The following is a 214,702-nucleotide window of genomic DNA, read 5'->3' on the forward strand; positions in this document are numbered from 1 at the left end:
ACCAAAACATCTTCGAGCTGCTTTAGCTGTATCTTGTAACTAGCACAGAATACCACAGAAAAGCTAACCAGGCATCTTTCAGGGTTTCATCACCTATTTCCTACCTGGCTGTCCTCAGTCACCAGGTCAGCAGGTGGGGTAAGACCAGTGATCAAATCAGGGTCAATGGAGCAGAGCGTGAGGCTTGAAATGGCTGCAGTCAGAGCTTCGGGGTCAGTGCAGTGTTATCTATAGTACCTGCTCAGCAGAGTACTGAAGCATGGTAGAAATCAAAATTCTATATCTAGCACTATGGCAAGGTCTAAACTGCGAACCCTCACACATGCACGCTCCAGTGAATACAGCTGCTGTGGCAGGCTCTCTGCTGGTGTGGGATGGAAGGCCATATAGAGTCCTTGCCTTCCTAATTAAACTCCATACGGGAACAATTTCCCTCCTGTAAAAATAAGAAAATGTGAGTATTTGTTTCTGGGAAACATGTTTTTTCATGACTGCGACAAGAACTGAGTGTGTAACCCAGCTAGAGTGTTTAAAGAGCAAGTGAAAGTATTTGAGTTTTTCAAACTTCACTTTTTGCTAATTTTGTGATCTCCATTAAAGATTTTTTCAGTGTTTTTAGCTAAAAAGCTCTCCCTGCTGACTGTAAACTTTCCTTCCTGTTATTTTTACATCAGTATTTTCAAGAGATCCAAACTATTCTGAGAAATAAGATCGTGTACTATGAAAAGTGCTTCTGTGTCATCCTCACATGCCAACCACCAGAGACTGATTTTCTGACCCCATTCTACTGATAGTCACCAAAACGTCCGGCACAATCAGCAGCTGGCACAGCAGAAAGGAGGGTTAAAGGCTTAGAATCAATGGGAGAATGCGGAAAGGACAGGTTACGCTGAGGTTTTGTACACTGATGGTTCTCAAATGAACTTTGTATGATGGACTTGATCCTAAAGGACTTAAAAAGTGTTTCCAGCCATCTCAGAGCTGTTTGCAGTGGGGGGTTGTGGGGGGGGGGGGGGGGGGCGGCGAGGTGCTGGCAGGCTGAGAAAGGGAGAATATAGTCTCCATTTAAAAAAAAAAAAAAAAAAAGGAAGGGCTTGGAAATTACAGGCCAATTAACTTCAGTTCCTGAAAAACAACATCAAAGAGACCATGGACTAAGTAATTGGGAAATCATTCATAAGCAACTAAGAAGAAAATAGGGAGATGAATACCAGCCAATGTAGATTTGTCAAGGACAAATGGTTTCACTTTAATCTCATTTCCTTCAGTGATGGCTAACAGGCCTTGTGGGGAAAGAAGCAATAAATATCATATGATAAGGCTTTTAACACTTCCCCGTACCCCACTGCCCGTTGGGAGCGATCCCCGGCCCAGGGACAGTCACCTGTGGTTTGCTGTCACCTGGGCTTCTGCACCCACCTCTCGTGGGTTTTAATTTCAGTAATCACCTGGAGGAGAGAATAAAGAATTTAAATCTGGAGAGCACGTGGAGGTGGCAAGGGCTAGGACTGGGGTAGGGATGGAGTTTCCAAATGACCTTGAGGATTTGGAGGATCCAAAGGGCTGAAAAATCAGATGTGGTGCAGAAAGGACAAGGGCAGGGTCACCCACCTGAGCAGGAATAATCAGGAGAAGCAGATGGGGAACAGCTGGCTTGGAAGTGGTTCCTTCAGCAGAAATAGATCTGCAGCAATAGATGATCACAAGCTGGAAGTGAGTCAGCAACGCCATGGCACTGCAGGAGAAGCTGGAGGTGTTCGGCGTCCTCTTCAGCACAGCTAAACCCTCGGGGAACACGCTACCCTTTTTTTAGGCGCTTCAAGAAAAATGGGGCTCAATGGGAGAGAATCAGTTCTGGAAAATAACAGAGCTGACAAGTTGTTTAGTCTAGCAGGAAGAAAACTCAAGAGAGCTATTTCCAGACACATGGTCTGATGTGCAGAGGAGAATTTTTATCTTTACATGGTTGATGCCTGGTAGATAAGGCATAAAGTAAAGATCCTTTTCCTACTAAATGTTACGGCTTCCAGTGCAAACTGTTGAGCTTGCATGTTGCAAAACATACAATAAATAAATGAGTGGGAAACCTGTTGTTTCCCCAACATATTTCCTAACCAAATTCAGACTTAAACCAAACCAACCCACCCAATTCATCCAGGGCAAAAGGTCCAAAGGCAGAGAGCAGCTCTTGAAACCAAGCTTCCTTTTAGGCTATCTTTCTGTTATTGTGTTAGATACTTTTAATTTCCTTTTTTCTCCATTCATTTCCAAAGTTGACTGTGAAATTGCCAGATTAGTGCTTTTTTAAAATCCTGTGTTCAACAGGAATCTCTTGATTTTAAGACTAATTTGGTGGTGAATGGTGTGGAATGTCATAACCGGGGCTGTCTGAGACGGTTGGGATATGGCTGTCTCCACAGGCACATCCTTGTTCTGGCAAGTTACTTTCTAGGCCACCTTTAATAAAAAATCGGCCGTTGTTGATTTTAATAACATTTTGCTTTGAAAGAAACAGCATACAGCTGGTAACGTTTTGATTAAGGACACTATTTCATTCTCACTGTGAAACTACTTTTATTTTTAAAGACAGAACTAGCAAGCGACAAAAATGGAAACAATCTTTTGATATCAAAGAAAGGTAGGGTTTGGCTGGCAAGATGGTTTCTTTGGTGTGTTTTTTTTATTCCTTTTCATTTCAAATGAAACTTCAGAATTTGCCCTTTCATTCTTATTCAAAATATTTCCCCCAGATTACCAGTCATTCCTACAAAATTATGAAGATAAATGGTTTCCAGGCAATTTCCTTTCTTTATTAACACCTCAGCCTGCCACACTGCAAGGGAAAGTGAAAGTGCTGCTTTTTTTAAAATGAAGAAATACTCCACAATTACACACTCTGTTCACATTTATTGCTGTAATAGAAATTATCATGGCAAACACAGGCTTGCTGGCCGGAGGAGCTCCGTCAGCAGTTATCAAGGTCTGACTTTGTGCTGATCTTTGCTCCTAAAGGAATTTAATTTTGGAAGTCAGCTTCACCCCACTTTCTGCATGGGGATTTCTGTGATTTTGGCAGCCGGCAGCACAAGCCCTTCTGCTGCCTTTCAAAGCAGCTGCGGCTTCAATTCATGGGCCGCGGGCAGAGACTGTCCGTAATCTCCCTTTCCATGATTTCCCGCTGGAGAGCTACTTCAGCACAACCCCTCCAAAATCCATATCCCCTGAAGGAAACTGGCTCGCATCTGGTTTTGCCGGGAAGGGGCAAAGTCGGGAAACTTGTTACAGCTGCATCCTGCAGCCCAGTGGAGTTGGGTTCAGCTCAGTTCAGGCTGCCGGAGGTCTTTGCAAAACAAACCCCTGGCTGCCAGCCCTGCACCTTCGGCTTGTTTTTAAAAGCACGAGGCTCGGCTGATGGAAATAAAGCAATGTTTTCATGCCCTCTGCAGTCACCAAATTCAAATCCCTCTCCCTGTGGCTGGTCAGACTCACATTTCAGTGGTTAGGACACACAGTTGAGTGTCCAAACCCACGTCGTAGCTGTATTCCTGCTATTCCTGGTGCATGCCATTGAAAAGGTTGGCATGACACGGTGCCAAACCAAAAAGGCTGAGAAGTGCTCGGTGAAGGGAGGCACGCTGCTGCGTGTTCACAGTCCCATAAGGCAGATTTGATGAAAACCTTTTAGCTGCAGTGAGAGCTTTTCACAAAAGCTCAGTTTAACTAAGCTTGAAAGTTGCAGAAGTAAAAAAAAAAAAACACCAAACAAACCCACGTTGAAGTCAACAATAATTTGCTTTGACATTTGTTCCTGGCGCTCCCCAACCCCCTCGCTTGGAAAACTGCCTCGTTGGCCACGGGGAAACACTGACCGCATCCCCGTGGGTGGGGAGAGACGGGGCGGGCGGGCCGCGCTGCGGGGCGGGCCCGGGGGCGGCCCCACGCGGGACCCAAAGCCGGTCCTTGCTCGGGAGTCCCAGACCTGCTCCCTCCGTCCTACGCGATGGATTGTGGCGTGATCACCTCCAAGACCGTCCTGCTGCTGCTGAGCCTCGCTTTCTGGGTACCGCCACGGGATGCTGGGACACGGGGGTGCGGAACTGGGGGGGACCCAGACCCGCCTGGTTTACGTGGGGGTTGCGGTCCCGGGTGTTGGATGCGACGAAGAGATCTGGCAGAAGGAGACGGTGTCGTGGGACGTGACTGCGTTCTGGTTAACGGGGTTTCCAGAGTTAATCGGGAATTTAGTTTACCGGTGTGCAGGTGGCTTACTAATTTCTATAGGAAACCCTCCATATATATTTTTTTAAAGAACAGGAAGATTTGGGTTTTTAAGTTTCTGACAAAAAAAAAAAAATGGTGTTGGAGTTTGAGGTTTTTTGCAGGGTGTTTTTAATGTAGTAGGTTTTTTAGTAGTGTTTTTAAAGGTGTGTCATTAAAGCAATCTACAAGCTAATTTTGTGACTGGAAACAAATGGAGCTGTTTGGCTGCAGCAGGATGAGGTTATTAACGCAGGGGCTGCCCTCCCAGTTTGGGGTGAGGAGTGTTCGGGGGAGGAAAATGGCTGAGAACTTTGTTCCAATTATGTTTTGTTATAATTACGCCTTTCCAAATCACTTCCTCAATAATTACTTACAAGCAATCAAAAAAATGAGGGTGGGGTTGTGTACTTTTTGGTTTGGGGGGCTCGGCATTGGAGGCTTGTGGCACGGCAGCCTGGTGACGGTGACAGCAGGGCCTGGGTTAGGTGGCAGCTCGGAAGAGGCAGTGATTATTCTTGTAACCAGTCTTGGGCTTTTGCCCTGCGTGGGGAAGTTTGCGTAACCCCCCCGTCATCATCCAAGGACTCACATGCTGCTCTGAGAGAAGGGGCCCAGTTAAACCTCATCTGTATCAGCAGTGTGGTTAGGGCGTTCACATCTGTTTTGTAGCACTTGAGTATTTTCAAAAGAGTGTTTTGCAAAGGATGCTTTCAATGTGCTGGTGGTAGCCCAAGAGCGAGGGTTGGGAGCTGCACAGCCCATGTTAAGGCACAGCACAGCAGCAGCCCCCCGGCTCTGCTCTTTCCCCATCGCCTGGCCAAGCACGACTGGGTAATGGGGAAGGCAGAGGACTTTTCTAAAGCAAGGCAGATTTAAAGAGAAAAAACAGAGGTCTCCCAAAGAGAGAAGCTATGTGGGAGGGGAGGGGAAAAAAAAATATTGAAAACTGCTTGAATTAAACCTTGAGATCTTGTGGGGTGTCATGCCCTGATTTGTAAATATGGGACTTGCTGCTGGTTGTAGTGAGGAGCTTGTCCCCTTCCAGTCCCATGCCTCCTTTATAGGGGCTGAGCACAATTTATTGCTGCGTGTGTTCCAGGTAACTCTCATGTCGCTAGCCTGAACAGCGCAGGAGGCTGTGTTTACTGCTGCGCGTCAAGTAATGTGATCTCACTGTGTATGCTTATTTTGTGGTGATTTTTTGAAATGCCTGCAGAGAAACATTGGAGCATCCCACTGTTTGTATGTGGAAATCCCCTGAGCTTCAGCTCAGGTGTACCTCAGATTAGCATTGTTGCTTAGCTTTTTGAAAATCAAACAACAGCCTTATGTCCTGGTCTCTGGTACCAGAGGTCTCTGGTACCTTTTCTTCTGCTGTAGGAGAACTCTCTAATTGTGATTGAAGCTAGTAGGTCATCTGGATCCATGGACCATCAGTAATTATCCTTCTGCATATCTGCAGCCTCTGAATGTGGGGTGACCCAAACCAGCCTTTTGGGCTTTTTTTATCCTAGGAAAAGCAATGCAGCCCCAAACCTTGTGGCATTTAGATGCTGCCACCACCATTACTTGTGGTAATTGCATTCCTGCAGCAGAACTGCAGAACCTGGAATTCAGGTTTTAGGAGGGTGGGGAAGGAGGAACTGACTCTTTTATGCTCTTTCAGAACATTTCTAACAGTTGGGGCTCTACTAGTACAAGGCTCCAGATCATTATCAAAACATAAGATTTGCAAAGAACATTAGTCCTTCTCTAAGTAGTAATTCGTGCTCAGGCATTGCATGCTGCAAACCTTGCCCAGCTTAGAAATGATTATGGAAAATAATTCACCACCTGCATATTCAGCAGCTGGTGCAGTTAATTGTGCTTTGACAAAGGTTATTGCTTAGAGATGTCCTAAAAAGGCAATAAATCCTCTTTTGGATCTCTGATTGTTATCAGAGTGCAGGAGTGAAGAAAGACAGATTTTGCAGAATAACAAACAATGGCTTCCTAAATGAGGTGAAAAAACAACTTCTCTCTTACCCACTAGGCTCACCATCATATCTGTGGGTCATTCTGCTATGGGGGAAAGGGGGGGGGGGGGGGGGGGGGGAGGAGGAGTGAAGGAGGTGTAGGTGTGCATAACCCCCACAAATAAGGCATTGATTGAAGCTCTTTAACTACAGTTACCAAGGGTGGTGCTTTAAGCTGTGGGAGATTTGTCCACCTCCAATTTTGCTTTTTAGCACCTACTAATTAGGTCCAAGTGTGTGGTTATTTTGGTAAGTGGGTGTTGGCCTGTTCTAGGTAAAGACTGGGGATGCTGGTTTAACTTTGGCCACCTAAAAGAGGGATGGTGAGGGTTGGAGGAGACTCTGATCTTCTTGGTGATGCCTTGTGAGGGGACTTGGCTGGGTGGGATGTGATGATGCTCCTTGAAGGAGGGAGGTGAAATGCTGGGATTCACCTGCTGGTCCAAGGGAAGGAACTGGGAATCTTAAAACTAGATTTAAGTTTAATCTTCTGATATTTCTGTATAACGTGATCTGAGGGTTGCTTTTCTTCTAAGCTCCCTTCTTTAATCCCAGAGCTGTGCTGCTGAATTCAGCCATTAGCAGCTTGTACCTGCTCACCTTTTTCAGCTTTGTTGTCACTAAACAGACCTGCTTCCAGAGAGGGTTTGGCATTCACCAGGAGTCCTGGGGAGTTCATCACTAGAAGGCTACCTTAAGTGTTGCTGCTGTGAAAATCCTGTTTGCCCAGGTTTCCCATTCACTTTTTATCAGAGGTGGGCATATCCCCAGCCTTGCTTCACTTGCCTTTATGCTCTTCTCTGCTGTTGGGCAAGTTATTGCCTGGGTAGTTTTAGCAGGACTGGTGAATTGGAGAGGGCAGAATTTGATCTGCTGACAGCAACAGTACTGTCCAAGGAGGAGAAGCCCAGGAGAGTGATCCCAGCACTGGTCTATGGCAGGGTTTGGCAAAGTTCCTGCATCTGTGAATGGTTTGAAATCACTCATGCCAGTGATGGGTGGTTTGGGAATGCTTGCTCTGAAGCATCAGTCAGAGAGAAATCGGGATACTTAAAAAATAAAACCCAATGAGGAGGAGAATTTTGAATCCCTCAGTGGGATTAAAAATGTAGTGAATAGCAAAGGTTATGCTGGAGATTATTGGTGCTAGAAACACATTTCTTTTTAAGGATGGGGGTATTCTCCAAAGAGTCCTTAGAGGTCTGGGTATCAGTAGCCCTGTGACCTGTTTCTCACCTTTCCTCCATCTGTTCTTAAGCAAATCCTTAATCCTGTCTGTAGCTGCCCACTATGCGTGACAGTGAGGTATAGGCAGCGCTGCTGGCTTTTAATGCTCTATGTGATACTTGACAGGAAGATAGAAGAGCTGTGGAAACTCTCCTCCCCGCTCCGGGTCAGGGAAATGATGCTGATGGGACATGGGGTCAGTCTGACTCACAGCAGCATCCATGGTGGAAAAAGCTGCTTAACCAAGGGCTTTATTTTTTTTATTTTTTTTAGCACATCCAGCGAGTAAAGCTGTGGTCATTCATCCCTTTCTGAAAGGGCTCAGGACAGGTTTCCCTGTGGGCTCCTTGTTTCTGCCCCTCTGGTGGTACTGGCTGGGGCTTCCTGAACCCCCTGGGATGGGGCGATGAGCCGGGGAGGGCTGGGGGACATCTTGACCCAACATGAGGAGTGTTGGGTGGGAAATGGTGGGTTTGTTTCCAGCACTCCTGTGAACTTGTTGCTGAACTGCGGGGGGGAACAGCCACGTGAACTGGAGAGGTCACTGGAGGGGGCTGATGCCAGGGCTTGGTACCGGACTTGGCACTTTGCATGATCCTCTTTTGCCTTGAAAGGGTAAAGTTACTCCTTATTTTAAAGTACTCTGCCCAAAATGAGGAAGCAGAACTTAACTGACTTTCAGGAAAATGCGCTCTGCCATATGCGTAGGGGCCTCATGGACAAAATTAAAACTGAGATGTCAGTGCTGTGTGATCAGGAAAGGGGAGGTGTTCAGATGGTGATGCAGACACAGTGCAAGAAACTTCACCCTTTCCTGTCTGCTTCTGGGGAACAACCTTAGTCTGACTGTCCCCAGTAGTCCCTGAGGCTGTGAAAACGCTCCTGTTAGATGGCCGGGCTATGGGTCTGGTCCTAAACACACTTTGGTCTCTTCACAAGTCACACTGTTTGCAGGTCTCTGGAACCAGAGGTCTGATGTTGTAGAAGTGCCTCTGATAATTACAGCTGCTCGAGAGGTCCCATTTTGCTACCCCTTTGCAAGAAGTTCAGAGCTGGAGGATACTTCATGCAGGGGGAATAGAAAGCGGCTCTTTCCTGTAGTTGATGTATGAACAGGGCATTTCCTTCATTTTCCCCCAAAGTGTTGCACTACCAAGCTGCTTTACCATGGAGCTGGCAGGATCCCTTTGCGGCAGGAGAATCCCAACCTGCATTTTTCTTCACAGGAAGAAGCACACAACAACCATGCAGCCTTGCTCCCCATGTTCTTTCCCTTTCAGCTGGGTGACAAGCAATATGTCAGGGCAGATTGTAGAGGCATCTGCCCCGTTACCAGCTCCAAGAAGTTTCCCCAGGCTGTAGGATTAGCTCCACTGTGTTTTAGGTGCACTTTGCTATTCAGTTTAGTTGCAGGATCTGATGGCTGAGCCAGAAACAGCTTCTTAAGAAACTAGAGTGGTTCTGAAGGCAAATATTGAACTAGAGGGTGTTTTGTGTCTGAGCTGGACATTCAGAGCCAAAACAGCTTGGCAGTGGCTGATAAATCCATCCATGCTCAGCTGAAGTTACACTCACAGCGAGGTCTTGCCCTGCACTCTTGGTATTTGGGGAGAATAAGAGTGAAAAGGGTGGTGCTGCTTTCTCCTAATAGTGGTCCTGTTGTCCTCAGAGGTGCGTGATGTTCTGCGATTGTGGTCAGCAGCAGCATGCTGACCCCAAGGCAGAGGTTTAAGCGTTAGAAGTCAGAGGATTTGGGGCAGGATTCCTTGCTTTGCACTGGTGTGCAATGTCTCCGCGAGGACATCCCACCACTTACACTTCATAGGATATGTGCTGGCATTTAGGGATGGGAAAATAACCCTCGAGTTAGGCTCAGGAAACAGAAGAAGACATGCTTGGACAACTCTAAGGAAAACATTTATTTAATATAATTTGAAAACAAACCCACTAAAACCAGAATCACTTCTTGAGTGTGTGGGTTTGCAGCACGTAAAAACTGCAAGTAGATGCTGGTGTAGGTTTTCTTTTTTTCTCTGAGAGAGAGCCACAGGTTTTCAGAACCTTTTGGCTGCTGCTTATTGTTTTCATTTGAGGGAGAAAAGGAAAAAGCAAGCACTTCCCACCATACCCACCAAGCAGCCCTGCGGTGTGTTTTGAAGGCTAGCTGAAACATGCCCCGTAGTTGTACATTGCAGCTGAATATTTAGATATAATGTACTTTGAAGAGTCTCCCGTGGCTTTGTGTAAGTAGGCTCAGTACAGTTTTGTTCGTTAGGTCCCACCTCTGTACCTCACATGAGGTGACCATGGTTTAAAGGTGTTAAAATTGTGGCTAGTGACTGGCACAAGATCAGTGGTATGTCTCTCCTGGTGCTGCTGGCAATTGAGGACAATTTGGTAGGGGTTCGCAGCTTTGCTGCCTTTTGCTCCAAACCAGAGCCAACTTGCTGAGTTCAGTATTTTTATTATTTTCCAAATCAATGTTTTCACAACTTGAGAGTCTGAGGGAACACAGAAATGTGTGCTCTAGGTTTTTAAATTGCTAATTGCTTTTTTTTTCCAGTAGAAAAAAGTGGAGAAAGAGTTGAAGCTATAGGCTTCCAAGGCCTCAGAAACTAGAGGACCTGTAGGACAGTGGGGAGCAGAGCAGAGCCGTGCATGTCCTGGAAAGCAGCTTCCCAGAAAAGGCCCTGGGGGTCCTGATGGGCACCAAGCTGACCATGAGGCAGCGACGTGCCCTTGCTGCAAGAAGGCGGTGGGTACCCTGGGCTGCATCAGGAGGAATGTTGCCAGCCAGTGGAGGGAGGTGGTCCTTCCCCTCTGCTCAGCACTGGTGAGGCCACGTCTGGAGTGCTGGGTCCAGTCCTGGGCTTCCCAGTAGAAGAGACACTGACATAATGGAGAGGGGGCAATGATGATGATGAAGGGACTGGAGCATCTCTCCTGTGAGCAAAGGCTGAGGGAGCTGGGACTCTTCATCCTCGAGAAGAGAAGACTCGGGGGGATCTTATTGATATACATAAATACCTGAAGGGAGGCTGCCAAGAGGACAGAGCCAGGCTCTTCTCACTGGTGCCCAGTGGCAGGAACAGAGGCAATGGGCACAAACTGAAACACAGGAGGTTCCCTCTGAACATCAGGAAACACTTTTTCATCGTGAGGGTGATGGAGCGCTGGCACAGGCTGCACAGAAAGGTGTTGGAGTGTCCATCCTTGGAGATACTCAAAAGCCACCTGGACGTGGTCCTGGGCAACCAGCTGTAGGTGGCACTGCTTGAGCAGGGGGTTGGCCCAGAGGGCCTCCAGAGGTTCCTTCCCACCCCAACCCTTCCATGCTTCTGTGACCTCGTACCTCACCGGTGCACGGCCAGCCTGTCCGGCGGTGGCCATGAGCTATGTGTGACCGGGAGCTGCAGCAGATGGTGGGTATGTCCCCTCCATAGCAGTTGTTGCCTGCACAGCCATCTGATGGGCATGCTGGAGCCTGCCTGCTCCTCTGTACCACAGGTGGAGGGTCACATGCTGTCCTGGATGAAGCCAGATCACGCAAGTGCAGCAATTAATTGATTTATCGTTCAGAGAAATGAATATCATAAGCAGGGTAGGAAACAGTAGCCAAAGTCAGGAGGTCCCTCCCAGCTAGCAGAGTTTTAAACCTGGGACAGGAAAAGAAAGAGGAATCTGTGTAAGTGGGATGGGAAGTGCTGAGCCAGGGTTGCCCTAAGTGCTGGGAAAAAAGAGCACTGCCTTGAGCCAAGGGAGACTGCTAGGTCTGGGGAGCTGCGTGGTCTGTACATGCTAAATAGAGTTTAAAACAGGAGCTGTGAAGTTGTTAAAGCACGCATAACATGAAGAAGACTTTTGTGGAAGTGCTCAGTGCCTTTGTTTTCTCCTGAAGTCACTAGAAAACCTGTTGACTCCACGGAAATGGAGTAACGCAGAAGCTAGGGAGGACTTGAAAATCTGGTGGCAAATGGGAAGAATAAAACTTGCAGTACAATAAAGCAGCAAGGGAGCCAGAAAGAGTAATTGCCCTTGCTGTGCATGGTGGTTGTTGGGTAATCAAATAAATTGTTTATGGAGGAAATGTTGCGCAAACCCTTCCGAGCAGAGGATTTACCTATCAAGGTAAATCAAAAACTGGTTTTGTACACAAAAAAAACCCAAAGATAAGGAGTGTCTTCTGTATTAAGGGGTGGGGGGGGTGGGGTGTGCAGCTGTAATTGAGATCAGTGTTGTTGGAGCTTGATTCTAGATATGGGGGGGATGGGGACAGCACAGTAGTGGCAAACACTTTGCAAACTAGTAAGTGAAGATGATATCCTAATCTGTCCTCTGGCAAATTAAAATTACTGAAAACGTGATAGCATCTGAGTGAATGTAGTTATTTGATGTGAGGGCAAAACATCAGCATCAGGTATTGTATTGGGTGAGGCGCTCTGACTTAAATCACTGCTACACAAAGATACTGGTGAAAGAAGTGGTTTTCAAGCCTTAAAATTAACTAAAACACCTCTGTGAGCTGACTGTCTAACAAAGAACTAGAAGGAAATGGTTCAGAAAGGGTTTGTGTAGATATTAATAGTTCTTCCAGTACATATTTGTAATATTTTGCTGCAGAAAACAACTACTATTACTCCTTAAATTGTATTATTTACCCTATCTTTCTTTGCCCATAAAAAGTTAACAATATGGGGGGAAAAGTCCAATCAGTCCAAGTTTTGTGCTGTGGTAGATATTAGTGCTGGCCCTGGGAAGGTCCTGTCTGAGAACTGATGTGGGAGAAATGCCTTTTTTTAAGTGTCATTATCTCAGTTCTTTTACTGTGTAGGAGATGCATGTGGCTGAACACACTTGTTTGGTGAATTTGCAATTTACCTTGTTCTTACAGCTTTTCCTTTTAACACTATAGCTTTATTACTCTGTATTTAACTGGCCAGCCTTTTAAAAAGAAAATCCTATACTGGTCCATATTAACAGACCAAATGATCAAATCAACACTCTGAAATTGGAAGATTCTGGGATAAACTTTCAAAAAAAGCCCCAGAAAACCTTGAACCAACAAACAGTGCCTTTTAATTTCATAGCTAGTAGGTTGGCTCCTTTACTGTATTTTATTTAGGTTTTGTGAGTGACGAAGAAGCCTATGCTGATAACTGCAAACGAACACAAACCTCTGTTCCCAGCCATCATGTAAGGTCAACTTACTAAAACAAAGAAGGAAAGGTAGAAAATATCTGTTCTGCTTGACTGACAGATGCAAACTTTGTAATTTTTTTTTTTTCTCAGAGCAGTGGTATAGAGGGAAGTTTAGGGGGGCCCTTGTATGGCTGTGACACTGATCAAGTGTCATGAAGTATTTGCATGGCCGTAAGTATCTCTAGAAGGGCAGGGGCTCATGGTCATCAGCATATAAAAAAAAAAATTCCTCTTCTGATGGTGGAACACAAGGTAAAAATCTTGCTGTACTTTAAAAAAAAAACAACAACCTACTCTTTTCCAACAGCTGTCCTGTTCTGCATCAGTGAGACAGCTTGGGCTCCTTATAGCCATCCAGTCCTATCCCCTCCTGTTTCCCTGGGCAAGACTGAATATTCACGGTGCTGTGTGTGCATTATGTGGCTGGAGAGAGTTCCAGCTTGTTATATATGTTCCTGCAGCAGAGCACTACTGTATACCTGCCTCCCTGGCTCAGCTGGCTGGGCTAAGTGTGGAAGAGGTGGGTGAAGTCAGCTTGGTGAGTAACCCTGCCCAGGTCCTGCCCAAACAGGACAGCCTTGGACAGCCCAGTTGTTACAGCTTTGCTTTCTTTTTGCTCAACCCGAACAAGGAGTTTATTGTTCACACTCAAACAATTTAAGATCTCTGCTTTCTGTCAGAAGCACAGGATAGAAAAAAGTAATTCTTGCTTAGGTCCTTGAATGATGCAAGCTGTGGTGGGTGAGACAGCAGAGACAGTTGCAGCTGTGTCACTCAGCTGTGAAAGGGGGTTTTCTTGCAAAATTTCCATTTGCCTCATCTCTTCAGCTTGTTTTACGTGCATCATCAGCGTTGTAAAGAAATACCAGCAGTGTTTCCTGGGGCCCCGGTGAGTCAGCTGGGGATGTTTGGGGAGGAAGGGTTAAGGTTAGGATGATGTTCTGCTTGCCAGAGGTACAGTGCTTGCTGGTGGACCACAGCCAGGTGCAGGCAATGATGCAGCCCCACGGACCAGGTGAACTGGTTCTCCCGTATCAGCCTTGCATCACTCCTTGGCTGCCAGTGCTGGGGTTTCTGCCAGCCACATTGGGCCAAGCTTCTCTGTGCATCGCGTGATCCTATTTTGCACTGAATTCTTCTGAAAGAAAACTTTCAAGCAGGAGAGAAAAAAAAATTGTAAAGAACAACAACAATTTCTACTGTGAATTTCTTGGAATAATCCTGGCAACCTTGTATATAATTTTAGATGTGTTTGAGAAAGTGTTTGACTAATCATGGAGAAAGAATTATTTGATCTCTTCCTCACCAAAAGTAATTACTTAAACTGGCCTTTGTATTTGTGAAAATTCTTTTTTTTGAGATCCAACAGAAGCTGTTTAATCAGGCATACTTTACACTTCTGACTTAAGGTCTATCTTCAGCAGTGCAAAGGACATGTCTTGTACTTCTCTTCTGAGAAGTTTCATCTTGGATCTAGGAATGGGCTGAAGGTTTTGCAATGCTGGGGGGAAAATCCCTCCACCAGATTTTGAATTTGCCTTAAGTACTGAGAAGGCTTAAGGGGAGAGCTCAGGTTTATGTTCCGAAATATTTTTCATCTTTGCTTTTGAAGTTTGGCTCTGGGACTTATCTGCAAAAATAAAACAGGGAACAGATCGTTAGCTGAAATGCCTTCTACTCCTGAGTGACTCTGCTCTTCAGGCTTCAAAACCTTCACTTTGAATTAAAAACCACGGGTGAAGTTGTGGCTGTATCTCAGTTTGTGGGGAAAAATGTGAACTTCCTTTAAGCCAGATCTTTACCCAAAGTCTCTTATTTTTACCTCACTACACTTCCTTTTTCTGCTTGGAAGCAGAAGTTTGGAAATTATAATAGACCTCTTGCTGGCTGTGTTTCATCTCTGACCAGAACCCAGACAAAATCTGAATGTCACAATAAAATGTACTGTGAAAGTGCTGGTCTATATTTCCGTTGATAAAGTTTGGGCAAGAATCTCCTTGAACTCAACACTGGACCCTCTGATGTTGGCTTACTGTCGTGGAGCTTTGTTAGTCCTGGCTTTATGGGACTTCTGTGAATTGGCTTCACAATTTTTTATTTATTTTTTTTAAAATCTGTGGTAGCCCTTTACTAGCAACAAGGTTTTTCTTAGTTTCCCACAGCTGGTCCGTCTTCAGCATTTCCTGTGTGTGCTTCCTTTGCATTGTGTGTTGAGCACATTGAAAATACGGAGAAAATTAGGCATAAAGTATGGATGAGAGATGAAGAACGTGCCTATTGTCTAAATCGCTTGCAGAAGGATAATGGAAATACTGGGGGATTCTTTTGTGTAAAACATCCTATAGGAAGATTAAGTTGTGAAGCAGACTGTCTTTAGAAATACAGAACTACTGTAAAGGCTGGGACTAGAGTTACGCAAAAGAGCAGGGCTTTGCATCCTCTGAATATGACAAACAATTAACTTTGCACTTTGCCCATTAACTTTTACACATTAACTAAGTCACAAGGCTGTTTCATTGTGCATGTGTTAGACATGACATTGCGGCTGAATGCGGATGACTCATTTACTTGCCAAAAACATGGTTTATGCCTTTTTGTACCCCAGTTATTCGGCCTGTTCTGCCTTTCCTGCAGTAAAGTCACCCCCATTCCATTTCCCCAGGGGCTGCCTTCCTCTATCATGATCCTTTCTGAGGGTCTCGCGGTCCTTCTGGTTTTCTCTTGGGGCTGTGGGCACTCAATGGTTGATGACAACTGCAGTGGGACATCCCAACCTGGGTACTGAGCTGCACCAAAGGCTGATTGCCTCAAGAAAAATATTCTCATTAGTGGCTGTGCCCAGATGCAAGCGCCTGGTTTAAAAGTGCACGTGCAGGAGGCTTTGTGTTGCTAGTGGCCGGCTCCACCTTTGGTTTGGTGTGACTATCTGGGAGTACTTTCTCTAGCCTGGAATTTTTAAAGCCATATCTCAGCTCTGTGTTAGGTTTGCAGTGATGGCAGCAGCAGAGGCACCAAGGATGAGGTGATTTTTGGGGTACAAGCATGGTGGCTGGGAGCATCGCCATGTTGTATCTGTATTCGTGGTGGAGGATTATGACTTGGTGCATGCTGTAGAGTTGTGGTGCGTCTGCCTGAAATTTCCCCCAAACCTGAGAAATTAGAATACCGTTACTTTCCAGCCATACCCATGTTTACCAGGAGGGCTTCAAACCCCAGCAACAAATGCAGCCAGGGGTTACAGTCAGGATGGGACAACTCTGACGGTAACTGTGGCATTATTTGTGTAATATTTTTTGCCATGCAGAAGTAGGGAGAAGTTTTTAAGTCAACCCAGAGCATCCCGCTGTTCCTGCTGTGGTCACTAGGATGTTTTCCATGGCTTCCATGGGAGCAGGGGCCAAACTCTGAACCCTTTTAGGAACTGCATGAGCTGCTTTCTGAGCTGGCGCTGGCCAAGCTGAGCAGAGCATTTCTGTGATTAATAAAAGCCCTGCATGCCCTGTCTTGAATCTGCATTGTTTCCACTGGGTTTGGGGCCAACATGGCCAATCATGGTGCTCGATAGTCCTAAAATGTAAGAAATAAAGCATATACTGAGCAAATCCCATCATCAAGTTTTCTCCACAATGATGTATAGTTAGCTGAGGAGTGTTGCTTCCTTCTCCGTGGCTGCCCTTGCCCAGGTGATGCCATTCCAGAACAGAGAATAGGTGGACAGTCGCATGTGCATCCCACTCTCCAGGCCTGAAATATGGGATGCACTTTTTGAGTCGTATGCCTTGCTCTTTTTGTGCAACTGAAGGCAAGGCAGGATGGGGGTGCAGTGTCCCCAGCCCCACCTTTAGTGCTACTACCACTCCAGGGACTTTTCCTGTCCCGCTTTCAGCAACAAGAGCATAGTGTTGGAGGAGGAAGGGGTGAGGTTGCTCACGGTGGTGAAGTGAGAAGGCAATGGTGCCCTTTGAGCTAAAGTGGTCTCATCCTTTCCCTGCATCCCTAAAAAGGAGTGGGAGGAAGAAGCCCTGGTTGCTGTATGCCTGCAGACAGGGAAATGGGAAAGAGATTTTTCCTCAATGAGAGGAAAAGTTAAAGGAAGTTTTAGGAACTGCTTTAATCATTAGCACCATCTGAAAACCCAATGCATGTGGAGAAGAAAAAAAAAGCTTGAGAACTGGTGATCCTATTCCTTTTCCTGATACCTCACTGTGCAGAGGACCTGCCATATCTGAGCCCCAGCACACGATGTGTGCTAAATGTCTCTTAAGGGTTAATATGATCCTGGTTTCATCACTTGGTGCATCTGATCCCAGTAATTTTGAGGCACAGGCAGCGTCCAGGAATGTGAGAGCGGTGTGGGCTGAGAGCTGTCTGAAATGAAGGATGTGGAGGTAATTGAAGGGCAGGCACCAGACCTGGCCGGAGGGGAAGGGGCCAAACAAGGTAAAGGAATTAGCAAGTCCTAGCTCCAGTGTGAGGAGTGTTTGATTTTATTAAGACATACAGCACTGGGGCAAGTAATGAACCGCTTGTAAGGTGCATGATGAAATCCAGTTGTAGCCTATTGAAAACAAATAGACTGGTTTCCCTCGAGTTTCTAGAATGTGAGTATGGATTGTGCTTCATTTTTACAGGGGTTGTCTTGTGCTGCAGGATTATAGGGGGTGGGTGAGCTGTTGTAACTCTTGAGAGAATTTTTTTATGCCATTGCTGGGGTATTGGCAGGGCATTGCTGAGTCTTTCCGTGTTATTTCCAGGGCTGTACTCAGTTCTGCAGATAAAAGCCTTCGGTCTGTAAGGCTGCTAGTTGGGCAGCTGTCACTGGTGCACTGTATGTTGGCCTCAATCGGCAAAATATCCTTTTGGAGGAGAGTTTATTTTACAGGTTGCAGAAATGTGTTTCCTCTAGAAAAAGGAAGGACTGTGTTTTGCTGAAAACAAGAACATTTATAGCTGTCTTAGTGGTTAATGGTGTTGCGAGAGTGGAAAGGATGAGTTTTTCTCAGAAAAAAAAAAGAAGCTCAAAACCAACAGCCCACCCCTGTAGTGATCATCTTAAAAGTTGATTCCTCCAAATGCAGGATGTAGGTGATCTTGTGTAGGAATTGTGAGCTTGGCCCTCTGCAGAGACACTGACTGATGCATGTTAATAGACTTATGTTTCAGCTTGGCTAAAGTGGTGCTTCATTAGCAGAAGAGTGATTCATGGGAAATTAATTCTCTCTTCTGTGTTAAAGTTCGAATGGGTAGCTAGTTTCAGATGCAGCATTTTTTTCTTCTAGATCTTCGCATACTGTAGTCATTCCTTCTTAAGTGGAAATGTTAATTGCACTGTTACAAAAAGGTCCATATTTACTTTCCTGGGCAGAGGCTTAATAAATAACTGCTAATGACTTTATTGCATTTCAGGCAGCAGCAGCAGGTCTCAGCTATGTTGGGGCATATGTCATTAACACCTACAAGAGCTACGACAACTTTCTGCAGGACAAGTACGCTCTGTTGCCAGCCGTGATCATTATTTGCGTCGCTGTGGTAATGTTCATCATCGGGTTGATCGGCTGCTGTGCCACCTTCCGGGAGTCTCGAGTTGGTCTAGGGGTGGTGAGTGCTGCACATTCTTGCATGTCCTATTCTTCACCCTGTTGCGTGGTATGGGAAGTGCTACACTAGACCTTCTCAGGACACACAGAACAGAAAGTAAAAGATTATTCTGAAATATACTGCTGAAGCACTGCTCCTTTGTGGGAGTTACGTGCTGCTGTGAGGCACTGACTGATGGCGAGTGAGGTGCAGGCTAAATTATTAGTTGCACTGCCTTGTACAGACAAATACCCATGGGCAGTTTCATGGCTCTGCCTCAGCTAGCTTCCTGGAGATAGGTGTGGAGACTAGCCAGTTTTGAGAAGAAGAGTGATGGTGAGGGAACAGGAGGAGATGTGAATTTCCAAAGCAAGTAAAAAAAAAAAAAAAAAAAAAAGGTATTTTTCTGTTGACTTTAGTTCTCTGAATCCTGAAAGTATGCCCGCACTTCTTCTAGAATGATTTTTAAAAATCTAGAAAGGTTCAAAGCTGAGTAACTTCAGGCCCATAGCTCATGCCTTGAAGGCAGTATGAGCTCAGCAAGCAGTGCACAACATACCCAACTCAGTTGCTGGTTTATTTGTGCAGTGTCCTGTTCGACAGCCACCTTGTGAAGTGTTTCATAGGCTCTTCACACAGATCACATCATGGCAGTGTTCAGGAGACTGCCTACATTGGGCACAGATTCTGTGGAACCACAGTCATAGTCCCAGCCAAGCACAGTGATGTCCTATTCTAATTTATTTTCTGGAAACTATTTTGATTGGAGAGGCAACAACAGATAATGATAATTTACGAGTATAAATGAACGTGATGGGTAGTGTGCAATTGAATTCAAATGCTGTGGAATTCTTCCTTACAGTCTCTCTCTTTTAATTTCAGTTCTTGGCCATTATCCTGGTTATCTTTATTGCAGAAGTATCGGCTTTTGTCCTGGGATTTGTTTACAGGGAAAAGGTAAGTGAAGAATTAGCATCTCTGTATTAACCTAAAAGTAAAGAATAGATCTTGCATTGTTAGAGCATTCCAATATATCCAGTTTTCTTGAATACATGAAGTACCTGGCAGGCATCGCAACAATCTCTAAGTTGAATTAAACAGTTGTTGATGCTCACAAAGGAGTGCTCTTCCATCAGGGGAGGCAAGCTTCTATCCAGGAATGTGATTCTGGTTAAGTGCTACCTGCATTTTATCTAAAACATCGTTTGCTTTTTATTTTTTTTTAATTTTTTTTTTCCCCTGACTTAGTTGGGATACAGATCTTTTCCACTATCTAGTTTCCACTAGATAAAATTCTTAGCTCTCATGTTAAAACAATATGGGGGTCTTTTTTTCCTCTCCAAATAGGTAAAAACTGATGTGCAAGGCACAATGCACTCAGTCTTTGAGAAGTATGATGGGAAAAATTCGGAGTCTGCTGTTGTGGATTACTTGCAAGAGCAGGTAAGAAAACTTTTAAATTGTCCTGAGAATTATTTAGAAAAGAACAGTGGGGTCCTAAACAAGGAACTTGGGCTGGGAAGGCTGGGGAGGAGGGTCAGTACGGTCATATCCTGAAACTTGGCTCTGCAGCAGTGTTTAGCATCTGAATCTCCAAGGCAATTGAGGGTGCTCCCCACATTGCAGAGTTGGCCTTTTCAGGCTCCTGGTGTGAAGTTCATGTAAATGAATGACCTTGTTGATGTGAGTGGCCTTTGCATCAGACCAAACGAGTACATGTGAATAACTGCTGCTGCTGAGAATCCTCTATCATAAAATAGAAAGATGACAGAAGACTCTATCCTGCAACCTGTCACTTTAATATTAGATTTTTCACAAAGAATAAACCAATAAGGAGGTAATAGTGTATGAAGGGAGGATGATCTATTATATCTACTGCTGTTTTCCTGAAGTACTGCTGCTTGTAAATCTGCCGCATACTGAGGGCAGCTCTTGCCCAGTATGCCTAGGAGAGGTTTAACTCAACACCAGCATTCATGTTTGTATATATTCATACATCCCTGTAACTGTCCTGTGTTTGGCAGCTTCATTGTTGTGGGGTAAAGAACTACAGTGACTGGACAACCACGCAGTGGTTTAATTCCACCGGTAACAACAGTGTCCCTCTGAGCTGCTGCAGGCAAGATATGAAGAACTGCACGGGCCATCTGGATCAGCTACAGGAACTCAATACACGGGTGAGGATAAAGGGCACAGTTTCACAGTTGGGCCATGATCATTCTCAACCAGCCAGAACCAATGAGGAAAAGCGCTTCAGGCAGGGTTTAGGGATAACTTAATCCAATTCTTTTCAGCAATTTCCTCCATTTCACGTTGCTACAGAAGCAACGTGACAAGGCCCCGGCACTAGCTACGGGCACGTAGTTTAAACAGATCTGGGGTAGGGAAAGAGACTCTTCTAGGATTGACCATGCTGAATCTGGAGAACTGCATAGCAGGTTCTTCAGTCTGGGGCACAAGCCCATAAGTTGACTTTTATAGATACCATTGCTGATCTTCCTGGCTCTGAGTTTTGGGCACTTCTTTAAGTGACCTGAGCTGGAGGAGATTGAGAAGCAGAAAATGTCGGTGAATTGCAGTTTGTCAGTGCCTCTCCTCAAGCAAGAGGAGAATGAGAAGCCATCAGGTCTGGAAGACAAGAATGGAAGTTCTCAGGTCTGCAGTGGTTGGTTAGACAGGCCTTACAAGGTCCTGCTTCCTTTGAAGGGTTGGGGAGAAAAGAAAGAAAAAAAAGTCCAGCTGAGTTAGTGTCTTTTAACTTATTTTCACCTATCTCTTCCTTGGCAGGGCTGTGCAGAGGAGCTGGAGTCTGGGCTGCAGAGTGTTATCAGCTATGCCATGCTTGTAATCCTGGGGTTTGCCATTGTAAAGGTAAATGTTTCTATTTCTTCCCTCATGGAAGATAATACTCTTTGCCCTTTGATCTCAGGGCTTTTTCTTCTACCATGTCCTATTAGCCTACAGCCTTTTTCTGGCTCTGAAGTAGACCTAGTCTTCTGTTCCTCACTTGTTATTTTCCAGCTCTCTCCATGTCATCTGCCTGACGAAAAGGGGAGAGGAAAAAAATCACTTTCTGTAGATGTATTTTCTAAGTGGTTTTTAATATGGAAGGAATGTCCTTGCTATGATGAAGCCTAATTAACATATAGGTGTTGAGTTTGATGACCGAAATGAAAAATACAGCAAAACTAAATCTCTTGTGCACTCTCTCTTTTTCAGTTCTTCGGCATGCTGAGTGTCTGCGTGCTTACTTGCAAAAGAGAAGACAGTGGGTATCAGCCTCTTTACTCAGGGGTGTTTGCTTAATAAAATGCAAAGATCACTTTTCTTTTGCTTCCTGATGATAAAATAGACTTGTAAAGATGAACGCTAAAGGACAATTTATGACCTTCGTGCTAAATATTTTATGTATATGAAACAGAAAGAACACTGTGTATTGATTTGGGAAAGTTTTTCTTGCAGGTGACGTGAAATGACAATTTCAGTATTCAGTGCCCTAAAGTAACGTACCCTGATCTTACATACCACAGTTTTCTGTAAGGTTGTTGTACATTTGGATTTGTGACTTTAGATAGCACCAGATGGTGTAATAGACTCCAGAAAGAATCTTACTTCTGCAGTTCTTTCCCCTTGAAGCATGCAGAAGAAATGATATTTTTAATCACTAAACTGATTGAGACCACAGGAGGGGGTTTCAGCTGTCTGCACAAACATCAAGTGATTTCCATGGCATGGTTAAACAGTAAAAGAAACTTCTGAATGCCATGTTCAAATATTCTTCATAAGCATGGGGAGTTAGAATAAGTTTTCTCTATATCTGATAGTGTTTCTGTAATTTTTTTCACTCCTTTTTATGGTCATATGTTACAATTCAGTTTGCTGCAGAGGTGGTTAGTGCAAGACAACCCCACGTTTAAAGTCTAGAACAGACATTTGAGTTGTTTTTTTGAAGCAGCTAGCAAATGTGAACAACTCCAGGTTAGGAGGGGATGTGTGTTTTGAGCTTTTTGGGCTTGGGACATCTCTCTTTGGCTTGTTTTTTTTGTCTTTCTTTTAATTATTATTTTTTGACATTAAGAATTGCTTATGAAGCAGGGCTTTTCAAATTTCCTTTTTCCTCCTTTTACTGATGCTTTTATGGTTTGTCTACACAAAGACAGGCTGTGTCTCTGTGTTTAATGTAGAGGTTGTGAGAGTTTCTGAGATGAATACAGGCTGGAAGATGGGAGTCACAGGACATGTTGGCTCGGTGTGGTTCTGTAGACAGGACTGCTGGAGGGGTTAGTGCAGCCATCCCTGCGCCACTGAAGGTCTGACCACTTTTCACGGCTAAAAATGTTAAGGTGATGCCTTCTTGTACCGAGCAATTTCAGTAACCTTTTGTCTGGACTCCTCATTTGCTCGTTTTTCCCTTCTCCTTAAAGGTCTGTTGAACACGGTCACTTCTTGGATCGTGTCACTGCTTTAAAAATGGTCCTCCTTTAATGTATTTGGTTGTTAATATGTTTCTCAGTTCTTTAGGGGTTTTGGGGTTGTTTTTAGAGTTGGGAAGGGAGGGAGGGAACTACGAGCTATTCTTTATTAGGGAATTGCGGAAAAGCAACAAAGTTTTTGCATATTTTTTCTTCAGAGAGATAAGCAGTCTATCCTTAGCAATAAACCTTTATATCTGTAGCTAATTAGAAAAAAAATGAGTTTGGGGTAAGTGTAAGCTGTTTATTTATGGTCGGGTTCTGCTCCCCCCCCCCGAGAAAAAAAGCAATGGGTGATGATGATGTTCTATAGGAGACATACCAGTATGAGTATGTATATGTTGAAAAGTGACTTAATTTTTTTTGAGGGCGTTGTCTTCTCTTCAATGCCGAAATAAACTGAATTTATATAACCACTTAACAAATGCTGTGGGTTTTGTTTGTTGGGGTTTTTTCCGGTAGTGCAATCCCAGCTTCTGGGGTAGAACCGGAGCGGGAGACCTCTCCCCTCAGCACCGCCCGCCCTTCCCGCCTTTCCCGCCGGGCGCCTGCGCGGTTGCAGGCGCCTGCGCTCTCCACCGGCCGGGCCGAGCGCGGCGGGTTTGAAGCGGCGCCGCCTCTGAGGGACGGCGGGACCGGCCGGGGTCTCTCCGGTGGGGAACCGCTTTCCTCCTCACCGCTCCGAGCCGGCTAGTCTCCGGTCATCGCAGCAGGGAGCCGCTTTCCTCCGAGCCGTCCCGAGTCAGCTGGTCTCCGGTCACCGGCAGCGGTGAGAGCGGGGCGCCGGGGGTGGGGGTGGGGGAAGTATTCGCGTTGGGTCAGGACGTGAGGTAAAACGGAGGGCGGGGGGGTGCGACGGGTCGTAAGGGTTTCTCCTGAGGTACGGAGGGTGTCGACATCGGCAAATCTCTAATAAGTAGTTCAGCAAGAGTGCTAGTTCTTAGTATTTTAAAACTAAAGCAAAATAAAAGCTGAGCTTTCAGGGGTGAGTTAGCCACCAGAGGGAGCCGTGTGAGCGCGGTGAAGACAAGGGCTGCCAGACAGTAGTATTAAATGGAGATTTGTTAACACGGCGATTGGGGGAGATGCATTTCAGCGACGGTTTTTTATCAGTTATTTTCTATAATAGAGTTAATAACTATATTTTCACAAGAGCAACCGATATATGATGCTACGTTTTGTGCTTCTGTACTCTGCTAGCAAGCAAGTGCATGCTTCCTTTTGTTTAATTACTGGTCTTTTTTAAGAAAGAAATCCAAAACAAAATACCGCTTTAAATATTGATCTTCTGATGCAATTTCCCTGATAGAGCCTTATAGTACTACTTTATATAAACCAGATATTTCTTGCTTATTGCAGTAAATTTCCAACTCCTTTAGTAGCGAACATCCTACCCAGTTTCATGAGCAATCGTTGTATTGATATTACAGTGCATTTAAATCCAGAGTTCAGGGAAATTGCTTTGTATTGTCTAACGCCAGTCACTTTGTGCTGCCTCTCCTGCTTTCAGATTAGTAAAATAGAATGTAGTTACTACATTTACTGCTTCATTTAAGTTCCCTTTGCTTCTTTGACAGATCAGGGTCCTTTTTAAAATTCTGCTTGTGTGCCTAGTGTTTGCAACTTAGGTCTTTCTTAAATTACTGCATTCTTTTTTATTTCCCCTCAGTGTGATAATAGAGGATATGGCGTCCTCAGACCTGGAAGATTTGTGCTTTCACATCAACATGAAGATTTCGACTATTAAAAAGACTCTTCAATTAAGAAACATAGGTAAAAGAAATTAAGAGTGGGTTTTGGTTTGCACCTCCTTGCAGAAAATGGGAATGCTTTTATTAGACAAGGAACGTAACGTGAAGTGGGAATCAAGTAAAATGTAGACGACAACAACAAAGTGAGCAAGGATGGCAAAATGGGAGCGTTATCAGGGAACTAGGTGCCAAGCAGAGACCACAGGCTAAGTGAAAGTATGTCCCTCTGAGGGACATGAAGACTGGTGGTTCGTGTACCTTTTATTCTATATACTTGGTGGGGAAAGCTCCAGATAGGAGAACTAAAAAATATCTTGGCGAGTATGTTAAGCGAGTATGTTTAGCCTAATTACAAAAATGTGTAAAGGCATAGGTGGAGGTTTATACAGGTGTCTTGTCCTAGCATTCCAGGAGCGCCTGGCTGTGATGCAAACACTCAGTGGGTAACAAACTTATTTAAACTGATGTACTGAAATTGATCTGAATGTTTTAGATTCATCTCTTATCCTTTCCTAGGCACAAATAGAGGTTGCAGAGGATTATAGAAATGTTGGTTGGGAGGGTCATCTGGTCATCTAGGCTAACCTCCTGTTGGAAGAGGAACTTTAATCCTAAACAGAGGGAGATCACGAAGTAGAACAGGGTGCTGCGGCCAAGCAGTTGTGAAAGCCAGGCTGCATTTAAGCCCTGTGTCCTCCACCTGCAATCTGCAGTGGTAGTGGGTACAGCTTAGCGCTTTTCAGTATTGTGTTGGAGAGGGGCCTTTATTCCTGCATCAGCTTTGAACTCTGTTGGCTGTATGGAGTAGGAGGTTGACTGTTTGACCAGCAAATATTGCTGCTTCTCCTGAGAAGATATGGTAGTTGGGGAGCATAGAGTTAGCAGATAATCACTGCTTGTGGAGGGAAGGGAAATGCGTATGGGTTTTGTGTTGGAGGTTTTTTGGCTTAACATTCTCTCTTTCACAGGTCAAGAACCATCCCTCAAATCTATGCTCTGTAAAATAGGACATGAGATGGTTCTCTTGCATGATCTCCTGAATAAAATGGAAACTGAAGTTCAACAGCAAGAAAAACTGAAGGATTTGCTAAAAGTAATCTTTTTTTCATGTTCATAAAATACTGAAAGATTCAAAGGAATCTTTGATAAGTGGGTAGTTGTTCTTTTCTAGATCCTCAGTGATATGTTTGGACACGTGCTTATAAGAAAGCTGGGGCTTGGAACAGGCTTACTGATGGTTTATTAAGCAGCTCTCCAGCATAGTGAATGTTAAAAATTCTATTTTTCAAGGTTTATACATTGAAAGCATGTCTTTATCACAATAGATACTATGATCTAAAGAACAGTTCTATTTTTTACATCCTTGCAATAGCTATGAAAACTATTTAATTAGAATATTTATTTCTTGTTCCAGTGTGTGTTTGCAGTGCCTTCATGTGTTAAATGTTTTGTGAAAGTGTTTGGGGAATGTAGATGAGTTTCCTGTAGTGTCTCTTCATCACTACCGCCATTCCCCTGCCCAGACCTGCTAGGGTATATTGTAAAAGATTTACTTCTTGCCCACTCAGATTTCTCTGACACTTTGAGGGCAAGGAGAAACCAGCTTATGTTTTCACACTCTTAGCTTTGTTTTTCTGAGCTTTACTAGTTGCTCTTGGGAAATTAGGGGGTAAAGAGGTAAGATGATGGGGAGAGAGCAAAGAACTCTTAATGAAGTTAAAAATTATTTTAGCATTGCCCTAATGGTAAACTAATTTGATTTGCTTGACATTAGTAGTTTCAGATTTCTGATGAAGTCTAACATAAATTTCAGGAGCTCCAGAAGTCTGCTGAGAGAGATCAAAATGAAGCACAGCACCTCCGTGAAAACATTCCTCCCCATCTGCCTAAACCAACTCAGAGCTGGTATGTGGTCCATGAGCATGGGCGTATCGGGCTGCTCCTGGCAGTGTCCAGCTGCAGCACTGTACAGCTCTGCTCCTTTTACTGTATATTAACTGTGAACTTCTGGGAGCCAAGGTTGTTATATGTATTGATTCTGGAGTTTGCTCTTGGCTGTTCACTACCGGGCTTGTGCTAGCACCCTAACAAATCCCTCAGGTAAAATCTGTAAAACACCAAGTTGTTCGGATGGAAGCTTCCAGTGGCAGGTGTGACGTTATAGTAGAAAGCTAGTTCTTTGACAAATCTGAGCATTCCCTGCTTTAGAATTGCAAACATGCTGATTTGATAGCTGCAGTGTCTAAGGATTGACAGATGGGTTAGCGATCCAAATGCTGGGTCACTAGAACTGAAGTTCAACACTGCCCTTCCAAATATAATTTAAAAAAAATAAAAAATCCTCTAACTCAGTCATCTTTCTGTGGGGATTTGAATTATTGTTGTGGTTATTCTCCTTTGCCTGCAGCAGCCTGGCATTTATTTTAGCTAGCAATGACATCTACCTGCCTTTGAGAAGGCTGTACTAAGAAGCTGTTCAGAATAAAGAAGCTCGAGTAAGAGAAGGAGACACGAGTATGTGAAACAGTAGCTATTATTCAGAAGGCTTCTAAAACATTATAACTGACTAGGTTTCTCAGTGGTCAGCTCTTTCTCTGGCCTGTTGGAATTGCTTTTTATTTTTGAGTGATGTTAGTATATACCAGATGGGATTCTCTTCTAGAGTCTAACATCTGGAGATCCCAGAACTTGTTTCGAGCCTTGTAGCTTGTCAGAAGGCAATGTATTAGTCTATTTGAATTCAATGCTTCCAATATGTGCCCTGAATCTATCAGCTTTACCTGGTCTTGCTCCTAATGCCAGGCAAGCCTCAGGCTGAAAACATTTCAGGCATATTCCAGCAAAGTAAAAGGTTAAGGATGTGGAAATAGGGCTACAGAAGAGAAAAATGTACTGTAATTTTAGATAGCGTGTAGCAACATTCTCATCTGTGTAGGTACTGCTTGTATTGAAACTTGGACTAGTCTTAGCTGGTAAAGAGGTGACTTGTGGAGAAACTTTTTTCTGAATGCAACCCTTTAGACATGAACCCTCAGTTTAGGAAACAGCCTCCTAAAATTTGTCTAGAGATATCTCGTTCCTTTTCAAGTTCCATTTCAATTCAGATGTTGTATTTTATAGTTTGTGTGTTTGTGTGTGAAAGAATGGAATTTCTTCAGTTCTGCCTTCCTTTCATAACTTACTTTCTTAATTTAGGAAAACCCTTTGTCTTAAGTTTACGTTAGCTCCTGGAAATTGTTTAGATGAAAATGAGGCTTGTTTAGTGACTGTGTCACCTCTGGTATAAAAAAAGATTCTTTGGATGTTGGTTTCCCTTTCAGTCTTGTCCTGCTTTTGATCAAGAAGTTAATTGTGATACAACTTCAGTGGGTCCTTCCCTTTCTAGAGAAAGAACCACACATGTAAAACTAATCAAGTTTTTCTAATTTTCTACAGCTTGTGCTCTGCCGGTTTACAGCTGCTGTTCTGTCAGTGTCAGTTTGTGGTGTTTGTTTTTCCTGAGGAATATATATGTTAATGCTGTTTGTCAAAGCACCCTTTCTCCTTTGTCCCCTGTTGTCACTGTATTGTGCAGTGGAGGATCAAGCAAGTGTAAGGCAGACCGTAATTGGTTAGAATCCATCTTTATCACTGTAAATAGGTCTTCAGTCCTCTTCTTCAAACCTTCCTCCATTGACCTTCTCCATATCTATTCCTCTACATCCCAAAATGCTTGGGGAGCTGACTACTAATTGTCTGTTGAGTGAATATCATGAGATCAGTAATACAGAAAGCAGAGCGAGCACTTGAACGCTGGTGAGACAAGCCTTCAAATCTCAGAAAGAATGAAAACGCCCACACAGATGAATTGAACAACTCGCAGCTTTAGTTATTGTTTCTATCCTGTGTTCTTGATTTTGATGTTCTTATTTACCGGAAGAATCTCACTGAAATATAAAGCAAGTGCAATGTATCTTAAGCCATTTGTATTCCAGGTGTTTATTGAGAGAGCAGTTTCTTACTGCACAAAAGCCAGATATTGAATACAAGCTTCTATTCTTTCTTTTCATTGTCCAGGTCAGCAGTGAGCTGTATGTGTACCATACTTGCACAGGCTAGGGAGTGGGTGGGAACCCAAAGCAGAAGTACCTGTGGGTGGCGAATAGTCTAGAAAAGATAAGAGGCTTGTTGCAGTGAGGAGGATGGCAGGAGACTGGAGTGGAGTGGAGTTTGGGTGAAGTTTTAAGATGCAAACTCGCCTCTCTCAGTCCTTGTCTTGTGTTCATCCTTCTATTCCAAAGCCATCTCCAACACCACCAAAAATCCCCGCCCTTCCCTTTCCCTCATCCTTGCTGACATTCCCTGCCACTAGTGCTAGCTCCAGGGTGCCAGGATTCGTTTTGTGCAGGGCCTCACCTTGTTTTTCAGATGTTTACATCTGAATTAGTTTAACTGTTGGTGTCCTGGATTTCAGAAGGACTCTGCATTGTGGCAAGGCACGGAGTAGGGCTTCTTTCCCGTCACTGTGTCAGGGACAGGACAGTTTGGGAGTCCAGCAGGTGGCACTCGCTGTCCCCTGCACTGCAGTCCTCTTCCCTGGGAAATGGGACACGGGCTTTGGGGGTGTCACATCGAGTGACACCTCAAATCCCAGCCCTCAGGTCAACTGAGATGAGGCACTGCTTTGCTCTTTGCTGACCATAGGGCTCCACGTCAAACAAAGATCCCTACTTTGATCTAACCTTCCCACAAGAAGAGGATCAGTTCTTTGTGACAGGTCAGCTCGGTACTGCTGTAGTTATTTCTGTTGCGCATCTCATCCCAATAATGTCCTTGTATTCAGATGACAGTGAATTTGGCCAAATGCATCCTCTTTGATGTCCTCCTACAGATGAGTAGGAGAGCAGCTAGGTGGATGGCTGGCAAATAACTCTGGGTTTGAGGCTTTAAGCTGAGGGTTTGGAGGAAGGGTGAATTTATAAAAATAATGCTCTAATAATCACTCAAAGTTGGAAATTTCTTGGCTTTTGGGATCTTGCCTTAAAAAAAAAGAAAATATGTATATATATAAAAAAAAAAATATCCCAGCCTGCTGGATGGTGTTGAATTTCTTTGCTTCAAAAGATTAATGGATGAGTCAGGCTTCCCAAGATTTGAACTTGTTTCAAAGAGCTGTGAAGTATTTCAAATCTGCCTGTTAGGCTGCAGCTCTGTGCTGTGGTTCATCTGATAAAAAGCAAGGCCTCATGTTCTGTGAAATGTAATGGTACATTGAATTCTTAACTGCTCTGTGCTGCATTTGGACTGCTTCCAATTCACCTGCTAGCAGCCTCTCTAGCAGAGAAATGAAGAGCTATAATGAAGTCAGCTAAAGTATGCAATTTGAAACAGAGGAGGATTTTTTTTATTTTTCTTTCAGGAAAGATCATGAATTGTGTTCATCCATCCTAACAGATGGGTTGGAACTTAGGTCTGTGAGTAAGCAGACTTGATAATTTAATGGTATTCTCCTTACTACTTATCTGCTATTTATACACTTAATATTCATTCATTTTACAGCATCACTGGGCCAACTGTGAAATGTGAAGAACAAACAAAAGTTGTAGAACCTGAACGTGCAAAGAAACTTACAAAAGAGCCGAGACTTATTAAAGAAGCACCCTTAATAACTGCAGAAGAATTTGAAAGTGTTCCTGCGTAAGTAAGCACAGCTTTTCTTAGACCCTGTCATGGCAATTTGTGTGGCAAACGTAGGCTTGGGAAAGTAAGCGCTTGCAGAACTGAGACTGACAGAGATGTTTTGAAGTTTTAAATGTTTCACAGGATGAAACATCATGATGATAGCTCCAAATAGTTTATATGCAATACTGGCAAACTTGAAAATGAAATTAATAGAGCTAATTAGGGTTTTTTTAATGTATATATTGGGAACATCAGAACTAATCAGTTAAAACCCAAACCTCTTATCTCGAAAGTCGCTTTCATTGTATGAACAGAAATATATTAGCTAATAGATGGGTTCTGTTCTTGTTTTGAGAACTGACATTTAGAAAAAAAAAAGCCATCATCTCATAACATGAAAGGTATGGTTACACTTAAAAGGAAAAATAATGATAAATGTTTTTATTTCACCTGACTATTGGTTTCTGAAAACTTCAAGTCTTGACTTATTAATCTGTTTTGAAACAGGAAAAGAAATCAGACTTATTAAAAGCAAAAAACACCTCCCACTGAAATATACCAAATTTCTGGAGTAGAAAGCTGTGGGTTTTTTCCCCTACCAACAGAACCTGATTAATAGATATCCTTGTCTGAGGTCTGTCATGTAGGAATAACTTTTCTTAAATGGCATTTTGGGGACAAGGACAAATATTTCTGCAAAAAGGAGAAAATTCTCCTGATGCCTAAGGCTAAATTGTTATCTAGACTCTAGATTCAGTGTGTTCCCTGACAACACTTGTTTCAGTAAGAATTCTTTTTTTTTTTGAGTCTGTGTTATTCTTGAGGTTTTCAAATCATCTTTCCTATAGTTTTCAAAATTTTCAGGTAAGCAATGTCCATTTTCTTCCACCAAATTGCTTAATCCAAAAAATGAAGGAGCCTGAATGTCGAGCTCATGATAAAGGACTCTTCTGGTTACTTAAAAGTGCATGCACCTGATATTTTTATTCTGTAGATCATCTCTAGTATTTGGTGGATTTAATCCCTTAGGTACTCCTCTCCTTATAAAATTTTGGAAAGGTAAAGCTGGAGCATGGGAATTTTTGGTCTTTATCTCTGCTAAGGCCAGATAAACCATTCCAGCCAAATGTTTTAATCTCCAGTTAAAACTATGGTTTTCCCTGGTAGCCCCTTAAAGTGGAAAGTTTTCCACTGCTGTTCGTGGATGGGAGAATGGGGACAGAGGCCAGCTGGATCCTCTTATATTCATTGCTGATTTATAGAAAGGTTGCATCTTAGACTGTGCTTGTGGGGCTATAGAACTATTTTTATTGAGATGGGAAAGGTGTGTTTGTTCTGTGGAGGAAGATTTACATGAATTTAAATGGATCTATTAATCTACCAGGTTTTTTGACTCTTGCCTGGCAGTGTTATAATACAAGATCAGGGGAGTCTGCTAAGCTTTCAGTTTCACATACTGTTTAATCAAATCTAAGCAGCAAATGTTTGTGACCCAAATTTTCTCACACCTAACCATACTCTCTTAGAATAATGAGGATTAGGTTCATATCCCAGTTCTCCAGGTCAGCACCGGTTCTCATGCAGGATATCTTTATACCTGCTGGCAATAGTAACAAGGGATACTACTGCATTTTTATGCAGCTCTGGTCCTGGAGCTGCATGGCTGTGCTAGTACAGGACTGTGCCTATGCTAAGCCTGTTTGAGGGACTTAATAAAGCGCAACTGCATACGCATCACATATGTGTCTAAGTCCCATACCAGCTGGGTATCATGGGTTTTGCATCTGCCAAGAGTCTCATTCCTCTCTCCCTTCCTACCACAGCTGTGGCAGGCTGTAACTGAAAAATCTAGGTGGTTTTGGCCCCCCTTTGTGCTGAAAGTGAAAGAGAATCTATCTCTAACATCATTAGGGCACTGAAAGGGATATACAGTCTTCAGTGACTTCATATTCTTACAACTCTGCAGCAGGTATTTAACAAAGGTGCAAGCTGTGTTAAGGTGCGGATATGGAGTGCCTTGATCAAATAGAATACTCTTGCACAGTAAGAAACTTGCAAATTATCTGATCCTTCAAATCTGTTGCAGAAAGACACTTTCTGGAGGAAGAAAAAGGAAATTGCACAGTAGATGTCTCAGTTAACTTTGAATTCAAGGCAAAGGAAAATGCTTGCTTTATTCTGTCTATAAAATTCTTACCGCTTAAGATATTTTTAGAATCTGCACATTCATTATAACTCTAAAGTCTCAGAAGATGGTAACTGGGGGGAATATATGTTTCTTTTAGGCTAAGCATTTTTGAGAGAGCAGGATTGGCCATTAGGAGATTTATCTCTTTTCCAGTGGTATATATGTGCTGTATTGATGCTGTTATTTTTCTTTGAAGAACACAGCACTGTGCTTTGGTTTTCATACCTATGGAAAAAAAATGTTTTGAAAAGGGCTTCTGTGGATTAAAAGAAGAAATTGGGTCATTCTTTTTTAAAAAAAAAAAAAGTTGAAAGGTGTTGCTGTTGGTGTAGTAAAGCAGATTTTAAAATTTATTTTAAATCTAAATTAAACGGATTAATTTGGAACTTCTCAAATTTGTATTTTTGTATTGGTGTATGTATGGATTGAAATAAATGTGAGCATTTATGGGTTTGCTAGCCATGGCTGGATAGAAATATGAGAAGCCTGTGGAACAGCTGGAGTTTTTATGATCCTTACAGTTATGTACAGAAGAAAAATTCCAGTTGCTTTTGACAGAATTTAGTTTCGGATTAAGGCGCCTACATTTCAGTGTCTGTGACATGGTGTCGCCACGCTCAGCGAGTGCCCCCACTCCCACTCTTGTCGCCGAACGTCTAGTCAGTACAATTGGCGAAACCAGAAAACGGCTCATCTGCCTAGCTGCTAATGGTGTGTTTCCGTTGCCTGAGCAGAGCTGTCTGGTGCCATTGCAGATGCTTTAGCATGTACTGCCAGATCTCTAGTTACTGAATTTTCTGTAAACCCCAGCACATCTGCTGGCCCCCTGCGAGCACCTTGGACGCCTGAGGGCCTCTCAAAGACCACTCGGTTCTTAGGTTTAGGCAACCAAATCTTGCTTCTCTGTTTCTGCTTCAGCATGAGCTGAGGTGTTCTGTTGGCTTAGTTAAGTATATTCACTGTATGTCTATTGCTAGCAGGAGCACAGGAATTTAAATACAGGTATTTTATACCTCTGGCCTTAAACTTCATAGCTCTGCGCATTCCCCTGTGACTTTATAAATAGGCTAAGGGATGTAGATAGAGCAATAAATAGCGGTTAATGTATACAGGCAAAGCCCTTCTGTGGTTATAGGCTGTGTTACTTGTTTATGCTGAGCATGACTGCGTTTCAGGGGTGGTAGTGCTGCTTTTATTTGAAAAGATGTTATGTGTGCCAAGTAGAGTGTTTTTATAAAAATGGCTACACTCCAACTTTTAATCTGGATTAATCAAAGTATCAATAACACTGGAAACAGGCTGCAAATAACTCAGTGGCAATTCAGTCTGACAATAGAGCAACTGCTTTGAATTCAGGAGTTTTTACACACCCTGTGCAGACCTGTCTCCCTGGCAGACACTGGCTATTTTTAAAATCTACAGCAAACACTTGTAGTTGGCAATTGTAGAATGCCTGCCCACATTCTGGTTTGGAATATTGAGTTTGTAATTGATTAGCTACTTGTGCTTTAAATTCTTTGTATGTTTTCCAAATATTGAGTTTTTTCATTCAGGTTAAAATGAGGGAAGAATTTGCTGTTCATTGATCTTCTTAGTCTTATTGTCCTACGGCTTTTAGCCGCCTGATGTACTGACCTCAATAACCCTATTCATTCTTAAAATGAATTGTAACACTTTTCTGAATTCCAGGCATCTGCAAACTGATACTGAACCAAACACAAACAGCCAAGTTTGGATTGTTGTAGTGACTAAATGGTGACCACAGGATAATTCAAGTTGCAAGGTTGCCCTGGGTTTTACTGTAGTGTCTTCTGGGGTTTTGTTTTGTATTTAGCTTACTGCTTGTCATACGGGTTTCAGATTTCGTTTTTATACAATGGCTTCTCAGTTTGTAGCATGTTTCCTTTTCCTTGAATACATGCCTTTACATCTATAAATACTAAATAGCCTTCCTTGCAAATATTCCAGTGTTCTAATATTTCCACATCACTTTGTTTTTATCTTCTGTGCTTCCTGTACCTCTAGGCTGTTATCAACAGATCTTACTATTTTAGTAATAGTTTTATGAAATCCTCTAAAAGTTCAGAAGCGGATGTTGGTAGTGCAGAACTGTGTCTGTATAGCTTAGTAGGCTGCACAAAAAATATAGAAAACAACACAAAACTAGTATTTCTTCAAAAAACCCAAAGGAATGGCTGTAAGATCAAATACAGATGATTTATGATTATAATATAAACCAAATTGCACTCTTAGGCAGCAACATTTAATTTCAGTTTTCGCTCGTGCTGTTTTCTGCAAAGTTGCTTGATTTTTCTGCGTTTGTAGTTTTTAAGTGCTAAGCTATGAAAGCAACCTTTATTCCATTTTGAAAGGCTCCTTACAGCTGAAGCGCTGGATATTTTTTACTTCTTAATTTAGCTTTCTAATGTTTCATCTTTCTGTTTTAAGTTTTATCATGGCTTTTTTACCTTCAAGATTATTGAACAATCAAGGAAATGAACAAAGTTAACTACTACATATATTCATTAACACAAAGCAGAAGAAACTGCCTCTAACTAGGAGTAGCATGTTCAATTAAGGATGATGAAAGAGAAAAATAAACACGGAACTTTGTGACTTTCTGGTTACTAATTTTTATTTTTATTTGTAGGTATATGAAAGGCCGCTTAACATATGATCAGATTAATGCAGTTGTTCAAGAGGTGAACAAGGCCGTGGTGGGCAAGTACAAGATATTGCATCAGCCGTTGAAATCTATGAATGGAGCAGTCAGAAATCTCTACCACAGGTTCCTGGAAGAAGAAACTAAGGATACAAAAGGTTTGGGTTGGTTTTTTTTCCCCTTTGCTAGTACCAAACTCATAACACTTGGATATTGCAGCACAAGTATAAACATACTGGACAAAATATTGAATGACTCATGACAGCATGTGCTTTTAATTTTGTAGGGTATCTTACAGTATCTTATTCTCAGGAAATAGTCCATCCAGGCACTCCAGTAGTTGGCGGAATGGCCTAACCTGTGGGAGTGTTTCAAACTACCAGTCCTGAAAAATTTTAGAAAACCTGCTATTGCTTATTCTCAGATGCAGAACAGGAAAAAAAATAAATCTGTAGATTTAACAGGGCTTTCCCTCCCTTCCCAGCATGGGGTGCCACAATGTAAATCAGATTTGGCCCTGAAGAATTCCTATCCACTGCGGGGGACAAGCAACGCTTCCACCGTCTGGAGCAATGAAAATTCTGGTTCTCCCTTGATATAAGGGGAGGAGAACAGAAATTAGATTCATCTCCAGATCAGATTCTAGGCCATAAAGAATATAAATTTCTTATTACTATACAGAACTGGGTAGTCAATCTAAAATCCTGTCACCTCTTCCAGATAGTCACATAGTGTAGCAACAAGGGTTATTGTTTTGACTGAAGAGTTTTCCCATAACTCATTTGGTTACTTTTTGTATGTTTTCACTGAAAACATGTCATGTTCATGGTGTGTTGTAGCAAAACCTTTGACTGCACAAAGATTTGATTTGGAATCACTACAAGTTCTGGAAACTCTTAGTTTGATAACCAAACTGCACGAACTGCATTTTCAGGTTTTAAGCTAGAATAGACATGAACTATTAAAAATTTGTTCTCAAGCTGGGAAATCTGGGTAATCAGTCATGCTGCAGTGACTTTGTGGAAGAGACAGGGCTGTCTGATAACCTTACGTTTTCTCCTCCTAAAAGCATAGAGAGAGCAAAAATGCACCAAAATGTCTGTCTCTCAATTTAAAAGCAAGTCGTACTTACAGGTTAGTTTTTCCAAAGATATGTGGCACAGTAAATCTCTAATATTAAAATCCCCTTTTTGACATTCCTTTCCTTTTGAGGACAAGTATGTAATTATTCCTGGAGGGGTGTACTGCACATATCAAGCTTGGTGATGTCCTTAGAATGCCCTCGTGTTTCCAAGTTCAGACATAAAGTGTGGAGCAAACTCTCTTCTGTCTCACAGAAAGAGAGCTCTTTTTCTGGTAACACCTTGGCACCCACCTCTTGATTTTTGCCCTGGACAGAATGCAAGAACATCCTGCCCTAAGAGCATTCACTGGCTACTCAGGAGTCACCTTATGACAAACGATGACTTTTTCTTCCTTCCTTTGAATTTGTCACTGATCAAGACTCTCTCAATATTTATGGTATGGTGATAACACCACTAACTTGTAGATCTAAATGCATCTCTTCTCTCGGGAAGGAATTCTGATATGATGGACATGCCTAGCACTTTATTTTGAGACTGAAAGGATAAACATGTCATATGAAAGTCAGTGTTGTAAAGGACTTTAATAAAAGCATGCTAAAGGCATGCAGCTAGACTGCTTCACATGACTGGCTTCTGATGTGGGCCTGGATAGTTGTGGGGTTTTTTTTCTAGACAAGTTCTGCTTCAGTCTAACAATGGCTCGTATTAATCTGGGATTTCTTAAAATACTTGCTTCATAATTTTTAACTTGCAGTATATTTTTGGTTTAACTGTTACTGTCCTCAGGGTGATAGTAAGGAGTTTGAGCCCATGGCTATAGAGGAGAGGGTAAACACCAGAAAGGTGCAATGAAGGAGCTGCTCTAGCAACTTGAGAAAGCTACAACTAGTCAGAGATAATTTTCTACCAGAAAGTATTTTCTTTTAAGTCTGAAAAATTGACGCTTCTAATTTGTTCAGGTACCTGAGAGACAGTCTTTGTTTTCTTGTTTGTGCTGCAAAGTTCAGTTAGGAAACTAGGACGTTCAGCACCTGAGTGTGTGTGTGTATGTCTGTGGTAGGTTTTTTGTTTTGTTTTTGTTTGCCGTGACTAATCATCTAGGAAGTCTAGAGAAAAAGTCTGGCAGGCTGTCAGACAGTTCTTATCTGGCCAGCACAAAATGATTAAATGTCTTTATCCATTGCATTTTTCAGGATGAGGTTGTGCATTCATTGATTTGTTTGCTTAAATTTCTACTGTGAGTGTCTCTCTGCTTAGGATTCCCACAGTTTCTCAGCCTGGGCTGATTGCCAACTGACCTCTTCCTCTGATTTCAAGATGAGAAAAGATGCTGCCTGGTTTATCAGGGTAGCCTTCCAGCCAGTAGGGTGATTCATTTAGTTTAGCTAGTTATTTAGTGCGTGGACCTACTGTTTCTAACCAAACCACCACCCTTTATCCAGTTCTGGTTTATTCATAAAAAGGATCCTGCTATCCTGAATGTTGCTGCCCTGAATTCTGGGCAAACATAAGAAGAAATCATATTCTGCTCAGATTTAGGATGTTCTGATGCTCCCCCAGATACAATAGACTGCAAAACTGGTATGTGGATTATCCCTGGATTCCTAACACCATTTAGGTATATTGCCCTATTACTGGAAATTGCGAATGGTCTCTATGCAACTGTAGTTATGTTTTAAGCAGATACGCAGGGTTTTTTTCTTTTCCTAGTAAACAAACTTTCCACTTCTCATCTGTATGCAAATTTGCCAGTGTTGCAATCTCTGTTGGGATTCCAGTATAGTTCCCATCTGGGGGAAGACCTCCAGCTTTTGACAGTCATTGTCTCTGGAAGATTCTGCTTCCTATTAGACATCTGTGTCACCAACTCTCAAAATGGCCCAGTCTGTGAGAAAACACTATCTGTTATTCTTCAGCTCTGGCTAAGCAATATTTTAGGGAACACTGCACTTATAAACAGCACTCTGGCACCTTAATTCCAATGGCCGTCACAACCTTGGATGCTACTTCAGAGTGCAGTGTGTGTCCTGTTAGATCACTCATAAGATAAAATTTAAAATTGAAATGTTTACATAAAAACACAGATTTGCCTGTGTAAAGCTACATTGTACTTGTTTTTATATAAAGCTACATTGTACTTGTTTTTATTTAAACAAATAAAAGCTTTCCTGGCAGCTTTGGCTTTCCAGCTATGGTCAGCTGCTTTCTCCTCAGTTAAACTGGAAGGACTTTCCAACAACTTAATAGAAAGAGGTGCTCCATCTTATCTAAAATGATGCTGCCTCTGCCTTACTTTAAGGGTAAAAGGAGGAGGGAGAATGCTATCCTCTTTTTCCAAGCTAGAACACCCCTAACCTTGTGACTTCTTTCTCATAAGAGTTGGAAGCATGGTACTACAGAAGAGTATGTTATTTCCTTCTACTTCCTCTCCTTAAAGATAATTGGACATTTCTTTCTTATACCTTAATTAGCATGTTCCTGGTTTCAGATTGCTTTTCTTTCTTATGGTTTTGTGAAGATGCATGGTTAAAACCTTATGCCTTGTTACAGGAAGTATTAAGTGTACAGTCATTTTACTAGATCTATAATTATCTCCTATCTGAGCAGTGTATAAAGACTGAATATGAAATTGCAGCTAGTGAATATAGCTATGGAGTGCTTAGAATAATTCCTTCTTTCCTTGTGTCTACTATTAGCTTGTGGGGATTTTCTCTTGAGGTTCTGTTGCAGGCATTTTTAAATGCTTTAACTCCAGTCAAGGCCTTGGTTTCTTACACGCACTTGATAATGAGAATTTCCTTTTAGAAGTAGTTAATCAACTACAAGGAGGGATGGGCTGCCAGCTCTGATGCAGGACCTTCCTATGCCATTTTCTTAGAGAGACACAGGGAGGATGCCTTTCCATGTGGTTAGTCTCTTGCATTTTCTTAATTAACAAAGAATTATTCTTTTCCAAATCTGATGGAGGTCAAGGGAATGGTGGGCTGCATAGCTCTGATGTATGCAGGGCTCCATCTTTTTATTTGCAAAGGGCCAATTCTAGAACTTGAGTGCCTGCTGAGAGAACGTCATCAGGCCACAGCTTATTTCAGATATTGCAGCGCAATTACTTGGGATTCAAATTACGCTGCTACTCAACTGTGTTCCATGATTGACACACTGAAGCGTGATGCCTTTCTCTGTAAAGCTGTGCTATGATCTTTAAGCAGACCCTGAGCATCTCTTTGGTTTTGCTCAGGTCAGTGCTTTGGATGTCACTAAATGCAGAACACCTATGGGCAAGGCCTCAAAAAGAAGTTTACTGTTAGGCATCAAGGCTCTTCAAGGTGTGCTGTCAATTGACTTTCTCCTTTCCACATCGTCTGGCACATCTGTGAAATGTTTCATATCTGGCCCTGGCTGGTGTTTGGGATGCTACAGTCTTTATACCCTGAGAGAGGAGCATGGATGGTTTGAGAGATGTTAGTAGATATAGCAGGCAACAGATAGAACTCGCTGAATGGGGCCTGTGGATGATGCTGGATGGTTGAACTTAATTGGAAGGTTGGTAATTCTTCTTTCTGGTGACAAATCTGGAAAGCAGAACAAATTCTGAGATGGTGTGAGGCTGTCCTACTGCTGTTTGTATTTTTTCATCAGTGTGTGGAATGGTTAAGAAGAGGTTGTATTGTTACTTGTGAAATGTTAAGTGTATCATATAACATAGTTATATCTATAGCAAAGTCATTATTTGTTTTCCAGGTGAATTTTTTATTGTGGAGGCTGATATCAAAGAGTTCACTCAACTGAAAGTGGATAAGCGCTTCCATAGCATCCTCAATATCCTGCGCCACTGCCAGAGAGTGAGAGAAGTTCGTGGCTCAAGACTTGTCCGCTATGTCATCTGCTAATGAGCTTTCCATATTCTGCTTACCCAAGATATGGAAAGCAGAAGTATTTTGAGATGCAGAGAAAGATTCTATGTGTGGGCATTCCTATCTAGCTCTCTTACTTTCTAAAAGGCAGTAGTAAGGACTAAGAAGTGTCTTTCAGACATCTATCCTAAATTAGGAGTGGCAATATCAAATGGCCTTGAAGTATTTGAATTTTGTTTTGAAAACTTGAGTGTCTTTTGGAAAATTACAGATGTAAACCAGATAGGCAATTGGTGCACCTGTGGTCACAGGCGGTTTTAATCACATTTTCAGGTCAGCACTTGAAAGTTACGTTCTCTGCATGTTAATAATGTTCCTTTTGTGTTCGTGAGTTGGAGACTGTGTTTAAGACTCTGTAGCTACTCAAAGGAAGCATTTGATTTTTTTTTTAATCCCTCAAACCAATTTCCAGATTTCCTTTTTTTAATCTTTTTTTTCTTATCCTAATTGTATGTTTTGGAGTTTCCTGCATCGCTTGAACAGGAAAGATCTGAGGTGGTTTAAACATTTCCAGACTGATGACCGGTAGTTCTGTTAGCCATGTGGTTTTCATACTTCATCATGCAGCCAGATTTTTCCCTCAGACCAACCCACTAGACTGAAGCAGTAGAGAAGTGGGGTTTTTCAAGTGAAAATGTTGTCTTTTGCTTTGAAAATACTGGTCAAACTCATCACAGTTTTTATTATAGAAGGTTGCTTTCAAATGACCTATTAGTGTAGTAAGTTCCAGAGTAGAATTATTGTGATAAATGTCAACTCTGCAAGTAATCAAAACTGTTTTGATATGAAAAGCTATGGTCCATTTCTTCTATGCGCCTATACCTGCTGTTATCCTAACATCTAATCTAAAATACCTCCTCTTGCACCCTGTCAGTGTTAAGATGACAATTTAATGAGCAAAAGACCCTGAATGAACATTGAACTTTCTCAATAAAGAGATCCTGGTGAGTGCTATATAATCTTAGATTCCCATTTGTGTGTGTGTGTAGTGGTTGGTTCTTTGGGTTTTTTTGGTCTTTTGCTCTGGGATGTTGAGATCCAAGCTGAGGTCCCTACTCTGCATCATACTGGAATACATTCCATGTTCAGATAAACACACAGAGTAAGAGGATGTGCAAAATCAGTTTTCATAGGTGTCAGTTGAGTCCATCTGGTTTTGGCAAAGCTTATTTTATATTAAATAAAGTGTAGAGGTTAGGGTCCATGGATCATCAGGTCCTTTTTGCTATTGTGTTGGCAGGGGGGGGCTTCGTTTTGCCCAGCTTCATGGTACTGTTTAAGAGTCTTTCAAGATTCAGGACTTGCAACCCTCTATTTAATAAAAAGAAATCTCCTCATAAAGCAGTTGCACGGGCTTGCCCTTCATTTCATGTTTGGTTTTGACATTTCCAGGTGACTGGCTCCAGACTGTCCAGCAGCCTAACTTCTGTTTTCATCTGCTTTCCTCTGATCATCTGACTCATCAGCTCTTCAGCCTGCACCAGGAGGAGATCCTGTTGCATGGGTGTCCCTAGAAGGAAGTTGGTCTGTTGGACATGGGGCTATTTCAGTATTTACAGCATGTTGACTTTTCTTTCTCTGCAATTTACTTTGTGATTATATGGCTTTAACTTTACAAGTGTGGGGAAGAAGCAAAAAGAGCCCCAAATGGACTCAGAAGAACCATGTCCAAGTGAACACTTTGTTGTAATCAGAGGTCCAAGTATATGGGACAGTTGTGGCAGGCTTAAAAATGGAACTTGTTGATGGGCAAACGAGACTGAGAGACAGGTGTCTAATGTTTCAATTACCATTATAATTGAGGAAAGATGAGAGACCCTTTCTTAACGATTGTTTTAAAGTGGCTGTTCTCAAACTGTTTGATCGCTCACTGTTCAGATGAGCAGGGCTTTGGATTGTCAAAGCTCTATGGTACCTGTGTAGCACTAGGGACAGAAAACATGCAGCTGCGGCAGCTCTGCAGGACCTTCTGGCCCAGTGCAGGGTCTGCACTAGCAGATTGAAAGGCTGGAGTAGAGCGAGAGCAACAGAAATCGGCAAGCTTGCAGCAACTGTGCCCTCTGACAGCTGGTGTAATTGCAGACTGTAGTCAAAGACTAACCTGTGCTTCTAAAATGGCTGAGCATTACTTGTGCCAGCATGCAATGTGATTGTGTTCACCACAACCCGATAGCTGCTTGTTGCCAACAGGGTGGGTTTTTTAACTTAGGTTGAGGCTGGGATCCTAGAGGTTGCCTTCTGTTAGATATTAAAAAAAACAAAACTTGGTAGTATACAACATAACCTTGGTTTTGGCTGTTCACGGTAATGTCCTGATAGTCTTGTCAAAAGTTATTTTTTTTTTTTTTTCCTTTTCAGGTATCATCACTATGGTGGTGTTTTTTGTTTTTTTTTCTTAGTACTTGTTTTGGTCTGGGTAAGCTTGGTTGCTTGCATGAATGTTTTTCTCCTGCCTGTAATTCCTTTTAATGTTTTGTTGTGAGGATTGCAGTTTGTGATTAATTAGACGTTGATTAACAGCTTTCAGTCTGTTACTATGGAGTTTTTAATTTTCTAAACTGTTTTCCCTCGGGCAGATTCTCACAAACGTGCTCATTATTTTAATCCCCTATCCTAACACTGTGTTTTCTTTCTTTTACTTTTCACGAGGAAGTCTAGCCATGGATTGTGGTCGCTTACTATACCCTTCCACCTTTCTTCCTCAAAAAGTTCACTCTGGCTTGTGAGCTGGAAAAGCGTAATGCCCTGGTGTCCCAGGTGCTCAGCGAGTTCCTGTCCCCTCTCTTGAATGAGTTTTTGCTGTTTCCAAAGTGTTTTGGGGACAAAATGTTCATCTCCAGGAGTTGCCACAAAAGATGACTATCTTCTGCTGTATGTTTACTTATTTCTTTCTTTGGCTAGTGCTCCCCATATCTTTCATCAGCATACAATTGGCAATAGCACTCAATATCAGTAAGTGTTTCTGACAGTCCTGCCAGATGGTTTAATGTAATACTCCTCCAAAATACAGCTAACTTGCAGCTTTCCAGTGCCAACCTGCACTCTTCCAAATGTCAGCTTCCCTGATATTTCAGCTTCTGAAAACAAGGAAATGAAACTGACGTAACGCAAATTTAATTACCTGATATACTGGAAAGGAATTGTGATCTTCCCGCAGCATTAATCTGTTCTCTCAGGACATGGCTTGGTTTGTGCTTTCACACCCATTGCTCTCCGGCCCCTGGACATAGTGGGAGCTGTGAGGAACAGAAGAAGCTGTTGATGAATATGTATTTGGTGAGCAAAGTTACCTCCTGGGGCCGGTCTAGACAAAACATGGAACTTCACATTTGCAATAATCTGATATGATGTGGTAAATGTCTTGGGCAGAGGCGGAAAGAAACGTCTGTTAAATTTGGCCCTGATGGTCAGAAATCAAACTGAATCCTACTGCCCCGTTCGCGGTGGGGGGGTTCTGGGGACAGGAAAGATGTGGTCTGACAGGGAGAAAGCAGCGTTGCTCAAGTTGCTGTTAAAATGCTCTTTGTTCCTGTTGTTTTGTTGGTTAAAAAAATGCATTTTTTTTGTTCTCCTTAACTCCTCTTTTGAAGAGGCACTAATGGAAATAATTATCTGTTGAAACTAATGCTCAAAGCGCTCTTACCCGTGAGTATTTAGTTTGGTGTTTAGCTGCGTGTTATTTCAGGAGGCAGCGATTTCCATCTGTGAGAGCACATGTTCCCTTTCATAGTGCCCACGAGAAGGAAGAGAAAATGAGCATTTCATGTCATTCATGGTGGATCTTTGCTTATAGGGAGTTCATACTGAACAAAGCTGAAAAAAATTCCCTGTGTAAGGGAATGCTGCATAAAGAAGGTAACTGATACCAAGGACTTTGACAGAAGAGTCTCTGAGTTGAGGAAGGTTTCTTTCCCCATACACAGTTTTAGCAAGTAATCCTCTGAATTGTTCTCTTAACTTAAAAAATTTTTTAAAACTTTTCTCTAGGGTGGTGCCTGCTATGGCTCATGGGACTAAATAATCTTGACATACCCTAGCAATTGCAATCACAAATCTGCTTGCCTTCCCTGCCCCGCACCAGTGTGTGTACAAGCTTGCCCTCATCAGAGGAGTGTTTTTGTGTTTCAGAGAAGCTACAAAACCATTCAGCTATCTACAGAGAAACCCTGTGCTGAGGATCAGCATGGAAAAGCAGGAAACCTTGATTTAAATAATTATTTTTAATCCAGTTTTGCATTTATAGGGTTTTTTTTCCTTGAGTGCTTGATCCTTACACTGATTGAGATCCCTTAAGACATGTTGACTGCAACTAAAACCAAGAGCTGGGCTCAATTTGGAACCTGTGCACGTGATAACCAGGAGAATATATATTTAAGTAGCTACAAAGAATATGCTCATAATTAGGCTTACAATTTTCCACAGTAAAGTACAGAAATTAAACAGGGCTTTCTTATTAAATGTTTGATTTTTTTATTTTTTTTTAAATCTAACTCGTGTCACACGGAGTTTCCTGGGAATTGGGATGCAGTTAAAATGCAGAAAAACTTGTTTAAATGAAACCACTTTAAACATGCTGGGGTTTATGTATAGGCAGAAACTCACGTTTTATATGTATAGACAGAAACATGGAACAAGTTTATTCCTATATGTGTTGCTTTCAAAGCTGAATAAAAGCAAGTGTTTTGGAAAGCTAAGATCGAAACCAATTAAGTGTATTTGTACTTTGATGTAATAGGTCGTGGCCTCTGCTGCTTCATATTGAGAATTGCACTAGGAAAATTGGTTTTCCCATTTCCTCAATTCTTCATGGATTTACTAAATGCAAATAAACTAGTGGAATATCACAGCAGTGAATAGCAACTCAATGGCTTTAAAACTTTTTCTATTCCAGTTTAGCAGTGCTTCTAATTTAACTGATGTGAGATTAATAAGTGATAATAAGTCCAGGCCTTTACGTCACTTTGTGAACTCGAGCTGCTTGGACTCTCCTGGCAATATTTGAAGGCTGTTCCATGCTCAGTAGAAGTCTTGTGGATTGATCCATTCTGAAGTTTGTCTTTTTTTCCTTTTTTTACTTTCTTTTTTTCCCAAATTTCAGGGGGAATTTGTTCACGGGAGCTCAGTCTCTGTTCCCACATATCTCTTTGCACTGGCCGGCCTCATCTCATTCATCCCTGCTGATGCAGCTTCTCTTGCCATGTGCTGAGCACCAGCATTTCGATTATGAACTAATGTTTTATGTTTGGTATTTATGCAGCAGCCGAGAAACCTAAATAATTAAATTTCCCTGTGGCCCGAGCAGGCCGGGAGGCAGATGAGCTTCTTCATAGACGTGAGCTGTGCTGGCTTAAAAGATTTGCTGGCGTAATGGTTGCTACCTGTATGCTTGTTCCTTAATAGAAGCGGCAGCGCTAATCATTAATAATTCAGCTGTGGCTCAGCAAATCAGATTAACCTTTGGGAACGCACTGAGGCTGCTTTTCTGTGCAGCCTTCGTTTTCAAAGTGGAAAAATGATTAATTCAGAGCAGGGAAGAGACCTGCAACTTGCTTCTGGATGGTTCTTTTGGGGGAGATGGCTGCAAGTAAGTGTGACTTAGTCAGGTGTTGTGCGAGTCTGAGATTTATTCAAACTATTCAAATGTTTGGTTTTAATAATCCATATTTTCCTATTTGTTTTAATAGTCTGGGGTTTTATGTGATACTTTCAGCCATGCCACAGCACCTCTGCCTTGAGCTGCGCAGGGATGTCGGGAAGACTTGCAGAGTTGCTGTAATTGCGTGATACCTGCTATGGGAGCATACGGGTGTTAAATCTGTGTCCAATTTCTCGTTGCTTACATCTCACCTTGGTCTTTCTGAGAGACCTCATCTCTGGGCATCCCTTTCTTCTCTTCTCAGTTACAGCTAGATGCAATGAATTATGCAGAAGTTCAAGGTGTTGGGTTGGTGAATTCTGTTTAAAAGCAGATTTGTAGGCAACCCTGCTTCCCTAGGTCATGTACCTAACACTGCCTCATCACCTCCTCATGCCATGTCCTGGGGTGATGGCAGACAGAGATATCCATGGGAAGAAGAAATCAGGGGCAGGCTGGGAATGAGCTGGCCAGCAGCGGTATGTAGGAGGAGACCTGATGATCACAGTGGAGCACAGATTAAAGTGGGAATCAATTCATGTGGCTATTGCAAAGCAAGCCAATAAATATATGTAAAAACTGGGTTTACCAAATGGGAATTCTATGTTAGAAATGGAAAGCAGTCCATCAACCTACTAATTAGAATCACAGAATGGATTGGGTTGGAAGGGAGTTTTAAAGGTCATCTAGTCCAGCCCCCCTGCCATGAGCAGGGACATCTTCCACTAGATCAGGTTGCTCAGAGCCCCGTCCAACCTGACCTGGAATGTTCTCAGGGATGAGGCATCTCCCACCTTTCTGGGCAACCTGTGCTGGTGTTTCACCACCCTCATTGTAAACCATTTCTTCCTTATATCTAGTCTAGATCTCCCCTCTTTTAGTTTAAAACCATTACCCCTTGTCCTATTGCTACAGGCCCTTGTAAAAAGTCCTCCAGCTTTCTTGCCGGTGGGGACTCGGCTTGGACTCTGTGAGATTCTGGTTGCCTCTTAGGACAAATTAAAGAGAAGCCAGAAGATGGAAGTGAGGATTGCTAAAAAGGTTTGATGTAATGGAAGAGAAAGGAATTGGGGTTACTTAATGTAGAAAGATGATTCAAGGGGAGACAACACTGTTTGAAATAGTTGTTACGCTGACCCCACTGTGGGATAGATGGTCTGGGGTGGGAGGAGGGACAAGAATAATAAACTGAAGCCACCCCTGGGGATTTCCAACCTTGGTGTTTGCAGAGCCCAAAACCTTGTAGTGAAGCTGTGTGCCCTTATTGGTAGGTTCAGGTTTACCCTCACGAAGCTCAAGGATGATAAAACATGGGAAGGTGCTATGGAGGGATGATGCACAACCACTGGAGGCTGTTGGCCATGGTCTAGGTTGCACCAGGCCTGGACCAAGACCTCGGAGGAATCATCATCCATCCTCTCAGTCCTGTAATCTCAAAATCTGCTAGTTCAGGCTAATTCTTGCTTGAATGGGCTTGTTCCTCCCTTGTAGTGGCAGTGACTGTCCAGCCATCCTGCCCTTCCCTCTGCAAGATCTCAGGAATAATTGCAAAGGGAGGAAAAAGACCTGTTAACCTTTAGTGTCTGTCTCTTCTCTGTGTAATCCAGTTGGTGTTTGTCTTGATGGTGATAATTACTCAGAAGTATGTAATTGCAAGACAAATGTTTAATTAAGAGCAGGTTTGTCGCTAGTCTCTTGTCTGCTTCCATCTGGAAAGAGTGTGGTTGTGTCGGTTGTCTTGGCAGCCTGGATCGAGGGTCTGACGGCCTGATTCTGCACCCTCACAAAAAAGTAAAGAAATAAATTAAAATACAAATGGGACCCTTCATTCCCTGCTGCTGCCATGGGAGCTTCTTCTTTCTAAATATTACTTTGCCCAAGATCCACACTTTCTGGTGACCCCCACTATGGATAAACCAGGTTTGCCTTCAAATGAATCCATAATTTGGGATGGTGTCCTCTACTCGGTCAGAGCTCCAGGTGCCTTGTAAGGAAAACTGCTCTTCTAGCTGATGCAGTTATTTGCCTCCAGATGAGCTTAAATCAAAATTACATTTTCTAGCTCTTTAGCTGCATCCAGTAATGTATTCCTGCACTATCCTAGAGTTTAGAAGGCTTTCAAAAGCCAAAAAAACTTACACAGGGCATAAAGGCTCCTCATTTAAACATCTCTGAATAAATAGGCTGTAAATTATCAGCCTGTGCTACCTCCTGAGGAGACTCAACAAAGTGAAGGTGGCCCATAACCTGACTGCATGGCGAATTAGCATTAAAAGTATTCCTCCTCTTATCGCTCTCAGGTGCTGTAGGTGTCTGGGGCAGAGCCACCTCCCTGCTTTACAATAACTGCAGCGAGCATCAGCCGCCAAAGTAGTTTAAATATGTTTTCCCTTTGGGAAATCACACTGATCTTAATAGGGTTTTTTAATTAAATAATGTGCTAACTGTTACAAGCTGGAAATATGTTGATTTTTGTGTTTATTCTTTGCAGCAGTGTTTCCTTCTGCTTGTTGCTCAGTTGCTTAAGGAGAGAAAGGCTCAGGATTGCTCCCCACTGGGAAACAGTCCCAGGACCCCGCACGTGGGCTACGTGTGGGAGGATGTCGTATATGGGAATGTATATATGAGCAGCTGGGGAAGTGCTGACTCTACAGCTGAGCTGTTGTAGGGGCTCATCGCAGGGTACATCCCAAACCTGGCACTGGGGCTCTCCTGGTGAACCAGCCCCACCGAGCTCCTTGCTTCTCCCCTCCCAGCAACTGGGAAATTTGGAAATTGCTGGAGTTTCAATCTTGCTTTCCCCTGCTGATAATGAAGTGGGTAATTAGGCAGAATGGCAGCAATTTCACTGATTCTTTAAAGCCCCGTGAATGTAAAAAACAGCCTGTTTTTCCCCATGCTGGTGCATTCTGGCTGTGAACCCCCCGCTCTCGCTCAGCAGCACTGAGTGTGAATAATCCAGCAGCTGAACGCTGGTGCTTTGGGGCTGGGAGATGCCATGGCAACATCTCAGGCAGGAGCTGGTTGGGTATGAATGTATATGCACACACCAATTAAAATTTAAACAGCCTTCGATGTGGAAAGCGAGCCAAGCCTGTGGGGCGGGACCTGTGGTTTATTAATAAAGTATAAGAGCATCGAAGGGATGTCTCTGTGCTGGTGGGTGCCTGGGGACACGCTGGCTCCAGGGATCCTCCATCCCTGCCCGGTCCTGCGACCGCTTATCCCTCCCTCCTGGAGGGGTTTAGAGGTTTTGAGATTCTCCGGCTCCTCTATCGCCTGCAGCAACATGCTCATGGGGTTTCCTACGGCTTTGGGATGGGCTGAGCTCTCTGTCAAGCACCTGAGTGTTTCCCACCTCCAACTTGTCACAAATGATTTGAAGTTATTAATATTTTGTGCTGTAACGCAAACCAGGAGGGGTTCTTTTGTAATTATGCCTTAATGTTGATGTCTGGAGTGGTTCCTAAGCATGGATTAGTATTATTGTCCCTATTGTTCAAAAGGAAATGAGGCATCAGGGCATTAAAGTAATTCCCAAGGCCACAGTGCAAAGAGCGTCATTCCTGGGCACCACCTCCCTGCCCCCACCCCCCCCAGCTTTTGTCTTGCAAATCCCTTTCTGAGGAGCAATGCTTTTTGCTTGCTTTGACTTGTCAAGCTCCATGTTAAACCCACTTGGCTTCACCTTTGCCCCTTCGACTTGTGAAGTTGATATCTTTCCAATTTAACAGAAAAAAACTTCTCCCACTATCCAGCTTAAATCCAGCCATGGCTGAGAAAAACCTCTTGTCCTTGTGCCCACCCTTGGGAGCTGCTTGGTGCAAGCTCTGGCCCCATGTTTCGCCCTCTTTAAGCCGGTCCTGTTCTCCTTCCTTGTCCTGGCATCTCCTCTGCTGGGAATGCTGCTGCCAGAAATTGGTAGGAATCTGCCTTTCCCTTTATTCCACAGGGTTTGGTGACACCATTTGTAGGGCCGAACATTACAGACTCAGCTCATGGTTGTGGACACCAGGCTGAAAGTAGTGAATCTTCTACCAGCATTCATTCGGTTACCAATGGTTTACATCTTTTAATTTGGGTCCTTATCTGAGCACGTGGGATGTGCATTTTCTGTGATTCGGGGTTTTTCTCCATTTTCAGACACTTCTCCTAGTTATGGTTGACTGGGGCTTTGAGGTGTCTGTGCCCAGAAGCAGGGAAGAAATGGGAAACTTCACCGTCTCTGTGGCTTCCCACCTCTGAATCCTGTTCAGATGCTGCTGCAGGAGCCCTTCCCCACATGAAGCTATGTGCATCCGTGTTTCTCCCACCTGCACCTCAGAATTGCTCCCTTGCCTGTTTTTCTTCAGCCTTGTGCCCATATTATGTATTAACTGTGGGAAGCTCACCTGGAAACAGAGCGCGTAGGAGAGATGCTCTACAAAATAGTATCAAAAGCATCAGAAAACACAGCAAAACACCCTTTCGTTTAAAGCTGGAAACACGCTGTGCAGAGGTGGTGGGGAATGCAAAGCTTCTAGGCTTTGCAGAGCCAACTTTCAGAGCAGGTCAAGCTTAAAATGCAGGTTTTTGAAGGATTTGTTCAGTTCACCGCTGCCACGAGGGTAGCACAGCTTTTTTGATGCCAGTTCCCATATTTCCCTTCATCTGCCTTCAGCTGGGATATTTTCATCCAGTCAAAGGTCCCAGTTTTTCAGCAGCATGGGGAGAAGCCAGGCTGCCTTGCATGAAGAATGGGGAGCCCACGCAGGGAGATCTTCCTTTGGCAGCTGGGGAAGATATTTCCTATTTTTTCTAGCTCTACAAAATACCACTTCAAGGCACAAAAGAGCACAGAGGGAGGTGACAGAGGGACCATAAGATGGCTTGAGCAGCACCTCTTTTTATCCTTTTTTTTTCTGCTGGTTTTAACTCCTATCATCTAACTCTGGTGTGGGATGATACAAAAGCTCTACCAAACTTCTCATCCCAAAAGCACCAGTGAGGGAACGGGCTGAAATGCTGGTTCTCCTCTGCACCCACGTCTGGGGGACGATGCCTGGAAAGGGACCCGGGCCCTCGTGGCAGCACTGGCTGCAGGGGGTGTTCTTGCAAAGGTGCTTCAGAGATGGTCAATCTTAACTTATTCCTGTTTTCTGAACTCAGAGGCGGGCAAGCAAATCCCCAGAAATGACCAGAAAAAGGGTGCTTAGAAGTCTCCAGCCCAACCAGTTAATTTTTTTAACTGGGCTGATGGGATGCCCCATTACACCAAACTTTACCCAGTTCCAACCACTGAAGGGTCTTTCTTGGTCAATGTAGCCACCAAATCCTCCGTGCTCTGACTCAAAAGCATGTCCTGGGCTTCCAGGCCCTTAATCCCTCTGGTTTTCTGGCTCAGTACACAGCAGCCATCAGAAATCTGGTCTGCATTTTCAAGAGACTTCTTCATTCTTCTAAAGCCTTGATTATTTTGCTTTGACTCTTCTTGCTGGGCCTAATATCACTTGAATGGCTCACTTATCTGAATTAGCTTGATTAATGACAGAGCCCAAACACAAAGCTCCTCAGCCTGTTCAAGTCATCTTTTCCATGGAAACATTTATAGTCTTTTATTCTCTTTTGCTACAGCCAAGCCTTTGTCTCAGCTGTTAGGTGGGAGCACACAACCCACAAACACATAGATAATGGACAAATTGGCCACGGAGTTCCTCAGATGATGAGACAAACAAAATTTCCCTGGCTGAAAACATCAAATTACAGATTAATCTGTTGCATGCATCTTAGAGGTCTTCTCTGAAATCCTGCAGCACCTTCCTCTTCCTCCACATGCCTTGTTGTCAACACGGGTGGACTTCAGCAACAGCAATGCCAAGGTTTGATGCTTGATGTTTTCTGTGCCTTCTGCAGGTTGTTCTGCCTTTTCAGCTGGGGTTTCCAGCTTTGTTTTTCGTTGTTGCAGCATGACCTTCAGCATCCCCTTCCCTGCAGTGTCCTGCCTCCCCTCCCCAGCCCATGTCTGTGCCATGACAGGGCAGGTTTCCAGAAAATGTCTTGGTGATGCCAACTGGCTCTTTGGTGGAGGAAAGGAGTTAAAATGAACTGGCTTGACGCTACATGCTGGTGGTAAATGTCATTCAGATGGAAGTTTTCAGTCCATAGCATGCAAAAAAAAGGCCGTGCCTTGCTTGGGGGCTGCAGAAGCGACAGGTCATGCACTTGGGTTGAGGTGCACCTCTGGATGTGTGGATGTAGCTGGGGCCACCTTGACATTCCCAAGATGAGACTTCAAGCAGATGCTAGCAGGTGGAAGGGGCAGCTGATCCACAGTTTCTTTAGGTTTGAGTGAAACCCACTCCTGGCCTCTTGAGTTCACACCAGCTGTTGCAGAAAGGAAGCTGGAGGACTGAAGTCCTCCAGGTGGGTGTGAGGAGCAGTGCTGGTGGATGCCGGAGCACAGACTTCCAGAGCTGCTGCTGGAGCTGGGATGGAGGCCGGGCACAAGGAGCTGCATGCACGCTGCTGCGCTTCACCCCACGCCTCAGGAAAGAGAAATTGCCCTGCAAAATTTTCTCCTTTTTTACAATGAGTAAGGCTGTTGTTTTTTCACCCAGTGCTAACAGAGGAGGATGTTGATTTTTCTCCACCCAGCCATCTGTTAGGGAATTATTCTACAAGGGAGCCACACGAATCCTCCTCAGGGCCAGCGTGAGGCCCAGAGCAGGTTTTGCCTCTGGTCTGGCAGAGGTCGAGCATCATCTGCTACCGCTACCCTGCCTGGGCTCCACCTGCCGTCAAAGGACTTGCTTCTGTAGAAGCTGTCTGGCAGCTGGAGTCTTCTCCAGTCTGAAGACATGGGTTGGCACTGGTGGCCCAGCTGGTTATTCTGGTTTTGTTCTTCAGCTGGAAATGTATTCCCCACCTTGCAAGCTTGGGAGGACCAGGAAGGTCAAACCAGCACTGGAAAAGCCTTCAGGGCTGATGCTTCCTTCAACTCACATAAAAGCAGCCCTGGCTGATCCAGACCCTTTCCTGGTGATGAACAACAGTGTGCATCACAAAAGAGATGTCCGGGTGAAATGACATAAGTTGTTGCCTTTTCTTGGGGACCACTAAGAGGAAAAACATGGGTGTGGGAGCCGCAGGCTGAGCCCTAAGCTCTGCCTTCTGCCCCGGCACAGTGAAACCTTTCCTAAGAAAGGAAAGGATGGGAGAAACAATCCACTTGTTCCCAGCGGCGACTGCCGATGTCCCACGCACCAGTGGCATTCCCAGGATGACCTGCTGGTCAGTGAGGACACACAAGGCTTGCTGGCTAATTCTAGGCACAAAAGCAGCATCTGGAGCCCACCAGCAGAAGGCAGTGGGGAGATGCGTGCAGGGGGAGTGAGGAGTTGCCTCCCTGTCCCTTTTGGACAACAACTCCAGTAAAAACCAACTCCAGGGAACTGGGAGGAAGGATATAATGGGGACAGCTGGGGACCCTCGGCTATCCTGCTCTGCCCCATGGACCATGCCTGATTTGGGGGTTTAAGCCCTGTCTGCACATCTCCAGTGGCAGCCGGGGCTTGCCAGACTTGTCCAATACCATATGGCCGGAGAAGACCTGGCTGGTGGGGAAGATCAAGCTCACAGCTCTGTCACCATTAACACCTCATCGGCAGCCAAATTCTCCCGCTCTGCTGGTGACCTGGAGCCTGTGATGCCAGGTCACGGTGCCGCCGGCTGCCATGTGCCAGCAAGCTGCAGCATTGCTTCCTACATCCCGTCCTCAGGCTGCCCACGGGCTGTTGCTGGAGGCACACTGAAATCTGGAGTATTGCAGCTGGTGTGTGATAACGCGGGTGCCGTCAGAGGGAAGGTTTAAGCAATCTTGGGCTAAACGGGTGTCTTCCGAGCTAAGCACATCAGACGCAGGGTGTTTTGCATCTTCTCCACTCAGGATGGAAGAGAGCAGCTCTGCATTGCCTCCAACCTTGCCCTGCTGAACTCCCAGCTAAGAGCCTCTAGAAAAGGCACAGTAGTATTAATTAAAAGTTCATTTCCCAAACTACCTTGGGCATTATCTCAAATGTCATCCCCGTGCGGCATCCGGATGCTGCTCCCAGCCAAACTGGGTTGGGCTGGGAGACTTCTCTGCAGGAGGTCATTGTCAGTGTCTGCTCTTTGACCCCTTTGTATTCCCAGCTTTGGAGGGTTTGGGGTTGAGTTGTAAATTCAAGTTGACCCCCTGTTAAAAGGCTAACACGGCTAAATACTGCTCGGCTTCAGTCTGTCATGGGATCTGAGAGGTTGGGAGGCTGGACAGTTTGCATCACTTCCAAAACACCCTTTTTAAACTTAAACACACTATTTGCAATTAAAAGAGTAATGCATGGAAATGGCCAGTCTTGGGGGGGGCTGCGGAAATTATCTTGCTGTGCACTTGGCATTGGTTATTTCTCACGTTGAAATATTCCCCAGACGCTGGATCTAAAACACAAAGGGCTGGATGATGCCTCAGCTGGGTTGTTCTCGGAGGAGATAGCATCTCCTGGCGCAGACAGCGCAGCTTTCCCAAACCGGGCTGCTTAAGGTCATTTGAGAGCTTCGCTTGCACATGTTCAAACAGCTCCTTCATTATCATCCATCAATCCCTCCGTCCTCGCCCAGTCCCTCGGATACCCACTGCGGCTGGTGCAAAGCCATCCCACTTAATTGGGACCTCAGGGAAGCTGTTCCCGTTCTGAAGCCTGCTCTGCTTTAATTAATGGATAAAATAATCTATGAATAAGAAGACCTTGACTAACTGCCATTTTTATTTCCCTTCTTCTTCCCATGCTTCTCCCAGGTAATTTGGAGCAATGCTTTGTGAAGGTCCATGCAAAAGATAACCTGGCTGCTTGTTTTCTGCAGGCTCAGTCCTGCAAACGAGCAGGAATGCAAATGCTGGGAGCTGGTAAAACACTTAAATACCCATGTGAGCCGGTGAGTTGGTTTTGGGGTAGCTCCTTTGTTAAAGCTAAGCTTGGATCCAAGTACTTGGATTTGCCCCGAAGGGTGGGGAAATGGCAGTTTTGAGGTCATGCTGTTTAATCTGGGCATGACATGCTGGGGACAGCCATGGCAAAAGAAAGGCATTGGCTTTTAGAAAGAAAAACACAAGTTTTAAAATAATTCTGTTGGTTTTCTTTCTTGTGGCTGGATTTCTGTTATGGGTACAAAATGGTTACAGCAATCAGGAATGCAGCTGATCTGGGTACCAGTATTCAAAATTGCCTGCAGCACCATAGACCCTTTGTGGTGCCTTCCAGCTGTGCCTGGGCTCCTCTCGCCCATCGTGGCTTTAGTAGTCACAGCTAAACCAGCAACACCGGGGTGTATGGGCAGGCAGAGACTGTACTTTTAATTAGAACCTTTATTAACGATCGAGATGCCAGGATGAATGGCTTGTGTGGTAAGCAGGTAAGCGACGAAGGATGCTGGGCAGGGAAAGGGAGGTGATGCTGTGGTATGCTGGAGCTCCTTCCGCCTGGACACATTGGTGCCAGTGCTAATTGCTCACGACAAACTGACTCTGGGGTGGGAGAGAAACTGGGAAGCACCATGGCAAAGTTTGGGCTCTCATCCCTGAGGATTTACAAAGGTAAAATGCCTGTGACATGAGAGAGACTTCATCTGTTTTCTTTGCTTTGGCAGTTTTAGGTCAGTTTAATAAGACAGAATCAAAAAGGAAACCTTCAAGAAAGTTGATGCCAAATTGGTGACAGTTTGGGAAATCAGAAGCTTTGCTCTCAACTAGTTTTGTTGCCAGTGAGATGGCAAGAGCAGGCTGGGATCCCTTGCAGCCAGGGAGCAGCAGCAGTCACTGCCCTCACCCCAGTTTGGTGGGTGGGTGCTCTGACACCAGTGATAAATCAAATGTGGTGTGGGTAGATGGAGGAAGAAGTGAATAAACAGTGTTATTTCAGGATGCAAGGAGGGTGCCAAGGCCTGGGTGCAGCTGTGCCAGCATGGGTACAGGGAGGGAGAGCAGCAGGGACAGGCTCTGCGGGCACAAGGCAGTGGACAAGCATTTGCAATAAATAGAAAGTAAATGGGTTGTGCTGCTGACACTGCTTTCATTACATGGGCTCATCACCAAGAGCTCGACATCTGGGCATCACATCTGCTCAGCCACTCGATTATTCTTCTGGCCGCTCCTCGCTGTCCTCTGCCACATTATCCAGCCCGGGATTCAGTGCGGCTCCGAAGTATCTCAGACCCTTCCTCCTCCATTTAATTCTCTATTCCTCGTGGAGCACTAGAGGAGCTGGCAGGGGCTGAGGGTAGTACTTCACTTGTGCCTGATAGACCTTGTACTCTGACATTTCCTCCTTTGAAGCATTGCTGTTTCGAAGAGGCAGACTGTTATGAGCTGTTTCCTTAGCGGACAACTCACCAGTGTCTCTTGGCTGATGTTCTGGTGTCCAGTAATGGTCTGTGCCCAAAGCCAGGGTCTCGCTGCCGCTGTGGGCAGGGCGAGGTGGGCAAATAGGCAGCTCCGCGCACAGCCAGCTTTGCTACGCAAGAGTAAAGCTGAGCCAGGGCTGCAGCAGCAGTTTGTTCCTTCTAAGAGATATAAACTCAAGCCCTTGACCTGTCTTTGGTGTTTTAAAGGTAGGGAAGAAAGAGGAAGGTGTGGTGCCTGTGCCAAAGAGCTTGTGTTCATGGTTTTGCTGTACTCGGTTGTAGTGGGAAGGGCACTGTGCACTGACGGCGGTGTTGGACCATCACAACGTGATGGGTGCAGGCAGCCGCTGCAAGGTGAGCAGCACAGAGGGCTGCTTCACTCTACCACTGTGTCCCCACCAGCCAGGACTTACCTGCTCAGCTGCTTTGTAGACACCAATGTTTAAGTATCTATTTGATTTATAACACTTTGGGGAGAAAACACAGCGCACATGGAGGAGCGAACGGCACGTGTGGCGACTTAGAGTGGTTTAAATTCCCCAGCTTGACACTCGCAGCACTTTCCTGTCCTGCTGTTTTTAATGTCCACTTTATTTTTGTACATTAATATTACTCTGGGGCAACTGATCACACATTACTGTCTCGCATCCCCCTGGGGAATTCATCTTTTCCTGATGGCATCGGTGCAATTGCAGAGTAATTTCAGTGGAGCTGCCATGGCTAATGCAGCCGGGCCGCGCTCAAGCAGTCCCTTACTGTGTTTATACCATCACCAAAGCACATCCGACGAGCTGCACCAGAGCTCTAAGCAGGGAAAAAAAAAGCATATGCATTATTAAATGGCTTGCTTTTTTCTTGTACCAAGCCCAACTAGTGTGTGCTGCACTGAACCTAGAAATATAAACTGACCTTTATGAAGGCAAACTTAGTTTGAATAGGAAACATGGACGTGGGAGAATAGCTCTGGCCCAGCCATTAATCAGCCTCTCTTTTTTTGGTATTTTTGTGCGTCCTTTTTCTGCATGAAAGGTTAGGAAGTCAAAGAGCTTTTTAAATATTTTATATTGTCCTTTTCTTTTTTCAGCCTCTGTTTAGAGAGCTATTCACTTAGTACAGTTTGGGGTTGAGACGATGGCTAAGGCAAGTGCTGTGCCCAGCTCTCTGGGTAGTTCCATGTGGCTGCTCAGCTGGGGTGAAACCCCGGGGGTTTGGGTTCATCCACCCCTGGTTGAGCAGACAAAGTGGCACCTTGGGTGAGAAGCAGAAGGGAGAGAGTCTCACAGGGGTGTTTGCTACCCCGGGATCTGTACAGAGCCTGTCCAGACGAGCACTCCACTAATTATCTCAGTCTCCCAAGAAGAGGGTCCAGCGTGGACAAGGTTATTCTCCTACCCGTGGGCTCCCGGCTGTCCTGGCCCCGTCGCACCCGCAGCTCCCCTTGCTCTGCTGCTCCAGTTGTGTGCTTCTCCCAGAAAGCTGGGATTTGTTTACTATGCACCAATTTATTTTATTTTCAGTTTAAAATACAAAAAGTACGTGGGTTATAGCAACATAATTTGCAGCCTGCTGATTAATAATACAGCTGACGGAATGAAATTGGGCTGCAAGCTCAAAGTGCTGAGGAAAGCTAAAATTTGGTGAGCAGCGTGTACATGTGGGGTAGGCAGCCTGTAGCCTGGAGAGGAGACTGCCTAGGCAAGAAACACTGTTTTCTTTTTTGCTGCCTCACACAGGAAACCCGATTCTGTTAAATCCCCTTCCCCCACGCCGCCGTACAACCTTCCATCCCTGGAGATGGTCAAGACTCAACTGGAAAACTCTGTGAGGAACCTGATCCAAGGAATCGGGCTCCAAGTGGCGGGGGGCTGGACTAGGTGACTCCGGAGGTCCCTTCCCACATAAATTATCCTGTGGTTCCTCACAAGCACATGAAAGCAATTTTAAGACGGGAAATTCTTATAATCCAGAGCAATTCCTAACAGTATTCCCCATCTGCCTAGAGAAAAGGCAACCTATCAAGTGTTAATAAAAGCATGATTTTTTTTTTTCATGGATTGTGAGATACCCCCAAAACCCAGCAGCCAGCCAGTCTTAGCACCTCTGGAAATATGGCCACTTTTTCACCGGTTCTTCATTTTATGGAATTTGTCATGAAAAAAGAGTCTTTGTTCTCTGCCTGTTGTGTATGGGCCTGTGAAAGCGTTAACGATTCATCCCAGGGCATGCTACTGCAGGTCACTAATAGACAGGGCAACTACCGATGTTTTGCACCCTCTTCCAAGGGCTGATAAAACATCAGGGATATGTCTGGAAAAGGCAGCGTTACGTGTCAAAAAGGATGTGCTGAATCTACTGTATCCAGCGGGAAACAATGGCACCAGGCTGACTTGTATCACTTCACTGACGTCGCTGAGTTCAGATCTGGCCGGGGATTTCTGAAAGTCATTAGTGCTGTAGACACTCAGGTCCTGTTTATTTTGGTAGCTAACAATTTAACTTCCTAAATATGTCGGATAAGTCCTGTAACTGGAGACAGAATAATGTTATGCAAGACAAATATTTTGCAGTGGGTGTAACGGCATCATTATGCAATTGGGGTGAAATCTACACCCGGACAGGGTGTAAGTCCCCCAGTATAGTCTGAATGTCACCCCTGTGGGTTTCTGCTTCTTTGCCTGCGGAAAGGGTGAATTTCAGGCTCCGAATAAAATGCTGCACATGCTGTGATTAGACAATAAAAATGCCCCCTCTCTCAGTGAAAATAAGTGCTAGAAAAGGAGACAGCAGAGAAAAGCACCCTCTTCCTAAAGGTATCCAATAGTCCAAGCCTGCAGCGGGAAGGCTGAATTGCCGGGTTTCAGGCAGGACTAATGCTACGCCTTTCTGCATTTACCTCACCTGTGCTTTCGGCTGTCTCGCACAGGGAAGGGAGAGAGCCTGGATTAAAAACCACATTATGGCAGGGTGGAAGAAAAGAGATTCTTATAGCTCCCATTATTGGCACATGCTTCAGGCAACAGTGCTGCCTGCTTTGATCAAGTGCGCCGGGTCCCTCCTCACCAATCACGGGCAAATTGATGTAAACACTCTGGCACGTTTTTGCTTCTTCCCACTTAGAAAGAGACACAATTCCTTGTGCATGAAGATGCAGCACAGGCCCATGATTATCTATTCAGGCCCCATAGTGTTTAATTAAGTCGCTTATCATGTTATCATCCTGTCTTTCTTCATCCTGCTTGTAAAGACGCACCCTTGCACCCACCTCACGCTGGAGAGCAGCAGCTCCTCTGTGTGTGTTTGTGTGTGTGTAACGGCACCATTACACACCCACGGGTGCCAAAACCTGCAATTTATGGCGTACAGTTTGAGTCGCACCAACACCGCGTACCGTAAATATGGTGTTTCCATTCATTACGCTTGTTAGCTTCATGATGATGACGAGCTAACTATAGCCGCCTGGAGTTACTGCCATTTAATCACCCTGTTTGAACGGAGGCCCCTTTATCTCGTTAGTGTTTTATCTCGTTAGTTTCTCATTTGAGAACATATTTGCCCAAACACCCCAATTTTCCCCCATCGAGCTCTTCCCAGGAGGGCCCCAGGACGCCCTTTGCTCTCCCTGGCTGGGTGTTTGTCAGCTGTGTCAGCCAGGGGAATAACCTCCACACTGGGCTTTGAAAGGCACTGGGAAGCAGCACCTAAGCTCACAGTGATGCGGGGCACACCACATCAGCTTCCCTGGGAGGTTTTAACAATAACTGTTAGTGCTCCTATTCCTCTTTCTTCTGATTTTTTTCCCCTTGCATTCATAGGCATAAGCACCAATTCAGTATCTTCCTGCTCACAGGGTAACCGGATGGGAACGTTCATTTTAATCTTAGCCAGTGAAACAGTGGAGCGGTCTTGTTACAGATTACTGTACCACCAAAAATTGTTTATACACCTTCATTTCCTCCTGTGTAATTCCCTGAGAGTTTAATTTACTGGACCATTTTCTCTTTTAGTTTTTCTCACCGTTTCCCCTGCGGAAGACAAGGGAGGCTCGGTTCCTCCAGCTCTAACAAAGCGGCACACTTGTCTGGAGGGGATCAATAACTATCGAACTATCGTGCTTCCTCCACTTAGACTGTTGAAGCAGCTTCCTTTAATTGTTCTTTCACACTGCAAATACAGCGTACGGTGAATTTTTTTCCATTAAGGCTGCGCAGCAGGTCATGCCACCCAGGGGTGGAAAGACCACAGCTACCCCACCTGTAATAGCCCTCAGCCCCTTGGGGCACTACCCAAAATCCATTACACCTTTCTCCTCGGGAAAGGCCCGGCTTCAGCGGGGACAGACCTTGGGGAGCGGACAGACGGGAGGACGCTGCCACGCTCCAGGGCTCTCTGGGTCTAAAGCAGGCCCCGGCGTGGCTCACCGGCTGCTGGGACACTGGCTTGGTGCAGACCTGGAAACCCACACGTTAATACCGGTAAACAAAATACACCTTGGCTACAATGGAGGGAGGAAAGGACAGAAAGCCCAGCCTGGGTTGTCTCCACGTTCAGAGTGAGGCTTCACCTCAGCCTCCCTGCCCCTGCTGTGAGGGACACCCTGAGGGTGGGGGGCCAGGCGGGATCCCCCCTCAGCGGTTCCTCACAGGGACTATGGCAGGAACCCAGTCCCCTCAGCCAGCTCCTCACAGGGACTATGGCGGGAACCCAGTCCCCTCAGCCAGCTCCTCACAGGGACTATGGCGGGGAACCCAATCCTCTCAGGCAGCTCCTCACAGGGGATGGCCGGCGGCGGGGGTGGGGGGGGACAGGACACACTCCGAAGCCGTTCAGGCGGCTCCTCCCGGGGACGGCGAGGGGGACACCGGATCCCCTCAGGCGGCCGCTCCCGGGGACGGCGAGGGTTAGCCGGGATTGGGGGGGGGACACACAGGGGCTCCCCTGAGGCGGCTCCTCGCCGGGGATCGCCCCCTCCCCCGGCAGGTGGCCCCCGCGCGGCGGCTGAGGCCGGTGGGTGACGTCAGCGGCGGGGGCGGGCGCGCGGTGCCGGTGCGCCGAGCCGAGCCGAGCCGAGCCGGGCTATGGCGGAGCGGTGCGGCCGCGGTAAGTGCGGCGGTTCCGCCGTTCCCTTTCATCCCGCGCCGCGCCCCGCTCCCGTTTACCCCGGCCTGAACCCGCCGGGGACCGGCTGTGAGGGGATTATGGGGCGGGAAGCGATGCGGTGCGGGGTGAGCCGGCCGGAGGGAGGGAGAGCGGGTGGGCGGTGGGTTACGGCGGGGTTCGGTGAACGGGTTCGCTGCCCGGGTTCACGCTCCTGTCCCGTGTGGGACCGGACCTCGGGACCGGCAGCCCGCCGGGACCCGCCTGGGCGGGGGGGGGGAGCCGTCCCTGGAACCGCCCGCCGGTGCCGGTCCCGGTGCCGGTCCCGTCTCGCCCTTCCCCGGGGCTCAGCCCGGTCCGGCCCCGCTGCCACCGCCGGGCCTGGCGGAGACGACCCCCCCAACCACCCCCCCCCCCACCCCCCCTCCTTGGAACGGTGGGTTTAAAATCCGTTAAGGAGCCTGCAGCGCCCGAGAGGACGAGCGAGCGCGTCTGCTTTTGCTTCTCTCCGGTTCTACACCTGCTTTATGTGTATGTACGTGCTTTATGTTTATATGCATACAGACTTGCGGGCTTGCAGGGCTAAATCTGCGCGCAACCGAGCTGGCGTCAACGTGCCCGGCAGGTTGCCGGCTCCCTTCCCTGCGTCCGGAGAGAGAAACCTGGTTCTCTCCCTCTTTCCCTCTCCAAGGCAGGCTGCCTTTGCTCTCCGTCTTATTTATTTACTCCTAGCCTGAACTAGACCCTCGGGTCTGGAGATGGCAGGTGGCGACGGTCCAGGCTTTAATGGCCATCAAACGTGCTCGATGTGTGATGAACGCATGCTTGGCTGCTGCGCCGGGAGGCACGGCACCTCGGGAAGATTCATCCCAGGCTGGTGTAGTGTGAGTACCAGAAAGCAGGGGGGAAAAAACCCGACCCCGATGTCCCAGCGGCTCTGACAGGCTGTCCCTGCACAGCTCTTTGCCCGGCCATGTCCTCCAGCGCCGAGGCGTGGGGTGGGTTAGGGGAGAGGGGTCCCCCCAGGGTCCGCTGTACATCCAGAGCTCAGCCTTTTTTGGGGTGTCAGAGGTGTTTGGGTACCTTCGCTATCTGTCTCTTGTCTGTACACCTGGGGGATGGTGCGGCTAGAGAAGGTGATGTGCAATATCAAGGGCTTCTCTTCACGAAGCAGGTGGCTTGCTTTTGGAGACAGTGCTTGGATACTGCTGAGAGGGGTTTCGGTCCCTGCGTTCAGCTCTGTGTTGCTTGCTCCTCACTGTTAATTAGGCGTGTCTAATCCTACCTGGCACTGGGAACTTCCCAGGAAACGCAGAGTGCTTTTCCCTCCCCTGGTCTGCAGCAGAAGCCCAGCCTCCTGCAGAATGAGGCCTGGGGATGGTGATATCATCACCTTGGATATGATGAAGGCATGCAACTGAGACTCAGATTTGCAGTGCACTTTCCTCCTTTTGGATGGACAGATGTCTATCAGGTTGAAGGTGACAATGAAACCCTGTGGAGGTATGTGTGAGAAGGATTGCAGGGAAAGGGAGACCAGGACCATAGCGAGGATATTGCAGGAGCCAGGGCTGGAGTTGCACATAATATTTTGAGGATAAATCTCATACCCAGCGGGTGAGCTTAACAGCATTGCCCCTCCCTGCAAAAGAGGTGAGGGTAAAGGGATGTGATAACCCACATACCATCGATTCTCCTGTGCTTGGGAGACCACCACTGTGAGCCTCCACCTGGGTTCAGAGCCAAAGCAGAGAAAAGTCAGGCTCAGTGCAGTCCTTTCCCTCCTCAAGCAGAGCCCAGCCTATTAGTGAGGACCAATAAGGTCTGAAATCCCAATCAAATAACCCGTGTTCAGAAAGAAGGATGCTGAACTGCAAGCATCTCAGCCAACCTCAAGCTCTCCAGGTTGAGTGCTTCATGCATATAATCTCTGTTTATCTCTTCTTTATACCTAGAACAGAGACATGAAGACCTGCTCCCAGGTGCTGGAGTAGCTTTTTCTCATCCTGCTTCTGCCTCCTGGGTGCCGGGCAACTCAGCGAGGCAAAATTCCCACAATTGGCATTACAAGCCAAAATTGCCTCTCGATTTTCCAGGTGGTATGAAGCAGCTCACTTGCAGTGGAAGCTGTTTTGGTGGATGCAGTTCATTTGCCCTCGCTTGGGCATCTAAAAGTGTCTGGTCTGAGCTGCTGCCCACCAAATGGAGGGGATAGGTACCTCCTGAATGGGATTCGTTTCGCCCTGTGGTAAACCTCAGATACGGCGCAGGCGAACGTCCGTCGGGGTGCTGGTTCCGACTTGGATATCTGAGTTTAAGAGGTCACAATTTAAGTGAGATGAATCTTGTGCAATGCTTGCAAATCTTGGGTTTTAGTCCTTTCGCCTTGATCTTTCTTTTTTTAGCATGACCCTGCTGTTCTCCTACCACTCAGGCCTTTTTTGAGGCATAAATAATGCTTCTGAAACTTTCCACGTCCCCAGGTGGGAGGTGTTGCAGAAATGCAACTGCAGGGAAGCGTTTGCAGCTCATCCTCCTGCAGACACAGAAGGCTGGGTTAAAAACCAGCCCGTTAATTTTGTTTTAATGGCTCTAAGCAATGGTGAGCCCCCCCCCCCCCCCCTTACCTTGTGCCAACACTTAATTGCTCTCACTCTGGGGAGATGCTATCTCATTTCAAGGTTGAACTTATCTAGCTTCGACTTGCAGAGGGGGGATGTTGTTGTGCCCTTGTCACAAAGGTGACTTGTCACTCCCAGCTCCTTGCCTGCAGTGATCTGGTCACCTCTTCACCTGCTCCTCAGGAGGCTGAAGTATTTGAGGTGCTACAACCTCACACCGAGAGGCTCCTGCTGCGTTGTGTATGGTTTTTGTGGCCACCCTTGGGACGTGGCTGGTGTGACCGCATCATCCAGGTGCCAGTCTGGATGCAGCTGTGACCTCGGCAATGCCGTGTGTTGGTGTGAGCTTGCTTTCCAGCTTCTAATGGATGTATTTCCCATTGCACCCTCAAAGACCACCTCCTTTTTGCACTGGCTTTGCTCTGACAGCATACACAGAAGAGATGCCCCACGCTCAACCCAAATCCTTTTCTGGCTCGGGCAGAGATCCCTTTTCTGGCCTCATGTATTACTTTACCACATGAAAGCATGATTGGGGTCTCTGTGCAACTGTGGCATCAGCCAACCTTCCACTAGTTACCGGGGTTTTTTGTGTTACAGGTTGACATTTAATCTTCCAGAAGGAATCGCAGATGAGACTGAGCAGCGACAAAAATCTGAGGACCGTGCTTGGGTGCTGGCTTCCCTCCCTGGTCTCACCCCATCAACAGCCACGCTTGGGGCTGTGCTGGCACACACCTAATGTGTGGGTGTTCATTACACCTGGTGTGAGACTTACCCTCAAAATATTATGTGCTTCGGAGAAATGCAGGCAAACGCTGTGTCGAGGCAGTTGTCTGCGTCATGCAGCCCTGTTGGCTGTCAAAGAAAAAATAAGTCTTTTAAATAGACCTAATTCCAGGAAACTCAGCTGGCTGATTGGAATTGTATTTTTAGTCTCCAGTTCATGTATTTACCTGAAATTTCTGTCCTGCTATTCTAGTCGGAGCTGACCCCAGGTTGCCTGCTGCTCCTGCCTTTCACCTTCTGTCCTTTTTTAAAATACTGTCACTACACAAGGTTTCCCTGTGTTTCACTGGTTGATTTTAAAATACTTTATTTTAGCAGATGTTTGGCAATACTGAAATCTCTGTCATTAAGGCGTTTTAAGGCAGGTTATAGAGGAGGTTGTTGGGAAACACCCTGCTTTTGCACAATGGGATGCACATGGTTAATCTGTAGACTGAGTTTCTCTTGTCCTTTTTGGTAACTGTTTTGTCCCATCCCCAGCATCCCATTGGCAGCACAGGTACTCACTTCCAATGTTACTGATGGTACCTAATAGTGAATCCAGCAGCTATCTAATTCCCTATTGTTAGCATGCTTAAAAAGTGCCTTACTTTACAATTAATTTAGTTGGCTGTTCAGATTTAATGGATTCCTTTAGAGGTCCTCATCAGTCACCAACCCTGGATATTTCAGTGCCATTTCTTTTTCCTCTTCCTTTTCTTTGTCTTTTAGAAAGATCGTGTTTCCATGGATTTTCCACATCTCATTTTTGCCAGAATGGTTTTTGCCTGATTTAACTCTTGCTGCTTTTCTGGATTTGTAACTTTTGGGGTCTTTGGTAGATGCTTCGAGCAAGTCCCTTACTCTCAGTGATGCTAATGATTGCTTTTGGCTTTGTAAAACTTGCCCTTTTAAATTTAGACACTGCTGATATTATTTTGGGCTCGTAGTTTCTGTGACTAGCACGGAAACAGAAAGAAACTATAATGGAAGAGGACTTGCATTAGACATGGCAGTTCATTTTGGCTTTATCCTAATCACATAGATCTGCTGCTGCTCCGTGGGCAATTAACGCTGAAATGTGAGCTACTCCACGTGCCAGCAGCGGCTCTTCATCCGAAAGACTTACTGGTGTGTTCCTTGGGTTTAGTATTGATTATTCATTAGTTTTTTGCATTGTGGTATTTTTATTTGCCTCTTTGGGTGTATGTATGTGATGAATAGTGGCAAGATGTTGTCCTCCTTGTACACGTGCAGCTGAAAGCGTAGAAGAGAGTGAAATTTGGTGCCTCTGGCCTGCGAATGCCCAGCAAATGGTCTTCGAGTGTCTTTGACACCACTGCGGAAGAAAATCACATACTTCATATGGTTTGAATTATTTTTGCACGTTTGAGCACTGAATCTCCTCTTTTGTGCCTTGACATCTTCATATTCCTCTCCTAACCGACCGCTGCACCTTGCAAACCTCATCGGCTGCGCTTCCCAGGCAGGCACGATGCCGACCGGTGCAGCCCAAGCTTGGCACCGGGAAGCCTCTCTGTGTTTCCCGTGATCTGTGCTAGGGCAAGGTTAAACAGTGATCATCTTCGAGGGCTTTCCAGGCGGAATTGCATGTGGGGATTTACAGGAGCCGATTTCAGCCCTGCTGAAAGGTGCCAGGCTGACCTTGCAGGCACTCCCTGTCCCTGGGAGAGGGTCAGGAGCAGGACAAACTCCCAGATCTCCATACTGAAAACTTCCCCTGGCTTGAAGGCTGCAGGGGGAATTAGCGCTGCTTGTTCCTGCAGCACTTTGCATCCGAACTAAGCCTGTCTTTAAAAAGCAGCCGGGGTGGTTGTGCTTGGAACAAGCAGCTCAGTTTCTATATTATACACAACAGTCATCTCTGTAGGAAGCTGGCCAGCCCACGCCACTGCAGCAGCCCAGAGCTACATGGCTTTTAGCATGCTTATCCTCAGGGCGTTCCTGGGAGGAAGGGAAGGAGTGGGGGAACTCAAAGAAAAAGCTTTCCAGAGCGCTGATGTGAGCATTCCCGGTGGCGTGAGAAGCGGTGCCCAGGTATGCGCGTGTCCGTCTGGTCACTGGCAGGGATGCTTACATGTTTTTCTGGGTTCACAGCCGCTCTGTGGCAGGGAGAGCTGTCCCCTCCTGGGACTCAGTGTAGATCTGCCACGTGCAGGTGGGAAAACCTGCATTCTGCCCTTATGCCCTTAGTCTTGCATCTGCTCTTGCACCCTTGGTGCATTCCCCACCGGCCGTGACCTGCTGGGGATAAAAAGTTACCCTCTGCTGTCCTGAGCCGTTGTCTTACTCCCAGGCTGAGCGATGGGAGACTTTCTGAGTCCATATGATTTCCCAGGGAAGTGGCTTGGCTGTGTCTCAGCTTCATGTTAGGATCCCTGCAGATTCAGGGAAGAGCAAACAACCCCCAGGGCCGATACCCGTTGGTGTCCATCTGTCCCAGCTGCTCGGATTGTTTGCACAAGTCAGTTCTTGGCTACACCTGATTTTACAACAGTATTAATTACATGGTAACTGATACACCTGCAACAATTAGCTATGTAAACTAAGATAAAAAGCCTAATCAAATGTCATGTTTCAGAGTACAGGTTGCTTTCCTCTGGATGCTTCCTAAGACCTCCTCCCAAAATCCCTTCCTAAAGGAAACCCTACAGATCATCTCTGGACTCTGAGAGAGGCTTGTTCCTATGTGTGAGTGAAGCGGGGCAGGGGCTTGAGCCTTTCTGGAAGGACTTGTTCCCCCTTCCCCATATCTTATTTTTTGTGGCTGTGATGCTGCCAATCCCTGTGGAAGGAGCTGGGGGTATTCCCAGCCCCAAACTGCATGCTCCTGGTCTGGGGGTTTATGGAGGAGAGGAGGCGGAAGAAAATGCAGGCTGGATCACATTTGCAATTAAGGTGGAATATCATCCCATGTCTGCCGTCACAGCACCGGTTATACCCGGCCCCTCGCCGGGGCTGTGTGCTCCATTAACTCCCCCTGCCCCGTCCTGTGAAATACGGAAAGTTTTGAACTATTAGAAAGTGCCTTTGGGTAAAGGTAAATTAAACCTTTGCATGCTGTGAGGAGGCAGGGCTGGAAATGTGAATGTGGAAATAGGTCCCAGCTTAAAATGACTTCAAGGACAAGAGGGTAGGTGCTGGGCTTCTCGGGATCTGATTCAGCTGGGACCAGTTCCAATTAAAATGAGATCAAGGAGAATGGGAAGAGAAATAAAAGGTTGTTTCTTTGCATTTCTGCCAGTATTGCTGCTTGAAACATGGGGACTGGTTTGCATCTCTTCTACAAGCAATGAATCTGACCTGGAGAGTATTTCAGATAATTTCTTTTAAGAATTACAATTATTTTGCTTTCTGGGAATGCTTTCTCCCTGTTTTTTTAAATTCATTGAGCCTGAAATGAGCAGGCCAGCCTTAGTTTCCTTCCATAGATCTCCCAGGCTGAGTTTGCTCAGAAATGCCATAAATTAGAAATAAATATGTGCTTTTAGTAAGGCAGTAAGCACGGAGCAGACTGCTGCTGTTTCTGTGAAGGTAGTCGTCTTGCTAAGGAAAGCTGGGAGCGGGGAATGGGTGGCCAGGGAGCTGGCAGGGTTGTGGGAATGTGTGGGAACCAAGAAGGAAAGCCTCATGAAGCAGAAAAAAAGCTTGGATGGTGGAGGGGGCAGGTCTCTTGTTGCTCCTGGAGTTGCTGCTAGGTTGAAGGGGATGTTGCAGGACTGGGGCCAGATGTGCATGCAGCTTTGCTAGCAATGGCAGCTGGCATGTCTTCATTGCTCCTGCACGCCCGTGCCACCATTTGCTAAACTTCAGTGAGATAAGTTTTAATGCAAAGTTGAAATTTTCTATGCACGTTTCTCTTTTTTTCCTGTTTTTGCTTTACACTTGAGGTCAATTCGGGGTTTTTTGGTACAAGGGGCGAACAAGGAAATGTGAAATTTGATGAGACTCTTTTAGGAAAATAAAGCTCGAGTTGTAACTGGTGGCTGTGAAGGGATCGCGATGCGCACAGTATCATCGCCGAGTCATCTGTCTCGCTTGAATAAGGGGCAGGGAAATCTCAAAGGGCATCTTGATGGGCTTTACGTTTGCTAAACAATATCAATGGCTGATATTACTGACTTTTCAACTTGTCTGAGATCCCAGCCTCACCTGAGTCTTAGCCACTCTTGTTATTAGACAGAGGCTCATTCTGCTTATTTAAAAAGAAAACAAAAATTCTGAGAGTAGTGAGATGGCTGCACCTGCTCCCAAAATACCTGCTTGATTTTAGGCATGACAGACGTCCGTGCCATCTGCGTGCCTCTTCGGTGCTGGGTTTTGCCCGGGGTTAGTGATTGCGTCGCTGCATCCCCTGACGTTAAGGCAGGTGAGCAGGCAGAACAGCTCAGCACAAGCAACCTCAAATTTCTGGTAAATACCAACTGATTAACAAAGTGTAAATGCTGCAGAGAGCACTTTGCTGAACTGGGTGAGGACGGTGGAGACACAAGCAAGATTGTTAGCGGCACTAATCAGGCTGGTAGAAAGGAGTTTGATCATGGCACTTGAAGGGCCTCATTATCTTGTGTGTTTGGAGAGCGTGGAGGCAATTCTGCATTCGGGAAAGGCTTTTACAGTCTTTGTCTCTTTAAGTCATTAGAAATGCCACAATCTCATCTGTTAGAATGATGGGTCTAAGGATGAGAGAGGGAAAAAAAAAAGTATCTCTGAGCTGGAAAGCTAATTGCTGTCTGCTCTTCAAATGCAACAAAATGGGCAGAGTGCGTTTTGGAAAAAGGGGAGAAATTTGAAGGGAATTCCAATTATAATACTTGCAACATCTTTTCAGTACATGAAAATGTTGTGTGTTTCAGCAGATCCCAAGAGCAGTCACAGGATAAATGCAGTAGCTGAACAACTAGGGGAAAAACTGTGATGGCAAAGTTTAGAGAACTTCTCCTTTTTCCCTATGGAGTAGCATGGGTTGGTGCTTTTGCTTATCTCACCTGTTTCATTTTACTGGTGCCATGAGACTGAGGAGGGCAGACAGTCCTGCAGACCCTGGGAAGAGTATGGGGATGCTGCTTTTAATGCAGGCATTCCTCCATTGCGGGGATGCAGGATGCCCATTCCCCGTGGAGTCTCTAAATCTTCCCATGATTTAGGTTTACATCCTGGAATATAAGCTTATCTCCTACGCTGGCCTCTTTTTATCGGAATAAATCTCATGTGCCTGCTACTACTCAGACAGAAAATATAATCTTTATTACCATAATATGTTTGTCAGCTTTCCTTTTTCCCAGCAAAGTACTGTAAGATCTGCAAAATGCTTTAGAAACATAAGCATTTTTTGAGCAATAGATATTGAAAGGGGGAAAAAAAATAGTAAGTCTGGAGTCTTGCAAAGCAAACCACTCAGCCAGGGTTTCTTAGTATGATTCCTTTTGCAAAATGGGTATCTTGCCGCCCACTGGAGCCAAAAGTGAAGAAATGGATTAGGGCTGTGAAATTGCTCCATCCTGATCACTCTTTTACGGCCCTGTGCAGAGCGGAAGGGATGTTTCAGAGCAATATTTGGCTAAATGCTGAGCACCGGTGGTCTAGAGCCCAAGCTGGTGCAGAGGACCTCAACTGCATTGCTCTCAACGAAGCATAGGACAGGCTGATGCTCTAGCCCTGCATTTAAAGCATCAGATTTGAAAATGGAGCAAACGAGCCCAAACCTTCAGCAGCCTCCCAGTTTTGCCGTGGAGCTGCTCTCTCACTCCCTCCTCCCTCCTGTGCACCCAGCTCTTCATGGGGAGCAGGATTGTGCCCAGTTCAGATGATCCTCGCATAGCAGGCAGCGACAGCCAGGCAGCAGGCAGGCAGTGCTCCACTGTGAGATGCCTTTTGGGCTTTGCTGCATGTGCTTACCTCCTGTTTGCATCTTGTTTTTCAACAAAAGTGTGGTGGTGGAACATTTCTCCTCCTGAGTAGCAGTAAACATGGACACAAAGTGATGCGCAAAGTCTGAGAAGCACAAGCCCCACGTGGGACGGAGCAGATCCTCCCAGGGCTCCGGAGGACCACGGCATAGTTGCACCTTCTCAATTTTCTCATCCTGGTTAAGACTCTTTCTGGCATGAAGAATATCAACTTCGTGACTGTCTTAATTGCATCTAGGCAGCAGCCTGGGTGGTGTGTTCCAAAACAGACTGGGTGCCTGCAATGGGAACCCATGGTGGAGCAAACCCAGCAGAAGCGAGCCTGGTCCTTGTTGCGGAGGAGCTGGGTACAAGAGCTGGAGGACTGGCTGGATCTGTTTCCCCCCTCATCATGACCCCATTAAAATTTAAGGGTAGAAGTGGGAGGAATGGAAGAGAATTTACAATTTAAGGCTTAATTAATTTTTAACCTCGAGCTGGAGTTTGTGCAAACCACTGGCAAGGCAATTAAAGTGACTTTTTAATGGGTTATTTTTGTTGCTTCACCAGGGTGGGAGCTAAAGATCCCTGGCTGTGAGCGGCCTGGGTAGGGGCCATCCTTTTGCTGTGCTGTTCTGATGCTTAATCCCTAATTGGCTTTTATTCACAAGCCCTGTCTGAGTCACGAGAGAGAAGGTGCAGAGATGTGGCTGGATAGAACATGGGAAGTAAAATTTCCAGGCTTCAGTCCCCAAGGCTCCAGCTTGGATCCATCCTGGAAAAGAAGAGTAAAAGACTTCGGACTGTGCAGCATCCAGCTTATTTTGAAGTTGCTGGGTGTTTTGCAGGACTAAGCTCCAGGGACAAAAAGCAATGAAAAAATGGATTCTCTGAGAGTTCCTCTTAAATCATGAGGTTAGTTAGTAGAAAATGAGAGCGAGAATGTGAGCGCTGGGTTTTCCGAGCAAGAGTGCAATGACTATAAAACAGACCCGTCCCTCCAAGTGCTGGGCAAACGCCTGTCTGTCCGCACCTCGGTGGACTGCTACCACCGCTCTCTGTGTGGGATATAGCTACTGCATCCCACGTGGTGAAGAATGCCGTGATGATGGTGAAGTCTAATTTCAGACTTGGTTGGGGGGCACCTTCCCAGGCACGTGCCCTGTCTGTAACTGGGGCGGGGGGACTTGAGGGCACCAGGCACAAACTCCAGCGCGTTCATCCTGGATCATCCTGGCCTCATGTTTTCCTCTCTTAGCAGAGTGCCTCCTGGGTTGCTCGTTCCCTCCAACATTTGTGTGTGTTTCACAACACAGCATTGGAGGAATACACGCTTGGGTCCAGCTGAATTAATTTCTTGTGCAACTCAGCCAAGAGAAACCAGGGATAAATCTGTTTTTCTCTGCAACATTCATTCATTCAGCTACTGCCTGCATTAATGCACCTCTGTTGCCTTGCAATCTCTCTCCACCTAGGTTATTTAGAGGAATGCTTTCTAAAAATAGCTGCCTTGGTTTGATGTCTTTCCGGTATTATTCTGTGTAGCACTAAAAACCTACCTAGAAAGGTTGTCCAGTTCATTGACGTTCCCTTAAAATACAGCTAATCCACGTAATCTCGTTATAATAGTCAGTGATTATACTGAGAGCAAGCTTTAGCAGTGGTCCAGCAAAGCCTTTTATTCCCCATCTATTATCTGGATGGTTAAAAGTCACTAGGAGCGTGTTTTGGTTTGCTTGGGCTATTTTAGACCAGGACTTACAACATTTTTGTTTTAATTCTCTAGAAAATCTCCTGCGTTATTTTTGACGGTGCCAGCACATTTCTTCCACTGCCACCAGCTTTCAGCTTTGCTGGCTGCTGGCATCCCACGACTACGCACCACGGTCTCCCAAAATCATGAGACTGGGAAGCATTAAAACAGCAGAGACTTTTTTCCCAGAGTAGAAGACTGGGAGCTTTGCCGTGTGAAGTTGTTCAGTGTGGGATTCCTGGTCTCCAGCATCTGTTTGCAGGTGTGGGACCTTTTGGCCCTGTTCTTTAGGGAGTCAGACCAAGGAAAGGGCTGAAATTTGGAATGCCGAGTCCCCACCGTTGGGAAGGACCTGCCTTGCTCCCCAGGCAGATTGGATGTATGGGGCGGGTGGGCTGGACGTGTGGGTCAGGCTGGAGGGGCTGCCCTTTCGGTTGTGCCAGGAGATAACACGGACCAGAGGTGTGCGCTGCAGAAACCTGACCGTGAGCAAGCGCTTGTGTCTGTAGGAGTGCTGAAGCAGTTTGGGCTTGAAACATGGCTCAAGCCTGCCCTTGAAGAAGAACATCTTCCAGGAGGTGTTGCTACCTAAACCCCCATACACGTGGATCAAGGTCGCTGAATATGACAGAGTGTATGGTGAAATACCACATCTGGACAGTCTCCTGGATGTATTAATTCTCCTTGAGGTTTGAAGCTATGCCTGTGCTGTTTACGATGGGTTACAGGTCACGTTCTCTGCGTACTCGGTCTTGCCGTGCTCAGCGAGCGTCGGTTTGGCAAAAGCTGCCGTCACCCTCCCAGAGGGTTGTTCGTAGATGGACGTCTCTGATCGCTCGCTCCTCTCGAGGGTGATGGAGGCAAGAGCATGTGGCCGGAGGTACAGCTGCCCCGAACTGCCTGGGAGGAGTGGGGAGCATCAGGGGTGTGTTTCTGGCTGGGGCACTGGGCAAATCTCTGCACCACATATTTTTACCCCCTTTCCTCTCTCAGTCACTGGGGGGAGCATCTCTTTTGCTGTGTTGGGGCTGCAGCAGCGTGGGGCCATTGCTGCGGGATTGCAGTGGGAGGAGTGGGAGTGGAAACCTTTTACAAAGTGGTTTCTGCAGACAAATGCAGGGGTTTTGGTTTTTTTCCTCTCCATAAAGCCTGTCTTCGTTGTTTTCCCAAGCTGAGCATGCAGATCTGCAAGCGGTCCAGCCCCGTCCCCCAAAATAAACTGGATGAGATTTGTGAGTGAGCAGAGGGATTAAGGGAGAGGTTAATCTCCAAGAGACACAAGTGCAAGCACTTTTGTGAGATCCCAGCGCAGTGTTTTGAGAGGACATCAGGCTCTTTGCTCACAGAGGTACCTCCTGGGGCCCACGGAGGGTAGGGGCAAGTCAAAGGAGTTGCTCTGCCATCTCTTTGCCTGCCGGCGCGTGCTGCACATACCTCCTTTGGGGCAAATTCCTGGTGCAGGCTCTGCAGTCACAGTAAAAAAACCTCCTGGGCTATTTCTTTTTCTTTTTTTAAAAATAATTTTTTTTTTTTTTAATAACCACCCTGCTTTTGCTTATCTTGGTCCAGCCCCTCCAGTGATAACACAGGCAAAGTCCTGACCCGAGGTGTCCTGGGGAGCTAAGACCCAGCTCTCTGACAAAGCCCCGGCAGAGAGCAGGTCTTCTCATCTCGTTTTTGGAAGAAAAGACTGTAGTTGCCAAACCAAAAGGGCAAAGTGATTTGCCCCAATGAGGTATCGTGTTTCCTCTCCGATTTATGGCTAGGGGAGTGACTTCTGAGTCATCCATTCTAGGAATTGCTTTATTTAGGTAATGGAAATAATTCTGCTGGTTTTAAATCAATGTGTTGTCGGCCATTAAAAGCCCATACAGCATGAAAACCACAGCTGGCAAGACTAGGGCTGCAGGGGGAGCAGGATGGAGGCTACAGGTGCAGAAAAATACGCCGGCTATGATGTATGTCTGTCTGTCACGGACAGCTTGACACAGGTGGATGCCTTCATAGAGATGGAGCTGGGCTTTTCCAGCTTAATATCATGTCAAACAAATGTACTTAGGCTGGTAGAAGAGGGTGCACTGGCTGCGGGGCGCATGTACTGAGCCCTGTTTGTTCAAGGCACTGTCTGGTTGCTGGCTGGCTGCAGACCGCCGAGCCCGGAGCAGTTTCACATGCTGGTCCCCCTGGGAAATGAGACTTTGCCCCACGACTCGCCTGTGTTCAGCCGCTTGCAGCCCCCTGCCATGGCTGATTTACCAAAAACGGCTGTCTGGCCAGGGGCAGCCGGGTGGCTTTCCTGCACTGCTTAAAATCCCTGCGAATGTCAGCAAGTTCTTCATTGTTTTCTGTTCTTTCTGTGAACTAATGAGCGTTGTCTGATTTTTTTTTTTTTTTTTTTTTTTTTTTCTTTCTTTCTCTGAGTGTAAGTTGGCCTAGCCACAAGTGCCCTAGCTGTTAAGGAGGAAAATTCCTATTTTCCTGCAAGAGGCTTGGGCAGCAGAGGTGGCTTTGCAGTGCTGAGTGATGCTGCTCCGCTCGCTTAACACTACAATGGTATGCATGGGAAAATTGTGTGTGTTTTACTACTCTTCAAGCCAGGACTCTGGGGTCATTTTTGTGCTGCTTCCCTTTGGTTTTGCCTTCTCCTTCCAGCTTTTCCCAAAGGCTTATGGAGATTTCACCTTCCTTCTGGGAGTGCTACTTGGTGCCTTCTGGCCTTTTGCTGGTGGCAGCTCTGCTCATCTCCTCCTCAGTGGGTTTCTGTTTGGATGCTGGTATGAAAGGTATCTGATAAGTACTGTTTTGGGGGAAATAGGTATATGATCTACTCCTGGGCAGGTTGCATGGCTGTTGTTTGGTACAGCTGGGTTGTCAGGGCATGATAGATCCCCAAGGAAAAAACTCTTCCTGAAAAACACATTGCTTCAGATCACCCAGGGTGCCTGATGCGCTGTGGATTGGCAGCTCTAGTGAAGCTGGGAGGATAAAACCCATGTTCAGAAACTCAGAGTGTGCCATCGATTTGACTTTAGTAATCTCTGACTCTTTGCTATAAACAGCTCTGGTGTAAGAGGGTCTGATTCTGCCCAGGGGGAGGACTCTGCCAGTGGTAATTAGTAAGAGCTTCACTCATAGGAGCTCACAACAGCAGCGCTCTGACTTTGTAGCTTGCTTTTAGACAGGTCCAAGTGCTTGCCAGTATCTGTGTACAGGCTTGTGGTGCTTTTGGGACATGGTGTGTCTGGCGGAGACCCCAGCACCGAGGTAGCTGAGGACACACGGCACAAGAGCATCGCTTTATCTTCAGCATCCTTCAAAGGCTGAGCGGTCAGCCGTATTCATCCTGAGGGTTGGGGAACAGCTCATTCCTCTGAGATCAGACTGGTTTTGCTGGGATGGGTTCTTGCCCCCTGTTTTCCTGTTTCCCTGGGATCCCATCTGCCAGATCTGGTCTCCTCATGTGCTTGCTTCTCCCAGGGTGCCCGGTGTGGGGCTGGTGCAGAGCACAGCAGATGGGTATCAGGGAGTGTGGAGGGTCTCAGGACGCACAGGGCATGGGGCCACCAACTTTGTGGTAAAAACCTTGTACTCCTGGGAGGTGTGGGAGGCTGCAAAGCAGGGAACCAGATCCTGTAGTTTATAGCTTGAACTGCAGGAGGTAAGGAAGGGAAGAGGCTGTTTGCCAAGACAAAAGCAGAAGCGTTATCTTTACCTGCATTCAGCCTCGAAGAGTGACCCTCCCCGGGGCTCTCTGCAGGATGTTCCTGCAGAACTGAGCACCAGGAGCCCGTGTTTATTGATGGGAAGTACTAATTAAGTTTCAGCCTTGAAGCAGTCGCTGGCCTGGGAGCTAAGAGCTACAGGAGACTTGCCCATATTTCCCTCTGCTTCAGTAACTCCGTTGCTGTGACTAAAGCTTGGAGAGATTTCCTAAAGAGATGCGAGTCCATCACTGGAGCGGTGGGCACCAAACTCCCCGGTCTCGGTCCGCTGCACCCTACACCCCGGACCCTCGGTCCGCTGCACTCGGTCTCTGCTGCTTGCCTCCTCCGTGTTGGAGATGGCCTCCACCGTGCACAGTGGGGATGCTGCTGCTGCAGCAGCACGGAGAGCAGTGAGGCAGAGATAAAGGACGTTTGAAAGGCTTTTGCTGGGGCGGGGAGGGATGCTGGGGTGAAGAGAGGGAACGAAAAAATGAATCTCATCGTGCTCCTGCCAGATCTACCTGATACGGGAATCAATAAGCTAAGCCTGTACGATGAACACAGCCCCTGCGAGACCCCTCCTGCTTTGCAGCACGGTGTTTAATCTTGGGTACAGTTGAAAAGGCTGTTGGGATGTAATGGTTTGCAGGATCTGGCCCTTTACAAGGTGTTGAAGCGAGAGATCACTGTTATCCTCCTTTAATTAGCACCTGTGGTGCTCTGCTAATAACAGACATCTTGTTACGACACTTGAGCTTTAATGAATTCGTCCAGCTAGAGAGATCGCCGCTGCTTGGAGCGGGTTCAGTGAAAAGGAGAAGTTCATCACAACGTCATGGTCGCGTCTTGTGCTGGGAAATGCTGGGAGCTCGCTGGGAGCTGGCAGCAGAGAGCCCACGCAAGGGCACACAGAACCCCCCCTGCGCCTGTGCCAGGGCACCCAGAGCCCCCCGAGCCTTCGGAGGAGTGAGGGGAGCAGAAAGTTCGGTGCAAATCCCAGCAGCAACGCGAGGGCAAATGCCTTCCTTGCACAGAGTGGTGTGGGAGAGAGAGAGGAAGAATGGAAGAATAAAAGAAAACTTCTTAATTTCCTAGTCCTTGTATTTTATGGCACAAGGGGTCCTGATTATAAAAAGCTCTGTTTGCATCTGTGCAGAGGCAGCTGCTGCAGCTGCCCTTAGTGAAAAAGCAAGTGAGAGGTAAATTGAAACTGTAAAATGTGTTCATTGTTCATAAAGAGGGAACATGTTTCTACATTTCCTGCATTATTCTTATATGCACAATGTTTCTTGGGAATTTAATTGTATAATTAGCCATACAAGCAACCGTGTCCCTTCCTTGGTCACCCCTCTGTGCCGGGCCATGCGACTGGAGGGCAAGCTGGTGGGAGCATGGGCATTGCTCCTGACTCTTCCCTCTGGCCATGCTGCAGGTTTGAACGATGACTTTGACCTCACACATATTTATTAAATTGGTGGGATTTATGGTCTGCAAAACAGGAGAATTTTCCAACACAGAAAATTTTTGGTATATGCTTTCTGAAAGTACCCCAAAGCTTTCCTAGTCGTAAACTAGGATAGATAGGAGGTGGGAAGGGGGATGGGAATAGTTAGCACTGCGATTCCTTAAAAATAGAATCCCTTTGTGTTTTACTGTCTTCCAGCACCCCAGCAAAACCCTCTACTGAGCACATGAGTAAAAAATTGGGGTGACTCCACCATTATAAAGAAGTGGGATGTGTTTTCCCTGCATGTCTTCTTGGTGTAACCACAAATTTCATTACTCTCTGCTCCTGACCCTCTGTTGTGCTTCAGGACCTGTTGGCTGTGTTCTGCTGCAGTTTGCCCTGAAGCTCCCATTGAATTCGGCTTTTCAAGTGGGTGGCAGATCCTGGGCTCATCAACTGAAAAACCCCTGGGACTCTGGTTCGTAGTTCCGTGAAAATAGACCGTGTTTTCCGTCATCTGCAGCCAAATGGCATCGCTGCTAGTTTTATGACCACTGTTAGTCTCGGCAGCTATTTTCGTTAGGCCACTGAAATAATACTTGTTCATTACAATAGACTTGGAGAACCAAGAAGAGAGGAAAAAACGGGATTGCTGATGATGGGGCCAGCATCCCGAAACTCCCCCTTGGTTAGCTGCAGTACTGCCCCAGGATCCAGCCCTTCATTGGAAATGCACATTTAAATAGTCAAATGGTTGTTCCCTCGCTGCAGTTTCCAGGCATCAGCTGCTCGGATAACTTGGGAGCAGCATCGAGGCTGTGTGCATGCTTTATTTCATTTATTTAGTGCTTCTAATGAAATAACTGGTCAGAAGTGATGTCTGATTTGGGTAACGGAGAGCACTGGATAAATAACTCCTGTAGCCTTTCAGGGAAGGCTTGTCAGCCTGATCCTTTGGGTTTGCTGTCGTCTCAGTTGGAGGAGGCAGACATAAGAAGGACAAATGGAGATGGTGGTCAGTCCTGCAGGAGCGTGTTGCCTGCTGGTCCCTTGGCTGTGGAGCGTCTCCCTGTATTCGCCAGCAGGTTCTCCCTGGATGGTTCAGTGAGAGGGACCAAGCCACGAGAGCGGGGACAGGGTCACGGCTTGCCATCCTCCAGGGCCATCCTTTTAGGGATGGTTCTCCCTTGGTCCCTCTGTAATTGCAGAAGATACTGCAGGGTCATCACTCAGCCGGGGACTGAGACGTAGCCAGGGGCACCGAGAAGCCCGTCGATTTGCTCGTGAGATAAAACAGGGCTCTTTCTTCCCTTTTAGTCTTATGCAATGCATTTTCCCTTTCAGTGCTTCTAGAACTGTACTAATTATTAATAATTAAGCTGATGAGGCAAAACTTGGTATCCTTCCATTGCATCTAGGGTAAGCCAAGAAGCTCAGCGTGGGAGCTAGCACCGGGTCCTGTCCAGCGCTACCTGGTCTCAGCAAACCCCGTGGAGTTTGGCTCGTAGTGCCAAAAAGCTGAGCAACATGGTGGGTTCTGGGTGATGGTGCTGAGAAGTGAGATATAGAAACAGATCTCAAACCAACATGGCACCTTGCTGAAGCATGCTGGCCCAAGCCCTATTTGACAGAGTTCCCTTTGCCCGTAGGAAATTTCTGCTATTTTTCTTGGTTTTTTTTCTCGTGCAGAGACTGAGGTCTTCAGTGCAGGCTTAGGAAACTCAGGTTAGTCACCACAGGTGGAAAAGATCCAGTTTTGCTGCAGCCAGGTGTACCTCTTGCAGCCCTCTGGTTGCCCATCAGGTCGCAGCCTGCCCTTAAACCTTCCCGTGGTCCTCAGACCTCCCCACTGCCTTCTTGAGGTTTAAGCAATGTGTGCTCGCTTTCCACAGCCATGCAGCTGGGTTGCAACGCAGGGGTAACCTTCCCACACAGGATGCTCCTTCCTGCTGTCCTTTCAGAGCCTTAAGAGTTATTTACCTTCTTTTTCCCCTTCACTCCTTGTTTCTTATCCTTTTTTTCCCTCCTTTGACTATGGACCAAGGGACCTCTCTGGCTGCACATTGCCCCACTTCCTAATAGCAAGAGCATCTTTCTCTGTTCAATCCTTGTGTGCAAAAGCCAGCATTAGATAATTGCTGGATTGAAGAGAGGCTGTAATTATTTTTGCTTCCAACTACAGGAGCAAGCAGTGTTTGCCAAACGGCTCAGTAACTGCTGGCAGATGCTCCTCGGAGGGTATCCCTGCCCTGCCTACATCGCTCACCACCGTCGTATGGTCCATATGTCTTTTTTTTTAACCATTAACTGGATCCCTCTTCAAATGGCTGCTCTGTGCTGGCCTGAAGTGTTAAGTTTCTCTTCCATCTTTAATGATTGATGGTCCCAAACCTAAATAAAGGTCAGCATTTAATACTTTCTCTATCATTACTCTGGGTAACTTCTGCAGGAGAGCAGGAGGGTACCACTGGCGATGCCCGATGCTTGGGGAGTGCAGAGTGAAGGACCAGGCTGTGAACCCACTGCTGGGTTAATGGAGCAGCTCTGCTGATTAAGGTGTATAGCAGAGGCATTCATCTGGCATGGAGAACACAATGGGAGGAGACCCACCATAATTTTATTTTATTTTTCCCCTCTGAGCAGCACTGGGACCGGTTGGTAACCTGGGACATCCGTGTGCAAGGTCACAGCCCTTGCAGCTGGCTGGAGATTCATAAACATCTGCAAGGAGACGTGGTAGGTCCAAAGCTTTGACGAACTGATCATCTGGACAAAAGAAAAAGCCCAGCCATTTTCTAGTGCTTTGTGCCTTTTGTTCAATTCTATTTCTAAATGAAGTAATTGCAGGTGAAAAATTGCAGTTTATCTGCAAAACTTGAAGTGCTTTGAGGGCTTTGAACCATCTTTTCCCAACTGGAACATCTGCAAGAGGTGGTCCTTTGCCCATGGCCACCCCTGCATGGCCACCTGCCACTGGAAAATCACATTTTGTCAGGAAAATCCCCCAAATATTGGGATCCTCTGGCTAAATCTGCATCCTCGTCCCAAGCAGATGTTGGTATTTGCCTGTTAGGCCATTGCCAGCAGTGGAGTGGGGGGTCTGCCGTCATGCTGGAAGGTTCCTCTGCTGCTTTTCTTTTCTTTAAAAGCAAGTCCATCTTGTTAAGAGATTCCCTCATCGCTCAGAGGAGCATGTGTTAGCACAGAGAGGCTTTGAAATACGGGTTATGCTCCTGAGACGCTGCAACTCACTGCTGTTGCTCACTTTGCTTGCCTTGGGTCCATTTGTTCCAGCTTCTTAATGCCAAGGGTGTCATTAAGTCTTTTCATATTAATAGGGGGTGATAAAACTACAACTTAAATGTTACATCATTCGTCTCTCTATATATATTTATGTATTCAGCCGTACTTTCAAAGAGGACCATAGGACCCTACATCTATCTCGTACATATAACTTGTTTGTGTGGAGGAGTTCTTGGGTCTGTGAAACCACGACCAGAAGAGAAGAGCAAAGCTTGGGAGGCTGCAAGCTGGCTCATGCCTCTGCAGGGAGTAACTGCTAAACTTGGACAGATGGGGGAAGTGTTTTTGTGCCGAGCGCATCCTTACGAAGGACGCGGTGAAAGATGAAGTCAGCTCTTATTTTCCCACTGGGTCATCCCACTTCTGCGTTCATCACCAGCAAAGCTGTTGGAGAAGCAGGGGGACGGCTGCCCATGCTAAGCGGCTCTCGGCAGAGCTGGGGGCCTGAGCTGCGGTCGCAGGCGCTGCTGATGGATAGCAAATCCCCGCAGCTAACAAACCGGCTCGTTCATCTTAATGAGGATGCTCTCCTTCTTCCCCTGGCACACTGGAGGTGAAACGAGCCCTGTCTTTAGCTGCTTGTGCACCCTGGGCTGAGCAATACTGGAGCATCTCTCTTTATAAATGCACTAAAATGGTGTGGTTTGCTGCATGAGGGAAGTGCTTGGCAGCTCCCCGTGACCGCAGGCACAGAGCCAGCAGCATCCCCAGGCTGCTGTTGAGGTTTGCTGTGGGACCCCAAATTCAGGGGCTGTCCCACTCTCGCAGCTGTTTTTTTAAGGCTCTTTGCAAAACCGGCCGGGGTGGCACCGTGTCGTTTGCCCAAGCAATTTTGGTTGTTATAAGCTGAAAAACTCTGTGGCCCTCTCTGCTCTCGGCTGCTTGGCAGGGAGGGTTTGTACCCTCATGGGCTGCTACTGTGCTTTCCTTGTGATGTGCTTTAAATGTGCAGTCGGAGACATAGTGTGCTGTTGAACCTTTGCCTTCTGCAAATCGCTTTGTAATGTTTTCAGACAGATTAAGATAAAAAAAACAACAAAGGGGAAAGGAAGAGTTACAGTTTTCTGTGTATTACAAATTGAAAAGGAAAAATTAATCATCTGAAAAATGCTGGTAATGATGCATGATTTTTGGAGGGGATAACTAATGAATCTCTGAAAGGTCACAGTTTTGCTCATGGTTAACCTTCAGCAACCCATTACGTAGGCAAGGCATAGGCAGTGCCAGCATCAAATCAATCCATCTCCTCTTTTCTTCCAGGAGCGGGGCTGAGACCTGCTGAGGGATAAGCGGGCTGCGCAGTGCAGGGAACATCTCCGGCAAGCTGTAAAGATCAGATGGCGCTTGACTTCACCAGTGAAAGACGTACAAGGCGAAGGTGTTGGAACTGCAAATGTGGAAACTTGCTGCGCTGAATGCAGCCAATAAAGTGAGTTTTGGTCTGCAAAACATTTGCTGCCATCGAGATTTCTGTCTGCTGATGGGGCAGATGGGGTCTGCCTGTACCGAAAAGGGAGCGACGAGAAAGGCAAAGCTTTGCTGACTGCTGGGGAGCCCGGCCAGTGCCTGGATGCGCTTTGCTGGTGGGGAAAACTCTGTCAAAACTTGCGGGCAGGGAGGGTTTGGGGCAGTGGAGGGGCCATGGGGCTGCTCTGGGCTCTGCCCCATGGTGGGGCTGTCTGGCTGCCTCGGCACTGAGACGCCGGGGACGTGGGACTGGGCATCCATCTGCGCCGCCAGCCTTGCGCTTCAGCATCGTCTTGAGGACGTCGGAGAAGGAAAACGAGAGAGTGGCTGAAAAATGTAGTGGTGCTGATTTTTTAGTCTCAAGAAAATTAACCTTTCTGTTTTGCTAGAGATCTCTGGGCTGCGTTTATTCACGCTGCTTGGAAAGTCTCTTCTACCCCTTGATTTCTCAGCCAGTTTAAAACATTTTATTTGTGTGTGAGTGCTCGCATCTATTTTCACTGCATCCACGTGTCATCTTGAAGCAATGGGCTTGGAGCGAGGCCCCCCCTAAGCATCTGTAAGTAATAATGAGGCACTTGATTTCAAACCACGTTTGTGATCTGGAAGCCCTTCGACTCTCCCAGCTTTTCAAGTGACAAAGAGGAAAAAGCTGAAAGAGGACAGAGCACGCGATGGCAGAGAAGTGTGACTGTATCGCCAGCATGTATGGGTACGACCTGGGCTGTCGCTTCATTAATTTTCGCCCCTTGGGTTTCGGGGCCAACGGGCTGGTGCTGTCAGCCCTCGACAGCAAGAGCTGCCGCAAAGTGGCGGTGAAGAAGATCACCATCGGCGACGCGCGGAGCATGAAGCACGCTTTCCGGGAGATCAAAATTATCCGCCGCCTGGACCACGATAACATCGTGAAGGTGTACGAGGTGTTGGGGCCGAAGGGGACCAACTTGCGCGGGGATTTTTTCAAGTTTAACATGGTGTACATCGTCCAGGAGTACATGGAGACGGACCTGGCGCGGCTGTTGGAACAGGGGAAGCTCGCCGAGGAGCACGCCAAGCTCTTCATGTACCAGCTGCTGCGGGGACTGAAGTACATCCACTCGGCCAACGTCCTCCACCGCGACCTCAAACCAGCCAATATTTTCATCAGCACAGAGGACCTGGTGCTGAAGATCGGCGACTTCGGGCTGGCCAGAATCGTGGATCAGCATTACTCGCACAAGGTAGGCGATGCCAAATCGACGAGGCCAGTGCTGTCTCGGCGAGCTGCTGGCCGGCATGGGGAGGCGTTGAACGCATGTAGGCTGAAGCGGTTGGACCGTGGTGGATCTTCTTGGGAGAAACTGGTCCTTGAGGCTGTTCGGGCAGCTGTAAGCCCTGCTGGGGTGGTTGTTGCTGGGGTGGTCGCTGGTGGTGGTTGCCCTCCCTGGCCCAAGCCGGGACATGTTTCGCAGGCAAAGGCAGTGGGTTGAGCTCTGCCAAGCGTGCCCCAGGGCTCTCCCGTGCTGCAAAGCAGCAAGCAGGGCACAGGAAGGGTTCAAGTGCCCTTCAAGTGTCTTTCGTTGCTTTATATCATATATGTTAAATATATACTTACATATCTTATTCCATCCCAGCAATGGACTGGGGGGGGGGAGTGCATTTGCTCGCTTTACTGAAACGACTAAGCTCTGTGTTTTTTGCTTTGCTGCTTTTATAAAACACGAGCTGCTGTTCATCCCCGCAGTGGAAGCATGTGTAAAGAGTACCTGGCTTGTCCGCAGCTACTCTGCTTGTCTTTGTCCTCACTTCTGTGCCAACCCGCTTCTTAAAATCCCAACTCTATCTAAATTACACTTACTTAATCATAGAGAAGGAGAGATAGGTCTTTGAGATACAGTCATATTCTTTCATCTGAGGTCAAGATCCAAATAACCTATAAAATTTTTTACTCTTTGGTACTGACATGCTGTATTATAATGCAATAATAATTGCGAGTGGCCGGGTGCAGCCCAGGGCAGCCTGGAGTGCCCCACCACTGCCCTGCTCGGGGCAGGGGATGCCCAGAGCCCTCCAGGCCCCCTAGCCTGAGCATCCCCTGCGGTCCTGTCTGTTGGCCCATGCATGCCTTCGTGCGGCAGTCTGGCTGGGATGGAGAAGGAGTGAAAAGAGGGATGAAGCAAAAATCAGGAAAAAAAAGAAACCTGCCCTTGAGTAGGTGAAATCTGTCCCCTCCTTTGGGGGGGTCTTTGGGACTCAGTTTTCTTCTCCTGCTGCTGTCACCAACTTCTCTCCGTCTGCCCAAGGAGGGCTGAAAGTCCCCCGAAGTGGCACTTTCTAACAAGGAATTAGTGAGCCATGGGCTATGGGCTTCTCCGCGAAGGGTTGCATTCCCAGGCAGCTGCCAAACCCTGCAAAATAATTTAAGGTACTGAAAACAGTTCTATAGTCAGGCAAAAATGCAGCTATTAAAGGAACTGCATTTTTCCTCTAACAAATTTAATTCAGCATGGCAGTCTTTTGCAGCGAAACCCACCTGGTGGGATAGCTCTGGATGTGGTGTTCTCTCTTGGGACAGGGGGCTGGGGAGGGATCCGGCATCCCACGGCCACCGTGGCCGGCCTGCCCTCAGGGTCTCCTGTGCCCTCAAGAAAGGGAGGCCGGAGCTGGGAGCAGGTCACAGTGGCTTTGCTGGTGGAGCAGCTCAGGGTGGGAGTGGTGGCTGTGGTGACAGTGGGCAGGCAATGTGGGAGGGAGGGAGGCAAGGAAAACGGGTAAGAAGTCTCTGTAACACACAGTCCTGATGCTAATGGATTTTGAAGGGGAGTTGCAGATGTTTAATGCAGGTTGGTGTCCAAGCTGGAAGTTTGGAGCAGTGGAGGAGCGCGGTGGAGGCTTCATCAGCTCGCAGATCTATGTGGTCCCAGGAGAAAGCAAAGCATTGCGTGGTCTGCACCAGTGGACGCGATTCAGTCTGCAGCCGGTTTCTGGTGAAAGTTACTATTTGGTATTGTAAGATAAAATCTGTTTTTTTTAAGCTGGATGTTTGTGTGGACAAGTTCAGTGTCCTCCATGGACCCGCCGTTGCGCCTATGTCGAGGTTTAAGTGCACTTTGCATTTACTGATGGGTTTCTGCCCAGCATGGCTGATTTGGGCACCATTGCTTTGCACAGAGAGGCAGGGAAGGGGAGAGGGAAAAGGATGGTGAAAAGATGATCTCGTGATCCTGAAGCTGAGCCCTGATCTATTCTGGTTTCGAGTCTGGGGTCTGGGGAGAAACAGAGCCTGGGGAGAAGGAAGAAGGTTGCAAGGAACATGGGGGAGTGAGTGCGGGGTCCTTGTCACTGCTTCCTGCCCCTCCTGTGCTCCCTTCCTCACCTGGGTTATTTATTACCCAGCTCAGGAAGAGGCTCCTCGCTTTTAAAGTGTGTGTGTTGCTTTTTTTTTTTTTCTTTTTTTTTTTTTTTTTTAAAGTCAGGTGCCTTCAGAGGCTTTTCCCAGGGGAGGGTAACTCCCAGAGAAAACCCCTGCAAACAAGATGGTGCTACGTGAATGCGGAAAGTCACTGATTTAAGGAGCATCGTTTTCTCAGAGACTGCAGGATCAGGGTAGGAGTCATCGGTCGGTGTCTGCTGCAGAATTATTGTTATTTCCAAGCAATTCTCTGTCACCTTAATAACAGCCAGTGCAGTGGGAAAGAGCTGTCAGGAGGATGACCAGGGGTGCAGCTTCATGGTAGGATGTATTTTTGCAAGATGCCATTGCATGAGCATCCTCCAATTAATCCTGGGGGTATGAGTCTAGAGCATCAGTGCAAAAAAACCTGCAGATCCCCACTGTGCAGAGGGACCTGAATATGGCTCCAGAGCAGAGCTGAAAATAGCAGCACTGTGGTGAGCATCCAGCATCACAAATAATGTCAGTTATTTGTAAATTCTGGTGATGGGGAGGACTGTGTTTGCTGAAGCCAGGTGATGGGCACCACAAAGGCAGAGGTATGATAGGAGGGCTTGAATGGGGCTTGGGTCAGTCCTGCCTTTGATTTCCAGCTCTTCTCAGATGACTCAGAAAAATCAATTCCTTTCCATACTTCCCTTTCAACCTTCGCTTTCCTCAAGGGCTCAGACAGATTTATAAGCTCCTTGGTCTGTGCTCTTGCAGAAAGCATCAGCAAGAGGGAGAGGACTGGAACATCACTGTGTCTGAAGCTGCTGAGCCTCCACTCCGCTGCTGACTGGCATTAAGCAGGACAGGGATCCTTACACCCTGAATTTTGGTGCTACCAGCAGGTGCTAATGCAGAGCTGCCCAACTGAAGGTAGTGCAGAGCTATACCTTTAGCGTAACGTTTTCTTGCAAGCCTTTGCGGCAAGGAAGGGTCATCTTAAGCGCTTGGGTTTTTTTCTCTTAGGATGTTTTGTATCTGAAATGTGCTTAGACTGATGGCTGGGTTCTGCTAACATGGAAAATTGCAGGTTGTGTGTTGTTATTCATCTAAAAGGTCACAGCTCTTCTGACCTGATTTTTCTCAAATCCCAAACCATCCTGCTGAGTGTTAAAATGGCAAATAACAACTGCGGTAGATTGTGAGCAGAGTTTTAAACACAGTTTAGAAATACATATACCACCAAAATAATAGCCCTTACTTGGCAATGTGTCTTGTTTACATGGCTTGCAGCAGGCAACCTTTTAATTAGGATAATTTGGTGGGAAAGGGAGAGCTCTCCAACTCTGGGAGACGCCCTGGACCACAGCAGGGAGCTGGCCTTCACCGGCTTTGAAACAGAGCAGCTTCGCCTGCATTTGTCCCACCACTTGGCTGGTGTTTGCTGCTCAAATCCCTTTCTCCATGTGATAAGAGCAGTACGGGGGCATCTGTTCATTTGAAACTTCACTGTAACAAGATGAATTTCAAGCTGCCAAGGTCATGTCCAGATCTGGGTCTGTACCTTCACAGGCTGCTTAGACCTGACAGCTTAAATTTTAGCCCTGTCTCAGACAAACACACTTCTAAGCTCCCTGGGTGCTCACGTACTTGCAAAGATATCTTTAGGGCACAGAATATCAGGTCTAGCAGAAGAGGACCCTCGGGAGATGATCCTGTGCATCCACCTCTCTCTGTCACCCTGTCCTTTCCCTGATGCTCTCTCCATCCAGCCGTGCAGGCTCCTTTCTGTTCCTTCTTGCTACTCTTTTTGTTCCTGGGAGTCGCTAATCCTGCTGTTTATCCCTCTAGAACATCTCCACATTAATCCCTTTTTCCTCAGTTGTTTTGCTGTGCTACTTGGTGCCCAAATGTTGAGTGGAAGAGTGCTGGAGATGAAGATAAGGAGCAGCTCCGGCCTCTGTGAGGTTCTTATCCTTATGCAAAACAGTCAAAGCCGAGCATTTATCTTTTCATCAACCACCTCCTTATTGAATGCAAACATCTCGCTTTCACCATCAGACCGCTCTGCAACACCCCCTCCATCTGCCGCCTTGTGGTCCTGCCTGGCCCATACCTTGCTGCCTTCCCCCCGTGGTCTAGCCCCTGCCTGCATTTCTTCAGAGGCTGCCTGGATGTGTTTAGCTGCCCATCTATCCATCCATCCCTGCTCTTACACCTTAATAAATATTTTTGGCTCCAAATGAGAGTCCAGATGTGATCTGCCCCAGGTTTGGGGGGGGAATGGGGTGTAAAACTGAGATGCTGATCACCCTCAGCTTGTGGTGGACAGGTGGGATGGGAGAGCAGGGAGATAGCAAAGTCAAGCATTAAAAATTGGGGTAAATACTAATGAATGTTTAGACTTAAAAATAATAAATGTTTCAGAGGGCAAACTCAGCCCTGGCTGTGCATCCCATGTGGCGTGTCGCCCAGTGCTGGTCAGAGAGGAGCCATTGGGTTGGGTGGTCCTGTCTGGAGAAGACAACGGAAATTCCTGCTCTATGGGGATACTGAGACATTCGGAGTCTCTTTACTCAGGTGATGAGACAGCGAAGTGGGATGCTCCTTAGCCTGCCTATGTTGTTCAAGATAGTCAGATTACCTCTTCTGGGGGTCTGGGTGCTCTGCCTGGTGCCCCAAAGCATTTGGGGGCATCTGCATGGGGCTGCCAGGGGACTCTCTCTCCCTTTGCCTGTTGGCAACATTAATTACAGAACTAATTGGCAGACATTCCATGCTAAGGAGGCTGTAGCAGCCCTGTTAGGGGGAGATCTCATGGTAAATAGTTTCCAGAATGTCTTCAAACCTTTGAAGTCCTTCCTTCATTTTGTACTTGCTGATCAGTGCAAACATAATAGCTTCCAGTTCATCCGGTAAAATAATAAAATTCCCAGGTGGGTCATCTTGAAGAGGTCTTCAAAGGAGATGAGGATGTGGGATGTTGCTCCGTACTCACCCCAGAGGGGACCACCCTCCATGTTCAACCCTCGGGCGGCTGCCCCTGGCCCCGTGCAGTCAGCGCAAAGCCTCCCCGCTGTGACCCCGACTCAGTTATTCTCCTTCTCTATCCTCTGATGAAGCACGTAATAGTCTGCGGTCCTGAAATAAATGCACTCTGTCATCCCAAAATGATGAGAACACACGTCACGTTGCCGGAGCCATGCACAATGGCAGTTCTATTATTTTATTATGGAGCAATGTTCCTGCAAACCCGGTGTCTTTTCCAGCCTCTCCTAGAACTGCCCTACCTGCCTTTTAAAAAATAAGCTTAAAAAGCATGCTGTGAAGAGGCACCAGCCTGCTGCTGCACCAGGATTATTCCGAAAGCTCGAGGTTGTTGCTATTTTGAGTCCCCACCTTGGTACCGCAGCCGCCTGCAGCAGGAGCCGACTGGGCTCCCACGGGTGCAGCAGCAGAAATCCAGTTCCTGGCTGTGGATGGAGGTGTGGATACACAGGCTGTGGCTGGATCCTGCTGGATTTCCAGTTCACAGGCACCTGGTCAGCACCTTTGCAACTTTTTGAGTGCAGGAAGATGGATTTTGATGTGAAATACTTTCGAGAGAAGCTTTGGGTTGCAGCGTTAGGGGCTGCTTGGTTTGTGGTAGATGGGATCCTGAATTTCAGTGTCTGCCTCGAGGAGACCTGCCTTTGCTTCCTCCAAGGAGGAGCTCTGGGCTTGGGTGACGGTTGTTTCGGAGCATCGGTGGGTCTTGCCACGCTCCCCACATGCTGCCGTGCCGTGTCAGCTTCCCTCGGCGCGCTTGGGATGCAGGCGGTCCAGTGTGCCGTGACCGCTGTGACACCGGGATGCAGCAGCACCCACCCAAAATTGTTTCTCCTTCTGGTGTTACAAGCAATGCATGAAATCCGTTTTGTGTAAAGATTAGAAAAAGCATTTATTTTTCTTTGCTTTTCAGTTTCCTTGCTGTGCTGTTTGATCCAACTTGATGCTTATCCTACCTGTAGTGAATTCGTCACCTTTATAGATTGCCTGAGCTGTTCCTGCACATGCCGCAGGAGCAGAGGAGAAGCAGGAAAATTGTACTTGAGAACTGCAAAAAAAGTAGCACGGGAGGGCTTGAGAGCAAGCCTTGGACTTGAAACTATTTCTGGTTTTAAATTAACTCTGTTATATTGGTTTTTAAAGAGATATCAGTGATTTTTCAGTTCAGAAAGGGCTGTGCTGAATCCACAGAATGTTGTCGTGAAGATGTATCACCTTAATTAGAATTAATTAATATGCTTCTGCTCTCGCTCTTTCTGTCTGGTTGAAGCTACATAAATGATGAAATTCTTGTGCTAAAGCCCATGCTTTGCATAGGTGATGGCTGGAGGTGCTCGAGCTTTCCATCCTGGCATGGCTGATGCCCTCGTGTAAGTCTTGGCATCACAGGTAAGAGCTGAGCCCGCACCTAACACAGGTTTAGGTGGATCCCACAGCTGTGCCTGCAGCTCCATGATCCCGGCTCCCAAAGCTGGGCTGATATTTTTCCATAGGACTTGATAGTACACAAGACTGTAGTTACTTCCTCCAGGTGGTAGGACAGGAACTTATCTTACGTATTTTATAGAGTAAAGATCTAGCCCATGTTTTTAGCCACTGTGGAAGCAGAGCAGACGTAGATGTTGGGGTTGTATAAGCTGCTCAGGACTGGGGTCCCGTGCTGCCCGGCCAGGGAGCATCCCCAGCCACTCCTGCTGGAGGACCTTGGGCCAGGTCGGAAAAGTCTTGGTTTTCAAACCTCCCATCAGCCCTTCCCAGTATTTTTCCCCTGAGGAAGAGGAGGGATAACCCGGATCCCAGCAGAGGAGTGCCATGGGAAGCAAAGGGGGGGGTCCAAGTGTACGGTCCGTGAGTCGGTGGGATAGAGAGAAGCTGTCGGTTGCTCCTCTCCACGGGTCCTTCCTGGGCTTGGTGGTGGGTGACCCGATGGTCTGGGTTATTCAGCAGATGGAAGCAGGGAGACGACAGTCAACTACACGGTGATGGGTGATAGAAGAGGGAAGCACAGTGAGAAGCTCTGCTAATTAATTACCACCAGTAACCTCACACGGCAGGGGAGGGGTTGGAGATACGTCCAAAATATTCAGTGAGTTTTTGCAGGGAATTTTCTCTGATACATAAGAGATGCCTGGGGAAGAAAAGGTTTGGTTCGTTGCGACATATAGATATTTGCAGTATATTGCTCATACATTTTGCATGGTGCACACACCCCCGAGAACTGAAATCCATCTTAATGTCAAAGAGGAGAAACGTATGAATCGAGCATTAAATCTGTAAGGACAGTGACATTCCTTTGCTGGGAAGGGGACAAAATTGCTCCAGCCAGGAATTACCCTAGATGACTATCGCCAAAGTTTATTTTCTTAGGGTTTTCCGATAAGTACCAGAGTCTCCATTGCTGGGAATAATTGCAGTAACCGAAAAGCGGCAGTCTGATCGGATAATGCCTGGGAGCTTTTGTGCTGGTTCTGATTCAGCAGCATTAGCAAAAATATAACAGCATTAAATGAAACTTCTCAGCTAATCAGTCTCCATTACAACTTACCTTAAGAAGACCAAAATTAAAATGTTCTTTTAAAAGCAAACCTTTTATGATTAAAAACTTGACAAGTTAAATGTTTGAAAATTGGAACAAAAACCTGCACTGGGGGAAGAGGAGCAGTAAAAAAACCTCGTGATGGTGCACAAAGAAATTTCCTGGGTGCCGTGAGAGGAGAGGCGGGTGGGCTGGCATATCCGCCGCTGTGGAGGGATGCTCGGAGGTGCTGGCCGTTGTGCTTCGGGAAACTAAGAGGGTAAAGAGTCCTGTTAGCGTCTTTGCTGCAGCCCTTCTCATCATGAGCAATAAAGGGTAAAAAAGGAATTAGGAGTAAGAGCTTAAAAAAAAAATCAACCTGGTTGCATCGTTTCTGATGGGAGAATCGCGGTTATATTGCAATTGAAAACAGTTTATGAAACTATATCAGTTAGGATGGAGTTTTTGACAGTTTCTATGCTCTTACTCCCTAATTTAATTGATTTTGTCTTTTCTACTGTGTTTCAATCTACCTCGTTCTGTTAATGTGTTATATTTAACATAGAAAATACCACTTCTGAATATTCCAGCATTATCCTGATGAAATAACCATTCATGTCCAACCCCGGCACGGCACCCGTGCATCCGGAGCTTGGCCGGCAAGCTAAGCAGGGGGGTGCTGGGACATCCCTCAAGATGCCAGTGTTATTTACAGGCTTGAACGCATCCCCTTGATTTCAGCGGGAGCTGCTGAGCGCTTGGCACTTGTGTTAAATCTCCCGGGTGAGTTCAGGAACGGGAGGGCTGTGGTCCAAAGAGACGACGGCACTCTGTCTTTTGTCCCATGGGGTGCTGCTGAGGGCATCTCCTTTAAAATCAGGTCAAGCATCCCAGCCGACCATCCTCACTGGAAGCAAAGTAGGACGGAGGATGAGGACCTGCCCCACACCACCCAGCTGCCGGAGGCGATGCTGGGGCCCCAGTGGTTGGGTGGCAAGGGAGGGAGGTGATTTATTAGGCAAGACTGAGGCTTGGTGCAGAAAGGGCAGGGTTTCCTAGCTCTGCGTCAGCGAGCTAATCCCCAAAAGGGCTTTCCCACTTATCCCACAGCGTCTTATTTTCAAGAGTCTTGGCTAGGAGCCCTTGTGGGGCTGTATTACCCACTCAGCGATGCTTTAAGACATCTGCTAGTCCAGGAGGCTTTCCTTCCACATGGTAGTGATGTTCCTCCCTAAATCTGTTTTTTTCTGCCCGCTCCCTCGTTTTCCTCTTTATTACAAGATCCCACGTCTCACCCCTGTGAGATGCTGCCTGGGCTCATCCGCAGTTCCCAGCACATGCCCCAAACCGAAACAGGGTTCGCTGCAGCAGCATCCCGAGGATGCAGATGGGGTGAACTCGCCTGGCTTCTGTGTGAGGCCGGATCCTGCTGAGCGCTGCCCGCTTGGGAGCCCTGTGTGCTCCCCCTGCCACCTCTGCTCCAGTCTTGTGTCCTCCCTTGGTTCTCGCTGGGCTGACCCACGGGCAGCTGCTCTTGCGTGGGGTCCCCTGGGAGCTCCTACCTTTTAAAAATTCATTTTCAGCATCAGTGCTGGGAGTCAGACCCATGGGAATTCAGCGGTACATAGCTTGCTGTTAGCAGTGGTTTAGGTAGCTATGGAGGGACTATAAATACAGGATTAACTACAGATGGAATCAGCAAAACATTGCAAACTGGTAACGTTTGGAAATCGAAGTACTGTTCTTGGGGTACTGAGCTGGGAAAGGCTTCCTTCACACACTGCTGGCTTATAGCTGGGACCCAGCAAAGTACTTAAATAATGTGCTTACCTTCCAAAATGTCTCAAATGGTGCAACTGGGATTTATATAATACATCTAAGTCCTCTAACAGTGACCTGAAATAACTTTTGCAAGTACGATCTGCAAATCTGTGCTATTAAAGCCATCTGTCCTTTGCAGAAGATGCCTCAATACCATGGTGACAAACAGCAAATAAGTTTTTGGGGAGCAGCAAGTGCTTTGCTTCCTGGGGCACTGAAGCATCTGTGTTTCCAGTGGTGTATGTCTCATCTCTTTCCTTCCTGCAAGATATACAGCTGCAGCCTGCCATCGATGCAGCACAAACGTGGTGGGCAGGTTTCTCGGCAGGATCTGATGGTGGGGCCACAGTGGGCAGCGAGGGCTGACCGGGAAGGAGCAGAGGAGCTCTCCTGCAAGGTTGCTGACGTCTCTATCTCTGCTTTTTCAGGGTTACCTTTCCGAAGGCTTAGTAACAAAATGGTATCGCTCCCCGCGCCTCCTCCTCTCGCCAAACAACTACACCAAAGCCATTGATATGTGGGCGGCCGGCTGCATCCTGGCTGAGATGCTGACGGGAAGGATGCTCTTTGCTGGTAGGTTTCTGGCTCCCATTGATTGGTTTTTTTTCTCCTTCCCTCCTTCCTTGCTACCCAATTCAAAGCCTTTTTAGCATGGCAGAGGGCATTCCCCTCCCCTTGCCAGCCAAGGCAACACTTGTCACATCGCTACAGGGATCCTACGGTTGGTTATGAGACATGAGAACTGTCACCAGAACAATTTCACTTGCACAGCCTCTGCTATTAGAGGGTCCCTTGGTTGGTGCAAACTTCACTGATACAGGCAGGCCCTTGGGGACAGAGAAGAGTTACCGTCAGTCGCCTTGTGCTTGCCTGGGAAGAGCACATGGTGGTATGGATGTGATGGCACCCAGTGGGAAGCCACCAGCCGGTGGGGTGCCTGAGGCTGGCTGGGGTCAACGGTGCCTCTGTGCTGAGCCTTGCTGGGCAGGAATGGTCTGCTGCCGAAAGCAAAGCCCCAAACAAAGAACAGTTCTGATGAAACAACAAAACCTTTTTCTGTTTCTGGGTTTCCAACCAAAAATAAGAGCTTTTTGTTGGGAGGGAGGATGCTAAAAAAATATCATAGGGTGGAGTATAAGGACAGGAGATAATGTGGCCCTGTTCCGAGAGGTTTGTACTCTATGCTGTGGATTTGAATTGTGATTGGTGTCTTCAAGGTATTTCTTTTCTTTGAGGGAAGACATTTGAATGCCTCTACCCATTTTCAGCATTTTCCTATAAGTGGGTATTGCAGTTGTAAAGGTGCAGTGCAAGGAAAAGAAGACAAAAAGAGCAGGGGCAAGGAGCACATAATTATCAGTGCAGCATTTGAAGCTCTCAACTCTGATGTTCTTGAGAAGCAAATCTTTATTTAATACAATTCCAAAAATGCTACTGTCAGGAGCAAAGCTGTGCTTCCCAAGCTGGAATGCAGAGTTGTTCATTCAGGAATAAAGCAGCCGCTCTTTGCCTGTTGAACAAGCTGCCTCCTTGCCCAAGATCTGCAGCAATGCTCCTTGTTGGTTGTCAATCCATCTCCCATTAGTGTTTTGAATGACAAGGTTTAACGCATTTCGTGAGCAGCTGTTTGCAGAGTTGTGTAAATAAATAATTAGACCTATTAATAATGGAGAAGGACATTTTCTTCACAAATATTTCAGTGCACCGCAGAGCTCCGCAGCCGGTGCTTGATTGCAGCTGCTCTGTCACTCCCTCCCTGCTCCCGCTTGCAGCTTCCATATTTCTTTTGTGAAAGCTGAAAATTAAGCAGTCAGTATCATTTCGGAGAGATCATTAAAATTGCCTGCTTCTCCTTCCTTCCTCTTGTCCTTGGTGTCTCTTCCCAAAAATTTTCAAGTCCAGGGACTTCAGCTCTGAAAATTATGCATCAGACCTGGCTGCTCCTGCCACATCCTCAGGGTATATTCCAGGAGCGGGGTCATCTCCACGCTTGTCCCTGTGGGCGCAGGGCATTTTCTGGTCTCACTGGGAGATGCTGCACGTGAGTGAGCTCCCGAGGCAGCTCTCCCAGCTGCCTCCCCTTGCCGAGCAGTCGTTTGCACCATGGAAGAGTCTCCAAGGTTTTGGGGTGGAAGCAAACTGGATGATGCCTTTCCAGGGCAGACCTAAGGCTCTGCCGGTCCAGGGCACCGGACCTGAACTAGCCCCAGGTAAACCAGAGCAGTAGAAGCAAACCCCAGCGCAGATGGCAGGGTCCTGGGCCTGCAGGAGTTGCACCAGACCAGAGCAACGCGCTGCCTTGTATTAAACTGGGTGTAGCTGGAGCCCCAGGGAAATCCTTTTGGACTCTTAAGTCAACCTCTCTTTTCCTGTACTTGCTCCTCATGTCAAACAGCAAAACAAGACTGGCTTGTCCAGATTCTTCTCTGGCCATCCCTATCAGAGCACCCAAGCACTCATCTTTATCCTGGTTTTCCAAACTGTGCTCGACCCCTCTCTCAGCCCCAGCTTGGTTTTCACGCTGTTTGTGGACCCCAGGGGTCGAAGCTACGTTGGCTGACATCAGCTATCAACTGCCTAGGTGTCCGAGCTGGTCTCCAAAGCTCCATTCATGGTCAAGGCAGAGGCAAAGGCAGCTCCAGGATGTGATTCATCTGGCCTCTGTTAGCTGTCTGCCTTTAGCTGAGATTGTGCCTTAGAAATATTTATTTTTCCACTACTGCTCATAAAGAATATCTGGAGAACAAGCTGAAGTGCCACGCTGGTGTTGCATGTGGCTACAGGTTCGTCAATTCTGTCCCGGCTGCCCAGGTGAGATGCCCCAGAGCAGCCATACGGGAACCTACTTTGCATGGTGGTTCCTGAGAGTCCACAGCAGGTTAGAGATCAGGAGATGGGATTTAGTAGACCATAGACTGGGCTCAGCTGGAGAAGTGCTGTGACCAACCCTTCTTTGCTTTCTAGCCCTGTGCCATCGCTTAAGAAGCCCCCAGATGATGGCAGGATACTTAGTTAATGGGTGGGGATCAAAACCAAAGCTCAAAATACATATTCCTTTTGGGTTGCTTTAAAAATAGTCCATAGAGTTGTTACGGGGCCCTGTGCCCCTTTTTCCTGGCCTCCTCCTATACCAGTAAGTAAAGAAGAGCCAGGGTGGGAGGCTGGCAGTGGGGCAGGGTGCCTGTGGTGTCCCATGCCTTGTACCGTCTTTCATCTGCTGATATCCAAAGAGGAGGAGAATAAAACCCAACCACTCAGAATAGCTAAAACTGGTAATCACTTGCATGACAGCATAGGTTCATCTTTGCTTTTGCTTTTCTCCTCTTTGCTTGGGAGAAGGAGTTTGCCGCCAGCCAGCTGCAGCCCCCATCGCTGCAGGACAAGACTTTCAGAGAGTCCTGGGTCACCACCACACACCCCGTGGAAAATAACAGTGATGTAGTTCCCAGAAAGTTGCAAACCTCCAGTAATTGCCTTACACTGGATAAATTGTTTTTTGAGTATGCGTCAGTGGCACAATTTAAATTGAGTGCTTAGCATAAGTCAATATAATTAACTCAGTAGTCTATCTGGGGTGCTTAAGCAATGCAGTTAAATTAAGGTGATCAGTTATTCTTACACAAGTTAATGAACACACAGCAGAGAGAAACCCCCAGCCCCCTTGCCCTCCCCACAGCCCCTTCTCTGGGTGATGCAGTGGCAGGAGCAGCTTTGGGTCTGGCAGAGCCCTGGGAGGGCACAAGAAATTTGGCTAACCCAAAGCTTACAGGAGCATAGCATGTCTCCAATAGCTAAAATCTGGTTTGCAGACCTTTAGAGAGCTCCCCAACATGAGCAGCACAGAAAACAGCGAAGAGCATCCGTAACTGAGCAACTACAGCTCCCTCCAGTGACTTTTCCAACCTCTGCTGCCAAAGCACATCCGAAAGTGTCGCCAGTGGAAGCAAGAGAAAATAGGAGAAAAAGAAAAGCTGCCTGTCCTTCTCCGTGGGGTTCACCAGTGGGGCTGTGGCCGTGACCAAGAGCTAGGAGGTGGCGTGGTGGCTCTTCCCGTGGGATCGGTGCTTGCTCCCAGAAGATTCGCTGGCAGGGTTTGGGTGCTCACCGGGGGCTTGGTTGCAAGCCTGAGGAAGGGTTCCCTTTTCCAAGATACAATGCGGAGCTCCTCATGCTCGCCTTGGGTAACAACAGCACATTGCGTTTATTCTGTCTGTAGTTTGTGTTTTTCTTTTCAGGAATTAATGCCTCCAGAAGGTCCCTAGGAATTACATATATAGAGGGTAATGATGCAGAATTGGGTTCCTGAGAGCCATAATTCAAGGCTTCCAGCATTGCATTAGCAGCTTCTTTGTGTCACTAAGCATGGTGCCTTTCAGCTGCCAGGTACCTTCAGGGAGCAGCGGCTGGAGCTGCACTGAGAGGAGAACAGCCACAAAGCCTTTGTGACTTTTAATACCCTATAATTTTGATCACAGTTTGGGAAGTAGCCTGACTAACAAGTTGTTTCCTGATGGTCATCTCCAGTTTCTCCTGGAGCTATGCTGCGAATTTCTAGGTGATGTGAAATTCATTTTTCTATAGGAAAGTGAATTCATTTGCCCAGGATTAATATTAGGAGGGTGTCCCTCTGTCTTTTTTGCTTTTTCTATTGCTCTGTCGACTTCTGAGGCTTTGTTCTGAGCGGATGTGTGGTGTGATGGTGACCAGCTGTCAATGTTGCTTTGGGGTTGTCTCAAGTTCATTGCCATGTCCTGGCTCAGAGCTCTGCCATTCAGGATGAAAGTGGCCACAACAGCATTGACCCAAACCTTGTTGGAGTCATGAGGCCGTGATGGATGGAGACCCTTTCCCAACCTCGACGTTTGGACCTACCCTTGCCCGGGGGAGTGTGTTTGGGGTCAGCTCCATGGATTTGAGTCTGGAAACCTGTTGCAGACCCACAGGGAACTCTGGGCTGGGGAGGGCAGCCCCTGGGAGGTGCTAGGGACCTCCAAAGGGACAGGGTTGCCTGAGGCCGCGAAGCCAGCAATGGTCTCCACTAAAATGTCCCCTAAAAGTTGGCCTCTCCACCCTCCCTGCAAACTGATCAGAAGTCCTGTCCCATAAATAAGGTTCACTCCTCTTGCCGTGGATCAGCTGGGCACTGCTTGCCAGTGAAGCAGCCTGAAATCCATGACTTGGACGGCAGGGTCTTGGTAGCCCAAAAATCCCCACTGGTTTGTCTGCCCCAGCCAACTCGCTGTCTTAATGCATAGTCCTGCCTCTAATGACAGAATATTTATAACCGGCATTTCTGGCAGACAGAAAATCAATAGCGCCACTCAGTATTTCTGCCAGGCTGCTTCTCTGTACACGTAGGAAACTGGAAATCAGCCATGGAGCTCTTGGTCACATCCGATAGTGCGCTAAAGAATGGGATTAACGTTCATTAACGAGGTGGTTGGCTCCGCTCTGCTGGCGCTGCTGCTTCTCTCCTCTCACTGACTGGTAGCCAGTCCTGAGCAGGGGCTTAGGAATGTGTGGATAAATATGTCCTGAAGGAAAAGGATTAAAAATATATGATCGCTCTTAGCGGTTGTGGACATTGTCACCATCAGAGCCTTGACTTGGTGCCCAACAGCCAGCAGGAACCGGTCAGAAAACACCTTTCCCATCAGGATTGCGCAGAGGTCGGGCACTTGTATTCATTTAAAGATGAAGCTTTGGGACCCCTGGAGCTGGGTTCACGATCTTCTCGTTATCGTTGGGGTTGTGGCGGCACTTTTTGTCACCACTGCACAGAGGAGCTTTTCTTCTCGGCATAGCACAGCGCGCGGCAGGGACACGTGGTGACAGCGTCAGGCAGTACCCTGCCTGGCTGCAGCCGTGTGAGCTGGGATGCTTCATTTGGGGTTGTGAACGAACCCAGCCATGGCATTGCTTAAAGAAGAGAGTTGTCAGTTTTGAGGCGGTTAGAGCCGATATTCATCTCCTTCCATCATGCATGATGGAGCCCATGGATGGATAATAGCTCCCACCTCCATGATTTCGGTTGGGTACAGTTTCTGCTCAGCCTGTCAGCCTCAGGGTGATATGCCAGGAGGGCAAATCATCTAGGTTAACTCTTTCACTCTTAAAATGAGGTGACCCAGCTGGGAGTCCCACCGACGTGAGTGGGAGAGGGAGGTGTGGGGGTTTTGGGGGCTGCACAGCCTGCTTGTGTGCAGGTGGAGGCATCTCAGCTGAAGCTTTGCCTCGAACACGCCTGAGCGGTCGCTCCGTGTGCTGCTGTGTAGAGGGAGAACCAAAAGGCGAGCTCTCAAAACGGGAGACAGGATGGGAACAGAGGGGTAGGAAAGGGACCTGGGGACATCGTTGCACCTGGTTCGTAAGAAGGTGGCGAGGACATTTTCTTTGGAGCAAAGAGCGGTGGCTAATGCCGGGAAGCATCAGTGCAGAGAGGCTGGTGGGAGATGCAGGGCTGCGGTGACGTGGCTCATTTCAGAGGGGTGGCTGATAATACCCCCCCCCAATTTAACTTCTGGATCCCATCTCACTGCCTGTTTTCTGCCCATTTAGGGGGTCACGAGCTGGAACAGATGCAGCTTATTCTGGAGACAATTCCCGTTATCCACGAGGAAGACAAAGAGGAGCTGCTCAAAGTGATGCCCACGTTCATCAACAGCACCTGGGAAGTGAGGAAGCCGCTGCGCAAGCTGCTCCCCGAAGTGGACAGTGAAGGTACTGTAGTGCCCGCTGGCTTCGGCAACGTCCTTCTCCTGGGACTTCCCCCGGCTGCCATGTTTTTGGACCTATTGCTCCAGGGGGTCACAGGAATCGTCCTCTTAAGTCCAAGTGCATGAACGCTGGTGAACGGGATTCAAGATATCTGGGGGTTTGCAGTGTATGGTCCCACCTGTAGCCCAGCACGTCCCCACCACTGTCCCACCGGGGAAGGTGTGGGCTGCAGGACAGCACTCATGATGCAGTAGCTTTCTCGCAGGTAGCTCATACAGAAATAAGGGTGAAATAGTCTTCCAAAACTATTCTGAGACATTTTCAAGGTGCATCCCTGCTTTCCTGTGCCTCTTCTTGAGCTGTAAGTGAGGGTTCAGCCCAGAGGTTATTTTCAAGCCCTGTTCATTTTCTTGCTGTGCTTTTTGCATGAACACAATTGTATAGTACAGGAAAATAAATGCTTTTACTTCACAGATACTTGAACTCCCTGAGATGGTTGCCACAGGCAGAAATGTTGTCCAAGTGCTCCGAGGCTTGGACATCACTCGCGTCAGGCTGTCACAGCCTGCAATGCTCAAATACCACTTCAGCCACCTCCCTCCTTTGGCTAAAGCTTAAAAAAAATCAGCAGTGTGTTGTTGCGAGGGGGCTGCAAAGGACAGGCTTTTGGACCTGAAATTTTGCCTGGGGCAGCTTTGCAGGCAGTGAGAGCTTGCAGGGAGGCAGCCAGAGTTGAGCAGTGTGGACCAGGGCACATCAGCTCATCTAAGCTCCTTCCAAGGCTTAAACCGGGCTGGTGGAACTGGCCACTTGCTTTTGGGAAGACGTCAAGACCAAGCCTGGCTTATGTTTGCTGACGTAACTCTTCATTATAAGACATCCGCTCTATGGGCTTGGCAATGCGATACCCATTGGCCCAGGTTACCCAGGGACCATGTCCGCCTCCAGCAAGCAGGAATGGATTTATTCCCTGTCATTACTGCGGGAAGAAAGGTCACCTGCGTCCCTTACATAATTCATCGACATTTTCCTGCCTCTCTGACCCATGATATATTGTAATACATAACTCATAATATATCGTTCCACTGTGCTTCTTGCCTGCAGTCGGTGACCTTATGAAGCTATTGATTCCTTCCTACTTAATTAGTCCAAGCAATGAAATAATCTCGCGGGACACAATCGGATGTTGGTTAATGTTTAAGCACTGAGGCAATAGGCACAGCCCGCCCTTTCTCCTGAGTGATTTTGCCCCTAAAGAACTGTCCCATTCACACAATTACATCTTTAATAGGGATATTTCTAAAAGTACAATGCAAAAGTTGTAACTGAAGAAAGGAATATTCCTGTTTGCATTATCTGAACTCTGAAGGACTCTTCCATGCACCAAGAATCAAGCAATAAGCAACATCTTTAATGACAGGATTTGATTTTTTCACATAACCTCAGTAAAGGAATCATCATCAAAGAAATCACAACAAACCCTCTGCATTTAGATTTCATTCTAGTCACTTTAATTGCACTTAATTTCCTTCATCATCATTGTAGAAAGAGTTCATGCTTCACAGTCTTTCTAAAATAATTCTGGGCGCTTGGTATTCTTTAAATATTAATGAGTAAAATAATTTCATAGTGTTGGTCACGCAGAAGACTTTTAAAAATTGCACTTTAAATCTAATCCCACTTCAGTTGCACATAAAGATGTGAAATCAGTTGCCTGAAATGCAATGTCAATGTGCTTGTCAAATGGATCTGAGAGTGTGGACTCAAATCCTGATACTGTCCAAAGTCTTTTTGGTGTACAAGCTTAGTGTTTTGGCCTGGGATCGCAGCACTGGGTATAACATGTATAGACTGTCCTGTGGAGGTGTGATGCTCTCACAGTCATTTCTCCTGCCTTGCTAGATGAAGTGACACCTGTGGGCTGCAGGATTGCTCCACCACAAGCACACAGCTCCAGTGGAGGGTGAGATGGATGCAGCAAGGACAGAAGTGCCCGTTTTAGATGCACACGGAATGTGACCTTTAATTCCTTCCTTACTTTGAGGGGATTTGGTATGGGGGATTCACCAGGCTCATCCTGGAAAGGAAGCTGGTATTGCTTCTGAGGAATTAGTAAGCTTGTTTGTCTCTGCTTCACAGCTATCGATTTTCTGGAGAAAATACTGACATTTAACCCTATGGATCGATTAACGGCTGAGATGGGTCTGCAGCATCCTTACATGAGTCCGTATTCCTGCCCTGAGGATGAACCGGTGTCTCAGCATCCATTCCGGATTGAGGATGAGATTGATGATATTTTACTGATGGAAGCCAACCAGAGCCAGATGTCTAACTGGGACAGGTATGGTACCCAAGGCTGGGCCAGAGACTAGATACTGGCCTAAATCATTTAGGCAGAACTTGACTGGTGAGTCTCTGACCTGCTTTTGCTGGGGTTCAGCCACACGTGTTCCAGACCCATGAAAGACACCGGCTTTTCCTTCTTTATGCCATATTGTAATTCTAGCCCGAGCTGGCACCTTGCTGAAGCCAACAAGAGGTTTGTCATTGATTTCCACAGGGACCAGATGTTGAGTCTGCACGTTGCAGTTACTGAGTGTCTTTCTGCTCTTGGTTTTATTCACAGCCTATATTGTCTTCCATCTGAGTTACATCTGTTTAAGTGATGCTACAGTTCTTCCTTCTGTCCTCTGTCTCTATAATACAAGTTCTAAAATAATGTAATTCTTGTACCTTTTGGGGACCAGGCCTGATTTGGAGCTCTGTATTTATCACTTTTCAAGGTGCGTAAGCCCCAGAGGCCACGGATCTGGTGTCTTTTAAAAAATCCTTAATTGTGTTGACTTCTAAACGGTTTGCTGAAAGTCATACAGGAAGTTTAGAGTGGGTCAAAGCCTTAAGCTGAGGTCTCCCATGTCCTAGGTGATTACCCCAATTACTAGGCCAGTCCCAGGAGTGGAGCAGACAGAACAAAATAAGCAGCTAAGAATTAACTAGGTTCACTTTCCTATAGAGCTCCTTCCAGCTGAGCAGGGTGAGCTGGCTGAGGATGTCTGCAGCATTGTTCCTCTCTGCCTAGCAATTAAATCCCTTCGCCTTCTTAATCCACTATATTTCACCAGCATTGAAAAAAATAAGCTAAAGAAATCCCTTGCCTTCACTATTATTAATCTCTTGCCTGGGTGAACAAATACCAGAGTGGAGGCTGCGGGGGACAACCAGATAAATTAGGTAAAGAGAAAAGCTGGAAGCTTTTCTTAGGTTATCTATCTTCAGTGTTTCCCCACAGCTCCAGCATGCCTGCCAGTTACAGTCACCAAAGCAGCAGAGCAGTTGCTGGAGGTCACCTTGTCACCCTTTTATCTCTTGGCTTTTATATTTCATGGTGTGGTGCAAGAAGCTAGGACCTAGACTGTTGGTCCTGCCACCCAGCTAGGGACAGCTGCTATAGGGCTGAAAATTTTGCCACACAGGCCAAGGGTTTTAGAGGCAGGAAAAGATTTTGCCTGTGTGTTGTGGGACACCTGAAGAGCGTTTCATTGCTGGGACATAGAGCCCCCATACCTGGGGTAACGTGTATTTTAAAGGCAGCTCAGTTAGGAACCAGTAAATTAAGATGTCACTTTGAAAACCATGTCTAAGAATGGGTGTTGTCAGGTAATTGCAATCAAGGGAGTTGGACTGGCTTGAGAAGTTATCACTTAGCAATGTGACCCTTCAGGGATGCTCCTGGTCCACAACACCAGAGTAAACTGGTGTTGTCCAGTCTCAATGGGGATTAAGCTCATCTTTTTTACTTTTATGGCAACAAACAAGGAGCACTCATGCTGCAGGTACTTGTCTGTGGGCTGAGAGACAGTTTGATTATTAATATTGTTAATCATGTTTTAATCCCAAGTGGAGGGAAGGGTATGAAGGGCTAAATGAAGGGGCCAGTTGGTTTGGTTGTTGGACTTTTATTACCACTACTGGTCATGTCCATGCAGCCTGGGCAAGCCTCACACTCCTCATAAATTACTCAGCTCCCCTGCCTTTTTTAATGCACAAGAAAAAGGTCTCTAATGTTAATAAGAACTTAGAGATCTGTAGGTAAGCAGTATATTAGCAAGAAAAGGGCAAAAATAGCAGCAGCAGCGTGCATATCTGTTTGAGCACTGCTGTTTCTAATGAAGCCATCATCTGCATGTCTAATAGCAGCGTGCCTTTCGCAGGTATCACGTCAGCCTCTCCTCTGATTTGGAATGGAGACACGATAAATACCACGACATGGATGAGGTTCAGCGGGACCCCCGGGCAGGGTCTGAATCCATCGCTGAAGAAGCACAAGTTGATCCACGGAAATACTCACAAAGCAGCTCAGAGAGGTTCTTAGAGCTATCCCACTCATCCATGGACCGAGTATTTGATGCCGATTGTGGGAAATCCTGTGATTATAAAGTAGGGTCACCTTCCTACTTGGACAAATTGCTGTGGAGAGACAATAAGCCCCATCATTACTCAGAGCCCAAGCTGATTTTAGATTTATCCCACTGGAAAAGAACAACCATAGCACCTGCAGCTGAGCTATCGCTGGAAGAAGAACCATCCAACCTTTTTCTGGAGATTGCTCAGTGGGTGAAGAGCACGCAGGTGGGTCTGGAGTGTCCCAGTCCTCTTCCGGAGATTCAGGAACGGAGCCTGCCATCTTCTCCTCACCACCTCCACAAAGAACCCACGGAGGTGAACAGTGAAACAGACCCTGAGTTTGACTTGGACGTCTTCATCTCCAGGGCACTGAAACTTTGCACAAAACCCGAGGATCTTCCAGACAACAAACTCAATGACATCAACGGGGCCTGCATATCTGAGCACCCCGGTGAGATTGTACAAACAGAGGTGTATCAGAAAGAGCGATGGTGAGGATCCCACACCCGGGAACCCCCACTGTATCTCCCTGTTCCTCTCTGATGGTGTGGCCATTGCCCGGGGCTGAGTGGCTTCCATCTGTCATTGAGCATCCGTTTTTTACACTATACCGAATGCCTTTTTCTGAAAAGGCAAGCACAAACCACATGCCCCTTTTGATGCCTTAGAAATACCTTTAAGGGAATCAAGAGGTGTGAATGAAATACTGAGTTTCTTATACTGCCTTAACACTCTTGCCTTGCAATCTCTGGGACCTGTTTGAAACTTAAATGTACGAGGGAGAGATGACAGTACATGGTAAGTTTACAAACAGAAGTCAAATCAACTTATTTCCCTTTCTTTTTCTATAGCATCTTAAAATGATGAAGACAAAATCAGCATTTTCATTATGGTCAGATACCCTCCTGGTTTGACGGGTTCCCAAAATGCCAAACTTTGAGCTCCTCTGAGGCACCTGTGTGAGTACAGGCGGTTTGGAGAGAAGCCATGCCAGGCAGCATCCGTGGTCAGCCGTCAGTCGGCAGAGAATGGAACTAGAGGTAGTTTGGCCCTCAGACAGAAAATAACTCTTCGAGAATGTTAATGGGGAAGGAATTTGACCTACAAAATATGGGACACTTGGGATCTTATTTTATTTTTTCTCATTGGAAGAGAAAATTTTTGCTAAGCATGTTCTCCTTGTTTGGTTCCTCACACATAAATTCTCCCTTCTGTTGCACGGGGTAGATCCGAGCTCTCCAAGTACTTAGGAGGCCCCATACCATACATTTCAGTGTAACAACCTGGTGCTGCAAGTCCTGTCTCTGGCAGCTGCCCAGCAGACCAGCGAATTCTGGTGGTAAGGGCTGGACAGGAGTCGAGAGCTAGAAACAGGGCGTCTCACGGTGCGATGCTGCCTGGCACCACCAGCTACACAGACTCAGCAAGGGCACCCACCTTTGCTAATAAAAAAAGAAATGAAAGTACTACTATTTTACCTTCTGACAAAGGTGTTGTGAAGAAAACAACAGTTCCTGTGGCATTAGATTCGTAACTGGCCGCTTTGCTTCCAGCTTCTTTAGATGATGCTGGTGTCAGCAGGCAACTGAGTGCAGTTTGTAAATAGACAAAACCACAACTGATCTACTGTAACTTCTGTTTTCATCCACACTTCTGAGCACCTTAATAATTAATCAGCTAACAAGAGTTTGTATATGGAAGAAATGTTCTATACTTATATTTAATCAAACTCGGCAGTTTTTTAAATGGAAAATCTGTAAATAGTGTCATAAAAGCCAATCTCCGCTTTCCTTGCCATCGTGTCGTTGTGCTCTCCAGCACGGTGGCACTACTTTCATTTGTAAAAGAGAAACTACTGTACTTAGTAACTCCAAGGTCCGTATTTAACTATTGTTCCTATACGAATTATTTCTACCCTTTCAACAAGCAATCTACTAACTGTTCGGAGATGTGAAGAAAACTCACGTGAGACTCGGACGATAACTAACAGCAGCATTTACTGTATTAACCCTGGTTTCTGTTCTTGGTGGGATCAGGTACAGGTTTAGCTGTAGGAGAGCTTGTGCTAGGCATTGACAAGCCCAAAAACTTCTTCTTATTGTGAAGACCTCTCCTTAGGCTGATTGAAATGCCGTTACTCCAGCTGATTAGCAGCATAGGTGTGAAGGCTGGCAGCTGCATGGATGGGATGGGGTGGAAGTCCTGGGCAGGGGTGGAGAAGGCATCTGGAAGGCAAAGCCATTGGAGAAGGCATCTGGAAGGCAAAGCCACTGGGCTCTGGTCTTCACCTCAAGCGTTTGGACATCCCCCACAATGGTTTAGAAAGGGGAAACAAGGGAGAAACAGAGGGTTGGTTTCCAGTGGGTTGCAGATAATTGATATACCTCAACTAAAGCTCAGCACTTTTACTGGTGGTGGGAGAAATTCAGACGCGGAAGAAACAGCCACCCCTGCAGCAGAGCGGATCCAAATCCGGCCCCGGCAGCCCCCGACTCACCGCCCGTGGTCCCGCTCAGCTTTGCCATGGGGCCGGCAGCAGCCAGCAAAGGCTGGGAACAGGATTGCCAGCGCTTGGGTGAGTGTGTGCTGAGAGAGCAGCTGCAGTTGTGTCCCGTCGCTCCTGGTGCCACCCGGGAGAAGCGGAGCAGATAACGCCCAGTCTCTTGATGGGAGATGCACAAACGATGCAGCTGGAGGCATCAACTGAAAATTAGATGATTGGGAGCCGACGGAGTTTAAACCTGAAGGATAAGATCAGCAATGTGAGAGCTGACTTTTAAAACTCTCTTCTGACAGATTCAGCAACTATTTTCTACCGTTGGGTTAAACATGGGGACATGCTGACATGTGCAATCAGCAGCGACCAAACCACACCAGTGTTTCCTTGGTGGACATCAGTCGCTACGTGCTCTGAAACCAGAAGCCATTTTCTGTGGGTTCTTACATTTGGGCTGAACGTCTTCACTAGAGGCGTACGGGACTATTTATTATGGCCATGAAAGTAACAGTTTTGCTTTTGAATATTTTCTTCTAAAGAGGAGTGGGAGCTTGAGGGCCCACAGTTAAAGTGTAATATTAACTTCACATAACTTCACTTGCAAGAAGCAAACGGAGCTTATTGCTACTGCTCCGGATTTTCCATCTCGGTTTGTGAGCTGTTATTTAACATTGTTCCAAAACCTCGGCATCACGTGCTGGGAAAGGGGGGGAAACAAGAGGGGTAGCTTTAATTTGTTACCTGAGTGTGCTCAGCCGATCACAAGCCAGATTTATTTCTCATCTACAACAATAAAATTTAAGGCCTGAGCCTTCCTTGCTTGGTAGCGTGTACTTATTTTGCTTACTATGAGACTTGAAATGTTTATTCCAGTACTCGTGTCTAGAGTTCTTCTGCAAATCAGAGAATCATAGAATCATTTAGGTTGGAAAAGACCTTTAAGAATGATCACGAACATCTGCATTTGTGCATGCGTTGCATGAAAGTTTGCATTCTGGGGTTATACAGTGTTGGGTAACTTTTTACCAAGCTTCGCTTTGGCTGGTGCAGGCCGTCCGAGTGCTCAGGGTCACAGGGAGGGAATTTAGACGTTGTCACCAGCATGGCGACTTCTGCAAACTGCTGCTTCTTGCAGTTCTTTGAAGAATCGTTTCAGTGCAAGGTTAACCATTGGGTATTTCAATAAATTTGCATGTGTTATTTATTTGAAAAAGAAAAAAGGAGCATTGCTATCATTAGTAATACAGGCAGTGTGAGGGGCACTGAGGCCACATGGCAGTGGGATGGGTGGACGCCCTGGATTTAGAGATGTCCCAGTGTGGGTGTGCTGAGCAGAGGCAGGAGGGCCGGAGCGCGCTGCTTGTGATCTCCGAGGCTCCGGAGCGAGCGACGTGGTCCTGTTTGGTGACGTGGAGAGACAATGCAAGGGACTGGACTGGCAGAAGCGGAGGGACTGCCGATGTCTCCAAGCTGAGGAAGACCTCAAGTTTAGAGGCTGGCGTTTAAGACAGTGATCAGGTACGTAAGTGCCCTTGTGGGTCCCAGCCATTGTGGCGGGCCTTTTATATGGTTTTATTTGAAGAAGAACAGAGGGAGCAGCATCCCCCTGCCCTGAACCTGTGGGAGCAGCTCGTGGTGGCCTTCATGCAGGTTCTTCCACTACAGCCACCCACTGGCCACAAGTTGGGGACTGGGAATCCATCAGGCAGACAAGAGTGCAGCTGCCTGGTCAGCTGCTCTTAAAAACACCTTCAAATGGCAGAATGATGCCTCCGACGGATCGGTTGCTGGCCCGGTAGTTGTTCTTCCCCAGTCACAAATACATGACTATTTTTACTGCAGTTTATTTTTAATCATGTTGGGATTCAGCAGCTGTTACACCATCACAGAGCTGCATGAACCAGATCTTCAGAGCTTTACCATTAGTCACAAAAAAATCAGCTTACTTTTAAATACAGTTTCAGCGGCATCCTGGGAAGCGTTTCCTATGCAAATCACACCTGGATCCCAGAGTAAAACCACAGCATGAGTGTCGATGAATATTACATGTAGAGCTATTGCAGTCTGGACTGCTAACGATCATTTCTGTCCCTTTTAACCCAAGACAAACACGTATTTGAGCAATTTCATGCCACCATCTAACATTTTGGAGAGCTTGCAGTGAGAACACTGTATAATGTGGTATGCAGACATTTCAGGTCTGAAATGTTCTTTTTTTTTCCCACTGATTGTAAGAGGACTTGAAGAGGACAAATACACCATATGGTGTTTGCTTGTGAATAGTTGCCTTTGACATTTTCAAAGGCAGAGTTTGATTTTGAAGTAGTACAATACTCAGGTGAATGTAGTCCTCTCAAAGTGCATCTTCACTTTCCAAGACCGTGCTCATTTTGAACTGCCATCTGGCTGCTGTCGGAGCTGGTTTATAACAATCACATTGCTAAATTCAGAGAGTAGGATTTTATTTATCAATAAAAGGAGAATCTGTCTTAAAAAGATGACCTTCTCTCATGGGGGCTTACTCCGTCGGCTCTTGGGCTGCAGCAGAATAGATTGCAACAAAAGGACTTCAAAAGGGTTGCTTTGATTAATCTTGCAGTGCAAATAAGGTGGTTTAGGAAGCCTGTATAAATTTTTATTAAGCGTTGGAGAGAATAAATCCAAGTACATCTTTGACAGGACAGACTATACCTAAAAATAGAATTAATTCCTGTGATATGTCACTGCTTCATGAAGTATTTGTGTGTACACACAGATGGTATATTGTTTTAAGTTTAAGCAATATATAATATTCCTCCCAGAAAATGGCAATAGATGTAGGTAAAGGTGATTCAAGGTGTGATTTGAACTCTCTGCTTACCCTCTGTGCTTCAGTATCCATGGGTGAGAACCATGCGGGGCACATCTGATGACCGCTTAGTGCTTGGGCACTAGCTCTGTCCTCATGGGAATTCCTGCCTAGGTCATACTGGTTGTGGGATAAATATCTGGGGCAAAATCTGGGGTAATTAAACAAAACTTTGATAGTCCAGGCTGCAGAATGGAGCAGGTAAGAATAACAGGTGTGTGGGATTGGCTTTGTGATCAGGGACAACAGAGGGAAGAACTGTGATATATTTGGGGCTTTTTTTGAAGAATAAGGAGTTTCTCAGAGTTTCTCATTAAATCCTATTTTTATACAGCTCTGCACTAGAAGGACACTTTATAAAACTGATTTGAACAGCCTAAGTCTAGTGCCAACTCTAATGCAAACAGTCCACAGTGGAGCAGCTTGAACCTCGCAGCCCGGCCTAAAACCACCGTCACAAAACAGCTGCTAAAAACACAAAATCTTCCAACTCTGCAGAGCCTTCACCCCGGTCTCACATCCACCCTTGGCACGGGTTGCTTGGGCACCCGGGGCTGTCACCACCTCGTCCATAGCACTGTAGACACCCATGAGCGACTGCCAGCTCTGCCGGAGGTGCATGGGGAGCAGAAGGGAATGAGCTGGTGGCGATGCTGTGTCTCACTGCCATGGCCCATGCTTCTCCATCCCTCGCTGCCTGTTACGGCATTTCCTTCTATAACTGCCACCAAAAACCAGAAAGGCACCTCTGGGCAATTCTTAAAACTATTTAAAAGGAGCTGGTCTACGTTTCTAACTGTACACAAACCAGTTTGGGTTTTTGACTCAACAAATGTGGGTGTAATGCCAACTGTGTTTGCGGTTTTTTTTCCCCTTGTCGTTTCTCCTCTGCTGCATATTGATATTTCAGTGCAAGAAGGGCAATGCCAGGTTAGCAAACACCCTGGGAATGCCGTACCTCCGACGGTGAGCTGTGTGGCTCCGGCACTAAGCAGGCAGTGCTGGGCTGGCTGCTTCTCCGTGGTTATTGCAGCAACTATTTTAAAATCCTGGGGCGCCTCTATTAGTCCCGCTGGCACTTCAGGAGGGAAGTGGAGATCAATGGAACGGCTTGAACTCAGCCAGGTCCAATTATAAAAGGAGGCTGAGCTCCAGGATGAGTAACCATCTGGCTGCGAACGGGGCTGGGTGATGGGACAGGCAGCACCATTGTGTTTCCGTGCAGTCACCCCACTGCTCTTGGAGCAAGAATAGGGTGGGTCGATGTCAGATGGATGGGTTTGGAATGACAATTTAATAAAGAAAAATTTCCTTTAAAAATACGTGCTGTCTGCCCCCAAATCCTGCTGGCCACTGTTAACTGCCTAAGTGCCAGCAGGAGCACGCAGGACAGAGCCACGGTAAAAAGCCTCTTGCCCTGCACAAGTTCAGTGCTGCATCTCCCCATGTGAGAAGAAGGACAGTGAAAACACGCTGGTGATGGGAGATGGGATGGGGAAGAGAGCACGTGAGCATACAGAGGTGATGAAATATCCCTGCTGAGCAATAATGCTCAGTAAGGGAAGGAAATAATTTCAGCCTGAAGCATTTTTGCTCAGTTCTGCAAGGGACCTGCACTCATGAGCGGCTGAGTGCTGGGAAGCCGCTGGTCATCCAGGTAAGTCCTTCTCGAAAACACTCAACAGCATTGCGGGAGGTGGAAGGTGAAAGGAAAGATGCCCTGTGCATGAACTGGGCTCAGCCAGGCACAGCACATCTTCTGTGCGTGTGTGCACATACAGATATGCGTGTGTTTCATGAGCTGAATGCCTGGGGGAGCCTCTGGATCTGGCCTCTGGATTGGAAAGGTTTGTTTCCATCCTTATAGTTCCATCTTTTCCTCTCAGCACAAAGCTCAGCCACATCTCTTCAGCCTCCTTCGCCTCTGGAGATGCGAATTCCTTCTCCATGATGAAAGCTTCTTGGCACTGTTGTAGGAATAAAACCACAAATGCAGAGGATCTGAGCTGTCCGCGTACAAATCATCTGCTTTTTCAGCTTGCTGGAGGTGGTTGGTACTTGAGTTATTCCATCCTGGAGTCAGCAGCCCATATTTTTAGGAGTTTGATGAGCCTAACCATGTTTGTGGATGGGCAGCATTCACATCCTACCAAAGAAGACCCATCAGTTCCCAAAGCCGTCACTGCTGGGGAGGAGGAGACTTTCAACTGAGAAGGTCTCCTCAGGCTCAAGAGTCAATCATTTGGCCCAGCTGGGTGCAAGGAAGGCAAGGCAAGAGGGACGTGCGGACTCCTGCCGTCTGTAAGGTGTAGATAAACAGTCTCCAGGGAGGTCTAGAAACAAGAGACGACCCTCCTGGAAATGGTTAAAAACGATTTGGAGGGGCCTTCAGATTTTCCTTGTGTAATCCCATGCAACTGTCAGCTGTGAAAGGAAGGAAGAAAAGGCTCTCTCTCCAGAGAAGATGGTATATGATGGTTATTCATCGCACGCTGAAAAGGCTGTCACTGCAGCAAAACAAGGCCTTACATTTGAGTGCTTCTGCCGCTAATTCAGTGTGCTGAGCAGCTGGAGCCCTCTGTGGTCCCACCGACCGAGATATAGCTCATTATTCTCTTCCTACAAAAGGATGTAGAGAAATTAGCTTTTCTAGGCAAAATTAGCAGCAAATCAGGGGCTCGCATCACCCATGCATGGCCTGTGCTGTCTCTCGGCCATGGCTGCTGTACACCTCATCCTGCTGTCTGCTTCTGGAGCTGCACCCCACCGCTTTCTGAGTGTCACCGGAGCAAGATGGGCTTTGCCTGGGCTGGGTGAGCTTCTCCATCCTCCCATGGCAGAGGGACAGGCTTGGCTGGGGACAGAGACAGTGCTGGCACTTGGAGTCATGCATCTGTAGAGAGCTGGCAGTGGTTGTTTGTGTGTCACCTCTTAATCCTCAGCCAGGCTGTGCCTTTGCTCAGTCTCTGATGGAGAAACAAACGGGAAACTGAAGGCAATGGTGGCAAAAATGTCAGCCAGTGAACTGCTGAGCAACAAACAGAAGTATTTAATCACAGAGTCATTTACAGAGGGGCTGAACAGCAGGAGCTTTAGTTTCTTCCTCTGGCTGTGACTTCTCTGTCTCCAGAGACACTGACTGACACTTTGCACCGACTGAACTGGCTCATTAAAAATGACACATGGGCAAGACCTGTTTGTCATCTCTCCACTGGGCGAGGGTCCATTCCCGCAGCAGGTACTTTGTTGCTCTAAATGATGTTCCTCAAACGCGCAAACACAGTACCTGCCAATAAATGCTAAGATCTTCCATCCTCTCTCCTGCCACTCTAAGTTGTTCCCCCAGGAGCTATGTGGTGTCTCTGTGCTGCTGCATCTTCGGATGAGCATCCCTGTGCACATACTCAGTTTCCATTAGCCGATTCTTACTTCCCAACTCCGTGGTTAGGAACAAGGCAGAGTGCTGCTGTGGGACTCGCTCTGCAGCCCGCTTCTCCCTGGCCAGCTGAGTGCCCAGGGGTAAAATCACCCCAGCTCTGTGTGTGTGTCCTTAATCTCATCTGTAAAATGGGGAGAATGAAAAAAAATGCTTTGAGACCAGTTGATGAAAAGAGTGAGGTATCCTCTAGTTTTCTTCTCCAATCGTTAAGCTTTTATAGAATCATAGAATGGATTGGGTTGGAAGGGACCTTTAAAGATCATCTAGTTTAGGGCAGTGAAGTTATCATGAGCGGGCTGAGTGGCAGCCTGCAGGGAACCCACCTCCTGCACCAGCGCATCCAGGGGAAGGGCAGACACCGAGCCCGCACACCCCAGCTACTGTGACTCTGCTTCTGGTCCTGTTGGACCCGCTGAGCTGTTTGCTCAGCAGCAGCCATGAAAGAGCCAAGATCTCCTCTTTGTGGAGATGGATAGAGAAAAGAGGGGGTGGGGGGAGAAACCGTGGGAAGCCATGGGTAGGCAGATGGAAGAAGTGGAGTTGAGCGGTGGATTCGGGGACTCCCACCAGGTACCAGAGGCCTGTTTGCACCTGGGGTGCAGAACTGCATCCTCCTTCGGGAGGATGTCCCCAAGCCAGGGCTGTCGCTTTGGAGGACAACTCTTTCCCAGCCCCTGGGCAGGTGGGAATAATTGTTTTTCCCGGTTAAAAGTCTGTTTGATTTCAGAGTTGTGCAGCTCTTGAGCTGTGTGCTGTCTTAGGCGAGGATGGACCGCCCTCTGCAGGGGAGCTGATAAAAGTGGGGTTCCTGGCCTCTCTAATTCATCACCTGGATTAAATCCTACAGATCAACCCCACAGGGGACCCAAACTGATGACAGCACCCAGGGCGAAAGCTCTGCCATGACCTTACACCCTCCAGCAGCCTTCCATTTTTAGTCCTTGTGTGGTGCAGAAGAGCTGCAGGGCGAGGGTGTACCAGCGGTCGGTGGAGTTTTTTCCCGCTGCAGGGAGAAATAATGGGATCACACCTATTTGGCATAAGTGTAAGCAGTGCGGAGTGGCTGTAGGTCTGGGTTGGCAGGGTGGTGAGTGTTCCCTGCTTCCATGAACGAAGCCAGGAGATGCTTTGTGTTGCTGAATTGCATCTGGTAGGTTTTCTCCAGCAAAGTATTTAAGCACGTCATGATCAAGCAGGTCAGCAGAATCATTTAAGTCAATGGGGATTATTCTTGTGCTTTGTTTGTGCATGCGCTTTGTTCGCCTGGGTTGGTATTTAAGTAACAGAGGTTAGAACAGAAAAGGAAATTATGCTGTTTCTGGTGACCTGAGTCCACACTGTGCAGGCACTGAGGCCACCTGGATTGTATCAATGTGTCTAAAAAACATAAATTCCTGTCTTCAGCTTTGACAGTACATTCACCGCACCCTCTGACAAAGAAGGCAGAAGGGAGGAACCTCCTCCTATGTGGGACTGAACACTGATAGCTGTACCTGCTAAATTAGGTGGCTTTTAAAACCACATATTATTTATATTTATGTATTTTAAAACCAGTATTTTAAAACTATGTTGGAGACAGCTTTTTCTCTCATAGAGAGAAGCCTGTGATCTACTGGGCAAGCTCAAAATAAGAAGTCCAAATCTTTCTGAACAGTAACCTGGTGCTGCCCCCAGTTTGCTCGTTAACTCTGCACTCCCACTCCCCCCCCCAGATATTTGGGACAGGGCTAATGTACAGCTCACACTCAGATGAGTTTATCAGCAGCTGAAAAAGTACAAAGTCTTGTTGTTCAGGCCTTTGTATGCACTGCTGGAAAGTAAGACAGTATCCAAAAAGCAACACGTACAGCTGCTAGCCCTCTGAGTATTCCCTGACAGCTGCAATTTGGAGTCTGCAGGAGCTGTGGGGATCGACTGAGACTGAGGGGAAAGTAATGAACTGACTCTCCTGGGCTCAATCATGCAGAATATACAGAGTGACTGCAGTCCTGTGCTCCCGCTTCCAGGCCTGGCCACACGCTTTCCCTGGGGACTCCGAGAGATCGCTGCGGTGAGGGTTGGCATCTGGAAGGTTTTGCTCCTGACAGCGTCTATTCTGCCGGCAGTTTCCCGATTAGGGACTGCCAGCGCCTTTTGTCTCCAACTGACTTCTGGAGCAGAGAAGGAGAAGCCCTGGAGGGCATTAAATGAAGGCATTAAATAACAGCAGGGGTGCAAAGGGACCCCAAAACCCTTCTCAGGACAGAAAGGATTGCTCGAGCCTACAAGTCAGGCAGCCTAAACTGAGGTCCTGCAAAGAAAAGGGAACAAATCCTCCTGGAAGCCATTTCCAAACACCTGAAGTGGATAAAGGTGGTCGGGAACAAGTGGCATAGATTTACTGAGGGTAAATTGTTCCTAACAGCTTTTTGTGATGGCTACCTGATGGCTTTCTTCTTTCAGCGCGTTGACTTTAGACCTCTGGCCAGCAGGCTCAGAGCAGAGGTGAGATCTGTGGCTTCTACAGCTCTGTGTCATGCCATCTTTTAGCCTCAAGTGCCTTTCGGCAGTGGCTTCATTCAGCTTCAGCCCACCTGATCCTTGGTTTGAGGAAAATAAGCCTAAACTGGAAAAAACCTTGCTAGCTAAATAGGTCTGGATTTTCAAGAGGCTCAAGTTCCCTCGCTTTCAGAAAAGAGAAGAATCGTGTTTGTGGAAGATGTCAAGAATCAGAGACTTCCATTCACAGCAGTGCTGATGAAATCTTGATGGAGTTAGGTTCTCTGTAATTTAAACTACAGAAGAGCTTCTGAATAAGTGCCAAATCTTGCTTTATAACATAAGTTTTGTAGCTGGCTCATAACTCTCTATCCAGATATCTCATAACTAAGACGTCTGACACTGTTCCAAATCCAGAAGTCTGCACATTCTAGAAAGTGATACGATGCACAAATGATGTAAGGGATTTATGGCTTTTATTGTTTGTATGAGATACAAAACCTCATCATGTAGTTGTTTCTCCCTGATCACATTTTTAATATTAACCTTCTTCTGTGGGAGGAGTTAGTTTTTGTGATTCAGCTAGTAATATGCGGCCAGTGAGCATACCTGTCAGATGAGTTAAAATACAAAGGAGTCTGAGAAGGACACAGATGTAACACCATGGGTCAGCAGCTACAACACTGCTTTAGCAGAATCCTATGGATTGCTTTGCCTTCCGCAACGTTCAGCAGGTAAATTGCAGCTCCAAGAGGAAAAGCCATTTCTCTTTAGTGCCGAGCTGGTGCTCTGCTTATCCACCCGTAGTCTCTTTTCTCACTTCTTTCATAGGAAACTAAGCTGATTTGCACTGGTTAGGATGCTACCCTTTGCCAGCCTTATAGAGAAGTCAGGGTAGAGATGATCATATTGTGCTAACAGGTACAGAAAATTCACTCTTCGGCCTTTCAAGCCAGTACAATTTGGAGACCTATGAAGGTTAATGGATCTTTTTTGGCAATTTTCTCTATTATTTTTTCTGTCACTGCCATATGGAGAACAAAGCACACTGTTCTCACTAGAGAGAGTTTCAAGCCTGAGACACCAGTGTAATTGCCTGGGAGCCCAGGCTGAGAGTGTGGTGTCCATCAGCTTAAAAGCAGGAGCAAGAGTTATAGAGAGTGCATATGCTGATGGTACTCATCCTTTAACTTTCAAGTCTCACCACTGGCTCTGATCAGTCCCTGCGAGGTCCATTCTCATTCTGCAGCACATGTACACCCCATATTAGAAAAGAGAGAGGCCAAAAAGCGCTGTGTGCTGATTTCAAGATCTTAAACCCAGAGGCAATGTCACCAAACCCTTACTGATGGAGTTAGACTCTCCTCTGAGGTGTCTGAGTGACACCTCTTTCCAGCTTAACTCAAGTCAGTGGGACTTTAGGGCTTCTAAACTCATAGTGAGTTTAGTGTTAAGTTTTTGGTGCTTTTTATACCTGCTTTGGTCAGATAAAGGCGTGACAATCCCCACTTGGTATATACTGAGCGATCAGAAGAGGGCAGTCCTTCCTCTTGGTACTCGCTCTACTTTATGCTTGAATTAATAGTCTCAAAGGCACAAGTTGATGCTGCAGCCTTGTGCTGATATGGTTACGCTGGTCAGGGATGTGGCTAGAGGCAACCCCTGAATGACATCGCTGCAGTGGAGTAGGGCCCACTGCCAACACAATTCTATCAACAAAGCTGCACTTTAACCTTACTTGCTATTTTCGCTGCAGAGCTGCAAGTATGGAATAACTGCGAGGATTACGTTAGTCCTCAACCCCCTCCCAGATCATCACACAAAAGGGAGACAGAGCGATAGACCATTTGAGCCTCATGATGAAAATTAATTTGTTACTTCTGCGGTTAAAGGAGGCACATTAAAGACACAAGTTTTCTCTCCTGAGCCTAAATTGCCATCCTCGGTTCAGGTCCTGTGTCCTTCTGCCCTTCCACCAAGACAGTTAAGGAACTCAGCCACTAGAGAAGAAATATAAGAAACATGATGTCAGGGAAGATGATTCAGAAGGACAGAGGTAGGGTGCTGTAGATGATCTCTGGAAGAAAGCTCCCAGTTATGAGGATGGTGTGGGCAAGGGTCATGTGTGTCTGCCCCAGAGCTGAGACCACAGCACATATAAATCCACCTGGTTTTAATGCAACTAATACAACTGAACGCAGTGGGCCAGAGGAAGGGGTTTACCCTGATTCCCAGCAGAAAAGTAGATCTATTAGGGGATTAAGGCACCAAAAAGTCTGTGGCCTCCCCCTGCGAAGCCCGCTCTGTGTGGTACCTGTGGTCTCTGCCCCAAGCAGTAAGGGAGGAGCTGGGCAGCCTTTCCTTGACAGGGCACTTGCTTCTGGCCCCACCATGGTGGCCAGATTTGCTCCAATACAGGTAAGCGTGCAAACTGCAACCGTATATTCTAGTCGCTCTGTGGCTGTATTAATGGGGCACGAATGCGGAGGGAGGAGAGGGTCATTGGTCAGGATAAGTAAAGTAGCGTGGGGCAGTGTTGAAGGTGCACTGAAGAAACTGAAAATTTATGGAAGCCGAGGAAAAGCCAGAAAGACAAGATGAAACACCACCTGGTTAGACCATCTCAGGTTTTGTCACCACGTCCGTGACTGTTCAGGAGCTCAGCAGAGTAGAAGCAACTGATGATCTGAGGTCAAACGGGTCACCAGCCTAAAAAGCAGGTCAAAAGCAGAGAAAGTAAAACATAAATTAAAAAGCAGCAAATGCCAGACCTGTTAGTCTACAATGACAGTTATATGAATCACTGACAAAGGGATTCATCAGAACTAGGGAGGGACCTGTATTCATGCACACCAAAGCTCCCTGATTGGGAAGACCTACAGACGCGTATGGATATATGTTTAAGCAAAGTCATCCTTAATCAAGACAGAATTAACAGTGCCACAAAAAGTCCCCAGGAGCTGGAGCTTTGTCATCTACACCACCAAATTCTTAGCACAATCCCAGCCATAGCTCTGGACCTGGTCAGCTACCATTTTCCCAAATAATTGCTGGACACAGCGTGGGAATTAGCACACTATTCCCAAAACACAGTCTGTATGTGAATGTTGGTTTGGATGGTAAACCACTTTAATAGCATGGATGTGGGCTGTTCCCATGTGAGCTGGGGAATAGTCTGGACACATTTGATTGCAAAAAAGCTACATGAGAAATTTCAAGCAGGAGAAGTTTCAAGTAGGAGTGTTCTACTTTAAAAGGTACAACAAAATTACTGGGCAGAAGTAGAATCAAAATAATGGAAACGGTAAAGGTAATTAGCAGTGTTGTTGCTACAAAGATGTAAAAGGGGCAAGGTTTGTGGAGAGAAGTAATATGTTTTAGTGGAATTGGTCTAATAAAAGATATTCTTTTTCTTCAAAAACCTTGCCTGGAGGTAACGATCATCTTTACTGCCTAGTTCCTGCTATAGTCTCATAATGTAAATGAGAAGAGTCATTAGGGTCATCTCTCTATATGAGGCTTAGTCTAAACATATAGTTAAACCTCAGCACTTTTTAACAGAAATAAAAGAGAAGAAGCTGAAGATGCCAGTTTTTATCAAGCCACAGAAACTTTCTTACTGAGAGATGGCTTGTCTGGTAGTCTGTGGTGTAAAAATTTCTGAGATTGGAGGTAGATAAAAACTAACATGACTGTTTAAATAATCCTTTGCTCAGTAGCTGTATATTATAGCAACTTTATCAGTGTATTTATGGGAATGACAGTGTAGGTGTTGAGGCAGCACTATGGAGGGAAGAAAAAGGGCCCTGGATCTAGGTGAGTAGAACAGAGAAGTGATTTATTTTTTTTTAATTTACATTAAGCATCAGTGATATAAAAAAACAAGAACACAGAGTCCAGCTCTGGTGATGTTGCTTTAAATAGGATATTTGAAAAACTGGAAATGTTACAGAAGGGAGAGACAAAATTCTCTCAAGGATGGGAAACAAAAGTCTTCTGTTTAATTTATCAGACAGACTCAGTTACAATCAGTAAGGTTTATCATGAGAAAAATGAAACAGGAAGTATCCGACTCTGTGATTTAGCAAAGAGAGATAGAACCAGCAGCAAATGATCAAAAGTCCAGGAAAACTCAAATGGGAAATACAGCATGGTTTTAGGAGAGTGGAAGTGATTTAAGAAAAACCACCTTGATATATACCTTCAAACTACACTCGGATGACTTTTGGGAGATGCATTTTACTTCAGCACAAACCGCTGGCTTCCTCTGAAGAGGAACCCCAGTAGAATGCAATGGCTTGTATATGCAGGAAATCTGCTATTATAATCAAATAGTCTCCTGTTGTATTAAAAATTTCTGAATGAATTCACGCCCTGTAGCGAGCGAGCTGTGAAACTGCCTGAGGCTGCTCCTGTACAGCCAAGAGAGCAGAGCCGTGACAGTTGGCTTTAAGAGGTTGAGGAATGCCAAGGGCTCCCAGTTGTTCTCTTGGCAACAGCAAAGCAACAACATCATGTGCGCCAAAAGAAACTCTTCTGTGCTGAGGACCAAATATGGTGATAAAAGTCCTCAGGAGGAAGAAGAAATGACTGCTTCTCTTGTTCTATAGCACAGGCTGGTTGCATGAATTAGCTGTAAATGTAACAGTCGCTCGGTGGCTATGCAGTAGCGTGAGATGAAGAACAGGCTTGGGAAAGCAGGGTCCCATGCTGCATGGGATTGCTGTCCATATAGATCAGACATAAAGCACCCCTGTTGTCTCAGGACAAGACAAGTTTGCGTCATCATGACGTGCTGTAGCATGACAGATCACTACGGGATGCTGCTGCCCACCTGTACGAGGCTGGGGTTGTGTTAAGGCATGAATCGTGATACAGACCTCCTCTCCACGACGACGTGTAGCTTTAAAAAGCTTTGGAGGATCGGAGTCTGGATTTGAGAATGAATGTAACTGATATGAAGGGGCTGCTGGGAGAAAACACTGGTGCAAAAGAAGTGGGTGTGCGCTCTAGAAATGAAATGTCTCCCTCCCATTAAAAATTGTTGCGGGGAGTTTCAGACCCTGCAGCCCTGCCAAATCCCATTCCCTGGGGTGGAGGTTTTCCTCTTCTGGGACTAATTACAACATAGCTTTCAAGACAGTCATTCTTTCACAAGGAACTGTTATGCAGTATATTTGAGCAACGTGTTAACTGTTCATTAGATACATTGGGCAAGATCCTCAACCAGCCTAAAATAACGTGGGTTTACAGCAATATTGATTTATGCTATTCGGGTATGAAGTCCGGCATTTTTAAATGCCTTCACTTTGGGCTATTTTTAGCCAGGTACAAAGTCATGACCTTGCACGTCATTTTAGCAGTCTCCTTTGTTTATAGGTGCAGCACCACATTATTCAGAAATGTTTCAAAGCCATCACAGTTATGCCGACGGGGGGGGGGGGGAAAGCAGCAGAATATGCCCTTCATGACAGGCCTCAAAATCATGATTAGAAGAGGAGGTTTTGATTAAGTGGGTTTATATATTGTTACGGTTACTATAGCAACTCTGCTTCTTTTAACTGCACGGTGCTCCTCTGTACATCTAACAATTTAAATCACGTTAAGTGCCAGGAGAGGATTAACACTGGAAAACACCTCACAGTTTGGGCGGGAGAGGAGACGGACGGGGTCTCAGGTGAGGAAAGCGGTCGCGTTTCACACCATCGTACCTTCCTGCTCCCAAACGCTGTGAAAGCTTAGCTGGGGAAGAGGAACATTTCTGTGAAGAAGGCGAGACCAGTGTGAGGACAAACAGCCCGGAGTTGTTACGAAAAATGACGCTTTCTCAGACCGCAGCTCTTTCCTGGGCCTGGCAGTTTTCGCGCTGACCTGCAGCATGAGCTGCCTCGCTGACTAGCTGCCAATGGAGGGGATCTAACCCTGTGGCCCCTGCCACTGGGAACCGGCGTCCATCTTGCTTCAAATAACTATACTCGGGGGGGGGGGGGGAACCCCTTCTCCCCGCCACCCTCCTCCTGCTTCGCCTTTCCCGCCCAACCGCCCTCCCCGCCGCCATGTTGCCTCCCCGTCCCCTCAGGCGACACCCTCCGCTCCGCCCCGCCCCTTTCATGGAGCCCCGCCCCTCCACGCCGATTCGCCATCGCGCCTGGCCTAATTAACATATAACAGGCCGCGCCCGGCCCGCGTTTTCCCCTCCGCCTAGAGCGGGGAGCCGCGGGGGAGAAGGCTCGTTGGCCGAGCGCCGCCGTCGGCTTCCTTTTCATTGGCTGGTCCTGGTTGTCAGTCATGGGGAACACCCCGCCCTCCGGAGTGTCCCTCCCTGGCGCCTCCTTGTTCGCTCCATTCAGTGGCGGGTTTCCGAGGCGGACGGAGCTCCGGCGGATGGGAGCTGCTGTTGCACAATAGAAACAGGTCCTCGGCCAGCATCACTCAGAGGGCAGCAGCCGCAGGAGGAGGTAGATCCCGTTCTGGTAACAATTTTACAATTGCAATGGCGTACGAAAGGCCTCTGTCTCTTTACAAACCCGTATCTTGAGGGCGTTTTCTCCAGAGCCTCGACCCTCGCTGCCTTTCCCCCTCCAGTGCCTCCCCCCATTCTGAAACCTCTCCCCTGCCGCCTGCGTGTTGCCAGGGTGAGGAGAGGGCGTTCGCTTCGTTCCCCTGGCCCCCGAGCTGTAGCCGGAGGTGTGCGGTAGGCAGGACCGGGCCGGGACCGGGAGGGCCGGGGCGTAGGGCCGGCCCCGTCCCGCCGTGAGGGGGTCCGAGGCCCACCCGGGAGCGGGAAAGGAGGGGATGGAGGGAGCTCGGTGTCCCTGGGGCCGACTGAAGTCGTTCCTCCCCCGTTTGTTGGGAGGCCCCGAGGCTCGGCCTGCTGCCGGGAGCGCCCCTGCTTCCACCCCGGGGGGGCAGCGGAGGCCGCCCGCCCGCCCGCTGCGGCCCGGGTTGCCCTCGGCCCGGCGGCAGGTGGAAACCACTAAAAGCGGCTGTTTTGCTTCGGAGGAAACAGGGCGTGCGCTGCCAAAGGCCGTGCAGCGGTATGTGTTTACCAGCTGTCAAAATGGGTGAGAAATTCAGCTGCCACCCTTCGAGAACGACCTCCCCCCCCCCCCCTTCACTGGTGGCAGCTCCTGGGGTCAAGGCCGGGAGGATGATCCCCCAAACTTGCCAAATTCAGGCTACAGCTGCTTCTGCAGCTCCTCGGCGTTGGCCGACGTTCCCCCCTCATGCCGGCTTTCAACCCACGGTGAACTTTTATGGCGTGGCCCTAAAAGCCAGAGAGCAAAAGTTGGGAAGCGGCAGAGCGTTGGGAGAGGAAACGCCGTCAGGCTGCCCGGTGGTTTTTAGAGCTGGGCTCTGCGGTCCATGGGGTTTTGGCTCTCGGCTCTGTGTTAAAAGAAGTGGCAGTGGCTGTTTGAAATGCCACCGTCGCAGGTCCCGCGTTCCTCTTGGCCTCGCTGCACCGTAACGTTATAAACGGTATTAGGCAAGTGCTGGTCTCTGAGCATCTTGGTGTGTTACGTCACGGCACAAATCTCTTAACTAATTGAAGAAACGGGAAAACTTGCAGCATGTTGTTAAAGGGCTGGTAAAAAATGACGATCTTGCAGCTGAGCGAGCTATTAATTATTTGGTATCTTTGTGTTCTTCGTTCCAAAAAGTTAGTAGTGAACAGCAAAGGGAAATTTTCTAGGTATGTGTGTAAACACGTGGGTAATAGAAAGAGCTAGGCAGAGTAGCAAACTCTGCGAGTAATCCGTGTGTGTGTGCAGCCAGCAGTGTCTAATATGATGTTGGCTCTATTAGACGTGATAAGGTCTGCAGAAATTTAGACTGAGCAGGTATTTTTAAGAGAAAGTGTGTATTACAGTCCCAGGACAAAACTTCTGATAATCCTGTGCAGTAGCGTTACAAGTCAGCAGTGTCAGTACAGACAAGATTTGAAGCTTTTTCTTCTGCAAACTGAGAAAGAAGCTGTCAAAAATGCATGGTGGTGTGCCATGCTTGAGTGAGTACTAATTGGATGTTCATCTTTACTACTGGTGGGAGCACCTTTATTACAACAGAAGGAGCACTTTGCTGTTACTAGGGCTGGTAACTAATTGTGTATGGATAGTTTTTCAGATTCTTCTGTAATTTAAGCAGGATTTTTTTTTTAAAAGCCTTAACTGTAGTGCACTCCAAGATTTATAAGTGGTTGGCAGGCTTATACTTCACCTGATCGGCACTGAATTAGCAAGCGGCTCAGTTTCTCTGTGCTTATTGCTGAGCTGTTCTCCCAGGAAGAATTCCCTTTTGTAAGTGTGCAGCAGTTGTTGAGAACATTCTCATTACTCTCGCAACTTATATCCAAAAAAATCTGTATCTTTGAACTGAAGAAAACAGCTCTAATACAGAGATGTGCCAGTTCTCCAGAATAAAGCAACAGTGGCTTTCTCTTTATTTCTGCAATCTTTCTGAGGATTCTGCAGGATAAGGCCTTTGTCCCGCACGCGTAGATGCGCTTACCTTTACTACCGGTAGCCCTCCCAGTTAGACAAATGGAATAAAATAAAAAAGGTGAATACATTTTCTTGTCAGATTAGGCCAAAAATACTGCTGCTGCAGTTTCCACAGTACAAGATAATGGACTTTCTGATGCTTAAGAAAAATATTTAGGTCAGATCCATTAATATATAAAAAAATAGCTCTCTGATGTTGTGTGGTAAAAGCTTTTATGAACCAAGGCTCCAATACCAAACAATTTAGTCTTACTTTCTAGTTATGCTGCAAGAAGTTTTCTAATATTGTAAGTTAAAGTAATTCAGAGAACATATGCTCTTTTTACAAAGGTGTTCCGACATTATTCTCATTCGAATTCGCCTAAGTGTGCTTTATTTGCTGAATGTTTCAAGCCTCAAGTTGTGAACTCACTTACCCTACTTAAGTACTTTATATCTAACTTTTCTCCTTGTTGAATTGGTTGCCTTAGAATAAGAGGGAAGGAAAGTAGTTTCAAGATCTGCTTCCAAAATGATAAAGCTCACCGCTGCCGAACGTTTTATTAGTAACACCCGCCCGTACGATTGTTCCTTTTACTTTGCAGATCTCAAGGTACCTTAGAAATGTCCTTTAAAATGATGGCTCAGGACTTTGCTGGAAGGAACCTGAAATGTTATTACCACCATTGTCTGCTAACTTTCCCCAACAGCATCTGGTCAGCTCTGGGAGTCAGAGGTGCTGAGTTGCTGTGCAGAACTGCGTTGCCCAGCCTTGTCTCTCCGCTCCTTCCTCCGCACATGTACGCACTGGGGTGCTCCCGTTGTAAAATGGAAGTGTCCCCTTTGCCCCTTGATCTGCAAAGCACCTGCTGCAGTGCTGCAGGTGGTGGGTGCAGGGAAAGCTGCTTTCTTTAAGCAAAAGTCTCACTGGGAGACACATTTATAGTTAATACTTGCCTAATGTAATAATTCTAGACTGCTTTATCATTACTGAAGTGATGAAGCCAGCTAGTATGTGCCTGGTTTGTGTCATGCTTAGGTAGGCAAGGCTCGTCTGTTTATTAAAAAAAAAAAAAAAGGTAATAGAGTGCAATGGTGCATCCACACCAGGCTGGGGATAGTGCAGACTCAGGGTATAGATTGTTCTGGGTGTATAAGAGAAAATGTTTGTTGGCCCTAGAGCAGTGCTGCTTAAAAAACCCACAACCATTTCGGGCCAGGAGGATTGGAAACCTTGTGAGGCCTGTATGGTCTTGAATTAATAATTCCAGCTTGTGTTATCAAAAACAAGTGTCAGTTAGCACACGGGTCTTGGTAATTTCTGTACATGAAAGACTGGAACTGTTCATTTACACAGGATTTGCAGAAGACTTGAAATATATTTATGTTTAGCTACCCTTCAAACTGAAGGAAGACTGCAAAGTCATCAAGTGCAACTTGCTGTCCACTGAGAGATACTCCTTACTATTAAGGTATAATCCACAAGTCAAGCAGCCTGTGCAGTAATTGAGGCAGACCTTGCTTTAATTGAGACTGAGCTTCCTGACTCTCTGAGCAATGTTATTGTACCTTTTAAAAGTATGATGACCCTTTCCCTTAAAAGTAGCTTTTGCAATTTAACAAATCCATAATTGCAGCAGCAAAACATTTGCTCCTAGATAAGGGCACTTGTGCAGTATTGGTAATTAGTTTGACCTGGCCAGATGCCTCCTGATAAGGCACAGAAGAGAGCTGTCATCTGGTATGCTGAAGAATTTAATTCTCTTAAATTGTGACACAGTATCTATGTGATCATAAGTCAAAAATTACCAGTTGTATTGGATTAAATCCAGTGGTGCACTGCAGTCTTGTTTAGTCCTTACCATTGTGAGGTACTGAAAAAAGAAAAATCCTTGTTCTGGTTATGCTGACACATGTTTTAGCAGGAATTTCATTCCTCTTTCAATTCTTCTGCTTTCTTCTCAATTCCTCCTCAGAGGACATTGCACAACCTCAGTCCTCTCTGTATGTTGTCACATCATTGCAACCCCCTATCTTTCCCTCAGTTGACATCCCTCCTCCTTCTCTATCAGCCTCTCCTGTCAAAATCATCTCTCCTTTCTCTTACAGTTAAAGTACCACCATCTCAAGCCTGGCCTCTCTTCTACAAAACCCATCACAAACCATTGAAAAACCTTCCTGCAAAGCAGCGGGACCCAACCCTTATCTCCTTGAAACCAGGTATCGCTTTGGGGACCTTTCTTCCAGACCTGTCCTTGCAGCTTGCTGCCTGCCCCAAGTGCTTCCCAAAAACAGGGCTGGCAAATAAGAGCCACCGGCCATGAGGTTTCGTGTCCCTTCTTCCTTTCTCACGAGGCCAGAGGAGAAGCGATGCTGCCCAGTGCTGCCTATGTGTTGTCAGTCGGACCACGCTGCCTCTCAAGTATTTTTATTGTCTGGTGGTATCTTTCATCTGAGGAGCCGTTAGCTGTAATCCCAAACTCCTGGTGCACACTGTTTTTATGGGTGCCCCAGTGCTGCATCTGGCTCGAGCCATCCTGTGAGCTCTGTTTTAAAAAGCATTAAACTACTAGTGGCATGTATAGATGTAGCCTTGTTTTTTAATCATCAGGGTTACTGGATTGTCCTCTGCATGTATTCTTGGGAAGGAATTGGAACTTTTAAAGCAGAAGGACCTGGGCAGATGGGTGGCTTGTTCTTGCCAGGCTGGTGGCCCGCAGAGCCGGGAGAAAAGGGTAGGTGAGTCATGAAGGGCCACGGTGGCAAAGCACAGAGCTCCTGGAACTTCTACAGAGGAGCATGGACAGGGGATGGGGAAGGATGCTTGCTTTGTGGCTTCAGGGTAGGTCACGTTAAGGTGAGTTTTGAAGGCAGATTCCTGCTAAAACATGCTTAAAAGTCCACGACAAAAGGAGTTAGAGGAGATGTGCGAGATGGGAGGTGGAACAGAAATAGGAAGCAATTAGAAGAGCAAGGAAAGGAAAGCTCGGGACTGAGTAACCAGGCAGGTTTTATGCCAGATATAAATTAACTGGGATCATATGTTTTGGATCGAAACAGAGGGACTGAGTGGAAAAATGAAGCCTGATTCCTCTCACTTGCTGTATGCATCTGAGAGACCTCCACCAAGAGAATGATTTTAGGTGCCTGTATGGCAGCTCAGGGGAGAGGAGCAAGTCTCCTTTCTCACAGAGGTGAGAAGAAAGTAAGATTTGTACGATTTGAATCACACCCCTGAAAAGTCAGTCTCTCTCTCTCTCTGATTAGAGTTAATTGATCAAGTTAGGAGAAATCTGGGCCACAATCTTGTTTGGTTCTTAAACACTCATTAATTGCAAGGAACTAATTTAAATTTAATTAGAGTAAGATAAGGTGTGGTGTTTGGCCTACTTTTTGATTTCTTGTTTAAGGTGTTTGCTCATGACAGATTGAAGCCACCCTAACACCAGACTGATAGGATGCGGGCTGAAGTTTGCTGCCACGCTGTAACACAAATCGTTTTTAGCCTCACGTGCATGAGGAGATGGACTCACTATTGTGTAACGATGGCAAATGAGCAATGAGAATTAAAACCAGTTAAGACGGAATTTGCCATTCCTAAAGGCTGGTTGTTTTGCAGCACAAATTTAGTTTTGCTTATCTGATCCTGATTTTCAGCTGCCCTGAGTTCTGGCAGACCAGCTGTGTTTAGTCCACTGCTAGCTGGTTTAGGGAGGAATTATCATGTTAAAAGCAACATTTGTTTGTAGTGCTGGCAAGGCTTCCATTCATCCTGTCTCCACACAGTAAATTTATGTTCTTTACCACGAAACAACTAAACACATGGGTTTCGAGTGGAACTTTTTTCAATTGCAGGGCCTAAACAAACAAATAAAGGATGAGAGAAAGGGATACCGCTGAATGTCAGTGCTGCTTTCCTCTATGCTTTCTGATGGGTAGAAGAGAAACTCGGGTATAAGTGATGATGAAAAATACTGAATGTTTGCATGTTCTTCTAATGCTTGGAAAGATTTTGAAGAAAATCCTGATTGTAACTTGTAAGATCAGTCTGCCATCTTAAAAGCTGGTTATGTGTAAATTTGATTATAGAAAGGTCTTCTAAAATATTCAGGCCATATTTAAGGTAATGAAGTTTTGTTCCTTAATCTAATTTTGGCTTCCATCTGGAAGAAATTACAAATCCAAACCATGCATCATTTCATTCCTTAAAAATGTCTCGTACCTGCTTTACTGTCCTTGCGTGTGCCTTGGATCTGAGCATACAGCAGGACTGGGGGATGATGGAGCACCGGCCACGGGGGTCCCTCACCCACGCCAGCTGCAACGGAGAGGTAGAGGGGTTCCCTGCCACGCTAATCCTGGATCTCTGCCTTCCTCCACTGACTGCATAGGCCTGTTGCTAAAGGGATCTGTTTTTTCCCTCTCCCTGTGTCAGGATTCTGCACGATACTTCAACTGGGCTGTGTACGTCTGTCCCTTCTGACCAACCATTTTAATGTGTCTTCATACAGTCAGGGGTCCTGAGTAAGGTCTCACTGTGATTGCTGTTGTCTCTGTGTGCTGGTGAAATAATGTTTAGAGATGAGTCCAGTACACATTCCCTGGTGGTACTGCGTTATTGAAGCATGTAATAAATTACCATTTCTGCTTCAAAGAGCTTGCAATTAATACTTGAATAAAATGGGTTTGAAAGTGGATATCACCTGGCAAGATTAAGAACTAAGCTTTTGAGTGGTACTAAGAAACTTTTTATTTTGTTAGGGTAACATATCTTTTATTGAAAAGGATATATTCTCTCTGAAAATAACCTTTTGGGGGAGGTTTGGAATTTAGAAAGTCTAAGCATGGAGTTCAGAGTTCAGTGAATTTTTGACCATTTTAATTTTACATTTTGTTCTAGTCTAGTTTTAATATGCTAATAGACATAGTTTCTTCCCTTTCTGTTGTCCAGGCCACAAGATTTCATTGTCAGAAAGCTACTGGAGAAACTCAGCTTAAATTTTCTTGCTGCACTAGCTCAAGTCATTCTGTTCTCCCTGGTATTTGCACTGGTGCCAGTTGCATGGGTCGCCATGGAAGGTTAATGTTTGCTAACGGCAATTCTGCTCTGAGTTTATGGTGCAGTTATAAGACAACACCTAGTGAATGCTGGCTGACTTGCAACCCACAGCATAATGCTAGCTCACATTAGTATCCTTGTATGCTCTCTCCGCTCATTCGTGCACTCTCGTTGTTGTAAAGCCTTCCTCCTTTTTCTTCCTCCTGGCTGTCACAAGGCAATTTTGGGTCATTATCACGGTGTTTGAGGAAAGAGTCGTATCTAACATGTACCTATTTCTTTTACAACAGATGACCTACAACTATGAACATTGGTTCCGTGGCCTCTGTATCTGAATGACTTTCTTTTCCTCTTCCCAGGTGCAGTATAAAAAAAAAATGTTCTCCCGACTACGAGTAGCTGCCACTCCCTGTGCGATGGTGTATCGCAGTGCACATACGAAAGAAAAAGGCAAGCCACTGATGTTAAACCCACGAACAAACAAGGTTGGTAGTGCATGATTATCAGATACCTTATCTTCATCCGGTATTCGTCCAATGGACCTTGTTCCGGGGTTAAACCACCTCCAGGAGGTGTACTGGGCCACAGCCAGAAAAGGGTACAGAAGATGGGGGAGTCAGTGATCATTTCAAGTTTACTACATGGATATCTACAGTACAAGGACTTCCAATAACACCTTCTGGTTCTGTCAGCCTGTGCTTCCCCTGGTTTGCTGTGGCTTACACAGTCGATACTGCTGCTTCCTTGTGCCAAATGAAGAGAGGCTGATTTTTGCTGATTACTGGCTTAGTTTTGGGGCTGGTTGAATTGAAGTAAAGCTTTAGCAGATAAAGGGTCCTATTTCATAGTTTGCAAAAGTTAATTCTGAATTCAGTCTTGCTAGGGATAGAAAGCGTCAGCCTCTCTGTCCTAGTCCTGTTTCCTGCAAGACTGTGAATTGGGACCGAGCCATATCAGTAAGAAACATCCCCGTGCAGAGAGTCGGACAGAGAGCATCTAAAAATAAGCCTTGAATGGAGCTAGCTGGGAGGTAGGGACGTTATGTTAATTCCATGCATTGGGAGGAACATCTCTTAAGAAAGTAGGGGGTTTTTTCCTTTTACAGAAATTTTCCTATTTCCACTACCCTTCCCCAGTTTCTTTTTTTCCCAGAGTAGTAGTAGCCTTCAGGAATTTTGAAACAATTAATGTGTAAACTAAAACTAGTAAGAAATGAGGTGAGTGCTTTTGGTAGCTGATCCAAGATGTCTAAAGTGTCCAAGAAAAGTGACAAATCTACCTGTCTCTGACAGGGTATTTCATGAGCAAAGGAGCTATGGAAGCTGGACTTCTGTGGTTTTATCCTATGTTCTTAATGTCTGGCACTTCTCCTCTTCCACATTCTCTGATTTTATTTTTTCCCCTCCACTAATGCCTTGTATATCTCCTTCACTGTAAATTTCCTTCCTTTTCTGCCCATGGCCCTGACTCCTCCTCTCCCCCTGTATTCTTAGCTCCTTCCCATGTCCCCTTTGCCTAGATGCAAAGCAGCATGTACTGCTATAAATTGGCCAGCTGGCAAGCCAGACGCATAACCCTGAGCCTTTCTCTCAGCAGAAGGACTAGGCTGGCTCTTTCCTCTGCATGGCTAAACCTTCCCACCCCCGCCCCTTTTCTTTTCTTTGTGTCTCTCTTTTGTCAGAATTAGAAGTTGGCCAGTGGGTTATCAAGCTAGGAACTGCAAGCTGCATCTCCTTGTATCCTGCCCATAACTACAGGGAGAATTGCTCACGTTTCTTTTGGCAAAAGTGATTCCTCAGTGTCCTGAAAAGAAAGGAAGAAGGCACAATGTAGACTTGTAGTCATGTTTCTTACTGTTTCTTGTACGGTATAGCGTAGTGTGAGATGCCTTGATACTGCATGAATGCAGGTTGCATATATAGAGAGCAAGCTGTAGAAATTAGAGACTGGCTGATTGCAAAAATAAAATTGGGGTGGCCATGTTGGGGAAGGAGAAAAGAATAGTTTGGTGTGATTTACTAAGTTCAGATTATCTTGAGACTTTTCTGAGCTATAAACACTTTGACATGCCAGTGGAAATTATTTCAAGCCCTGAAAGCTTTTCCAAGTGCTGATTATGCAACAGTGTTCAGAAACAAAAACAATAGGTCATTTCTTATTGTTTTTGTAGTGGGAATATCTTTCTAATTTTTATTTTCTTTTAGGCCTGGAATTCTCTGGTGGACTGAGCACAATGCAGTATTTTTTATGGGTTTTTGTTGCGGAGTAGGGAAGAGCAGAGAGCTGCTTCTTAATAGCAGTTGATTTTTCTTTTTTTTAATGTCTCCAGGAAAAGATACTTGTGAGAGGAAAAAACTTTCCACATTTGTTTGGCTCTGTTGTATCAGTCTATCATTAAGGCTGACACCTGTTTGAATGGATCTGTAAGCTACTTAAGTGCTACTGCTTGATATTGGGTGCAGTATCTGTATAGAAATGTATTTTGGAACTTCAACAGAGAAATAAATGATTGACTAAATATGCAAATTACTTTACCCTTTGTGTTTTTCTTGCCCACAGTGCCTCATGTGCATGTGTATATATATATCATATACATATGGGCATGGATAAAGGGCTTTATCTCCTGCTGGCAGCTTGTTGAGATAGTAATTTTATGACTCATGTTTTAGTTGCTCATGTTTAGTTTTTACAGTCCCTATCAACTCTAAAGAACATTTGATCTCCTTTAATATACAGTGGCCCTAAAACAAGAACTGCAACATGGCAGTGTCACTAACAGAAAACCACCCCTTCCCCTTGTGCAAATTAATCTGCTCTGGTTCTTTGCCATTGGAGTAGGTTTTTCTCTTACCATTTGTTTCTTTTCTTTCCCATCCTTACCTGTCTTTTGCAGGTGCATGCTACACCTCCATCAACTGGTTGGGGTTTTGGTGTTTGAAGGCCAGCTTTCAAGCGTTCACTGTCAGGGCAGCTCAGAAAAGGTCATGAGCTATATCAGTAATGCCCTTGCTGTTGCAGCCAAACAATTGCAGAACATACTGTAACTGCATTGCTGGCAACCATGTATATTTACGATCTTCCATGATGTTTGATTTCTACTCTGTGACAGGGATTCAAATTACAGTTAATTGGTGTCAGGACCTTTTATTCTGCTGGAGATCCTTGCTGTGCCAAGGCAGCGTTTTAAGCTTGTTGGGTGCTTGGAACACTGTTAGGACAAACTCATTTGTTTAGTACTCTCAATTAAATTGTAACTTATATTGTGGTAATGCTTCGGATTCTCAGTCAAGGGCCAGGATTTCTTCTTCCAGCACAGAACAGATGATGCATGAGTAGGTGATCCCTGACCTTGGTGATGTCCATTCTGCCATGTAGAGTGGCATCAGTATGTCTTTTTCCTCACTGGAAATATGTGACCTGTAACATTATTCATATGTTTGTTTTCTGTGTGCTTGCAGCAAATTTATGACTGAATAATTTGTGATGCTTTCTGTGTTTTAGTTGGTGATTTTTCTACCTCATGGCATCAATTCTTCTTGTTGCTATCTGAGTGCATGACTGTATTTTGTACAGTTGATTCCATTACCCCTTTTTCTGTTACTCTGTTCCTCAATATTGTTTGGTTATTTCATTCTTTAACATGATTCTCCTGTACTGACAATGCCTCCCAAATTTTTAGCTTCTGCAGATATCTTTAGGACATTGCTTTAAACACACACATTCATTCACACATATTTGTATGTATGTGTATGCCTGGGCACATGTGCATGAGAATACATGATAAATTTCAAAAAAGAATTCACTGAAGGGGTCACGAGTGGCAGTTTAATCCCAGGCAGATTCCTGAGGAACTGTCCCAGTGTCTAACTTCCATATGGGTGGTCATCTTCTCATATCTTGTATTTAGCTAGACCATTAATCACAGTTTCATCTGTATTCATTCCCAGCTTTTTTAGCCCAATTTATTTTCATCTATGCCTTACTGAATACTTCCAGAAACTCTGACAGATACCTTTGTTTAAAGAATCAGTTCTCTTAACAAAGATGTATGTGACCTCACTGACTTCTGGCAAATATCTGAGCAGTGTGTTTCCAATTCAGAATACAAAAACAAACAAAAAACCCAGCCCAAAGTTAAAGCTAGTTGGACAAAATAAATAGGATAGGACAAGAGAATGTGAAGAAAGATAGTATGAACTTTAAGATCTAAAAGCATATGCTCCCTTTCCCCTTCCCCTACTCTTTCTCACTGCTGGTTTCTGACACATTTGATTTCTTCTGTTTTAATACTTTTTAGAGTCTTGTCAGTTGAGTTGAGCAGCCAGGGTGTAGAATACACAATGCCTGTCTACCTTCCAGGGGAAACCAGGATAAACAGGATGTGGAGATGTACTGCAAATAGTAATTGTCATGTTGCTAAGAAATGCAGTGTTTGAAATACTACCAGAAGTTTCTGATCAGTCACGAAGAAAGATCCTAGAAGGTGGGAAACTGATAGAAACGGCTAGTTTCCTTGCACATGAACATACCCAGCCCAAAAGTACCACCACGAGTACAGCACCAGTGTCCTGCCCAACTGGTTTGGAGATGGGGATTGCACAACAATGCATCTTCAGCTTTTATCATCTTCCTCGAGATCTGAGTGCTTTTAAAGGGAATTAAATGTGGAAAGATGGAACTGTTTAATCTGTAACCAGCTTTTATCATCCCTCTGAAAAGGTGCTCTTAGGTGCTAAAGGTGGTAGGTAGTATTGCACCTCATTTAACTTAGATCAGCTATTCTGCTCAGGACTCGTGAGCTGCTGGGATGGTGGGTGGAGAAAGGAAGGAAGCTGTCTTGGTTTTGAAATGTTTTGGTTTCTTTCTTTTTATTGTAGGATTAATGCTGTTAAAGGAGAACAAAAACAGTGGCATCTGCTTAGTTAGAAAAAATAGCAGTTTAATGAAATGTCTCTGAGGTGTTCAGGGATGCTATATGGTGTAGATGAACCATTTCAGTCATCATGCTCCTGATTTGCAATGTACAGCTTTACCATAATCGTTGTGCTTGGCAGCAAACCCTAGAGAGTCTGAATGACTTACTTGCTGGTGTGTAAAGGCTTTCTGTTTCTGACTTTTTCCCATTTTCTGCAGGGGAATGCTTTTAGGTGAAGCCACATCATTAGTAAATGAGAGCTTCTGTGGGTTAACTAAGTCTGGTTCAGCAGCCCAAGTGATTTACATCTGGTTCCACACATACAGAGGCGGTACAAGAACCGGTGGCATCTTTGCCTGCAGAGAGACTGAGGTCTTTAAAGGCTGAATAACCTGGGGAAGGTCTGGGTCATGTCACTGTTGAGCAGGGAGTAGATTGCTGTGCTGTATCAGCCACACCCTCCACTATATATACTATGCTGTTTCTGGAAGAATAAAGATATGAAATTGAGTTTAAAAAATGAAGGGGGAAAGAAATCAAAGGAGATTTCCATATTCTACACTGCTCTCATTAAGACAGAGAAACTTTGAATCTATGGTTGAGATAGCAAATGCACCTTTGATTCATATGAGTGAACTTTATTAATTTGCAGTTGTGCAACAGTGAACTTTGTGATTTAGCAGAAGGAAGCAGAGTTAAGAGAAGCAACCCACAATCCTATGTAAAATCTACTTTATTTTAAAAATGTTTATGACGCTACTTCAAAGCCTACAATATACTGTGAATATGTTATAACAATGATTAAAAGTTACATGAAAACCATTCGATTAAATCTTCCCTGTGAAGTAGGCTAACTCATTTTCCAACAGTGGCACATTTGGATATATTCTGCATTTACATCTTTATCAGGGGCTTTGAATGTGACATTTGTTGTCAACTGTCCAGGTTTTCAGAATGCTTGTGAGTATTTGTGGTATCAAGTAAAAGTATCTCCTCCTGTATGTATACCTCCAAGCCTTTGCAGGTGGGGAAAAAATTATAACCACTAGTACTTCTCTGCTTAGAAACCTCTCGGTATTACTTACTCAGTGGTGCTATAAAAACCATGCTTGCAGGATTCAGGTCTCCTGTTCACCTTCATGCAAAGTAAGCAACCAGAATTCTCATATGCTGGTATTTATAGCACCACTCACTTTGTGTAGCAGAGCCCAGTTGTTAAGGCTAAAGTGAGGTCCCAGTGCCAGATAGTTTGTGGATTAAAGACACAGTACGTGGTGATTCAATGTGAGCTTGTCCTGACTGAAAAACTGTCAACACTTCATTTTACTTGCCCCCCCCTTTTTTTTTTCTTTTTCCCACGGCAGTACGTTGGTTTTGTTGCATTAAAGTTGTCCATGCGTATTAATTAATTCATCTGTGGTCTTTGAAGTGTGTGCTGGGTTTTCTCCTAGATGTGCTCCCTGCTTTATCTATACTATCTTCGAAAGGACACTGAGCTGTAAAGAGGATTAAGGAAACTAATCTAAGTGAAAGTCAGTGCATAACACTCAGAGAAAGGACACCTAGCACTGTGGGTCAAAGGAAACCAAAAAGTGAGCCCTGTGACTTAAAACCCAAATCATTACAGTGTTTAGGCATTTAATCCCAGTGGAAACCAGTGGGAATTTGGCCCTTAAGTAGGTGCTGGGATCTTAAGTGCCTTTGAGAACATCAGTCCCGCTGCTGGGAATATCTGACTGCTTCCTGATTCACTGGAACCTGATCACTGCTTCTGTCAGACTGTGCTGGGCTTTATAAAATAAGGGAAAAGGCTAGGAAATTTGTAATACTGCAGCTCCTAGGCACACTAGTTTAAGGAAAATCTCCGTCCTGCGAGGTGCTATATGGGGAGCAAGCCACAATCCCAAATCCAAAATGAGAGGCAGCTGGTGGTCATGGACAAAGATAATGAATGGGAATACAGCAAGTGGAGGAAGAGCTCTGGGTTTTTTACAGTGCTGCTCTGTACTAAACTTGTTCTGTTCTAGTTGGAATGAGGATTAAATTTCTGTATGCAGGCTGATGGCGTTCAGGTTCCTGAGTTAGGCCTGGGCAGAAATTACAGTGTCTTTTAATGTGGTAAGATCTAATTGTCACGTAAATAAACAGCTGGAAGTACTTAGTGCCACTTAAAAATTCACTGTGTTTAATGTTATTGTAACTGCAGATACACTGAAAACCCAGGTTGCCTATAGACTGGAAAAAATATGAGTAAACTGAATAAAAATGGGTAGCTGTTCTGCTTAGTACTAACCTCAGGGCTCATTTGATATTATTAATGACCCAGGTAGTTTAAGGCCACTGGTTTCACTGTACAGGGAAATTAAGGAAAAGCCACGTCCCAGTGTCATGCTAATAGTGGAAATTAGAAATTAGGTAGACTTTATTTTTAAGGGACTTGAGAGTTTCTGATGGGGAGGATGTAGGTTTTGCTAGTGAGATATTTCAGCTGGTTTAGAGTAAAATGTCAATATAGCCAGTACAGTACCACTGAAGGGATTCTGGCCTTTGACATGCCTTGAACTAGTGACATTAGTGGCTTTCCTGACCAGGGTTTATATATCTTCTGAAAAGAGGCTAAGCATTTTTTTTTCCTTCTTCTTAATATGTTAAATCTTTTGGCATCACTTTTGGTTTTGTAGTGCCCGAAGTAACAGTCAAAGTATTACAGATGTTTACCAGCTGTACTCATCTTTGTACCCTAAATCACTTGCACTGCAAATACAGTTTGTTTTGAGAAAGAGTTATTTTAAAAAGGCATAAACTGCTGATGGTAACAAATTAGGGGGTGGTTAAGGAAAAGAGGAAGATAGCTGAGATGTGTGTTTGCATGGTTCACTTCCATGCAACTTTGGAAGATGCATTTACATTCCCAGAGAATCTTTGAATATTTCTTGTGAAGTATGCAGAAGTGAAACTGGAATAGATTCTTTGCAATATAGGAAAAAAAAAATGTGGCATTCAATGTGTGTTCCTTGTGGGTTTTTTTCTCATGCCAGTGCTGCTTACTGGTTGTTTTATCAGTGAAAAATTTGGATTATTCAAATCAGTTTTCAGAAGAAACGGTCACATGGCCAAAGTGACTATTACACCCAGCAGAAGACCAGCAGCCAGGGTAAAAAGTTCAGGAATAAGCTGTCATCTGAAATTTATTTACAGACAATATTGGAAGAATACTTGAGAAAAACAATTGCATTAGGAAAGAAAAAAATGGTTTGCAAATGACTCTCAGATGGTAGAAAAAGGATATAAATTGAGTTCAGTATTTAATGTCAAATCTACTACATGGAAGGTTGTCAGAAATATGAAGCATCAATCTATTTTAAGGTTAAACACTTAGAGTTTTTTGCAAAAAATATTTTCAAGAGTTTTTTGCAAACCACTGAAGTGTTTTGTTCTTTTTTTTCTGGGAGTGGCTTGCTTTTAACTCTTAAAATATTTTATTACTTCAGAACATAGTATAGAATTAGTATGGAAAAGCAGGTGGACTGCTTAACTCAGTGTAGTCAAAACAATTGATATTCAAAACAATTGATATTCAATGTGATTCAAATAAGCAAAGAGAAAAATTATAAAAATTATTAATCATTTTGATTATCCTTTTTCCTAAGGAGTAGTTTTATTGGTTATGAATCATTCACGTATGCTGAATTACACTAAGGATAGCCTCTAAACTGGAGATCTTTTGTTAATGGGCATGCTTTCTACAAATACCTGTGGAAGTTTATTCAAACATAAGCAGAGGTGAAAATATTCAATAGTAATTTATGGGGGTTTTTATTCTCAAGTGGGAAAAAAATTATTTTCTTTTGATTTTTCTGATTGCAGAAGGAATTTGGAATGTAATTACAAGGCATAAAACAAACTTTAGAAAGCTTTTTTAAAGCCTTTTTTTTTTTTTCAACTTGGCAGTAAGAAGCCGCTTCCAGCATGGGGAAATTTGAGAAAATGAGCTCTTGTTTTTTAATCTAGCTGCTTTAGTAAACAAAGGAAGTGTTGTTTATGAGCAGAACTGATCTTTCTTGTTCCTGTCTCTTTCAAAACGTTACAACTAGCAGAGCTTTCCCTTTCCGATTCTGCTTTTGCCCACAGACTGATGCACAGCCTTGGCACAGCAACGGCTTTCCTGGGTTTTCAGCTCCTGCGTTCCCAAATACTCATGTAATCATTCACTGAGCTGACCCGATTGGATACAGTGAAGTAGGGAAAGTTTATCATTGCTCTTTTGGAAGTGGCAAACTTAAGGTGGGGTCAGTCGTTGTCAAAAATGGGGTCAGCGGCTTTGAGACAGGTTGGCTGTGAATCCGGGCTCGGATTAGTTAACATTTTGCAAAGTTACGCCTAGGAGTTAACTGCCCCGTGAAGGTGCCTGTTGGTCTCCGCTAGCAGGTATCTCACAACTGGCTGTTTTGGGTAGTAAGTGAAAAGCCAGTTTTATTGAATGTTATTGTTAAATAATTCAAATTAATATTCAAATAACAATAAATTAAACTCTTCACCTTGAAACAGAGAAGAATGGAAATGGTGGGCTATTTTTGCAGTTTAACTCCTCTGACACTTAATTTGTTACAAATGAGGCTTTTTGGTAGTAGACAGCTACAGTTGAAGACAAATAGATTAGTTCCAGCCCTAATTAAAAATGAAGGATTTGGGTTGAATTGTGATCTCGATAGAAGCATTAGGGCAATTCAGTAGCTTTGGGATCTGGCTGGATTACCGAAAGTATGTAGAAAAAAGCAGCAAACGGAGCAGTTCAGATAAACCTCTGCAGACTAAATGTTACTGTCTGTGATTGTAGGGACCAGACCGGGTGACCCACGTGTTCTTGGTCAACATTTCGTTCCTATGAAACAATTCAAGAAGCAGCTGTTATTTTACTTTTAAACCTTAGACTGTCTGCAGTGGGATCTCTTAGTTGTTCTCCAGTTTCACAGAGGAAAATGAAATCTGCCAAAGGGCGTGAGGACTCAGAGATGCGGAAAAGCTGTGGTCAGAAGGGAATACCCACAAAGGACAAGGAGAACCCCAGCAGAGGCAGACATATCCAAACCCTGCCTGCTGCGGCACCTGCCATGAGAGAAGGATGCAGTGGATAGTCAGAAATGGCAGATAGAAATACATCATAAATAGAAATGCTAGAGGAAGAACTGCTAATTATTTCTCACCTCTCTTGTTTTCAGGGTATGGCCTTTACACTGCATGAAAGACAAATGCTTGGGCTGCAAGGACTTCTACCTCCTAAAATAGAGACGCAAGACATTCAAGCCTTACGCTTCCATAAGAATTTGGCAAAAATGACTGACCCGTTGGAAAAGTAAGTACTCCTCTGGCCTTGTTCTGTCCCACAAGTCAATGGAAATTGCTGTAAAACATTGCACGGTGATAACCAAACAAGGTTTCTATGCCTCCACTGGGTTTTTCAGTTGTTGGAGGTTATTTTCACTTTGCACAGAAAACTGCTTTCCATCCATCATGCATTCATCATGTGGCTAAATGAGGTTGGGGAGTTTTTTTCTTATGTTCCATGGTCACAAGGTAGTGAAAAAGAACATGCGCAAATTGGCCAGTTACAAAGCTGCACACCGTGCTGTAATACGTAATGCGTGTTTCTGTAATACATAAGATGCAGGCGGCAGGCTGTTAGAGTACAGAACTGTTGGGGCAGAGGAAGGGACGGCTAATGCATGCTAGAAAAATATGTGAGAATGAAAATAAATTGAGGGTTTGATAATTAGGTATGAAAACCATTCTTTATTATATACAGTAGTTACTGCTAGAAAGGAATTACAGGGTTAGAATTTTGAGTCTCAATGTGTAATTTTTTTATATCAATCTTTTTTTTTGTTTAACCCACTGGTTTGTTGAAAAAAACGTGAAGGATTTTGATTTGGTTTTTTTTAGAATGGCATGTTTTTAGCATCCTGTTACTGTTTCCATATAAGCCTATGTATATCTGCATGTAAAAATATGCAGTCTCCTAAAGGCGAAAGGAGTGCTGGAATGGTTTGAGGCTTACTGGACCACATCAAAACTCTTTTGTTCTCATGAAAACCGAAAGATGACTTTTAAATCCACATCATGTCACTTGCTGATCGAAACAGTCATGTCATCTGTATTGGCAAAGTGCCCGGTTGCTGTAGCCTAAGACGGATCGCTAATTCATTATCTTTATGTTGTTGGGTCAGCAAGACTGAATATGAATTGATACACGGTAGATTGGTAGTTAAATTTGCAAAAATGCAGGTTTAATTTACGTACCTATGTAAGTCCCTCAAAATGAACTTTTTTCTTAGGAGTTAATTTGTTTTACAACTGTGTTAATGTTAGGATTATCAAGACCTTATGGTCAGGACCTTACTTTTTCTTGGATGAAAAATTCTTTCATTAATAATTTTTTTTTAATAGTAATGAGACTCCCAGCTGCATCCTGTAATAAATCCATGGGTTATCTTTTGTCGCAGTGCATGTTTGTGCATTAACTTGTTAGCATGCGTGGTATGCAATATCCAGTATTTTTATTTCAGCTTTTTAGTACTGCTCTTCTCTCTTTTCCAACTTTTGTTTAGTGCTCAAAGCCCGACTTGAATGGAAGCAAGAATTTCATGAAGAAATAATATGAAGCAAGCTTGGGTTTTGCTTTGACATTTGTCACGTTTTAAATAAGTATAAATGTGAAACAGTAAATGTTTTTTTTTTTCTTTTGCTTAATTTCAGGTATATCTACATAATGGGAATCCAAGAGAGAAATGAAAAATTATTCTATAGGGTATTACAAGATGATATTGAGCGGTTAATGCCAATTGTATACACACCAACAGTAGGCCTTGCCTGCTCCCAGTATGGACACATCTTCAGGAGACCAAAGTAAGAAGAATAGATACACGTTGCTGCTACCTTTATTACCATTTTCTCTGTATACTTCCCTGAGGTTTGGAAATGTTTTATTTCATTTTTGCTTGGATTCAGCTACACGAGACTTGTGCCAATTCAGGGCAGTAAAAGTTCATTAAATAATATCTCAAGACCCAGTTTACATTGGAAAACAGAACATCTGAAAACAGAATTGGTCAAGTGTTGCGTAAATAGCACAAGTGCAGGGCTTCAGCCCCATTTCCAGCTCTTCCTAGATGCCATACAGCTCTTTAATTCCGAGGAGAGTGCTGTGGCTTTCTCAGCTCTCAAAATCATGTCTGTGAGTCTGAGGATCTGTATCGGGACAGAGCATTCGGAGAAAGTGTAGATTGAAAGGGATTTCCAGACGTCATCTGATCTCACCCTCTGTTCAAGAGGGGTAACTTCGGGTAGATTCGTTAGCTATATCCCCCTGCGCAACCCTGCACGCATCCCGCACAGAGGAAGAAACACGAGTGCACACACGCCCGTACAGCAGACTGTTGGAGGAAGCTCGGGCTAACGGCAGCTCTGGCAGAATCGAAGCCGTGACCAACATGTTCCTGCTGGTGGCAAAAAAAAAAAAAAAAAAATCTCTCGCAGTGCTGGAGAGATTCTCACGATGCTCTGCAGAGCAGCGCAGCGTGACATCTCGGGTGCAGGAGCAGTGTGTGAAGAGAGATGTTGGCAAAGCAGGAGGGGAGAGGCTTGACTCATGGTAGCTCAGCAGACTCCGTTGGGTGCAGGTAGTCCCTGTATTAAAGCTGTGCTACTAGGAGTCAGCTTTCAGTTATTCTGACACAGTAAGTATGCTTGGCTGGCATCTGGTTTGGGTTCAGCAGTGACTTCAAAACAACCATTCAGGTTATTAGCTCTGTGTTGAGGAAACCGGTTCAGACTGGCAGTCATTTCGGCTCATTTCCATGGTACTCTCACTGCAATTCAAAGTGTATTTCTAGAGCGCTCTTGCTTGAGGGCTTTAGTGGTGTGTGGAGGAAGAGCTAATCCTTCGCTGCCGTGAGGACTCAGCTGCGTAGTGTGGCTGCTGTGATGAAGACAGTAAGAAACTCACGGTTTTGCTCCTAATCTGGGTCAGGGGATGCGAAGGATGTACTCTTCGTTCTCACATACTTCCTTTCCTCTTCCACGTCTGCGTATGCGTTATATACCAGTTTGAAAACTGTCGACCTCTAAAAGTTGTCTTTACGAGAAACAGCAGCATGGACTGGAACTCAGGATGTGCCCCTTTCTTTCTGAGAACCAGCGCTTTCCAAGCATTGGTAATTTATCTGTTAACCGTGTCTGCTGAGCCTTTCATGCCCCCTTTCCTCCAACAGAGGAACAACAGAGGACTTGCTCGAGCAGAAGAAATACAGACACTTATCATCTCTGCTCCTTTCTGCTCCTTTGCCTCCCCTCCCATATTCCCATGGAGGAGCAGCACTCTGCAGTGGGAAGCGCTGTTCTCCTCCTGGTCTTGGAGGAGACAGTATGCTCAGTCCCTGTCTTTCTCTTCCTTTCTTTTCCCTCCCCTCACTTTCTGTAATGTCATGAATGGAGATTCGCTAAGGTAAAGCCAGGCTTAGGATCATGTTCCCTTCTCCTTACAGCGGAGCGTAGATCCTGTCATGTCTGATGCTAACACCAGAGGTGTTTTGCCCTAGAGGAGTACTAAAGGTGAATATCTGTAGTAGTGTAAAATCCAGGTAGCATCATGAAAAGTATTTTCCCTGTGTTATTAGAGTGTCAAAGTAGCTGAATAAACTTGTGTATTAGAAATTGTCTATTGAGTGATTTATGTCAGTGATTGCAACACTCAATTTTAAGAAAATTGTACTGTTTGACATTTAGTTTTACAAAGCAAGGTGAAATTTCTAATTGCCACCTATAAAATATTTCTGCTTTGTTTTTTTCTTTCAGAGGATTATTTATTTCTATCTCAGACAGAGGCCATATAAGGTCAATTGTGAACAACTGGCCAGAGAACGACGTTAAGGTACTACCACTGTATAATTTTTTTTTCTAGTTGTTATTTAATCTCAGTTGAACTTCTTAAGATTTGTTAGTATTTGGTGGAAATGGAAATACTAAATAATGCATCCTTGGCTGTTTCATGATGATGGCAAAATACAGCTAATGAAGATAACGCGTATCTTGAAGAGCGGTGTTTTATCCTAAATATGAGGTTTATGGTTTGAGTAAACAGTGACGATGAGAACTAGACTTGCCAACCTTTTTATTTTACTTCATTATTCCACCTTTTGGGGAGGTGTTGGGGGATGCACCTCTGGGTCTTACTTATTGTGTTACATAGCAGTAGGAGAGGTGATCTTATCCTCTCATTAAGACGCAGAAGTGGTAGTTGGGAGGCCCAGGTTGCCATTAAATCCCGTATGACCCAGTCGGATTGAGAACCACAAGGGGAGATAAGGTGAATGATACTTATACAAACTTCTTGATGTCTGGATTTACAAGTGGAAATCATAAACCCAAGTCACAAGCTGCAGTTCCACACGGCAGCTTGGATCCTTCCCACTTAGCTTTCAAGGATTTGGGCAGTGGGTTTCAGCAAAGAAAAAGGAGCATAGCAGATTCTAACATTAAGCGTTACTGTTTCAAGTAAAATATTCCTTGTAATCTTTTCCTTGTTTTGTTGTGCAAACAAACCTGAATTTTTGCCTGGAAAAAAACCCAACTGGTATTGCTTTCAACTTTATAAATTTCAGTGATCATATATAATTTCACCTCCTTTTGTTTTCAGGCTGTTGTTGTCACTGATGGAGAAAGAATATTGGGTCTTGGAGACCTAGGTGTGTATGGGATGGGAATTCCAGTAGGAAAACTGTGTTTGTATACAGCCTGTGCAGGAATACATCCAGATAAATGCTTGCCTGTGTGCATCGACGTTGGAACTGATAATACAGTGAGTTTGAACTTTGCCTGCCATAAGTTATCCCTATGAAAAGTATTTATTTAAGAGTATTTAGTGTACTATAAGGGAAGATTTTTATTTGAGCACTTTTATTTAAGATAAAACCGAGTATTTTTATGTAAGGGTAAATGATTTCACTATACAGTTACATATCAGCGATTGAAAAACATGAGTTTATTTGTCAGTGAAATGGTACATTTGGAAGTCATTTGAATGCTGGAACACTGTAAAATAGACAGTCAGGTTGACCTGACTTTTAGGAAGCTGGAAATGTGAATCAGATTTATTAAAGCAGTTTATTGTTCACGATATTGATTTGTTCCATTTTAAAAGCAGCCATCACCAGTCTCAAGTGCCAGCTGAAATTACTGAATGTAGATATACACTGGAGGCAGTTACAGTGGCTATATAAATGTGGTTATCTTTGGTGTGAAATGTGTTACTGTGAACTCTGGAAAGTGTATATTGAGGAAGTGATTCATCCTGCTGCTGTCTTTGATTTATTCTTTTTCAGACACTCTTAAAAGATCCATTTTATATGGGCCTATACCAAAAAAGGGATCGCTCACAGGTCTATGATGACCTAATTGATGAATTTATGGAAGCCATTACAGACAGGTATGACACTGAATATGCTGCACAGAAGTATGGCCAAAACTGCTGGCAAAAAACCTGCTGTTACACACTGTCCTTGAAACAGTCATTTAAGTAATAAGGATAGGACTAGAAGTCAAGAAACGCAGCTGTATTGCTGGTTCTGTAGTGATTTTCTCTGTGACCTGGAACATGCTGCTTGTACTTATCTGTTAAATATGCACAGAACAGAGATGGAACTATTTTAAGCAGTGAAAGGCCTGAAGACATCTTCTTTCCAAAGATAATTGATTACATGCAGGATTTGTTTTAAAAGCATTGTATTTCTTTTATGTGTCTAGTGATAGGAATATTTGCCATGTTCTGTAGGTATGGCCAGAACACACTTATCCAATTTGAAGACTTTGGAAACCACAATGCTTTTCGCTTTTTAAGAAAATACAGAGAGAAATATTGTACCTTCAATGACGATATTCAAGGTATACCCTTTGTTTATTTTCCTTAATGTATATACAGAAACTTTGCCTAAAACCATAGTCTGCCATGTAGATCTGTTCAGCTCACCTTAGACTTGTACTGCTTTTGCAGGGACGGCTTCAGTGGCCTTGGCAGGACTGCTGGCTGCACAGAAAGCCACTGATAAACCACTTGCAGAGCAGAAGGTGCTGTTCCTTGGAGCAGGAGAGGTGAGTTCTCTTAAGGGCTCTAGAGCAACAAGAGACTGAACTCTGTATTTTCTGGTTCTGTAGGACTCATGGAGATTCACATTGTCTGAATTCCATTGCAGAACTTTTTATATAAGGCCAGCTGAAACACATTAACAGAAGGGACTACCTGCTTAAAGATGACCGTTTGAAAGGTGTTTAACATTTGCAAGGATGCAAGTTTTTCACTTTCTTACATGGACTTGAAAAAAACATCAGGGACTTGTCTGTAGTGGAAGGGGAATTTACCATAAAATTATGATTTAGTAAGAAGGAGGGTAAGAACATCTTGTTAATTTTTATAGCGTTGGAGAGAAGTACACAGTGGTTTTCTTAGCAAGTTAAATCAGTGGCTCTTTGCAGCAGACACTACTTAGTTACTGGGGCAGCAGTGTCAGGACCAGCACCGTGCTTCTTGGTATATCAGCAAAATTGCTTCTATGGTGATGACAAAATAACTTAATTAGCTGAAAATTTCTCCAGCTGGGGAAGGTCCTGATTGCAGTAATTGGCCAATGTTGTGTTGTTGCCTGAGCACTGAGCCCTGCTTTGCACTTCCCTCTACCTTATTTCTCCTGCCAGACCTAGCAGCATGTGCCGTGAGCCAAGAGAAGGGACATGGAGGGAAGCACTGCCAGCATCTACTTTCTGCCCTTTGTCTGCAAGGCCTTTATCACAGGCAGCAGAGGCAGAGAGGTTCTGAAAGCACTTGGGCACAAAATGCTACACCGTGGTTTCTTGGCAGGAGGGCTGCAGCACTAACTTGTTCTTACTGTCTGGTTGGGCTGCTTTATTGTGGCTGCTGAACTGGTACAGGCAGGGGGGCACAGTACCCAGAAGAGCTGCCTCTCTCTTTTGCTTGAAGATCTGACACTCTTGATCCCAGGAGTCTGCCCCCATCTAGGCAAACATTGCTTGTGTTTCTGAGCTTACTTACTGAATGATTTTTGTGGGGATCTTGAACAGGGTGGTGTTTGTGATGACAGACCTCTTTTGTGACTTGTTAAAAATCAAAGTCCTTTTATCCACAAGGCCGCCCTGGGAATTGCAAACCTCATTGTTATGGCTATGATGGAAAGTGGTGTTTCTGCTGAGGAAGCCTGTAGCAGAATATGGATGTTTGACAAATACGGTTTACTGGTTCAGGTAGGGGTGCACCATGCCTTGAAATACCACTATACAGATGGCCAGTGCTCAATGTGTCCTTCTCACAGAAAGAATCAACTTTTTATCTGTAGGGCCGAGAACAAAAGGTAGATGCCAATCAAGAACCATTTACGCATCAGGCTCCAGAGCAGATACCAAAGACGTTTGTAGAGGCAGTGAATGTACTTCGGCCTTCAGCTATCATTGGTAAGTAAGGTTATTTTTGTTTCTGTGTTTCCATCATTCGGTTATTTGGTGCATATAATTTGCTAACGTGGCTCCAAGGAGGTTGGTGACAGTGATCTGTGTTTCTGCTGGTATAAAGAAGATGAAAATGTGAGGTCAGTTTGCTGCTTGAAAATATACTGAGCTGCAGGTTAGCTCTCAGTGCATCCTTCATTGCAGCTGCGGTGCTGCTTCTGCATCTTGTATCCTTTTTAACTGCTTCCTCTAGTCCTTGTCCAGCTGGTGTTGGACCTTTCTTAAAAAACTCTGAGCACATTCTCAGGGTCTGCGTGGCCACAATGAACTGACACTGTAAGGAAGGGCACTAAGAGTGAGGAAGACAAAAATATAACCTTATTATAACACAAAAATATCACACATTCCCTACACCAGCAGCAAGGGAGAGAGCAGTCACAAACACTGCATGTTCTGCTTTACAGGAGTTCCCTAACTTCAGCAGTTTTTGTTTGTTGGGGGTTTTTTTTCTGACCTTCCTTCCCCCAGTCAGCTTCTCTGGCCAGAATCTGCCACCAGCATGGTATGAAGGAGCTGTTTCATACTGCAGATCACCAATACCTGTTAGGTCCCTGATATGTGTAGGTATTGATTTATAACTGTGGCTGTCTGCAGAGACCAGATGGGATTACAGGTATTTCCTGGTACAACTCTGCAATTTCCTTTGCACATGATTTATTTGGAAAAGAAAAGTTTTTTGGCTGAGTAGCTACCCCGAAGTTTGTAGCCAGCATACAAATGTACACCATTTTTTATGTATTGGTACCTATGTGTTTGGGTGTGGTCAGAAATACCTATATCAAGGGAATGTGCAGTTAACACCCAGCTAGGATGAATCATCTGTGAAGAACCTGGAGTTCCCACTTGCTTATCGAGGGCAGCGATAAGTGTTCTTTACACAGATCAGTACAAAAAGTCATGTCAAATAGGCTTTTGGAACACATTAATTAGATGTTCCTGTGAAAGTGAGAATTTTAAGCAGCCACTAACAGAGCAGTGCCTGGTTTCCATCTCCTGCTGCTAGAAAAGCCTGTGATTCTTTGCTCTGAGTGGGAGACTTCAGGGGTGATGTGAACTTAATCTACAGTCATCTGCCCTGAGGCAGTCAAGTATTGATTCTATTTTTATGTGTTTCCATTTACTTCAGGAGTTGCAGGAGCTGGGCGGCTTTTCTCTCAGGATGTGATCAAAGCAATGGCCTCTATCAATGAGCGACCCATAATATTTGCACTAAGTAACCCTACAGCGAAAGCTGAATGCACAGCAGAGGAAGCATATACGTTAACAGAGGTATATAACGTTTAGAAATGTTGACCTATTGGCACTTAGTGATATTGCTGCTTACTGAGTGTGAGAATGCAAGAACTCAAATTATTTTATTATTTCTTGGACTTACTGACATAATAATACAGATCTTTCTTGTCTTCTGGCAAAAGTAAATGGCGGTGAATTGAAAAGAATTCTTGATTTTTAAATAATGACGTTCTGCAAAGCTTAAAATAGCCTAAATCTTGTTAGACTTTTTAAAAGAATGACCACTACGTACTGTTTCAGAGCTTTGATCAATTAACGGTTTCTCACCACGCTTTTTAATTATTTGGGGTTTTAAAGAAACATCTTATGTTAACATCGTAATAGAGACTAGGTGCAACCTTTAAAATGTAATGGCTGAGTGAAGTCCTTAAAGCAGGTAACATCCCTTCATCAGTCCAGAAATTCTGCTTTGTGCTCAGTCATTTCCTAGTGTCTGCAGGTCAGAACTTGTATCACTAACAGTGACCCATGAAGACTTGTGCTTCCAGTGCAGGAGTTGGTGGTGGCCCTCTATCCTCACGTTCTGCTCTCACAACGTCTGTGTTTCATACGCTGGCACCACCAAACGTTGAAATGAGTGAGCGAAGACTAAACACACCTCATTCTGCACCGTTACCTCAAAGCCATAACACTGTGGGGTGCTTGCAGGCGGTTGGAGGTTGGGGTTTTGGGGTGGTTTTTTTAACAACACTATCACCAGTGTATCCAGACCTTGGTTTTGCCTTTAATGAAGCAAGTCTTTTATCCTTCTGCACGACTTTTTATATAAAACTAATCATCTTTGAAGAGAGCCTGAGGGAAAGGAGGTGAGGGCAAGGGAGCATCAGGCAGACACAGTGCTGGCTTTAACACTTTGAACTGGCTGGTAATGCCTTCCCTTTACATGGTAGACTCCAGCTTGCTGTGATCTCTCCTCAGTCCACAGGGCCTGCCTGTAGACTTCAGGGGTGGGGTTCTCGAAAAGACTTCTTTTTCTTTTCTTTTCTTTTTTTTTTTTAAATACAGTCCCAAATCAAGTGACTCATATGTGAAAATGCGTGGGTGGAGATCTTTCCTTGTTTCTTGATGCAGAACAATAACTCCTTCCTTCCACTGTTAGTGTGGCTCAGTTTCCAGCATTACAACCTCACTGGTGTTACCTTCACACAGGGAAGGGTAGAACTGCATCGTCTCCAGTTGGCACCGAGATTCTCCTCCATGTTACTAGGCCCATCAGCTTGGAGGGAACTCTTGCTACAGAGATTTGCAGGACCAGAGTGAGCCCTAGGCAGGAATTACAGCCTCTGAGCAAAATCTAGACTTTAGCTTTTAATAGTAAATGAGAACGCTTTTAAATGAAGATGGTTTAATATCTCTCGGGTATCTTGCATTAGCCAGAATAGTGAGTTGGGTGGTGTTTCAGTATAGAGAATTAAATTCCAATATCTTGGATAGCAAGTAAACAAGAGTTAGTTATACAACGAAGCCTTTAGCTGGCATAAATAAATGTAAAAACTACTGGCATCTCTGATGGCTGAAGGAGGCCAGAAGCACTATTAGAGGGAGAATCAGCCTAGTTTTTGCTTGCACTTTTTATAGAATATCAGCAGAGCAATAGATGTTTTAAGGGAAGAGGCTCGCTTGTTCCCCATGGCTGTGTGTTGAGTCCCAAGGAGTTGGACCTCAGGGTAGTTGTTGCTATCAGATGCAGAAGCAAGACAGTGCTGGTTACATTCAGGTGTGGTAATGTGTCTTCACTGAAGCAGCTGTATGAGCGTAGTGCTATTTTAAAAGTTTGTGCCAAATGGAGAGAGGATTTTTGGGTTTTTCTGGTATTGGATCCATATGCCTTTTTATTTGTCCACATGTCCAAATAAATACTACTGGTCAGTAAATGAATGGGTGTAATTTTATTCCAGTCCTTATTAATAAATTTTGTAATGTTTCTGGCTCTTTAGACTTTTCTTCATATCTGATGTTTGTTTTCATAATGCTCTTTAGTTTTCTGAAATGTACTCAGTTTACCCATAGTTTGCCCTTCAAAATGTGTAATGATTTTCCCTTCAAGATACAGTAATTACCTAGAAAATCCTCCCTGACTTTACTTACTTGGTTGTTTAACTAACAAAGTTTGTCAGGCAATTAGGGGTTAGAGCTGTTAGCCCCATGTGTCTCCTGGCCTCCAGAATAGCCTAATCCTGGTTGGTGTGAAAACTTAGGCTAAACTAGCAAGTCAGTAAAGAAATGAAGGTGTCATTGCTAACCTTTTATTCTTTATTCTTTTTCCACTAGATGGCACCTGTAAAAGCACATTAGTGCCCTCTGTCACTGTGTATTGTGGGGGCTTTTGTTGTGTTTTATTTTCATTGTGTTTTGGTCCTGTCCTCAAATGCATCCATATGTTTTGCTCCATGCACAAAAAGGCTATTGTCGTGGGTATGCCCTAACATTCAAACATAGTTCCTGAATCTTTAGCTTCTTTGGTAATTTGTTCTCCAATGTAGTGGTCCTGGGGAGCCTTAAATATTTTAAAATCATGTTTTAAACCTGTTACTCAAAAGAAAGTCAAGATTTTTTGCTCTACAGGGGTTTTACTGCTTGAGGAAAGGGTCATTTATCTGGAGGGTATATTTCACACTCCAAAGTCTGTATTTGTTTTAATATTTCGTGCAGATTAAAATCCTTTTCAAAGGAAGGGTAAGCAAACTGCATTATTTACTCCTCTTGGAGCTCTCAGCAATAAAACTATGATACAGCAGTTCCTCCCTTCACCCTCCCACCCATCAGTAAACAAGTGCCCTTTTGTTACTGGACTTCTATTTCAGTCTTCTTTTGGAAGTGGCCATTATTAGCTGTCTTTGTACAGTCCTGACGGTGGGTCCTGGCTTGTGGCCGTGGTTCCTGATACATCGTAATGGTTATAATAATGGTTAACACACAAGTACTTTATTCTGTATGTGAGTAGTTCCTCTAAGTCATTGCTGTCTTAAAGAACAATGAATGATAAAACAAATAGATTGCTTCCATTCCTTAGAAAGCTGCACAATTCAATGCGTATGCTTGCCTCTTTGGCTTTCCAGATGTTTGCTATAGAAACATTGCATTTTCTGCAGCTGCAGAAACATGCAGATGCTTACTGATTCTCGTGTCTGTTCCAGGCCCTGTGGAAAGGGTGGGTTTGGTTGTTGTCATTCTGGGATTGTAGAAATGGAGTCAGCAAGGGATTTAAGTATGTGCTTGACTCCAGTTGCGTTCAGTAGGGCTGTTTGCCTTTTTGCATTTGGCTGTGTGCTCGAGTACCTTCCTGACTTAGTCCTAGAGCTGACTGGGAGCTGTAGGACTCTGGTGTCCCTGTATTTCATAATGACTGCATTGCTCCATACTGTTGGCTTTTCAGAAGCTGCCTGACTGTGATTACTCCTCTGTTTAACAGGGCCGTTGCTTGTTTGCCAGTGGCAGTCCCTTCGAGCTGGTGACTCTGAAAGATGGAAGAACCTTCAAACCAGGCCAAGGAAACAATGCATATATTTTTCCAGGTAATAAATAAAACTGTCTTCTTTTAATCTTTAAGACTAGGCTATTGGCACCTCTTCTTGGTGCCTCTTCCTACACTAGGCACAGTTAGTGAAGCAGCATGAAGAGGTGATACCAGCATTTAAAGCTGAGAACAAAATCAGAAGAATGAATGAAATTAAAATCAGTTAGGGATGGATGTTAGGCATGTGCAGCTACATATGCGACATGCACACAGTGAGCTCCCCCAACTGTGTATTTCTAAGAAAACAAAAGGGTGTTATTAAAGGTGTTGAAAGCTGCTGCGTTATGGGTTGTTCTCCTTGTTTTGGGAGGAAGGAGAAAATAAGTGTCAGTATGCTTCTCTTGAAGTTACATCTGCACAAGTGAGGGTACAAAAGAAGCACTAGGGATATTTCTCTGCCTTCCCCCTTCTCTCCCTTTCTTCCCTGAGCTCCTAAGCTCCAACCCTTTGTCAAAAGCCACCTATTACAGTAAATGACTAGCCCACATGGTAATAGTTTTGTGAATGTGCATAGAAAGCTATGGGAAGATTTTTAAAAATAACATTCTAGATAACTCGCAGCTTCTTGGCAGCAGGCTGCATATTATAAAATGATGTGGCCCTAATTGGCAATAATTTTATTGTAGGCGTGGCTCTCGCTGTGATCCTCAGCAGTGTTCGACACATTAGTGATAAGGTTTTCCTAGAAGCTGCTAAGGTAAGTGTGGAAGCAGAGTAGGCTGTGGCTTCTGACATGATAGTGGATGACATGGTGGGCAATTTCTCAAATCTTGCTCAAGCTCTATGGTTTCCTGTTTGATTTCTGTTGGTTTTATCCCTCCCCAATGGAAAAAAAGATGGATTTTGATCACACAAAATTGTGAGAAGTATCAGCTTCCATTGCAAATTTAATTTTTTCATCCAGAAACCAAACACCCAAATAGGAAATCTGTCCATGTGTAAATTGCCTCCCAGCCTCGTTGGTCTGGCAGCAGGCCTGCCTCCTCCTCCTTCCCTGCTCTGGGTTCCTCAGCTGGCGATGGGGTCAGGGATGCACGTGGCCCCCAGGCTCCCGTCCTCTCCTGCCTTTCCACTTCGGAGCAGGAGCACGTACCACATTGGAGGAGCCGGTGAATCAACTGGCCAAACACTTGGGCAGTCCTGCAGGCGTGATGTGGTCTTATAACTTCCATGGTTATGGGTAGTTCAGCCTCCAAAAAAATAGGATCTTATTTTGCTAAATGCTTACAAGCAGAATTTGCTGATATGGGCACAGATTGAAGAGTTGATCTTTGAGAATTTTGAGACATTGACTGCCCTATTCTAGTGCTTTGGGAGCGCTCTAGTAGTAAGAACACTGCAACTTGTTTCTCTCAGGTGGCATGTTATTGATCCCATTTGGGACGCAGTAAATAGAACCTGTTTGTTTTTCAAACTCAGGCATTGGCAGAACAGTTGACCGATGAAGAACTTGCACAAGGAAGACTTTATCCTCCACTGTCTAATATCAGGGAAGTTTCTATTTATATTGCTGTCAAGGTGAGTATGAAGCATAAAAGTGGACTGTACTAAAAGTGTTCTATGTATACATTAACCTGCTGAATTGCACGGTATGACCCTTAAACGCTAGGTGCTTGGGCCCAAAATACCCGGTTCTTTGTGCCTTTAATAAGAGACACTTACAAAAATGTTGAATTTGTTGGGTGCTTCCGTTTGGCAGTGATGATGGGCCAAAATTATGCTCCTTTGATTTCTGAAATTAAGTTTTCAGATCCCCAGTAAGGCATTCAGGAATTGTAAAAGGCCTTTGGCGTTTGTCTTTATCCAGTTTGTGAGTCCTGAACATATTGCAGTGGAAGCGTGGCTGTTATGTGAATGTAGAAAAGGCACAAACTGCGTCATGATTTAACTTTTCAGGTTATGGAATTCTTGTACGCAAACAACATGGCTTTCCATTACCCTGAACCTGCAGACAAGAACCGTTACATTCGATCAAAGGTTTGGACCTACGAATACGAATCCTTCATGCCAGATGTGTATGACTGGCCTGAATCTAAGGTTCACTGATGCATCAGAAGATCACACTCCTCAGGCAGTATCTTCTACTCTGCAGGGATCCCTTTTTCAGACCAATTTAAGTCATTACCTTCGAGTCCTGTAATTTATTTTTGCTCATTTTGTTGTCTTTTTTTTTCCCCTTCTGCCCTCTTCTTCACCTGATGTAGATTTCTCCCCACTCTCCCAAGTCCCTGATAAACTGTATGGATGATGGCATCTGTCACAGGAATGAGAGAGCTCTGCAAAATTAATTTAAATAATGACATTGCATTTCTAGCTTAGAGCCAGCACCACACTGAAGAATTCTATTACTGATGTTTTAGCTACGTGCATTTGATGATATTTGAACTATAGCTCTCTCATCACTGCTGATTTCCAGGATGATTTATTTCTGTTTTTAATAATCAGTCTTCTAATTGTCCTAGTGTTGTCACACTGCATTATCTGTGACATCACCAGAGAGCATTTGTCAAAAAAAAAAAAAAAAGGACAGCTTAAGACAAATTTAACAGTCTAATGGGCTTTCTGTTTTGTCTGATGTTTAAAGATGCCCATGTCCAGACTTCTTGTGGCATTGGCTGCTCTGTTTCTTTGTGCATTGAAGAGCAGTGTGGTCTGCACGCAGTCTGCAGTGGAATCTGCAGCAATGTTTGTATTTCCTGTTTTCATCGCTGTGTGAAATCTGTTATCAGGAAAAATGTGAACTAGTTAAAATTATCCTTGGAAAGCCTGAAAATAATATTAATCACTTAATAGCTTTTAAAAACAAAGCTGTGCTGTTGCATAATAAATTCTATCATATAAAGGCAGGCAGGATCTGAAGTAATTTACAGAAATCTTTTAGAGATTTTACAAGGAGATTTTCTGCAGTGGACTCCAAGGTGACGTACCAAAGGATTTTTTGTTTCATTTTTTTTTCTCCAAGGTTTTGTTTCTTCTAAGCTAAATTGTTTTCTTGCTTGCATACCCTTGTTCTCACAAAAAGACTTGTGTGTGATGTTTTCATGACATCGCTGACTCAAAAACTCTTAAATGGACTCACTTGCCACTTTGAACACCACGCCCCCCAGGCAGCTGAAACAGATGAAGCTGAAACAGAAAGTGTTACAGGCAGTTACTGACAGAGACATTTACAGAAGTTTGACTTGAATGTTTCTTGTGGTCTCAGTCCAGTATATTCAGTTCAGTTTGAATACAGGACTTGAAAGATCTAATACTTAGAAGCTCTAAGTTGATCACTTAATCTTTTTCACTCCATTTACAGGTTTAATTTGTCAGGGGTTTTGTGTGAAAACAAAAATTGCGAGTTGAATTTTTTCCTTGGAATGAATAGTACTGCACATTGATAAGAGACACCACAATGTGCATTCCTTTTCATTTTGTTCCTATCCGGTTTGAGTGCCCTCCATTACTTTGTATTAGCAAGCAAGGACACACAGTGATAGTTACAGTCTGTGACTTCTCTAAATCTGGCCTCTGTAACAAGAACAATGGTATGTTGGGAACAGAAATAAATATTACGTGCTGTTCCATAGTTTGCTGTATCAAGGCAAAAAAGGATTAAAAAAAAAAAAAAAAAAAAAAAGGATAGATGTAAAAGGGCTACACTGGCAAACTTGAAGCCGGAATCCAAAGAGATGAAGTAAAGCTTGCTCGGGATTTACTGATGGCAAGCACCTCTTTCATATCCTCATTTATTTTGGAAAATGCTGTCTCCACAGAATAGGCCCAAAATAAAACAGGGAAAATAGTCTCTGTACCCCCTTAGACATGGTCTCTGTTGCTAGTCTGCCTAGTCTCTGATTTTAAAATTAAGTTCATGTATTAGATAAAAAGAACAGTAAACTTTGGGAAGGCTTTACTTAAGTGAGGAAAGAAGACTGATTATATAAACACAGAAAATAGTGATGTGGGGAAAAGACTGTGTATTCAAACTGTGGTAAAGTGCTGTCTGGTGAGGCTTGAAATGCTACATTGCCAAGTTGGGCGACGTATGTGGTTTGCAACTTGTATATGTAAGTATATGTACAAAAAAGACCAACACACACATAATGATGTTTTTACAAAGAATGCTTTTTTTCATCTATTTTTGCTATGCCTCGTTTTTATTGTATTTAAATTTGTGATCTTACTGAAGAGTTATTTATTTAGTGTACAATTATTTTTACCTTCTGAAAATTCAACTCTAGCTGAAGCCTGTTGCAGTGTGTCAGTGGAGTTCTGCATCATTGGATTCAAGTATATTGGGAACGCACAATTCCTCGCTTCTGCCAACATACTAATTAGGCAGAGGAGTAACAAAAATATCCCATGCACTGATCTTGTGTCCTGGCTGAGAATGATCACAGAGGCAGGGCAGTTGGTCCGTAGAAACAACTCTGTCTTACAAAATAAAGATCTACATCCACCTATTCAGTCTGATTTATTTTTTTTTTCAGGCAAGAAGTGCAGTGATGGTCTATAATCAGTGGGCATTGATAGTACTCAGGAAAACCTGACATGGGAAAATGGCGTTACCTGCACACAGCAGGAGTCTTGCTTTGGGCAAGAGTGATTTTTGGTTCCCAAAGGGAGCTCCCGCACAGGAAATTCGCAGTGGCTGCCGTCAAGCCAAGGCAAGGTGCCTGTTTCATGAAGTGCAGTCCTTTCCCTTCTTGGCACCAGCTCCCTGCTGCCTTTAAGCAGATGCCGAGAGGGATTGTTCAGAACTAGCCAGCAGTGGGATTTTCCCAAGTACAAATGTTCCTGCATAATTTGTCTGGAAATCCCACTGCACAGGTGAGGAAAAACCAGTCTTTAACTGACTCGGAGGCTCCAGTTACAGTAGAGCCCTGCCCTGGTGGGGCTGCAGATGTATCGGAGAGTAGAGAAGGCCTGACTGTCTCTCTCTTAACCTCTCCCAGTTACGGCAGCTAAGCGATACCAGTTAGACCTCATCTGTGCATACGCCCCTGTGGATGTTGTTTAATCAGGTTCTGTGGATCATATATAGCTTACAGTACAGACACGGAGGAATTTTACCTGTAATGTACAGCTGTTGTTTTCTGTTGGCAGCAGGTAACATGTCAGCTCACAAAGTTTTAAGTGCATTTCACCTTTTTTGGATTTTTTTTTTTTAATATAAAATACATAGCTTCATCTTTGGGTTTGTATATTCTTCAGCTCTAATTAATCTTGGAATTAATTGCAACCGCTAATCTTGCCACTTAGTAGGGAACCACAGTATCCTTTTTCATATTCTACTTAACCTGATTTTTTCTGTTTGCTGGCTTATTCAATAGCATTTACCAATCTTTACCTATACAGAAAATTCTCCTCCACAGTATGCAAAGGGAAAAAGTTGTCACCAGGACACATTTTGTAATGCTACATAGCTTAAGTTAAGCTTATATTGTTCCTTAAGAAATATATCACCTAAAAGATGACAAGTGTTCTAGCTCTTCACACAGCCCTGGTGACTTTTGCCCTGCAAATGGTATTTAAGTCCGTCTTCCCTGTCTCTTCTGTGAGGATACTATTCTGGATGTACCGAACACTTCTGAGAGGATCAGAAACTCCCACTGAATCTTTTCCAGGACTGTTCCAAGACTTACTTCCTTAAAATCAACAGGAGCAGGACTGAGCCTCTTGGCAGCAATGTATAGAAATGTCTAGGGGAGGAGAAGAAAGGTAGCTAAGGGAGCGCAGCCTTTTTTTAGCAAGTATGCGTGTTCTTGTTCAAAGATGTTACAAAGGTTTGTATGTTCCCAAAGTGTGTGCCCACTTGCCAGCAATTGACATTAGAGGAAGACTATTAAAATGTCGTGTCTGATAGATTTTAAAGCCCAAATGTGACTCCTTGCAGAAGTTCTTGGTTGTGTTTGTGAACAGTGATGTTTCATGATGTTGTTTGTTTTCCAAGCTTAAAACAGCAACACTTTACGTGGAGATTGGTGTTTAACAGGTTTCTTGTGGTAGGTGTGTGTCTTCTCTGTACTGTTGTTTCCAGCATGCTGTTTTGCAGGAGGGGGCAAAGTAACCCTTTGTCACGCTCCTCTGGTAGTAACTGCAAAGATAAATGATACACCTTTTAGTTTTTCATTAGGAGCTCTATTTGGTGACTACTCCTGTAGGAGAGTGGGGATCACTATTGTACAGCTACAACTGTGAATTTTAGTTCAGCTGACTGTGGGCCTAAGTAAATCCAAGTTGTAATCTTTCATTTGGGGCTTGCTCCGGGTCTTCTTGACTTCAAAGGTGCAGATTTGAGTGCTTCAGTCATTCGGATAAAGGTATCTACAAGACTCTCAGATTGGACTGTAAGAACAGTACAGTTTGGACTCCAGTTCTCTTGGCTCTAAGTGCTATTCCTGAGTTTAAGAAAACCACTGTAGTTTTTGGACTCTCTTTAAGATGGTGCATACTGCTATCCTGTTTCATAACAGCAGTACATAATCGGCAGGGACTGGTGTTACATTGAACACTGGAGCAAGGAGAAAATCTAGAGCAAAGCTCTAATTGCACCCACTTGACAGCTGAATTTGGGCAGTGTAATTCAATTGTGGCTGGGGAAGGGACATCTAATTCTGTACAGATCCACCTTGACCTACCTACCTGCTCCCGAAATACACATTACCATGGTACTGGAAAACCTGCAGACGGTCTGGGTGATCTGTGAGGAAAATCCAGCATGCTTTAGACCTCTGCTTCCTGCCCTCGCTTCCCGAATCGCAGCACTCGGTGAGGATGCAGCTTACTTGTGCCTGCTCCGGAGGGAGATGTGCTAACAGCTAGATGGTACGTGGGAAATCCGGCACCTGGTGGCACGGTGGACCATGGCTGCAGCTCGTGGAAAAAGCTGTCTCGCGTCAGACGTTTGACTTGTGGTACAGGAACCCTCTGGCGTGCTTTTATATTCCCCGCACACGAAGCGGGCGCTGGATTGAACTTAATTCTCCCAGTACCTTTGACTTTGACTTACCCATCCTTTAAGTTCCTTTCTAACAAAAAAATGGAAACAAAAATACTTTTAGGACTATACAAACATAGCAAGATGGCCAGTTTGTCAAGAAATAAAATGTCTATTTACATTTATTTCTATCTTGAACATATCTACCTTACACAAATAAACCTAAGTCTGCTGCAGTGTTTGTGAGCACAGTTCTAGCCTGTCTGTCAGGGGTTGACTTTACCTGGGAGGGTTGTTGCTCTGCTGAAACTAAAATTGTACTTAAATGTGAACTGGTTGGGTTTTTTTCTCCTTTATAATGTTGTAACTCTATTGAAATGTGTGCTCTGGTCTTCTATTTTCTTAGTAAAATGCATTCCCTTTGCCTAAATTAATTTGATTTTGTTTATTCTGAAAAAATGAACACTTGTCCTGTGCCTATATCACCGGCGTTATTTACCTTTTTTTTTTATTATTTTTTTTCCTTTTGCCCCTTACACATGACCAGCACCAACAGGCTGCAGGTGAAGCAATGGCGATTTTATCACAAAACTGCCTTTCTCGAACACCTGGCTGTCCCACAGCGCTTTTTTAAAACGCTGCTTTGTAACGAGACTTGAGGATCTACACCCGTATTTTCACAGATAGATTGAAAAAAAAAAAAAACCACAAAAACAGGGAGCTTGCCAGCGGCCTGTGCCATCTCCTGTCACAGCAGGGACCCGCCGGCCGCTGCTGCCTCCCGCCCCGCCGGGACCGGGACGGGGACCGGGACCGGGGCAGGGACCAGGGCAGAAGCCGGGCCCGCCGTTGCCCGCCTCCCGCCTTTCCCGTCCCTCAGCACCGCCTGAGAGAACGAGGAGGCGGCCGGGGCCGGGCCGCGGAGCGCGGGCTCCGCCTCGCCGCCGCCCGGGAAAGGGGAAGGTAGGCCCCGGGGAACGGGACCGAGTCCTACGCGTTCCGCGGTCTTTTGACTAAACCCAGGCGGGAGGGTGTCCCCCTCAGCGCGGCTAAGGAGCCTCGTCCTTCCCCCGCCCCGCTCTGGGGCCGTTCTCCCCGAAGAGGTTCTTGGGGAGCGGTGGAAGGCCGCGGCCCGGTGTGTGTGTTGGGGGGGGGTGGGGTGGAAGGCGGCGGGGCAGAGGCCCGGGGCGGCCTGAGGGGAGGGTGGTCGGGCGATTTGGAAGGTTTTTGGGAGAGGTTAGACCTCGGTAGGGACACGGCTGGCCCCAGCTTCCAGCCCACCGACACACCGGGCCCGAAGCCAGTTCAGCTGAGAAGTCATTCATCTGCTTTTACACCGAGGAAAAAGCAGCGAAATGTTTATTTCTGCCGTTTTGGGGGTGTGATAGAGGTTTATTCCTCCCTTCTTGCCCCCCCCACCAAGGTCAGGTAATGACATGTTGCACCTTGGTGGGCTTGGGAGGACCCAGCTAGCACAGCAGAGAAAAGGGCTGCTCCTCTAAAAGCAGCTAAACCTGAGAAACGGTAATTCTTGTGTTTGAAAGGTATCTGGAGCTGTTGAGGCACCTGGAGTTTGAAATGAGGTGGAAATACATCTGAAAACGAGGTGGGAGCTAAGTCTGGGAAGACCCCGGCTGGAAAAGGCAGACCCCGTAAGGCCAGACAGCCTTAGGGTCGTGGACCTGGAAGTTCTGCTCCTAACGCAGTTTCGGGAAGGTTGTCCTGCTCCTACAGACTGGCCGGCTGCTTCATCTGGACAATATAGCGGATACAGAAACAACAGGTATGGCAGCTGATTTTATAGATCCTTCAGCCACTATAGGTGACCTGTGATCTGTCACGCAGCCTTCAAGCTACGTAAAGGTTTGGTAGTGTTTAATTTTTCACTTAACACTGATAAGAAGTAAAACACCCGTCGCTTTCGAGGGTGCCGTTGCAAAGGCAAAGTAAATCCGGTTGCTCCTGCCTTTTGCGGTCTCTGAAGTTGTTTTGAGGGGAGCGAATCTTTGCGTTGCTGGGCTGGCTGCTCCTGATGTCCAGTAACGGCGTTTAAATGTCAGAAAGTGGTTGTTTGGCGTTAGTGATTCTGAAAAGGCTTGTAGAGGAAAGTGCATGCAGAAAAATTCAAAGTTTCAGTAAAGGGAAGAAGAAATAAATAATAGCAGGTTTAAGGATTAGAGCATCTCCAGCTGGCTAGGGCTGTTTCTTCAGGTAACAAACAAAGGTCACGTCTTACCTTTGGGCTGACTGTTTGCAGCCTTCCACTGGCATAAAAAGGAAGTCTGCTGCTTGTAAATATGTGTTGTCTGAAAGTCGTATCCTACTCCAGGGAGGTTTTGTTTTTATTTTTTAAGGGAAGGGCAATTTGATCCTCACACTAAAGTAGAGAGGCTGCCTTCATTTGAAGCAAAAATGTTTCTTTCCCAGCATAAATACGTATGTTCAGCTGCTCAAAATCTCTCTTTCAGGTGGCACACCAACATATTTAAAATGTCAATGGATATAACTTTCCTCGGCACAGGCTCAGCGTATCCGTCTCCAACAAGAGGAGCATCGGCATTAGTGCTTCGCAGGGAAGGAGAGTGCTGGCTCTTTGACTGCGGAGAGGGAACTCAGACACAATTCATGAAGAGCCATCTCAAAGCAGGTTTGTGCTGTTGAAAGGTATTGTGATGTAGGAAGGAGAAAAGTTTCATGAGATCTAAACAAAATACTTTTTCCTCATGCTCACGGTATTTGAATATGTATGTACTAAACATGCATGAGCATCTGAAGGTGCTGCGTAAGGGTGGGAGTTGCTGAACCTGCTGTGCAGTAATGCTTGATTGCCCTTTGGTAAAGAATTGTGTTCAAGAACCAAACTCTCCTGCATTAATTTCTTAGGCTTTGTAATTTCAAACGTGGACCACAGACCAGCTTTTAACTGGCACAGTTTGTATTTGTCTGAAGGCAGATATAGGCAATACCTGCTGTGAGTCTTCCTGGCAATAAATATTGTGCTTTTGTTTCCAAGTGAAGTTGTGTGTATTCACGGTAACTTTCAAATTTAAGAAAATAAAGTAGAAAGCAGACTTAACCTTCAGTTGCTGCGCTTTTGCGGTCTACAGTGGCAAGAGCAGACTTTGGACTTTTATGTTATAAAGATGGAATTATCAGTTATAAACAGAAAACCAACCTCCTGCTCCTCCAAAATCAGAAGCTATCGGGGGTTTAATGACCAAGTGAATAGACTAATTTTTACTAAATTTAGTGATTTTTACTAAATTGTTCTTAAAGAGATTCTGTCCTTCCTATTGCTCGGTCCCAAGAGATGCTGGAGAAAGTGCCGTACCGCGAGGAAGTGGGAGCTCAGCTAGCAGAGGAGACTGAGGCAGGCTGATTAAAGTACATGTGTCTGTAGTGAGAGAAAAATCTGGGCTTTTTTAATCCAGCAAGGGCAGGGCCTGGTGCCTGAGAGCTGGAGACCAACTCAGATGCGAAACAAAGCCCAGATCTTTAAGTACAATTTTTCATCTGTTTGAAACAAACCAGTTGGGAACTGTGGGGTTCTTACCTTTTAAAAAAACTTTGAAATCAAACCTGGATTCTTTTTCTTTTTCTTTTTTGATTATGTTCATTTCATGTGCTAGATTCAAAACTAGGAACAATACAGATTCCACTTTATCTTTCTCTTTAGTCTACCGTTTCCATGTAATGTATGAAAGCGCAACCACTTTCCAGCACTTCTTTGTGTTTTAATGTGGCAGATGTCACCAGTCGATTCTGTTCCATGCTTGTAGCACGTTTTCCTTAGAAGCAACTAAAACTTCTGTCTCGGCAGCCTTTTCATGACAAATCAAGCCAAAATAAACCTTGTGCGGAAACTTAATCGCTACTGTAGAAAAAAACCACTTTGTGGTTTGGGATTTATTTCTTAAACACTGGTTTTATTTTCATTTCCCTCCTTCTTTATTTCTTACTTCTTGCCAAAAAGTCATTATTTCTGACTTGTTATGGTGTTCATTTATTTTCCTACCTTTTTCTGTTTTATTTTTCTTTTCCTGTTGTTCTAATCAATAGGCAGAATTACCAAGATTTTCATAACTCATCTCCATGGTGACCACTTTTTTGGACTTCCTGGCCTGCTGTGTACACTTAGCCTCCAAAGTAGCCCTGACCTAAACAAACCACCTGTTGATATTTATGGACCATTAGGACTGCGAAATTTCATATGGAGGAGTATGGAGCTCTCCCACTCACAGCTTCTATTTCCCTACACTGTTCATGAGCTGGTGCCTACACGGGACCAGTGCCCCACAGAAGAATTCAGAGATTTTTCTTACTTGGACAGAGATGAGGTATCTCCTGAGGGAGTACAAGGGAGAATACTCCATCTGGATCCAGTAGAAGACTCTTACTTGCTGATTGAGGATGAGCAGCTGGTTCTGAAAGCATTTCGCCTATGTCACCGCATTCCTTCCTTTGGCTTTGTGGTGGAAGAGAAGCCCCGGACCGGTAAACTCAACGTGCAGAAACTGAAAGACCTTGGTAACTACTTTGACTTATTTTTCCTCTTCTTAATTTTTTAAATGCCTAAATGCATGTGTTCAGGCTGATTAGCGACTCCCATTTTCAGCAAATGTAACAAAATCGGGTTCACAGGCAGCTGAAATCTTTTTATGGCCTGCTTTCTAGGGGTTCTAGCAAATTAGAGCTGCTGTATCTCTCAGTAATCTGTTTTAATTCCATTTTCTATTAAAGACATTTTAATACTTCATACCAGTGCAGCAATCTGAATTGGTGTGTAACACTAGTGCCAATAAATATCACAGACTATTCTCATACTGGGAAGAGCAAACAAGTTCACACGTTAAAGTTTAAAAAGCACAACGTGGCTTTCAGGGAAATGTATGGCCAGTGTATTTGCATGACTTCATTGACTTTAACATAAAGAATATAGTTTTTCTTCAAACATACTTCCTGCTAATGTTCCAAGCTCTTTATTTGTATGAAGTGTGTGAGATATCAATTGCTATTGATACTGAGGTGGTATTTTTTCAGTGAGACAGCTCTCTATATAGCATATCTCTTCTTAAATGTATTTTGTTGTTTTTTTTTAAACCTGACACTCATCATAATACTTAGGGCCTCTTTTGCCTTTATTTACCAGGAGTTCAACCAGGTCCTTTATGTGGGAAACTGAAGAATGGAACTGCAGTTGTTCTAGAAAATGGAATAACGATTTCTCCTTCTGACGTCTTAGAAGACCCTATTCCTGGAAGAAAAATCTGCATTTTAGGGGATTGTTCAGGGGTGGTTGGAGATGCGGCCGTGAAGCTTTGCTGCGAAGCGGATGTACTGATACATGAAGCCACTTTGGATGATACCCAAGAGGAAAAGGCCAGAGAGCATGGTCATAGCACTCCAAAAATGGCAGCAGATTTTGCAAAATTGTGTAAAGTTAAGAAACTGGTTTTGACTCACTTCAGTCAGCGGTATAAACCAGCTGCTCAGAGAGGTGAGGGAGATATGGGCATCACCAAACTGAAGAGACAGGCAGAGTCAGTGTTAGATGGTCAAGAAGTAACACTAGCTGAGGATTTTATGACAATAGAAATTCCAATGAAAAAGTAAAAATAGTAGTGTTAGCAAGCTCTGCATGAAGACATAAAGTAGGATGGCATTGGATAACACTTTAAAATAATGGTAGGGCTTCTGGTATCCAAATTAGTTCCCTTCTGTGGCACACAGAGACCCATTGCAAACTGGAGAGAGTGCCAGGTACAGTTAGCGCTGCTTTTGTAAATCAAGAAAAAAGGATAATCAAACGTCTGGAACTTGGAATAAATTCCTAAGTGATGGTTTCGGCCACTTAACCTCCCCAGAAACCTTGGACCTCAGGTTCCTAGAGAGCACTGGATCATTTGGCTTAATACGGCCTCCAGGAAGGTTTGTGTTCTGCACCAGAATTTAAGATACCTTGCTTTTGAATAACACATATTTCAAACTTTTATACAGTCTTTTGTAACTGTTACCTGATTTCTGTGTAAGAGGACTATTGTACTGAAACTAATAAAGTATTTATAACTCTGGCAAGTCTTTGTAACTGGGGGTGTTGCTATGGTGAAGTTGAGGAGCTCTTATAGTTCTCCCTTGCATATGAAGTTTCCTCATAAATAAATATAGTTTAGGCTTCCTGTCAAAAGTGAATCACTCTTAACAATTTGATTCATTCAAAGCTCTGAGGCATAAGGCCTAAGTTTGCATACCTATTCCCTGCATCAGTAAAGTTTTGGAAGTATGCTCTGGAAGTCTTTGGGCAGATGTCAAGCAGTCTTTCCTAAAGTGTTCCTCCAAGTGCGTTTTCAAAGACAAATTATCCTGATAAAAGCATATTTGCGCTTGTAGAAATACCCCTATGGGAGGAATTTCACCTGTGTATAGCTCAGTCTGTTTCTGCAATGACTTTATTCTTTCAGTTAAGGGACATGTAGACCAGCTTTATCTCCTTTTCGTCCCACCTCAAAACAAACTAGAAGTTGGAGTTTCCCAAAGTGTAGCTCAATTTTCTGGTCAAAAGTAAAATCAGTGTTTTTGAAAAATCTACCTTAAATATGTTCCCCCTAGCCTGGATTTCTGAAAGCTGAAACACTTCGTAGCTTTCTAATAAAACACTGAAAACACTGGCAGGTTTAAGTACAGCTGCTAGAGTTTGTGCTTGTACTTCTGTTATGTTGATGGTAGTACAGGTGGAAAATAAATCGGTTTTAATACACAATTTCCCTCCCTGCTTTAAAAGTAGAATAACAAAGCTCCAAAAAATGAAAACTGAACTACACCAACATTAATACTTTGTGCTTCAAATACGCTTCAAATGTATAGGCAGTCTTTGGTTTCTTAAAAAAAAAAAAAAAACGGGGAAAAGTTGCAAACTTTAATAACATGACTTCTGGAGCAGAAACTCACTGATCTGTGTGACTTCTCTCTTAAAAATGGTGGAAAGCAGGCAAGAGTTCACAGATCATGCAGTGGCACATTCTTTCCCCCGTGCATTGTTTTTCTTTTGTAGGATAAAAATCAATGGCAGGTGCAGAGATCTTGATATCACACTCTATGCCATCAAAAGCTGAGCGACTCCAGCTATTCAATGTTTCATACAGTGAAAGAATAACTTTGTTGTCCTGACCTGCTCTGCTGCATCTGCTTCCACACTGGAACAACCAAAAATTCCTATTTCTAAGCCATTCACAGTTGTGATAGGAAGTTTAGGGAACAACTTCAAGGCTTTGTGGAAATTCACTGGATACCACCTGCAATGCCAAAATTGAAGGATGGAAATAATATAAGGGACAACCTAAAAGCCTATGCAACCTGAAATGTGTGCACCCACCGCTGCGGCTCATCTCCCCACGGTGCTGGATCACGCTGCTCCAGAGCTGGGTTATCCATCCCAGCAGTAAGTACATTTTTGCATTCATCTGATGAAGTTAATTGCTGTGAATTCAGGAATATCTTCAGTTCCCATTCAAATGACGGAGGGTGTGGGTAGATGTGTGAAATGAATCGATGGCGCAGGCTCCCGGCATGGAGGGAGCTCCTCCGTGCCCTGTGGTCCCAGTGTCCCTGTGGTCCAGCTCAGCGTGTCGGTCCAGCACTTGTCTGGCTAAACGACCACTGGTTCTTGCTAGCCTGCAAGAAAATGGCCCCTGGGGTAATTTTTGGCTGGATTACCAAGTCGATTAGCCAGCCGTCTTGCTGCACAACTTGTACAAGGGCTGAACGGATGGACCACTCGGTGGATAAGGAATTGGCTGGATGGTTGCACCCAAAGAGCTGCGGTCAATGGCTCGATGTCCAAGTGGAGACGGGTGACGAGTGGTGTTCCTCAGGGGTCAGTCTTGTGACCGGCGCCGTTTAACATCTTTGTCAGCGACACAGACAGTGGGATTGAGCGCACCCTCAGCCAAAGTTTGCCAAGGACACCAATCTGTGTGGTGCGGTCAACACGCCGGAGGGAAGGGATGCCGTCCAGAGGGAACTCCACAGGCTTGAGAGGCGGGCCTGTGCGAACCTCATGAAGTTCATCAAGGTCAAGTGCAAGGTCCTGTGCGTGGGTCGGGGCAATCCCAAGCACAAATACAGGCTGGGCGATGAGCAGACTGAGAGCAGCCTTGTGGAGGAGGACGTGGGGGTGTTGGTTGACAAGAAGCTCAACATGACCCGGCGATGTGTGTTTGCAGCCCAGAAAGCCAACCGTATCCTGGGCTGCATCACAAGAAGCGTGACCAGCAGGTCAAGGGAGGGGATTCTGCCCCTCTGCTCCGCTCTGGTGAGACCCCACCTGCAGGACTGCGTCCAGCTCTGGGGTCCCCAACATCAGAAGGACATGGACCTGTTGGAGCGGGTCCAGAGGAGGGACACGAAGGTGACCAGAGGGCTGGAGCACCTCTCCTGTGAGGACAGGCTGAGAGAGTTGGGGTTGTTCAGCCTGGAGGAGAGAAGGCTCCGAGGAGACTTTATTGTGGTCTTGCAGTACCTTAAGGGGGCTACAGGAAAGATGGGGAGGGACCCTTTAACAGGGAGTGTAGTGCTAGGACAGGGGGTAACAGTTTTAAATTGAAAGAGGGTGGATTTAGATGAGATATAAGGAAGAAATTCTTCACTGTGAGGGTGGTGAGGCACTGGCACAGGTTTCCCGGAGAGGTTGTGGCTGCCCCATCCCTGGCAGTGTTCAAGGCCAGGCTGGATGGGGCTTGGAGCAACCTGGGCTGGTGGAAGGTGTCCCTGCCCCTGGCAGGGGGGGTGGAACTCAATGATCTGGAAGGTCCCTTCCAACCCAAACCGTTCTGGGATTCTGTGAACGAAGGAGGGTGCAGAAGTGCTTGGCCAGAAATGGGGAGCTGCTTGGGACCCCCCTTTTTAGCAGTACTGAGCTGATACACTGGGTCAATCCTACCACATAGCTACATCCTAAATATGGTTTAGGGTCTAAACCCTAATTAAGAACGGGTCAATTTGGATAAAGAACAGCAAGGGGAAGAGTGTATCAAGTCGAAGCAGCAGGCCAGGTCTTCTTCAAGTATTAGGTCTGGGGACTTTGTTGCACCCAGTTGATGTGTTAGTGCATTTTTTTATGGCAATTTATTCTGTATGGATGATCAAGGGAGGAAATGCTTGTTTCATCTAAACTGAGAAGAAAAGGTGCATGCTGCCTGGTCTGTATTGAAGGCCAGATTAACTATATGGCTGTCATTTTTTAAAATGGTTTCTTTTTGGTATGTTGGTGAATGAGGAGTGCTGGAGTTACGTGAAATCCCTATATTTTCAATTTATTATATTTCAGTGTTTGTAATCAAGTTATAGTTGTCTCTTTCTTAGCAGACTCATGTGTCTTTGCTTACTGCAGTCCACTCTTCTCTCATATCTAAGTCTGGATACTAAATTACTTCATAAATCTGACTGCTAGTGAGACTTGAATTAAATTAATGGGAACATGTGTGTCAGAAAAATTTGGACCATATTTTTGCAATGAGTTTATCTTTCCATTAACCATTTGTTAATTACTGGAGAATAAAATTCCTCTGCATTAAAATAGATCTGCCTGAGAGTATTTCATCTGACAGCAGGCAAAGGACTCTGGTCTGGTCCTGCAGGGACTGGAAGGGTGTTTCAACAAGTTCTGGGTATGTAAATGAAGTTGTCGGTTTGTTTTTTTTAGCTTTGAATAACTTATTTTAAACATTCTTCTGCTTTCCTGGAAGAGTTCCTCTAAGTTTGGTTCCTTTTTTAGCTGGTACCAGTGGAGGGACTTGATAAACTGCGAAAGAAGCTTTTTTATGTTACGGCAAAGAGGAGGAGGGAGCAAGTAAGACATGAAGAGTTTTGTAACGGCAGAGCTGTTCCTGAGTTTTATGTGTAGCTGATGAGCATTGATCAAAGGGAGTGAGGGTAAATCTTCCTTCTGCTGACATCCACATGAGCTTGCAAAAAAGGTTGAGAAATAAGTTTCCTACATGCTCTGAGCGTGGTGCAGTGTGTGTCGAGGATGGAGAGCCCAAGATCGAGTCTGGGCTCTAAATCCAGCCAGGAAAGGAATCCTTGATGCTAGAGGTGGTTCAGCTTTTTGTATCAACCTCTCTCCTCATGGCCCATGGTGGGGACTCTTCATCTGTCTGTGTAGAAAAAACACAATCTTCATTTGGGAGCAGTTTTTTATTATTTTTTTTTAAACAGACTTTAAAAATAATTTGCTCTTACTGAATTATGTTCATTTATAAGGAAAAGGTTATTAATTATTTACCTCGGATGGTTTCATTCTAGAAATCTAATTTCTGGCGAGGTGGTAGGACTGATCCAGGTCTCACTGAAATCGGTGGTTTGGCACATAGTCACTAGAACAACTTAATGCATTTTTTATTAATAATGAAAACATATTGATTGGGATCTTGAGGTAGAATAAGTTGCAGAAATTTGATCAAAGTAACATTTTGGGAAGGGGGATGGGTGCGGATGCTAAACCACAACATGTTAAATTGATCCTGCTAGTACCAGCATTTGATATTTGAAAAATGTTTGAGCTCAAAGGCGTTTAGGCGGTTAGAAAAAGTACCGTTTTGTTGGACATGGTGTCTCTGCAGCCTTTCAGAATTGCCTTAATGGCCTGCAGAGGTCCTTCCCAGGACTAATTGTTGCTGGAGCTGTTTGGCTTTGGAAAAATATGAGGCAGCAGCTCAGCATCTTGCCTGGTGAAGCACCTACCTGGGGGTCACCCCAGTCCCTTTACAACTCCAGGTCAGTCCTTTCCTCGTGTACTGGTGCTGGTTGTGGTGGGATTCGCCGCGTGTCCCCAACAGCCACGGAGGCTCGTGGACACCGCACCGAGCTGGGGACACTGGAGACTGATGGTGGCACCAGCTCAGCGGCTTGTGCACCCCCAAATTCCACGTTTTACCATCCGGTTGAGTAGGACATCGCAGTGATTGCTTTATGAACCTCAAAATGGTCATATGTATAAACACAGAGAGTTACCGCGATGCGTACAGTGCTTTTGAGATACCTAATTCAGATTCTTTCAGATTTAATACAACATTCATGCTATAGAGGTGAATTAATCACACTACCCCATAACCCAGCTGCAGTGTCATCACTGGGGATTTCCTTGTTGAATTTGCAGCTTGTTCACACCTGCTTGTGAAATAAGGTGAAAGATTGCACCGAATTTCCCAACACCCTTTCATCTTCACTCTTAAAAACAAAATTTTTGCCTATAAAGACGGCTGCCTGTTGAAAAGATGTTTAATACACAGTGTCGGTAATGGTAGTTTGCTGCATCCCAATGGTTTAGATGGGGCTCTGGTTCATGGTATGCCTTGAAAGCAAACCAGGAATGGTTTGCCAATGGAAGGAAATTTAACATAGTATATTTAAACTTATTCTTTGCCATAATACAACCAACGGGAAGTCTGGAAATTACACTGCTTGGTGCTCAGCATTAACGTTTTGCAGCTTTCATCCCCGCATTTGAGCAAATCGTCTCCCTGGATGAGAGGCTGCAGCTGGTTCTGCAAGCACAAGGTTGGAAGAGACCGTGCTTACAAATTGCAGATTACTTAATGATTTATTTTTTTAAAATTATATCCCTTGGAGAGGCAGGGGAAGCGCTGGTGTGTAACTTGCCAGCACGGAGGCTGGTGTTGGCAGCCCATGAGCACGTGGATTTGCTGCACCGTGGTCCACGAGTCCTGCACGGGACCGGAGCTCTCATCTCCCATCCATAACGCTTCAAAAACTCTAGAAACGGATAATTTGCAACACACTCAGCAAATCCTGGTGTGAAGAGGCTTCAATTACGTCTACCCAGGAAAAGATGACAAATATAGCAGCATTTTACTTGCTTTTCATCACGAAGATATTCTTAAGGATGTGGAAGTGACTATAAATGACTTAATAGTGTGAGCAGGAAATTTTGGTACGGCAATATAACAATTTTTGAAAATTCCCATCATTCTTTGTTCTCACCAGAGTAGCTGCGATAGCACACCAGCAGCTTGGCAAACGCCCCACTTATTTAGCAAAAATATATTGGCGTTTTGCAGTGGATGCAGTATTTCATGCACCTTTTCCCTTCTGCTTTGTATTCTAGCGGTGGCCCAACACCGCAAAGGTGGGAAGATGTAACCTTCTAATTTAAAAAAAATACATATTTTTCCTTTTCAGCTGAATTCCTTTGGGGAGTTTGCTTTTGCTGGACGAGGTGGTGGGGAAGGGGAAAAGTTGGAGTTGGATTGGTGGGGCTTTGCACTCTTGGAGGTTGCATTTGCGGGACTGTGCGTTTCTTGGGGTTGCATTTGCAGGGCTTCCAACTTCTGGGGGTTGCATTTGTGGGATTTTGCACTTGTGGGGGTCGCATTTGTGGGCTGCGCATTTGTTGGGGTTGCATTTTTGGGGTTTTGCACTTGTGGGGTTGCACTTGCGGGACTGCGCATCGGTTGGGGTTGCGTCTGCAGGGCTTTGCGCTTATGGGGGTTGTATGTCTGGGGCTGTACATTTACGAGAGTTGCAGTTGCGGGGCTATGCGTTTCTGGGGGTTGCATTTGTGGCCCTGTGTATTTGTTGGGGTTGCATTTGCAGGGCATCCAACTTTTTGGGGGTTGCATTTGTGGGGTTTTACACTTACAGGGGTTGCGTTTCTGGGGCTTCGCATCTCTGGGGATCGCATTTTCGGCTTTTTGTACTTACAGGGGTCACGCCTGCGCATTTGCTGGGGTTGCATTTTTTTGGAGCTGTGCCTTTTTTTTTGGGGGGGGGGGGGGGGGCACCCTTGCGTTCCCAACAGCGCTCCTCTGCCCCACCCGGCGCTGCGCCGCCGGACGCCAACCACAAAAATAAACCCCCTCAACGCGCCCGCCCGCTCCGTTCTCCACCTGCCGGCGGCGCGACAACCTCGGGGCGGCGGGCGCACAGGCGCAGTGGCGGCGGCGCTCGGCTGTAGCAGCAGCAGCCGCGGCGGAGCTGAGGCGGGGGGGAGGGGGGGGGGGGTGTTTGTTACCCGGATGTCGCGCATGCGCGCTGGCGGCTGGACGTGTCGGCGGCGGCCGCGGAGCGCGAGCGGCCGGAGTCCGCGGCAACAACAACAACAACAACCGCCGCCGCCGCCGCCATCAACAACAAACAACAACAACAACAAGGAGGCGGCGGGGGTGGCCGTCACACGACAAACGGGTGTCCTCCCCTCCTCCTGTTGAACGTCGGCCCGGCCGCAAGCCCGGGGAGGGGAGGGAGGGCGGCCGGCCGGGCGGGGAGGAGGAGGAGGAGGAGGAGGAGAGGGGGGGGGGGCGGAGGCCTGGCCCGCTTCGCCGCACCGGGGCCGGCTGAGGCGAGGGGAAGGCTTCCTCCCCCCCCCCCCCCCCCCCCTCCCCTTCACCGCCCACCGCCGCCGCCACCCCCGGTCCTGTCACCGCCGCCGCCGCCGCCGCCCCTCCTCTCCTCACCACAGCCGCAGGCCGCGCCCGGAGAGCGGCCGCTCCGCCGCCCGCGGCCCAGGTAACATCCGCTCTCGGCTCCCGCCCGCCCGCCCAGGCCGCTCGCAACGCGCCCCTTTCTCCTTCTCCTCCTCCTCATCATCCTCCTCTTCCTCCTCCCGACCGCCTCGGGGGTGTGCCGGCTGCCCTCCCCCCCCCCCCCCCAAACCTCCACCTGGGGGTTTCTCCTCCCCGGTTCTCCTTCCTCACCTCCCCCGCTTTCCCTGAGCGAGAGAAAAAAAATTATATATATATATATATATCTCATCCCACCCCGCCCGCAAACTTTTAGTATTATTATTTTTTTAAAAAATCCTCGTGCCCTTCTCTAAAGGCCCTCCAGCCGGCCTGTCCCCAAGTTAAAACTTTCCCCCGCTGCCGTTGGTGCGGACCGCTCTCTTCGTGCTCTCTTCCCGCACGCTGGAAGATGCCCTGGGTGGTTTTGTGTGAGCCGCTTGGCGTTTAGTTCTTTGAAATCTGCCATCTTATTTGCAATAACAGGGAACGGTGCTTTTAGCTGGTTTTCAGGCGGCGTGGGGCTGCTCAGCACAAAGGGTGTTAATTAAAGATTATTCCTTCTTGACTTACTGTTTTTCGTTCCCATCCCTGTTTCTGGGGGTGTGGGGTTTTGGGGAGGTTTGTGACTTGCTGCGTAGTTGAGTCTTAAGGTTTTACCACGGAAGGCTCGTTAATTTATGGGGTAATCTCACTGTGGGTTAGGTGTGTTATTACTTAGAGCCCAAATTGTACTACTGCAAACCAATTGTTGTCAAACACATACGGTCGGAGTAGGATCGTGGTGTCTTTTACCACCGCTTCTCAAATGATCTTGGTTAGGAACGGTGTGCCACTGTCAACAGGCAGGAGGGATTTCAGGCTCTGCGATAGCTGTCATCCTTTAAATTGTAAGACTCTTGCACTGTTTTTACTTCGTTCAGTAATGGAGGTAATTCCGTGCAAGGTTGTTGAAATTGCTATACTGCCCTATAAAACTAAACCTGTTTTTGTACTCCAGCGTCATGATAAGTAGGCAACTTGTCCTTCTAGCCCTCCTCTTATCTTGGCCGGATTGCTACTGGAAGGAGTTTCTTCTCACTTTGCATTCATGAACCTCTTTTGATTTGCTTGTTGCATAAGCATGTGTGTTTAATATTGATATAGAAACTTTATTTCAAAGAGCTGAAGCCTAAAGAGAAGCAGTAAGTGTCTCAAACTGATTAGAATTTCTTTTTAAAGTAGATGGCTCTTTACATAATGCATTCAAGTGCAGCTAACACAATAGGGATGTGAGTTTTGAGAGCTATCAACAGATTTAGTGGAGAACAAAGGTGCTGAGAGCAGATCGGTCAGTCCTGGTGAGGAGCAGCCTTTGCCGTGCTGTTGTTAAGGTCCTGCTGGAATTTTAGGACTCTGTTTTCCTATGTTGTTAACCTTGTGAAAAACTCTACTTTTGGTTGGGGCTGGAATTTTCCATGCTTGCGTTGCCCAGAGGTGATTTTTTTTTTTTTTTTTTTTTTTAAGCTCGAACAAATGCAGAGAACATTATCCCTGTGCAGATTACAATAAAGAACAGATGTTATCTAATACACCTATTGCTAGGGTATCGAAGCATTATGTACAAGTGAAAAATCACACCACTTCTGCCCGAACAAGGTTTGACTCTTCCTTTTATTGCTTGGCGTAGCCACAATTGTTTCCTCTGTTTTTGAGGTTTTGACAAATGACTATTTGTCCTTGTTGAAGGAAGCCTTCTGCAAGAAGATGGGTCTTGCAGGATACTCTGAGGAATAGTTCAGTTCAGGTTTGCTCCGTCTTCCAACAGCAAGGACTTTACCACCACCTGCTTTCTGAACGTGGTCTCTCCTGCCATTTGCAGGGTTTCGTCCTCTCCTTAACCCCGAGTGCTAGGATGAGGAGGGGATGACCTCTTGCTCGGTAGGACACCAAGGGTGCCCTCTCAGAGATGAGGTAGTGTGAGGTGCCTAGATCTCTCTTGTGGAAATAGATCTAGTTGTAGAGGAGTTTACTGCCCTTCCCACTTTCGTGGTGTAGTGTGCGGTGGTCTTCCTTCTCTGACCATACAGAAGCCTGTATTGAAAACAGGAGTTTTTTTCAGCTGTATGCTTTCTCAAAAATAAAAAGTAGAGAGAATGAAGAATGCAACTTTCTAGGTTTTAAAACATGTGCGTATGTAGTCACATCAGCATAGCAGTGCTACCTTTTTCATTGTGTCCTGCCCCCCACACATTCAAACCCAGGGATTTGGATGTGTTTTACTGTTGTATTAGCTTCTTGAACGAGATTAAAAAACCTGGAACCTTGTGCAGCAGGAATGTTTGCTCCATTCACAGGATCAGTCTGTTGCATTTGTAAGTGCTTTTGAAAGCAGTTGAAGTGCACAGGTGGAAGCTGAGAGGAGTAAAGATGCTGAGAGCTGCAGTTGGGCACCTACATCAGATCAGTTTCTTCCACAGAGAAATAGCTGCTCTTTTTAACCGTGGATTTATGTTAAGACTGAAGGATTGCCATTCAGAGTTGTCTTAAAACTCTTCTGCAGCTCCTTTTATGCTGTCATGTGTCTTAAATTTTTGTAGCTACTGACAGTGAGATGAGCAGAATTGATACTGATGATTCAGATACACGCACAAAAATAGTATTCTGGGGAATGTTAGCTCTTACTGTACAGAACAGTGTGAGTGTAGTACCTTCTCAGTACTCTGTCTCTTGCTCTTTAATGCTAATTGGTCTTATGTCTACAAACATTTTGTTCCTGTTCACCCTTTGGGCAAGTAGATAATAGTCTAATGTGCTGGAAAGTATCTGCAGTTTAATCACTTATTCATATCTTCATCAAATCACAAGCTGCCTTTTGTTTTATTGGTTTATGGATTTTTCTTTATCATGTTTATCATAAAACTTCTACTGCTGCATTATTGAACAGCAAAACTCTAGTAATGTTTCAGTGGTTAAAAGCTATCAAATGTATATATGCTGCTTTTCTGACATCTTTTGTGTTTGTCTAATTTTGGAGGCAACAGCTTATGCAAGAGCCATTCTTGTCCTTTATTTGTGTGAAATGTTCTAGCAAGATGTCAATTTGTACGCTATTCTAATTAGCCAGTTCGTTAGCATTGCATTACTGCCTGGTATCAAAACGCTGGAAATCTGTGACTGGGATGGCTGTTACTGGTAAATCATGCTCCCAGAGCATCAGTGACAGCTTCAAGCAAACAATTCTTATTTTTTCTTATATACATTTGTCCAAAAATTACCTTCATATCTGAAACTTGGAAATAGGTTTTTTGGTCATTAGGATATTTTTTGCATTAATTCATTTCCCTCCTTGCCTCACTATATGACTCCCCAGAATTGCAGAGTGTACATCTTTGCCTTTGACATCATACGGCTCCATAGGCCTTGATCTGGCTGTGGTCTCTGTTACTGCAATATACCTGTGTTTATTTTCTTTTTTACTTGGAGGCTTGGATGTTATGAGCCTTTTTTTTTTTTTTTTTTTTTGAAGGCCATAGTGGTAATATTCACTTAAATCATGGCTTGTCACAAAGGATAATCTACCTGCAAATTTGCTGACTTGCTTAGACCCTTCTGCAGTATGCTACAATGGATAATGGCCAAGTTATCTTAAGATTCATAGTGTAGACAGAAATGATGTATTGTACCTGGTGAATGCCATTAGACACACTAACTTGCCTTGCGTTACCGTCTTTAGCATCCCTGTACGTGTTTGTAACAGCAGCCCTTATACAGGGATATACCAGCATTAAAAATTCTCAGGCTTGTATATTTACGTGCATCATAGAGCATTTTTGCATAACTGCTGCTAAAAGTCTATGTTGCTATTATTTAGAATAGAATAGTTCAGTTGGAAGGCACCTACAACGATAGCGTATTGACGATCATTTGAAATGCTCTAAGGTGACAGAGGACTGTTATCTGATCAGTTTGTAGGAAAAGATGGCAAATCTATCTCAGCCTTGCTGTTTAAAGGCTTCCTGAACCCCGAATGTGTCATCTGATACTTAGTATGTGTAAAGTCTTTTTTTTCTTTGATTTTAACTTTGCAGACTGGTTGGATTTCCACCACATCTGTTTATTTCAGGCTTCTCATGCATGCGGTTGCAAATCTATTCTGCATTCTTCCTTCACTTCTGATCTGTTGGTGTATGCTGCATGTTCCCCTGCCTCCCCTGTTTGGCATGTTTATCAGTCTTCCCCACCAGCATGTCTGGATGTTCAGCACCACATCTGTATTTGGAACCTCTTTTTTTTTTCTTTCTGATCTGCAAGACTGCTTCCCTTTCTCCATCAAAAGCTTTTCAAAGGGCGATTGCTGCCCTGACACCTCCAGGAACTATTTTTCCAGTTGTGCCAAGGCTGTGCTGTATTTTTTAACTTTTTGTTTTTCTTTAAATACAGCACTTCACAATTCTTAGCAGCTTAGTTTTTAAAACAAAGTGTTACTTGATCACTCCTAATCACACGATTTCTCATGTAATTTGTCCTGCAAATAATGAAGTCTCCAAGAGTCTCAAGTTGTCTCTTGTTTGGAAAATACCTAGTTTGCTGTGGAAACTTAACAAACACATGCTAAGAAAGTGACATGGAGGGGGTTTTGGCCTTTTGCCCATATCTTAAAGTAATTATCCAGTGGCATTTGGACTGTCACATTTTTAGACTGAGTTTCTTGGTGAATTTGATCCCTCCACAGCTGCGATTGGCTTAAACCCTACTGTAAATGAATAGGGTAGCGTATCATATCAGCATCGGGCCTGGATTAACCATCTTGCCCAAGCTGTTGGATTGCTGATTGCCTGGATCATATTCCTTTGGGTTATGTCCCTGACTTCCAGCTCCATCCATAACCGCCTGGTTTGTCTGCGTAAGCGTATTATTTCCCTTTCTTGTTTGGGGTTGATCGTTCTCCCCAAATTGCAAAGTGTGGCTTTTGTGGGAGGAGAAGGGGAAGATAAGTGACTTGTGAGTGTTAAAAAGTATTCATTTAAGGTTGTTCTTAGCATGTAGAAAAGAATGTGAGTTCTTCTTAAGAAATCTGGATTTGTAACTTCTCGGCAAATTTCAACCGCTTTAGAGTGTTGGAAGTGGGAATTGTTTGGAGGAAGGGATTTTTCATATAAGTTTCAAAATTTGCTTGGCTGAATGGCTAGGGGCACATTGACGGGGGTCTAGGTGAAGTCTTTGTATTTTTTTAGCAGCCCCTGCCCTTATGTCTCATTTGAGCTTCTGTATGACTGTAGTAATACCTCTGTAAAAGCAAGGAAATCAAGTCCGTCTGTTTTTTCTAAACTATGAAAAGGAGAGGAACTTTTTTTTCTTTCTAAAACCCTTGTACCTTCTTCAGACCATGCTTGTGAGTCTGCCTACATCTGTGTGCATCTGCCTGCTTTTTTGATGAAGAATTTCAAATTGAAATACACTTCTGCAACTCCCAGGCCTCACGTGAGGCCTTCCAAATGATCGGATCTCTTGAATGCCTAGTATGCTGCCTGAAGAGTTGCTGCAAATATTTGGAAGCCGTGGGTTTTGGCATGTAAAAGCACTTGTTCTTAAGCTGTGCTAGTTTATAATATTATCTTGCTGGTGCAGCTGAAGAGATACTGGCAAACAAGGTGGAATATTAATTTTCTGTTCCGTAAATGCATTGATTATCCCTTTGGGTGAGATCTCATCTGCTTTTTGTACTTTGCTCAGTTTTTTCCAGTTGATCAGCAGCACCTTGCTTCCACAAACAGGAATGTTCTCCTGGAGCTCTGAGCCAGCTTTTGCAGAAGATGCTGAACATTAAACCTGGTCTCTGTTCTCTAGTCACGCTAGTAAAATGATTGGCGTTTTGAGAGAGGGAATGTAGCAGTTGATCTGAGAACAGTGGAATAGTTTGAGTTAGTATGGTACTTACTTTGCTTTCATGCTCATGAGATAAATGTAAGTGCAATGAGGGCGCTAGTGTGAGAGCTCAGTAATGTTACTTCCACATAGCTAAGTCAATAATATATTTGAATTTAGTTATATGAGGTAGCATACCGTTATAGATGCCTGTGTTTTTGGAATCTATTTCTATTGTTCAGGTAACCATTTCTGGCAGAATTATCCACAGATGTGAAAATGAGGCAAGTGGCACCAGTGTTGCATTTTTAATTTTGGACAGCTGCTTCATGTTTTGAATTTCATTGCACAGGCTAAAGAGATACATCACCCTTCAGCAAGGCAGCCATGGGGAAGTAGGATGTACGGAAGAATTATGGTATTTGTTCAAGTCTGCATCAGTCTTGAATGGAGAGTTTCAATTAACGGTTCTCTGAGATAGCAGTGGGTTCGCTACAGATCATCAGAGGTGTTTTTAATTACCTGGCAATCTTAACTTCTTCTGTCTTTCAGATTTATCTCCTCTTTAAAGGATCTTATTCTTGTTCCAATACTTAAGACGATGGCAGAACACTAGCTGTTGTTCACTTGTTTTGTAACATACCTGTCATTGAAATAAATTACTTTCTATAACATAATGAGATACTTCTCTATAACTTTGTAACTTGTTAGCATTTTAGGTTAGCTTGTCCCGTTTATTTTTTTTTTCTTCTGTGTTCTGCTCGCATCACACTATAGCAGAAGGGAGAGAAATACCTTTTTCATCCTTGGTAGGCAAAGCTGAGTACTTCACTACAAGCGCTGTCTCCTGCTGCTGCTTTTCTCTTGTTCCCTGTCTCTTCTCTCTGCCCCTTTTCCCCCAAAGCACTCTCTCGCCCATTGCTGTTTCCGTGAAATCCCTGAGTGGAGGGAAGTAAGAAGATCTTTGCTCAGTAGATTTGGCCCTACTTACTCCACCATAAAGCTAAGCTTGAGCTGTAGTGTGGGATCACCTACTTGGGCGTGCTAAGGAACAAATTTGAAGCTTCATGCTCGCATCAAGTAAACGTTAAATCGCACAAGCATACTGTTGTTTTGCAGAACATCTAGCACTCCATGTCTGAGGGCATGCTGGAACCTTATCTTCAAAGGCTATCTTCTAAAAATACAACGCATTAAGATTGCATTTTGCTTTTATTTGCACACATGAAAGTAATATAGTAAGAAGGTGTTAAGGCACCTCTTGAATGTGTGACTCAGTGAAAGATAGGCTTGTAGAGCTATTTCATGAGAAACTAAATTTGTGGAACGTAAAAACTTGGCTTGTCTGCAAAATGCTTCTGGTACTTCAGAAGAAATATGTCGCAGCATTTATCAGTCTGTGCCAGATTGATAGCCACTGACCTCACCCCCTTTTTCTGGGGATCAAAATTGTGAGATTAAATACAGGATTTCTGTAGAGGGGGCTTTTAAGGGAGGCTCCTGAATTACCGTGCAGTTACGCACCAGCAGTGTGTAACAGTACTCAAAATCCTAAACAACTGGCCTGGCTTTCAAAAGTGCTGAACAGTCAGAAGCTCCTATTGAGCACAGTGGCAGCTGAGGGGTGACTCAACATTTCTGAAGATCATTCCACTTAAATAAGGATTTATTTGCTTGATCTTAGTCTTCTGAAAGTCAGCAAGCAAAATTCTCATTCATGGGTTTAGGGGTGTAGAAGATAGAGCTGCATGTCTAATTTTAAGCATCTCTTTATTTAAAGCTCTTTTGGCTAATGGCTTTATCAAGTCACTTATTTATGATTACTTATGTATATCAATCTGGGATGCTGTTTTATATTTAAGGAAAATGATGTTCTATTCTGTTTTAGCTGGCAAGCTTTTACGGATTTATGCGAGTGTGAGTTGCCATGGAGAATGACTGGCAGGTTAAGCTTGACTTTTAAAAGAGGCTTATTGAGTTGACGCGTAAAAAAACCTAGCAATAAGAGAGAAACTTCTATAGCTAGGTAAAATGATCTTACTCAAACTTTTAGGTAATTGTTTTCCTTTGGGAGAAATAAGGTCCAGAAGCATCCTTACAAAAGAAGAAAACTATTGAAGATGGAGTGGGGGGCAAAGATTTGCGATGTGTTTTTTCCAAGTATACCAAAGCATGCTGTATTCGAGTTGAAATTGGAGAAAATATTAAATAGGGAAGACTTTGTTTCCTTTTATAATTTTTGCTGGATTTGTGTTACAATATTCCTTGTACAAGAAGGGAAGCCATGCATTCACACTGTAATTTGTGTGATGCGTTAACTTTCTAAATTAACATCCCACTCTTATTTTTGTGCAACGCATTTGTTTCCAATAAATAGCTGCTACTACTGTACCTCTAATAACATGGAAAATTCCAGTGCAGCAACAGGTCTTTGACTGAATGTGTTCCCCAGATAATGTGAACAAACCTTTTTTTCCTTAACTATTGAAATCAAGTCTATTTTATTTACATTGCTGAGAACAACATGTTAGTTTCAGAAAGGCTTATATTTTAAGCTTAGTCAGAAAACTTAAATGTAGTAAAATCACTTAGGTGTATTTGCTGCCAGTGTCTTAAGAAAGTCAGACCACATAGAATGGTGTTAGTGGACGACTACCTGAAGCCATTGCTGCTTGATCAACCAAAGCAGCTCTTTGACAATAGACTACTTTTCTGTGAGTGCATGAAACCTGCTGTCCTATGTTTCTGGATAAAGCAAGATAAAGCGTAGTAATTAGCTCATTCAGAATTGAGAAAATCAGGCCAGCTCTTCTTCTAATTTGTGAATTAAAGGAAACTTCAAAAGGATGAGGTCTGCTGGCTTTGAGAAGAATGACTTCGTGACCAGAAACCACTGCAGGTTCTTAGCAAATGGAGTTTAAAGGCCAAATGTGTTAGGAGGGATTTATTCCTTATCTTATATTTAGTGTAATTAAGACAGTTCTGTCTGAGACAATTTGGAAGTGCTTTTTTAGTGACTTCAGTTGATTTGTCTTGATCCGGAAGAAGCTGGATCCAAACAACTAAAGACAAATATGCCAGTTGGGATTTTCCTGTGTAAAGATACACATGATACTAATTTACATAAATCTGTATTAAGCTAATGGCCAGGTACAATTTTTGCCTTTCTGATTAGTGAAGAGAAATAGAGGTAGTCTGAGGTCAGAACATGGCTGAACTGTTTGAACAGGATTATGAAATAAAGATGACAGATGATTCTGGTGTGCATTCATGCTTCTTCACTTTTCAAATTTTGTTCAAATCAATGGCCCTTGATCCCCAGTCAGTATTTTCACTTGGTGTCATCCTACCAGTATAAAACGTAGGAAATCATTGTCACTGTTCCTTTCCTGATTCAGAGCCTGTTCATCTAATAATCCCTACCTTTCTATATGTACATACTATGTGTACATGTATATAAACTATAATCTTTATTTAAATATTGTTACTAGGGGAAAAATATAATCTTATATCTAAAACTGTGCAAGCAGTGTCTTAAGCATGTTTTAGCTATCATGGGACAAGCAATGCAGTTTTTTCATGTGCTTTTAATATCCTGCACTTAGCTTGAAAATAAAAGAAGCAAAAAGCCACAGACTTCCTTAGAAACATGATCTGCAATTTGTTAAAAACAATTCTAATGTAGATATTTTTTCCTCCTAGGTTTTACCAAGAGACAGTACATCTAACACTTAACTTGGATCATCTCTTGTTCATCAGCTTGAAAATCATAACAGCCCCCCAAACTGACATTTGATCTGAAAGAAAAAGCTGTGACAAATGGACAATATGTCTATTACTAACACGCCAACAAGTAATGATGCTTGTCTGAGCATTGTTCACAGCTTGATGTGCCATCGACAAGGTGGAGAGAGTGAAACTTTTGCAAAACGCGCAATTGAAAGTTTAGTTAAAAAGCTAAAGGAGAAAAAAGATGAATTGGATTCTTTGATTACAGCTATAACCACAAATGGAGCTCATCCTAGCAAGTGTGTTACAATACAGAGAACGCTGGATGGGAGGCTTCAGGTTAGTACAAGTGAAAATCAGATGTTTTCCTCCTAGTGAAGCTGGAGCAAAAGTGAGTGATGCAGGATCCTAGAGTGTTGAGGAAGAGTAGCTCTTCTCTTGCATCCCCCTTCGCCCCCATTTGTAGGCATGTTTTGTGGCTGGAGCTCTGGACTGCTGCAGTAGTTGATTATTTTATTTTTTTTCAAAAGGAGCAGAAGGCGTTGGATCAGCCGTTCTAAACGAGTGTGTGTGTGGCAGTAAAAAGCAGGGTCACGTAACAAATTCGGCTGTTTATCCTGGTATTTTCACTACAAGCTTCTGTTAGCTCTGTGTTGGTCAGCAGTGTGAAGAAAGACCTATGATCCCTTGCTAAGGTACTCCAAGGAGTCTGCACTGAGGATTTATGTTAGCCTTATATAGTCAGTACTCAGTACCTGTATAGCTTGGGTTGCGATTTCCTTGTTCCAGGACAGATGTCATGTTTGCTGGCTAGCTTTCTGTCTACCCTAGAAGCACTTTTTTTTTTTCCAATATAATGGATTGGCATTCTTCTACTTGTAAATTCCTTATAGTGTAGCTTAGTGCCTCGTTCCTCTTCTTCTGGGGCAAAGCTCCTTCATCATCCATGGTGGGGAAGGTGACCATACATACTACATTAAGCACAAATTCTGCTTCTGCCATTATGTATCCAATATTTTTTCTGAAGAATCACAGTGTTGACTTAACTGTAGCAAAACCCTAATAGAAATTTATTTCTGTTGAGTGCAGAACTTGGGTAAACTGTACACCACCTTTTTTTTTTTTCATATTTTGATGATGGAGAGAGGTTGTGTTGTTGTTTGTCCTCTTCCAGCTTTGCTCCTCGCTAAGTTAAAGGGAAATGTCTTGCTACTTTCCCAATCAACTTTTGTGTCTAACTTTTTAGGTGGCTGGTCGCAAGGGATTCCCTCATGTGATTTACGCTCGTCTTTGGAGGTGGCCTGATCTTCATAAAAATGAACTCAAGCATGTTAAATATTGTCAGTATGCTTTTGACTTAAAATGTGACAGTGTCTGTGTAAATCCTTACCATTATGAGCGTGTAGTATCGCCTGGCATCGGTAAGTAGACTCTTGATTTAAAATGGAACAGTGGGGAAAATGTTTTCCTTTTGAGTGTAGAAAATACAGGCCTAAATTAGAAACATTAACTTTTAATGATCTAATTATAAATTACCCTCATATGCTCTTGTCCATCTTCTTAATGGAATTATTCTTCTACCTTTATTCCAAATTTGAAAGAACTGTTTGTGGCTTTTGTTTAAGTCTTTCTGTTGGCTTTGCACACAGTTCTTACAGTTCATGTATTTCCTAGGAATAACTTAGCATTGAGTCTTGTGTTGGGATGGAGGGGGTATAATATGTAGAGTCTGTAGTACTAATTTGTAAAGGCTTATAAACTTAATGTTCAAATGTTGTTGAAGATCTCTGTGTATACAATCCTCCACACCCCCTTTTCTTTTTCTTCCTTTTAAAGATCTCTCGGGACTGACACTACAGAGTTCTGGTAAGTAGTTCTGTTTACTATTGCATTTCTATGTGCACAAACTGTGTTAAACTCTTCAGTATGTACACAGTTTATTCATGTGTATCTCCTTGGGAGGGAGTATAGAGAGCAGATGAAATGCGTTTGTCTCTCTGGTTTTGGAAAACCAGCTAAGTATCGTATGAGAGGCAAGTATTGATAAATTCTTTAAATTGAGGCTTCAGCTCAGCTTGTAGGTATGTTCTGTTTTCATTGCCTGCAACTTAGAGACCCCAACAAAAAAGAAAAACAAAAACCTCACTGTTGAATGCTGCTAATTAAAAAAAACCCCAAACAAAACCAAACCAAAAACCAACATCCCAAAATGTGTGCACCTGTATGATATATTAATTAACTGAATTGGGAATAATAGACGCTTATAATTAATAAGTAGTTTAACAAGAAAATAATAGAAATTCTGTAATTAATATGCAATTGAATGAAGCAGTCTAATATTCTTGCTCTCCCTGAAACATGGGAGAAATTGGATATTAAATGTCCAATGAACGTTACTCAGAAATCTGAGATTGCAGCCAGCTGGTAACTGCTTTATTTCAAAACTAAATTTTTTTTTTCTTTCCAGAAGAAATCCGTAGAGAAGGAAAATTGGATAATACAATGTTTTTAGCACATTATTAGAAGTATTCAAGCAAAAATGACTTAAAAAGAACCGAAGCAACCCAACAAACTGTTAACTTCACAAGCTTTAACTTGTGTGCTCATCTCTGCTAATATGCGTTGTTACCTGTGTCTTCTGAAAAATGATCCTTTTGTACAGAATCAAAGCTTACTAGCCAGTAGTTAAATACATAAGTGTTTCCTTGTTGTGCTATTGTTTTTGCAGTAGGAAACAGAAAATTACTGTCAGATTTTAATATATTTAAAGCTGCTTTAAAAATGAGAATGGGAGCTAATATAGTGCAAGTGTTTTACTTGAACATGCTCAATAGGATATACAGAAATAAATTCTTGTAGTGGCGATGGTTGTAATTTCCTTACGCTGTATGTGCAATATTCTGAATTAGTGGCTACGTTGTTAAATATAGAGTAGTGTTATATTGTCTTTGAATGTGAATTTGATGTTTCTAGTGAATTTGGATGGGTGTTGCTTAAAATTACTTAAGGGATGCATAAAGTTTTTTATGTGCTATGTTTGTGAATTACATTTTTCATAGGAGCTTTATGTATGTTCTTACTTGTATACTAGGAATTGCTTTGTTAGCTACTGCATTAACGTTAGGCGCTTGACAAAAAGCATGTTTTTCCCTTTTATTAACCATGTCCAATCACACAGTGATGGACTAGAAAACAAGATGCTGTTGGAGTCTTCTACTGTGGGACTAAACTGCTTGTTTGATAGCAGTGAGCAAAATAAACAATTTGGTTTTCCATCCAGTTATGCTTCAAAATTTCCTGCTGATGATTTGGAAGTGTTTATTTGTAATTTAGAGGAGTGCTTTAGCAATGTTTATGTAGGTTAAATCCTCTCCCCAGTAGTTTTAATAGCATTGTTATTGCTTGAAAGTAGCAGTGCAATTTGTAGTTAAATCCTGAAAATAGTTTTGCTTTGCAAGTTTAACCGTTTACTTCTTCACAGCTCCATCAAGCATGTTGGTGAAAGACGAATACGTTCACGACTACGAGGGGCAGCCGTCACTGTCTTCTGCCGAAGGCCATTCAGTCCAAACCATCCAGCATCCACCAAGTAACAGGGCATCTACAGAGCCTTATAGCACCCCAGCCATGTTAGCTCCTACTGAGGCTAGCACTACCAGCACCACTAATTTTCCCAACATTCCTGTGGCTTCAACAAGTAAGATCATCGAGATTATATGAAATACTAAACTGTGAACATGAGAAAGCTCAAAGATAACCACTGAATTTTGCCAAAGTAGATCTTGCATTGGAACTGTGCTGCTGCCACACTACACTGATAAAGTGTGGGGCAGTGTGATCTAGGCAGTCTCCTAAGTGTTAACATAAGGTTTTGACTTCGAGCATAATTTGAGCAACTTTCCTGGTGACCCAGTCTTTTTTTTAATGAGACTGACACTACATGAGTGTTAAAATGCTGTTTTGGATACGCCAAAGGTTTAGTAATACGACGTTAAAACAATTGACCACTGACAAAACATTAAGGCTATTATTGGAATAATTGCTGTAGGAATGGAAGAATTTCATTGTTTTACTACAACAGCAAGTGGTACAACAAACGGATATACTGTAAGGTGGCAGTATCGGGAGGTTTTCAGACAATTCTTTAGTGTTCCACAGCTGACAAGATGAGTCTTACAGTTTTAACTTGATTATTTTTATAATGGCCCACTGTACTACCAAAGTAACAGCCCTAACTAATATTTTCACGAGTCCGTTGGAATGCTGCATTGAAGTTTTTCTTACTTTTTTGTGTGTATTTGTTACAAGTGGAAGAGTCTGGTTTACCAGCATCAAACCTCACTCTTCACTCCAGCAGGACAGTAAAGTGGTTATGTATGCAGTGTCCTGCAGCCCTGATGTAGGGAAACCATGAAGTTTGGAAGGGTTTCACATACTCTTCATCGCTGTTAATACCAAAGATGTGTGAATATAATGGATTTCATGTTACCAGATTTGAATTATGGTGGCACAGTGTTTTGATAATGTTCTTTAATTTTAGCTGACAACTTTTTTGCTAAAACTAATGGTGGTTTTGCCAAGCTGAGACATGATGTCTGTATTTGTCTCCAGGAGAGAAAAAAGGGTAGGCAGTTTAATTGTATTGCCTTTGCACAGCAGTTTGTAGTCAGTAACTTTTTTTCGTCAGTGCTATAATTGTTGGGAGCCAAGTGGACAGGAAAAAAAGCTCATTTTTAGGTTTTACTTCACGTTTTCAATGTATTAAATTCTGCTAGCCACACCAGTTTGAGAGTGCAAGTGTACTTGTGAAACTGCTGGTCAGTTTAGTGTTAATGGCTGAGCTGAAGCCTTTTAAAATCAAACTCTGTTAACCTGTTCTGAAATATCTGTAGTTTTACTTTAAAGCTTAGACAATTCTTGAAATACTTATTTGGGAGAAAAAATTCCCAGCAACTTTCTCAGGAAGGAGTCCAGTGATGTATGCAGCTCTATTCAAGCACTAATTTTAAAAATAAAATACTGTTCAGTATGTTTTGGAGGAATGTAAATTTAAGCAAGCGTCCTCCTTAGGAACAGTAGTTATAACATGCTGAAAATAAGCAACTTATTGGACCTACTGTTGGCCTGTTTGGATTCATACCAAATCTCCAGCGATGTTATTCAATAAAACCTGTGACATCTCCTCTTCTTTCCTTTCAAACTGAAAAACGAGATGTGAACAAAACAAAGATGCGGTTGATAAACAGAGTTCTCTGCATACTTCTACTCCTAACATATGAAGGGTGTCAGAATCAGCTGATGCAGAGCATCTTGCTTCAAGTTTCTTAAGACACTCTGGCGGGTGGAAAAAAATACTGAAACCAAACTTGTAGGAACTGTGTATTGCAGTGCCCTTAGTTGGGTGTATTTTCCTACCCAGTACTGCTGAGCTCTTCTTAATTAAAATTTTGGAACGTTCATGAATAGGTAGTGTGTTCTTTTACCAGGTCAACCTACCAGTATATTGACAGGTAGCCATAGTGATGGACTCTTACAGATTGCTTCAGGGCCTCAGCCAGGAACTCAGCAGAATGGGTTTACAGCTCAGCCAGCTACTTACCATCACAGTGAGTATATACATATGTGCACTCTTCTTAGTTTTCTAAAACCAGTTTCCAAATGTTCAGGAGAAATAGAGGATTAGAAGTGAGATGCGAAAAAACTCCCTTAAAAACCAACCACTCCTTTCTTTTTCTAGATAGTACTACGACTTGGACTGGAAGTCGGACGGCAGCCTACACACCTACCATACCTCACCACCAGAATGGCCATCTTCAGCATCATCCACCTATGCATCCTGGACATTACTGTAAGTAGTGCAGATTTTCAAATCACTGTTTTCAATTCTGTTGAATGGTGGGGGCTCATTTGTGATTATTCTTTACCCTCAAATCCTTTTTTTTTTCTTTTTCATTATAGCACTACCGTTACTGTGTTTAGTATATTCTGACAGTTAAATGTAAGAGCTTGACGGACTTTTTTCCATTAAAGCAGCAGAGATTAGAAATTCAGATCGTTATACCATCTATATTATAGATGTCTTACTGTACCTAACAAAACCAGCATTTCCTTTCTAAACCTCTATTTTTAAAGCTTTGCAATCTAGTAGTGAATATTTCCTTTGTCGAAAAAGAAGTTGATTCAGAATGTGTTGTTTGGATATTCTTTCTTTCAAAACTTGGAAGTTCCTGGCTGTTTTTATTTTCTAGAAATTCTGAAGTCATGTCTTAATGATGTAACAATCTACACTAAGCTTTGGAAGATGTGTGTCCATGTACACTAGCCTGTTTAAAAGAACTTTGTGAAAGCTCATGCAGTAAAGTACTTGTCAATAAAGTGGTCTTGCTACAACCTGATTCATGAGTACATTTGGCACGCAAATTTGAAAATCTTTTTCATCTACGAAATAGGACCACAACTTCTTGTTTTAAGGTACAGGAGATAGGAAGGAAAAAAAAAAAGTGATCAAACTTCTAGTGTAAGTGTCTAGCACAGTATATGCATCATAAGAGTATAGCGTGCAAACCCCCCTCCCTCAGTTAAAGTTTTTTCTAAATTTCGTGGCAAAAAGTGAACGGTTCTTTATTTCCTGATATAGTACTTAACCAGATCACCTGTTTGTAGCAGTCATTAGTGGAGGGGAGAATATACTGTGAGTTAATGTTAGAATGACTTTTCAGCTTGTTTCTATCAAGTAAATTGTGGTTTAGATACGGTTATGAAGTTTCATTATTTTGTTCTGTTAGGATACCACTTCATTTGTCATCTTATTTGTCAGAAATATGAGTATGTAAAGACTTTACTGGTGCTGTAGATATTGTATAAATGTTTCTCAATGTGTGTATCTTTCCATAATTAATAGTTGTAACTGGCTGGTGATAACCACATAAAGCTTTTCTTGGCTGCTCTTCTCACTTCAGAAAGCCGCATGTTTTGACACCTACCAACATTGTGCCTGTTTTGACATCTTGTTGCAAAAGCTGCTGTTACTTATAATACTATGTTTTAAGTCTTTCCTTCTTGTTCTCTGCTGCCTGTAAGGGACCTAGTTAGTTTATAAAAGTGGAGAGAATAAACTGACCGATACAAAGACTGTATTCAGTATTTTTTCCTTTAGAAAATTACTTCTCTAGGGCTTTTTTCAGTCATCAGGGAGTGTTTCTTATGGTCAAGTCCACAGCATGCTGGGCAACTTGTTCTGTGAGTGATGAAACTAAGAAAGTGTGGTTTCTGACAGATTTATATCACATGCCTCTCTACAATGATTCTCGCCTTGCTCAACTTGGGGCAGATGTGAAGCCTAAGTCCTATTTCTATTACATCTCCGTGCTACATCTGGTTTCTGCTCTCTCCTGGAGCTGGGTCTGGCTTGAGCAGCATGCAGCCTTTCCTCCTGGGATACTAATGGAGCTCTTTACTCAACTTCTGAATTTTTAGGAGACCTCTAAGAGTGTAATTCTTCTGTAGGCATTTTTCTCCCCTGTCAGATTTGGCCAACTGATTCAGAAATTACTGGGATTTATAACATCTGGCATCCTCACAAGTCTTTTTTCATAGGAAAACAAGTTAAGAAAGAAAACCCTATTTTTCCTTGTGTAAAACAAATTGCATGTTTTCTTTTAAAGGGCCAGTTCACAATGAACTTGCATTCCAGCCTCCTATATCAAATCATCCTGGTGAGTAAAATCTAACATGTAGTGCTAATATTGTGGAAGCTAATAACTTTCTGTTTTGAGTCTGATTTTTTTTTTTTTTTTTTTTTTTGGTATCAAGTACTCTGAAATTTGTGAGATAGATATTCAAAAGGGGAGGAAAGGAGGAGAGGAACTATTTTGTGTCTTAGAATGGTGACATAGGCTGCAAACGGAATTTAATTTAGATGCCTAAGCAAAAAATTGCAATCCTCAAACCCACACTGAGCTGGTGCCTACCTTAGAGGTGTCTGAACTCTGAATGTCCTCAATCCTAAACTTTGCGGAGTGCCTGAAGCTGTACTTTTGCCTGCTTTTAGAAACATCATGGACTTTAGGTCATGCCAAAACCCTCTTGGATCTATAGTCTAGAAGTCCACCATCACAGCCAGATACCCTGAAAGATAGGTATTGCCCTCCTTAGCATTTTGGTGCTAAAGTTTCTCTTAGACCTTTGCTTAGAAGCTTGCTCTTTCCAAGAGTCTTCATTAATGGTAGTGGTTCGTGGAACCAAGGAGGTCTTGTCTTGCGGTACAGTTTTGCTCTGTTGCAGGTGCAAGGTGGTATTCCGTTTTTAACAACAGCAGCCAAAGCTGTTGCCTGCACAGGGAGAACTGCGTAGTTGAAAAACCTAAAAGCTCAACTCATTTATTCGTTGGTCAGTGACTAAATCAGTACCAGAAAGTGTTGATAATTGCTGGCTGAACTTAACTGTAGCTGAATTATATTTCATCTTATTTAGTATGTCTCTTTCACCCTATTGATTCACCTATTGATTTCATCCTATTCAGTCCTCAGAGACATGAGTATTTATTTGAAGATAAAACAAATGAAAGGAATTCAGGCACCTTGTTTTATTCTAATAAAACCAGAGCAACAGTTTAGGACAAGTAGGTGTGCTGTTGGGTGCTGCTGTTTGTAATGGATGAGTACCACTTAGGGCACTGGGAGAGTTCTTTTTCCTGTTGGCTTATCAGGCTGCTGTGTTTAGGTCCCATCACGTTGGCTCTTCTGCTTCCCCTATTTTGAGTACACTGTAGCCCTGATTTTCTTTGCCCTCCCCAACAAGCTGCTTAAGTGCTGGCTGTGTTACCGTTTTGTGGAAATGGGCCCTTATAGTCAGCAAAGGTGCCGAGTCCCCAAGATCCCCAGTGACTTCAGCTTATGGCAACTTTAGGTTTTAATGTGTCTGAAGAGAGAAACTCTAACACTTAAAAGCACGCACAACAAACCGTGCAGAAGGCTTGACAAGCCATTTGCTCCCAGGTGGCACACAAGCAGCAGATACACATACACAAAATCACTTTGCTTTGTCAGGTTTCCTCACTTACTTGAGTGGGTTTCAGTAGCATCCTCTGGGGAGTCAGAGTTTCCTTTCCTCACGTGGTAGCTTCTTCCAAGTATCTTCTTTCCTTTGTAGCCAGTTTTTCTTTTAAAAATAGTATGAGTTAAAAGGCACCTCTCTGCTATTAAAACATGCCATTTTGTTCTGCTCCCTTGCTCAATGCTTCCTTGTTTTATCCCATGCCTGATTTTCCTGTGTGCAGACAAGATCAGTATGTGATCTTTGATGTTTCTCCCCCATTGCCCTGCTTTCCAAATCCAGTTTACTTTGCAGTGAGGAAAGAGAAAACTGACTTCACCTAGGAGGTAGTTACTTATCTTAAGCCAGGTCTGTTTGAGAGTTAGTTCCAATCAGCCTAGCCATGAATAGACATGTATGTATTACTACTTTATGCTAAAGGAAGACAAAATCAAGCTATAGTCACAAGGTGCAGGAATGCAGATGGCTTACAAAATCTAGCTGGCATTATAAACTGTGCAAGGACTTGTAAGATCTTAACTACAAAACCCCCTAGCATTGACATGTGCTTAAATAAAAATGACAAGCCCATGTTGGTTCCAGTATATAGTATTTTTCTGTGCTAGCAGACATCTTCGTCTATCTGAACTTGCTTATGTGAATGCGCACTCTGAGTGACAAATACAGTTGCAGAAGGCTTAATTGATTGTCTGAAATGGGTTTATAGGGGGGGTTTTGTGCCTTTCAGTCAGTTAATTGTATGTATTCTTTAGCTCCAGAGTACTGGTGTTCAATCGCATATTTCGAAATGGACGTGCAAGTTGGGGAAACGTTTAAGGTCCCTTCAAGCTGTCCAATTGTTACTGTTGATGGATATGTGGATCCTTCTGGAGGAGACCGTTTTTGCCTGGGCCAGCTTTCCAACGTGCATAGAACAGAAGCCATTGAGAGAGCAAGGTATTCTGCAGATCCCAAAAGCTCCAGCTGTCTGTGGTATTTGATAATATTTTGGTTTGCCTTCAGTGTGTGCCTCCCTTTTGAAATTACAAGTACGGTATGTTTCTTTTAACTGAATTAACTATAGCAGAGTATATCTTTCTAGGCCACTACTGTAATGCATTCAAAATGTGAACTGTGTGACAAAGACCTTCGGTGCTTTGCAATAGCGCATTGCTTTTCATTGCTTTCAAAGGCTGTGCCTTCAAGGATAAAATTAGCAACTCGTGCCATTATGTATGCAAGCTGAATATTAGCTCTCCGCACCACAGAGTGATGTGAGAATAACTGCAATATATAGATTTGTCAAAGGAGCAAAGGAAGGTTGATAGAGAGCTAGCTGGATTTTCATTCATTCTCACCATGCATCTGCTAGGCTTTGATGTGGAAGCATAGAGAACTGAAGCAATCTTGCAACTTTTTTTCCTCTTTGAAATGAAAAGGAAATGATTCCATGTCTTCAGAAATGTCGCATTGTGACAATCAAAATGCTAGATTGCTGTAATGTGGTCCAAATGAACATACAGTTCTGCATTTAAAATGTGGCTTTGTATATGTACTTGAGTGACTTTCTATACTAGCATGCCTGTGGGATTTTATACTTTCAAACAGAACTGAATGCGTTTGGTATCCCAGCTCTGTGTTGTCAGTGAGTATGGTAGTTGGTACTTGAATATCATTGCTTCTATGTTCTCTGTTTCCAATAGATCTTTACATGGTATTACAGATGGTTTCTTACTTAACAGATTTTGTGTAACTATATACTAGCTTATACCCAAGATAATAACTACAATTTCAAGTCTTTGTATGAGTGGAGTGTAAATTAAGGTATCACAGATGACTGTAGAGCTGGAGAATTGTTTATGGTTTTAGTCAAGGTCTCATTTATAGTACGTATAAACAGGTGCATTGGAACTGTTTTTCTTTTTAAGGTTGCACATAGGTAAAGGGGTGCAGTTGGAGTGCAAAGGAGAAGGTGACGTGTGGGTTAGATGCCTCAGCGACCATGCAGTCTTCGTTCAGAGTTACTACCTGGATAGAGAAGCAGGGCGCGCACCAGGGGATGCTGTTCACAAGATTTACCCAAGTGCATACATAAAGGTTGGTTTGATGGTCCTGGATGAAAATAGTGGGGGACAACAGCATGCACTTAGTTCTTGTGGATGTTGGGGAAGCTATGAGACGCTGAAATAAATGTAACTTTGCTTTTGATTTTCCTTTTAAAAAATCCTAAACCTTTCCATTTGACAAGTCACTTAAGATGACTTTTTAAAATTACTCTAAACAGGAAGATATTACTACCTAGATACTACCAAAGAAACTAATTTTGTATTTCACCACAAACAATCTTGATAGCAGTTTTTTGTATTTTTAGACTGACAGTTTTAAATTAACTGCTACTAAAATTCTTAGCATAGGTTATCTGTTTCTTTACTGCCTCTCCAAAACAAGAAAAGTTGGGAAAGTTTGTGTAAATGCAGTAGAAGGTAAAGTGTGTGTTAAAGTGTTATGAACATGAAGTGGTCCAGAGGTCACAGATGGTTGCGTGGAAACATTATTTTCAGGAGATTCTTACTTGGACATGACTCTGCCAGACTTGAAACTTTATTTAGGACAAGTCATACTTCTAAAAAAATCATTCTTGAATGAGAGAAACTGCTTAAATTTGCAGGATTTTTTTTTAAATTTTTTTTTAATCCTCAGTTTTGCAGGCAGATTGTGTAACGAAGGTGAAAGAAGCCCCACTGGCCTCTATGTATGAGCTTTCTGTTATGAGTTCCTGTATATATTAGTGCCAAGCCTGATCACAAAGATGTAAAAGGCCACTGGCCTGAAACCTAGCTGCTGAAACTTCAGGCCTATCAATTATTGGTATTACTTTTAAATAGACTAACCTATTTCAGTAAAGCAGCAAAGGAGAATAAAGCCTGACAAAGTTAAGTAGAACTTGTTGGCTTCCATTTTTATTTATATGCCTATTTTCTGAAAATCCTGGGATTTAACTAAAAAGTCAGTATTTCATCAGCCTGTAACATCATTCAGACTTTGATCCCGCAGTCGCTTTCACACAGGGTACTACTACTTTAGCCTGCTCAGCTCAGCCCAGTTCTGGTATTGCCAGTGGTGGTAATGTCATATGAGAAGAGTCTATAAGAATCAGCTTTAATGGATTATTTCTATTAGAAATTAAACTAGTCAGGGAAGGTTTGCTTTTGCCCAAGTGTATGGGGAGACTGTAGAAGTTGCTTTGCGAGAGCAGAGAGGTCCATGTTATTGGGGGTGGGAGTTGAGGAATTCTTCCCTTCACTGATTTCGCTAAGTCTACATGGTTTGATACCTTTTTTTTTTTTAAGGTGTTTGATTTACGCCAATGTCATCGTCAGATGCAACAGCAGGCTGCCACTGCCCAAGCTGCTGCTGCTGCTCAAGCTGCAGCAGTAGCTGGAAACATCCCTGGACCAGGATCAGTAGGTGGAATAGCCCCAGCCATTAGTAAGTACATTAACTGCTTGGTCCCCTTTTGTCCTTACCTAAAAACTGATAACATGGCTCTCTCTCCCCACCCCAGCAACCCACTGCCCCTGCCACAACACAAATGAACTTGGAATGAGGTAGCAGGGTTGGGGCAGGGTGGGGTTGGGGTGGCATCATGGTAAGTCTGTATTCATTCACTTTGTACTTGCTCCACACACCAGTTTTCGCTCTGTAGTCTTCAGGGAATGTTGGATATGGAAGTGGCTACTTCTTGTACTACAAGAAGTGTTGCAGTACAACAGAACGTGTTATATATGACATCAAATAGCATAACCCTGTTACTTTAAACAGAGATACTTTTGGCTGCTTAGACCTGAGCATGAAAAACGATCTTTGAGATCTAAGCTCTTAAAAATGTCACTCAACGGGGATTACTGGATAACAAGTCCGTGACTAGGTTTAGGGAAACTTAATACTCTTGAGAAGAGGAAGAAGAGAGAGTCAGGGTGCTTTCTCCTCTTTGCTTTCTCCTCTTTGCTTTCTCCTCTTTGCTTTCTCCTCTTTGCTTTCTCCTCTTTGCTTTCTCCTCTTTGCTTTCTCCTCTTTGCTTTCTCCTCTTTGCTTTCTCCTCTTTGCTTTCTCCTCTTTGCTTTCTCCTCTTTGCTTTCTCCTCTTTGCTTTCTCCTCTTTGCTTTCTCCTCTTTGCTTTCTCCTCTTTGCTTTCTCCTCTTTGCTTTCTCCTCTTTGCTTTCTCCTCTTTGCTTTCTCCTCTTTGCTTTCTCCTCTTTGCTTTCTCCTCTTTGCTTTCTCCTCTTTGCTTTCTCCTCTTTGCTTTCTCCTCTTTGCTTTCTCCTCTTTGCTTTCTCCTCTTTGCTTTCTCCTCTTTGCTTTCTCCTCTTTGCTTTCTCCTCTTTGCTTTCTCCTCTTTGCTTTCTCCTCTTATTCTGTGTTAGATTTTTTTTAGTTACTAAAGTCTAGATCCTTGAAATTGTACCTAAGTACTTTTAAAAGTCTAAGTACTTACATGTCTCGGGCTGCTTTATGTGCCATAGTGTTTTCTGGACTCCCTGTATTGCCATGTGCCTTTTTCCAGCTATCCTACAAATTGCTGAAGGCATTTTGGGGAATGTATTTAACTTTTGTCTTAGCCATACTTGCAATTTGAAGTTTGCCAGCTGTATTAATCTTTTTATTTTATTAGATGTAAGTAGTGTAATTTGTTAATCCAGCTTCCTGCAGGTGGTCAGTCTGAGTTCTCATGCTGAAAATGCAGCATTTGGCAAACCTCAAGAATTGGTATTTTTCGACTATTTTCTGAATAAGACTTACATGGATTGTATCACATAAGACACTAGGTTTCATCATGTCTGCTTTATTATAAGGAGTTTTATATTGCAGCACCCTTTCAAGATTGCAGAATGATGAAAAAAGCTTTAATGGGAAGAAATGCAAAATAATTGCTGCATTCATTATAGCAGAGATCTAGAAATGTGGATTGGCCTTGGCTGTGGTGAGAGGGAACTGTGCATGAAGGAAGAGCCAAGGAAACAGGAATGGCTAAACAAACAGATGATAAAAGAACAAGTCTGTGAACACTTACTTGAAACCTTTCCTGTTTAGGTTTGTCAGCTGCTGCTGGAATTGGTGTAGATGACCTTCGCCGCTTATGCATACTCAGGATGAGTTTTGTAAAAGGTTGGGGACCTGATTACCCAAGACAGAGCATCAAAGAGACACCGTGCTGGATTGAAATTCACTTACACCGTGCCCTCCAGCTTCTAGATGAAGTACTTCATACCATGCCTATTGCAGACCCACAACCTTTAGACTGAGATCCCTCTGCTGCACTGCTGTGGGCCATTATATTGTGAGGATGGTGGATTGTAAAATACAATTCTGTTTATAACCTGAAGATATATTTTACTTTTGTTCTGCTTAATCTTCTAAAACCAGGTTTTAAAAATGTGTTTGCCGCCTTGCTCTTAGCAGAAAGAAACTGAACATGCAGAATTTGGATTTCAGTTATTTTCAGAACTTAATTGTCATAATACATGGCTCAGGGCTTAAATTGAAAGGTAAACGCCTTATAGAGACTTTACAGTATTGGGTTTGTTCCCTTCAAAACTTTCCTTCTCTATTATGGCATCTTGGTGATAAGCCTCACAGGAGCCTTTTGTATGCAGAATATATATTATATATATATTTATATCTGAAAATTCCTTCTAATAGTTACAAACATTTACCTTATAGCAACTTTAAAATTCCAACTGATTTGTGATGTTCTTTTTAGGGAACAATAGTTAACAGAAGACTTCTTTATTTTGTTGACTATCTTGTTATGATTTTTCCAGATTAAAACGTAGAAGCTGCCAAAAAGTGAGAGATGAGACATACGTTGTTGGCATTGATTAAAAATAGCAAGGAAAAGAAATGTGGCTTTTCCTTCACTAGTTTTTAAAAAAGATATCTTAGATTTTTATTTATATAGACACGTGAGTTTTAAAACACTAAAGGAAATGGATACTTTCAGTGCTGGCACTCAATTTAAATATAACATGAAATACCCAGTCTGCAAAGTTGCCACTGAAATTGCATAATGAGTACCTAATGGCAGGAACATATTTTCATAACTACTACTGACTTCTATGATTTTATTCAAGTAAAACTTGGCAGGTATTTTAAAAAGTTGCATGACTCTTTTTACTTGCATATACCATTAAATCATGTATAATATTACATCAATATTTAGGATCCAGTTTTTGTATCTGTTCACCATTTCCACTCAGGGCAAGATGGCAAACTTGTTTTTATACCTCTTGGTTATTTTAAGCCCTATGCCATCAATGACCGTATCAATTGGCAATGACTTTGTATAGAGAATTTATAGTAGAAAAAATGCAAATGTATTGACTGTATGACAGATACAATATGTATGCTTTCTCTCTAGTTAATAGTATAAATAAAATTATGAAAACCCTGATTTTTATAAATTTAGTTTGCTTCTATTATGTAATTCTGCACCTTGAAACCATTGATCTTGAGTGATGGATTACTTTCTTTGCAAGACAAACAGCAGCAGCCAACAGTGGTAGGAATTTTTGTTGGTTTAAACTTGCCAGGAAGCAAGGCCAATTTTTCTTACTTTCGCTGCTTCTCAGTAAAAGCACGTCCTGAGGATATCTCTTTTGGCTATTTGATGGGGTATGAAGAGGGAGCAGGAATTCCTTATTTTTCAGCAGGTGCGTAGGGAGTTGGATCTTAGTTAAACAGGCTTAGAAGTACGTCGACTCCAACTTAAGTCCTTCGAGCACTGCCAGTTCGGTCTGCTTGCCATGCTGTACTGAGCCGACCTGGCAGCACAGTTGTAGTGGTTAACACAAGTAGAAGTCTTGGAAGAGATTATTCAGAAGCTTTTTGCCAAGTTTCTTGCATAGTTTCAGGAATCTGTAGAGGGCTGTGACACACAGTGTTTAGGTATTGCTTCCCCCATATGCTGAAATTCTTACAAAAGAAGTCAGCAGTCATTGTTTTGGTCATGGGTGTGGAAGCACAGAGGACAGATGACTTCGGAGTGATGGTCAGAAATGGATGAGTTTTTAGCGTATTTACATTAACAGTGTTGCCTTCTTCAGACTAACTTGTAATGAGATCACTTTCTTTCCTCATATGTGGCAACTTCTTGATGTTTGGAAAAATAGTGTTTGCTTTCAGTTAAAAATCTTTTTCATTTTCCTTTGTCTCCTAATGATCCAGTTTGTCCGAAAAGCAAGCTTCTTCAGATTCTTGAGGAACACTTCGAGTAGAGGATTCTGACTACATCCTCCAAAGAAGCTTATTAACCAGCGGCTCGGTTACACTTCATCCACAACGGAAAACTTGCCTTGGGGGAAGAAATGAAAAGCCTGGCTACACCTTCTTCTTGCCAACCTCCCTTTTGAATTGTCTGCCCTGCTCTTACTGCCAGGTTCGAGGTGCCTCAGCTTTTGGGAAGTATCTAGCTTCTGATGACTGATCGGTATATGGCTACTTCACAGAAAACCCTCTGTTCCAGTTGCTCACCTTTTGATTGTGCCGAACTTTGATAAAGTAGTGAAAGATTGCTTCCGCCTGTTGGTGTTCTTGCCTGTATTACAGTCTGCAAAAAATCAGCTGTTAAGACTAGGGGTTTTTGCAGATGTTTTGCAAGCCTCCTTAAGTCTCCACCTACAGTGAATGATACCTACAGTGTAGTATTTAGATGGCCAAAACCATTCAGAGTAGAACAATGAAATAGTGTCAGATTAGTTTATCAGAACCAAGAAATCACGGGCCCCACATCAGGAGAAACCTGAACATTGTGTGAGGCAGTAAAAATACTGAAATGGCATTTATCTAATCCACCAGGCAGTTACCGGTAAGATGCAATTGTAACTGTTAAAGGGCAAAATGGGAGAATCTTATTCTCAGTTTTTAATATGCCTTTAACTTAATTTTTATACTTTTATGACAAGGCATAAAAGGCAGCGCATAATGGATTGGAAACCCTTCAGCACCAGCAGCACGTTGAATCTTTGACAGGCTTGCATTTATGTCTATTTCTGAGATTCAAAAAAGAGCTACAGCTCCTTGACAGCCGCGATGATCCCCATACGCACCGTAGGCAGGGATGTCAAGAATGCCAGAATCGCATCTCCTCTTCAGCTGTGACTGTCTCAAACTCAGTGAATTCAACAAGTTGGGTTCTTTTTCAGCTAGCAGTCCCTTCCTTGCAGTCCTGTTCCCATCTCTAGTCTGCTTAGTTCTTGCAATGAAGTAATTACCCCTGTGTTTGTCACCCTCAGTTATGTACTCCTCAAAAAAAAAGCGTTGTGCTGGAGTACTCTGTCATATCACTTCATGTCCTGGAGGGCTGGGATTAGCACCGGAAGGTTTAGATGGCTTTAGCCGTGTTACTGTCTTGAAAGCCAGGGCATTTAAAGTTAACAAGGTAGAGATGTAGGAGAGGAAACCTTTTTGCTGGAATGGTTTAAAAATACTTACTTAATTCTAGCAGGAATCCCTTGGAAGGAGCCATAACGGTTAAGCGGTGCTGGTTAGAAAAGGTTGTTCCTGATGTCACTTTTCTGGACTTCATGAGAATGATGTGCTGAGGGACCTGCCCCCCCTCCAGCTGCAATATAAATCACTTCATTAACGGCTCTAGTGTACTGAAGACCTGGGAAGTACTCTGGCTGCTTTATAGAGAGGGACCTACAGTCCAAAGGAGACAAGGGTCTCCTCCAGTCACAAACCAGGTCTGTAGCAGCAGTAGTCATTGAACTTGTGTCCACCTCCTGTGCCTTACCTTTGAGACCATCTTACTTCTTGTGACACTTCTAAAGACGACAGTGTCCTCTCTGCGTAGCTCAGGAACGACTGCCTCAATTCTTTTACTAGGAACCATGAAAAAATTCCTATGCCAGTGTATATAGGGGGGGGCTTCTGCCTCTGAACCCTTCAAATGTTGTTTACGTCTTGATGGTGGTCTTTATTGAGACATCTTTAATCTCTTCTTTGAAGAGTAAGCGCTTTAGAAAGGACTGTCTCCTTGATTTGCATTTTTACTCTGCTACGCAGTGACTGGGATCGCTGGTCACTTCTTTAACCGGTTCAAGACAGCCAGATGGGTCTTCCTCTAAGTGGGATTCAGACTTCATTTAAGAAATCCTCTTTCCTCCCCCTCTTCTCCTGTCAGGCCCCACGCTACTTAACATCTGCTCTATAAAATTACAAGATGCTTAGTTGTCAGGTATTGTTAAGGACACAATTTTTGAGAGGTTACTTTTTGTTTTTAAAGTAAGACTTCAACTTTAAAAGCGATGGCCTTGCCTGGTCCTGCTGGGAATGGGAGTGTTTCCGTGACTGGCGACAGGTTTTTGAGGAGCCTGGCGCTGTTCTTGGGACTGAGGTTTGCAGGTTGCCTGTTGCAGGGCATTTGCATTGTTCATGAGCACTAAGCTGGTTGCTTCTACCCCTGATGCAGCTAGTCAGCACTTTGGTCCCGGACAGGGAAATGAATCCATCGGAAAGCGCTTCTCCACCAGTCAGGTAGGAGCTGGGTGCTAAACCTATCTTTTCCTTATGTCATCCACCTCCAAAATGCTATTTCCAGCTGCGTGTTTATGAAAATGATCTGGGAGGTGCGACGGTGCCGAGTCAAAGCTGCCGCCATACGATGCTGCTGAGGTCCCTAAGAACTGACCTGACTTTTCAGCGTTGTGAAAGTTTCACTTGGTGAGACCTGGTGGAAAGCAGAACTACCGTCGACAAAATCTCAAGAGGTTTTGGCACTGCTGGCTGTTGTTGTGCCTTGTGGGTGATACATCACTCCTAAATTGACAGGGCTCCATTCTTTCAAGCTCACCAAAATCACCTAGCGCTTTCTTGCTCCAGTACCTTTTTCTGTGTCTTTTTGGTGAAGTTTGGTAGCGCTACAAAGTTGTGATTCAGCTGGATTGAGAGCTGTGAAGTACCCATAACCCAAAACTCACTGTGAGAGGGTTTTTTGAGCATGAAAGCCTAGTTAAGCATTTCTTCTTTTAGCCATTGCCTTTTGATAAGCGGTCAACAGAATTCCCAGTAGTTCCTTTGTAGCTTACTGTATGTTTTTCATTAGACCTAGTTTGTGGATAATATACTGTAGTTAACTTTCCTGAAATTCTGTAACAGAGTATGTTTTTGATTAAAAAAGGTAAAGATTCAAGTCTCTGGCTTCCTTATTTCATTCAGTGGACAGCTTTTACCGTTTCTGGTTGGTTATCAAAACTTCTAGCTGCGGTCTTGGAACTGTGTCGGGGCTAGGAGAGCTCTCCGGGACAGGACTGTCTGTCATTTCAGAGGGTCGGTCCTTTTCTCAGAGTCCCACATGTCGGATACTTGGGTGCAACCAGCATCGAACCCGAAGCCAAGTGCAGTCCAGAGCAACTACCAGGTCTCTGCAGCCGTACGTGTTGGTGGGTGATTGCCATCCTGTGTTAAAAAGTGCACAGGAACTCTACTTCATCCACTGCTGCAGTCGCCAGCCTGCAGAACTCTTTGCAGTAAATGAATAAAATACCAACCACCTCCAGTCATGAGATCTAGGAATAAAGCAGGAGACAGGCGATACATTTGTAATGCTCTGGGGCTCTGCTGATCTCAGTAAGTGACTGCAGTCCATGGTTAGAGAATGGAGAAAAAAAAAAAAAAAAAAAGACAAAACCCCCCCTGAACCCCTAAATAACTGTAATGCAAATGGTGACACTTCCCCCCGAAACATCTTCCTGGATATACGTTAACACCAAATACTCAAGTTCTCCCCACAGATTAATTCCTTGTCGCCAAGACTCTCCTGTTCAGTTGCACGGTCCCTCCGTAAGCTCATCTATCACCACCTTAAACCAGTTTTAGCTCCTTACCTCACCAGAAAGCTTTCCGGACTTTCCCTCCTGATGCTGTTAGCAGCCCTTTTGTAACTGCTGCCTGGTCGTGGCCAACGTAAAACCATTGGATCTCACACTGGTGGTATCCTCTAGAGCACTGAGCAGCTGGGTGCTGGCACATGATGCTGCACTTTTAACTCTGACGTGACCACGCGGATAAATCCATACCACAAAGCTATAGCAGGACCGAAAAGTCTTAGCCTGAGCACCAGCTCCTCCTCATCAGTCTTCCTGCGGGTGAAGTGTGGGCTTCCCATTCGTGGCAAAAAGATCACAAATCTGGATTGCCTTTTTTTTTTTTTTTTCATTTTTTTCCTTGGTTTGCCCATACAAACATTGTAGAAAGACGTATTTTTTCTGCCCCCGCTGACGGCATGCACGCCGTACAGGGTGGGGGGAGATGCTGTACAAGGCTGGGGGGGGATGCAGCACTGGGGATAAACTGGAACTCCCAGTTGAGCCCTGGCCCCGTTGCCAGCTGCTGGTACAGCGTACGCTCGCAGCAAAATCCCTTTGTCACCCTCATCCGCAGCCTTGCTGCGGGTCGATGCGGTTCCCATGCCCTGTTAATGCTCCGCTGGTCCCGCTCCCCAGCTGCAGCCTGGGGTGGGGGGGGTGTGGGGTGGTGTGTTTGTACTGTCAGATGTCACCAGCACTTGAACTGTGACCCTTCCTAAATGAGCTCCTACGCTAACGATGTTCGTGCTCAGCTGCGCCGGCAATTGGAGGGAGCAGATGGCCGGGGTGGTCAACAGCTCTTGAGCTACAGCTCAGCCCCACGAGCGCGACCAGCTTTGTGCTTACCTGGCTGCTGGAGGAGGGGACGACGACGACGGGATGACCCCCAACCCGCTCCGGGATGGAGGACAGGATGGTGCCAACCCTGCACGGCGAGCTGCGGCAATTTGAAATCCTGCAAAAAATAAGGGGTTTTGGTGTAGATGGGTTTTTTTTCCACCCACACCACAGCAGAACCAGAGCTGCGGGCGTGCTGCTCCATAGCTGCTCCTGCAGAAGAGTGTGTGGAGATGGCATCACGCATTTCCTTTTGCTTTTTTTTTTGCAGCTTTGCATTCCTCCTCCCCCCGTCCCTAACACTCCCATGCTATGGAGCAGTTGCCTGCCACCATCAGCATGTGGGATTTCCTACAGACCCTTAATACAGCTCGTTTGCCCAACGTGTTTTCTTTGCGACAACCTGCACCCCTGGCTCCTTCTGCATTTATTTTAAACTTTACCCAAGCAGTTTCTGGAAACGTGCTGCAACTTTGGAAAAAAAATTGGGCCAAGGGTATTTTGGGGAAAAAAAAACCCCAAAACACAAAAAAACCAACAAAACCCCCTCATTTTTTGTTTGTACCGGTTATGCTTCTTTCAGGAGCGGAGCCCCGCGGCACCAGTGTGGGATCCCACCAGCCTGAGCCTTGCTTATTGTACAGTCAGGGCTGGGGGCTCTGCTCCGTGCCTCCCCCTGCCACCAAGCCGCCTGCACCAACCGACCTGCCACCCTGCCCGCAGGTCCCAGCCGCAGAAGGATCGAGCTTTTGCTGCAGCCTCTGCCACCAAACTTGCTCCCCACCTTACCAGCACCGGCCGTTGTTCTGGCAGCTCCAGTGGGCTGATGAGCAGAAATGCTGCAGGATGGGGTTTAAGAGGTGCCCGTGGGCAGGGAGCTCCTTCTTGGGACCCGAGGCACGAGCTCACTCACCCGCAGGTGAGTTTTCCCCCAAACTTCTCCATTCCAACAATTCCAACCCCAAAAGCCAGGTCGGCTCCTGAGTCTTGATGCGTTGGCGGTTTCATCCCAAGGGAAGCATCACCCTTCTACCTCTGCCAGAGCTACAGCCGATGTGAGCATCCTCACGAGACGCAGAGAAGAGAGTTTTGGTTCCAAGGAGGGAGAGGATTTCTGAGTGCAGCTCCCTGTCCTGGTGCATCAGCGCGACTGCTCACAGAAATGTAAGAAAGACCAGCACGAAGCACAAAAGGGCTTTTTGAAAAATTTCTTTTTTTTTTTAAACTTAAAGCATTTTGTTGCCAGCTCCTGACCAGTACCTACTGTCCCGGGAGCAAGATTGAACCCTGTGGATAGCTGAGCAGGAACAGCCTAACCCTGGCTGATTTTCAGGACCCACCAGGAGATGCTGAGCACGGGGACGTGCCGTTCCAGGCACAGCCTGCTCTGCTTCCCTCCCCGAGGTTCATACAACTGCTAGCGAAGCAGAAAACAACCCCGAGTTCCTTCCCTGGCAGCTGCGAGACATCTCCCATCCCCATCTCCCCCTCGCTCCCAACAAGGAGCCAGAGGTTTCCCAGGGAAAAGGACTGCGCTTTTGGCCCAGCTAGGTGCTGTTGCAGGAGGTCAGGGCTGCGAGACACCCTGCCGGGTACAGGTCCTGCAGGGCTTTTGCCTGATGCCAAACCAGCCTCACCGATTCCAAACCAGCCTCACCGGAGCCTCCCTGCCTGGGGAGAGCCACTACAGGAGCTCCCGGGCCAGCACAGAGCCCAGCTGGGGAAAACTTCGGGGGCTGAAAGGCAAAAAGCAAGCTGACTGCTTCCTTAAAACTTCCACCTTGAAATAAAAAAATTAAAATCATTTAGCTGTCCTAACCAGCCCGGCTGGCAGTGGGGCAGACCAGCTCATGCCGATGCCCGGTGGCAAATGCTTCCCTTTCCATGAACAAGAGTTAAAATTCCAGGCGGGTTACTCACTCATCACAAGTGCTCCTGAGCATGGAAAAATAAATTCACAACAGCAAATTGAGGAGAACTGGAGTTTTTTAAGCCCGTGCCTGTCTTATGCAACTCCTAAGTAACCGCAGTGCTACTTGCTCTGCTAAATAAAACGTGTTGGAGGAGTTTGGATTTAAGATGGTTATGTACAGCTGGAAGTCAGGAGGTTATATCTCCCCGCTGCCTGAGGTTTTATGTCTAAGGCTTCTTGCTGCAACGCTAAAACTGCCCCAAGACCCAAGTGAAGTGAATGGAAATGCTCTTTGATCTCTTCCCAAGACTTACTAATTAAAGAGACAGTTAAAAAGAATTAAGTCTCCTTGCCATCCTCCTAAAGAAAGTGAACAGAAAGTTTAGGTTTGAGGACACGAGCTCCGGGGCGGTGGCTTTGAGGACCACAGGCAGATGCACGGGCTCCACCACCTCCACGTACCCCAGGGATGTTTGAACAGTTGCCGATGAAGGAAGAGTGAAACATACCTCGGGCAAAGCGGTCCTCGGGCATCTAAAATCCTTGGCCGAGCAGGAGAAATTCAAGTCAGCGTGTACTGCTGGGAAGGAGCAGCTTTTCCCCCCACCCTCCCCCCAAAGAATAATCAGAAATAAGTTCTGGCAAAAAATTTAGCAGCACCCCATTGTACCTACCCCACCGGCGAGACCCAGCCAGGGTCCCCATCAATAGCACCAGGCTGCATGAAAGAGCCTCTGGCAGCATTACGACCAGCATTTATAAATACACACCTTTGAAGCCAGATGGCCTTAAAATGCCTTCTCCTATTAAGTGCTGTCACTCTTCTCCATCCCAAGGAAATGTCCGTCAGCGACCCAGGTGCTCTTTTTTGCTGCAAACCTCCTTCCCAGAGGGGAACTGCTCCCTCTCACAGGTCCCCATTGGTGAGAAATGGGGAAGGATGCTTCAACAGGGAGCAAGAATCAATCTGTACAAACATCAAAGTATCCAAATACGCTCCATCAGCCAGCGCAAAACCCAGGCTAAGGAGACTGCAGCAGAGCTCCTTCCAACAGCAAAACCAGAAAGAGACAGTGGCCCATGGCAAAACAGGGATAATAGTGACTTTAGAAGGAAACATTAAAGCATTCTGCGCCAAGCAGAGGGTGCAAATCTCCATCCAACTGGGAGGGAATGGAACAGGAGGGCCACAAAAACGATCAGAGGGCTAGAACACCTCTCCTGTGAGGACAGGCTGAGAGAGTCGGGGTTGTTCAGCCTGGAGAAGAGAAGGCTCCGGGGAGACCTTATTGTGGCCTTTCAATGCTTAAAGGGGGCTTGGAAGAAAGATGGGGACAGAGTTTTTAGTAGGGTCTGTAGCAATAGGACAAGGGGTAACGGTTTTAAACTGAAAGAGAGGAGACTCAGATGAGATAGAAGGAAGAAATGTTTTACGATGAGGGTGGTGAGGCACTGGGAGAGGTTGCCCAGAGAGGTGGTGGATGCCCCATCCCTGGGAACATTCCAGGTCAGGTTGGACGGGGCTCTGAGCAACCTGATCTAGTGGAAGATGTCCCTGCTCATGGCAGGGGGGTTGGATGAGGTGACCTTCAAAGGTCCCTGCCAACCCAAACCATTTGGCTATTCCTGCTGCTGGGTGATCAACGCAAACACGAGCACCGGGAGTTTACCTTGCAGCCGCACTGAAATAACTCTGAAATGCAAGTTCCTGACCAGGAGAGCAGGCTGCGGCTGTGCCCTCTGGAAGACCCCAAGTTGTTTTTTAAAGGCAGCGTGTAAAGCCAGAAATTAACAGAAAACAAGATTCTTCACACGTGAAGTCACCCAGCCACACCAAAGTCAGGTCCGTGGCGTATTAAGCCCTGGGAAACCCCTGTGGTGGGGGGGTGGCAGGGAAGGAGGGATGTCAGCCAGCCCCAGCCTCCACAGGCTGCTCCAAGCGACAACTATGAAGACAGCAAAACATTCAAGTTAATGGAAACAAGTCTTTATTAAGTAACTTTTAATATCAGAAAAATAAAACTCTTATAATTCTCTTTACAGCAAATATATAATATCAGTGCTTTGGCCGTCATAAGTTAAAGGCCCTTTATCATAAAATATATGGTTTTTAAACTTTACTCAAATTGAATTTATAATCCCTATGACCTCCCTACATATACATAACAAAAAGTGTAGTAAAATTAGCAAATACTAAACTATATTGATAGTTTATCATTCTTAGTTTGTGGTTTATAGAAATGGTACACGCACCTAATGTCTGTCGACTCCTTGGCTTATTAGTTGCGGTGTACGATGCAATAAAATACAAAATACATGCTCGGTGAACGTTTGTTCGTATCTACAAGACTGCATCTAGAGATTAGGTTTCAATACTGACATGTAACTAGTCTACAAGCAATTATAGCATTAAAGTTATGCAGTACATAATATGCCATCAAGGCAACTCTTATACTGAAAATCATAAAATAAAAACCGTTATTTGTAAACTTTTATACGAAATGTAACTCTTCAAGTGGAAATAAAAAATAAAATTTTCTGTATATTTACTAGTTCAATACACATATAATTTCTTTTTGTTATACTGAGAAAAAAGCTTTGTCTTGTCTTGGGAAAATAATGCTTCAAAAAAAATAGAAAAATCCACCAGAACTCCACTTTGTGTCTTTTTTTTGTTTTTGTTGTTTTAATATATGCCAGCACAGATTTGGGAACGTACTGAGGATGAAAAAGCTAGAAACATCCACAGGTTGAAATGTGAGAAGCGCATTCAAAAGACTTTTTTTTTTTTCCTTATGATTGGAAAGACAGTTTTGAAATGAAGTAAACTGATTGCAGGGCCACCATCACAGCTGCTGTCATGAATAATACAAGGGCACATACGCAACTCCCCCTTTTTCCTTTTCCTTACTAAAAATAAAATATATATTTATATATGTGCAAGACAAATATGGATTGAACATAAAAATGCTTCACATTTTGAACTATATACTCTCTAAAAATGTAATTTAAGAACAGCTTGATCAGACTAACGAACGGAATGTCAGCATCCTCACTGTAAGTCGAAGTATGTGCATCCCAAAGCCCTTACTGAAATGGGATGAAGCCAGCCAGACTCTTCCACATTACATTAAGAAAAGCAGTGGGTAGGAATTCACAAATTGACACGTTCCTGATCCTCTGAACATACTGCCCGTAACGCATCAGGCAAAACGGAGGTGCGTCGGGCAGCTTCTCTCCCCCGCCTCACCGTAATTTACTATCTGAACCTGCCAATAACATCATCCATTTCAATAAATCAAACTATGCTTTAAAAAAAGGTATTTGCAATGCTGAAGAATTAGGCATAAGTTGTTGCACAAAGCAAAAAATTTCCCCAAACCTGTTTTTCAGAACTGGCAGTGTAAAGAAGGCAGCATTGGAAGTGTTGTTTGATATATTGATAATGCCACAAACCCTCCACGGCAGACGAGTACTTCTGCGTTTAGGCGATGAGGTTCATTGCTGCCAGCGCACAGAAGTCAAACGCTTAACAGAGATCCTTTAGAAAGCCTGTAAAATTTGTTTTTTTGTTTGTTTGTTTTTGGTTGTTTTTTTTTTTTTCAGTTGTGTAATTGACGAAAACTTCCCCTCACTGTGCCATAACATCACAGCAGATATATCTCTGCTAAACATGCCATCTGCTTACACTGAACCGGACAGAGACCACCTAGGTTTAGTGTTACCATAGCAGCCTTTTGAGAAAGTAGAAATTTACTAACAACTTCAGCCTAATCCCAAGAAAGCCCAACAGTCAGAATTCATTAGGAAGTTTACTAGAGGGTACCATTACACCCATGCCTTTAAGAGTTTTAAAAAGTCCATATATAATAATACCTATATATATTTAAGAGTGAATTTGGATTGCCTGAGTAACAGCTGTCTGGCAAACGGGACACGATGGCGTTTCCTTTTCACAGATTTTGTTGGCACACTCCATGCAGAAGAGATTGTGGCCACAGGGGACCAGGGCCGCAATGACTTCGCTCTCGAAGCAGATCACGCAGTCGTGCTTCCGTCTCGACTCGGGGGGCGAGCTGGACGTGGAGCCGCCGTTGGAAGAGGAATAGCTGTTGGTACCATTGGAGAAAGCGGGGATGTATATGGGAAGGCCGGCTTGGTGGCCGGTGCTAGGTGGGTCGCTCCTCACTCTCCTAGCCAGCGGGTGATCCAGACTCTCTGGAAATGTGGGCGACAGGCGAGGAGTAGATGGCTGGCTCCCTCGGCGCTGAAGCTTGGCATTACTAGCAGGGTCGCTACCGAAGCCAGAGAGCGGGTTTACAGGTTCAAAAGGGGTCCAAATGGTTTGGGAAGGCGTTGGTAAGGAGTCATACGCGGGAGAGTCGACCACATGGTCTTCCGTGCCCACCGAAGGCAGCGTTTCTCCAAACCAGAAGTTGCCTGTGCTGAACGGACTCGTTGGGCTGAAGTCAGCCAATCTATTGCTTCCAAAATAGGAATCTGTGGAGCCACTTCCCAAGGAGCTGGAGCTGTCATTTCTATAATTAGAAATCATCCTGGTGCGGCTAGGAGGGACAGGATTAGAAGCAAGCCACGCAGAGCCGAGAGTGCCTCCTTCAAAGCTCACATCTGTACCGTTGTAATGGAAATCGTTCTCTTCATTCAGCTCGATGTAGTTCCCGGTACGCATGGCTATATGCATCTCGATCTCCTCGCGCGCACGGTCTACGTTTTCGGGCATTCCTGTGACTTCGAAGACAGGCTCCTTGTCTCTGCTGGGAGTGACTATGTAGGTATGGGTCTGCTGCTGAATTCTTTTGATTGTAGCTCCTTTCGGTCCAACCACTAGCCCAACTACACGGTAAGGCACCCTGACTTGGACTGTCGTCTGACCTGGCAGGTTGGGGGTACATGGCAAGCCTCCCAGGGCAGGACCGTTCTTGTTGCGTGACGCTCTGATCATGGAGAAGTGTTCAGCAGCTGAGAGAATTTCCCTTTTAGCCATGGCTACGTCCTCTTTTCGTCCAGTGACAACAAAGATGGGTTCTTCTCCACGAACGGGGGTCTTAATGTAAGTATTTGTCTTGGCCCTTAGTGCTTTTATTTTGCAACCTGTTCAAAGGAAACACATGCAAGTTTAGCAAGACATCTAAGTTTAGAAAGCCACAAGAAAGCCACCTATTTTAAGCTGTTTAAGAGTTTGAAGAAACTGTAGGGTGAAACTAGAAGCAGCTGGTTTTATCTCTGCAACCCACATTAGAGAAAGCGGTAACAACTTCTACCTATTATTTCCAAACAGGCCTCTGACACAGCCACAAACTATTTTAGCAATGTTTCTTGGGCTAATTTAGCCCATCATCTCCTCGATTGCTATTAGATGGTGAACAAACATGAGTGGCTTTTTCTCTATGACAGACATGTTCACAGTTATCCCATAAATACTGCTGAGCTTGTATTTTTTCCGATTTGGTATCCTTCAGTTATTTCTAAGATCCTGCAAAAGGAGCAAAGGCTCACACAAACACACAGGTAAGTCTGCTGATATGCTAGCCTTCCACTGACAAGCATGACCTAAAAGCAAATTAAACATTTACAAGTGAGAGAAAGGTCTGTATCACAACCCATGTAGGATATAGATAAAATTGATTTACTGAGAACTCTTCATTGCTTCTTGTTATCAATAAGTGTTATTTAAACCTTACTCTTCCCTGTGGGATGAAGGAGCTGCTCCTTGAACTGTCAAGTAGGAGTTCAAGCAGTTTGTTGCATGCAAATAAAGCCTACTATGTAATATGACATGCCTACGTGGAATTTCTTGTTAACTGGGTAAATACAGCCTGAAAGAGAAGCAAAAAGTTAATGGAACATTTGTCTTTGATTTTGGGGGACTGAATTATAAAGTTTACTAGGACACAGTGGCAGCAGGCTCTTTCCTAAGATGCTTAAGGCATTTTGGCATGGTGCACACAGAAGCACCTTTTACCCATCACAGGACCAGAAAAGCTGGCAGTGCAAAATTAAGAGTCACAAGCAGGTCCATGACATGCAGGACAGTCTAGGGGATTCAGTCTTAACTGAATTTAGCCTATATTAAAACAAGTTCAAAAGCATGTCACACTAAATGTCATTTTATAGCAAGCCTCATCTTGAAACAACTATAAGCAACATTGGCAGATCAAGTGTTTTCAGCATAATTTCACTCACAGAGTTCCCATTTTCCTCACTTACTTTAAGTACCTTGTAACTGTCTGGGTACCCGAAATAGTCTCTCGAAACAGTGTTTTGTCAGTCCCTTGCACCCAAGGTACCACAAGCAATAACAATTTTACAGTTAGAAAGCCACTCAAAGATGCGCTTTATTCAGGACTATCTACCAACGAAAAAAAAGCAAACATGCAGATGCTGGTTGGAATAGAGGGAAGGAAGAGCTGCTGCTTGCAGGGCCCCTGCACACAGCAAGGACAAAGGCTGAACACAACAGCCCTTTGTTTCCAGGACACAGCTGGAGAGGAAGTTCATTATCTTCAACAGCTCGTCAGGAGGGCTCTCGGAGGCCCTACCTCCAACCAGAAAGCGCAAGGAGCACGGGAGGGCTCCGGCAAGGGAAGGAGCGAGGCACGGGCAGATCTGCGCAAAGGAGGGGATGCAGACACGAGAGCCGAACAAGACGTTTGGCACGAAGAGCAAGTATCTGCAGGAGAGCACAAACCCATAAGCCTCAACCTCCCGCTACAGCCCAAGAAGGGTACTAGTGCTCTACTGGGCAAAAAAAAAAAAAAAAAAAAGGGGAAAACACAGGCAAGAGATGCCTTATGGAAGTAGCAAAGCGCGCATCCTTTGAAGCCATGCCATTTCCCTGCTCGTAACCGACAGCAGCACCTCACTTTGGCAATTTGCCTTCACTCCCTCCGTTCTTTGTTTGCATTTCTCCCTGTAAGTCAATCTGCTCGCCCGCCCTGCTTCCCATTCCTTCACAGTTACTCAGAAAAGATGGTGGGCTCAAACCTTAAACCCGCAAGGATCCCTAAAATGGTGCTGCTGAAGTTCTCCCACCAGTCAAGCCCTCTTTACTGGAACACCTAAACCAAAGTCAGTCTCCTCATGTGTATCAATTATTCTCCAGTTTACACAGATTACTTTAATTCACTCCATTCCACCCAAGTATATATCCTTCTTTCCTAAAAATAGCAGAGGCTGCATTTAAAGAATACTGGGAGCATCTAGCACAAGACATACTCATATATATAATTCTTTATTATATACTGCAGTTCAGAGCCTACTTAATTCTAGATTCCACAGTGCCTTACCAATTCTTATAGTTTACATTTTAGACAAGATTTTCCTGATACTTTAGAAACTCAAATCAAGTTAGAAGTCTGCACCTTCAGCTCTGTTCCCCATTTCATCTGCAAATTCCCAGAGATAGCTTTGTCAGAGCCACATTTCCAAACCGCTCTGGTGTGAAGAAAAGCCTTCTCGCCCTTCTTCCTCAGGCTGCAGAATGGCACAGACCAAGGTGGGCAGAGCTTTTCTTTTAGGGTATGAGTCGCATACCCAGAAAGCAGAGGCCAAATGCTGCCTCAACTCCCCACAGCGACAGAACAAGACTTTTAAACACCAGAATGCTGGCTTCAATGGAAAGCTGACTCCACAAACCATCAAGGTCAACCCTGAAACTTTATCTGAAAAGTTAGAAAGAACTGAAGAAAGTCACCACGTAAGAAACCCAACATTTCTGAGTGAGTCAGTCAATACCCACTGGGTTTTGTCTGCAAGGCATGCTGGAAAACCCCACAACAGACATTCATGTCAAAGCACAAGGTCAGTAGCCCTTTATACCACTCCAGCAGGATGATCTTTGTTTGCTTTTGCTCAGCTGTTCTGGTTTCCCACCCTCCTCCATTAGTCACTACCGAGGTGATGATACGAAAGCACGGCTGATCCCATCCCCTCTCCGACGATTCATGGCATCCAGAGGTGCTGCGGCCACGATGACACAGGGTCGGCCAGCTATGAAGTCATGTGGCCAAAGGATGAATCAAGAAGTTTCCCAATCTCCTGAGCTTAGACACAGAAAGACAAGCGGGGGGGGACGGGACACCAAAGAAAACACCACCCCACATTTTTGCAATAAATCATCAGATCATTGTATCCAAGACTTAAGTACACAGATAAAAAAAGCCTGAAGAGGGGACTTCTAGACTGGAAGTTCATTTTAATCAAAACTTTCAAAGTAATTTTAGTTTTGGTATGATAATGGGAGTCTATTCAATACAAGTTACTGTACTTGGTTCAACAGTATAAGAATTCCTAAGCAGCACATTCAGCCATAAGTACATACTGACAAAGTTGAAGCCAAACCCTTTAGTTTTGCTTTCATTTAGGCAAAGATTTAGCACTTGCCTGCCCAGGCACCCGCCAAGGAGCAGAGCCGCACTGAGCCCTGCAGGCAGGGTTCACCCTGTGCCGGCTGATTTGTATCATTCTTCTCAAGCCTCCTCCCTGTTTTTCCCTTAAGAGGATTACTTGACCGAACATTTTCGACACACTACGAACATTATACTCCCCAAGAAAATTAAGGGTAGTTCTGAAGGAACTGTTTACCTCATACGCTACCAATTTTAAACAATCAAATACTTCCTTATTAAAAAAAGGTGATAGGAAGACAGATTATCTCCCCCCCTTGAAGTGAGAGTTAAGGGTAGCAGCCACAGCACCCACAGTCCTCACCCATCTCACAGTGACAGCCAGCTCAGCCTTCGCTCCGACTTTCACCTTTCATCATCACGAACAGGACAAGATAATGTCAAACCCAGTCTCAGGCCATTTACTTCACACGGGAAACTCCCCAACAGAGCCGGCAGAGCCAAGTGACCGCAGTGGGAACCCTGCGCACGCCTGCCTCACACCACGCCAGCCGACCTGCTGCCCTGAGCCAAGAACCACCCGAAAAAGCATCCCGCAGACTCCTCTGCACAGCCATGGCAGTAGCCCAGGAGAAATGGAAGCTTCCCCCTGTTTGTTTCTTCTGCTGAATTCACCTCAATGCCACACACTGGGACAAGGAATGGGACTGGGAATGGGACAAGGATAGATTTACAGATGAGGATCCCTTTGCTGCATGGTCTCTTCCGAACAGCTACACCAGGGGAAGGGAGTCCTTCGTGCTTCTCAGTACCAACGTTAGCAAAATGCAGCCTGTCAAAGCAGGGACACACACACCTCACACCCACGTTGCTGCTGTAACTCTTGCCAAGTGCTGTGAAACTGGGGTTCAGGCACGCACAGGAACCCAAACCTTCTTACCGTCATGTCTGTTTAACCTTGCCTCCCCAGTTACACAGGGCTTTGGGAAAAAAAACAACCTGGAAAAGAAAGTTTCTCTCAATAGAAGCCTGGAAGTCACGGTGGGTAAGAATTCTGCGAGCAGCCCCTGTGAACCGCAATCAAATGGCAATACCAGTCTGTTCTCCTTCCCTGCTCCTGACAAGTACCCAGCTAAGGGGATTAAAAACAAAAATCTCCTGCAGCTCTTGAGACACACAAATCCTGTGGGAAGACACCAGTACTGCCTGGGCTGTAAGAGCAGCAAGCAGGGTGAAGTTGCACGAACACCAACTCATCTCTTATGCAGGAGGCAGGGCTGACGAACAGCCCTGACCAAACGTGGCATCCTCCAACTCGGACCCAGAGCAACCGCAGGCAAAGCAGAGATCTCACAGATCGGCCTCCACAGCTTGTTAGCACTAAAGAGAAAGCCATAGTTCACAGGAATATATTTTTCAGGAGCTTTGCCATTATCTGATAAAAGGCAATACTGCATTACAGCCTCCACACTGAATACGGTCTTTAGCTCTCTGACCATCGATTTTGTACTATGCTGACACCAAGTAAGGAGGTGGTAACAGAATTAGCGACATCAAGCTGGAACCATGAGCTGCTAGTACAGCCATGGCTAATTCCTTGCTTAGAAAGTACGGGCAGGGTCTGGGAAGTCCAGGATGGGACTGCATTGCTGGGTGTGCCAAGGAGAGAGGGGACTGCACAGGGATCTGTTTTCCATGAACCTGCAACCGTTGTATATGGACGCAGCTTTAAAGGTAGAGTCTGTTAAGCTGGTACAGCCCTTAATTCATTGCCAGGTTGCCATGAGCTTTTATTTGGAAAGCGAGAACTCCTGCAGCTAAGGTAACAAAGGATCTGCAGTGACTGAAACGCTGGATGTACCATAAGGCCGATAGCTGCTGGGTCTGCAGAGCGTAACACTGCCCACCCGATTAACAAACAAAGAAAAATTAATCTACTTCATTAAGAATGACTGCTCTACATATTTTTCAGAAGGGCTGTTCATGCCCAGTGGTGGTACAAGCTGCATTCTTTTGCTTAAAAAATAGAGTGCTTCCGCTCAGTTGTGACATGGCTAAAAGTATCTATCCAGTTTGTGATTATACAGTAGAAAACCGATCTATACGCCATTTATTAAAAAGAGATGAAACTCCATTAGGATGTAAAATGAAATCCTATTCTGAATTACTTAATGGTTAAACCTCCTTAAGCAGGCTGGCTACACAGGAAAAGTAAGACCAGAACATTTTTGACACTTCACTGGGTTATTAAAGTCATGTGGAATACTACCTGTTGTCTGGTCAGTTGATAAGACTGACTCTGATTACTATTGCATTTCACCTAAGATCAATTAATTCATCTCACACCTTGTTTTAATTCATAGACTGGAAAATTTCAACTCCTGACAGTTTCGGGTTTTTTTTCAACTGGCTATTGACTATAGTTAGTTGAGTCAAGGAAGATGAAGAAAGTAATTTCTCTGCACTTGCAGAAGATGCTGATCTGCAAAAAACCCCAGATCTACATACTCAGGCAGCTATTTATCACATCTTTGGCATTTTGATTTTAGAAATGAAGGCTGTAAAAACATTGCTTTTAAATTTTATT

General features: G+C 44.7%; 7 protein-coding genes across 21 annotated transcripts in view; 6 read left to right on the top strand and 1 right to left on the bottom strand.

Moving 5' to 3' along the window:
- The first annotated feature begins 3,928 nt into the window (after positions 1–3,928).
- On the top strand, positions 3,929–23,024 carry LOC126035611 (tetraspanin-36-like). Its single transcript, XM_049794293.1, has 7 exons — positions 3,929–4,060; positions 18,108–18,299; positions 19,161–19,235; positions 19,626–19,721; positions 20,303–20,455; positions 21,066–21,149; positions 21,498–23,024. Exons 1-7 carry the CDS (start codon positions 4,001–4,003, stop codon positions 21,582–21,584), a joined length of 747 nt encoding a protein of 248 aa, XP_049650250.1. The 5' UTR covers positions 3,929–4,000; the 3' UTR covers positions 21,585–23,024.
- A 195-nt stretch (positions 23,025–23,219) lies between these two features.
- Positions 23,220–41,458, top strand: SKA1 (spindle and kinetochore associated complex subunit 1). 2 transcript variants are annotated; one of them, XR_007504994.1, is made up of 8 exons: positions 23,220–23,519; positions 24,420–24,523; positions 25,470–25,594; positions 26,315–26,406; positions 30,040–30,177; positions 35,001–35,170; positions 39,839–40,955; positions 41,404–41,458. XR_007504994.1 is itself a non-coding variant. In XM_049794292.1 (7 exons), the coding sequence occupies exons 2-7, from the start codon at positions 24,436–24,438 to the stop codon at positions 39,985–39,987; spliced, it is 762 nt and encodes a 253-aa protein (XP_049650249.1). In that variant the 5' UTR covers positions 23,220–23,519; positions 24,420–24,435; the 3' UTR covers positions 39,988–40,970. The 2 variants fall into 2 exon arrangements, 1 of the variants encoding a protein (XP_049650249.1); XM_049794292.1 differs by lacking the exon at positions 41,404–41,458 and having other exon boundaries at positions 39,839–40,970.
- A 19,598-nt stretch (positions 41,459–61,056) lies between these two features.
- On the top strand, positions 61,057–107,269 carry MAPK4 (mitogen-activated protein kinase 4). Of its 3 annotated transcripts, none has more exons than XM_049794260.1 (6): positions 61,057–61,156; positions 81,919–83,345; positions 93,299–93,443; positions 99,429–99,590; positions 101,727–101,928; positions 103,799–107,269. In XM_049794260.1, the coding sequence occupies exons 2-6, from the start codon at positions 82,800–82,802 to the stop codon at positions 104,484–104,486; spliced, it is 1,743 nt and encodes a 580-aa protein (XP_049650217.1). In that variant the 5' UTR covers positions 61,057–61,156; positions 81,919–82,799; the 3' UTR covers positions 104,487–107,269. The 3 variants fall into 3 exon arrangements, with proteins under 3 accessions (XP_049650217.1, XP_049650218.1, XP_049650216.1); XM_049794261.1 differs by lacking the exon at positions 61,057–61,156 and adding an exon at positions 74,692–74,757; XM_049794259.1 differs by lacking the exon at positions 61,057–61,156 and adding an exon at positions 79,998–80,091.
- A 3,702-nt stretch (positions 107,270–110,971) lies between these two features.
- On the top strand, positions 110,972–154,723 carry ME2 (malic enzyme 2). Of its 8 annotated transcripts, XM_049794264.1 has the most exons (19): positions 121,589–121,711; positions 124,339–124,616; positions 125,091–125,205; positions 125,843–125,953; positions 129,152–129,277; positions 138,927–139,060; positions 140,461–140,610; positions 142,558–142,633; positions 143,399–143,560; positions 144,084–144,187; positions 144,533–144,642; positions 144,752–144,849; positions 145,900–146,013; positions 146,106–146,220; positions 147,401–147,543; positions 150,980–151,082; positions 151,711–151,781; positions 152,504–152,602; positions 152,981–154,723. In XM_049794264.1, the coding sequence occupies exons 5-19, from the start codon at positions 129,170–129,172 to the stop codon at positions 153,128–153,130; spliced, it is 1,737 nt and encodes a 578-aa protein (XP_049650221.1). In that variant the 5' UTR covers positions 121,589–121,711; positions 124,339–124,616; positions 125,091–125,205; positions 125,843–125,953; positions 129,152–129,169; the 3' UTR covers positions 153,131–154,723. The 8 variants fall into 8 exon arrangements, 7 of the variants coding, with proteins under 7 accessions (XP_049650226.1, XP_049650219.1, XP_049650223.1 ...); XM_049794268.1 differs by lacking the exon at positions 125,091–125,205; XM_049794266.1 differs by lacking the exons at positions 124,339–124,616; positions 125,091–125,205 and having other exon boundaries at positions 121,588–121,726.
- A 135-nt stretch (positions 154,724–154,858) lies between these two features.
- On the top strand, positions 154,859–164,076 carry ELAC1 (elaC ribonuclease Z 1). Of its 2 annotated transcripts, none has more exons than XM_049794285.1 (5): positions 154,859–158,972; positions 159,554–159,792; positions 160,478–160,656; positions 162,069–162,536; positions 163,159–164,076. In XM_049794285.1, exons 3-5 carry the CDS (start codon positions 160,500–160,502, stop codon positions 163,620–163,622), a joined length of 1,089 nt encoding a protein of 362 aa, XP_049650242.1. In that variant the 5' UTR covers positions 154,859–158,972; positions 159,554–159,792; positions 160,478–160,499; the 3' UTR covers positions 163,623–164,076. The 2 variants fall into 2 exon arrangements, with proteins under 2 accessions (XP_049650242.1, XP_049650243.1); XM_049794286.1 differs by having other exon boundaries at positions 160,531–160,656.
- A 6,978-nt stretch (positions 164,077–171,054) lies between these two features.
- Positions 171,055–200,324, top strand: SMAD4 (SMAD family member 4). 4 transcript variants are annotated; one of them, XR_007504990.1, is made up of 14 exons: positions 171,055–171,530; positions 181,073–181,438; positions 182,346–182,520; positions 182,936–182,965; positions 184,581–184,796; positions 186,586–186,705; positions 186,837–186,947; positions 188,764–188,814; positions 190,906–191,089; positions 192,061–192,229; positions 193,483–193,621; positions 195,224–195,470; positions 197,357–197,949; positions 197,991–200,324. XR_007504990.1 is itself a non-coding variant. In XM_049794270.1 (12 exons), the coding sequence occupies exons 2-12, from the start codon at positions 181,190–181,192 to the stop codon at positions 195,433–195,435; spliced, it is 1,656 nt and encodes a 551-aa protein (XP_049650227.1). In that variant the 5' UTR covers positions 171,055–171,530; positions 181,073–181,189; the 3' UTR covers positions 195,436–200,324. The 4 variants fall into 4 exon arrangements, 1 of the variants encoding a protein (XP_049650227.1); XR_007504989.1 differs by having other exon boundaries at positions 195,224–197,949; XM_049794270.1 differs by having other exon boundaries at positions 195,224–200,324.
- A 5,390-nt stretch (positions 200,325–205,714) lies between these two features.
- MEX3C (mex-3 RNA binding family member C) overlaps positions 205,715–214,702 on the bottom strand; it is an 18,228-nt gene continuing 9,240 nt past the window's right edge. The window contains exon 3 of the mRNA XM_049795800.1: positions 205,715–208,861. Within this exon, the coding sequence (XP_049651757.1) occupies positions 207,636–208,861 (1,226 nt within the window). The 3' untranslated portion in view covers positions 205,715–207,635. The remainder of the gene's footprint in view (positions 208,862–214,702) is intronic.

The sequence above is a fragment of the Accipiter gentilis genome, chromosome Z, assembly GCF_929443795.1.
Source record: "Accipiter gentilis chromosome Z, bAccGen1.1, whole genome shotgun sequence".
NCBI lineage: Eukaryota > Metazoa > Chordata > Aves > Accipitriformes > Accipitridae > Astur > Astur gentilis.

Bases quoted from the DNA above. Each gene is read 5' to 3' on its own strand.
- LOC126035611 (XM_049794293.1), top strand. From the start codon at position 4,001: ATGGATTGTGGCGTGATCACCTCCAAGACCGTCCTGCTGCTGCTGAGC. The intron at 19,722-20,302 runs GTAAGAAAACTT...TGTGTTTGGCAG, and splicing joins TGGATTACTTGCAAGAGCAG to CTTCATTGTTGTGGGGTAAA. The intron at 20,456-21,065 runs GTGAGGATAAAG...CTTCCTTGGCAG, and splicing joins TACAGGAACTCAATACACGG to GGCTGTGCAGAGGAGCTGGA.
- SKA1 (XM_049794292.1), top strand. From the start codon at position 24,436: ATGGCGTCCTCAGACCTGGAAGATTTGTGCTTTCACATCAACATGAAG. The intron at 30,178-35,000 runs GTAAGTAAGCAC...TTTTATTTGTAG, and splicing joins GAATTTGAAAGTGTTCCTGC to GTATATGAAAGGCCGCTTAA. The intron at 35,171-39,838 runs GTTTGGGTTGGT...TTTGTTTTCCAG, and splicing joins AGAAACTAAGGATACAAAAG to GTGAATTTTTTATTGTGGAG.
- MAPK4 (XM_049794260.1), top strand. From the start codon at position 82,800: ATGGCAGAGAAGTGTGACTGTATCGCCAGCATGTATGGGTACGACCTG. The intron at 99,591-101,726 runs GTACTGTAGTGC...TCTGCTTCACAG, and splicing joins CCCCGAAGTGGACAGTGAAG to CTATCGATTTTCTGGAGAAA. The intron at 101,929-103,798 runs GTATGGTACCCA...TGCCTTTCGCAG, and splicing joins CAGATGTCTAACTGGGACAG to GTATCACGTCAGCCTCTCCT.
- ME2 (XM_049794269.1), top strand. From the start codon at position 129,170: ATGTTCTCCCGACTACGAGTAGCTGCCACTCCCTGTGCGATGGTGTAT. The intron at 140,611-142,557 runs GTAAGAAGAATA...TTTTTCTTTCAG, and splicing joins CACATCTTCAGGAGACCAAA to AGGATTATTTATTTCTATCT. The intron at 146,014-146,105 runs GTAGGGGTGCAC...TTTTATCTGTAG, and splicing joins AATACGGTTTACTGGTTCAG to GGCCGAGAACAAAAGGTAGA.
- ELAC1 (XM_049794285.1), top strand. From the start codon at position 160,500: ATGTCAATGGATATAACTTTCCTCGGCACAGGCTCAGCGTATCCGTCT. The intron at 160,657-162,068 runs GTTTGTGCTGTT...TCTAATCAATAG, and splicing joins GAAGAGCCATCTCAAAGCAG to GCAGAATTACCAAGATTTTC. The intron at 162,537-163,158 runs GTAACTACTTTG...TTTATTTACCAG, and splicing joins GCAGAAACTGAAAGACCTTG to GAGTTCAACCAGGTCCTTTA.
- SMAD4 (XM_049794270.1), top strand. From the start codon at position 181,190: ATGGACAATATGTCTATTACTAACACGCCAACAAGTAATGATGCTTGT. The intron at 182,521-182,935 runs GTAAGTAGACTC...TTCCTTTTAAAG, and splicing joins TGTAGTATCGCCTGGCATCG to ATCTCTCGGGACTGACACTA. The intron at 186,948-188,763 runs GTAAGTAGTGCA...TTTCTTTTAAAG, and splicing joins TATGCATCCTGGACATTACT to GGCCAGTTCACAATGAACTT.